The 288,358-nt window shown below is 33.4% G+C and overlaps 4 protein-coding genes across 15 annotated transcripts in view; 1 reads left to right on the top strand and 3 right to left on the bottom strand.

Annotated features, from left to right (window-relative positions):
* The window catches only part of LOC139490247 (serine/threonine-protein phosphatase 6 regulatory ankyrin repeat subunit B-like), a 15,227-nt gene extending 13,680 nt beyond the window's left edge, over window positions 1-1,547 (bottom strand). The window contains exon 1 of the mRNA XM_071277098.1: window positions 1,322-1,547. Within this exon, the coding sequence (XP_071133199.1) occupies window positions 1,322-1,547 (226 nt within the window). The remainder of the gene's footprint in view (window positions 1-1,321) is intronic.
* Window positions 1,548-93,796: 92,249 nt separating this feature from the next.
* On the top strand, window positions 93,797-218,222 carry LOC139489323 (MAM and LDL-receptor class A domain-containing protein 1-like). Of its 12 annotated transcripts, none has more exons than XM_071275619.1 (52): window positions 93,797-94,175; window positions 108,892-108,953; window positions 115,408-115,479; window positions 120,428-120,592; window positions 122,862-122,936; window positions 124,355-124,453; window positions 125,220-125,310; window positions 126,366-126,507; window positions 127,552-127,636; window positions 133,122-133,334; window positions 138,584-138,710; window positions 139,179-139,295; window positions 140,313-140,422; window positions 145,665-145,780; window positions 147,156-147,310; window positions 150,165-150,278; window positions 154,199-154,290; window positions 156,357-156,483; window positions 158,397-158,572; window positions 158,741-158,822; window positions 160,467-160,613; window positions 160,843-161,004; window positions 161,594-161,682; window positions 164,949-165,078; window positions 165,534-165,706; window positions 166,896-166,983; window positions 173,425-173,592; window positions 174,467-174,555; window positions 176,604-176,733; window positions 177,185-177,360; window positions 178,537-178,624; window positions 183,270-183,437; window positions 184,101-184,189; window positions 186,655-186,784; window positions 187,235-187,410; window positions 188,678-188,765; window positions 192,224-192,391; window positions 193,266-193,354; window positions 195,474-195,603; window positions 196,054-196,229; window positions 197,419-197,506; window positions 203,051-203,170; window positions 203,554-203,654; window positions 203,959-204,091; window positions 205,608-205,786; window positions 206,422-206,500; window positions 208,523-208,654; window positions 210,016-210,116; window positions 211,428-211,560; window positions 213,818-213,999; window positions 216,464-216,548; window positions 218,078-218,222. In XM_071275619.1, the coding sequence occupies exons 1-52, from the start codon at window positions 94,094-94,096 to the stop codon at window positions 218,089-218,091; spliced, it is 6,303 nt and encodes a 2,100-aa protein (XP_071131720.1). In that variant the 5' UTR covers window positions 93,797-94,093; the 3' UTR covers window positions 218,092-218,222. The 12 variants fall into 12 exon arrangements, with proteins under 12 accessions (XP_071131720.1, XP_071131722.1, XP_071131721.1 ...); XM_071275621.1 differs by having other exon boundaries at window positions 165,531-165,706; window positions 173,425-173,530; window positions 174,465-174,555; XM_071275620.1 differs by having other exon boundaries at window positions 165,531-165,706; window positions 187,238-187,410.
* A 13,161-nt stretch (window positions 218,223-231,383) lies between these two features.
* LOC139489322 (uncharacterized) lies at window positions 231,384-234,625 on the bottom strand. The gene is made up of 2 exons (XM_071275617.1): window positions 233,290-234,625; window positions 231,384-231,866 (listed from the first exon to the last, which is right to left on the bottom strand). The coding sequence occupies exons 1-2, from the start codon at window positions 233,455-233,457 to the stop codon at window positions 231,384-231,386; spliced, it is 651 nt and encodes a 216-aa protein (XP_071131718.1). The 5' UTR covers window positions 233,458-234,625.
* Window positions 234,626-244,717: 10,092 nt separating this feature from the next.
* On the bottom strand, window positions 244,718-284,035 carry LOC139490246 (cell division cycle and apoptosis regulator protein 1-like). The gene is given in 20 exon segments (XM_071277097.1): window positions 244,718-245,326; window positions 246,212-246,421; window positions 246,849-246,993; window positions 247,305-247,456; window positions 247,701-247,779; window positions 248,748-248,825; window positions 249,488-249,679; window positions 250,529-250,720; window positions 258,003-258,077; window positions 258,971-259,105; window positions 260,063-260,140; window positions 260,908-261,124; window positions 263,195-263,475; window positions 264,050-264,275; window positions 265,927-266,155; window positions 271,999-272,071; window positions 281,649-281,763; window positions 283,233-283,335; window positions 283,338-283,455; window positions 283,943-284,035. Coding segments are annotated over 20 exon segments (3,081 nt in total). The 3' UTR covers window positions 244,718-245,036.
* Between the last annotated feature and the right edge of the window lie 4,323 nt (window positions 284,036-288,358).

Genomic DNA, 288,358 nt, shown 5'->3' with positions numbered 1-288,358 from the left:
CCCTAAAAATATGCTTAATAGTACAGTGATAATGGACGTCATACTAAACTCCGAATTATACACAAGAAACTAAAATTTAAAATCATACAAGACTAACAAAGGCCAGAGGCTCCTGACTTTGGACAGGCGCAAAATTGCGGCGGGGTTAAACATGTTTATGAGATCTCAACCCTCCCCCTATACCTCTAGCCAATGTAGAAAAGTAAAAGAATAACAATACGCACATTAAAATTCAGTTCAAGAGAAGTCCGAGTCCGATGTCAAAAGATGTAACAAAAGAAAATAAATAAAATGACAATAATACATAAATAACAACAGACTACTAGCAGTTAACTGACATGCCAGCTCCAGACCTCAATTAAACTGATTGAAAGATTAAGTCTTCATCATATGAATATCAGGTACAATCCCTCCCGTTAGGGGTTTAGTATCATACTATCATAAAATATATGTGAAGAACATAACCCGTGTCATGTTTAATTCATTTGTTCTGTAAAATATGTGTCCTGAAGACAGCATATATCAACATTCTTTGACTTTAAATAATTCACAAAAACTCTCTGTTTCTCGCTTGTATTGAAGAATACTCCTCAGGGTGTCAGGAATGCACAACGAAAAACCTAACTACGGTCAGTATTTCATTTGTTCAATCCTGACACCCCTCGGTATAGTCTACGACAAGAAAAACCTTAGAATATGCTTTATCCATAACATAATAATACTAATGACATTACTAACATTACAATAATTTCTAAACTTAAAAAAAATAGATGGCATGATTAAAGTATTAGTGTGGTCAGTCTTTTTCTCTTAATGTGCATGATATGTTGGTAGCACGATGTCTTTTTTTGAAATATTACCTGTGAAATAGATTTTAACTTACTTTAAGGATGTTTTCTCCTGTTGTTTTTTTTATATAATTTTTGCCAGATTTTCGGAATCCTCTTGTTTTATCCATGTATTTCAATTACAAAAATTTGCCCACTAACCCCTTCTTTTATTTTCATAATTTAAATCATGAAGTTTAAAAAGTCATCGTGCTACCAACACATCATGCACCTTAAGAGAAAAATTCTATTTCTTTTTAAAAGTTTTTGACACAAGAAAGGTGCCAATGTTAAATGTAAGAAAAATCTAGAGAGAACTAATTTCCGCCATATTTTATATGGCTTACATCTCGAAAAAAGCACACGGACCCTCCATTTGTTTCTGCTTTTATTGTTTCTTTAATCATACACTATCAATTCATAACAGTCTTTTAAAAACCTTGTTATTTCAAAACAGAGTAGCGAACATCCTTAATTAGTCATGTTATACCTACCTTTACGGGGAAACAGTAACTTCCATTGAGCTGTATTAATGACACGCCTTATTTTCAAGTCATTCAATTGTCCAGTTTTCTCTTTAATGGCTCTACCTAAGCAGGAAGGGTGAAATTCTTTATCAAATATTACGCGCACGGCCCTTGAAGAAATTCCAGTAAGCAATTCCAATCTCAGATAATTCTCTTCTTCTTCTGAAACATGGGTTGTAATGGCAGTTGCCATGCTGTTTGTCTCTTTTAATTTTGATGTAGATCTTCAAAGTAATGATAAACATATATTCTTATTCTTTCGACATGTTCAAGCATTTATTAATTGTCAAAATAATGGAATTTTATGCGACTGTCGTGCAAGTGAGAGGTTTAGCTAGCTAGAAAACTATGTTTAAACGACCACTTTTTACATAAGAAGGAACCTGTACCAAGTCAGAAATATGACAGTTGTTATTCTTTCGTTTGATGTGTTTGAGCTTTTGATTTTGCCATTTAATTAGGGAGTTTTTCTCGGAATTCAGTATTTTTCTGATTTTTTTGCCAGCGTAGATATCATACATTTTAATGCCTTTATTTGTCTCTTCGGCTATGGGTGATATCCAATTTTACTCATACTCAGTAAATAAATGTCTATATAACAATGTTTTAACATTTTTTTAATAGTACAAGGAATTATCTCCTTGTAAGTCCCATTACATCTTGAACCAACCATCTTAGCTATCACAATTTTACGACATTTTGTTTACCTATGGAAGTGCAAGTGATATGTTTATGGTCACCTTCTTTGGTTCTTAGAAACTCTAGCATTTGCTAATATATTTTTTTTCTCTTTTTTCCTGTCTTGTTGTTCAAAAATTATTTAAACGTAATATGCTTACAGTCTTGAAATTCTAGTATTTACCTGCTTTTTCTATTTCTTGTTCAATAATGTAGTATTACTTATATTACTCCTTTTGCTGCTTTACACTGACTGCTGTCAAGATTGTTATCGTTGTTATATGGGAAATTGTTATCTAGAAAAAAAAATTAAGAATTGAAAGAATTGGATGATGTCTTACCCACCCTTTTTTTCTTAAAATGCCCTGTACCAAGTCAGGAAATTGGCCATTGTTATATTATAGTTCGATTTTGTGTGTGTTACATTTTATTGTTATGTTTCTGTTGTGTGGTAGTTCTCTTATATTGAATGCGTTTCACTCAGTTATAATTTGTTTGTAACCCGTTTTTTTCTTCGATTTATGAAATTCAAACAGTGCTGAACTACTGGTGCCTTTATCTAACATAGAACTACATATTTGTAGATCTTACTTTTTGCGATGCCTTTTTACCGACGCAGTCAGTAGAAATTTCAATTTTTGACCTACATGACATAAGGACGCATAACTATTTAAATATCGTGCATATGGTATGCCATGAGAAAGATAATTAACATATAGCTCCAACAAAAACTAAAAATACATTTTGGTCAAATTATAGTTACATGTTTACAGCCTCAACAAGGCCAAGATACGTGCTATTTTGTATACAGTAGACGGAAATTAACCGTTTAACATTACTGTGATATTCAGTCTGTCAAATGTAAAGTTCTGAGCAGTGACTGCGAAACTGGTTGCAAATTATTTATGCAGCTGTTAGTATTTTACGGAAGCAGATATGAAAAATTGTAATTTAATCAGATGAATATCCATTATCTAAAAACATTTCATTAGATCATTCAATTGAAATTATGCCATCATTTTATTTCGCAGAATTTTGAATGCAGCTACGCAGTATGAGGATTTTGAAAATAACGCGGGGGTAACTGCAAGGACGTGGTGTTTAACCTATTGTATCTAGTATATGTTTGACGTCAGTGCAAGACCTTAGCATATGAACAACGTTATGATTTGGTTTCTTCTTTTTAAAGGGAAAATTCACGATTTTTTACTTATGGTTTAAATATGTTCATTATGACATAATGTATATATTCACAAAGTTTTATCGCTATATGTGCAGTAATAAAGGAGAAATTCAATATTTAATGAAAAAATATTAACTACTTCCTGTAGGTCGTGACGTTTTCTCCTGGTTTTTGCATGCCGGGATTTAAAATACAATCATTAAAAGTCTTGGTTTTTAATCATTTTTTAACGTAATCGTAAGCGCGCCGATGACTTATGCTTTATCTAAATAACCATCGGATAATAAGAAGATAAAACGCACAGACGTTCAATTGTACATATTCATGAGATAAATTTTCTATGTTAAACGTATATATTCGAATTATTTTTGTAGACAACACAAAAAGTTATAAATTTATTTTTAATTAATATATTTTCGGACTGATAAGGTGAACAAAGTAAAGTACAATCTCTGCTATGACTTGGTTGATACGATGTGTGTATTCACGGTTCTGTGGCAATACTCGTAGATGGCTTGTTGAAAGGTAAATTGTTATTTGCACTTCGGTATCAAGTTAACCACGCCTCTCGGGCACACCTTGTCAGGTGTGACTGTCTATTAGTATCAGTGAATTATAAGACAAGGGAGCATTCAATCCACATATTTAAAATATATATTCAAGTTGGTGACAAATAAAAATTGATCGCCGTGGAATTATTTAATTATGTTTGGTGCTATTATTTATTTGAATTCAAATAAGTTAATTTACTAAGAAATACACAATTTTCGGTTAAAGACGGGAAACTTAAATCATATGTCCGATTGAAATGACTTACACCTTTTGTCCTTGATTGATGTCTAATAAAAAGGAGAACTTAGAAATTATAAATAGTTTTACCAAAGTATTTTTATTTGTCTTTATTAGGCAAATAAATGAATGAGAACACTTAGATTTAGACTTTTTAAAAGCCACGTATAAATTAATAACTGGAACTCACTGAAGATAACTCTACCGAAGCGGAATATAATATGAACGAATAAAGAAAAAATATTTTTCTACTTGAGAAGTTTTGACAGCAAATTTAAGGTCTTCTTGGAATGGAATCGAAAAATTACGAATAGATATTCTTTATCAAGTGTGAAAAACTTCAACCAAATTTAATCATAATCGGGGACGTCCTTATTAAAATAGTCTTCGTCTCACAACGTATAATACTTAATAACTATTTGACCAAAGATGTTTAAAAATAAAAGACAACGAATTTAATGTCATCTTTCCCTATTTTTGAATGTAATTATAAGTCTGTTCAACTGGCAAGAATACCCCTAAAGCGGACAATATCTGACAAGCAGTTTATTCTTTTAAATTTGCTGTCATTAAATATCAAGAAAGAAAATAAATCCCGAAAATGATTTGAAACTTTAATACTCAATAGCTTTCCTAGAAAATATTCACATCCCTCGGGGATTATTAGTGTACGTCCAGTTGCATATGTCGGAACAATTGTGGTGATGACGAATTTCTTTCTTTATTCGAGAACAATCTAATTGATATATAAATCTGTGATTTTACTATGTTCTTAACTTCGATGAACCAAAGCAAGTAATAGATCGACCTGTATTTAAATCAAATTGGTCCTCTTCTTCTTCTTCTTTTGGTATACGATAGTCTATCGAATTGGATGATTACATACTGTTGGTATACCTGGACTAGTCTATTTACAAAACTTTTACCCCAATTTGCACAAAATGTATGTTTCTTTCTTATGTTCAATGTATACATGTATATATTTTAAATTGCGCTATAGTTCCGTAACTTTCTATCCGGGCGTATAAACGAATCGTCGACAAGTGCGCACATTTTTTAAATCAACATTTCTGGAATGATCCAACTATGTCCTTTACTAATGACAACGAGTAAATATTACATTTTCTGATTTTCCCAAATTAACCCTTGGAAAAAATACGTATATTTGTATATCTTCAATGTTTTTTTTTGTTTTTTTGTATCATTTTTTTTTTATAAATAATATTCTTTACACCAGATATTTTATTTATAAACAAGCGTATGAGTTAAGTAATGACTAGTATATTATATCACTTTCGGACACGCAAGACAGAGATGTATATTATACATGCACCTGATAGTTCAAAATGGAAAGTTATAAGTTATCGGCCGAGTACACTGATCAATACCTACAGAAGTGAAACGATGCATGAACTTGCAAGCCCGACAGGAAATCGCTTGAATACCTGGACGTGTCACCTTACACCCCTCACAATACCTATGGGAGTAATACCTTAAGCCATGCGGGTGATCAGTGGAGCGAAGATCCTAATTTATTTGAATAAAGTATATTACTTTAAAGAATTATGAACGAATTAGATTTTCGAAAACAATTTTCACGGAACACTTTTTTATGATTTGAACTTTGACTTTTTAACTAATTCCAATATTAACAGTTTAAAAATAACAGACTATATGGTTATTAAAAAAATAAGAGCATTTTCCGTATCAAGTTAGTTAGTCAGATAAAACAACCGTACGATTGACAAGATATCGACACGTAATAAAGACTACATCGGTTACTGTAGTTTTGTTTCTTTGTGGTTTATAGACATATCGGGATTTTTATTTGGACAAGATAACAAAATGGCGGAAGGCAGAGAACTGATACTCAAAATTTAAAATCGATGGTGATCTCTTATCTAGCGGAATAAAACTTTAATATTTATAAATTTGAGCATTTTTATACAGAATGGACAGAATATCAATTTTTGATTTTTTTGCGAAGTTTCCCTTTAATATTACGATAGTTGATTTATTACCGCCATTTATTGTCTGTTGTCTTTTTTGATATAATAAAACTATTACTGATTGGGTCTGAGTAGAATAGTAAGTTAATTATCCCTCGTATACAACTATTGTCCTTGGCTACGCATCAGGACAATAGTTGCTCCGCGGGACCATTATATTAGTACTCCACTCATACCAAGTCAAAAAGTATACAATAATGCCAGGGCTACTACAGATACATTAATGCGACTTGATAAATAATCTTTATTTGCCAAATGAGTAACATTATACTTGTGACATCGTCAAAAGTAACAACAACAGTAAAATAACTGAGTTGAACACACACATATCTATATATACAGTTAACTCTCGTTTTCTCGATTTCGGTTGACTCAAATTTTGGATGAGTCGAAGTTTTCATGTGGTCCTAAACTTTGTTCAACATAAAAGTATGTTATTCGACTCCTGATGAGTCCAAATGTGATGTGTCGAAATTTCGGTTGAGTCGAACTAAATTTACGATCCCAAGGTTAACAAACGCATTCAAAATTCAATATATTTATGTGCGGTTCGCGTATGATTTTTGAAGTATGTAATTTACTCTATTGTGTTTTCACAATAGTAGTAAACCGGTTTTGGCGGTCAGTATATAATGAAAGTTTGCACGAGATTTAATTATCGAGGTTTGGGCAGTGACCATTATCGTACGTTTCCTTTGTATTGAAGTTTAATTTTCATTAAGAAATCTGTTTTTTAATGTATTGAAGTTGTATGTAAAGAATTAATGTGTTTTGTATATATTTTGTAGATGTTTGATAGCTGTCTTTTACCGGTATTGTTGATTGTGTGATGTTTATAAACCGGGATTTGTTTTCATAGATGCATGGTTGCCGTATTCAAGACATGAACTGTTAATGGTGTTTGATATTAGAAATATTGTGATCTCTGGATCTATATTTATTAAAATTGAGATGGTCATTGCGCCTAGCAGTACCTAAATATGTATTTAGTTTTCTATGATGCCTTTATCGTATAAAGGTACATATTTGAATGTGCTCAGATATGTATGCTTTACAAAAATCTAGAGAGATTTAGCACATAAATACTTTATGTTCGTTTGAACAGAGTGAATTTAGAACATAATTATTTATCTCGAACTAATACACATATGTCTTTTATAGAATTTTTATAAATAATTAGTGATACATTGTTAATGTTCATGAAAAGGTATTCAAAATGTTTACAAAACAATTAATTGTGATTAAAACTAATGAGCTTGGGGTGTATACATTAATGATTATGACTTCCGTTCATGATCACCTCAAAAATACTCAATCGGTGTCTTTAATCTTGTTGTATTGTCTTTTGAAAAGAAAGTGTAAAAAAGAACAAATTGAAGGGAAATCTAAATTTTCTTAAATCTCTTGTATCCGAGAAAAAACAATTTTGTCAACTATAAACCAAGCTAAGCAAGAGTTGTGTCCCTTGTTCTGTCAACCGTCCGGTTTTTGTTTGCGTCGAACTAAGTGCATCTCGAAATATTTCTCTGGTCCGGCTGACTTCGAGATAACGAGAGTCGACTGTATATGCATGTACAACTAATTTTAAAAGAGTCCCCCGTCCTCATCTCTAAAGACTGCTATATAAAGGAACCTGTTTTTTTCCATTTGGTTTATATTAGAAGGATTTAATAGGACTACTAGATTTTCAGCATCAGATTGATTTGGAAACATTGGATTATCTATTGCCATGTCATTAAAAAGTGTTTAATTATTAATTTGACAGTAGAGGAGAAAGTGATTTTCATCTTCTGAGGTTTTACAAGTTGAATATGTTCTATTGTCTCGAGGTATTTTTAGATATCTGCCCTTCTCAATGAGCAAATTATGGTCACTAATTCTAATTTTTGTAAATAAACGTCTAGTTTCCAAATTTGGATATCGTAGATTAAATTCTTGGTCTCGTTTGACTTCTAATTTTTGTAAAGAAAAAGTTTGTTATTTTCGTTAAAACTGTTTATTTTATTTTCCTGTAGTTCTGAATTAAAGTGGCTTGTTATATTCTTAATCCAAGTCTTTAGTTTGATTACATATTTCAGATTTTGACAGGATATTATTTTTTTATATATCAATATTCATTTCTTGTGTTGAATCTTTGGTAAAAGCGGACCAAGTATAAAATCCTTGTGAATCAATGTGTTTACTTAATGGTTGATTTTCAAAGACTTCCAGAGAGAACGTTACGTAATATACGTTACCGTTAACATCGACCAAAATTAATCAATACTATGATAGACATATATTTTCCCTACAGTAACACAGTGTTCCTATAGTATTGTTTTGATTTTGTATTTGTTTTGACTACTGGAAGTAACCGTGAATTGAAATTGTACCCATGACCTTTGACCCCGATTAAAACAAATGCATCATAATTTCTTTTGACAACCGGAATATTTAGAAAGAACACATTCTTTGCTTTCCGGTGATATATAATTAGGCCGTATGTGTATTAGATAGGTGCTTTAAACATGTAAATCATATCACTCACCTATTACTTGACATTCATGACATTCTCAAAAGACTTTTGTCTAAAAATTTTCTTAACAAATTCTGATTAATATTAGGTTTGTATGAAATTTGCTTGACATATTCTTTACATTTGAATATTGTCTTAAAATTTCTAGACAGATTTTCGACACGCGTGTTTTTTCTCAGTATGGTTGTGTCTTAAATTTACTTGACAAGTCTGAGTTTTACAAATTATGACTAGCATACATGATATTATTTTATTTATATTTCTCTTAATTTATCATATACTTAGCATTGCTTTGATAGTTTTTGCATATGTGTAATGAGCGGAAGTACTCAAGCCCTAATTTCCCATCTCGTGCACAAAACCCATAATAGTGTCTCTCGTAAAAAATATCCCCTTTAACGGTGGTTTACTTTTCTATTGTGACGTCAGAATTTTTTTTATGACGACGTCAAAATTAACGGTAACTGTGGGAATAGTTAAGTACTTGCTTAGAAATGCCAATGACAATTATAAATCATTTTATAGTACAAAAACATGAAGTAATAATGATGAAAAAACTTTTTCAATGTTTCAAAATGCAGCTATGGGAAATAGTAAATAGTAAAACAAATAAATATAATGGAGGTAGTAATGTTATTGTTGGGCAATTATAGTATGTTTTTCTAATTCATAATCTTATAACTTTTCATAAAGTTTTTGATTGGTTTTGTTATTTGATTTTTTAATTTGCCTTACATAAAACAGTTGTTAGAAGTATATCATAAAGAGATTAATACATGGCCTTCCCATATCGGCTCGAGTATCATCCCTCCACTTATATCAGCACCTCGACTACGTCTCGGGCTGATATGGGGGTCTTGGGATGATACCCGGGACGAAATGGAAAAGGCCATGTATTAATCTTTTTATAATATACTGTTGTTTGAAGTCACATATATTACAACAAAAACAAAAAATGGGCATGTAAATATTTTATAACTAATATTTTGGTGAATAAATACTTTCATAAATACAAATATGGGAAAGAAAATTACAGTACTAAAACATAGAAATGCGGGTATGTTGATATAAACCAATTTAAATGTGGGTTTGTAAAAAAATACAAATGTTGATTCATTAATCTAATAAATAATTGATAAATGATTAAAACCAGTTATACTGTAGACATATTTCATTCTACATGCATAATGTTTAATTTTAATATGGTAAATAAACAAAAACTGTACTAAAATAAGCCTTTTTATAATAAGGAAATTATTATTGTATCCTTATTCTTCTACGTATGTTTAGTTTAGAGATGATAAACGATAAAAATGATTATTTAGCAGCAAAAGAAAGTTTTTCAGTGGCGGTTACAGCCATTCACAAAAAAGAGGGGACCAACACAACACAAAAGAGAGAGATCCCAACCGTATACTTATTTAAATTCTTTGATCGTCCAACAAAAAAGGGGTTCAAGGGGGCCCCAGGATCGACCCCCTGTGGTTATACAGTGCAGAATGTGTTCATACACCATTTAGGCGAGATTTATGTTGTTGAGATAGTGTCAATACATCTTTAAGACCGCCAAGAATGTATATCCAGACATTATTAAGAATGTCAAGAATATGTCAAGTCAAATTCAGACATTTGAAAGAATGTCAAGAATATGTGAAGACTTCTCGAGACAAATTTCAGACAGTCAATAATTGGTCCAGACAAACAAGACTATAATCAGATATTACAGAAAGAGTCGAGAAATTTTCAGACAATGTTAGGACTGATACGACAGTTTTTAAGAATAAGCAAGAACCTTATTAAACAAATCCATGTTTGTCAAGAATTTTTAATAATAAGAACTTTCAAAGTGGTTTGTGTTTGTAACGACTGACAAATAAAGGCAACAGTAGTATACCGCTGTTCAAAACTCATAAATCCATGGACAAAAAACAAAATCGGGGTAACAAACCAAAACCGAGCGAAACGCATTAAATATAAGAGGAGAACAACGACACAACACCGAAACGCAACATACACAGAAACTGACCAATCATCAGACAAAACACCACGAGAATAACAAATATAACATGAAAACCAAATACATGAATTTGGGATAGACAAGTACCGCGCCACGTCTTATCTCAATATCTCAAAAATAAGAGAAAACACAAACGACTCAACGTTAAAATGCAATACACAGAGAAACGAACAATAATATAACAATGACCATCTTCCTGACTTGGTACAGGACACTTTTAAAGGGGAATAAAAGTGGTGGGTTATACCTGGTTTTATGGCATGCCAAACCTCGCACTTTAATGGCAAAGTTAAATATAATATTGAAATGACAACATAATATTACAGGACTACAATACAAATAAATAGGAGAACATATTAGACAAAGAAAAACATGATTAATAGATAACAAAAAGCATCAGGTTTAAAATTCAATACGTGACAAACCAGCCAATACTGTGGTGGTGGTATGCCGTAGATACTTCACGGACGTTCTTAAGAATGACATTTTAATTTCATCTACATTCCAGTCCATGCACTTTACAGAGAGTCATATAGTAAACAAACATATCATTATCACATTTAAACTTGAACATGTGAAGGTCCCTATTATGTATTGGCTACCTAAACAACAGAAAAACAAAACATTTAAATATCGTCTCGGCCTCTAGTAAGTGTTCGACAACCAATCTGTCAGTGCTTTAAACAAGTTCCTTAACTACTGTAAAAGAGCTTATCATAAACTATTGTAATAAAATATATGAACATAGTAGAATTAACTAATTTTGGAATGCAAATAAAGGCAACAGTAGTATACCGCTGGTCAAAATTCATAAAGCGATAGAGAAAAAAAACCAAATCCGGGTCACAAACTTAAACCGCAGAAAACGCATAAAACATAAGAGAACCACAACACAACATCGACATATAGCACACACAGAAACGAACTATAATGTAACAATGGCCATTTTCCTGACTTGGTACAGGCACCATATTTTTGGATGTTTTAGATACATAACGTGCTTTGATGTTCCTTTTGATTCTTTTGACAATTTCATTTTTTCTACTCTTTACACTACACTTCCACACTATCTTATCATACACAAGTTTTCCTATTTGGTTAAATGGTCGTTTATTAAATCTGAATGCAAATATATTTGCTGCAACTCATTTAAAGCCTTCTTCTTTAAGGAGAAAGGTAAATATATTAGAAAGATTAACTCGAGTTGTGATGAGATGATTGAAGCTTTTAGTTTTCTTCTTGGTAATACTAAGGACGTTAGGCAACGAAGTTTATCGACAGGTTGTAGGTATTCCTATTAACACTAGTTGTGCCCCTTTAATAGTAAACTTGTTTAACTGTAATGAATCACAGACTAAAATCAGTAAAGAAATTTTTTTAATTATTAATTTGACAGTAGAGGAGAAAGTGATTTTCATCTTCTGAGGTTTTACAAGTTGAATATGTTCTATTGTCTCGAGGTATTTTTAGATATCTGCCCTTCCCAATGAGCAAATTATGGTAACTAATTCTAATTTTTGTAAATAAACGTCTAGTTTCCAAATTTGGATATCGTAGATTAAATTCTTGGTCTCGTTTGACTTCTAATTTTTGTAAAGAAAAAGTTTGTTATTTTCGTTAAAACTGTTTATTTTATTTTCCTGTAGTTCTGAATTAAAGTTGCTTGTTATATTCTTAATCCAAGTCTTAAGTTTGTTTACATTTTTCAGATTTTGACAGGATATTATTTTTTGTATATCAATATTCATTTCTTGTGTTGAATCTTTGGTAAAAGCGGACCAAGTATAAAATCCTTGTGAATCAATGTGTTTACTTAATGGTTGATTTTCAAAGACTTCCAGAGAGAACGTTACGTAATATACGTTACCGTTAACATCAACCAAAATTAATCAATACTATGATAGACATATATTTTCCCTACAGTAACACAGTGTTCCTATAATATTGTTTTGATTTTGTATTTGTTTTGACTACTGGAAGTAACCGTGAATTGAAATTGTACCCATGACCTTTGACCCCGATTAAAACAAATGCATCATAATTTCTTTTGACAACCGGAATATTTAGAAAGAACACATTCTTTGCTTTCCGGTGATATATACTTAGGCCGTATGTGTATTAGATAGGTGTTTTAAACATGTAAATCATACCACTCACCTATTACTTGACATTCATGACATTCTCAAAAAGTGTGACTTTTGTCTAAAAATTTTCTTAACAAATTCTGATTAATATTAAGTTTGTATGAAATTTGCTTGACATATTCTTTACATTTGAATATTGTCTTAAAATTTCTAGACAGATTTTCGACACGCATGTTTTTTCTCAGTATGGTTGTGTCCTAAATTTACTTGACAAGTCTGAGTTTTACAAATTATGACTAGCATACATGATATTATTTTATTTATATTTCTCTTAATTTATCATATACTTAGCATTGATATGATAGTTTTTGCATATGTGTAATGAGCGGAAGTACTCAAGCCATAATTTCCCATCTCGTGCATAAAACCCATAATAGTGTCTCTCGTGCAAAATATCCCCTTTATCGGTGGTTTACTTTTCTATTGTGACGTCAGAATTTTTTTATGACGACGTCAAAATTAACGGTAACTGTGGGAATAGTTAAGTACTTGCTTAGAAATGCCAATGACAATTATAAATCATTTTATAGTACAAAAAACATGAAGTAATAATGATGAAAAAACTTTTTCAATGTTTCAAAATGCAGCTATGGGAAATAGTAAATAGTAAAACAAATAAATATTGAGGTAGTAATGTTATTGTTGGGCAATTATAGTGTGTTTTTCGAATTCATAATCTTATAACTTTTCATAAAGTTTTTGACTGGTTTTGTTATTTGATTTTTTAATTTGCCTTACATAAAACAGTTGTTAGAAGTATATCATAAAGAGATTAATACATGGCCTTCCCATATCGGCTCGAGTATCATCCCTCCACTTATATCAGCACCTCGACTACGTCTCGGGCTGATATGGGGGTCTCGGGATGATACCCGGGACGAAATGGAAAATGCCATGTATTAATCTCTTTATAATATACTGTTGTTTGAAGTCACATATATTACAACAAAAACAAAAAATGGGCATGTAAATATTTTATAACTAATATTTTGGTGAATAAATACTTTCATAAATACAAATATGGGAAAGAGAAAATTACAGTACTAAAACATAGAAATGCGGGTATGTTGATTTTAACCAATTTAAATGTGGGTTTGTAAAAAAATACAAATGTTGATTCATTAATCTAATAAATAATTGATAAATGATTAAAACCAGTTATACTGTAGACATATTTCATCCTACATGCATAATGTTTAATCTTAATATGGTAAATAAACAACAACTGTACTAAAAAAAGCCTTTTTATAATAAGCAAATTATTATTGTATCCTTATTCTTCTACGTATGTTTAGTTTAGAGATGATAAACGATAAAAATGATTATTTAGCAGCAAAAGAAAGTTTGTCAGTGGCGGTTACAGCCATTCACAAAAAAAGAGGGGACCAACACAACACAAAAGAGAGAGATCCCAACCGTAAACACTTATTTAAATTCTTTGATCGTCCAACAAAAAGGGGGTTCAAAGGGGTCCCAGGATCGACCCCCTGTGGTTATACAGTGCAGAATATGTTTATACACAATTTAGGCGAGATTTATGTTGTTGAGATAGTGTCAATACATCTTTAAGACCGCCAAGAATGTATATCCAGACATTATTTAGAATGTCAAGAATATGTCATGTCAATTTCAGACATTTTAAAGAATGTCAAGAATATGTGAAGAATTCTCAAGACAAATTTCAGACAGTCAAGAATTGGTCCAGACAAACAAGACTATAATCAGGTATTACAGAAATAGTCGAGAAATTTTCAGACAATGTTAGGACTGATACGACAGTTTTTAATAATAATCAAGAACCTTATCAAACAAATCCATGTTTGTCAAGAATTTTTTTTATAATAAGAACTTTCAAAGTGGTTTGTGTTTGTAACGACTGACAAACCAGCCAATAATGTGGTGGTGGTATGCCGTAGATACTTCACGGACGTTCTTAAGAATGACATTTTAATTTCATCTACATTCCAGTCCATGCGCTTTACAGAGAGTCATATAGTAAACAAACATATCATTATCACATTTAAACTTGAACATGTGAAGGTCCCTATTATGTATTGGCTACCTAAACAACAGAAAAACAAAACATTTAAATATCGACTCGGCCTCTAGTAAGTGTTCGACAACCAATCTGTCAGTGCTTTAAACAAGTTCCTTAACTACTGTAAAAGAGCTTATCATAAACTATTTTAATAAAATATATGAACATAGTAGAATTAACTAATTTTGGAATGTAAATAAAGGCAACAGTAGTATACCGCTGGTCAAAATTCATAAAGCGATAGAGAAAAAAAAAAACAAATCCGGGTCACAAACTTAAACCACAGAAAACGCATAAAACATAAAAGAACCACGACACAACATCGACATATAGCACACACAGAAACGAACTATAATGTAACAATGGCCATTTTCCTGACTTGGTACAGGGACCATTTTTTTTGGATGTTTTAGATACATAACGTGCTTTGATGTTCCTTTTGATTCTTTTGACAGTTTCATTTTTTCTACTCTTTACACTACACTTCCACACTATCTTATCATACACAAGTTTTCCTATATGTTATATGGTCGTTTATTAAATCGGAATGCAAATATATTTGCTGCAACTCATTTAAAGCCTTCTTCTTTAAGGAGAAAGGTAAACATATTAGAAAGATTAACTAGAGTTGTGATGAGATGATTGAAGCTTTTAGTTTTCTTCTTGGTAATACTAAGGACGTTAGGCAACGAAGTTTATCGACAGGTTGTAGGTGTACCTATTAACACTAGTTGTGCCCCTTTAATAGTAAACTTGTTTAACTGTAATGAATCACAGACTAAAATCAGCAAAGAAATTTACCCAAAGGAATAAAATCAAATTTATAAACGGTTATAACTGTTTTTTCCGAGATTTAGATATTTCGGTTTAAAACGGGAACTCCACACTAAAATTTACGACAAAAGGGACGATTTTCGTTTCTTAGGCCACACCAATTTAATTTCTTGTTTTGCGTATTTTTGGACCCAAAAAATTTGGGACGAACGAGCGATTTTAAAATTTTAATAAAAAAATATGTAATTTGCAAATTATTTAGGCGAAGCATGAAAAGTAAAGGCGAGCGATTATAATTTTTTTTGTAAACACAAAATAGACAGGTTTTGACAATATCATTAATATTAAAACTTGATCTATCACCTGTTTTTTGACACATCTTTAATTCATGAAGTATGTTTTCCATGTTCACCAAGAAATAATTAAATCTGGTCTATGTATGAGTGGCTGACAATGAAAAAATTCTCCATCCAAGTCATAATCAGTTTTGGGGCAACCCCTTAATGTTATAAATATCCCTTTTACATGTTTCATGAGGGATTAATATAAGTTTTAATATATTTGTTGGTACAAAAGGGCTCATATTTTCTCAAAGAACTATATATCTATCTGGTATTTAATGGTAAAAAAACGTCCAAGAAGTTTGTAATATTCCTGGACTTTAACCATGTTAAATTAACACATTTACTTTAACAGGTTAATATTATTCAAAATATGTGGACCCTCTTTAAGAAAAAGTTGTTTAAAATATGATGTAACTCTCCTCTTTTTGAGTACAAAATTCTAAGTTTTCAAAGGTTATCTGTAGAAGAACTATACAAATCCTTGTTATTTCTTTTTTATTTTCTACATCAGTAAAATGACCCCTTGTCTGAGGGAGGGTTGTTCTCAACCTGATAATAACAAACACAGGTCAAAGTACGGCCTTTTTCAAAGGAATTTGATACAGACCATAGAGCAACCTATAAAGGAACTCAAAATTATTAGCGTACACAATTCGAACAGGAAAACCAACGATCTAATTTATTATTTATATATCCAAATGGGAATATACCAATGAACAACAAACGGTACTGCTGACGAGAGGCCCCTGAATCAATCAGGACAGGTGCATAAACATGCAGTGGTTATGGATAGTCTTGTTTCGCCAGCATACAATATAATTGCAGTTGAAGACAAATCCTTCAGAAGTTGTTTGTACTTTATTCTAACAACGAACTTTTTTTGATAGGGAACTTAAGTAAGGTGGAAAGAAACTATGTTTTTGTTCTTGATAGGTATTTCCGCCGTAATAAATTTATATCGGAGCACTCCCACTTTGGGTAAATAGGTTTCATGCTGAAACAAGTATTCTTATAGGGTGCTTTTTTGTTTAAAAACTTTATATACACGTTAGACTGTGATTTTAAAAAAATGTTGAGGTAGCAATACACAGTGAGGAAAAAAACTTAAATTTGACACTCATAATTTTTAAACACCCTCTTTCCCCTCCTATCTAACAAAGCAGGCTTTATATGTGTGTTATGCATGTATATACTTGTAGAAAGAAAATCTTCCATAGATTTTATTTCTAATGGTCATAAGGGTGAAATATAATCCCTTTTGGGTGTAACCATGGCAACAATCTGCATTTCTTAGATACAAAATAAAGCAAAAAAGGGGGTTGAACATGTCACAAAAGTCTCCAAAATTTGGTCTAAAGGAAAATTTCAGTGAATTATAGTGATACCTGTCCTGAATCCATAGGTTTATATCTATCAAGTGGTCCAAAAAACAAATCATATGCTTTCCGACTCCTTTTTCCATAAAATTGAATTGAAAAGATCGAGCGCAAAATCTTTGTTGATAAACACTACAATAATTTATGGACCTATGAACGGTACGGATAGGAAAATACGGACTGGCAATCATAGAAATGGCCTATAAAATATGTTAAAATCAATCTAAATGTTCATATAAACCCACTAAGAAGGCTATATTATTCTTCAATTATCTAAAAATCAATTTTATTGTACAAAAACTTTCATATTTAAAAAACTCACAGGGGCCATAATGCGAAACTAAACTTCTAACTGTGTATTGCTACCTGATATCTTTTTATAATATTTACAAAACAAATCTGTGCGGAAAATGGACATGATTCATTTCTGGATGCGGAAGCGGGATTATATAAAAAAAAATCTCTTTTGAAAAAATCGGTGAGGGCGGGTCCATCGAACAAGGAATCAAATTGGTGTGGCATTATTGTTAATTTCCAATTTTTAGATGGTAATGTTCCTTTGGCACCATCTTTTGGTGATTATATTTTGAAGCTCGTTCGCTATGCCCATGTCAGTTGTGACGTTTTTTAGTTTAACAAGCGAAATCTATGTATTACTAGTAAATTAACAAATTAGGGATTTCGTTACCATAAATCACATGAAACCTTAACTAAATTTCCCCATAGATATGAATATTTGGTTTTGAAGTTTGGTTGTACATGTAGCAAACTTATTTCAAACAGGATAGTACATCCTCATTTTTACGGTAATGTTGTTAACTGTGCCCTGAAGCTTAGAAATGATCCTGGTAAACTAATCGCTCCTTAAAATAAACTTATTCTAAAAGGTTACCAATTCATCACTGTTATAAGATCATTGAATATTGTTTTTATTGGTATAAATATTGATTTTGTTATCAGTAAATTAAAAGCATACTTAATATTGCTAGTATGATATATACATACACACATTCATTAATTTACAATATGTCGATAACTGTATCTTGGCATTGCACAAGGTAATTTTTTCGCTGACGGTTTATGACATCTTTACACTAAATCCATTGGATGTTGGATGTTTACGGACTAAAAATTTAGTCTAAGATGCATGAGTGTTTTATTAATTGTCAGTAGCCTTAAACTCTCTGCCAGTTAACTGTGAGCAGTCTCAGATATGTACCTAGTGTCTTTTTGTTGTTGGGATGTACAAATACCCGACAACGTCCACTTGTATGTTTGTCGATCTGATGAGTTAAGCCTTTTTCAACCGATTTTTATAGTTTGTTTTTATGTTGTACTGTTATAACACTGTCCGAGATTAGGGGAAAGTTGGGATCCTGTTTACATGTTAAACCCGTTACATCATTATGTATGTGCATGTCCCAAGTCAGGACCCTGTAATTCAGTGGTTGTCGTGTGTTTATGTGTTACATATTTGTTTTTCGTTTATTTTGTGTACATAAATGAGTCCGTTAGTTTTCAGGTTAGAATTGTTTTACATTGTCCTTACGGGCCTTTTATTGCTGACTATGCGGTATGGATTTTGCTCATTGTTGAAGGTCGTACGGTGACCTGTAGTTGTAAATATCATGGCATTTTGGTCATTTGTGGGGAGTTGTCTCATTTGCGAGTTATATTTCGTAGTGATATGTACAATTAAAAAAAATTAAAAAATAATACATTTGTACTATAATATTCCATTTCTGTTTTACAGGTTTTCTAGAAGCACATAATGAGCTACACAACAGATAAAGCGCTGTCAGAGTCGAATATAATGTTTTGGCGGCAGCATTTTTTAAGATGTTAAAACCAAGACCTTTGACATACTCCGTTTTGGATGAATTAATGCTTGACGAAGTTTATATCAGTATGGTCTGAGCAATGACGTGTTTATCCTAATCCTTTAAGGAAAAGCTATCAAAGTGGTTTAGTTAGAAGGGACTGAATTGGCTAGTGTTTGTCTGCATCTTTAAAAATAAAAACTTGATTGATAATTTTGAAGAAAAAAAAATTCAAAGAATTATAAAGAAAATAATGCTTCAACCGGTTTTTGTCTTGTCTGTGAAAAAAGAGCACAGTCGGAAACTAAATGATTACTATCAGGATGTAGCAGTGTGAAGTATTTGTATACAGCTTTATATCTAAGAAGCGAGAAGACCTGAATGTTTCACACCTTTGATGCAGATACCTCATGCTAAGAAGTTTCCTTCCGTCAGGTGTCCCTTTCCTTGACCTCATTTTCATGGTTCAGCAAAAACCATTCTGTTACTGTACAATTATATCTACCAGGCGATTCGTTTTAGAAAGTTTAAAACAAATTTCATCTGTTTTGTCATGGAAATTTCTTACTTATTACTTATCACTTATAATATTTTTTTTTTTTTTGGTCTGTACATTAGTTAACCGTCTGTTTAAACATTCGTCCGTAGGCCACTTCAGGTTAAAGACAGATATTTTGCCACAATAAACTAAACACAATTTTACATACTTTGACGTTCTTCTAAATCTACTATCTTTTGGCAAATAGAATTGAATTGATTTGGTATATCAAGGTACAAAATGTATACGATAAATTTAGGCTATGAACAACTCTCACCTTGACACAGTATTTTTCTTTCTATAAATGGATTTGATAGATAATTGTTATCAACCAACATTTAACATGCATGACCCACAATGATATTGATGTTAGATTACAGCTATCAAAGTTATATGTCCCCTAAGTTCTCGTGATTCTCACATGAAGGGCACATGTTCATAAAGTAGATGGACTGATTCATATTACAGACGTTTAATTCATTGTATCTTTAGATCTGCGTTGATTTTGGTAAATAAATACTTTCATAAATACAAATATGGGAAAGAAAATTCCATTACTAAAACATAGAAATGCGGGTATGTTGATATAAACCAATTCAAATGTGGGTTTATAAAAAAATACAAATGTTGATTCATTAATCTAATAAATAATTGATAAATGATTAAAACCAGTTATACTGTAGACATATTTCATTCTACATGCATACTTTTTTTTGATTTAAACAACAATTGTACTAAAATAAGCATTTTTATAAATAGCAAATTATCATTGTATCCTTATTCTGCTACGTATGTTTAGTTAAGCGATGATAAAAATGATAATCTAGCAGCAAAAAACCGTGTTGCAGTGGCGGCTCTAGCCATTCACCAAAAAAAAAAAGAGGGGACCAGCACAACACAAAACAGAGAGTTACCACCCATATACCCTTATCAAATTTCTTTGATCGTCCAAAAAAAAGGGTGTTCCAGGGGTCCCCAGGATCGACGTCCTGTGGTTAAACAGTGCAGAATGTGTTTATACACAATTCAAGAGAGATTTATGCTGATGGGATAGTGTCAATACATCTATAAGACGGTCAATAATGTGTTGACATATATTCAGACATTATTAAGAATTTTAAGAATATGTCAAGACAAATTTAGACATTTTAAAGAATGTCAAGAATATGTGAAGACTTCTCGAGACAAATTTCAGATAGTCAAGAATTGTTCGAGACAAACAAGACTATAATCAGATAATACAGAAAGTGTCGAGAAATTTTAGACCATGTTCGTACTGCTACGACAATTTTCAAGAATAATCAAGAACCTTATTAAACAAATCTATATTTGTCAAGAATTTTTAATAATAAATTAGAGAAACAAAGAATGTCGAGTAAAATTCATGCGAATTCAGACAAAAAATGTCTTTTCAGACTTGTTTGAGTAAATCATAGGGTACATAATACGCCTATTATCAGAATAAGAAATAAACTTCAAGAACTTTCAAAGTGGTTTGTGTTTGTAACGACCGACAAACCAGCCAATACTGTGATGGTGGTATGCCGTTGATATTTCACGGACGTTCTTAAGAATGACATTTTAATTTCATTTACATTCCAGTTCATGTGCTTCACAGAGAGTCATATAGTAAACAAACATATCATTATCACATTTAAATTTGAACATGTGAAGGTCCCTATAGTGTATTGGCTACCTAAACAACAGAAAAAACATTTAAATATCGTCTCGGCCTCTTGTAAGTATTCGACAACCAATCTGTCAGTGCTTTAAACAAGTTCATTAACTACTGTTCAAGAGATTATCATAAACTATTGTATTAAAATATATGAACATAGTAGAATTAACTAATTTTGGAGTGTTAATAAAGGCAATAGTAGTATACCCCTGTTCAAAATTCATAAAGCGATAGAGAAAAAAAAACAAATCCGGGTCACAAACTAAAACCGTAGAAAACTCATAAAACATAAGAGAACAACGACACAACATCGACATGTAGCACACACAGAAACGAACTATATTGTAACAATGGCCATTTTCTTGACTTGGTACAGGGAACACTTTTTTTATGTTTTAGATAAATTACGTGCTTTGATGTTCCTTTTGATTCTGTTGACAGTTTCAATTTTTCTACTCTATACACTACACTTCCACACTATCTTATCATACACAAGTTTTCCTATTTGATTAAATGGTCGTTTATAAAATCTGAATGCAAATATATTTGCATGCAACTCATTTAAAGCCTTCTTCTTTAAGGAGAAAGGTAGATATATTAGATAGATTAACTAGATTTGTGATGAGATGATTGAGGCTTTTTCTTCTTCGTAATATTAAGTACGTTAGGCAACGAAGTTTATCGACAAGCTGTATGTATCCCTATGAACACGTATTGTGCCCCTTTAATAGTAAACTTGTTTTACTATAATGAATCACAGACTAAAATCATTAAAGAAATTTACCCAAAGAAACAAATCAAATTTATAAACGGTTATAAAAATATAAAACAACACGTTCAATAATTTATTGCGTCCGAAGCGCTTTTCTGGATTTACCTTCATTAGGAACGCTCAAAGCCAAACATTTGAAATCCAAAGATGTATAAGTACCGAAAATCGTTGAAGAGCTATATGTTAAAAACCTAAAATAAATAGCCAAATTCATCTAAAGCCAACTTTGCCTGAGGGAGTTGAAACCTTAGTTTTATAATATTTTCCAAATTTATAAACGGACAATTTAAGTAAAGTTTGTTTAATCATGTCAGTACCGAAGCACTGACTACTGAGCTGATGATACCCTCGGGCACTGATAGTCCACCAGCAGAGGTATCGACCCAGTGATGTAAAAATATAAAACAACACGTTCAATAATTTATTGCGTCCGAAGTGCTTTTCTGGATTTACCTTCATCAGGAACGCTCAAAGCCAAACATTTGAAATCCGAAGATGTATAAGTACCGAAAATCGTTGAAGAGCTTTATGTTAAAAACCTAAAATAAATAGCCAAATTCATCTAAAGCCAACTTTGCCTGAGGGAGTTGAAACCTTAGTTTTATAATATTTTCCAAATTTATAAACGGACAATTTAAGTAAAGTTTGTTTAATCATGTCAGTACCGAAGCACTGACTACTGAGCTGATGATACCCTCGGGGACTGATAGTCCACCAGCAGAGGTATCGACCCAGTGATGTAAAAATATAAAACAACACGTTCAATAATTTATTGCGTCCGAAGCGCTTTTCTGGATTTACCTTCATCAGGAACGCTCAAAGCCAAACATTTGAAATCCGAAGATGTATAAGTACCGAAAATCGTTGAAGAGCTATATGTTAAAAACCTAAAATAAATAGCCAACTGTTTTTTCCGAGATTTAGATATTTCGGTTTTTAACGGGAACTCCACACTAAAATTTACGACAAAAGGGAAGATTTTCGTTTCTTAGGCCACACCAATTTAATCTCTTGTTCTACATATTTTTGGACTCCAAAATTTTGGACGAGCGAGCGCTTTGAATATTTTAATAGAAAAATATTTATTTTGCAAATTTTTTAGGCGAAGCTTGAAAAGTAAAGGCGAGCGATTATAACTTTTTTTGTAAGCAAAAAAAAGTAGGTTTTGACAATATTAAAACTTGATTTATCACTTGTTTTTTTACATATCTTTAATTTCTGAAGTATTTTTTCCATGCTCACCAAGAAATAATTAAATCTGGTCTATGTATGAGCGGCTGACAATGGGACAATTCTCCATCCAAGTCATAATCAGTTTTGGGGCAACCCCTTTAAGTTATAAATATCCCTTTTACATGTTTCATGAGGGATTAATATAAGTTTTAATATATTTGTTGGTACAAAAGGGCTCATATTTTCTCAAAGAACTATATATCTATCTGGTATTTAATGGTAAAAAAACGTCCAAGAAGTTTGTAATATTCCTGGACTTTAACCATGTTAAATTAACACATTTACTTTAACAGGTTAATATTATTCAAAATATGTGGACCCTCTTTAAGAAAAAGTTGTTTAAAATATGATGTAACTCTCCTCTTTTTGAGTACAAAATTCTAAGTTTTCAAAGGTTATCTGTAGAAGAACTATACAAATCCTTGTTATTTCTTTTTTTATTTTATACATCAGTAAAATAACCCCTTGTCTGAGGGAGGGTTGTTCTCAACCTGATAATAACAAACACAGGTCAAAGTACGACCTTTTTCAAAGGAATTTGATACAGACCATAGAGCAACCTATAAAGGAACTCAAAATTATTAGCGTACACAATTTGAACAGGAAAACCAACGATCTAATTTATTATTTATATATCCAAATGGGAATATACCAATGAACAACAAACGGTACTGCTGACGAGAGGCCCCTGAATCAATCAGGACAAGTGCATAAACATGCAGTGGTTATGGATAGTCTTGTTTCTCCAGCATACAATATGAGTGAAGATGAAGGCAAATCCTTCAGAAGTTGTTTGTACTTTATTCTAACAACGAACATTTTTTGATAGGAAATATAAGTAAGGGGGAAAGAAACTATTTTTTTGTTCTTTACATGTATTTCCGCCGTAATAAATTTATATCGGAGCACTCCCACTTTGGGTAAATAGGTTTCATGCTGAAACAAATATTCTCATAGGGTGCTTTTATGTTTAAAATCGTTATATACAGGTTAGATTGTGATTTTAAAAACAAATATTGATATCTTTTTATAGTATTTACAAAACAAACTGCGGAAAATGGACATGGATTATGAAAAAAAATAAAAAAATCTCTTTTGAAAAAAATAGGTGCGGGCGGGTCCATCGAACAAGGAATCAAATTGGTGTGGCCTTAATGTTCATTTTCCACTTTCAAATAGTAATGTTCCTCTGGAACCATCTTTTGGTGATTATATTTTACAGCTCGTTCGCTATGCCCATGCCAGTTGTGACGTTTTTGGATGTAACAAGCGAATTCAATGTATTACTGGTAAATTGACAAATTAGGGATTTCGTTACCATAAATTACATGAAACCTTTACTAAATTTCTCCATAGATATAAATATTTGGTTTTGAAGTTTGGTTGTACATGTAGCAAACTTATTTCAAACAGTATAGCACATCCTCATTTTTACAGTAATGTTGTTAACCGTGCCCGGAAACTTAGAAAGGATCCTAGTGAACTTATCGCTCCTTAAAATAAACTTATTCTAAAAGGTTACCAATTCATCACTGTTATAAGATCATCAAATATTGTTTTTATTGGTATGAATATTGATTTTCTTATCAGTAAATTAAAAGCACACTTAATATTACTAGTATGATATATACATATACACATCAATTAATTTACAATATGTCGATATCTGTATTTTGGCATTGCACAAAGTCATTTTTCCGCTGACTGTTTATGACGTCTTTACACTAAATCTATTCGATGTTGGATGTTTACGGACTTAAAATTTAGTCTTAGATGCATGAGTGTTTTATTAATTGTTAGTGGCTTTAAACTATCTGCCAGTTAACTATGAGTACTCTCAGATATGAACCTAGTGTCTTTTTGTTGTTGGGATGTACAAATACCCGACAACGTCCACTTGTATGTTTGTCAATCTGATGAGTTAAGCGTTTTTCAACCGATTTGATAGTTTGTTTTTATGTTGTACTGTTATAACACTGTCCGAGGTTAGGGGAGAGTTGGAATTCTGTTTACATGTTAAACCCGTTTTTTGTTGTCGTGTGTTTATGTGTTACATACATGTAAATTCAGTAATTATTGCGTCCATTTATTATTGCGATTTTGTCATTTTACACTTGAATGCGATTTTAATTTTTACGATTTTGAAAAAAGTCATGCTTAATTCAGTTAAAATATAACAAAATGCGAGTTTAAATTATTGCGTTTACAACTCAGTCGCATTATTCGCAATAATAAAAACCTCGCAATAATTTCTGAATTTACAGTATTTGCTTTTCGTTTATTTTGTGTACATAAATGAGTCCGTTAGTTTTCAGGTTTGAATTGTTTTACATTGTCCTTACGGGTCTTTTATAGCTGACTACGCGGTATGGGCTTTGCTAATTGTTGAAGGTCGTACGGTGACCTGTAGTTGTAAATATCATGGCATTTTGGTCATTTGTGGTGAGTTGTCTCATTTGCGAGTTATATTTCGTAGTGACATGTACATTTAAAAAAAAATAATACATTTTTTCTATAATATTTCATTTCTGTTTTGCAGGTTTTCTAGAAGCATATAATGAGCTACACAACAGACAAAGCGCTGTCAGAGTCGAATATAATGTTTTGGCGGCAGCATTTTTTAAGATGTTAAAACCAAGACCTTTGACATACTCCGTTTTGGATGAATTAATGCTTGACGAAGTTTATATCAGTATGGTCTGAGCAATGACGTGTTTGCCCTAATCCATTAAGGAAAAGCTATCAAAGTGGTTTAGTTAGAAGGGACTGAATTGGCTAGTGTTTGTCTGCATCTTTAAAAATAAAAACTTGATTGATAATTTTGAAGAAAAAAAAATTCAAAGAATTATAAAAAAATAATGCTTCAACCGGTTTTTGTCTTGTCTGTGAAAAAAGAGCACAGTCGGAAATTAAATGATTACTATCAGGATGTAGCAGTGTGAAGTATTTGTATAAAGCTTTTTATTTAAGAAGGGAGAAGACCTGAATGTTTCACACCTTTAATGCAGATACCTCATGCTAAGAAGTTTCCTTCCGTCAGGTGTCCCTTTCCTTGACCTCGTTTTCATGGTTCAGCAAAATCATTCTGTTTCTGTACAATTATATATACTAGGCGATTTGTTTTTAGAAAGTTTAAAACAAAATTCATCTGTTTTGTCATGGAAATTTCTTACTTATTACTTATCACTTATAATATTTATTATTATTTTTGTTATTTGGTCTGTACATTAGTAAACCGTATGTCTAAACATTCGTCCGTATCCCACTTTAGGTTAAAGACAGATATTTTGCCACAAATAACTAAACACAATTTTAATACTTTTACGTTCTTCTAAATCGACTATGTTTTGGCAAATAGAATTGAATTGATTTGGTATATCAAGGTACAAAATGTATACGATAAATTTAGGCTTTGAACAACTCTCACCTTGACACAGTTTTTTTCTTTCTATAAATGGATTTGATAGATAATTGTTATCAACCAACATTTAAAATGCATGACCCACAATGATATTGATGTTAGATTACAGCTATCAAAGTTTAAAATATGTCCCCTAAGTTCTCGTGATGCTCACATGAAGGGCACATGTTTATAAAGTAGATGGACTGATTCATATTACAGACGTTTAATTCATTTTATCGTTAGATCTGCATTGATTTTGGTGAATAAATACTTTCATAAATACAAATATGGGAAAGAAAATTACAGTACTAAAACATAGAAATGCGGGTATGTTGATATAAACCAATTTAAATGTGGGTTTGTAAAAAAATACAAATGTTGATTCATTAATCTAATAAATAATTGATAAATGATTAAAACCAGTTATACTGTAGACATATTTCATTCTACATGCATATTGTTTAATTTTAACAACAGTTGTACTAAAATAAGCCTTTTTATAAATAGCAAATTATCATTGTATCCTTATTCTGCTACGTATGTTTAGTAAAGCGATGATAGAAATGATTATCTAGCAGCAAAAAACCGTGTTGCAGTGGCGGATCCAGCCATACACCAAAAAATAAAAAGGGCACAAACACAACAGAAAACAGAGAGATCCCAACCATATACCCTTATCAAATTTCTTTGATCGTCCAAATAAGGGGGTTCCAGGGATCCCCAGGATCGACTTCCTGTGGTTAAACAGTGCAGAATGTGTTTATACACAATTCAAGCGAGATTTGTGTTGTTGAGATAGTGTCAATACATCTTTAAGACCGTCAAGAATGTATTGACATATATTCAAACATTATTAAGAATTTCAAGAATATGTCAAGACAAATTCAGACATTTTAAAAAATGTCAAGAATATGTGAAGACTTCTCGAGACAAATTTCAGATAGTCAAGAATTGGTCGAGACAAACAAGACTATAATCAGATAATACAGAAAGTGTCGAGAAATTTTAGACCATGTTCGGACTGCTACGACAATTTTCAATAATAATCAAGAACCTTATTTAACAAATCCATATTAGTCAAGAATTTTTAATAATAAATTAGACAAAGAAAGAATGTCGAGTAAAATTCATGCTAATTCAGACAAAAAATGTCTTTTCAGACTTTTTTGAGTAAATCATAGGGTAAATAAACTTCAAGAACTTTCAAAGTGGTTTATGTTTGTAACGACTGACAAACCAGCCAATACTGTGGTGGTGGTATGCCGTTGATACTTCATGGACGTTCTTAAGAATGACAACTAATTACATCTACATTCAAGTCCATGCGCTTCACAGAGAGTCATATAGTAAACAAACATATCATTATCACATTTAAATTTAAACATGTGAAAGTCCCTATTATGTATTGGCTACCTAAACAACACAACATTTAAATATCGTATCGGCCTGTAGAATGTGTTCTACAACCAATCTGTCAGTGCTTTTAACAAGTTCCTTAACTTCTGTCAAAGAGCTTATCATAAACTATTGTAGTCAAATATATGAACATAGTAGAATTGACTTATTTAGGAGTGAAAATAAAGGCAACAGTTGTATACCGCTGTACAAAATTCATATAGCGATAGAGAAAAAAACAAATCCGGGTCACAAACTAAAATCGAAGGAAACGCATAAAACATAAGAGAACAACGACACAAGACATACACCGACATGTAGCACACACAGAAATGAACTATAATGTAACAATGGCCATTTCCTGACTTGGTACAGGGTAAATATTTTTTTGATGTTTTAGATAAATTACGTGCTTTGATGTTCCTTTTGATTCTGTTGACAGTTTTAATTTCTACTCTTTATATCTACCAGGCGATTTGTTTTTAGAAACTTTTAAACGAAATTCATTTGTTCTTTCATGAAAATTCCTTCCTTATCACTTATCACATATAATATTTATTAAGGTCCTTCCTTTTCAAAAGGGAAACCCTTACTGTATTTTTTCTGTTTATTAAGGTTTTTCCTTTTTGATAAGGGAAACACCTTACTGTATTTTTTCTGTTTATTATATAGGTCTTTCCACTTTTCTGTGGAAAGACCTATTGTTTTTCTTCTGATAATTTTTTGTTTCTTCCGCCTAATTTTGTTCTTGTGATAAATGTTTGTTTCGCAATATGTAGCTTAGATATTTAGTATATGATATCGAACAGTTTATGCGCTTTTACCCTGCGTAACTGAATACTTTTCTTTGTAGGCGTTATCTCCTCAAACACTGTTTTCCTTTTGTGCGCAATTCCTTCGCAACCGTAAAATATAACGACAAATTTGTTTTACAAAATTGCTCGTTATATCCTTTGCATGATTTGTCTTATTTTGACCGAAGTGATATGAACGCTCCATATGAGAGTTATTTCCCCTTATGCATTTGATATAAGTGATATGCATTTCTATCTTGTAAACCATAAGTGCTAGAGACCAGGTATCTTTTGATTTGAGGTCCGTGCTCCAAAAAAATGAAAGTGTGGTCAAGGTCAAAGGTCAAGGTCATATTTTAATTTGTGAATTTGGCTTATTCTCTCTTATTTCCAGAGACTGTATAAGATAACGACATTTTTTTTAAATTAAATTGTTTGTTGAGACATGTCGTTACACGTAAATTTTGATTGCAAGGGTACGTTGAATGTAACAGGGAGTTTTCTCCCCTCTTGTATTTAAAAGTACGCGTTTGGTGATATAACTCATTAACCAAATATAATTAAGACCTATTGTCTTTTGATTTGAGGTCCTTGGTTCATGACCTTGAAATTGATCTCAAGGTAATAGCTTAATTAGACGTTCTAGATTTTGACCTTTGCTTTTATTCTATATGTATACATGATAAAGCCATGAAACTTTTGGAACAAGCTATGAAACAATTTAACCTTGAAAAAAACAACCGGAAGTGACCTTTTGTAAACCGGAAATAGCTTTTTTTTTGTACTTTATTAATATAAAAGTATATAGAACCAGATATTTTTGGAATCAGTGTCAAGTCAATATTCAAATATAATCGTAAGTAACATTTTTCAAACCGGAAGTAACAAATTATCTCCCTTATTTAAAAAATGTATATATTTTTGGCATCAGTGTACTAGAAGCTATCATTTGACGATTGAAATGACATATTAAACTTAGTTTCACAACTTTCATATCAAATTACATTGTTTTGATGGAAAGACCTTTAATTGTTCTCTGAACAATAGGTTTTTAATTAGGTCTTTCTACTTTTCTGTGGAAAGACCTATTGTTTTTCTTCGGATTTTTTTTTTTTCTTCCGCCAAATTTTGTTCTTGCAATAAATATTTGTTTCACAATATATCGTTTAGATATTTGGTTTATGATATCGAACAGTTTATGCGCTTTTGAAAATTTCCCTGCGTAACCGAATACTTTTCTTTGTAGGAGTTATCTCCCCAAACACTGTTTTCCTTGTATTCACTACTCCTTCGCAACCGTAAAAGATTACGACAATTTTTTTTTTACAGAATTGCTCGTTATATTCTTCGCCTGATTTGTCAAATTTTGACTGAACTGATATGAACGCTCCATATGAGAGTTATTTCTCTTATGCATTTGATTTAAGTGATATGCATTACAATCTTGTAAACCATAAGCGATAGAGGCCTAGGATATTTTGATTTGTGGTCCTTGGTCCAAAAAAATGAAAATTATGTCAAGGTCAAAGGTCAAGGTCATATTCAAATTATTGAATTTGGCTTATTTCCACTGATTTCCAGAAACCATATAAGTTAATCACAAATTATTTTTTCTAAATTGTTAGTTGCGACATGTTGTTACAGATAAATTTTGATTGCAAGGGTACGTTGAACGTCAATATGAGTTTTCTCCCCTCTTGGATTTAAGTATACACGTATGGTAATATAACTAATTAACCAAATATAATTAATACATATGGTCTTTTTATATGAGGTCCTTGCTTTATGACCTTGAAATTGATCTCAAGGTCATTGCTTAATTTAATGTTCTAGATTTTGACCTTTGTTTTTACCTCATAAGTATACATAATAAAGTCATGAGACCTTTTCCAATAGGTATCAAACCATTTAACCTTGAAATAAACAACCGGAAGTGACCTTGTGTAAACCGGGAGTAGCAATTTTTTGTACTTTATTAATATAAAAGTATATAGATCCAATATAGAGTCAACTAAATTTTCAAATATTATCGGAAGTAACATTTTTCAAACCGGAAGTAATAAATTATATTCCTTTTTTAAAAAATATTGTGTAGAAACCATATGTTTTTGGAATCAGCGTACAATAAGCTATCATTTGACGATTGAAATGACATTTTAAACTTAATTTTACAACTTTCATATTAAAATACATTGTTTTTGGTGGAAAGACCTTCAATTGTTCTCTGAACAATTGGTTTTTAATTATTACTTTTTTCTTCCGCCAAATTTTGAAATTTTTGTTACGCATTATAAATCTTAGATATTTTTTGTATAGTATTGTACAGTTTAAATTTCACCCTGCTGAGATGAACAATTTTCTTTGTAAGAGTTATCTCCCTATTCACTGTTTATCATATGTGTGCATCTCCTTCGTAACAAAAAAAGATATCGACCAAATTCTTTTTACAAATTGTTCGTTACATCCTCAGGAAATTTTGTCTTATTTGGATCGAATTGATTGGATAAAATTTTATAGGAGTTATCTACCCTTACACAATAAATTTGTCGGTATGTTTTTTAACTCATAAACTGTTAGACGTATAACCCTGGAATGGTTTTATTTGAGTTCCCTGAGTCCTAACTTGGAAAATTAGGTCAAGATCAAAGGTCAAAGTCAAGTTCTCAATCGTGATTTTTGCTTGTTTTTGCATTTTCTCTGACACTTTGAAAGATACATATAAAAGAACAAGTGCAAAATGTCTGCTTAATTGTATTGAAGATATGCTACATCTAGTCTTATACAATTTAATGGCATCTTATAGGAGTTTTTGCCCCTGAAATGTCTTGATATGAGGTTATTAGATGAAGACTTCAACTAAGTTCATTATAAGGGCATTTGACTTTGTACAAAAGGTTAGGTGACAAATGACCTTGAAAAATGACCACCTGAAGTGACCTTTTGAAAACCGGAAGTAATCTTTTTTGCAATTTTTTCATCTAAAAGTACCCATATTCCATATATTTTGTCATATAGATACATAAACTGATTACTGGAAACGAAACATGACTTCCAAAAAACCGGAAGTTGCCAATTATATCCCCTTCTACATACAAAAGTATATAGAAACTATTTGGAATCAGTGTAAAATAAGCTATCATATGAGACCGGAAGTGACATTCATTTCACAGGAAGTAGCATATTATCTCCCTTTTATCACTCAAAAATATAATTAAACCATTATTTATCTCATCAGGATGAAGAAACTATCTTCTTATCAAAATTTCTTTGGTGTGGAAAGACTTTCAATTGTTCTCTGAACAATTGGTTTTTAATTAAGTCTTTCCATTTTTCTGTGGAAAGACTTATTGTTTTTGTTCTGATTATTATTATTATTATTATTATTTTTTTTTTTTTTTTTTTATCTTTCGCCAAATTTAATGTTTGTTTCGCAATATGTCGCTTAGATATTTTACATATGGTATTGTGTAGTTTATGCGCTTTAAAAATTTACCCTGCAAAGCCGAACCATTTTCTTTGTAAGAGTTATCTCCCTATTCATTGTTTATCATTTGTGTGCATCTCTTTCGTAACAAAAAAAGATATCAACAAAATTCTTTTTACAAATTGTTTGTTACATCCTCAGTAATTTTTGGTGTATTTGAAGCAATTCGATGAAATTTTATGGGAGTAATCTACCTTTACAAAATAAATTTGTCGCTATGTTTTTTTAACTCACAAACCGTTAACTGTATAACCTTGGAATGTTTTTATTTGAGTCCCCTAAGTCCCAACTTAGAAAATGAGGTCAAGGTCAAGTTCTCAATTTTGACTTTTGTTTGTTTTTGCATTTTCTTCGACACTTTGAGAGATACATATTAAAGAACAAGTGCAAAATCTCAGCTTTATTGTAATGAAGATATGCTACATTTAGTCTTATACAATTAAATGGCATCTTATAGGAGTTGGTGCCCCTAAAATGTCTTGATATGAGATTATTTGATTATAACTTCAATTAAGGTCATTATAAAGACATTTGACCTTATAAAAAAGGTTAAGTGACAAATGAAATTGTATAATGGCTACCGGAAGTGACCTTTTGAAAACCGGAAGTAGCTTTTTTTGCAATTTTTTTCACATAAAAGTATTCAGAATCCATATATTTTGTCATAAAGATACATGAATAGATTACTGATGTCTAAAAATGATTTCAAACAAACCGGAAGTGGCCAATTATCTCCCATTCTACATACAAAAGTATATAGAAACTATATATTTTTGGAATCAGTGTGAAAGAAGCTATCATATGAGACCGGATGTGACATTCATCTCACCGGAAGTAGCATATATTCTCCCTTATATCACTCAAAAAGTTTATTAAATCATTATTTATCGTATCAGTATGAAGAAACTACCTTCTTATCCAAATTTCTTTGGTGTGGAAAGACTTTTAACTGTTCTCTGAACAATTGGTTTTTAATTATTTTTTTTTTATTTTTTTTCTTCCACCAAATTTTGTTCTTGGGCAAAATGCTTGTTTCGCAATATGTCCCTATTGACGTTTTATCATCTGTGTGCATCTCCTTCGTAACAAAAAAAGATAGTGACAAAATTCTTTTTACGAATTGTTCGTTACATCCTCAGAATTTTTGGCTTATTTGGATCGAACCGATTTGATTAAATTTTAAAGGAGTTATCTACCTTTACAAAATAATTTTGTCGGTATGTGTTATTAACTAATAAACAGTCAACCGTATAACCCTAGAATGTTTTTACTTGAGATCCCTCAGTCCTAACTTAGAAAATAAGGTCAAGGTCAAAGATCAAGTTCAGGTTCTAAATTTTGACTTTTCCATTTTTTTACATTTCCTCCAACATTTTAAAAGATATGTATACAGGAACAAGTGCAATCTGATTGCTATATGGTAATAAAGATATGTTACATTTGGTCTGATACTATCTAATTACATCTTATAGGAGTTAATGCCCTTGAAATGTCTGATTATAAAGTTATTTGTATATAACTTCAACTTCGTTCATTATAAAGCCATATGACCTTTAACAAAAGGTAAGGTGACATATGACCTTGAAAAATGACAACCGGAAGTGACCCTGGGAAAACCTGAAGTAGCCTTTTTTGTCAATTTTTTCATATAAAAGTACTAAGAATCCATACATTTTGTCAGATTAATAGATACATTGATTACTACAGATTAAAATTACTTCCAACAAACCGGAAGTGACCAATTATCTCCCATTTTACATACAAAAGTATGTAGAAACTATATACATTTGGAATCAATGTAAAAAAAGCTATCATATGAAACCGGAAGTGACATTCATTTCACCGGAAGTAACATATTATCTCCCTTATATCACTCAAAAAGATAATTAAACCATTATTTATCGCATCAGTATAAAGAAACTATCTTCCTATCAAAATTTCTTTGATATGGAAAGACCTTCAATTGTTCTCTACACAATTACTCCGTAACCGTAAGACGTGTGGCTTTCATAGATATAGGAAGATGTGGTGTGAGTGCCAATGAGACAACTCTCCATCCAAATAACAATTTAAAAATTAAACCATTATAGGTTAATGTACGGCCTTCAACACGGAGCCTTGGCTCACACCGAACAACAAGCTATAAAGGGTTCACATTTTGTATCGGTGTCATGAATACCTATCCAGAACTCACCCTGTGAGTCGAAATATTTTGTTGATTCGGAGTAATCTCTCCGAAAACCAAAACCCTTGTTATCGTTCCAACACCGTAACCGTAATCGGTAGAAAAAAAAAGTGAAATTTGTTCAGGACCAGATTCTGGTTCTCCATTTCATTTGGATCTAAAAGATTCAACGACTCATTGGTAGGGTTATGCCCCTTTTAAAATTAACCGGTGTCGGTTGGCCACCAAAACTCAGAAACCGTAAGTCATAGACACCTAGGATCTTCAGCATTCAACACCAATTCATGTGACTTTGAAAAATATCTCAAGGTCAAATGTGTAGGTTGATCTTTACCTTTGACCTAACACCTTGTTACCAGAACATCTCAGCAACCTTAATACTTTCAGAAATGTTGTATAGTGGAAAATGTTTGGATCATTAATGCGCAACTTTGTTACATTTCTTAACCTTTCTGTAAGGGGCATAACTCTTGTTTTAGGTTTCTGAAAAATGCAAAATCAGCTTTTACTATATGACCAAAAGTCCTGCACCCATAGGATCTTCAACTGACATTGGGGACTAATAACCTTGACAAAGGCCAAAAGGTCAAAGGTCAAGGTCATGTCTCAAATAGCGAATTATGTGTTTTTGACCTTATTTGAAGGATTTTCAGTGTGTTTTAAAGCTTTTTAAGGTTGACCTTGACCTTTGACCTTACAACTATTTAGTAGATATTTCAAAAACGATTGCACTAACAGAAATAGTGAATAGTGAAAAACGTTGCAGTGGATGAGGCGCAACTTTTTAACATTTGAACAAAGAGATTAGTCCTTTCCGTTAGGGGCATAACCCCTGTTTAAGGTTTCTGAAAAGACAATACCAGCTTTTACGCTTTTAAAAAGTAAAAACACAAAAATACTGAACACCGAGGAAAATTCAAAAAGAAAAGTCCAAAATCAAAAGGCAAAATCAAAAGTCCAAACATATCAAACGAAAGGATAACACCTGTCATATTCCTGACTTGGTACATTAATACATTCTACGTCTATTGGAATATGTATTTTACATTACAAAAGGAAAGACTTCTCAATTGTTCAAGAACAATTGACATTTTTTTTTTTTTTTTGGTCTTTACAATAGTAAACTGTCTGTCTAAACATTCGTCCGTAAAGACAGAATTTTTGCCACAATAAACTAAACACATTTTTACATACTTTCACGTTCTTCTAAATCGACTTTTTGGAAAATAAACTTAAATTGATTTGGTATATCAAGGTACAAAATGTATACGAAAAATTTAGGCCTTAGAACATCTCACCTTGACACAGTTTTTCGTCTTTCTTTCTATAAATGGATTTGATAGATAATTGTTATCGACCAACAATTAAAATGTATGACACATAGTGATATTGATGTTAGATTACAGCTATCAAAGTTTGAAATATGTCCCTAAGTTCTCGTGATGCTCACATGTTCAGAAAGAAGATGGACTGATTCATATTACAGATGTTTAATTCATTTTATCTTTAAATCTGCATTGATTTTGGTGAATAAATACTTTCATAAATAAAAATATGGGAAAGAAAATTAACTTACTAAAACATAGAAATGCGAGTATGTTGATATAAACCAATTCAAATGTGGGTTTGTAAAAAAATACAAATGTTGATTCATTAATCTAATAAATAATTGATAAATGATTAAAACCAGTTATACTGTAGACATATTTCATTCTACATGCATAATGTTTAATCTTAATATGGTAAATAAACAACAATTGTACTAAAATAAGCCTTTTGATAATTAGCAAATTATTATTGTATCCTTATTCTGCTACGTATGTTTAGTTTAGCGATGATAAAAAATACTTATTAAGCAGCGATAGAACGTGTTGCAGTGGCGGATCCCTCCATTCACAAAAAAGAGCGCATCTTGTGAAAGAAAATTGGTACCGTTAATTTTATTAAAGAGCTTATCATAAACTATTGTAATAAAATATATGAACATAGTAGAATTAACTAATTTTGGATTGTTAATAAAGGCAACAGTAGTATACTGCAGTTCAAAATTCATAAATCGATATAGAAATAAAAATCCGGGTCACAAACTAAAACCGAGGGAAACGCATCAAACATAAGAGATTTACGATACAACAGAGACAGAACACCGAAACGTAACACACACAGAAACGAACTATAATGTAACAATGGCCATTTTCCTGACTTGGTAACAGGAAAAAAATTCTTTGGATGTTTTAGATAAATTACGTGCTTTGATAGTCCTTTTGATTCTGTTGACAGTTTTAATTTTTCTACTCTTTACACTAAACTTTCACACTGTCTTATCAAACACAAGTTTTCCTATTTGATTAAATGGTCGTTTATTAAATCTGAATGCAAATATATTTGCTTCAGCTCATTTGAAACCTTCTTCTCAAATGAGAAAGGTAAATATATTAGATAAACTTACTGGAGGTGTGATGAAATGATTGAAGCTTTTATTTTTTTCTTGATAATATTAAGGACGATAGGCAACGAAGTTTATCGACAGGTTGTAGGTATCCCTATCAACACTAAGTGTGCCCCTTTAATAACAGACTTGTTTTTGTACTGTTATGAATCAAAGACTAAAATCAGTAGAGACCCGTCAAAATTACATTTAATTGATCAATTCAACAACACTTATCGTTATCTTGATGATCTTTTTTCGTTAAATAATCAAGAATTTCTCAATATACTACTGCAATTTACCCCAAGGAACTTACTTTAAACAAATCAAATTTATAAACGGTAATAACTGTTCTTTCCTAGATAAGATTTAAATATTTCGATTTTAAACGGGAACTCCACACTGAAATTTACGACAAAAGGGGCGATTTTCGTTCCTTAATGTTAATTTCCCATTTTTAGATGGTAATGTTCCTTTGGCACAATCTTACGGTGATTATATTTCACAGCTCGTTCGCTATGCCTATGTCTGTAGTGACGTTTTTTTAGTTAAACGAACGAAATCTATGTATCACACTAGGGATTTCGTTTCCATAAAATATTTGAAACCTTTACTAAATTTCTCCATAAATATAAATATTTGGTTTTGAAGTTTGGTTGAACATGTAGCCAACTTATTTCAAACGGGATAGCCTATCCTCATGTTTACGGTATTGTTGTTAACCGTGCCCGGAAACATAGAAATGATCCTGGTAAACGTATCGCTCCTTTAAATGAACTTATTCTAAAAGGTAACCAATTCATCACTGTAATAAGATCATTAAATATTGTTTTTATTGGCATACGTATTGATTTTGTTATCAGTAAATTAAAAGCAAACTGAATATTACTAGTATGATATATACATATACACATTCATTAATCTACAATATGTCGATAACTGTATCTTAGCATTGCACAAACCTGTCACAACTTTTGACTACACAACTATTCTATTTTATTAGTGACGAGCTGCTGTATTGATAGGTGTTGTCGTTTTAAAAGTGCGAGGTTTGGCATCCCACAAAATCATGTTCAACCCACTTGTTTTCCTTTAAAAATGCTCTGTACCCGTTCAGGAATATGGCTATTGTTATATTATAGTTTGTTTTGTGTGTGTTACATTTTAACGTTGCGTCGTTTGTTTTCTCTTTTATTTGAGTGTATATTCACATTGCGATAAGACGTGTCACGTAACATGTCTATCCCAAAAAAATGTATTTGGTTTTGTTGTTAAAATTGTTATTCTCGTGGGATTTTGTCCTTGGATTTATGAGTTTTGAACAGCGGTATACTAATGTTGCCTTTATTCATATCCCAAACAATAGTCATGAAATGTAAAAACATCATAAAAATACATCACTTTCACAGGGATATTTGTATATCTGTATTGATCAATACGTTGAATATTTAGCATGCCCAAATGTGCACAATCTAATGTACATTCTTTAGGTTGTAAACTTTTGTTTGGTTTACTCATATTTATTTGTGTTCGATTACTTATCAATTTTGTGTTACTTTCATCTTTAACAATGCGTTAGAGTTTTATTTTCGGGTGTAAGTTTTCATTCAGCGAAAAGTATACACAGTGAAAATTAAACATGCCCATTTTGTCATGAAATCGCACAGAAAAGCCGACTGGAAAAAATCCCGATATCATTACGAGCACAGATTTTGGGTTAAAGTGCTAATTAACCCAACCAACTTATTTGTCTCATCATTAAAAAAATAAATCCTCAATATCTTTAACTTAAATTGTGACGTTAGGCAGCCAATAAACAATCAATCAATTAAACTAATAATTATCAGATGAATGATGTATAAAGTACCTTTCATGAGGTTATTCTTTATCAATCTTTTATCACAAATTGCATTTTTGTTTAGCCGAAACGTTGGATATGATACTATAGGTCAAATAAGAAAACATGAATTTTATAGTAAATGCGCCTTTTTCATTTTAGATAATTTTAGATATAAATGAATTTAAAAAAAACCAGATAGACACTAAGGCCGTGTACACATTCACCTAAATTCGGTGTTGTGTTAGTGTAACTCACACGTAAACTAAACACCATTACGTTCCCATTGATAAAACTCAATGTTTACATGTAGTTTAAATCATGTTTTACCTACACACAGTCGATAGTCAATGTAGGCCTTGTGTAGGTTAAGTGTACACAAAACTAGGCATTTAGAACATTAGTTTTATCGTGTATATATTTAAGGAGGAAACTTTTTTTGGGTAAAATTGATATTTTTGATAATTATTAGTTGTCTGAATTTTACAGATTTAAAAAAAAAAATTAACGTACTTTATTAACCCCTAATCAAGACTCAAAGCAGTGTCATTCGGGAGGGGGGGGCTATTATAGTCGAGTATAAAACATAAAGGAACGGGGGTGGGGGTGGTGAGCTATGGATTTTGTTTTGGAAACAAAAAATGTTTCCAGTTTTTGGCCCTGAAAAAATTTGTTTATTTCACCATCAGATGCCACTATATATAATGCTAAATTGATTTCGACTTGTCACCAAAATTTGTCCTGAAAAACATCAATAGCTCACGCCCCCTCCCCCTCCACAAAAAATGAAGTAAATATTTGCTGCCTAATTCATTTGAAAAGGTCTTCCCGAATCGACTTGACGTACACAGAAATATTCGCCACTGGTCTTTACTCAAAAAACGATTCACGCATAAATGCATGACTAAAAAAAGTGTGATGTAAATGATATGTTTGTCTAGTATCGCAGTTCCGTTAAATAACAAGTAAATTAGATAAAAAAAAAACGTTACCCTATTCCTTTACCAAATACTCCTTGGAGAAGAAATACCATTTGAAACGAACAGAAAAGATAAAAATGTAGTGATCCCTAAAATCTCAATCCTTTTTTTTCAGCTGTAAGCACGCCGTTGCAGCTAACGTTTTATAATGCGTTATTGAGACATCTCTAGTATATTCAAACTAATGCAAATTATAAAAATGGCTTTCATAAAGCAACAACCACTTAACTTAAAAAAGGGGGAGGGTTATTTTTTTTTATCTGAGTCAGATTTTTTTTTTGCGCGTACGTTTTCCTTTTTTTTTCGATGCTAGAGATCGAATACTTTTTTTTCAATATTGAACACTATAATGTATGGGGAAACTCTTGATTCAGAATACTTTTTTTTATCATCTGTATAACCATTTTTTTTTTTTTATCAAATTGGGGATCGGAATATTTCCATTCCCCCCCTCCACCCCCCCTTTTGAAGTCAAACGGTTGTTCCCTTACCGCTAGAAAAATTTTCCAAAAATTTTGAATTCAGTTCTACGTAATGAACATTTAAATGACATATAGTTTACAAGTGGGAACAAATCTTACGTACAGGTAGCTAAACAAGATGTATAGATGTGAACAAATGTAATGTGAAACCAGTGTACACTACACTAAACTAATTGTAAACATGTTTACTCTACAAGGCGATTAGTGTAAACACGGCCTACATCTTGTATTACAGATGTAGCACAACGGCCTTTTTATGATAAGACGTTTATACAACAATAGCATAGCTTAAATTAATAAAACAAAAAATCAAATCAATCAAACTTTCACAGTATGACGCTCAAAAAATAAACAATTTTTGGCACCAATAAATTCGACATTCATTTCTTAATCATTTCTCATTTGAAAAATAGTATAAGTAGACCAATGAATAAGTTAATGTATCAAATAAAAACATACGATATTTGATAATGATTAAAAAATAACCTTTTTAATTAAAAACATACGATATTTGAAAATAATTTTTAAAAGCTCTTTTACATTTAAAATATACGATTTTTGATATTGATCAAAAAGCTCTTTTGAATTAAAAATATACGATATTTGATATTGATTTAAATATTTCTTGTAATTTTTTTTTTTAAAGTTTTCTGTGAAAATTGTGTAGCACTATCAAGATAAAAAATTAGGAAAAACATTATAGAGTTGTTCAAGACAGATTGTTTGCCATAAAAAAAATAAACATAACTTTACCTTCTTTAATGTTCTTCTTAGGCGATCAGTTTTTGTCAATAAAATTGAATACATTGGCTATAAGGAAATCTTTACTATAAACAACTTACACTTTGACACATGTTTTTGCTATATATGGATTTAAAAGATAATTGTTAACAACCAACATTTAAAATGTATGACACACAGTGATATTGATTTTAGATTACAGCTATCAAAGTTTAAAATATGTCCCCTAAGATCTCGTGATTCTCACATGTAGGGCACGTGTTCATAAAGTAAATGGACTGATTCATATTACAGATGTTTAATTCATTTCATCTTTAGATCTGCATTGATGCAAACAATGTTTACATGTATATCGTATATCGGGTTTTTTCGTGTGTGTTTAATTTTTGTTTTGTTCGCGGTACCTAATGAAACGCGAAAATTTGACCATACGTAAATTTCCCTACATGTTCCTAGATTTATAAAGATTTGATTGTTAAATATATCATACTGTTATTTATGGAGTCTTCTGTATTGTTCAACAGATCACAAAATTAAGGCAACATTAGTTTACCGCTGAATAAGCTACCTTAATTAAAATCTATGTTTTCATAATAATGATATTAGCTTAAAACAAACGTGTCAAAACTTTTGACTACACAGCTATCAGGTTTATTAGTGACGAGCTTCTGTATTATTAGGTGACATAACACAAAAAATAGTCATGAAAATGCAAAAACATCATAAAAATACATCACTTTCACAGGGATATTTGTATATCTGTATTGATCAATACGTTGAATATTTAGCATGCTCCAATGTGCACAATCTAATGTACATTCTTTAAAAGTTCTCTAAATTGTAAACTATTGTTTGGTTAAGTCATATCTATTTGTGTTCGATTACTTATCAATTGTTGTTACTTTCATCTTCAACTATGCCTTACAGTTATATTGTCGCGTGTATATTCCCATTCAACGAAAATTATACACAGTGAAAATTGAACATGCCCATTTTGTCATGAAATCGCAAAAAAAAATCTGACTCAAAAAAACCCGATACCCAATAACGTTGGATATGATAATTTGGTCAAATTAGCGAACATAAATTTGATAGTAAATCCCCTTTTTCATTTTAAATATTACTATATTTCAAAAAGGCAGATAAACACAAAGTCTTGTAATACAGATGTAGCTCAACAACCTTTTTATGATAAGACGTTTGGACAGCAATGACATCGCTAATATTAAAAAAAAAATGTCCCCATAAATCAAACTTTCACAGTATGACGTTTAAAATTAATCTATTTTTTGTACCAATAAAGTCGACATTCATTTTTTAATCATTTCTCGGTTGAAAAATAATGTAAGTAGACCTATGAATAAGGAAATGCTGTAAATTAAAAACATACGATATTTGATATTGATTTAAAAAAGCTCTTTTTAACTAAAGACATACGATATTTGATATTGATTTAAAGATTTCTTGTGAATTTTTTTTTAATGTTTTCTGTGTAAAATGTGTAGCACTATCAAAATGAAAAATAAAAAAAAAACATAAAGTTGAGCTGTTTAAGACAGATAGTTTGCCATAATAAAATAAACATCTTTCATGTTCTTCTAAGACTATAATTTTTTGATTTTTTTGTCAATAGAATTGAATTGATTTTGGTACATCAATGTACAAAATGCATATGATAATCAAGGCTAAAGATACTATAATGTCAAATCAGAATAAATTGGCTATAAGGAAATCATTACTATGAACAATTCTCCGTTGACACATTTTTTTTTCTATATATGGGACCAACAATTAAAATATAAGACACACAGTGATATTGATGTTAGATTACAGCTATCAAAGATTAATATATGTCCCCTACATGCTCGTGATGCTCGCATGCAAGGCACATGTTCATAAAGTATAGGGACTGATTCATAATACAGATGTTAAATTCATTTTAAGTTTTAGATTTCACTTATGCAAACAAGGTTTACATATATATATATGCAAAACATACATGGCTTATAAATCCTTTATTCCTTTTGTCTTTATACGGCTTGATTGGATAGTAACATAACAAGTATTTCATGTGTCGCTCTCGATTTTACAAGATTTGCTTTATTACGATCCAATCAAGCTGTATGACGACAAAATTAATAAAGAGTTTGACCAAACCGATGTGCCATTCATGGTTTAATTGTACATAGAGTCTGAAGTAAAATCACAAAAATACTGAACTTAGAGGAAAATCAATTCGGAAAGTATATAATCACATGGCAAAATCAAATAACAAAACGCATAAAAAACGAATGGACAGTTCCAGGCATTTTCAAATGTAGAAAATCTGAGGTAGATTTCAATATTCAAATATCTTAAAATCAATTGAGAAATCACAAGTGTTTCAAAAACATTTACGCAAGAGTTCCTGTTGGGATTACCTGCGTATTCCTTGCGTAAGAAATGACTATTTTAAAAACAACTGACCGCTGAAGTGGCAATTGTCAATCTTAAATTATAGGATAATAATAGAAAATACATTGTAGAGAAATGTGTGGAGCATGAATTGCTGTCAAAGTACTGAAATTGAAGAGAGATCATTTGTGTTCCTCAAACAAATTATACATCAGATAAAATAATGGCGAAAAAATAAAAATAAAATGTTAAAAAGTTTGTATATTCTTGAGGTTATAAAAGCAAGTATACATCAACTGATAACCAACTGCATTTACATAAATAGTTGAAAATTTATGGTAAAGCTATTTCAAGAAGAAACGTCATTGAAAGACAACACAAATGGCAAGTCCTTACCACAAGCAAACCTACATTTTGCTGTTGTTCTATTACATAGAGAACGATTTTTTGCTATTTCATTTTCATTATTTTATCTTTTACTAATATATTTCGATACATGATATATGGTAAAAAACAAAGATAATGCGTTCAAGTGCGAATTAACCAAAGTATCTTGTTTATTTCAGTATTTAAAAAAAAATCCTAGATTATCTTTTACTTAACTTTGGACGTTAAGCAACCAACAATCAATCAATCAATTATCAGATAAATGATGCATAATGTTTGTTAAACGAGGATATCCTTTATTCTCCTGTTGTCAATATCTCCCAACAGATACGATATTCCCGTGCTTGCGTTTCCTATCATGATTTTCTTGATAGAGGGTTACTGCTCACAAGGAAGCTATTAAACAAAGAGTTCCAAATGGTGAAGTTGAAATCATCCCTTCGTAAATTTTACGGACGCCATCACGAGTTGGTTGACCGTTATGGAATAACCCTTTCACAAATGATATCGGATATGTTCCTTACGTCGTAACTACAATCCCCTTCCCTTTCATGAATTTGACCTACCGAATTAGACTATTTACCGGATTTGTAATCACATAAGCAACACGACGGGTGCCGCATGTGGAGCATGATCTGCTTACCCTTCCGGAGCACCTGAGATCACCCCTAGTTTTTAGTGGGGTTCGTGTTGTTTATTCTTTAGTTTTCTATGTTGTGTCATGTCTACTATTGTTTTTATGTTTGTCTTTTTCATTTTTAGCCATGGCGTTGTCAGTTTATTTTAGATTTACGAATTTGACTGTCCCTTTGGTATCTTTCGTTCCTCTTTGAGTTAGACCAAGTTCCATTTTTTAGTAATATGATCAAGCGGAAAATATGATCTGAAAATAAATAACTGGGAAATTTAGATTCAAATTGAAATAATGTCAGAAAAAGATGAAAAGCAAACAATTGTATTTATTTCTATTTGACTACAAGACACTTGAATGCCTTATTTGTATGGATGTATTCTGCGTACGCACTCTCCGTCGGCAAAAAAGGCCGATTTAGACAAAAAAAAAGGGAAACTATTATTGTTTGATCAAAAATAATATATTTCATAAAAAGGATCAATCATTATTTTCTTATATCGACTGGAATAAATAGCACTTACAGCGTTGACGGTCTCGTTGTATCATGCTTGTCTCCATAAGGGAGGTCAAGGGTTTTGATACCCTGCGGGTCAAACTATGCACACACAAATCTTAAGACCACACACAAAACCAACAACCACTGAAAACAGGCTCCTGACTTAGGACAGGTGCATACAAATGCAACAGATATAAACATAAACATTTCAACAGGCACCACCTTCAACCTAACCTGCAACAATACAGAAACTTTACAACAAAAAGACACACTGCAAAATGTCAATTGAAATAGCTTAACTCGATCAAAAAGACATACATACACAAACAGTAAATCATAAACACAACGAATAAATTTGATCTAGGGTACAATGTCGTAAAATGAAATAAAATTAACAGGTACATTTGATAATAATAGTTTTGTTGTTTGGACTACGGAAACATTTTTACAAAATAAATACATTGTTTATATCCAATTAAGTAATCTGCCCCTCTTCTAACTGATTTGTTCCTTATCCCAGAAAAAGGTTTTCTTATTCCAGGCATAGTAGTGCGGTGACTGAAGGTAGATTTTTTTGAATTTAATCTCCCAGCCGAACACACACCTATATAATATATCATTGGAAAGGGGAAATCGTGTACTATAATAATATGCCTGTCGTCAAGACTTAATAATGTCACAATTTTTCTAAATTGAGGTCAAAGGTCATATGTAAAAATCTGTAAAAATTTGGGAGGGTTTCAATTTTGACATTTTTTTCTATTTCGTAACTCTACATAAGTACAGATGATACTGTTTTGGCTTTATTAATGTTTGTTATTATACATAAACCTTAATACTCATTCTCTGTAACCACTTAAACTTTTTCGGCACGCATAGTCACCGATCTTTCTAAAAGTTGGCTGATATGTAGATCCTATTAGACTAGTCAGAAAAATAATGCCAACCGATATTTATATTGGTTGGTAACCATGGTAACAGCGGAGAAAGTACCGATTTTGGAGAAAAATACAATATTTGGTGTAGTGCTGTGAAACCATGCGGCTACATCTATTATAAAGAAAAACAAAAACAATTAATTTCATTCTTCTTTTAGTCAAAAATCAAAAAAAGTTATGGGTAATCTACCTAGAAACATGTGAAATTAATTTCTAAAAAATGGTCATCGTGCAGTATTCCTCACAATACGAATTATCTCCCTTTGGTGGGTTACACTAATTACTGGACCAAAATAAAAATGCTAATAACTGTTTTATTTCTCAAAGGTTTCATGTCAAATTTGAATTGTAATAAATTTAGATCATTTAAAACATAAATATAAGAAAAAATATTTGAAAACTTTTTTAAATATTCATAAAACTTGACCTGACCAACACTGACAATGATAGGACTAAATGAAAATTCTAAGAACTTTTTTCTTTCTTAAAAGATTTATGTTAAACTTGAGATAATAATGAAATTTTATCATTTAATATATAAATATAGGAAAAATTATAAAACAATTCCCAAAAAGTGACTTTCTAACTTTCACAATGACCAAACCAATGAAACTTTCTGTGTTAATTCACGGTATATTATTAAAAAAAAAACAACAGGAAAAATATCTGTTTTGGGGTAAAACACTTGACCCTACCAACGTTGACTGTGTCCTGTTTGTTGTACTTCCTAATAGACCTTTTCAATATCTCTCGACACCTACAGTTGAGAACGACTACGACAGGTAAAATGTGAGGGGTCGTCTCAAAAATTAAAAAAAGGGAGATCATTATTGATTTTGTTGCTTTCATTGACAATGATACAACTTTCCTACAGAGTCCAAATGACATGGATTTTTTAATTTATCTAAGTCACATTTCATGTTTTAAGGCAGCAACCATTTGATTTTCTGGGAGGGGGTCTAAGGTTTCTTTTTCTGTGCAAACTTTTTTTTTCGCCTTCGGCGAAAAACAATCTATTTTTTTAGCGACAAATTGGAGTTAATTAGTATGTCGTTCATTAACACTGAACTAGTATATATGTTTGTTTAGGGGCTAGCTGAAGGACACCCCCGGGTGCGGGAATTTCTCGCTGAATTGAAGACCAGTAACTGTTGTTGACCTTTTGCTGTTGTCTGCTCTATGGTCGGGTTGTCAATTTGGCACATTTCTCTTTTTTATTCTATAAATAAAACTATTTACCGGAATTGAACATCAAAACAAAATATAGCAATGGCAGTGTATTAAAAAAATCAACACAATTTTATCAACTTCTTGTAAGAGACCAAGAGGTCATTTTCGGGAACGGGGATGGACACTACGACGAAGGGACAAGGCATGTTGTTTTCTTGTCCAAAATGAGTTAGAAATGTTTAAAACAAACTCTATAGTATAAACCAGCAACTTAAAATATAAATTTAATTCCATACGCAACTATGTACCAAAAATATGAACTTCTTAAATGTTGTAACCTTGAAACGAGAAGTCAATTATATATTTTTTTCAAAATTCATCAAGGAAAAACATCAACTCTCACAAGATATCTTGAAGCGGAGAAGTCCGTCGATGAAAAATAGATGTGATATTTTCCTTCCACTTTAACAATCAGTATGTGATTTTCGCTCCAGAAAATTAAATATGTACATCAACTGTTTCTCGTTTCTCGTTTTGTTTATATAGATTAGACCGTTGGTTTTCCCGTTTGAATGGTTTTACACTAGTAATTTTGGGGCCCTTTATAGCTTGTTGTTCGGTGTAAGCCAAGGCTCCGTGTTGAAGGCCGCACTTTAACCTATAATGGTTTACTTTTTAAATTGTTTTTTTGGAAGGAGAGTTGTCTCATTGGCACTCACACCACATCTTCCTATATCTATATAAGGTGAAGATCGGTGAAAAAATACCAAGTTGGTCGTGTTAACAAGTGTGATACGGACGGACGGACAGTCTTGAAAGTAATTATTTTTTACAAATTTTGAAAATTTTTATAAAACCTATTACACCAACAAATTGACCGTTACTAGTATACGGCAAATATTTGGTGAAGACTCACATAATCATTAAATTGAAGGGATGTATACTGATTGCAGTATTTTTTTTTTATCAATTCAACATGAAATTTCTTCTAAATACATACAACATAAGAAGATTATATGATAGAGATATATTTTTATTTATTTATTTATTTCGTTAATATATATTCTGAAGCTATATAGTTAACTCAGTATATAACCGCCAATCCAATATGTTACGCAATGAGGATCGTGATGTTTTTTTTGTCTTTGAGACGACCCATCCATTTTACCTGTAAACTGTAGGTGTCATTAGTCAGTGTCGAGAGATATTGAAAAGGTTTAATACGGTATGGTATGTATATCTTATAGGATTTGCTTAAAATTTATTAAAAAAACCAACAGTAAGATTAAATGGTAAAGTCTTTATCAAATAGTGATAAAAACCTTGGGAAAAACAGTTTATGATTCTGTGACGAGCATGGGTTATCTAAACTTTTTATAATATTGATTATTATGTTGTATTTTACTGTGTTGTAAATTATGTCGTATATTACCGGTTATAATTTGACACGTTTGATCACAAATATAGAGTAACACACACAATATGTGAAGAAGGCCATAAATACATGTAAGTTGATCAATCCAATATAATTATTTCCACGTCCTACTGAAGGCATGCCCGAGCCTTGTGCAGGATATCTTGTTAGTTTAATATTTGCATAACACACAAATAAACATTTTGTGAACTACAAAATGTACTTGAGGTATGCCTGACCCCCTGTATGCACAATATCTTGGTAGTTTTGAACGTTTTCATCAAGTATAAGTTAACATATTCGCGGATTTAACTTGAAGTATGCCAGAGAGGCAGAGCCTTGTGTTAGTTTAAATGTTCCCGAAAGTCGTTAACTATTATGTTTAAATATCATTTTATTTATAAATCAATGGTTCTATAAATTTAATGCAATTTGATAGCCTATTACATAAAATTAGGTATAAAGTCATTTTTCCTGATCGTGATAACTGTCAAAATGTAGGTCAGAAAGTCACAGACAAAAAGTGACATGTATAATATGTTATAAACATTGAGTCCTGTTTCATAGTAAAAGCTTATTTTTGTTTGTTAAAAGAAAGACAGTATACTTATTTTGAGAAACATCTTTCTGTAATGGGCTTTCAGTGAAAATCAAATTATATGTACATGTTTATAATTCTTTTAACGTTACCCTGTGTAAAGTTATATTGTCAATATTTTTTATTTGCTGCTAACAATCCATAAAGATAATCGTGATTTTCTCTAATTTCAATAATCCAATGCCTATTACTAATGTTTAACTTAAGAGAGTGCTACTTAAGTCAGATCCAGGGGGCCCTGAGGGCCTACCCCCTCTTTTCTTTGGAAACATTTGGGACAACATCCCTAATGCGCCTTGAAATGAGGAACTCAAAAGTCACGTGTAAAGAAAAAATCTCTGTGTAGTGATATTGGACATATTTCTATTTTTAGCAAATGACTGAACTTAATTATTTGTGGTGATTAGGAAAGTAGAGGAACATAGAATAAATGTGTAAAAACTATGGAGCTATTGAATGTGTTCAAAGTATTAAATTTTCAAAGAACTTATTGTGTTAAAAAGGGGATATTTTAGCACAAGGAGCCGCATCACAACAGGATGTTCGGGGTTTGCTAATTTACGGAAAAAGTAATCTCACTTCGTACCCCGAAAATTTAACCACATATGTGAAAATGTCACAGATTCGAAACAAGCTATCATACATATCCAAGTTAACGATATGGACTGAGCTACAGGAAAAAACGTTACCATTACCGCCTATGTAAAAACAATTAAAGATTTTGACCCATTTGGTTGATTTCATATGGAATCACCGAAGCATGTATGTAGCGGGCCCTCTCTTGAGGCAGTCAGTGGCACCCCTTATTTGAAAGGAATAAGTCCGGTAAGGACCGATTTTGGCCTCAAATTTCAGGTTCATCTGACGAAAGATTTTGACCACTTTTTAAACACTTAAGTGTCTATTTTATTTGAATCAATTCTTTTCTGTGAAAGATTTTTAACTGATTTAGTCATAAAAAACGCACCGATTCAGGCTAAAATATGAAAAATCTGTCAAATATGCCGAACAATGACATTTTTTAGATGGGTTTTGTCAAAAATGAAAGTGGCCTCACCCGTGTTCATCCTCAACCTTTATATATGTAATGTATTATCATAAAATACAACTTACATTTCAATATCAAGGATGAACACGAATGCGGCCAATTTCATTTTACACGAAAACCGTCTAAAATTTAACTAAAATCCTAAAATTGTGGAGATTTCAGTAATTAAGCATAACCTAATGGTGCTGGTACCCGATATATGTGCATTGTATTGACAAAAACAGTCCATATTTATATAGCAGAAGCATTTTACTGTCCAGTAAATAACTAAAAGAGGGACGAAAGATACCAAAGGGACAGTCAAACTCATAAATCTAAAACAAACTGACAACGCCATGGCTAAAAATGAAAAAGACAAACAGAAAAACAATAGTACACATGACACAACATAGAAAACTAAAGATTAAACAACACGATTAACAGTTTACATTTTAACAATTTTGTAAAACTGCTATATTTTGGGGCCAAAAAGGAGTCTTACTGGACCTACTCCTTTGTCTGGATGTTATACCCCCTGCTGCTCGTCGTAAGACCCGAGGCCACCCGTTGATAGAGTTTCCTTGGGTCCATGTAGGGAAAAGAAACTTTTTGGAAAATCTCGAAAATTCCTCCCCTCCAGAACGGCAAACAAGAAATATGCCAGATGGATAGCAGGGACCATCGGGTCAACGGCTGACTTTACCCACCCTGGGTGGTTACGCTATTAGTTTGCTAAAGAACCATTGCGTTGATTCTTTTATGGGCTCCCTAGTTGACCAGTTGAAACTTCTGTCCTTGTCTAATTGATCCCCATTTTCATAGCAGTGATATTTCAAATATTCCGCCTTTATTCCAGCATAGTACCCCTATTGCAGGATCTTTCTGACTTTTTTTCAACTTCACTACAGCATTTGAATAATTATAGTTTAAGGAACTAACTTGTAAAAACTATTGTCCTTTGACACTGCATTTAATTGAAAAACTTACAGAAGAGAGATTGTGTATGGGAGATTTACTCTATTTTAAAGTGCATATAATTTATTGTTTCTATTGCAACACTATCACTTATCATGCCTGGAATATTATTGATAATTCCCATAAACAAGAAGGCCTGGATAATGTAAACAAAAAAGTATATTTTCATTGATATATATGTATCGAGGATCATTAAAACGAATTTGCAAAAATCAGCACTCATCAATAATTTTGAAAATGGACTGCATGTTCCCTGGCAACGAATTCAATGGCAAATATTGCACAATTGAATATTTATAATTTTGTGAATGATTGTATTAATTTTTTTTAAGAAAGAATAATTGTTTTACTTGTACACTTTTCATGATGATGAAAACATACTGAAATTTGTTCACAATCAGTACTTTTAACCAGATTAGAGAAATTGTGTTTGTTTCCTCCAAGTGGTTACACCTTTATGGATATAATATTCTTGCATACTCATTTATATATACACATGTGTGTATACAGTGAAACTAAATAAGAGTTTTAGTTTTCCTACTTTTGTGCAAATTTAAGAAACTGAAACTTTTTTCAAAATTGTTTGAAACTTGTGTATCATTATCAAATTGTTGCAATAGCAACACAGTTAAAACTATAATACCATTATTTATGAATATGTTTAAAATTTAGATGATTACAATAATTTCTACAAATTTGAAATTGATTTATTTTTTCTGACTTGCAGAATTAGGTTTTAAAACATTTTTTTTTTCAAAAATTTTCAAAAATTTTTTTTTCTGAAAAAATGAAAACTTGGCATTTTGTATCCATGGTAACAAAAAAATGAGATATACTTCCCCATGACTTCACATCATTGATCAGATAAGACTTTGGTTTTTATGAATTGATGGTTGACTCTAACTCAGGTGTCCGCAAATTTTTTTTGTGAGCATTTAAAAATGACCTCAAAAGGGTATTTTTTACCTAATGCAAACCACATAAAAAGGGGGTGTATGTGATTATGATTGAAAATGAATATGAAAATATCAGTTATTTGATTACATTAATAAAATGCATATATTTAATAAAATCATAGAAAAACATTCTTTCTCTTAATCATTTATCATGAGAAATTATGTTGAAAATAGCCCTTTTGCGCTTAAAGTCATAGATATTGAGAAGAGGTAAAACCGGTCATCGGTTGCTATGGCAACCAATGTGCTTAGCAACCAAAATTTTGCCATTTTTTGTTTGTTTCATCAAAACTAGTAAATGTGTGAAGTTTGAAGAAAATCCATGACCATGCGTGCCACACTCGCTATGTAAGAGTTGAAATGGTTACAGAGAACCAGTATTAATCATTAAGATTTATTTTATCAAAAAAATCTTAAAACGACGTTTTATAAACAAAACTTCAAAAATTAACTTTTCGACCTATAAAATGTTTAGAGCACCTTAACCTTATGAAAAATTACAATTTCAAGTATAAATCAAGTGTCATGCAAGACAATACTTTTAAATTATATCTTAAACTATCATATTGGGTGAGGTATCAAATCAAAGCAATAGAACACTACGGTCAAATATGACCTCAAATTGAATTGCGGATACTTCAGGTTTTATTATAGACTACTCGTTGCTTTTGTTTTTTTCCACAATTATCACTGCTTCCATATAGTATTATCTGTTGTTGTGTATTTTACTCTAGTTAATATCTATTATATTATAAGTTTTGTACCTATATCCCCCCTTTTTTTCTTGCAACACACCACAAACTTCAAAAGTATTCCATATAAAAAAGAAGATGTGATATGATTGCAAATGATGCATAAATTACCAATACGTCCCGTACGGGCTGCAACAATGAGTAAAATTTTTACTGCATAGTCCTCAATTTCCGAAATGAATAATGTAAAATAAACAAAAAATCTATCAACCTGATTAAGGTACAAAATAAATCATGAAGAAACAAACAAATATAAAATATAGAAACAAACGACAAACACTGCATTACCGTCTCGTGACTTGAAACAGACACAAACAGAATGTGGCGGGGTTTAACTTTTTTAAGGGCTCGCCATCACTCCCCTTACCCGGGGACTGGGACCGTGTGTATCAGTGCAACAAGCTTTACACCTAATCAACCGTTATCTCCATCATCTTCATTTTCATCAACCGTTACACGACATGTTTTAATATTTCTACACATTTCACTCATGGCCACAGGTCTGAACATGACAGTTTCTGCTCAAATCAAACACGTTATGATGAGTTTGTCTTTTCAAGTACAGACAAGGTATTGTAGGAAGTCCGAAGACATTTGTTCCTAAAACAAATACCAGCTTCAAACCATTCCTTTCAATTCACCCAAGATTCAACATAGATCTAAAATGGGGTTAAGATGACATCCATATGCTTGTCTGCAAAGATGATGGGGAAACATTATGCATGAGACGTACACACTATCTTAAATTTGCTCAATGTCATGGTTTGCAACACATTAGATAGCGTTGCACTTTACTTTGAGAAACATAAAATCCATTGGCATTCAATGTTTCAATAATTTGTTTCGAACCAAACTCATGGTACATTTGTAAAGCCAATTCTAAATGAAAAGGAGTTAAAAAAAATGGCCACACAAACGGTTGACTCAACAATTGCTTAGCATTTACGCAATTTCTCTGGTGCCATTTCCTGAGAATAGTCTTGGCTGTATGCAGTTTCATCGAGTTACCATAAAATGAATTACAATAAAGAAGAAGGCATTGGCTGAATTGGAGAAGAAAGAGACAACTCTTCCGAAGTTCGGTAAACTTCTGTAGAGTTTGTAGAGAAGTCTTTTCTATTGTATACTTGCAGCGGAATGTAATATATGTCCGTTATTTGTGTCTATTACATTTAACATTAAGATTTTGAGGCCAGTTTTCAATTGACTAGCAGCTGATATGGCTTCTCAAATAGTTATTTTGCTACAAATCAAACACGTTATTTTGCTTTGAACTTGTTGAAGTTGTTTGACAACTTAATTTCTATAGAAATCAATGAATGTAGACTGCATTTTACGAGTAGAATATTTTAAATTAGAATCAGCTGGAAGAAAAGATCTATATTTATCTAGTAACGGTGTCATGAGGAATGACCATTAAATCGTTGGCAATTGCCAAAATAAAATTAGTAAAAGCAGTATCGTGATCTAAGATACCTGCTTCCACGATTTTTTTTTTCGTTTTTGGCAAATAATTTGTATCGCAAACAAAATGACAGAGTGCTTGAAGTTTAAAAGATGGACGGGAAACTATTTCAACTTAAACTTCATCTGACACGGTTAAAACATTCTTAATATTACGCTCATCTGAATCAAACTTGAGGAGTTTTTGATCTTTCTAAAAATGTTTTGTTGCAACAAAATATACAAGCGCTTCAGTTGAACGACTGCATTTTAGAACGCGTACACATACCCGAAACTGAGGGACAACAGTCCGATAATTGTATGTCGTCATTAAATATCAAATTGGAAGCTTCCTCGTTCTAAAAGGGGGAACAAATATGTTTACTTGTATAACTTTTGTAGCACGAAAGATGATAAACTGCCTGCACGGACTTCTGCAAATTAACTTCTATCGCATGAAATATCTTAATGTTCACCTCATCTAATCTTTTATTCAATGCAGATACAAAAATCGACTTCCCTATACTTGTAAATTGACTCAAAATTTCCGTCGAGTTTTTTTTCTTTTCGTGGCATATTTTAAAAAAAGCACTGAAAAAAATTAAACAACTTTTGTCTTTTCTTTGGACTTAATGGAACCAGTTGCAACGGACTTGACATATTACGGAATATGTACTGAACCTATCCGTCAATTATTTTGATTTTACAATAAGACTTGTCTGACAAAGTATATTTGATGTTTTATAACAAAAAACATAGAATATAAACACATACGAATAAAGTATGTATCATATATCAGTGCAATTTAATTGAAAATATGTGTATATAACAGCGAAAAGGTAGTAATATCATATATCAGTTGAGAGCAAATTATTGACTAATACACAAAATGGGACGGAAAGCAAGTGATTAAGTTCCGTGTTGAAATTGAAGTTTTTTATTCCATTCTTTTTCCATTCATTTCTTAAGGTTTTTATCATATTTTGGTTCCGAAATTTTTATCACTGATTAATTTTATGAAATACTATATGCTTAGAATATTATGGGATCATTTTATTACTGCTATGAAGAAAAAACTTAAGTTTGTGTCTGAATTTGCAATTAAAATTACCTCAATTTTAAACAGTCTAAACTTTGCAAATTTTATACAATTTAAGAAAATGAAATATTGAATAGAATATTTTGACATATAAACATAGCTTCAGGAAAAACTACTTCAGTTAAATATAAGCAAACATACACAATTTTTCATTTTGAAAAAGGGGGGTTGAAACTCTCAAATATACTTATAGTCATTAAAACGACTTTTTAGAAAAATGTGACCGTACGAAAGGGCAAAAACTAAAGAAGACATATTTATCTTTAAGTTAAGACCATTTTTAGCCGTGTGTTATTTGGGGAGATTAAACTCGCGATCTAGACGACTTTTTACACTTCTGTCACCGCACTATAGATTACCTTAGACGTATTTGGCACAATTTTTTGGAATTTTGGATTCTCAATGCTCTTCAACTTTGTAATTGTTTGGCTTGATAAATATTTTGATATGAGCGTCAATGATGAGTCTTATGTAGACGAAACGCGCGTCTGGCGTACTCAATTATAATCATTGTACCTTAAATTTTTGATAATTATTCTCTCACTATAAAAAAAAAAAAAATGTGGTGACTTATGTTCAACGCATCTGTTCAATTGAACTTGAGATAGAGGAAACAACAAATATAGTAAAGTCAGCTTCATGTCTTGACTTTCATATAGAAAATGACAGTGAGAGTCGGTTGAAAACAAATCTTACGACAAGAGAGATGATTTCAGCTTCCATATTCTTTGAAGAAATATTCCTGTAGCGCCTACATACATAGTATAGTTATTCCAGTCAATCAAATTTTCCACGACGAATGCCGGATGTGGACTAGGATCTCTCTATAGCACCTGAGATCAACCCCAGATTTTGGTGGAATTTGCGTAGCTGAGTCTTTAGTTTTCTGTTTGATTGTTTGTGTACTATTGTTTGTCTTCTTTTCTTTTAAACTGACGGCGTTGTCAGTTCATTTTTGACAAATTCGTTTAAATGTCCCTTTGGTATTGTTCGCCCCTCTCTACGTATCCAGGACTGGATACTTAGAGAGGGGAGAACGATACCAAAGTTTTATCTATTAAGGACATTCACTAGGTGAGTTATCAATTCTAAAGAATGCACTATGGTACTCAAGCTCAAATATTATATAACAGCATAATCTATTGAAAAAAAACTCTTTAGTCATAGAAAGCATAATTGAACTTATATGACTTTGTGACAGTCCAATAAAAAAAGGACAAACAACAAACTAAGACTAAGGCTATAGAGCATTGAGACCATATCATTGCTAAAAGTAGTGCTAAAAATACAGTTTGATACACACGTACATTTCCTGGTGCAGCAATGTATTCATATATTTCATCTGCAACCACATTGGAACTTATTCTCATTTGTAGTCTATAATGACAAGTATCACAAATTTAGCACGATATTATATGGATATGTCTTTGCGACCATTAAACAAATCAAACTATTATCAAAGTGAAAGACTTTTTTAATAATTATATTTGTTTACGTTATATCTAAAAGATGATTTTTGTACAAGAAATCATGTCATTACAAAATTATGAAAAGCACCAATCACTCATCACAGATTCCTTGTTCAGATACAAAAAAAGTTTAACGATAAAAAAAATAAACCCAACTCCAAAGAAAATTCAAAAACGGACAGTATTTTCCCTGTGTCAAAATCAGAAGATCACACATCATTCCTGACTTAGTGCAGGACATTTGAAGAAAAACAAATGGCAGGTTAAACCTAGTTTAATGGCTTGCCAAAACCTCCCACTAATATGACAATGTATATACCAAAGAGGGACGAATGATACCAAAGGAACAGTCAAACTCGTAAATCTAAAACAAACTGACAACGCCATGGCTAAAAATGAAAACGACAAACAGACAAACAATAGTACACATGACACAAAATATAAAACTAAAGAATAAACAACACGAATCCCACCAAAAACTAGGGGTGATCTAAGGTGTTTCGGAAGGGTAAGCAGATCCTGCACCACATGTGCACCCGTCGTGTTGCTTAAGTGATAACAAATCCGGTAAATAGTCTAATTCGGTAGGTCACATTCATGAAAGGGAATGGTATTGTAATTACGACGTGAGGAACATATCCGATATCATTTGTGTAACATTTTTTCCATAACGGTCAACCAACTCGTGATGGCGTCCGTAAAATTTACGAAGGAATGATTTCAACTTCATTATTCAGAACCCTTGGTTTAATAGCTTCCTTGTAAGCAGCAACCCTCTATCAAGAAAATCATGATAGAAAATGCAAGCACGGGAATATCTTCTCAATTGGGAGATGTCTACCCCGTATGCAGGTGCTGCTGGAATGTTGCTGTTAAGAAATGGAAAGTTCACAGTTGGAAAGTCGAAATCATCTCTTTTGTCGTAAATTTTTTTTTTCAACCGACACTTATTGTCAATATCTAGATGTAAGTCAAGATATAAACCGACTTAACTGTATCTGTTGTATCCTTTATCTCTATTTCGTTGGTATAGATGCGTTCCACATAGTCACCAATTTTTGAATTATTTAGTGAAATATAAATATCATCATCTATATAGCGGAAAGTAGAGTTAAAGGATATTTCTAACTTCTTATCTTTCTTCCTAAGAAGTTCCTGCCTGAAGTCAGCCTCATAATAATAAAGAAACTAGTCGGCAAGTAGAGGGGTACAGTTTGTTCCCATTGGAATGCCGACAGTCTGTTGAAAAAAACGTCCTCCAACTTACACACATATCGAAAACTTGTACTCCGTTGAGCATGTTGAACATTAAAATTCGTGGTTCTTTTGTACTCACGAAATCCATGGATTTTGGTATATAACGAATAATTTAGATTTTTATTGTAATGATTTTATTTATCTTACCTAATGGACGTTAAATTCAACCTGACCCTCCACAAATAAAACTTTCATATATGAGATTAAGTTTTATCAAACCAATAATAATAATAGCCATGGTCAGCAAACTAACATGTAGGACTTCCATTTAATTTCAAATGATACCTTTTTAAGGAGGAGTTACACTGGTGAAGTTAAGTGTAGTTCGTATATGGTTTATTATATGAATAGAAATAGGGACTAGTAGTACCAGTACCATTGTTGTCCTCCCTTCTAAAGTATCTGCTTCTGTATTGGATGTTCGATTATCAAAGACACTATATCAGTGTAACCATTTTCAAAGGCAATGTGTTTGGTGGATAAAGACATGATTCAACACGAGCACAGGTTTCAAAATCAGCTCCCTTTTCAATATCAGTTCGACTACGTCCAAATAACCTTCATAACACGCCTGAAATAGAGGGGTATCTGCATCTTTTGTGGACTGATTATTGTTTGACTCGTACAAGAACGTTTTGTCTTTCCTGACAAGCAATAAGCAGAGGATATACTTCTGCAAAGCTACATTTATTAATGTCTGCATTTTGTTCAGTTACAGCTGTACTATATCTTATATCTTACTTTACAAGCCATTAATAAAAGGATACTTCATCATACATACCTTTATTGATGTTTGCGTTGTTATCCAATACAATATTGACTACTTTAGTATGACCTTCTTGTGATGATGCACCACCACTCACACCACCATTCCTACAAAGATTAACATTGACACAGGGATAAATAAAGGCAACAGTAATATACCGCTGTTCAAAACTCATTAATCCATGGACAAAAAACAAAATCGGGGTAACAAACTAAAAACCGAGCGAAACGCATTAAATACAAGAGGATAACAACACCAATGAATAAATAAAATATAGCCTTTGAAACAGCACTTTAATAGGACTGTATCTTTTTCATTGATATCACAGGTTTGTGCAAATTGTCTCTGGTGTGAAAAATCAAAGGTTTTGCAAATAACAGAGAAATCTTCTCTAAACTTTGGTATGTTCATGTTTATGTTACAGAACACATCCATAATCTTACCACTAGACAACCAATCTCTGTAAAAACATTAGATGGTATTTTGGTGGTACAACAGTGATGAACTCGTCCATTGTTTTCTCATTCGCTAATAAAAATTGTTCCATTAGCAATTCTTCTTTTTTCCAAAATAACTGGATAACAAACAATCAAAAATTTTACCATGTACGGTTTTATATACTCCTTGTTCATTTTTAATGATGGTCTGTTTAAGTGAATTTAGGTCATCTAATAAGAATAACCTGGATGTTCCTTTATCTAATCTGCAAGCTTCAAAAGAGTTGTCGATAAAAGTTCTCGGTTTGGTTCTTATCTCTTCTGTCAAAATTTCTTCAAGCAATGCATATTGTTTGAAATAACATACAAAGCCAAGGCACAATATTTAGCAAAGTGTCGGTTCTTCCTTAGTTGTTCTATTTTTGTTGCGTACACTGAAAATGGAATTCCAAAAACATTTGTATTTTTGAGGTAAGGATTGTAGTGATACAATTTACAGTGTAGTGGAAAACAATCATATTGAGCACAGTGTTGAATTATATTTGCAGCTTCTGTTCCAAGATATATATTTCTCCTATTGACTCCTTTTTCGTTTGCGACAATACCAAGTCCCCTGATAACATATTACAAACTTTGGGTCTGAAAATTGTTAAAGACTCAATGTTTCCGTCTTTGTATACTTGTAATCGACATACTACAATGATTTTTGTTCACAGGTCTGTTGTCTTGACATAACTAAGGGTGGACATGATCTTTACCATAGGATATGGGGTTCACAGGTCTGTTGTCTTGACATAACTAAGGGTGGACATGATCTTTACCATAGGATATGGGGTTCACAGGTCTGTTGTCTTGACATAACTAAGGGTGGACATGATCTTTACCATAGGATATGGGGTTCACAGGTCTGTTGTCTTGACATAACTAAGGGTGGACATGATCTTTACCATAGGATATGGGGTTCACAGGTCTGTTGTCTTGACATAACTAAGGGTGGACATGATCTTTACCATAGGATATGGGGTTCACAGGTCTGTTGTCTTGACCTAACTAAGGGTGGACATGATCTTTATCATACGATATGGGGTTCACAGGTCTGTTGTCTTGACATAACTAAGGGTGGACATGATCTTTACCATAGGATATGGGGTTCACAGGTCTGTTGTCTTGACCTAACTAAGGATGGACATGATCTTTCCCATAGGATATGGGGTTCACAGGTCTGTTGTCTTGATATAACTAAGGGTGGACATGATCTTTACCATAGGATATGGGGTTCACAGGTCTGTTGTCTTGACATAACTAAGGGTGGACATGATCTTTACCATAGGATATGGGGTTCACAGGTCTGTTGTCTTGATATAACTAACGGTGGACATGATCTTTACCATAGGATATGGGGTTCACAGGTCTGTTGTCTTGACATAACTAAGGATGGACATGATCTTTACCATAGGATATGGGGTTCACAGGTCTGTTGTCTTGACATAACTAAGGGTGGACATGATCTTTACCATAGGATATGGGGTTCACAGGTCTGTTGTCTTGACATAACTAAAAGTGGACATGATCTTTACCATAGGATATGGGGTTCACAGGTCTGTTGTCTTGACATAACTTAGGATGGACATGATCTTTACCATAGGATATCGGGTTCACAGGTCTGTTGTCTTGACATAACTAAGGGTGGACATGATCTTTACCATAGGATATGGGGTTCACAGGTCTGTTGTCTTGACATAACTAAGGATGGACATGATCTTTACCATAGGATATGGGGTTCACAGGTCTGTTGTCTTGACCTAACTAAGGATGGACATGATCTTTCCCATAGGATATGGGGTTCACAGGTCTGTTGTCTTGATATAACTAAGGGTGGACATGATCTTTACCATAGGATATGGGGTTCACAGGTCTGTTGTCTTGACATAACTAAGGGTGGACATGATCTTTACCATAGGATATGGGGTTCACAGGTCTGTTGTCTTGATATAACTAAGGGTGGACATGATCTTTACCATAGGATATGGGGTTCACAGGTCTGTTGTCTTGACATAACTAAGGATGGACATGATCTTTACCATAGAATATGGGGTTCACAGGTCTGTTGTCTTGACATAACTAAGGGTGGACATGATCTTTACCATAGGATATGGGGTTCACAGGTCTGTTGTCTTGATATAACTAAGGGTGGACATGATCTTTACCATAGGATATGGGGTTCACAGGTCTGTTGTCTTGACATAACTAAGGGTGGACATGATCTTTACCATAGGATATGGGGTTCACAGGTCTGTTGTCTTGATATAACTAAGGGTGGACATGATCTTTACCATAGGATATGGGGTTCACAGGTCTGTTGTCTTGACATAACTAAGGGTGGACATGATCTTTACCATAGGATATGGGGTTCACAGGTCTGTTGTCTTGACCTAACTAAGGGTGGACATGATCTTTACCATAGGATATGGGGTTCACAGGTCTGTTGTCTTGACATAACTAAGGGTGGACATGATCTTTACCATAGGATATGGGGTTCACAGGTCTGTTGTCTTGACATAACTAAGGGTGGACATGATCTTTACCATAGGATATGGGGTTCACAGGTCTGTTGTCTTGACCTAACTAAGGATGGACATGATCTTTACCATAGGATATGGGGTTCACAGGTCTGTTGTCTTGACCTAACTAAGGGTGGACATGATCTTTACCATAGGATATGGGGTTCACAGGTCTGTTGTCTTGATATAACTAAGGTGGACATGATCTTTACCATAGGATATGGGGTTCACAGGTCTGTTGTCTTGATATAACTAAGGGTGGACATGATCTTTACCATAGGATATGGGGTTCACAGGTCTGTTGTCTTGACCTAACTAAGGATGGACATGATCTTTCCCATAGGATATGGGGTTCACAGGTCTGTTGTCTTGATATAACTAAGGGTGGACATGATCTTTACCATAGGATATGGGGTTCACAGGTCTGTTGTCTTGACATAACTAAGGGTGGACATGATCTTTACCATAGGATATGGGGTTCACAGGTCTGTTGTCTTGATATAACTAACGGTGGACATGATCTTTACCATAGGATATGGGGTTCACAGGTCTGTTGTCTTGACATAACTAAGGGTGGACATGATCTTTACCATAGGATATGGGGTTCACAGGTCTGTTGTCTTGATATAACTAAGGGTGGACATGATCTTTACCATAGGATATGGGGTTCACAGGTCTGTTGTCTTGATATAACTAAGGATGGACATGATCTTTACCATAGAATATGGGGTTCACAGGTCTGTTGTCTTGACATAACTAAGGGTGGACATGATCTTTACCATAGGATATGGGGTTCACAGGTCTGTTGTCTTGATATAACTAAGGGTGGACATGATCTTTACCATAGGATATGGGGTTCACAGGTCTGTTGTCTTGACATAACTAAGGGTGGACATGATCTTTACCATAGGATATGGGGTTCACAGGTCTGTTGTCTTGATATAACTAAGGGTGGACATGATCTTTACCATAGGATATGGGGTTCACAGGTCTGTTGTCTTGACATAACTAAGGGTGGACATGATCTTTACCATAGGATATGGGGTTCACAGGTCTGTTGTCTTGACCTAACTAAGGGTGGACATGATCTTTACCATAGGATATGGGGTTCACAGGTCTGTTGTCTTGACATAACTAAGGGTGGACATGATCTTTACCATAGGATATGGGGTTCACAGGTCTGTTGTCTTGACATAACTAAGGGTGGACATGATCTTTACCATAGGATATGGGGTTCACAGGTCTGTTGTCTTGACCTAACTAAGGATGGACATGATCTTTACCATAGGATATGGGGTTCACAGGTCTGTTGTCTTGACCTAACTAAGGGTGGACATGATCTTTACCATAGGATATGGGGTTCACAGGTCTGTTGTCTTGATATAACTAAGGTGGACATGATCTTTACCATAGGATATGGGGTTCACAGGTCTGTTGTCTTGATATAACTAAGGGTGGACATGATCTTTACCATAGGATATGGGGTTCACAGGTCTGTTGCCTTGACCTAATTAAGGATGGACATGATCTTTACCATAGGATATGGGGTTCACAGGTCTGTTGTCTTGACATAGCTAAGAGTGGACATGATCTTTACCATAGGATATGGGGTTCACAGGTCTGTTGTCTTGACATAACTAAGGGTGGACATGATCTTTACCATAGGATATGGGGTTCACAGGTCTGTTGTCTTGATATAACTAAGGGTGGACATGATCTTTACCATAGGATATGGGGTTCACAGGTCTGTTGTCTTGACATAACTAAGGATGGACATGATCTTTACCATAGGATATGGGGTTCACAGGTCTGTTGTCTTGACATAACTAAGGATGGACATGATCTTTACCATAGGATATGGGGTTCACAGGTCTGTTGTCTTGACATAACTAAGGGTGGACATGATCTTTACCATAGGATATGGGGTTCACAGGTCTGTTGTCTTGACCTAACTAAGGATGGACATGATCTTTACCATAGGATATGGGGTTCACAGGTCTGTTGTCTTGATATAACTAAGGGTGGACATGATCTTTACCATAGGATATGGGGTTCACAGGTCTGTTGTCTTGACCTAACTAAGGGTGGACATGATCTTTACCATGGGATATGGGGTTCACAGGTCTGTTGTCTTGACCTAACTAAGGATGGACATGATCTTTACCATAGGATATGGGGTTCACAGGTCTGTTGTCTTGACCTAACTAAGGATGGACATGATCTTTACCATAGGATATGGGGTTCACAGGTCTGTTGTCTTGATATAACTAAGGGTGGACATGATCTTTACCATAGGATATGGGGTTCACAGGTCTGTTGTCTTGACCTAACTAAGGGTGGACATGATCTTTACCATAGGATATGGGGTTCACAGGTCTGTTGTCTTGACATAACTAAGGGTGGACATGATCTTTACCATAGGATATGGGGTTCACAGGTCTGTTGTCTTGACATAACTAAGGGTGGACATGATCTTTACCATAGGATATGGGGTTCACAGGTCTGTTGTCTTGACATAACTAAGGGTGGACATGATCTTTACCATAGGATATGGGGTTCACAGGTCTGTTGTCTTGATATAACTAAGGGTGGACATGATCTTTACCATAGGATATGGGGTTCACAGGTCTGTTGTCTTGACCTAACTAAGGATGGACATGATCTTTCCCATAGGATATGGGGTTCACAGGTCTGTTGTCTTGATATAACTAAGGGTGGACATGATCTTTACCATAGGATATGGGGTTCACAGGTCTGTTGTCTTGACATAACTAAGGGTGGACATGATCTTTACAATAGGATATGGGGTTCACAGGTCTGTTGTCTTGATATAACTAACGGTGGACATGATCTTTACCATAGGATATGGGGTTCACAGGTCTGTTGTCTTGACATAACTAAGGGTGGACATGATCTTTACCATAGGATATGGGGTTCACAGGTCTGTTGTCTTGATATAACTAAGGGTGGACATGATCTTTACCATAGGATATGGGGTTCACAGGTCTGTTGTCTTGATATAACTAAGGATGGACATGATCTTTACCATAGAATATGGGGTTCACAGGTCTGTTGTCTTGACATAACTAAGGGTGGACATGATCTTTACCATAGGATATGGGGTTCACAGGTCTGTTGTCTTGATATAACTAAGGGTGGACATGATCTTTACCATAGGATATGGGGTTCACAGGTCTGTTGTCTTGACATAACTAAGGGTGGACATGATCTTTACCATAGGATATGGGGTTCACAGGTCTGTTGTCTTGATATAACTAAGGGTGGACATGATCTTTACCATAGGATATGGGGTTCACAGGTCTGTTGTCTTGACATAACTAAGGGTGGACATGATCTTTACCATAGGATATGGGGTTCACAGGTCTGTTGTCTTGACCTAACTAAGGGTGGACATGATCTTTACCATAGGATATGGGGTTCACAGGTCTGTTGTCTTGACATAACTAAGGGTGGACATGATCTTTACCATAGGATATGGGGTTCACAGGTCTGTTGTCTTGACATAACTAAGGGTGGACATGATCTTTACCATAGGATATGGGGTTCACAGGTCTGTTGTCTTGACCTAACTAAGGATGGACATGATCTTTACCATAGGATATGGGGTTCACAGGTCTGTTGTCTTGACCTAACTAAGGGTGGACATGATCTTTACCATAGGATATGGGGTTCACAGGTCTGTTGTCTTGATATAACTAAGGTGGACATGATCTTTACCATAGGATATGGGGTTCACAGGTCTGTTGTCTTGATATAACTAAGGGTGGACATGATCTTTACCATAGGATATGGGGTTCACAGGTCTGTTGCCTTGACCTAATTAAGGATGGACATGATCTTTACCATAGGATATGGGGTTCACAGGTCTGTTGTCTTAACATAGCTAAGAGTGGACATGATCTTTACCATAGGATATGGGGTTCACAGGTCTGTTGTCTTGACATAACTAAGGGTGGACATGATCTTTACCATAGGATATGGGGTTCACAGGTCTGTTGTCTTGATATAACTAAGGGTGGACATGATCTTTACCATAGGATATGGGGTTCACAGGTCTGTTGTCTTGACATAACTAAGGATGGACATGATCTTTACCATAGGATATGGGGTTCACAGGTCTGTTGTCTTGACATAACTAAGGATGGACATGATCTTTACCATAGGATATGGGGTTCACAGGTCTGTTGTCTTGACATAACTAAGGGTGGACATGATCTTTACCATAGGATATGGGGTTCACAGGTCTGTTGTCTTGACCTAACTAAGGATGGACATGATCTTTACCATAGGATATGGGGTTCACAGGTCTGTTGTCTTGATATAACTAAGGGTGGACATGATCTTTACCATAGGATATGGGGTTCACAGGTCTGTTGTCTTGACCTAACTAAGGGTGGACATGATCTTTACCATGGGATATGGGGTTCACAGGTCTGTTGTCTTGACCTAACTAAGGATGGACATGATCTTTACCATAGGATATGGGGTTCACAGGTCTGTTGTCTTGACCTAACTAAGGATGGACATGATCTTTACCATAGGATATGGGGTTCACAGGTCTGTTGTCTTGATATAACTAAGGGTGGACATGATCTTTACCATAGGATATGGGGTTCACAGGTCTGTTGTCTTGACCTAACTAAGGGTGGACATGATCTTTACCATAGGATATGGGGTTCACAGGTCTGTTGTCTTGACATAACTAAGGGTGGACATGATCTTTACCATAGGATATGGGGTTCACAGGTCTGTTGTCTTGACATAACTAAGGGTGGACATGATCTTTACCATAGGATATGGGGTTCACAGGTCTGTTGTCTTGACATAACTAAGGGTGGACATGATCTTTACCATAGGATATGGGGTTCACAGGTCTGTTGTCTTGACCTAACTAAGGATGGACATGATCTTTACCATAGGATATGGGGTTCACAGGTCTGTTGTCTTGACCTAACTAAGGGTGGACATGATCTTTACCATAGGATATGGGGTTCACAGGTCTGTTGTCTTGATATAACTAAGGTGGACATGATCTTTACCATAGGATATGGGGTTCACAGGTCTGTTGTCTTGACATAACTAAGGGTGGACATGATCTTTACCATAGGATATGGGGTTCACAGGTCTGTTGTCTTGACATAACTAAGGGTGGACATGATCTTTACCATAGGATATGGGGTTCACAGGTCTGTTGTCTTGACATAACTAAGGGTGGACATGATCTTTACCATAGGATATGGGGTTCACAGGTCTGTTGTCTTGACCTAACTAAGGATGGACATGATCTTTACCATAGGATATGGGGTTCACAGGTCTGTTGTCTTGACCTAACTAAGGATGGACATGATCTTTACCATAGGATATGGGGTTCACAGGTCTGTTGTCTTGATATAACTAAGGGTTGACATGATCTTTACCATAGGATATGGGGTTCACAGGTCTGTTGTCTTGACCTAACTATGGGTGGACATGATCTTTACCATAGGATATGGGGTTCACAGGTCTGTTGTCTTGACATAACTAAGGGTGGACATGATCTTTACCATAGGATATGGGGTTCACAGGTCTGTTCTCTTGATATAACTAAGGGTGGACATGATCTTTCCCATAGGATATGGGGTTCACAGGTCTGTTGTCTTGACATAACTAAGGGTGGACATGATCTTTACCATAGGATATGGGGTTCACAGGTCTGTTGTCTTGACATAACTAAGGGTGGACATGATCTTTACCATAGGATATGGGGTTCACAGGTCTGTTGTCTTGACATAACTAAGGATGGACATGATCTTTACCATAGGATATGGGGTTCACAGGTCTATTGTCTTGACATAACTAAGGGTGGACATGATCTTTACCATAGGATATGGGGTTCACAGGTCTGTTGTCTTGACCTAACTAAGGATGGACATGATCTTTACCATAGGATATGGGGTTCACAGGTCTGTTGTCTTGACATAACTAAGGGTGGACATGATCTTTACCATAGGATATGGGGTTCACAGGTCTGTTGTCTGGACATAACTAAGGGTGGACATGATCTTTCCCATAGGATATGGGGTTCACAGGTCTGTTGTCTTGACATAACTAAGGGTGGACATGATCTTTACCATAGGATATGGGGTTCACAGGTCTGTTGTCTTGACATAACTAAGGGTGGACATGATCTTTACCATAGGATATGGGGTTCACAGGTCTGTTGTCTTGATATAACTAAGGGTGGACATGATCTTTACCATAGGATATGGGGTTCACAGGTCTGTTGTCTTGACATAACTAAGGGTGGACATGATCTTTACCATAGGATATGGGGTTCACATGTCTGTTCTCTTTATATAACTAAGGATGGACATGATCTTTACCATAGGATATGGGGTTCACAGGTCTGTTGTCTTGACATAACTAAGGGTGGACATGATCTTTACCATAGGATATGGGGTTCACAGGTCTGTTGTCTTGACATAACTAAGGGTGGACATGATCTTTACCATAGGATATGGGGTTCACAGGTCTGTTGTCTTGACATAACTAAGGATTGACATGATCTTTACCATAGGATATGGGGTTCACAGGTCTGTTGTCTTGACATAACTAAGGGTGGACATGATCTTTACCATAGGATATGGGGTTCACAGGTCTGTTGTCTTGACCTAACTAAGGATGGACATGATCTTTACCATAGGATATGGGGTTCACAGGTCTGTTGTCTTGACATAACTAAGGGTGGACATGATCTTTACTATAGGATATGGGGTTCACAGGTCTGTTGTCTGGACATAACTAAGGGTGGACATGATCTTTCCCATAGGATATGGGGTTCACAGGTCTGTTGTCTTGACATAACTAAGGGTGGACATGATCTTTACCATAGGATATGGGGTTCACAGGTCTGCTGTCTTGACATAACTAAGGGTGGACATGATCTTTACCATAGGATATGGGGTTCACAGGTCTGTTGTCTTGACATAACTAAGGGTGGACATGATCTTTACCATAGGATATGGGGTTCACAGGTCTGTTGTCTTGACATAACTAAGGGTGGACATGATCTTTACCATAGGATATGGGGTTCACAGGTCTGTTGTCTTGACATAACTAAGGGTGGACATGATCTTTACCATAGGATATGGGGTTCACAGGTCTGTTGTCTTGACATAACTAAGGGTGGACATGATCTTTACCATAGGATATGGGGTTCACAGGTCTGTTGTCTTGATATAACTAAGGGTGGAATGGTCATGATTAGTATAGACTTATTCATTAGAAGTAAACAAATAAAGTCCATTATCCATTCTTCATGAACAGTTAAAAAGCTGGATACGATTGGCAAGCATGGGCTTCGACAATTTCACAACAAGTATAATGATCAATATTCTTTATGTAAATGTTCAAATATCAACGAACTAAATCTAAAAAGTATTCCTTTATTTTGTCGGAAAATGATCTATACATTACATTGTCTAATTTTCAAAAAAATGGACATAATCCCAAAACAAAGAACGACATACTTAATATGCGACTATTTGGCAATTCAAAACTTTCAGGCCAAAATAAGACATTGTTCTTTTCTTCCTTTCTAAAAGGTGACATGAAATATAACAAAGACATATGGAATGAAGAAAGCAACGAATTTTACAGTTGTAATTATATATTTGAAAAAAGAAATTGTATATCGGAATTTTCAAGAGCTAAAAGTTCAATACCAATCAACTTCTTACAAATTTAAGAAATCGATAATGAAATTACTGAAAAAACAAACATAGAACTGAAACTTTCTGATGAGATGGTCATATTAGATAGAAATGACAAAAAAAATCGAACCTAAAAACTCAAATAAATTTGTGACATGATTAATAAAAATATACACTCAACGTCTCCTCAGCGGTTGCAAAGCAATTTTTCTAAATCAATTTAGTTCTCAATCAGGGTAACACAGTCACAATAGTCTTTCATGTTAAAAGACAATGTCATAATATACTATGACATTGTCATTTACACTGTTCAAACATCACCGCACGTCAAACTTTGTACAACAAAGCTAATTGAACATAAGTGACAATTTGTCACGGCCACATGAATTGGCATGTGTCCTATCAATTACCCTCAGAAAGCTTCCATTACAATTATTTTTCATACAAGAATCTGTATTTTCTTATTTAACACAACAAAAAAATTATTCCACTCTATTTTGCGTTAAACGTCCAATGAAGATACGGTTTCGTAATCTTCATAAACAGTTCACTTACGGTTGATAAAATGTAGAAACGTTTCAATAGAATTCAGTGGCGGATCCAGAGGGGGGCATAGAGAGCGTATTTTTTGTAAAATGATCAATCAGACTAGACCACGTGAACTTTGCCATTCCCCGTGTATTTAATTTTTAGGCGACAATTCTTTACTTATAATGATATTTGTTGCTGCTATTTACTGTTTATGTCAAAGTCATTAAATGCGCTATGGTGGGGTTGACCAGTACGCCGTAAAAAGTTTAAACGTCACTCAGTCATTTTGAATTTCAAATTACAGTAACACATTGATAGACTGAGGATGACAATCATGACATCTGCAAAGCGACGCAGGATTGAGCAAAGAACGTATTGACTTCTATTTCACAATTCCACTAAATAGAAAGTAATACTCTATTACACTCTCATGAAAAAAGTTCCTCGGCAATATTATTTGCCTACGAACACATGTTTAACCCAAAAGGCCCCAGCCTATTTTAAAATAACATAGCTGAATAATGATCCCCAGTAAGTAAAAGCTCTTGAGTCTAAGATACGAACCGTTTGATTTCAGGAGACAGTCTGAGATATTTGAGAGAAAATAAAAATCTGACTCTGATTTTTGCCTTAAATTAAAATTCTGGCCGTATCTGGATTTTTTGGGGGTTTTGTTTTTTAGATGGGCAGGGGTTTGCATGTCTGACCGGAATGTGACTGTCTGTTTGGCCGAATTGATATATTGAATACAGTTTATTATACATTTTTCAAGATAAGACTGCAACCTGCCTGCTGGGTGTGGCTTTTATGTCTCCATTTGTCGACCTACATTTATAAATCTGTTGTCTCTTTCGTAAACGCCTTTGGTTGATTTGGAACCCCTCACTTCCCTTATTTTTTTTCTGTGAAACAGCAACCAAACATTTGGATAACAATTGCTTGTTTGTCTTTATTAAATCGTGTCGGTCGTATTGTAAATTTCATCCAATTGCCCGGCGTATATCTTATTTACAAGAAGAAATCTGTGAGATAATTCTGACTTAATATACAACAAACGAAAATTTTCCATGTCTATATTTTTTACGGACAAGTCCCACATCAAATATATCAGTATATGGCTTTGGATCCATACTATCATTATATGACAGACAATTAATAGGGAGAATACAGCATAAAAAAGCCCAACCTTAAACTTTACAGCAACAATAAAATACACAAGCCCCACGTCAGGAACAGCCGGTTAAAAAGTGCATTTTACACTTATTTAAGGTTTGTTAGCCCAAAAAAGGTCCCAAAAAAATTCGACACGCTCCGCTCGGTGAGTTTTTAAAATTTCGCCACTCCCTTTCAAAAATCCTGGATCCGCTCCTGGAATTTTAACGATTATGTCCAATGCATGTTTAAAAACGGGCTCTATTTTGAAATTTTGAGATACTAAGAACTTGTTTTAAATTTAATAGGTTAATATGATTTTTAAACAGTTGGATTTTTCAAATTTAGCAAAAGATTTGTTTGGTTTTCTTCTTTCTTTAAAATTATATCAAGATTCATTGACATTTCCTATTATATTCTGTAATGATTGTTTGAAGATGAATAATTCAATATTCTTTAACAAAACATTTAAAATTTTACTCTGCGTTTAAAAATAGCATTGAAGTACATCTAACAAACGATAAACATTGCTAGAAGAAAAAAGCCACTCTTCCCAAGGTTGAGATTGAATATGTTCGTTATTTGATTTTATGAGTAAGGATTAAGGGAGACAGGGAGAGAGGGACAAGAGAAAGGAGAGAAGGGGCACTAAATTATATCCCATTTTCAAATGCATTTTATTTTTCTACTTTGCAAGCAGCGTTTTTCGGCAACTATTTTAAATAGAATGTTTTTTTTATAACTTATTTGCACTAATAGCCACACAAAATTTCCCGTTTTTTTAACAATTATCTTGCGTTTCTATAATTTGGATTTATACTTTTAAAACAAATCATCGGGAAACGGCGTGCATCAGATCAACACATCCAATGCAAACAAGACGGCTTAGTAGTCAGTGAAAAAGTTATTGAAATTTCTTGAAGCCGAAGAAACATCACATTTATCTTGTGAAAGAACCAGACTTGGAAGAGCCATTAAAAAAACAAAATTTTATCGATTTGTTTGAAAAAAAGCTTCCTATAGATAAAGTTTTTCATATTTTACGGCGGGAGACAATATGAAGAGGGTGGGAGAAAAGAGAAGAGGGGCGGGAGAAAGGAGAAAGGAGATAATGGGCTGGAGAAGGAAAAAAGGTTCCCCCTGTCCGTCCCACCTTAATCGAAGATGAAGTCACATGCACGAAGATGTTAGTCTGTTGTTATTTATATATTATTGTCATTTGGTTTATTTTGTTTTGTTTCATATTCTGACATAGGACTCGGACTTCTCTAAAACTGAGTTTTACTGTGCGTATTGTTGTGCCTTTGTTTTTCTACATTGGCTAGAGGTATAGGGGGAGGGTTGAGGTATCAAAAAACATGTTTAACCCCGCGGCAATTTTGCGCCTATACCAATTCAGGAGTCTCTGGCCTTTGTTAGTCTTGTATGATTTTTAATTTTAGTTTCTTGTGTATAATTCGGAGTTTAGTATGACGTCCATTATCTCTGAACTACTGAAATATCAAAACTGTCAATCGAATTAAAAGACCATCAAAAGCACGTAATTGGTCATTAACATTCAAAGAATATCTACACTCCAAATATATTTCATTCCACTATTTTCATACGGTTTATTACTAAAGTGAAGAAACTATTAAAAAGCTCACCACGCTTCGTAATTAATTTGTCTATACAATCTACGAATGTTGGCTGCCTTGTCAGCTGGTACGAACACAAAGCTTGAAGTATTTACGTCATACCATGCGTCACCACATTGTTGGCTGCCTTGTCGGATGATACGAACACAAAGCTTGTAGTATTTACATCATACAATACATCACCATGTTGTTGGCTGCCTTGTCGGCTGGTACGAACACAAAGCTTGTAGTATTTACATCAAACCATACGTCACCACAATGTTGGCTGCCTTGTCGGTTGGTACGAACACAAAGATTGTAGTATTTACGTTATACCATGCGTCACCACATTGTTGGCTGCCTTGTCGGATGGTACGAACACAAAGGTTGTAGTATTTACATCATACCATGTATCACCACATTGTTGGCTGCCTTGTCGGTTGGTACGAACACAAAGCTTGTAGTATTTACGTCCTATCATGCGTCACCACATTTTTGGCTGCCTTGTCGTCTGGTACGAACACAAAGCTTGTAGTATTTACGTCATACCATACATCACCACGTTGTTGGCTGCCTTGTCGGCTGGTACGCACACAAAGCTTGTAGTATTTACGTCATACCATGCGTCACCACATTGTTGGCTGCCTTGTCAGCTGATACGAACACAAAGCTTGTAGTATTTACGTCATACCATGCGTCACCACATTGTTGGCTGCCTTGTCGGATGGTACGAACACAAAGCTTGTAGTATTTACGTCATACCATGCATCACCACGTTGTTGGCTGCCTTGTCGGCTGGTACGAACACAAAGCTTGTAGTATTTACGTCATACCATGCGTCACCACACTGTTGGCTGCCTTGTCGGCTGGTACGCACACAAAGCTTGTAGTATTTACGTCATATCATGCATCACCACATTGTTGGCTTCCTTGTCGGCTGGTACTAACACAAAGTACTTAGGCGAGTACTTGAGTACTTAAATTTGTTTCTCCTTCTAAAATAGGCATATAATGTACCTATTTCTCATTAAAAAAAATCATGCAAATATGCTTTGATCGACTAGTTTACACTACAATAAAATAAATTAAATTATTGAATGCTACTTAGAGTCTCATTTGCTGATTGAATTGGTTAATTGTTGGCACTTTTAGAAAAGGGGTGTCTCATCCTTTCTGTATATAGTCAACAAGGGGTGTCTCATTCTTTCTGTATATAGTCAACAAGGGGTGTCTCATCCTTTCTGTATATAGTCAACAAGGGGTGTCTCATCCTTTCTGTATATAGTCAACAAGGGGTGTCTCATTCTTTCTGTATATAGTCAACAAGGGGTGTCTCATCCTTTCTGTATATAGTCAACAAGGGGTGTCTCATTCTTTCTGTATATAGTCAACAAGGGGTGTCTCATCCTTTCTGTATATAGTCAACAAGGGGTGTCTCATCCTTTCTGTATATAGTCAACAAGGGGTGTCTCATCCTTTCTGTATATAGTCAACAAGGGGTGTCTCATTCTTTCTGTATATAGTCAACAAGGGGTGTCTCATTCTTTCTGTATATAGTCAACAAGGGGTGTCTCATCCTTTCTGTATATAGTCAACAAGGGGTGTCTCATTCTTTCTGTATATAGTCAACAAGGGGTGTCTCATCCTTTCTGTATATTGTCAACAAGGGGTGTCTCATTCTTTCTGTATATAGTCAACAAGGGGTGTCTCATCCTTTCTGTATATAGTCAACAAGGGGTGTCTCATCCTTTCTGTATATAGTCAACAAGGGGTGTCTCATTCTTTCTGTATATAGTCAACAAGGGGTGTCTCATCCTTTCTGTATATTGTCAACAAGGGGTGTCTCATTCGTTTTGTATATAGTCAACAAGGGGTGTCTCATCCTTTCTGTATATTGTCAACAAGGGGTGTCTCATTCTTTCTGTATATAGTCAACAAGGGGTGTCTCATCCTTTCTGTATATAGTCAACAAGGGGTGTCTCATTCTTTTTGTATATAGTCAACAAGGGGTGTCTCATTCTTTCTGTATATAGTCAACAAGGGGTGTCTCATCCTTTCTGTATATAGTCAACAAGGGGTGTCTCATCCTTTCTGTATATAGTCAACAAGGGGTGTCTCATCCTTTCTGTATATTGTCAACAAGGGGTGTCTCATTCTTTCTGTATATAGTCAACAAGGGGTGTCTCATCCTTTCTGTATATAGTCAACAAGGGGTGTCTCGTTCTTTCTGTATATAGTCAACAAGGGGTGTCTCGTTCTTTCTGTATATAGTCAACAAGGGGTGTCTCGTCCTTTCTGTATATAGCCAACAAGGGGTGTCTCATCCTTTCTGTATAGAGTCAACAAGGGGTGTCTCATTCTTTCTGTATAGAGTCAACAAGGGGTGTCTCATCCTTTCTGTATAGAGTCAACAAGGGGTGTCTCATCCTTTCTGTATAGAGTCAACAAGGGGTGTCTCATCCTTTCTGTATAGATTCTACAAGGGGTGTCTCATTCTTTCTGTATAGAGTCAACAAGGGGTGTCTCATTCTTTCTGTATAGAGTCAACAAGGGGTGTCTCATCCTTTCTGTATAGAGTCAACAAGGGGTGTCTCATTCTTTCTGTATAGAGTCAACAAGGGGTGTCTCATCCTTTCTGTATAGAGTCAACAAGGGGTGTCTCATCCTTTCTGTATATAGTCAACAAGGGGTGTCTCATCCTTTCTGTATATTGTCAACAAGGGGTGTCTCATCCTTTCTGTATATAGTCAACAAGGGGTGTCTCATCCTTTCTGTATATAGTCAACAAGGGGTGTCTCATCCTTTCTGTATATAGTCAACAAGGGGTGTCTCATTCTTTCTGTATATAGTCAACAAGGGGTGTCTCATCCTTTCTGTATATAGTCAACAAGGGGTGTCTCATCCTTTCTGTATATAGTCAACAAGGGGTGTCTCATCCTTTCTGTATATAGTCAACAAGGGGTGTCTCATCCTTTCTGTATATAGTCAACAAGGGGTGTCTCATCCTTTCTGTATATAGTCAACAAGGGGTGTCTCATCCTTTCTGTATATAGTCAACAAGGGGTGTCTCATCCTTTCTGTATATAGCCAACAAGGGGTGTCTCATCCTTTCTGTATATAGCCAACAAGGGGTGTCTCATCCTTTCTGTATATAGTCAACAAGGGGTGTCTCATCCTTTCTGTATATAGTCAACAAGGGGTGTCTCATCCTTTCTGTATATAGTCAACAAGGGGTGTCTCATCCTTTCTGTATATAGTCAACAAGGGGTGTCTCATCCTTTCTGTATATAGTCAACAAGGGGTGTCTCATCCTTTCTGTATATAGTCAACAAGGGGTGTCTCATCCTTTCTGTATATAGTCAACAAGGGGTGTCTCATCCTTTCTGTATATAGTCAACAAGGGGTGTCTCATCCTTTCTGTATATAGTCAACAAGGGGTGTCTCATCCTCTCTGTATATAGTCAACAAGGGGTGTCTCATCCTCTCTGTATATAGTCAACAAGGGGTGTCTCATCCTTTCTGTATATAGTCAACAAGGGGTGTCTCATCCTTTCTGTATATAGTCAACAAGGGGTGTCTCATCCTTTCTGTATATAGTCAACAAGGGGTGTCTCATCCTTTCTGTATATAGTCAACAAGGGGTGTCTCATTCTTTCTGTATATAGTCAACAAGGGGTGTCTCATTCTTTCTGTATATAGTCAACAAGGGGTGTCTCATCCTTTCTGTATATAGTCAACAAGGGGTGTCTCGTCCTTTCTGTATATAGTCAACAAGGGGTGTCTCGTCCTTTCTGTATATAGTCAACAAGGGGTGTCTCATCCTTTCTGTATATAGTCAACAAGGGGTGTCTCATCCTTTTTGTATATGGTCAACAAGGGGTGTCTCATCCTTTCTGTATATAGTCAACAAGGGGTGTCTCATCCTTTCTGTATATAGTCAACAAGGGGTGTCTCATCCTTTCTGTATATAGTCAACAAGGGGTGTCTCATCCTTTTTGTATATAGTCAACAAGGGGTGTCTCATCCTTTCTGTATGTAGTCAAAATTATTCAAAAGAACATGACAGTGTGTTTATTTCCAACGTCAAACTTTATTGCAATGTATCTTGTTCAATCGTTTATGTTATGTATTTTTAAAGAGTTAATAAATTCTAAATTGTAAATAAAAGTGAAAACGTCTTTATTATTAAAATAAATGTACATATAAAAAAGAAGATGTGGTATGATTGCCAATGAGACAACTATCCACAAAAGACCAAAATGACACAGACATTAACAACTATAGGTCACCGTACGGCCTTCAACAATGAGCAAAGCCCATACCGCATAGTCAGCTATAATAGGCCCCGATAAGACAATGTAAAACAATTCAAACGAGAAAACTAACGGCCTTATTCATATAAAAAGATGAACGAAAAACAAATATGTAACACATAAACAAACGACAACCACTGAATTACAGGCTCCTGACTTGGGACAGGCACATACATAAATAATATGGCGGGGTTAAATATGTCAGCGGGATCCCAACCCTCCCCCTAACCTGGGACAGTGATACACTACCAACAATTTGATTAGCGTTTACATGTACATTAAATGCCGCTATATAAACAGTACTTTTAGGAAACATCACTAATCAATACATTAAATGCCGCTATATAAACAGTACTTTTAGGAAACATCACTATTCAGTACATTAAATGCCGCTATATAAACAGTACTTTTAGGAAACATCACTATTCAGTACATTTTTATATCATTTTCAGTAATGTTGGGAAAAAGTTGTTTACAGTTCTGAAAATTTCAGTCATTTTTCAGTACTGAAAATCTCAGTCATTTTTCAGTACTGAAAATCTCAGTCATTTTGTAGTACTGAAAATCTCAGTCATTTTTCAGTACTGAAAATTTCAGTCATTTTTCAGTACTAAAAATTTCAGTCATTTTTCAGTACTGAAAATTTCAGCCATTTTTCAGTACTGAAAATTTCAGTCCTTTTACAGTACTGAAAATTTCAGTCATCTTACAGTACTGAAAATTCAATCATTTTTAAGTACAGAAAGTTGTAGTCAAATTCAAGACCTAATAAAAAAAACTCGGTTATGCTATCACAAATATCATAAGCCCCAAGGGTGAGTTGGGAATAGAAATATGGTCACTTGGTCCTGTTCCGACCGGCAGTAAAAGGCTTGCCAAAGTGGGGGGTCCGTCTGGCTGTGCAAGATGTATCAAGTTAGCAGCTACGTCCGGTCAGAATGCATATGGCGAGGATAAATCTAATGCCTCGTGTAAAGAGAGTGACAAGATCTCTGCACGTTAAGAACCCTTGCAACAACTCTTCTTCGAAATTCCCCCCGATCATCATCCCGGTGGGCTTCTATTATTACAAGACCTACTAGTACCTGTTGTATTTATTGTTAACTTGTTCTCGTCCTGAACCTTCGTGAAATATTTGCCACTGGACATAAAGCAATCAACAATCAATCAATCATCAACAAATATCATAAGTTGGTTTGGGATAAAACAAGTATTTTATTTTAAAACTCCATGGCTATATGATATGTATTCAGTAATTTCAACACATTAATACATTGAAGAGGATTCTTTTGATGAACTTTATGACCACATTATTTATGTGCCTGTTTCAAGCCACTACTTCACATTTTTGTCGTTATTTGTTGTATGTCATAATTGGTGTTATTCAATGTTTTTGGCGTAGATCAGTGCGGTTTTTTTTCCCTTACGATTAGTTTCGCTAGTTATCTAGTGGACTTTTACAGCTTTCCATGCGCAATGATGTTTTCATTGTTGATTTGTGTGAAAGACGGAAAAGGAACTGTCATAAAGACAGTCAAATTCAATCACATAAGCAACAAATACAAAACCATCTGACAGAGATCACCAATACAGTTAGATGTCATCTAGATGTACAGCACATTGTCAGAATATCGTTCATCAAACTAAATGTATTTAACTACACAAAGACATATCTATAACATGACTTTGTCCGACTTGGGACAGAAATGCATATAAATGTGGCGGGTTAAACCGATTTTGTCGACGACTGACGTTGAACATCATGGTTATATAAATAGTATCCTTGTTCAGTTGTTGTTAGTTGGGAGGCATACCACATCTCCTTGTTTTATTAATAGAACTAGATATGTAGATCATATATGCAGTCGTCTATATTAAAACCGTTGCTCTTTCATACTTTCTTGCAGTGGCGGATCCAGAAATTTTCATAAGTGGGGGCCCACTGACTGCCTAAGAGGATGCCCGCTCCCGTCACGCTTCAGTGATTCCCTATATAAGCAACCAAATTTTTCATCCGGCAAAAGGGGGGGGGGGGGGGCTTCGGTCCCCCTCTAAATCCGCCTCTGCCTTGTAGCACTTGAATTGCAATGAAGTCTTTAATAGAGTTTACGTTTCTCCTATAGATAGAAAAGATTCTTCTGATTCCATGACAGTTTGTTATCAGTAATAACTTCAAAGTAATTTAAAAGAATAAGCACATGTTTCAAGATATTTTTATAACATGAACCTTGGACCAAGTCAGGAACCTGTAGTCTAGTGGTTGTGGTTGGTTCATTTCGGTCATATTTTTTGTTTGTAAATTGTTTTGTTAAACATTAGGCAGTTAATATTCTCAAATGAATTGTTTCATATTCACATTTCACATGTTTAAACCTTTTATAGCGACTTTTACTCACTCTATCAATGCCGTACAGTTGACTACAATTGCGTATATCTACCTAAAACTTTGGTGAATTATAGTTGTGTCATTGAAAATTATAACCACATTCCTTATTTTTTCCAACATTGATATTTTCTATTCAACGGCAAGAAAATAAAATTTTACTTCTTATTGTTCTTTATGTGGTTTTAATATAGCATAATACATTTGACAGCAGTAGATTTTGAATGAAAAGCTGGACTAATTTTTAGGGTAGTAAGGCAGAATCCAATTAAAATACATATTCTAAATATAAAAAGAAATATTACTTAAATCCCCACGAAACAGTAACCCTTCTACCAAAGATATTTCAGTCTGTTACTATATGGAGTCTAATTCGGTTGTCTTCATCTTTTACGTTACAAGTAAAGGAGTGTTCAATTGCAAAAACTGATTCTTTTTTTGTCCTTGACCTAAAGCACTTTCAAAATCACGGTTAGTGTAAAAGAATTATCTAAACTACAGACAAATTTTCTACCTATGAAATTAAAGTGAATCGAGCTATCACATGATTTTTTTTTATGGGAAATGAACACGAATCGAGCCTTCACAAGAATTTAACAGTAACTGAACATATTTTAGATAATATTATAGAGAGTAAATATGTCTTCTTTTTTGGTAGTGAGCATTTTTTATACAACCTTTCTTTATTTCTTTGTTGTTGTTCAAATTTCTTTGCCCTCAACAATAAAAGTCAGTCCTGTAAGCTCTAACCAATAATGTCTCAAATTCAACTTATAACATAAGATGCAACAAGAATGCTCAAGCTGAAACGTCTCGCCTGCTTTTCTATTCACGAATTATTTTATGCTGATAGCCAAAGGATAGAGTTTTAGTACAAGTGTCACATACACCACACATTGTCAAAGATCCATGAAAATGAAGTCAATGTGAGATAAACCAATTTAAGTCAGAAAGACATGTATAACTGACAATCATTACACACTCGTAATATAGTTTTGCTATTGCTTATCTTATACAAGAAATTGAAAAAAACCATGAAAATTACATATTGACCAATGAACCATGAAAAAAAAGTCAAGGTGACTCGTCAGATGAACCCTGCTAGACAAGACATTTAAATCATAAAATCATTTCATACACTAGATCAAGTTTTATCTATATTGCTTAAAGAAATAGACAAAAACAAAAAACTTTGACCAATGACCTGTGCAAATTAGAAAAATAATAGTATACAAGACACATAGAAAACTAATGACTAAGCAACTCGAACCCCACCATGGGTTTGATCTCGGGTGCTCCTGAAGGGTATGCAGATCCTGCTCCACATATAAATGTAGCACCCATCCTGTTGCTCGTGTTATTACAAACCCGGTAAATAGTCCAATTCGGTAGTTCACTAATAGGTAAGTGAGAAATTAACGTAATAAAAATAGAAATTTGTTTTCAAATGAAAATGAGGTCAAGGCCAACAGACATAATACAGACTTTCGTTATACATGTATAAGCCATCTGTACACAAGGTATGAAGCCTCCAGTTCAAGTCAATTACCATATATAATATCAAGTTCAATACAAATAGCTAACGCCGTAGGATTGTTATCTGTATCTTTCGCATGTCACAGGCGCGACAATAAAGCAAGAAGACAAGCAATGTCATGTACATCGATGACTCGCATCCTGGATTATAGTTGTATTTATTGATCAACTTTGAAACAAATTACTATTTATTAAATAAGTGTACGAATGGCGTGTTTCCCTTTTGATTTTTGTTTTGTGTTTTTTATCGATTGATTACTGTCGGATTCGAAGACTTTTTTTTGGAAGGGGGGCAGGGACCCAGTCCCCTATATTGAGCTACATAAATGGTTAAAGCATAAACTTTCTTCATGTCCCATAACATGGAAAGGACTAAAAGTTTGTAAAAATTATTTTTATTTCAATGTTTTGTACTTTAATGCTTCATTTAAAACTAAATTTTCTCTTTTGAGACTTTATATGTAATGTTCATACAATAATTTTAATTTAAATTGTATATTATTATGAACGAGCTTCTGGTTGGGAAAATATACACTCATGGCAAGTTATTACAGGTTCTTTCGGTCTCTTTAAAAATACACCACTATATGTCTCTTACATTGAAGTATTGTTTAAAAGTTCTCCCCTGCACATAATTACTATTAGTACCCATGGATTCTTTCATTTATTTGTATGTTATATTCTTGTAGGATGTTGATTCAATGATAAAATCCTGTTAAAAAAACCGGTATTAGACTCTTGGAATTCTTCATTCTGTTGCTGCAATCTAAAAATAAAATTCAGGGTACAATTTTCGTACAATAATCATCAAATACTACGGTAACCTTACCAATTAGGGTTATTACTAGGTAATTTTAAAGATGAGTCCACATATTTCGTATTTCTGACTTGTGCAAAGGTGAGATTAAGGATTTTTTGTAAAATAATTTATCATTGCATTCTCCATTAACTAGAACAAGAAAATTTTTCTAATAAGTTTATACCAATTTTACCTCTAAAATTATATCTATATATATTTTTTTGTTATTGGATAACATTGATTTTATTATCAGTACATAACAACCATAGTTTATATAGGAGTATTATACACATATATATTCTTTTAAATTCTGTATTTTACTGATAAATATACTCACATTTTAATTCAACATCACACTTTTACATTACACTAACAGCAGCAACTGCAGATGAGACACAGAGTGCTGTGGATCCCCTTAGAAAATGTCCAATCTAGATATCCCTGTGAATATTTCTTGTTCCCTAGTTTGGTAAAACAATTAAGCTCATAAGTATATTAGAGGAGAACAGTTTTTACAATTTTAGATAAGTTAACGGACAATGGTAACGTGGGTAACGTGGATAAGTGGGGGCCCACTGACTGCCTAAGACGGGGCCTGTTCCAGTCAAGCTTCGGTGATTCCCTATTTAATCAACTTATTTTTTTCCCAAAAAGGGGGTCCGGGCCCCTGAACCCCCCCCCCCCCCCCCTCCCCCTAAATCTGACTCTAACATCATTTCGGCATAGTACTGAATTCGCAAGAGATTCACTTGTTGTCGAGTTGCGAGTATCGAGTTGCGAGTTAAGAAAGTAGAGTTTCGAATTACAAAAGTCGAGTTGCGAGTTATAATAATACTAATAATAATATCTATATTTAAAGAGAGTACCTCATTTGGATTAAACTAATTTTCAATAACTTAAAGGCTCTCAATCTAATTAAAATATTGATCTCTGGTTACGTTATACTACATATGAGCAATCTAATTAAAATATTGATCTCTGATTATATTATACTACATATGAGATCAATATTTTAATTAGATTGAAAGGCTCTTTACATACAATATCAATTACATGAATAAAACATAATTAATCTACTAATATAACCAGATGCTCCGCAGGGCGCAGCTTTATACGACCGGAGAGGTTGAACCCTGAACCGTTGGGGCAAGTATGGACACAACATTCAAGCTGGATTCAGCTCTAAATTTGGATTGTGATTAAATAGTTGACACAGCATAGGTTTCTGACACAGAATGAAAGTGGTCTAATGAACTTAAAATATTTGTTTTGCCTTTGAGCAATTCACTATGCTGTTGAATATTAATCCTCTAAACAAAATGTTTGAAGAAATTTTCTTTTTACTTATGAAATCGACCAATAGAAAGCTTTGTTTCATAATGCACATGCATTGTTGTTCAAGATGGAGTAATGTTAGTCGACAAAGTTAGTAAGAAAGAAAATTTGTCTAAAAAGTAAAGAAATTATATGATATTATTCATAAATGGCTTGATTTTTACACTTCCGGTTATGAAGCCCATTTATCCTGAGACTTACACAAAAGAATAAATATAGCAATGGCAAACTACTTAACGTAAACAAAAGTTCATGTTGGATAAAAATTACCGCAACAGCTGACATTGTGCGCTTTTTCACAGTTGCTGTGAAATTTATGTACGAAGTTTTTTACCCCCGTTTTGTGGGGTTTTTCGACCCCAGAAAAACGTGCTTATCCCATAAACTTGGGATCACCCCATGTTTCATGACTTGAGCCCAACCTGATTAAGGGATACAACTACATTTGATATTTATGCTATTAATATATAATAGTTACGATTTAAAAATCAATATTTTAATTTAAGTTGCAGTATAAAAACAATATTAGGTCAATGTCATAAAGATATAAACTTTTTGGTATTCTGAATAAAACTTGGGAAGGGAAGGGCACAGTAAAATCTCGTCCTTCCCCAGTTTCTCAATCTCAGTAATATTTTTTGTATGAGGCTGAGCAACTGGGGAAGGACGAGGTTCTACTGAGCCCTTCCCCATTTTTGCGCCGAGTACAAAAAAATTGTTTCTGACATTGACATAATATTGTTTTTAAACTGCAACTTAAATTAATAAATTGATAGCTATCCAAATCGTAACACAAATGTCAAACTTATTTTCATCCCTTAATGGACCCCTGATTGTGGAGAAAGTGTTCCATGATGAAATTGACATCGTACACAATATAGCTGTGTTACTATATTTTATATGAAAAATGACTGAAAAATGACTGAAATTTTCAGTACTGTAAACAACTTTTCCCCAACATTACTAAAAATGATATAAAAATTAATGTACTGAATAGTGATGTTTCATAAAAGTACTGTTTATATAGCGGCATTTAATGTACTGATTAGTGATGTTTCCTAAAAGTACTGTTTATATAGCGGCATTTAATGTACAGTAACTGATTAGTGATGTTTTCTGAAAGTACTGTTTATATAGTGGCATTTAAAGTACTGATAAGTGATGTTTCCTAAAAAGTACTGTTTAAATAGCGGCATTTAATGTACATGTAAATGCTAGTCAAATTGTTGGTAGTGTATAACAGTACAACATAAGAACTAACTATAAAAATCAGTTGAAAAAGGCTTAACTCATCAGATGGACAAACATACAAGTAGACGTGGCCGGGTACTTATACATCCCGACACAAAAAGACGCAATGAACAGATCTGAGAGTACTCGCAGTTATCTGACAGCTAGTTCAAAGCCACTAACAACTAATAAAAAAATCATGCATCTAAGACTAAACAATCAATCCGTACACATCCAACATCCAATGGATTTAGCGTAAAGACGTCATAAACAGCCAGAGAAAAACATGACCTTGTGCAATGCCAAGTTACAGGTATCGATAGATTGTAGATCCATGAATATATATATGTATATAACATACTAGTAATATTAAGTTAGCTTTTAATTTACTGATAACAAAATCAATATTTATACGAATAAAAACAATATTCAATGATCTTACTACAGTGTTGAATAGGTAACCTTTTAGAATAAGTTTATTTAAAGGAACGACAAGTTTACATGGATCATTTTTAAATTTCCGGGCACGGTTAACAACATTTCCGTAAAAATGACGATGTGCTACCCCGTTTGAAACATGTATATATGTATATCATTTACCTATAATGAAAAAACAATAGTTTGAAAATATAGTTTTGGCTAATGTTGCGATGTCGTTTTCACACGCATGACTGTACTTTACAGTGTTATTCAAATTTAACACGCCTAATTGCGGACAGCGGCGATTTGCGGACGGAAAACGAATATCACACTTTTCAATAAAAATTTGAAATAAATCTATAAAATAAATATATGAAAAAATGTGTTTTGTTTTTTATTTACACTCTATTTTGTTGCAATGATGATATCATGTTCATTACTTACGATTTACTTCCATGCCATGTGTTTGAAAGTACATGCTATAAATAGCTTATGTCAACAAGTTTGAAACCCGGGAAATTTGGAAAAAAATCCAAAGTCATCGTGTCACAGTCAATACACAGTTATTCATGTAAGCGTGGTAATTTATGTGTTGAAAAGAAAAAGGCATGGAGTATTATATTGAAGAACACATTTCTGTTTACTCTTTTTACTGATTTGTCTACATATGATTACAAAATATGAAAAAGCAAATGTCCGCATTTACACTACCGAAAATAACATGATAGCTGAAATGCGGACACAAGATTTTTTGGACACGTGTAGTGGTGCAGATGTGGAACATACGCAAAATTCTCTTAGTATCTATATATACATTTCTATATATATACAGTAATAATGCGAAACAGATACATAAATATGATATCAATAAAGATTTGGATTGATTTGTTTTTTATTTCATTCTTCATATAACAAATATTATGCATTTGGCAGTTTGATTTTTTCTACTGTCAACTGACACGTATTCTGCGGGTGTGACCCGAGAATTTCACTCAATTCTGAGGGATCAACCGGCACACCCGCCGGGTCATTGCATATCCTGGAATTCCGAAAATGACCCGTTTTCACCTGGATTTCTTAGCCTTCAGATTGATTTCATAAGTGATTTTTCTTTGAAATACCGGCAAATTCGTAATTCTTCCATGAACAGGAAGTTCATCTAGCTGTGTAAACTGTCAAATTAAGTGACCCATTTAGTGCATGGCTTCACTTGACAGCTTTGGTGTCAAACACATTGTTAATTAACAAGTACCTTAGCTTTAGATCGTAAATAAAACAACTGGAGTTCCTTCCCCTTATTTGTCACCATTCAAAATTGTTCCTTAAATTTACGTTTTTGGGGTAAAAAAAGATAAAATCGAAAGCAAATAGAATGCAAAATTTTCATTATTTGTATACCTTAATAAACATATAAAATAAGTAGTAAAATTTCTTTTTTTATCTATACTTCCTTTAACTGTTTAACTTTATTTTACTATACTCTAATTTTGATATTCGTGTTTTTAATTTAAAAAAGGACAGTCATAATTCGACATTAAATTGACAACGCCCTGTTTAAAAATGAAAAAGACAAACAGTTAAACAATAATACACTTGACTAAACAGAGAACATCACGAATCCCACATTAAATATGTAAGGGTTGATAAGTAATTCAAGGACTTAAATTACATGCATGTTTAGAATAGAAACCCAATTGCACCACTCTTCACTAGTTCAAAAACTGAAAAACGTCCTGCTCAAAGCTGGGTTTTGTAGTCAGTCTAATGCTCTCTCTTTACAGAATGTCTACATGTATAGGACTTCTTGCAAGAGCAAATGGAATGAAATTAAATGTACCTAAAATCGTCGCCAAAATTAAATTGCAACAATGTCTCGAAGAAGTCTGAAGAGTGGCTGTTTGACAATGATGTTGTTTGCTGTTTATTGATGAAATTATTATGTTTATCTGAACATGTATATGTATCAACACTACTATGCGAAATTGTTGAAAGTGATAAGGAAAATTAACTCAGCAGCATTGTGTTTATTGCTAGACAATTAGGTAGAAGAGGTGACGAGTTGGACATTCTTACTGTAGAAGAGGCATACGAACTTATTACTATGACAGACATTCTTTTGGAGAAATGATTATATAAAACTTTTTAAAATATGATAAAATAAAATACCATTACATCTCTTTTGACTTCCTGCAAGCGTCCAATAGTAATGACATTGTGCATTGAGTCGTCTGTCTGTCTGTCCGTCTCCGTCATGAAAAAATGATGAATCGGAAAACAAACGTAAACTAGGAAACTGACAAAGTCAAGAAAACACACCATTGGTCATTTAAAAAAAACATGCTCCACAAGAAAATCGAAATTAATGGAGATTCTTCCATTGGTATTTAAAAAGGTTGTGTATCCATCAAAGCACATTTAAGATAGATTGGTGAATGAATCTTAGATAGACAGACCGATGAATAAATAATTTTGTATCTTGCCTAGTAATCAGTTAAATGTAAAACCATCTATCGTACTTACTGCCATTCTAAACCATGTAAATTGCTATCTATATCCGTATTTACTTTTCTTCTATTAAAATCAAATTTAATATATTGTTGTAAAACAGACAAAAATGCATCGATATCTATACATATATTGGCAAACTGTGTGCACAACAATATTATTTTAATGGCATCGTTCTATAATTCACCTAGAGTCCGTGTCTTATTCTAAGTAAAATATGAATGAAACGACATCATAGTATAAGAATCAGCATGAGGTACGAGATATGTTCTTAATACGCTATTTGATTTATTAATATTTTTTTTTTTTTATCTAAAAACAGCTAGTTGAAAAAAATCAAAGAAACTGAAAAAAAAAACCGAAAACATAAAACAAAAAAATGGATATAAAGATGCATCTTGATAGACAATAGTCACAATAGAATAATCAACATTTCTGAGATATTTATACTTTTTATTATTATTTTTGTCACCTTTCCACGTGTATTACAAGTTTACGTGCGAAACCGATTCTCAGACATGCTTTAAGATGCAATGAAAGGGTATTCATGAAAGTTAATCGTATATATAAACATAGTAATTTCGTTTTGAATGGCAAGAGTAGTTAAAAAAAAATAAGTGTCCGCAATTTGACGACAAGGTGTCCGTATTTTAACTCCCTATGTCCGCATTTACACGACTGCGCATTTCCGCGGGTTTTAAGTATTTCCAATCTACCAATCAAGAGAGGTGACATAAAAACGCGGGAAATAGTCCGTTTGATACCCCTCTATCCTTTCCTGTCCAATGCAACCACCAGTATGTCCGCAATTGGCCTCTACGGTATCCAAACTTCCGGATTTTAAAAAGTGTCCGCAATTAGGCGAATTTACCTACTAGAAGAGGATTTGCATTATTCACGTATCAGGATACGTGCACGGATCGACATATACGTATTGAACAGATTTGTTTACAATAATGATTTTACCCCGATCTCAATTAAAATTAAATGCATTATAAAATATTTTCATCGGGACCAATTAGACTTAATTTATCCTTTCCTCATATACGTGTTAAACGATACGTCGATACGGATACGCCAGCAAATACTTGATTAATGCAAATGCTCTAATATTAGTATATGAATATACATTACGGTTGAATTTTTAAAGGCAATCAACACGTTAATACGTTGTTTAATTTACAATATGTTTTGATTAGATTTAAGGCCCCAGATTTTACCCTGTAGTATTATAGGTTAGACTATACTTGGTCATATTTTATGTAGATTTAAGCCCAAGGCGAATTGTCTGACCAATTTAGAACATATTCACACTTTCGAGTGACCTTACAAAATTATCCTTTCCCATTGTAATATTCAAACCTAAATAAGAGTTCACTTTTTATAATGAACTATATGTAAAACATAGGTAATCGTCATTTCAATGGATGGAATGAAATAGCTCTGACATAGTTTGTCAGGACCAAATGGATAAACTGTTTAACTTCTGCTTCAGGTAAAATTTAGTACTTATATTAGGTCTTTCCACCTTTCCGTGGAAAGACCTATTGATTTTGTTCTGATTGTTATTATTTTTTTTTCTTCCGCCTAATTTCTTTCTTGCGTAGTATTGATGTTTCACAAGATGTCGCTTAGATATTTGGAATATGATATCGTAAAGTGTATGCGCTTTAATAACTGACAACTGCGTAACCAAATACTTTACGTTGTAAGAGTTACCTCCCCAAACACTGTTTTTCTTGTGGCCACTCCTCCGTAACCGTAAAAGATTACGACATTTTACCAATTTGCTCATTACGTCTTCAGGATTAGGATCTTAAATTGACCAAAGCTATCCGGAGACTCCATATGAGAGTTATTTCTCCTTTTGCATTTGAGATAACCCATGAACCTTTAGGCGTATAAACCTAGAACTGCTTTATTTGGTGTCCTGGGGTCCCAACTTAAAAAATGAGGTCAACGTCAAAGGTCAAGGTCATGATCTAAATTTTGACATTAACTTCAAACTGCTTTTTCTTTGAAAAAAGTAAGGGGTAAATTTGAAAAAAATGTGAGCAAAATGTTAGTCGCGATATTATTTATGTCGTGAAATTTTGTCGAAAAAATATGCGCAGTATTTGGGGGTTTTCATGCCACTGAAATGGAAATATCAACAAATTTACTAATTATAGCTTCACACTTTACAGCTCTCATGATGCGTACATGCAATTTATCTTTGTAAATAATCCAATGCCCACAACTACATATTTAACACCCCCCCTTTTTTTTTAGGAATCCCATTTCTATTTTATTATAAAAATGCTTATCTATCTTTTTTATAAATAAATTTCTTTCTGAAATACAAAACTATTCCTGCAAAATAAAATATCTGCTCCAAATCATGTACATGTATTTCTGAAAATTGATCGTTATAAACGTTTTGTTAAAGTACTATAGCACCAGCATTAATAGCATTTTTGTGTGCATGCAATGAATGAGTCGACCAGTTGTCAGCGGTCAGCGATTGGACAATAGTTTACCTGTAAAATAAATCGAGAAAATATATTTTCCGTTAGCAGTACAAATCACGTGCAGTCCGCTTAACGTTCCAATCTGGATTGAGAAATTAAAATCAATGATGTAGAAATCAATCCAAAGTTTGTAAAAAGTAGTAAAATCCTAGAATCAAACTTCTAAACATGCATTAAAAAACAAATCTGTGTTGCCGTAGATACGTGTACAAAAAAGCATGCACGATCCGACATCAATGACCTGTAAATGAAAGAAAATTAAATCCGTTTGCACTTTCTTTATACATTGGTGTGCTCAGGACGACGTCTCTCTCTGCAAAGGATTATGATAAACTATATGTTTGAACATATCTTTGCGTTGTAATCTTTTTGCTTATATAAAAGACTATGTACCATTATTTCAGCATCTTGATGCATTCAATAAACTTAAACACAATCTAAACCCCATCCCTGAACTTGTTTGTCATATTGGAGTCTTCATTAAACAGTCTTTAGAACTGAGGGAGTCAGACCCGTGTCAGGCAAGGTTATGATGGTGTTTTTTTTACATACATTTATAATTGAACTCTAATGTTCTATTATTCCATATATTGTATTGTATTATTTTGTATTTCATTGTATTACATATTACATTGTATTTCATTGTATTACATTGTATTTCATTGTATTGCATTGTAAAGTATAAAATTATTGTTTCATTGTATTGCTTGACCCTCATGGGTGTAATTTTGCAATAAAGATATATTATACTATATCAGCTTGGTGACGTCACAATCGCGGCATCCGCTACTACCTAAAATGAAAAAGGGGTTTTCCCCTTTTCGAAAAAAAATTAAAATGTGCACGTACATTTCAAACCATGCAGGTCAGGTTCGATTTACTTTAAATACAAAATTGAATACAATGCACACACAATAAGATTAATAAGTAAATAAGACACACATCCTGGAAAACCCTATTAAAAAAAAACATTTATAAAGGAAGATGCAAGGTTTTTTTTTATAGGCGTGTATATATCCTTGCATGTTCCTACAAATATCATAATTTCAATACAACTAAAATGTTACGTATACACGGACCCGTTTTCACGTGTTCCTAGAGGCTAGGTCTCAAGTGTTTAAACACGGGCACTAGGCTCTCAATGCCATTTTCAAGTGTTCACAGAGGCTAGGTCTCAAGTGTTTAAACACGGAAATTACGCTCTCAATGGCGTTTTCAAGTGTTCACAGAGGCTAGGTCTCAAGTGTTAATAAACACGGGCACTATGCTCTCAATACCGTTTTCACGTGTTCCTGGAGGCTAGGTCTCCCGTGTTTAAACACGGGCACTAGGCTCTCAATGTCGTTTTCAAGTGTTCACAGAGGCTAGGTCTCAAGTGTTTAAACACAGACACTAGGCTCTCAATGCCGGTTTCACGTGTTCCTAGAGGCTAGGTCTACCGTGTTTAAACACGGGCACTAGGCTGTCAATGCCGTTTTCAAGTGTTCACAGAGGCTAGGTCTCCCGTGTTTAAACACGGGCACTAGGCTCTCAATGCTGTTTTCAAGTGTTCACAGAGGCTAGGTCTCCCGTGTTTAAACGCGGGCACTAGGCTCTCAATGCTGTTTTCAAGTGTTCACAGAGGCTAGGTCTCAAGTGTTTAAACACGGGCACTAGGCTCTCAATGCCGTTTTCACGTGTTCCTAGAGGCTAGGTCTCAAGTGTTAAAACACGGGCATTAGGCTCTCAATGCCGTCATCAAGTGTTCACAGAGGCTAGGTCTCCCGTGTTTAAACACGGGCACTAGGCTCTCAATGCCGTTTTCACGTGTTCCTAGAGGCTAGGTCTCCCGTGTTTAAATACGGGCACTAGGCTCTCAATGTCGTTTTCAAGTGTTCACAGAGGCTAGGTCTCAAGTGTTTCAACACGGGCACTAGGCTCTCAATGCCGGTTTCACGTGTTCATAGAGGCTATGTCTCGAGTGTTTAAACACGGGAATTACGCTCTCAATGTCGTTTTCAAGTGTTCACAGAGGCTAGGTCTCAAGTGTTTCAACACGGGCACTAGGCTCTCAATGCCGTTTTCAAGTGTTCACAGAGGCTAGGTCTCAAGTGTTTAAACACGGGCACTAGGCTCTGAATGCCGTTTTCACGTGTTCCTAGAGGCTAGGTCTCCCGTTTTTAAACACGGGCACTTGGCTCTCAGTGCCATTTTCAAGTGTTCACAGAGGCTAGGTCTCAAGTTTTTAAACACGGACACTAGGCTCTCAATGCCGGTTTCACATGTTCCGAGAGGCTAGGTCTCAAGTGTTTAAACACGAGAATTACGCTCTCAATGCCGTTTTCAAGTGTTCACAGAGGCTAGGTCTCAAGTGTTTAATCACGGGCACTAGGCTCTCAATGCCGGTTTCACGTGTTCATAGAGGCTAGGTCTCGAGTGTTTAAACACGGGAATTACGCTCTCAATGTCGTTTTCAAGTGTTCACAGAGGCTAGGTCTCAAGTGTTTCAACACGGGCACTAGGCTCTCAATGCCGTTTTCAAGTGTTCACAGAGGCTAGGTCTTAAGTGTTTAAACACGGGCACTAGGCTCTGAATGCCGTTTTCACGTGTTCCTAGAGGCTAGGTCTGCCGTGTTTAAACACGGGCACTTGGCTCTCAATGCCATTTTCAAGTGTTCACAGAGGCTAGGTCTCAAGTGTTTAAACACGGACACTAGGCTCTCAATGCCGGTTTCACGTGTTCCGAGAGGCTAGGTCTCAAGTGTTTAAACACGAGAATTACGCTCTCAATGCCGTTTTCAAGTGTTCACAGAGGCTAGATCTCAAGTGTTTATAAACACGGGCACTAGGCTCTCAATACCGTTTTCACGTGTTCCTAGAGGCTATGTCTCAAGTGTTTAAACACAGGCACTAGGCTCTCAATGCCGTTTTCCCGTGTTCCTAGAGGCTAGGTCTCCCGTGTTTAAACACGGGCACTAGGCTCTCAATGCCGTTTTCAAGTGTTCACAGAGGCTAGGTCTCAAGTGTTTAAACACGGGCACTAGGCTCTCAATGCCGGTTTCACGTGTTCCTAGAGGCTAGGTCTCAAGTGTTAAAACACGGGAATTACGCTCTCAATGCCGTTTTCAACGTGTTCCGTGAGGCTTTAAATCTATCTATCAATCAATCAATCAATCAATCAATCAACTGATTAATAAACCAACCAACCAACCAACCAATCTATCAATCAATTAATTAAGCAATTAATAAAAAATCAATCATGTTTCAGAGGGGAAAGACCGTTAACAATTGTTTTTAAACAATTGATTTATATTTTATCTTGAGATTTTTCTCTTTTAAAAAGCAACACAATATTATATAAATTCCCTTTTTGAAATTTGATTTTTTTTTATAAATATAAAACTCTTCGTATAAATATTTAAATTCAGACCATTCAACATTAAATGCTTACTTTTTATTGATAAATTTACATGTATTGTGTTTCTCTGAAAAAAAGCCTTTGTTGTATATATCAGCAGTCTGGCATTGTTTTCTTGAAAGAAAAATTCCCTATGTCAGGTATATAAATTAAATAAATACTATTTTACCTATATCCTTAAGTTACCCCAATTATTTTTGTTTATAATTTTATATACATGTATGTGTTTCATTAGAAAATGTATGAAAATTTTCAAAATTAAAAATGTTTTGTTTTAATCCTTGCTCTTTCACCTTTAATCAGTAGACTCCCCCCCCCCCCCCCCCCCCCCCCCCATGGAAAATGCCTCAGGGAATTGTACACTTTGTTAGTTCAGTAATTAAGAGTTCACTTTCATAATTAACTGACAATGAAAAGTCATTCATGCATAGCATTTCATAGTGCATGGAAAACCATGTACTATGAAATTTAGAGGGAAAAAAAACTGACTTTTCATTGGACGAGAAGGGGTGAGTATGATTTAAATACTTGTAAGTGAAATTACTTGTTAAGAGATGAAAATTAAAAAGCTCTTTTGTTATTATTGTTGTCGATGACATACTATATCCAGATAAATGAACCTTTGTTTATGTATTAAAGTCGCATACGTCATGATTATATGGTAACGAGAGCTTCGGGGAAAATACGAGCGCACGGGTGAATGGTTCCGGGGTATATAAAACAGAACTTATAGAAACCTAATGATAGATAGGATAGAGTTCTACAGATATATAACATACGACGAGCAAAAGACAGGATAGAGTTTTACAGACATATAACATACGACGAGCAATAACAAGACATTGACTGTTTGGCCAGTTAATACTTCTCGTGTCTTTATAATTTTCAAAATGAAAATTACGTTGTTTTGTGTGTTGGTATTTTGGACGATTTGTTCGACTACATCGAGAGAGATTCCTCAACAGTACTCACGTGAGTAGAATAATTTTAGATTTAAGTAGTGAACTTTTACTCGATTACTATTAAATTCCTAATGCATGCAGAGCAAGACTTTGGTTAGCTTGCTTGCTTTATTTAAATATTGTACAATAGTAATTTAGATAACATCCCTTTGAACTCAACTTTAATATTTAGAGGTTCAAGGCCGTAACTAGGCATCTTATTTTAGTGAGGCAAAATAAATGAGCCGAGCAAAGCGAGGCGAATTTTTTTTTGGGAGGGTATGAAATGAATGGTGCAAAATCCTGCATTCTAGGCATTTTTAGAGAGTTTGATAATGATTTGAATTTGGACATTTTTATATAAATTTTTCATATTTTAAGACTTTTAATTACTTACTCCAAATTTTTAACAACTTTATTTAAATTTATATGTAAGATAATCATCCAAATATCACTGATTTGAGTCTGCTGCCAGAACATAGAACAAATATCGATTCAGTAGAGTTTGCCAAATTTTTCTATGGCCGGTTTAGTCAAATCGTTTCAGAATCATAATTTGGTCTGCTGATATCCTTATCGCGATGAACATGGAGCATGGCAAGACCGCACAATCTCTCGCCACTCATGCATGCTCCTTTCCAAGTTTTCAGTCGTTTCATGGCAGTCTGTGTTTCTAAAGATAGCACATTATCATCAACACAATGATCAATGTCTTCTTCCAATTCCTTCTCCATCAGCAATTCGGTAGCAGGATCGGTAGTAACAGTTTTGTTTGCAAAAGGGAATTAAGCTTTCCTGTGAGCACCATCATACAGTCGCAGTTACAAAATATTAAACTCGCTTTTATGCTGACAAAGAGTAGACAAACTAGGAATAGAATGAGATAAGATACATGTTTATGATTATATCTATAGAGTAAGTATATATGATATGGGTACAGGGGAATTGGATTGGAGTTTTTGACGTTTACATGTAGTTCCGTAATTTCAAATTATTTCTGGAAATAGTTGGTGGTATTTGAGTTCCAGAATCTATAAATTTAGGGGTTAGGGGTGTCCGTATTCGAAACCCCGAATATAAAGAAACGAAATTCCGTAGTCCCGAATAAGTAAAGACAAAATCCTGTGTTAAAGGTTCTACCATTCCTCAATAATATCAAACTGGGATATGGAATATTCTTTCAATTTTAAGGTTAAAGAAACATGGATAAAAGCTAATCCATGCATGCATTCATGTTTCATGTTTCATATTATTTATATTTTATTTATCTGTAAAAGTTCGTGAAATGAATACGCAGACAGGACTGCCCCCTTCCGAAGACCAGTACCTGATTTGTCAGTCTACTTATCCTAATGAAGTTATATGCAATACTCAGACTCTGTTCACAAAAAAAACTAGTTTACTAGAATTATTCCTTCTTTACCTTCAGTGTCGCTTTTCCTTTTTCTGCAAGAGCCTGTTTTTAACTAAAGATCCATGATGATTATCGTTACTAGGTTAATGTAATCGAGAAACATCACCCGTTGAGATGCTGAGTTATACCCAGGAAGAATAGTTTAAAAGGAATGATGACAAGTTATAGAAATAAAGGTTGAGACAGAACAACAAATGACTATTATATTTATATATATGTATAAAAAAAAAAAATCAGTGTCGAAATTTTAGTGAGGCAATTGCCTCACTTGCCTCAAGGGTAGTTACGGCCTTGAGGTTTAAGTTTGCCTATATTTATTGTTTGAAGATGTGAATCTTAATAAAATGCTTGAGCAAACTTTTATACAAACAAAGCAAGCATTTTTTTTTTCATTTTTCCATTCAGTTATACACAATTAACCAAAGTTTTACTCTACAAGCTGTAGGAAATTAGCTGTAAAGTTACAGTAGCAATAAAAATAGAGTGCATCTTGAAAAGAATCTCATGATTCCAATTGTAATCGGAAAGTATAACTTTCATTATAAAATATCTGGTCTCCTCCGGGACCTCTGTGTTACAAGACAGCGCTTTAAGTGACAAACCCAACGAAGTACATCCTTAGCCAAATCGCGTACGGCTGACCAAGGATTAGTATAGTTAGACTATACAAATAATTGGACTCCCTAAACATCTATTAATAAAGGGAAGCAATCCCTCCATCAAGAGTCACCCATACCATGAAGTATCTCGAACACAAACCCTGGCTACAATTCCTTTATAACCACCGTGAATTTTTTTAGTTTGGCGCAAAATGTAACCGGAGAACACGATTCTACGTACGGAATCAGTTTGTCTCTCCTGAACTCGAACCCGGGACCTCTGTGTAACAAGGCAGCGGCCTAGCCGACTGAGTACTTCTTGTTACACGAAGTTCTCGGAGACAGCCGATTTTGCAATAGAATTATGCTCTCCGACAAAAGTTTTGTCTAAAAGTTGTTTGTATAGGTGACATATTATTCACACCCTATATATAGATTTTATGTATATCCAGACGTTAGTACGACAGATACAAAAGGTTATATATACAGATCAAAATCAACTGTACACTATAAAAAAATTCCGTGGTATTACAATGGGCAATTCCAGTTAATTTCTGACCGGTGGGGACGAATGGGGAGAATTTTTTTATACGTATACTATCTTTTTAAAAATATCATGAAAAACTACCAATCAGATCTAAAAATTAAGACCTATCAGAAGTAGAGTTTCTGTTCATATTGGGTGGATGGGCTTTCATGGAGGAAAATTATTGCAATGATTGTACCCATCAAAATTTTGCTTACAGTTCAACCTGTCAGAAGATACCTTCCATCCCTGGTAAACTTTCATTAAGTACATAATATGTGACTAGTTAGTGTATTTTCGATACCAGATAATGTATGATACGAAACTGTTTAGATACCAAAGCACCCATATGATCTGACAGAGGCATTTTTGTAACCCCTAAGATGTAATTATTTTTACCTTGCCAACTATTTACTACTGCAAGACCCTCAGAAGTTTTTTGCGTATAATTGTACGTGTCAGATGAAAAAGAAATACCCCCCCCCCCTTAAGATGTATAAATTTTACACCCCTCAGAAAGGACCATCCATCCCATCCCCCTTTAGCATGCTTAGCAGACATTAACTGGAATGGTCCAATGGCAATCAGAAACGAAGAAAAAAATCTAATGTACACTGTACGTGATAGTAAAAATAACCAGTCGGTAATAGGATGTTTTATTTTACAGTGAATAACATTGTTTAAAAGTCAATTTTAAACTTCAACAGTTATGTCTGTAGCAAAGCATCTAGCATTTATCATAAAAAAAATGTGGTATGATTGCCAATGAGATAAATGACACAGAAATTAACAGCTATAGGTCACCGTACGGTCTTCATCAATGAGCAAAGTCCATACCGCATAGTTAGCTATAGCATCGAAATGACAAATGTAAAACAATTCTAACAGGAATGTTGGTTGGAGGGTAAGACTTCCATTTGAACCCATCCTACCAGATACGAAGTAGAAAATTCATGTGCAAGAATCTAGACAACCTTTCCTTAAAATTGTATAAAGATGCGTTAATAATGTTTTAACGGATAACCTGCTGAATAAACGAAGTTTTGTTTAATGTTTGGGCCTGCACAGTTACGACTTTTAAACAGTTATATACTAGTATTTACGAAAAGACAATATTTCTATAGTGAATGCCAACCGATGAACTCGAAAACTTAGTGTGTAATATAGGGTATATTTTTGGAAATTTTACACATGCTTAGGATTATGCTAGAACACTTGAAGGTTTGTTAGGCCAAATGAAAAAAAAATGTGTGTTTCTTATTTCCTCACCTACCCTATATTTTAAACTTTGAAATAGCCTAACTTAAAGGTTTTTTTTCAATTTTTAATAGGCACTGTTAAAGTCAGAATTTCTCAGACTCAATATAAAAAAAATCCCTAACTTCCTCCTCTATTCATTTAAAGATGTAATAGTGGACACATATTATTTTATTTTTGCCTTACCTGAAAGATCTTTAGATGTGCATGTTACGGTGGCAGAATGCTACGGTGGCAGAATGCGGCCATGAAAGAAAAAAAAAATATGTTGTTCCCTCAAGATACTATGTCGTTCCCTCAAGATTCTATGTCGTTCCCACAAGATAGTTATCTCGTTCCCTCAAGATACTATGTCGTTCCCTCAAGATAGTTATCTCGTTCCCTCAAGATACTATGTCGTTCCCTCAAGATAGTTATCTCGTTCCCTCAAGATAATTATCTCGTTCCCTCAAGATACTATGTCGTTCCCTCAAGATGTTATGTTGTTCCCTCAAGATACTATGTCGTTCCCTCAAGATGATATGTCGTTCCCACAAGATAGTTATCTCGTTCCCTCAAGATACTATGTCGTTCCCTCAAGATAATTATCTCGTTCCCTCAAGATACTATGTCGTTCCCTCAAGATAGTTATCTCGTTCCCTCAACATAGCAATACAATTATATTGATTTATTCTTTATTTCCAACTTCGAAACGGTGGAGTAAAGACGTGGAGTTACTTCCAATTCACTTTTTAATCAAATGCGGAACAATGCAAGAACGAGAAATTAAAAGCATCGACACGAAACACGGAAAATAAATAAGGGGAAATACGAAGCACGCACATTGAACCAAACACGAGAAAACGAGAAATAAAACACCAAATCACGAAAACACGTAAAATGAAAAGGCCGAAAACGTTGCACGAAAATAACCCTTTACCACCCTCTTAGAAAATAAAATTAAAAATGAGCCACAAAATGTTTTATCATCTCCTATTCCTGGATTTCTAATACATTAACCTAACTGTTTGTGTTGTACATGTGCATATGTTACTGTGTATGTAATCAGTATCTTCCTTAGATTTAATTTTCAAATGTTAAAAGGGTGAAAAATAATTCCTTTTCTGTTTATCCATGGCAACATGCTTTTGAGTGATACCTTTTTAGACACTGTTTTCATAAATCTTCCTAATGATAAAAAAAAATGGGTGTCTTTCGCCTAATTTTTTCGTAAAATCTAATCACAAAGTTCGTGCGACAAAAAGTTGGAAAAAAATATTACAAAAATTGCCGGACCAATATGTACGGTATGGACATACAAATACGGACTGTCATACAGAAAACAGCCTATATTACATACATTATATGATCTTGATGTTTATATAAACCCAATACGAAGGCTATTTTAATACTCAGCTATCCAAAAATGATTTTTATTGCACACTAGCTCTTATATTTGAAAAATCCTCAGGGGCCAAAATGCAAAACTACACATCTAACTGTGGAGTGCTACTTTTACTGGGACTCCGGGATCGGGTGTTTTTAAGCTCGGGATTTCGGGATTGACCCTTTCGGATCCGGGAATTCTTTTTTTCGGATTACGGGACGTCGGGATTTAATTTATTCAAATTCGGGATTTCGAGATTTCGTGTTTTTAAGCCCGGGATTTCTGGATCAGGACCCCTCCTATCCCCTCTCAGTTATTCTCTTTAAATACAGAATTATTATATCATTATTATTATGCAAATATTCTACTTTTGGGATCTGGCCACGTCTACAGTTCCGCTTCGAAGGGCGAAATGAATCATATATCAATACAATTTTAAAATCTTGAGGGAACGAGATAACTATCTTGAGGGAACAACATAGTATCTTGAGGGAACGACATAGCATCTTGAGGGAACAACATAACATCTTGAGGGAACGACATAGCATCTTGAGGGAACGAGATAACTATCTGGAGAGAACAACATAACATCTTGAGGGAACGACGTAGTATCTTGAGGGAACGAGATAACTATCTTGAGGGAACGACATAGTATCTTGAGGGAACGAGATAACTATCTTGAGGGAACAACATAATATCTTGAGGGAACAACATAACATCTTGAGGGAACGACATAGTATCTTGAGGGAACAACATAACATCTTGAGGGAACGACATAGTATCTTGAGGGAACGAGATAACTATCTTGTGGGAACGACATAGCATCTTGAGGGAACGACATAGTATCTTGAGGGAACAACATATTTTTTTTTTCTTTCATGGCCGCATTCTGCCACCGTATGAAACAACATGCATGTATTTGCATGTTTCTTATAACATTGATTTCTTTAAAATGTACGATTGTTGTTTAGAAAAAATAAAACAATTTATCTGTATCATCCGCATTATTTTATTATTGATTTTCTAAACTTTTTTCATAAAAGTGAATGTTATGTTGTTCTTGTTCATCGGTTTTGCAGAAACCTTTTGGAATTTTGATTCCTCAATGCTTTTCAACTTCGAACATAATGTGGCCTTTTCCCCCATTCAAACGTCACTGATTATTCTTTTGTAGACGAAAAGCGCGTCTGACGTACACCATTTGAATCTGAGTTTATCTACTTTTAGTTTATGTACATATAAATCTTTATTGCAAAATTAAACCCATAAGGGTCAAGCAAAATACAATCAAACATTTTTTTTACAATACAATGCAATACAATGTAATTAAATACAATATAGAATAATAGAACATATTAGAGTTCAATTATAAATTTATATACAAAACACCATCATAAGCTTGTCTGACATGGGTCTGACTCCCTCAGTTCTAAAGACTGCTTAATGAAGACTCCAATATGACAAACAAGTTCAAGGATGGGGTTTAGAATGTGTTTTAGTTTATTGAATGCATCAAGATGTTGAAATAATGGTACATAGTCTTTTAGATAAGCAAAAAGATTAGAACACAATGATATGTTAATGTCACAATACAAAAAGAAATGAAATTCGTCATCTACAACTCCACATTTTTTACATTTTAATTTTTTTCAATAATTCAAAAGGTTGAGCGCTGAGAACATTACGTTTTCGGTTGTCCGAACTGACCTTACGACCAGTGGTTGTTGTCTGTTACCATGGTTATGATGTTTTTTTTTAGCAGGTGTATGTCTTGACTCTGGATTCTTGTTTTCTCTGTTTCATCTTTTCACAATTATGTATCTGAGGCTTTTTACAGAGCATAATATAAGCGTTGTAAGGGGTTTGCTCATCTTTGAAGGCTGTACCGTGATCCTTATAGTTATTCATATATAGTCTTTGGCCTTTGGTGGACCACACTGACAATTAAACATAACACGTCTTATTTTGCTGTAATTTTTTCTCACACTTTTCCCTCTTTTCCAGATCCTAATTTTTACCCTATATGATCCCTCATACCCACTGTTTTACCCTATATGATCCCTCATACCCACTCTTTTACCCTATATGATCCCTCATACCCACTGTTTTACGCTATATGATCCCTCATACCCACTCTTTTACCCTATATGATCCCTCATACCCACTGTTTTACCCTATATGATCCCTCATACCCACTGTTTTACGCTATATGATCCCTCATACCCACTGTTTTACCCTATGTGATCCCTCATACCCACTCTTTTACCCTATGTGATCCCTCATACCCACTCTTTTACCCTATATGATCCCTCATACCCACTGTTTTACCCTATATGATCCCTCATACCCACTGTTTTACGCTATATGATCCCTCATACCCACTGTTTTACCCTATGTGATCCCTCATACCCACTCTTTTACCCTATATGATCCCTCATACCCACTGTTTTACCCTATATGATCCCTCATACCCACTTTTTTACCCTATATGATCCCTCATACCCACTGTTTTACGCTATATGATCCCTCATACCCACTGTTTTACCCTATATGATCCCTTATACCCACTGTTTTACCCTATATGATCCCTCATACCCACTGTTTTACCCTATATGATCCCTCTTACCCACTGTTTTACGCTATATGATCCCTCATACCCACTGTTTTACCCTATATGATCCCTCATACCCACTGTTTTACCCTATGTGATCCCTCATACCCACTGTTTTATCCTATATGATCCCTCATACCCACTGTTTTACCCTATGTGATCCCTCATACCCACTGTTTTACCCTATATGATCCCTCATACCCACTGTTTTACCCTATATGATCCCTCATACCCACTGTTTTACGCTTTATGATCCCTCATACCGACTGTTTTTCCCTTATATGATCCCTCATACCACTGTTTTACCCTATATGATCCCTCATACCCACTGTTTTACCCTATATGATCCCTCATACCCACTGTTTTACGCTCTATGTATCTCACATTCCAAAAGCTTAGGGCTTACTAAAAATAGTAAAAAAGAGATACAAAGCGAACAAAGCATTGAGAGAGCCTGAAAATGTGTCACTGTATGAAGTCACTTTTTATAGTTCCAACACAGGCACTTGTCTCAAATTACCCCCCCCCCCCCCCCCCCCTAATATGCCTAATATAAGGTATAAAGGATTTTTTTCTGAGACAAGTGCCTGTGATTTCCAAGAGCAAATTTGAAACACAAGAGGATCTAAATTAGTAATATTTAAATATAAATGTGTCATTGGCAAGACAATTAATCTAATAACTTGTGATTTTGAAAGAGTGTTTACACGTATTAAATTAATCTTTAAACTGATCTGAATGTGATGATAGTATTATACTAGTCCATAGAAAGTCCCTGACTAGTTCCAGCTCTCAGGGAGCAAAGTTTGAAACTCTATAAAAAATAGTAGTAATGCATTTCAATATTTAATATCGTGCATAAACAGTATTGTGTGTAGAGTTTCTAAACGGCAGTAAAATTTACAGCTAATTTCCCAATGCATGTAAATAAAGACTTTGGTTAACTTGTTTGCTTTGTTTGTATACTGTGACAATTGTAATTGGGATAACTTGAAAATTCCTAATGTAAATAGTGTATATATATGTTGTTGTGTTATGATTGTTAATTTATATTTCTTTAATTTTTTTGGTGGTGGAACTGTTCGACATACTAAAGCATGGTTACATTATAAAGGGTGTAAAGATCAGAGAAGATAATGCCCAATTTGCAATCAAATTTAAATATAATATACAGGTTAAAATATGCTAATTATATACTGTTCGAGGATGTCAATGTTAATTATAAAGCTTGAATTAACGTTTATAACAGAGCAAGCAACCCTACCAAAGTTTTACTTTGCAAGCATTAGGAAATAAGCTGTAACTGTAAACAAGTGTTCATAAAAAGGGAAATAGTTTGTTTGTCTATTCTGGGTCCGTGTAACACTTAAATCAATTCAAAGTTTTAAAAAGTTTTGAAATTTTAGATTTTTGGAATTCTGATCAAAGTTTTAAAATATCAAAATTTCAAATTTTGTAAAAGTTTTGAAATTTTGAAATTTTAACCAAATTATCAAAATATTAAAATTCTAAATATCGTTTATAAATTTGATAGTTTAGGAATTTGATCAAACTTTTAAAATACTAAACCTAACGTGCAATTTTGATTATTTCACTTTTTTAAAGTTTGATTTTTTAAATTTTTGAATAAAATATCAAGAATAGAAAAGGGGCGAAAAGAGGGGTACCTGTAAACACTGATGTAAACACGGCTCTGATAACAATCACTCTTAGTTATAAATAAAAAACACGAAATATATCAAATCATTTTTAATTACAAAATAAATAATGAAAAGAAGAAGTCGTTTTTTTTATAAAACATATTAGACATCACATGGGATAACAGTATCCTAAAATTTTAAGGTTGTGCATCTATCAAAAAAAAAATTAAACCGATTTAAACCGGAATCAAATAAGTTGATTAAAATCTCTTATATAAGATTAGCGTTTGAGATAAATAATTCAGAGCTATTTGGTGTTTCCAGTGCCCAACATGCATTTAGAAGTAACAGTGAAAACTGACCAACTCCCAGTAACCAATTTGATAGTATTATTCGTCTTTTTGACGTTCCTGATACAGGTAGATCCACTTCGGTCGCATGCAACTTTAAACGTTTTGTTTTCTTTTTTATCGATTGCATGACGATAATATATTGCCTTTTATGATTTATTTCAGTTCCAAGACATGATACGGAAGGAATACTTAATGTATAGCGTCGCAATGAACGTTGTGCTAGGCGTGCTTCAGCTGGCCCCTAGACAAAAAAAGTCACGGTACTCGTTCAGTGATTATAGACATCATACTAAACTCCGAAATATAACAATGCACTAAAATTAAATCATACAAGACTTAAAAGGATAGAGGCTCCTGAATTGGGACAGGCGCATAAATGCGGCGGGGTTTAACATGTTTCGTGAGATCGCAACCCTCCCCTATACCTCTAGCCAATAAAGAATGAAAAACACACAGTAATACGAACAGTAAAACGCACTTGAAAAAGAAATACAAGTCCTATATCAGAATAGGAAACAAAACAAACTAATCAAAATGACAATGATAATAAATTAACAAAGCACTACTATATATAAAGCTAGCAGTTACTGTCATACGCCAGCTCCAAACCTCAATGAAACTTATTACATCATGCAGCTGACAGTGTGGCTTCTCTTTACACGCCCCATTCTGACTGGATGTACCTGTGTTCTTTTAATTTGCACAAAGTCGATTGTCGTACGATAACTTAAAAATGCTCAAATAACAAAATGCAAATACGGAACAATAATATCCCTTAATACAAAAAAAATCTCTTTCCTTTTATGTACTATTTAAAAACAGTGGTTGATTTAGGACCCATAATGAAGCTACGTATATGATAACCAGTACAAACATTGTCTATAAGGGAGCAACCATTTAACTTTAAAAGTGGGGTGTGGTTGTTTTGTCAAAGCGCTAACAATTTTATTAAGTTTTTCATCGCTATTAATCAACTTATCTGGTTCAAAATTTAACACTATAAGCTTAAGGCATGGAGAAAATTTGGATTCAGAATTTTTCTTTTGTTCTCTGCTTGCACAGAATATTATTTTTTCATCAAATTGGGGATCAGGAGTCGATTTCACAAAAACAACTTACGACTAAGATTGATCGTAAGTATACTGAATTATGCATGACTTAAGACCAATCTTAGTCGTAAGTTTTTTTGTGAAACCGACTCCAGAATATTCTAATGTACCATTATCGAAGACCCTCGTGGAAGTAAAAAAAAAAGTGACTAGATCTATATATTGGATTCCCCAAAAGATTACCATTTATCGCTGATATAAATTTTTGAAATGAATTTTCTATTTTCAAAATGCCGACACCTACAAATGGATAGATGGGCGCTTAATGTAGTACAACGGCAACTATTACATAAATATGAATGCTGAAAATAATGTTTATGGTATACGTTTATATATGATATGAATGGTTTCAACTTTTACAAAACCAGAGCTATTATTTGGATATAAACGTTTACTTTATTTGGCCTTTTTAATTTTATTTGACATTATTTGCCTTTTTAACTTAATTTGATTCTAGCGTCACTGAAAAGTCTTTTGTAGACCGGCAAAATTTGTATCCTGGTATCCATCTAATGATGAATTTATGTAGATACCTTGTAACAGTATCTTGGCTTCAATCTACTTATACTTTATCTTAGTACTCTTAATTTCAGCGTAAATATGATCAAAAACCTCCCACATTGTAGACTAGCACAACCTTAATTGGGACACCATGCATTCAGTATTCCTACCGTACCAAAAAAATATTAAAGTCATAAGAAACCTCAAATTAAAAAAAGTCATGCATATGTTTTTTGTATAACTAAATGGATAGTTTTCATTATAATACAACTTATGTACATATACTTTTTTTTTTTGAGGAAAATTCTTTAATTTGTCTTAAGTTTACTTATTTTTAATTGCTTGCTTCCAGCAATTCGCCGACATATTTTCCGTATGCATAGTGACCTGAGCGTAACCCTCCTCGTAAAAATCCGGTGATCGCAATACGCATGGATCTGTCATCAAAATAAACAATTACCTGATTGTACATGTTAAACACGTGCTCAATAGCCATGCTTTTTGTTATTTGTTTACTATAAGGTGACAATCGGTAAACTTCGGCTTTAAAACACGGCATTTAATGAACAGCCATATTTGTTAAATCATAACAGACAGAGAGAAAAAAACTTGACAATTATGCGATATATTTGCGTAAAAAAATGACAAAATCGTGCACAGAGTTCTAAGTTTATGAATATACACATGCTTAGGTTCAAGAATTGGATAAACATTATTTTTCACCACTCACTGGGTTCATATGACTTTAACTAAAATCATTGACACAAGGCAATATAATTATGATCATCATGCAAACGTTAAAAATGAAAACATAACGTTAAAAGTTACGACCGAAGCGCTTTTCTGGATCGACCTTCTTAGGGAACGCTCAAAGCTGAATATTTAGGGCCAACAACTTACAAAGAACAGATTAAAACGTCAAAGATGATCGTTCAATGATATATTCGTTAGCCAACATGATTGCAGAAAGTAAGAAGTCGTAGAGCAAAACAGAAAAACAGAAAAATTTGAAATCAAAAGAGATGATACACCGTGTATTGAGCCTTTTTATTGCGTAGAGTTCAGTAGAAAATATATATACATGCTCAACTAACCATACCATTTGACCTACTGCGAGTTGTTCAGTTTTTGTCGAGCCTGCAACTTTTGTTGCAGAAAGCTCGTCATAGGGATAGTGATCCGGCGGCGGCGGCGGCGGCGTTAGCTAACTTCTTAAAAGCTTTATATTTTAGAAGGTACAATGTAGAAGACCTGGATGCCTCATGTTACGAACTTTCCGTCAGTCACATGTCCAATGTCCTTGACCTCATTTTCATGGTTCAGTGACTACTTGAAAAAAAAGTTAAGATTTTTTGTAATGTTAAATTCTCTCTTATAATAAGTAATTGGATAACTATATTTGGTCTGTGCGTACCTTGCAAGATCAAATTTAAAAACGATATTTAGAATTTTAATATTTTAATAATTTGGTTAAAATTTAAAAATATAAAAACTTTTACACACAATTTGAAATTTTGATATTTTAAAACTTTGATCAAAATTCCAAAAATCCAAAATTTAAAAACTTTTTAAAACTTTGAATTGATAAGTGTTACACGGACCATTCTGCCGCCGTGAACCATTCATTGATCGACATCATTCCGAAATAAACTGGACCCCTGCTGTTGTTTCAATTCTTATCTTTGTGTCGAAGTATTAATCTGGATAACTGTAACCAAATTCTACCATTTTTGCACAGTCTCTTGTATTTAATCACTAATTTACTGTAATTCAAGCGATGGTGGTAAATTACTGATTATTTACTCATCGTTTTTCGAACATCCTGGCACTGAAATCATTGAGATGAGACACAGGGGCTTGTTTAGTGGATCAGACGAGGTTTTTACTGTCCATGATGATCGCTATCCTATATAAAAAGGGGGTCTCATTGGGAGGTTCTGATCCCGGATCCCGCTTACTGTTTTGTCAGATTCCCGTATCCCGCTTACACTATGTACGTAAGCAATTCTCATTTTTTGTAATTTCCCGTGTCCCGCTAGATTTCATTTCCCGTTTTCACGGCACAATAATTTGACTTTCACATGTCACGCTTACATAAAGTCGGCAATCCCGCGTCACGCTTAGACCCCAATGAGACCCACTAAAATAAAACAGGATAGCGATCGCCAATGACAGTAAAACCTCTTCTAATCCACTAAACAAGCCCCTGTGGATGAGATTGGAACTGCAAGTGAAACATGTGATAGTAAACATAAACCCTTTTCACTATAGTATACATGCTAGTTATTATTCATTATTGCTATTTTACAAAATTTTCGTTTGAACTTCCTGACTGATAATTTTCTTTCTCAGTGGAGTCCAATGATATGAAAAATTACTGCTAGAAACAGAGACATATAAAACTATATATATGTCTCTGCTAGAAACATGTAGAAACTAAGGGCTGACGTGCCAGTTTGTCAATGAAATTGACAACATGGTAATAGGTAAAATAACGATGAACAGATTATCATTGATCGTCTCAACTCAATTGCTTTTCTCAGTTTCGCCGGACCGGCTCAAAGAAAATCAATCTTGTTGAGATGATCCACGATAATTGTATAATCTATAATTACATGTATCTACTCTTTGAATACTAAATGACTGTCTTACTGTGCATGTCTAAGATGTATATTTATATAGACAATAGTCTGAATAGAACATTGTCTTACTGTGCATGTCTAAGATGTATATTTATATAGACAATAGTCTGAATAGAACACTGTCTTACTTTGCATGTCTAAGATGTATATTTATATAGACAATAGTCTGAATAAAACACTGTCTTACTTTGCATGTCTAAGATGTATATTTATATAGACAATAGTCTGAATAGAACACTGTCTTACTTTGCATGTCTAAGATGTATATTTATATAGACAATAGTCTGAATAGAACATTGTCTTACTTTGCATGTCTAAGATGTATATTTATATAGACAATAGTCTGAATAGAACATATTTATTCCTTTACACATTTCAAAAAAATCTGCATACAGATCTATGTTTCAGCCATCGCATTCTCAAGATCGCATTAATAAAATCCTCTCAATAATTTCTGAATTTACAGAATGTGTTAATATTGTATTGTTATTCAGGTATTAAAGTTGACTAAAAGCTCTACAGAGCTTATATTTGTAATATTCATGCATGTAACCCTGATTTAAAATAAAATTTTCTAATCTTCTATTCTATTTTCTTTCAAATTAGTAATTTCATTGATTGGAAATAAATGAAATTTAACTCATTCAATATCTGTTGGATTGTCATCGAAAGCAGATGGATATAAATTGAAAGTTAAGGATTGAAAAGAACTTTACATTTTATTTGCAGGAAATGCAAGAATAGCAAAAGAATTAAATGAACTGGAACATCTATTGAAAGAACGAGAACATGTAAGTACTATAACATGTATAACACCACTGTGCCAGGGTAGGGGTAGGGATCCTGCTAACATAAATATGTAATTACTATAACATGTATAACACCACTGTCCCAGGGTAGGGGTAGGGATCCTACTAACATAAATATGTTAGTACTATAACATGTATAACACCACTGTATCAGGGTAGGGGTAGGGATCCTGCTAACATAAATATGTAAGTACTATAACATGTATAACACCACTGTCCCAGGGTAGGGGTAGGGATCCTGCTAACATAAATATGTAAGTACTATAACATGTATAACACCACTGTCCCAGGATAGGGGTAGGGATGTCACGGAATAGAAGTTCCTTCATAATAAAACTTCCAAAAGGAAAAAATATTCTGGAATATTATTTCCACAGGAATAAGTATTACAGTATAAGTTCCTAACGGAATAAATGGTATAGAATATTTGTTCCAATAGGTATAGGTATTATGACATTGTTTATAACAAAGTTTCCAGTGGAACTTCTGTTAGGCGGAACAAATATACGTTGACAGGGATCCTGCTAACATAAATATGTAAGTACTATAACATGTATAACACCTCTGTCTCAGGGTAGGGGTAGGGATCCTGCTAACATAAATATGTAAGTACTATAACATGTATAACACCTCTGTCCCAGGGTAGGGGTAGGGATCCTGCTAACATAAATATGTAAGTACTATAACATGTATAACACCACTGTCCCAAGGTAGGAGTAGGGATCATGCTAACATAAATATATAAGTATTATAACATGTATAACACCTCTGTCCCAGGGTAGGGGTAGGGATCCTGCTAACATAAATATATAAGTATTATAACATGTATAACACCACTGTCCCAGGGTAGGGGTAGGGATCCTGCTAACATAAATATGTAAGTACTATAACATGTATAACACTTCTGTCCAAGGGTAGGGGTAGGGATCCTGCTAACATAAATATGTAAGTACTATAACATGTATAACACCTCTGTCCCAGGGTAGGGGTAGGGATCCTGCTAACATAAATATATAAGTATTATAACATGTATAACACCACTGTCCCAGGGTAGGGGTAGGGATCCTGCTAACATAAATATGTAAGTACTATAACATGTATAACACCACTGTATCAGGGTAGGGGTAGGGATCCTGCTAACATAAATATGTAAGTACTATAACATGTATAACACCACTGTCCCAGGGTAGGGGTAGGGATCCTGCTAACATAAATATGTAAGTACTATAACATGTATAACACTTCTGTCCCAGGGTAGGGGTAGGGATCCTGCTAACATAAATATGTAAGTACTATAACATGTATAACACCTCTGTCCCAGGGTAGGGGTAGGGATCCTGCTAACATAAATATGTAAGTACTATAACATGTATAACACCACTGTATCAGGGTAGGGGTAGGGATCCTGCTAACATAAATATGTAAGTACTATAACATGTATAACACCACTGTCCCAGGGTAGGGGTAGGGATCCTGCTAACATAAATATGTAAGTACTATAACATGTATAACAGCTCTGTCCCAGGGTAGGGGTAGGGATCCTGCTAACATAAATATGTAAGTACTATAACATGTATAACACCACTGTCCCAGGGTAGGGGTAGGGATCCTGCTAACATAAATATGTAAGTACTATAACATGTATAACAGCTCTGTCCCAGGGTAGGGGTAGGGATCCTGCTAACATAAATATGTAAGTACTATAACATGCATAACACCGCTGTCCCAGGGTAGGGGAAGGGATCCTGCTAACATAAATATGTAAGTACTATAACATGTATAACACCACTGTCCCAGGGTAGGGGAAGGGATCCTGCTAACATAAATATGTAAGTACTATAACATGTATAACACCTCTGTCCCAGGGTAGGGGTAGGGATCCTGCTAACATAAATATATAAGTATTATAATATGTATAACACCACTGTCCCAGGGTAGGGGTAGGGATCCTACTAACATAAATATGTTAGTACTATAACATGTATAACGCCACTGTCCCAGGGTAGGGGTAGGGATCCTGCTAACATAAAAATGCAAGTACTATAACATGTATAACACCGCTGTCCCAGGGTAGGGTAGGGATCCTGCTAACATAAATATGTAGTTTTTATAACATGTATAACACCACTGTCCCAGGGTAGGGGTAGGGATCCTGCTAACATAAATATGTAAGTACTATAACATGTATAACAGCTCTGTCCCAGGGTAGGGGCAGGGATCCTGCTAACATAAATATGTAAGTATTATAACATGTATAACACCACTGTCCCAGGGTAGGGGAAGGGATCCTGCTAACATAAATATGTAAGTACTATAACATGTATAACACCTCTGTCCCAGGGTAGGGGTAGGGATCCTGCTAACATAAATATATAAGTATTATAATATGTATAACACCACTGTCCCAGGGTAGGGGTAGGGATCCTACTAACATAAATATGTTAGTACTATAACATGTATAACGCCACTGTCCCAGGGTAGGGGTAGGGATCCTGCTAACATAAAAATGCAAGTACTATAACATGTATAACACCGCTGTTCCAGGGTAGGGTAGGGATCCTGCTAACATAAATATATAAGTATTATGACATGTATAACACCACTGTTTCAGGGTAGGGGTAGGGATCCTGCTAACATAAATATGTAAGTACTATAATATGTATAACACCTCTGTCCCAGAGTTGGGGTAGGGATCCTGCTAACATAAATATGTAAGTACTATAACATGTATAACACCACTGTCCCAGGGTAGGGGTGGGGATCCTGCTAACATAAATATGTAGTTTTTATAACATGTATAACAACACTGTATCAGGGTAGGGGTAGGGATCATGCTAACATAAATATGTAAGTACTATAACATGTATAACACCACTGTCCCAGGGTAGGGGTAGGGATCCTGCTAACATAAATATGTAAGTACTATAACATGTATAACACCACTGTCCCAGGGTAGGGGTAGGGATCCTGCTAACATAAATATGTAGTTATTATAACATGTATAACACCACTGTCCCAGGGTAGGGGTAGGGATCCTGCTAACATAAATATGTAAGTACTATAACATGTATAACACCACTGTCCCAGGGTAGGGGTAGGGATCCTGCTAACATGAATATGTAAGTACTATAACATGTATAACACCTCTGTCCCAGTGTTGGGGTAGGGATCCTGCTAACATAAATATGTAAGTACTATAACATGTATAACACCACTGTCCCAGGGTAGGGGTAGGGATCCTGCTAACATAAATATGTAAGTACTATAACATGTATAACACCTCTGACCCAGGGTAGGGGTAGGGATCCTGCTAACATAAATATATAAGTATTATAATATGTATAACACCACTGTCCCAGGGTAGGGGTAGGGATCCTACTAACATAAATATGTAAGTACTATAACATGTATAACACCACTGTCCCAGGTTAGCATGGTTAGGGGTAGGGATCCTGCTAACATGAATATGTAAGTACTATAACATGTATAACACCACTGTCCCAGGGTAGGGGTAGGGATCCTGCTAACATAAATATGTAAGTACTATAACATGTATAACACCACTGTCCCAGGGTAGGGGTAGGGATCCTGCTAACATGAATATGTAAGTACTATAACATGTATAACACCTCTGTCCCAGTGTTGGGGTAGGGATCCTGCTAACATAAATATGTAAGTACTATAACATGTATAACACCACTGTCCCAGGGTAGGGGTAGGGATCCTGCTAACATAAATATGTAAGTACTATAACATGTATAACACCTCTGACCCAGGGTAGGGGTAGGGATCCTGCTAACATAAATATATAAGTATTATAATATGTATAACACCACTGTCCCAGGGTAGGGGTAGGGATCCTACTAACATAAATATGTAAGTACTATAACATGTATAACACCACTGTCCCAGGTTAGCATGGTTAGGGGTAGGGATCCTGCTAACATGAATATGTAAGTACTATAACATGTATAACACCACTGTCCCAAGGTATGATCATAAGATAGTATCAAGAAGAAAATTTTGTAAAAATAAATTTCCACTTTTCCGTATTCTACTTATAAATGGACTTAGTTTTTGTGCGAGGAAACATTACATTCACTCTGTGGTTAAAGTTTTTAAAATTTTGATAACTTTCATAAACTTAGATCCTTGATTTGTACCAAACTTGGACAGAAGCTTGTTTATGATCATAAGATAGTATCAAGAAGAAAATTTTGTAAAAATAAATTTCCACTTTTCCGTATTTTACTTATAAATGGACTTAGTTTTTTTTGCCAGAAACAAAACATTCACTCTGTGGTTTAAGTTTTTAAAATTTTTATAATGTTCTTTAAACTATCCTGGATTTCTACCAAACTTAGACAAAAGCTTGTTTCTGATCATAAGATATTATTCAGAAGTAAATTTTGTAAAAAAAAAATTCACTTTTTCCGTATTTTACTTATAAATGGACTTAGTTTTTCTTCCAGTTAACATTACATACAGTCTGCAGTTAAAGTTTATAAAACATTTATTAGATTCATAAACTATCCTGGATTTTTTACCAAACTTGGAAGCTTCTTTCAATCAAAAGACAGTATCGAGATGGAAATTTTTATTGATGTTTTCCTCATTTTTGCGATTAACAGCAAACGTAGGCGAGACGCTGGGTTCCGTGGAACCCTTACGAATTTTTTTAACATACTAGAATTAATTTACAATAATAATCAATGTAAAATAATTAAAAAAAACAATATATCTGGATATTTTACCTTTTTTTTTTTTAAAGTTTTTTTTGTTTTTAATAATTTTTTCAATACTGAGGATTTTACATCATCCTTTCAGCACCACCTGACTAAAGTGTTACAGGGTTTCAAAAATATAACAACAAAAGACTATTGTTTTACTATTAGATATGAAAAAAAATATACCAGCAAATAATTTGAAAATCTCTTATTGTCTCTTTGATTCTCTCCTTCTCTCTAACTCTCTTTATACACAGAAATATCTAGAGAGATTTTAATAAATAAAAAAGGTTCATAATAAATACAATATTTATAGAGCGCATTATATAATAACAAAAATTACTCTAAGCGCTTCACATTTAAAAATATATAAAATACAAAAAAATACATAAAACATAGATTACAAAGCACTATCTTAAAAGAAGCAAACAAGCATATAAAAATTTATAATTATTTTTTTTAAAAGAAACGAAAAATGCATGTACCCTAAAATATATACAAAACTGTCTAAAACTAATGCAGTCAATTAAAAGTATATAAAATCTACAGGAAATCCTTAAAAGCAGTCCGAAATAAATGAGTCTTGATTCGAGTTGCTTTTTAAAAACATCTCAAGAATTTACACTCCGTAAAAACGATGGCAAATTGTTCCAGAGTGTAGGCGCAGCCTTGTCAAAACGCCTCTCACCGTAGCTTTTCGTTTGAATGTCATTTGGATTATGTAGGAGCATACTTTTTTCCGACCTGAGGGTTCTACATGGCTTGTATGGCGTAATTAAATTTTGAAGGTAACTAGGAGCTTTGCCATGCTGTGCTTTGTACACATATAAAAGAAGTTTATATTGGCAACGGTAATGTATGGGTAGCCAGTGTAACGATATTAAAACAGGCGTAATTGAGTCAAATTTCCTTTTTCGTGTTATCAAACGTGCTGCTGTGTTTTGGACCCGCTGCAATTTACTGATAATTTTGGTGTTAGTACCGTACAACAATGCATTGCCATAGTCAAGCCTTGATGTAACTAGGGAGCACACTAGTGTTTTACAGGCTTCAACTGAAATTAAAGATCGAATTCGACCAATATTCCGAATTTGGTAAAAACAAGCCTTGGTAATCGCACTTGCTTGATGTTCCATACTGATGGTTTTTTCAAGGTACATTCCCAGATTTTTCACACAAGAAACGTCGCTTAACACTGTTCCATCAAATGTCAGACGAAAATCTGAAAGATGCTTCAATTTATGTTTGGGTGCAAAGATTATTAATTCTGTCTTGTCTTCATTAAGTTTTAGCATGTTGACATCCAATCACCAATATCAGATAAACATTTTTCAAGGCGTTTCGCCAGATCGCACCAGTCTCCTTTCGGTCTTTCATACATCTGGGACCCTCCCTCTGTAAACACAGGCATCCTTGGTACTTTTTGTTTCAACACCGGGATTTCACGGGCATCTTCTATTATATAAGTGGATTAGAAATTGTAATTTTTAAATATTTTTAAAATGTTATGAATGACCATGATTGGAGGGTAGGAGCTAACTCCAATAATACAGCGCCCTCTATAAACAGAGTCTTCCCCAATGAGTGATGCCTACTGAGATTTTAATGCTCTAAGACTTAATATAACAACTGGATTATTAGAGTACGGCAGTTGTAAATAAAAAAAATACAGGTCAGCTGTAATGTACATTGATTGTTTTATTTTATAGGAGACACATAATCCCAGTGATGTCGAAGGGGAGAAAACCATGCAGGAACCAGACGAAGAAAGGGAGATGGAGGTAGTAAGAAAATAAAATGTTCGAGTACTGTTTCAAATTGACACATAATGTTTGTTCATGCATAGGGTATAGAAATGTAAATGAAAAACATCAAGATTTTTAGGCAGTTAAGCTGCCTTATGCGAGCACCCTAGATTTGTGTTCTACCCAATAAATGCTGAAATAGGTGCCGTTGTTATTATCTAGCTCGCAATTATGTTATTTATAACTAATTGGGCGCTTTTTTCATACATGTACTTTTAATTCTGGAATACAAAAAATATAACCACAAAAACCTTAAATGATTGTCGAACCACCCAAAAGTTTTGAAGTTTACACATAGGAAGTAGTGCTCAATAGAAATCCTTATTTAGTGTATTATCCCCTGTGCTTTTGGCTTAGGATATTGTTCATGTACAACAAATCTCTATGAAAGATCAAATCAAATCAAATATATTTTATTGTCAATTAAAGACCCCCATTACAGGCAGAATAATCACAAGGTAAATTTGGTACAAATGATTACAAAATGATTACAATTATTTTAATACAATTAAATCAATGAATACAATTAAATCAATGATTACAACGAAGAGAAAAGAAAGACACACTAATGTATATTTATAAAACAATGTACCATGTTTAAACTTTGACAAATACAGTGATCCTAAAAATATAGGAAACTGAATTTAAATATTCTGATAGAGAACATAAAGTTATCTAAGTTGGCGGTAATTTTAACTTATCTTGCCAAATAAGGTTGTTGTTTTATGAATGAAACGAGGTCACGAAACAGATTCGGAAATAGACATTTATGAGATGTTTTAAGTAATGTGGACAACTCATCCCTGAGACAAGTCGGACCGAATCCAGTTGAGCCGACTAAAGAAGACAACTCGACTGCTTGTCAGATTTACTTAGGTTCCATAACATGTTAGACTAAAATCTCTAGTGGAGTTATTAATCTTTTGTTGGTGTATTGCGGTCTATTTAGGGGTATTTAAGGGGCCTAAAGAAGGGAGGGGTTTACTGTAGAACCCTATGGGATTTTATTTTTTAAATTTTCGAAACTATTTCTCGAAAACAGTAAGTGATAGACACACATGGTCTTCAGTAATGAGAGCAGGACAATAAAACAAATAAAATAGTATAAAGGGTGAGTCCCTGGGGATAATCCCAACCCCCTTCAATTTGAAAATGTGCTTTTATCTTGTAAATGGTTGCGATCCCCACCCTTAAACTATATATATGCTTGTATGGGACAATAAAACAAATCAAATGAAAATAATTTCGGGGAGTCCCCGGTGTCACCCCACCCCCTTCTGTTTAAGAACTCGTAAACAGTCAAGATCCCCACCCCTAAACGATATATATTCATGTGTGGGACACTATAACAAATCAAATGAAATATATGGGGAGTCCCTGGGGTCACCCATCCCCTCCTGTTTAAGAACTTGTAAACAGTAGAGATCCACACCCCTTAACCATATGTATTCATGTATGGGACAATATAACAAATCAAATGAAATATATAGAGATGTCTCTGAGGTCACCCCACCCCCTCCTGTTTGAGAACTTAAAAATGGTTGAGACCCCCTTTTCTAAACCATATATATTCATGTATCGGACAATATAACAAATCAAATGAAATATATGGGGAGTCCCTGTGGTCATCCTACACCCTCCTGTTTGAGAAACGGTCGAGGTACCCACTCCTAAACCATAGTTATTCCTGTTCATAATTTCAAAAAGATTTGAATGACATACAGGGTCAATCTCCTAGGCATCACATATGCATATTCCTTCACTAGACAACACCAATATGTACTGGACTTTGCCCAATGTCAGGCGACCATTGGAAGGACAATAATGGGAGCTTTGTTTGGGAGACTACGTAACGGCATCCTGTTACAATTATTTCTTGTTTTTATTATAAAATTTTATTGATGCAAAAAGTTAGTCTAGGTTAATTTAATTTACTTTAATTATTTTTTGAATTATTTCTGGGCCTATAATAATTTTCATTTATGGCTCATTATTGATTAATTTGCCTTAATATTCAATTCATTGAACAAACATAAATGTACAATATACGAATGTCTAATGTTTGTTCTTTCAAATGTTAATAAAAATTGAAGCAACACTGCCACAGCTTCCATGATTAGTTTGCCTTGGTTTTTGGTTATCTGCATTACAGTGCTTTGATTATCTGACCCTGTTCAGGATTGTAGCAGCTACGTAGCTGCTATCAACATCTATGTAGAAACTAGGCTAGAAACACGTTTAAACCTGGGTTAATTGCGTTCAATGTCGTAGCGGCTACACAGGGATACATTTGTGAATATTTAACGACGTGTAGCTATTCTAGTTTCTACATAGATATTGATAGCAGCTACGATATTGAACATGACCCTGGGTTGCGTTCAATATCGTAGTGGCTATGTACAGTTGAGCTACGTAGAAGCTAGGCTAGCTACACGTTCAATAGTCATAAATCTACGTAGCCCTATGTAGCCGCTACCATATTGAACCAACCCGGATAACGTCACAATTATATGTACGTCATAATATGTACAGTTTTCACAAAAAAAATGAAAAATACAGAATATATGCAGTTTTCCATCATATATTTTCTTTGTGGAAACATCGTGCGCAGCCAAGAAATTTTTGTTAAGGGAAGTTTTATTATAACAATTGACATAATCTCACCTAATACAAAGTTGTTTCTTGGGTGTGCACATTATACTTTCCCAAATTAAAACATACTTAAATTTGATGAAAAACATTGAAATCAACTGAAGAAATTTTACAAAATATGCAAATACAGTTATGTTTGTTGCCATGGTAACTCATTCAAATTGAAATTTGTTTTTATTTTCTGAATACCTTGTACCTCAGTCTAGTTTGGAGTTATTTCAGAATATGTATGATAACTTTTAAATTTGCAGTACTATTTGGGTTAAAAAAAGGGCCTTGCGAGTAGTCTCAAATCGTATTTTCTTGTTAATTCGACCTGTTGATAATGTTTTTTTTTTATTTTGTATTTATATGGAACTTGTCTATATACCAGCTTTGATTATTTGGAATATCTTCTAATTTTCACTTACTACATTTGTATAAACTTTAAGATTTACCTGTATTATTAAAACCGTTTTTTTTTTCAAATGTGATAATTTTCGTAGAGTTAAATCTTTCGCAGTGGTGTCTTGCCATGGCTTTGTTTGGACTTGTTTGATTGCTTTTTGGCCTTGAATGTTTATCTCTAATATTTTATTAACTGTGCATTTACATTCAGATATCGCAGATCAAATTTATTCGTTCATAGTGTATTAATTTACGTTTTTTGATGGAGTTAAGACTGCCAATTGATATTTTATTGTATGTTTTTCTTTGTTGGGATGTTATGCTATTGTTTCAGAAAAAGGGAGAAGGTTTATTACCATTAAAACGTTTAATCCAGCTGCAAATGTTTGCACCTGTCCTAAGTCAAGAATCTGGTGTACAGTAGTTGTCGTTTGTTTATGTAATTTATACGTGTTTCTCGTTTCTCGTTTTTGTCGAGCCTGCAACTTTTGTTGCAGAAAGCTCGACATAGGGATAGTGATCCGGCGGCGGCTACGGCGGCGGCGGCGGCGGCGGCGGTGTTAGCTCACTTCTTAAAAGCTTTATATTTCAGAAGGTGGAAGACCTGGATGCTTCATACTTTGTATATAGATGCTTCATTTAATTAAGTTTCCGTCAGTCACATGTCCAATGTCCTTGACCTCATTTTCATGGTTCAGTGACCACTTGAAAAAAAAGTTCAATTTTTTTGTAATGTTGAATTCTCTCTTATTATAAGTAATAGGAAAACTATATTTGGTATGTGCGTACCTTGCAAAATCCTCATGTCTGTCAGACAGTTTCCACTTGACCTCGACCTCATTTCATGGATCAGTGATCAAGGTTAAGTTTTGGTGGTCAAGTCCATATCTCAGATACTATAAGCAATAGGGCTAGTATAATCGGTGTATGGAAGGACTGTAAGGTGTACATGTCCAACTGGCAGGTGTCATCTGACCTTGACCTCATTTTCATGGTTCAGTGGTTATAGTTAAATTTTTGTGTTTTGGTCTGTTTTTCTCATACTATATGCAATAGGTCTACTATATTTGTTGTATGGAATGATGGTAAGGTGTTCATGTCTAGCGGGCAGATGTCATCTGACCTTGATCTCATTTTCATGGTTCAGTGGTCAAAGTTAAGTTTTTGAGTTATGGTCTTTTTATCTAATACTGTATGCCATAGGTCAACTATATTTGGTGTATGGAAATATTTTATGATCTTTATGTCAGTCGCGCAGGTTTTATTTGACGGTGACCTCATTTTCACGGTTCATTGCAAAGTGTTAAGTTTTTGTGTTTTGGTCTATTTTTCTTAAACTATAAGTAATAGGTCAACTATATATGTTGTATAGAAGCATTGTTAGCTGTACATTTCTGCCTGGCATGGTTCATTGACCTTGACCTCATATCAACATAACATCAATAATTAGTATAGAAGGCGAGATATTTCAGCATGTGCACTCATGTTTTTATATAGATAAGACCGTTGGTTTTTCCCACTTGAATGGTTTTACACTAGTAATTTTGGGGCCCTTTTTTTTGTTGTTCGGTGTGAGCCAATGCTCCGTGTTGAAGGCCGTACATTGACCTATAATGGTTTGCTTTTTTGGATTGTTGTTTGGATGGAGAGTTGTCTCATTGGCACTCACATCACATCTTCCTATATCTACTTATATTGCCCCTACTCATTTGTTTTTCACAAAAATTTGGCATCACAATAGGACAACATACATGTATAGACCAGTTTAATTATTTGACCCATGAACACATATTAAGAACTTTTACAAGATTTTTATTTTTCTTGAAACATTTCTTGTAAGTTTTATACATAAATGTTTTTCATTCAAATTGTATTTTTTTATTAGGTCAGACAAGGAAGATATGGGAAACGACATCTTGACAGACCTAGCAAGTCTTATGCAAGGAAAATGGAAGACGGCATGCAAAAACTTACACATAGGAAAGGGTTGTTGGCAGAGAGAAAGATGAAAGAATGGAGGAAATCAAATGGAGAACTACCTGAACCTGAGGTATTAAGAATATGTCAGTGTGGCAGCGTTTATGTTAAAGGCATAAATAAGTGTCTGACTGACCCCACCAACGGTAATTATTAGGTCCTACCCAAGGGTCCGGAAATTGTCATATTTGCCAGTCTTGTCCTAAACTGAAAGTATTTTGTCCTAAATGTATAATTGGGATTGAGGAAAAATTTTATTTTTCAACAGAAAAAAATTCGGTCATTTCGTTGATCGAGTTTCAAAATCGCCATTTTGAATATGGTTTTGTTTTGTGATCTATTTCCTGTAATTAAACTGCCACTTCAGGAAAGTGTTATAATCCTGAGGGCCCTCCTAATAACTATATTAATACCTCGGGGAAGTATTGGCTAATGATCGCTAATCTCTTTACTTGTGTTTTTCATTCACACCTGGCTATTAATCACAAGCTCAGAACTAATATTATTAATGCCTTATTCACACCATGGAAGTAATATTTAATTATTTAAATATTACTTCCATGTTCACACGTACATTTAATTCAAATTGAATTCGAATCGAACTCGCCAATCACGTTCACACACTCTTTTTTTTAATCCAAATGGATTCGAATTGGCTAATTTGAATTATCCAATTCGCATTAGAAATATGCTTTTGTTAATACGAATTAAAAATTAACCTCGTTTGGACAGTTTAGCGAATTTGACTCGCATTGCAATTCCAATTAGAATTGACGTTAGGACGTAAAATGTTTCAAATGCAAATTAAACTAAATCGAATTAGTTAATGGGAATCGAATTTGAATTATGTGTGAACTCAGCAAAAGAAATTAAAATTCTATACCTGCAGTCTTCATTATTTAATTACTTTTCGGCTAAGACAATTGTCAATTATGATTTAAAATTAAATTAAAACTTGATTTAATTTACATAGAAAAAGGTATTTTTTTACTACTAACACACGTGCTTTGTTTACTCTGTAATATGTATGCTTGAAATTCTCTTCTGTAAATTAGACACTTAATCGTAAAATTTAAAATGATTTCATGCTTAATAAAGCAAGTGCAACTATTTTCATTAATACTCTGCGGGAATTTCTCGCTACATTGAAGACCTGTTGGTGACCTTCTGCTGTTGTTTTTTTCTATGGTCGGGTTGTTGTCTCTTTGGCACATTCCCCATAACCATTCTCAATTTTATTACACTATCAACATGATCAAAGGTAAAAAATTGAAAAGCCGATGATTTTCTGTGAATTTGATAAACAAACCTAATCCCGGAAATGAGTCCGTAATTGTTCGTTTTAGTATTGTCGCATAACATCCGGTTTGAATTTCGACTTCAGAATCGAAAGAAACGCGATGACTGAGAAAATTATCGTTTTGATTCATTAAAATCATTTTATTATTAAACTGTTGCCTTCCCTTAATTGCTCTTGATCGATTTTAGGATGCAACAGTGAAACAAGTTTGTTGATGCTACGAGTATGAGCATACTCATGCAGTAATGTGATTTTGATAATCTTTTTGAATAAGGGCACCAACTTTTAAGTTATATCAAAATGACCGAAATTATGTGAAAAATATTCCGGATAGTTTTTGGGTCTGTACTTGTATCATTGTTGATGTTGCTAGACCAGGGACGATTTATTTTATAATTGTTTTATATAATTGGGAAAAAAAAGTCATAGAAAAAGATATAATGCTTAAAGTCATATGAAACGAGTGACTGGTGAAAAATAATCTTTATCCAATTCTTGAACCAATGCATGTATACATATCTTCTGTGCACGATTTTATCATTTTTTACGCAAATATATCTTATAATCGTCAATTTTTGTTCTCTCTGTTATGATTATACAAATATGGCAGCTCATTAAATGCCGTGTTTTGTACTCCAAAGTTTAGCAATTGTCACCTTATTGTAAACAATGAACAAAAAAGCATGGAGATTGAGCACGTGTTTAAAATGTACAATCAGATAATAGTTTGTTTCAGTGACAGATCCATGCGTATTGCGATCACCAGATTTTTACGAGAAGGTTCACGCTTAGGTCACTTTGCATACAGAAAATATGTCTGTGAATTGCTTCCTGGAAGCAAGCAATTAAAGAAAAGTAAACTTATTCTAAATGTGGACAAATTAAAGAATTTTCTTCAGAAAAAAGTATATGTACATAAGTTTAATAATGAAAACTATCCATTTTGTTATAAAAAACATATGCATCATTTTTTTTAATTTGAGGTTTCATATGACTTTAAAAGAATACTGAACCGATTTTTCTTCTACTTTTTCCCTTTGAGAATATTGACCCTGATGACCCTGAATCTAACCTGCTTGAAGGTATGGAAATTGAAAACAATGGACATCCTCATCTTGTAAGTATTTATAATAATTTGATTGGTTTAGAAAAAGTCACATGTCCAACAATGTTTTCAAAGGCTGACTGTAAACAGAAGATAAAAAAGTGTTATTGCATCAGTATTTTTTTGGAAAAGTGATATTATACTGTTATTTTTTATTCAGTCATGCTGGGTCTAATGCTATCCCTCTGGATTTAAAGATGGTACAAAATTCTGAATGGAAGAAATGTCATGAAAATGATTGTATGTTTCTATGACTTGCACAAATTCGATATCTTTTCATAAGAATATTTTGTTTTACTGTTTTTTACCAACCTGATCTAATTATTCATTGTCAATTAATTTAATTAATTTATGAAAACAACCATCCGAAATTACATGAATTAAGAATGTGAGCAAACATGTACAAATAACATAAAAACGAGAAAGGGGTCATCGATAATTGTCAACCATTTTCCAAAGTGTACAAACTGTGCACTGGTTGGGAGGGGGATAACAAATCTACATACCTTATGCTTTTTTTTTCTTTCCTGAATTTTTCATCAGATAATGTTTCAGTTAATTTTTGGTGCAAATTTCTATAATAAACTACTATAAAAGACAGGATCTTCTTTTTATTAGAAATGATTGATACTTGTCTTAAAATCAGAAAATGGTTGATAGACACTTTTTGAGGGATGATGGGGTCTGAAAAATGTATGTTTTGTACACCTTGGAAAATAGTTTACAATTATGGATAACCTCAAACAAGAAGATAGAAACAAAAAAACAAAAGAAAAACACCTAGGGCATTATGTAATTCAGTCTATGCATCAATCATTGGTCCGTCTGTTTGTTCGTTCGTCTATCTGTCTGTCTCGCTTCAGGTTGCAGTTTTAGGACAAAGTTAGTTTTTGATGAAGTTTAAATCCAATTAACTTGAAACTTAGTTCACATGTTCCCTATGATAATATCTTTCTAATTGTTATGCCAAATTAGAGTTTGGACCCCAATTTCACTGTCTTCTGAACAAATGAAAATGATAGTGCGGGTGGGGCATCTGTGTACTATGGACACATTCTTGTTATCATAAAGAATTTGAAGGATGGTACTGTTTTGATATCACTTCCTGTTGACAGCTTCACAAATCTTTTTAGATTATCAGAGTTGGTTAATGTTATTAAAATTATCTTCCATATAAACTTGTATGAAATGTTTTAATAAATTGTTTATGAATGTACTTAATAATTTTATCGAAGGACAGAAATTAAGAAGTGAGTTTCTTAATCAGTTTTATTTTTACATCTGATATATATATTAATATTTCTTCTTTTGACAATGAAAGGATTCAATGCATTTTTCTTAACATAATGTAAACTCCATAGTAAGGTCTTCAGAAGATACTGAAAATAGCAATAGAAGAAACATCTGATTACTGTAATTATAATTAATAGGTTCAAGGACTCCACCCAGAAAACAGTGCTAAGACGTACGGCGATTCCCATGACTCACACAAACTTACACCAGAACAAGAAGCACTAGCGAAGAAATCAGTGAGTAGATATCACATTTATGGCTAACCAATGAAAATTCCTGTCATTTCAGACAAAAAATCTGATGAGTATAAGAGAATTTCAACATATTTTTAATGTCCACTTGACTTTAAAATTTTCATTCTAACATTACAGTTTTCTAAGTCTAGTACAAACACAACAGATTTTGAAGATATTTTTTCCCCTTCAAAGTGGAGAATAAGCCTATTTAAACCATCCATTTTTTTTGGTGACTTATAGAAAATGAATATAATTGTCACAGATGTTTCTTAAACATCAAATTGGTTTCATAACCACACAAAAAAAATGCCACAAAGCTAAACATCAAATGAAAAGTAAATAACATAAATACCAAACCCCAAGAAAAGTTCAAAACGATGTCCCCTATCAAATGGCACAATCAAAAGCTCAAATACTTAAAACAAAAGGAAAATAACTGTCATATTCCTGACTTGGTACAGACATTTCCTTGTGTAGAAAATGGATTAAACCTGGTGTCATAGCCTGCTAAACCTTTCTGATCACTTGTATGACAGTTGCATCAAATTCCATCATTGACAACATTGTGTGAACAAACCAAACCAACACGATAAGTAGAATTGTCCCAAATGAGGCTGCAGCAGTCAACATTGTGTGAACAAAACAAACCAACACAATGGTTATAATTGTCCCAAATAAGGCTGCAGCAGTCAACATTGTGTTATAATCTTAATCACAAAAACTTGTGAAAATAAGTTTATTTACAGTACCTTCTGCTTTTTACCAGGGTGACTCAAGCGGCAGAAAGAGAAATTTTGACACTTATACCCCTTGGCTTTGGAAAGATGGAATTGTTCCTTATAGTATGCTTAACATGTGTAAGTACTGGACTCTATATAGTATACATAACACGCTTTTTGGCTCACCTGACCTATTAGGTCAAGTGAGCTTTTCTCAACACTTGGCGTTCGGCGTCCGTTAACTTTTACAAAAATTTTCTTCTCTGAAACTACTGGGCCAAATTTACCCAAACTTGGCCACAATTATCATTGTGGTATCTAGTTTAAAATATGTGTTCGGTGACCTGGCCAACCAACCAAGATGGCCGACATGGCTTAAAATAGAATATAGGGAAAAATGTAGATTTTTACTTATATCTCTGAATCCAAAGCATTTAGAGCAAATCTGACATGGGGTAAAATTGTTTATCAGGTTAAGATTTACCTGCCCTGAAATTTTCAGATTAATCCGGTTGCTGCCCATGAATTGGTAATTTTGAGAAAATTTTGCCATTTTGGTTATCTTGAATATTATTATAGATAGAGATATACTGTAAACAGCAATCATGTTCAGCAAAGTAAGTTCTACAAATAAGTCAACAAGACCAAAGTGGTTAGTTGACCCTTTAATGAGTGATTGCTCTTCATAGTCAAGTTTTAACAATTTTTTGTAAGTTTTTGTAATTTTACAAAAATCTTCTCCTGAAACTACTTAGATAAATTTAACCAAACTTGTCCACAATTATCATTAGGGTAACTAATTTAAAAATGTGTCCGATGACCTCGCCTGCGAACTAAGATGGCTGACATGGCTAAAATAGTACATAGGATAAAATGCTGTTTTTGGCTCATATCTTTGAAATCAAAGCATTTTGAGCAAATCTGACGAATTAAAATTGTTAATAAGGTCAAGATCTATCTGCCCTGAGATTTTCAGACCAATCAGGCAACCCATTGTTGAGTTGTACACCTTTAAGTATTGAAAAATGAAAAATGATACATATATTGATTTTGGCCTTTCCATTTGGGAATCCTACAAAACTTATTTTGTTTTTTACTTAATCCTATTTGAGGGTCCAGATTTTCAAATATCGTTTTCGTGCAGGAAAATCATGTGTGTTGCCAATCTTAAAGCCTCTTGTTTCTTATTACAGCTTCAAGTGCTGTAACAGTGATAAACAAAGCAATTAAACAGGTCAATGACTACACCTGTGTTAAATGGGTAACAACCAGTGATTCCCGATTCAACCCAACAGTTCTTGGACACTCTAATGTTATTACATTTATAAATGGTGGGTATGTACATTTTTATGGACATTACATTTATAAATGGTGGGTATGTACATTTTTATTGATATTACATTTATAAATGGTGGGTATGTACATTTTTATTGATATTACATTTATAAATGGTGGGTATGTACATTTTTATTGATATTACATTTATAAATGGTGGGTATGTACATTTTTATTGATATTACATTTATAAATGGTGGATATGTTCATTTTTATTGATATTACATTTATAAATGGTGGGTATGTACATTTTTATTGATATTACATTTATAAATGGTGGGTATGTACATTTTTATTGATATTACATTTATAAATGGTGGGTATGTACATTTTTATTGACATTACATTTATAAATGGTGGATATGTACATTTTTATTGACATTACATTTATAAATGGTGGGTATGTACATTTTTATTGACATTACATTTATAAATGGTGGGTATGTACATTTTTATTGATATTACATTTATAAATGGTGGGTATGTTCATTTTTATTGACATTACATTTATAAATGAAGGGTATGTACATTTTTATTGATATTACATTTATAAATGGTGGGTATGTACATTTTTATTGATATTACATTTATAAATGGTGGGTATGTACATTTTTATTGACATTGAACTGGAAATAAATTTCATTTGATGTTATTAAACAATTTTTTGTGTGTATCAATTTTGGTGGATTGAGGAAAACTTCCATTTATATGGATATTTGTTGTTTTACCAATCTCTGCAGAAAAGCCTATTGGAAATTTGTATTTCGTTTGAATTTATGGTTTACCTGTTCTCACAAAACTCACGAAAATTGGTACCCAATAAATAATGAATCCACAGTACTCTAAAAATAAATGTGCAATATGCTTTATGCTGTTCGCCATTTTCTTTCTAACTTTGAAAATATAGTTTAACATGTGAATAGCCCCGATTGAATCAAATTAGTTAATTATTAGTTTATAATAAATGAATTAATAATATATGGACATATTGGGTTGACAATTTGTATTGTACACATATTGTATAGTGTTTAATTGCATTTGTAGTGGATGTTGGTCCTATGTCGGCAATGTTAATCCTTTTCGTAACAATGTACAGCCAGTGAGCTTATCCGAACCAGGTTGTATTAGTGTAAGTATAATTTATGTTTCAGGGGCAGATCCAAGATTTTTATACGCCCATAAAATTTTTGACGGGACGTATTATTGTATACAAATGTCCGGTGTCTGTCCGTCTGTCCATCCGTCTGTCTGTCTGTCCGTCCGTCTGTCCGTCTGTCTGTCCGTCCGTCTGTCTGTCCGTCTGTCCGGCATAAACATGTCGCACCGTAACTTGTGAACGACTCTAAATTTCATGAAACTTAATATAGTTGTTTTTTATGATGGTCAAATGATCTGTATACTTTTTGGTGAAAATAAGATTTAAACTTTTTGATTTACGGCACTTTGTAACAAAAACAGGGGTGTGTTTTTTAGCTCACCTGGCCCAAAGGGCCAAGTGAGCTTTTCTCATCACTTTGCGTCCGGCGTCCGTCGTCGTTGTTAACTTTTACAAAAATCTTCTCCTCTGAAACTACTGGGCCAAATTTAATTAAACTTGGCCACAATCATCATTGTGGTATCTAGTTTAAAACATGTGTCCGGTGACCTGGCCAACCAACCAAGATGGCCGCCATGGCTAAAAATAGAACATAGGGGTAAAATGCAGTTTTTGGCTTATAACTCAAAAACCAAAGAATTTAGAGCAAATCCGACATGGGGTTAAATTGTTTATCAAGTCAAGATCTATCTGCCCTGAAATTTCCAGATGAATCAGACAATCTGTTGTTGGGTTGCTGCCCCTAAATTGGTAATTTTAAGGAAATTTGACTGTTCTTGGTTATTTTCTTGAATATTATTAGATCACCTGGCCCAAAGGGCCAAGTGAGCTTTTCTCATCACTTTGCGTCCGTCGTCGTCCGTCGTCGTTAACTTTTACAAAAAGTTTCTCCTCTGAAACTACTGGGCCAAGTTCAATCAAACTTGGCCACAATCATCATTGGGGTATCTAGTTTAAAAATTGTGTCCGGTGACCCGGTCAACCAACCAAGATGGCCGCCATGGCTAAAAATAGAACATAGTGGTAAAATGCAGTTTTTGGCTTATAACTCAAAAACCAAAGCATTTAGAGCTAATTTGACATGCAGTTAAATTGTTTATCAGGTCAAGATCTATCTGCCCTGAAAATTTCAGATGAATTGAACATTCCGTTGTTGGGTTGCTGCCGCTGAATTGGTAATATTAAGGAAATTTTGCCGTTTTTGATTATTATCTTGAATAATATTATAGATACATGTAGAGATAAACAGTAAACAGCAATAATGTTCAGCAAAGTAAGATTTACAAATAAGTCAACACGACCGAAATGGTCAGTTGACCCCTTTAGGAGTTATTGCCCTTTATAGTCAATTTTTAACCATTTTTCGTAAATCTTAGTAATCTTTTACAAAAATCTTCTCCTCTGAAACTACTGGGCCAAATTAAACCAAACTTGGTCTCAATCATCATTGGGGTAGTAAGTTTATAAAATGTGTCCGGTCACCCGGTCAACCAACCAAGATGGCCGCCATGGCTAGAAATAGAACATAGGGGTAAAATGCAGTTTTTGGCTTATAACTCAAAAACCAAAGTATTTAGAGCAAATCTGTCATGGGGTTAAATCGTTATCAGGTCAAGATATATCTGCCCTAAAATTTTCAGAAGAATTTAACGCCCCGTTGTTGGGTTGCTGCCCCTGAATTGGTAATTTTAAGGAAATTTTGCTGTTTTTGGTTATTATTTTGAATAATATTATAGATAGAGATAAACAGTAAACAGCAATAATGTTCAGCAAAGTAAGATTTACAGATTTAAGATTTGGAGGGGTTCGTGAATAGCAATAATGTTCAGCAAAGTAAGATTTACAAATTTAAGATTTGGAGGGGTTCGTGTTGTTTATTCTTTAGTTTTCTATGTTGTGTCATGTGTACTATTGTTTTTCCGTTTGTCTTTTTCATTTTTGGCCATGGCGTTGTCAGTTTGTTTTGGATTTATGAGTTTGACTGTCCCTTTGGTATCTTTCGTCCCTCTTTTACAAATAAGTCAACACGACCAAATGGTCAGTTGACCACTTTAGGAGTTATTGCCCTTTATAGTGAATTTTAACCATTTTTAGCTCACCTGGCCCGAAGGGCCAAGTGAGCTTTTCCCATCACTTGGCGTCCGTCGTCCGTCGTCCTTCGTCGCTAACTTTTACAAAAATCTTCTCCTCTGAAACTACTGGACCAAATTAAACCAAACTTGGCCACAACCATTATTGGGGTATCTAGTTTCAAAAATGTGTGGCTTGACCCGGCCAACCAACCAAAATGGCCGCGATGGCTAAAAATAGAACATAGGGGTAAAATGCAGTTTTTGGCTTATAACTCAAAAACCAAAGCATTTATAGCAAATCTGACATGAGGTAAAATTGTTTATCAGGTCAAGATCTATCTGCCCTAAAATTTTCAGATGAATCCGATAACCCGTTATTGGGTTGCTGCCCCTGAAATGGTAATTTTAGGGAGTTTTTGCTGTTTTTTGGCTATTATCTTGAATATTATTATAGATAGAGATAAACTGTAAACAGCAATAATGTTCAGCAAAGTAAGATTTACAAATAAGTCAACATGACCAAAATGGTCAGTTGACCCATTTAGGAGTTATTGACCTTTATAGTCAATTTTTAACCATTTTTCGTAAATCTTAGTAATCTTTTACAAAAATCTTCTTCTCTGAAACTATTGGGCCAAATTAATCCAAACTTGGCCACAATCATCTTTGGGGTATCTAGTTTAAAAACATGTGTGGCGTGACCCTGCCAACCAACCAAGATGGCCGCCATGGCTAAAAATAGTACATAGACACGAAATGTAGATTTTGGCTTATATTTCTGAAACCAAAGCACCCTTCCCTAGATTTTCCATCAAAACATGATGGATTTTTGTGATGGAACAAATGCCATCATCTTGATGGAGTATTGGAACAGCTTTCCATCAACTTTCCATCAATGATGGAAAATGGTTGATGGAAATGTTTTGATGGAATTTGTAATCATGATGGTGGAAAACTGATGGCATAATTTCGATCTGATGGATACTTGATGGTATTTTTGCCATCTGATGGATAATTGATGGAACATTTTAACTGATGGAATATTTTCCATTACATGTAGTATGCATGGAAACTTGATGGAGAATTGACCATCAGATGGAATTTGAAAATCTTTCCATATATGGCATTTTCTGTGATGTCATAAAACAATATTTGTTCTCTGTCGTCTATTGGTAGTCCAGTTACATGTGTGTATCTTTTAGTTCAGTGTCCCATTGGAATCTTTGTCCTTAAAGTTGAATTAGTTGATGGCAAATTCTGCAAAATAAAAATAAAAGAATCTAGCATATTATAAACATGATAAATTAGAATAAGTTAACATTGTAAAGACATAAAATAAGGATATTAGTTACTTGTCATTTGTGGATATATAAATGTATAATTGTCAGTCATACCACAGATCTCTAATTTTATAGCAAAATTATTTTATTGGAATTAAGTACTAAATAATTTTATAAAAAAAGTAATGTTTTAAAATGATACAAAATATGATTCCTGTCGTACACAATGGTATGATATGTATATTCACATTTTTTGTGTCATTTGGTGTTTTGTCGATAGTTGTCTCACTGGCAATTATACCACGTATACCACATCTTCTTGATTAATAATTTCTATAAATCTATGGTCTAGTTTTTTTCTCTTGACTCTGAAAAGCTTATAAAACATTTTAAATGTCACTTAACTTTGAACTAAAAGAGCATACACATATATTCAAAATGGTGGAAATTCTAATACATTGTACTTACCAAAAGATTTAATCCAGAACATGTGTACACACTAATCTTCCTAAATCCAAGAGACAATTATGTCATCAGAAGAATACATCTGTACTATTCAATCCCAGTCAATAGAATTAATAAGAACCTTTTGATCTAAATCCATTGTAAAATTCATAATTTGTTAATGACAGAAGACATCTTTGCTTCTTGTCTGCATGTTCATGAATGTTCAAATTTGAATTTGTTGATTTTTTGAGGTTGTGTAGGGTCTTGTGACAATTCGATTTCTTTGAAATGTGCCCCTAATAAATACTGTTAATTATCTAAATCTTGATTAATTGCTATAAATTATATAAAAAATATGTATTTATAGTTTGTAGTTTATCTTTATGTTATAAGTTAGAGATATTGCAGAAGAATGCATAAAAACATGTGCTCTCCTCATTGGGCCTCAAACTCTGTGTTCATTTATGATGTCACATCCTGTACACAAAGGTTAAAGGAAAACAGATTGGCACCTGACACCTGTGATGGAAAAAATTTCTAAGTTTTTTCCATCAAGAAAAATGAGTCCAAATACCACCCCTCTTTCCATCAAAAAAAATGTTTAAGTCGAATTTCCATCAAAATTCTTTCATTTCCATCCTATTTACCCTCAGATGGAATAAGTGCCATCATATTTTCCATCAGGGGTAAAAATACCATCCAATTTACCATCAAAGGGTGAAAATGCCATTCAATTTTCCATCAGGGGTTAAAGATTCCATCAAATTTTCCATCAAAAGAATGATGATGGAAAAAATATTTCTAATTTCCATCATCCTTTGATGGATATTTTTGGTTTGGGATGGAATTCCATCAAATACCATCAATTTCCATCAATTGTCCATCAAGTGTTGATGGAAAATGAAGACATTGATGGAAGATCTATGGAAGAGCATTAAGAGCAAATTTGACAGGGGATAAATTGTTCATCAGGTCAAGATCTATCTGCCCTGAAATTTTCAGACAAAACAGACAACCTGTTGTTGGGTTGTTGCCCAAGAATTAGTAATTTTAAGGAAATTTTGCAGTTTATGGTTATTATCTTGAATATTATAATAGATAGAGATAAACTGTAAACAGCAATAATGTTCAGCAAAGTAAGATCTACAAATAGGTCGACATGATTAAAATTGTCAGTTGACCTTTTAAGGAGTTATTGCCCTTTATTGTCATTTTGTAACAAAATTTTTGTAAATTTTTAAAAATATTTTGATGAATCAAAACTTTATTTTGGAGTTATTGAGTATTTTGTTAAACAGGGGAGTTTTTTTTTTACATGTCACGCCGTATCTCAAATATAATTTATGATTAGTGCTTAAAACTTTACACACTTCTTTGTTATATTAATCTAAAGATCTGTATACTTTTTGGTTTTGGTTCAAAATTTTAGTTTTTTGTAAAAAAAAACAGGTTTGGGGGTTTCACATGTCCCGCCGTGTCTCAAAAACAATAAATGGTAATTGCCTAAAAATTTCTCAGAAACTATTTATGATTATTGCATAAAACTTCCACACAAGACGTCGGGCGTATCATGCGCTCATGGCGCAGCTGTTTATTCTATAAAGTTGCATTACATCAGTACAAGGGATGTCAAAAGATCTGAAATTTAATATTATGTGTCTAAATAGATTTGTTTCTTGTTTAAGATAGAATCCAAAATAAAACAAATCTTGTTTGCAGGTTAGCACATCTGTGCATGAAATGTTGCATGCCATGGGAGGACATCATGAACAATCTAGATCTGATCGTGATGGTTATGTCAGTATCGCTTGGCCAAATGTAAGGCCATCATGGAATGGACAGGCATATGTACAAAATATTAACATGGCCAAGTCCAACACACAAGACAACAACCCTTACGATGCAGAATCATCTATGCAATACAGTTTATATGTAAGTATTTGTTATAAAGAGAGTAAGACAATAACCCTTACGATACAGAATCATCTATGCAGAACAGTTTATATGTAAGTATTAATGTTATAAAGAGGGTAAGACAATAACCCTTACAATACAGAATCATCTATGCAGTACAGTTTGTATGTAAGTATTTATGTTATAAAGAGGGTAAGACAACAACCCTTGCAATGCAGAATCATCTATGCAGTACAGTTTATATGTTAGTATTTATGTTATAAAGAGGGTAAGACAATAACCCTTACGATGCAGAATCATCTATGCAGTAAAGTTTATATGTAAGTAGTTATGTTATAAAGAGAGTAAGACAATAACCCTCACGATACAAAATCATCTATGCAGAACAGTTTATATGTAAGTATTTATGTTATAAAGAGGGTAAGACAACAACCCTTACGATACAGAATCATCTATGCAGTACAGTTTATATGTTAGAAGTTATGGTATAAAGAGGGTAAGAGAACAACCCTTACGATACAGAATCATCTATGCAATACAGTTTATATGTTATTATTTATGTTATAAAGAGGGTAAGACAACAGCCCTCACGATACAGAATCATCTATGCAATACAGTTTATATGTTAGTATTTATGTTATAAAGAGGGTAAGACAACAACTCTCACGATACAGAATCATCTATGCAGTACAGTTTATATGTAAGTATTTATATTATAAAGAGGGTAAGACAATAACCCTTACGATACAGAATCATCTATGCAGTACAGTTTATATGTAAGTATTTATGTTATAAAGATGGTAAGACAACAACCCTTGCAATGCAGAATCATCTATGCAATACAGTTTATATGTAAGTATTTATGTTATAAAGATAGTAAGACAATAACCCTTACGACACAGAATCATATATGCAGTACAGTTTATATGTAAGTATTTATGTTATAAAGAGGGTAAGACAATAACCCTTACGATACAGAATCATCTATGCAGAACAGTTTATATGTAAGTATTTATGTTATAAAGAGAGTAAGACAATAACCCTTACGATACAGAATCATCTATGCAGAACAGTTTATATGTAAGTATTTATGTTATAAAGAGAGTAAGACAATAACCCTTACGATACAGAATCATCTATGCAATACAGTTTATATGTTAGTATTTATCTTATAAAGAGAGTAAGACAACAACCCTTACGATGCAGAATCATTTATGCAGTACAGTTCATATGTAAGTATTTATGTTATAAAGAGGGTAAGACAACAACCCTTACGATACAGAATCATCTATGCAGTACAGTTTACATGTAAGTATTTATGTTATAAAGAGAGTAAGACAACAACCCTTACGATACAGAATCATCTATGCAATACAGTTTATATGAAATTATTTATGTTATAAAGAGGGTAAGACAACAACCCTTACAATGCAGAATCATCTATGCAATACAGTTTATATGTAAGTATTTATGTTATAAAGAGAGTAAGACAATAACCCTTACGATACAGAATCATCTATGCAGCACAGTTTATATGTTAGAAGTTATGTTATAAAGAGGGTAAGACAATAACCCTTACGATACAGAATCATCTATGCAGTACAGTTTATATGTAAGTATTTATGTTATAAAGAGGGTAAGACAATAACCCTTACGATACAGAATCATCTATGCAGTACAGTTTATATGAAGTTATTTATGTTATAAAGAGAGTAAGACAATAACCCTTACGATGCAGAATCATTTATGCAATACAGTTTGTATGTATGTATTTATGTTATAAAGAAAGTAATAATTAATCATCATTTGGTCTCTGGTGGAGAGTTTAAAATTCTAATGCAATTATTTTGTATCGATGGTACTGATTGGATGACAGTAAGCGTAAAATTATCTTTCTCCTCGTCTGTAACTAAGGAATCTCACATTTTGAATTGTGGGATGTACTGACATGTTATTTCTACAATGATTAGCAAAAAACTTTACTTGTTGCATCTAAAATTCTTCTTTTTATAAAATTTTATTGCATTCTGAAGCGGCTAAGAAGCTAGAACAAGACCCATGTTAATGTTTGACGCCTGAAGCATACCTATGATGTCAACTTATTTAGTTAATGTTTGATGCCTGAAGCATACCTATAATGTCACCTTATTTAAATAATGTTTGATGTCTGAAGCATACCTATGATATCACCTTGTTTAGTTAATGTTTGACGCCTGAAGCATACCTATGATGTCACCTTATTTAGCTAATGTTTAATGCCTGAAGCATACCTATAATTTCACCTTATTTAGTTCATGTTTGATGCCTGAAGCATACCTATGATGTCACCTTATTTAGTTAATGTTTGATGTCTGAAGCATACCTATGATGTCACCTTGTTTAGTTAATGTTTGATGCCTGAAGCATACCTATGATGTCACCTTGTTTAGTTAATGTTTGATGCCTGAAGCATACCTATGATGTCACCTTATTTAGTTAATGTTTGACGCCTGAAGCATACCTATGATGTCACCTTATTTAGTTAATGTTTGACGTCTGAAGCATACCTGTGATGTCACCTAGTTTAGTTAATGTTTGATGCCTGAAGCATACCTATGATGTCACCTTGTTTAGTTAATGTTTGACGCCTGAAGCATACCTATGATGTCACCTTGTTTAGTTAATGTTTGATGCCTGAAGCATACCTATGATGTCACCTTGTTTAGTTAATGTTTGATGCCTGAAGCATACCTATGATGTCACCTTATTTAGTTAATGTTTGACGCCCGAACCATACCTATAATGTCACCTTGTTTAGTTAATGTTTAATGCCTGAAGCATACGTATGATGTCACCTTGTTTAGGGGCCAAAGAAGATAACATCTTTTTCGCAGAATTTTCTTTAATGAAATTTTAGACGGAAATAATGATTGAAATTGAATTATTTACTTTATTTGAATTAGATTAGAGATAGAGAATAGAATGTGCCACATCTTATTTTAACGTAAAGATTGCATGAAATGCAATCAAAACCTTATGGGACTGACTGGATATATAAATCTTCAAAGGCTGAGCACTACCTTTTTTGATACACAAAATATAGTGCATTGATCATAACATTCTATATATATAATATCCATGAACATTTCCAGAAATTTATCAATGTAATATATGCTCAGATATTCAAGGCACAAAATGATGTTTCACTTGTCAAGAAAATTACATAACTTTTGCAAGGTGCCGGAATCTAATATCTGTTTGAAAAATATAAATTGTGTCATTTTTAACCTCATTGAATTGGAGTTATCTTCCTTTGTCAGGAATGGCTGTTAAATCAACAACAACCAATGCAATATTTAATATTACTTTCCACTGATAAGTTGAAGCAATCTTTACCGTTCAGTTCTTTCAAGCACTTCGATTTTTACCTGTGTTTTTGAAGGCCAAAGCAGGTTTTGTAACTGCTTGATTCGGTCTGTCCGTCTTCATTTAAAAGACCTCATTTTGTCTCTGGTGAAGAGTTAAAAAAATTGTTACGAATAATTAACTTCTGCCTCATTTGGTCTCTGAGGGATTTTTTTTTTCATATTGGCAATCATTCCATATCTTATTATTTTGACCTGTGTTTTTATGGCAGAAGCTAGTAACTGCTTGATATGGTCTGTCTGTCTTCATTCAAAAGACCTCATTTGGTCTCTCGGGAGTTTTTTCTCATTGGCATTCATGCAACATCTTATTATTTGTAGTTAGAAAGGACTTTTTACATTTGAAGGCAATCTTATGTGTAAATAAATCCTTCCATTTTTTTATCAAACTTATATCAGAGTTTTATATTAGCATTGTTTTGGACAAGTTTGAAAATTAACATAGATCTATTAATTTTACAAGAATTGACCTCCCTAAAATTGTTAATAGTGGTGACCCTTATATTCAGGGAGGAACAGACTTTGATTTAACCCCTCCACATTATTTATGTATGTGCCTGTCCCAAGTCAGGAGCCTGTAAATCAGTGGTTGTCTTTTGTTTATAATTATGTGTTACATTCTTCCCACAAGTATCAGGCTGACTGTGTATTTTAGTCTTTTCCCACAAGTTTCCTACTGACTGTTTTGTATTTTACAGTCTTTTCCCACAAGTATCAGACTGACTGTTTTATATTTCACAGTCTTTTTTTTACAAGTATCAGGCTGACTGTTTTATATTTAACAGTCTTTTACCACAAGTTTCAAACTGACTGTTTTGTATTTTACAGACTTTTCCCACAAGTATCAGGCTGACTGTTTTGTATTTTACTGTCTCTTCCCACAAGTATCAGACTGACTGTTTTGTATTTTTCAGTCTTTTCCCATAAGTTTCCAGCTGACTGTTTTGTATTTTACAGTCTTTTCCCCCAAGTATCAGACTGACTGTTTTATATTTTACAGTCTTTTCCCACAAGTTTCTGACTGACTGTTTTATATTTTACTGTCTCTTCCTACAAGTTTCCGACTGACGGTTTTGTATTTTGCAGTCTTTTCCAACAAGTATCAGGCTGACTGTTTTATATTTTACTGTCTCTTCCTACAAGTTTCCGACTGACGGTTTTGTATTTTGCAGTCTTTTCCAACAAGTATCAGGCTGACTGTTTTATATTTTACAGTCTTTTTCCACAAGTTTCTGACTGACTGTTTTATATTTTACTGTCTCTTCCCACAAGTTTCCGACTGACTGTTTTGTATTTTGCAGTCTTTTCCCACAAGTGTCAGGCTGACTGTTTTATATTTTACAGTCTTTTTCCACAAGTTTCTGACTGACTGTTATGTATTTTACAGGCTTTTTCCACAAGTTTCAGATTGACTGTTTTGTATTTTTCATTCTATTACTACAAGTATCTGACTGACTGTTTTATATTGTACATTTTTTTCCCACAAGTTTCCGACTCACTGTTGTTTGTTTTGCAGTCTTTTCCCACAAATTTCAAACTGACTGTTTTATATTTCAGTCTTTTCCCACAAGTATCAGTCTGACTGTTTTGTATTTAACAGTCTTTTCCCACAAGTGTCAGGCTGTCTGCTTTATATTTTAGTCTTTTCCCACAATTAAGTTTGAGGCGGATTGTTTTATATTTTACAGCCTTTTGCCCACAAGTTTCAGGCTGATTGTTTTTTATTTTACAATCTTTTCCCACACGTTTCAGACTGACTGTTTTATATTTGAGTCTTTTTTCACAAGGGTCAGCCTGACTCTTTTTTATTTTACTGTCTTTCCACCAAGTATCAGAATTATACTCACTTTTGATTTTTTGCAGGCCTTTTCCAACAATGGGCAGAAAACTATTCTCTTTAAAGATCAAAGATTAGAGTTTTTGGCTAATTCAGCTGATGGTTTAGAGTTCTATGATATACAAGATGTTACTGATGCTTATAAATGCACAGGTAGGTAAAATTTGTAATGTTCCCTTTTCTTCAATCTTTGAGTGTGAAGAAAGGAAGATTGGAGTTACATATCAATTAGACGGAAACCCAATGACTGATATAACCAAAAGACATTTTGGAATGTAACTTGTCTAAGAAAAAAGGCATAAATATCATTCTTTTTTTCAATTTTGATTGATTATACAAACAAAATGAATTTAAACAATAGAACAGAATCTAATTTAGTCAATCTGTTTGTTTGTCCGTCCTTCTGTCCCACTGCAGATAAAGCTTTTGGTGAAGATATTTTTTTATGAAGTTGAAGTTGTTTCCTATGATATGATCTTTCTAATCTTTATGCCAAATTAGAGATTTTCCCCCATTTTCACACTCCACTGAACATAGAAAATGATAGTGCGGATTGGCAAACCGTGTACTATAGATACATTCTTGTTTTTGATATATTTTTTTGATAATTTATATATTTAGACCACTGCACCAACAAACCTAACTGTCAGAATGGAGGCTTTGTTAACTTTCAATGTACATGTACTTGCCCAGATGTGCTTACTGGCGCCATCTGTGAACAGACCGTCTCTAATAGTCGTAAGTATCTACTTCCCCCGATGTTAATTTTTGACAAATATCTATTTTATCTAGAAAAATATTGTTCAATGAAAATGTATCCTCCAAGACAATATTTCAGGACTTTGTATCATGAAATTCTGTCTCTATTTATAAATTATTTCCAGAAAAGGACAAATTTCCACATGAAACTTTGTCCATAAACACAATATGTTGTTAAAGGGAGGCAATTTAAGACTATATTGTTTATATTGAGACAATATTTTATAGTGGATTGTTAAGAAATTTTGTCTAATGGAAGAGGTTCTATAAACATTTGATATTTTTGATTATGATATCATGAATGTTTTCTAAATGTGACTGGAATTTTTAATAATTGGAGTTATCTCCCCTTATTTGGCAAAGTTCAAAAAAAGTTAACCAAACACAAAAATAGTGGTTTTTTTTTACAGCCCTGTCCATAAATACGATAATTTCATAATTTTCTATATTTACATCAAAAGTCTTACACATCATTTACAAACTACTCTCAAAATTTGCACATTTTATTTAAGATTTAAATTACAAGTTTTCATCTTCCTCAAAATCCAAGATAGAGGAAGAAACCCAAGCAACCTTAATAGGATTTTCTTTGATAAGACCAACTAATCTGCATAATTGATTTATGCAGCAATTTATGGCTATACAGACACTTATCATGAAAAATATTTTAAAAAATCCTGAAATGGTCTTAAAATATTTTTAAAAATCCTGAAATGGTCACAATTATTAAAATGGAAAAAAATCCTAAGGGAAAGTGATAAGAAGATTTAGAAATATTTTGATGGACATTAATATTTCACAGTCCAATATTGTCATGGTCAAGGTTTTACAGTGAAATAATGTTTTGGACAGTAGAAGAAAGTATGTTAAACATAAGATAACTGGGAAGGGTTGAGGGGTAAAATAGGTTGATATGTTGTGTTTGTTTTAAAAAGATATAACCATATGAATTCTTAACCTGAGTAGTACCAAGAATGAATTATAAATTCTTTTTAGAAACTTGTGGTGGTGTTATCAACCTTGCTGCAGGAGAGGAAAGGTTGATCCAATCCCCAAACTATCCATCTAACTACCCAACAGGATTAGAATGTACCTGGTTAATAAAGGTAAGAATTGTTGTCTGCTGAAATAAAACTTTCCAACTTACTACTGTGGATTCATTTATTTTCGTGGGTATCAATTTTTAGTGGATTGCTGAATAAAGGCAACAGTAGTATACCGCTGTTCAAAACTCATAAATCCATGGACAAAAAACTAAATCGGGGTAACAAACTAAAACCGAGGGAAACGCATTAAATATAAGAGGAGAACAACGACATAACACTAAAATGTAACACACATAGACAAAATCCCACGAGAATAACAAATATAACATATATATATAACATCAAAACCAAAATTTGCTGAAAACTTGCCTATTCATGGGTATTTGATTTCATGGTTTCGCCAATCTCTGTATGCAAAACTAAGTCTATTAGAAGTATTTTATTTGTTGAACATTTGAATTCGTGGTTCACCTGTGACCCCACGAAACCCACGAAAATTAGTATCCAACGAAAAATAATGAATCCACAGTACCCAACAGGACTAGAATGTACCTGGTTAATTAAGGTAAGAATTGGTGTCTCCCTTACCGAAACGTGCTAACATGTTGCACATAAGATGCTCACATTGGAAACTAACATAATTGCACATGAGGTTTTTAACATGCAAATTAGGTGAGCATTTTGTGCGCAAAAAATTTGCAATTATGATACTAACCTAATTTGCATGTTAAAAACCTCATGTGCAAATGCTCATATGAGCTTTTGTTTCACATGTGCATTTTATCAGATTGCTCATATCAGCATCTGCTCACATGTTGCACACGTGAATATTAGTTGACCCATTTGATTTTTTTATCTAAGTATTTCCAGATGATGATGATTAAAGTGTATCTAAAATGGCTGCTTCAAATAGGAATATTTTTCAAGTTTAAATGAATATCTTAAATAATTTAATTAAAAATAAAATAACTGACACATCATGTCCAGTGTTATTCTTTAATTACTGTCAATTAATTATGATTTTATATTAATTTGTTTTTTTTTGTTACTAATAAACTATAATGACTAAAAACATAACATTGCATTTGAATAAGTTCTGTACATTTTTGTATTTCAGAAAGTTTTAAAAGGAATTATCTATATACATGTAATAATTTGTAGAAATCTGCAAAATAATACTCCATTAAAATAAGGACTATAAAATTGTAATATATTTCAGAATCTGACACAAAAATGAACCAAATAATTACCCACAGTTGCTGGTTTTGTCAGATTTCAACAATGCCATTTTGTTCAAATAGCACAAAATATGTCTTCACATTTTTCATAGCCATCTCCCTGCAATTATTGCAAGCTTTGAATTTGAATTTACAGAAAGTACATGACTGGGCATGTCAATTTGAAAAAGCTCATATGAGCAATGATGTAGGTTAGTTTTAAATGGTTAGAAGAAAGGAAAAACTTTTCAAAGTACAAAACTAACATGAAACTAACATGGATGATAAAAGCTCACCTGAGGTTTGAATTGCACATGTGAGCATTATGTTAGATTTTTGTGGGCACATATGAACTACAAAACTGCACATGTGACCAACCTGATTTCCATACAATTCTTACTTGCATCTCATGTGCTTCACATGTGAAACTTATGTGCTTTTGTTAGCAATTTCTGTATGGGCTTATGAAAAAAACAAACTGTTCAACCAACAATCCTACTAAACTAATATTTATAGAATAACTAAAAAAGAATTCAAGTAGAGAACAATATTCAACGGGTGACCGAACAACACATTAATTCAAGAAGGCATGTAGCTCATGAGTTAATTATCATTCTTTGTTCAGTCACGAGTTGAATATTTTTCAATATTTGAATTCTTTGATTAGTTATTCTTTTTATTGCATTGTCGAATGGCTTTTTGGGATACGATTGCTTTCAAGAAATCTGTAGACCTTTACCATTGACTCAGGGCCATGCTCTCACGTCAACTGTTTTATTCTAAACATTAAGGAACATCTCAGAAACTTAAGATTGTCTTTGTTTAAAAGGTAAAAGCAAACAAAAGGATTGAATCTAAACAACTGTCCTATAATGTTCTTCTCAATATCTTATGTTTCGATATTTCCCTTGACTTATATGCGTGTTTTTAACAACACGGAAAATCAGAGTTAAGAAGTATTTATATTTAGTGTTTTTGGGATTCGATTGCTTTTAAGCAATATGTAGACTTATACCATTGACTCAGTGCCATGCCCTCACATTAATTCTAAACATCAAGGAACATCTCCGATTCTTGAGATTGTCCTGCTTTAAATGGTATAAAAAACAAAAGGATTGGATGTAAACAACTGTCCTTTTATGTTCTTCTCATAATCTTTATGTTTCGATATTTCCCTTGAATTGTATGCGTGTTTTTAACAACACGGAATATCAGAATTAAGCAGTATTTATATTTAGTGCTTTTATAAATTTAGAAACACGTCAGAGGGAATTCCCCAGTTTTGATAACATGCGAGAGTTCTCTTAATTTCGATCGTTAAATCTATTTCTGTCATATAAGAAGTGAAGTGGAGTTTTCTTATATGTCACCGTTATGAAACTGATATTTGATATTGTACTTCCATAAAAAAAAATGGAAGTCGTTTAATTTAAACATTTAATATACGTCCTTGCTACAAATCACAAGTCTAGGGTTTGTTTAGGTAATTATGCGCATGCGTATAGTTTTCTTAACTTGAAGAGGTATCAGATAGAATAGTTGCTCTGGATTCCCCACTCCATTGATTAATTTAAAACTCACGAGATCCTTTCTATGTCTGTCTGCTATTGAGTGTTATTGTTGTTGCATAATTTTAAATCATATGCATCATTTAAATTAAAATAAATGTAGTCCACAACGTAAAGGTGTAGCTAGAACACCAAAGTGAAGTCTTCCATGTTAGCGCTTCGAGTTGTCTCCCTATCCGTAAGTTACTTTCGTCAAACGACGATACGACGAGACAAATTAACTCGTTCTGTCGATAGACGTCGTATTATCTTAAAACCGATCGCTATTTAAACAGAGGAATGTGTACGGAAAGGAGTCATGCCCACTGACCCAAAGGAAATTAACTATTTAAAGAGTTAGGAATGGGGTTCCATCTAAAATTCACGTTGGAAAATAGGTGATAAGGTACGAAGTGAAATACCTTCTCTCACTCTCAGTGACTGCTGTGGAAAGTAAACTTGGAATTGATAGTACAAAAATAAAACACAATAAGTACATTGTTCATACACTTGTATCGAGATCGGTTATTTTTAAAGTTGAATAACTATTCAGATTATGTAAATTACATTTTACGAGCATTTTACACGTGCAGTTGATTTATTTTTTAAACTAATACTTATACATGTATCAACGAAAACAATGGCAATTGTATCCCTCAGAGCAATCTGCTCTTTGATTATAAATTTAGCAACACGTCAGAGGGAATTCCCCAGTTTTGATCAAATGGTAGAGTTCTCTAAATTCTGATAAATCTATTTCTGTAATATAAGAACTGAAGTGGAGTTTTTCTTATATGTCACCGTTATAAAACTGATATTTGATATTGTACTTCCATAAAGAAATGGAGGACCATCTAGGTTGTTTAATTTAAATTGAATATATGTCCTTGCTACAAATCACAAGTCTAGGATTGGTTTAGGTAATTATGCGCATGCTTATAGTTTTCTTGACTTCAAGGGGTATCAGATTGAATGATTGCTCTGGATTCCAAACTTCATTGATTAATTTGAAACTCATGAGACCCTTTCTACGTCTGTCTACTATTGAGGGTTATTGTTATTGCATACTTTTTGGATCTTTTGGATTATAGCTCTTCATCTTTTATATATGCTTTGGATTGCAAATATTTTGGCCACGAACATCATTGAAGAGACATGTATTGTCGAAATGCGCATCTGGTGCAAGAAAAATTGGTACAGTTTATTTTATTAAAATTATATGCATCATTTAAATTTAAATAAATGTAGTCCACAACGTAAAGGTGTAACTAGAACACCCCTTCAGCCGAAATGGAGTCTTCCATATTATCGCTTCTAGTTGTCTCCCTTATACTTCCGTCAATTCTGAATCAAAATACGACGAAAAGATTAACTCGTTCTGGCGATAGGTGTCGTGTTATACTAAAAGCGATCACAATTTAAACAGAGGAATGTGTCAGAAAGGAGTCATGCCCACTGACCCAAAGGAAATTAAATATTTAAAGAGTTAGAAATTGGATTCCTCCTAGAATTCACGTAGGAAAATAGACGATAAGGTACGAAGTGAAATACCTTCTCTCACTCTCAGTGACTGCTGTGGGAAGTAAACTTTGAATTGATAGTACAAAAGTTGAAAAACTATTCAGATTACGTAAATTACATTTTACATGTGCAGTTGAATTATTTTTGAAAATAATATTAATACATGAATTAATGAAAACAATGGCAATCGTATCCCTCAGAGCAATCATGCTCTTTGATTTTTAATGAAATTAAAGTAGTAAATGCAAGGAACTACATCTTTTTCAATGCATTCACAATTTGTTTTCATCTGTTGTTGTATGACGTCACTGGAGTGAAATAACCGCCTTTATTTCACATGTGAAATTAATCCGTTTTTATTTCAAGGAAAAATCAATGTAATAAATGTTGTTTAAAATAATTTTCCCTGTGAAATCACTAATCAATTCCTACAGCTGTTCTCTGTTTAAAGAGTATTTGGTTATCAAAGGAAAACAATGTCTGTTCAGTAATTTGGAAATTTTTATCCCATTATTTTGTTATTCAACAGTTATATGGAAATATTTAGCATAAGGTATTTGTACATTTAGATTTGAATACAGGAAATGTATTTTTTTTCTTAATGAAGAAACACCAATTTAGATATAAAAAAATAGTTATTATTTTTTTGTTCTAGAGAAAGTGCATTTCTAAGGCCTCTTTCTTGAAATTATTAAGTCTGTTATGATTATTGGCAAACAAGAAATATATTACTTGTTAGACAATTTCACTTTCCATTCTTGTCAATACAATTTTAAATTGCAAATGTTTATAAAACAATCTGAGTTTAAAATTGAAATATCAATATATTAATCCTTATTTGCATCAATACTGAGAAATTCCTTACCTTTGGACAATAACATAGAAATTTTACAGTAAGAATGGAAATGAAAAGAGAAAAAAAATAGTGAAAAAAGTATGGTCAGAAAGAATATTAGACAAGCTGTGAATATATATGGCTGGATTGTAACATCAACAGTGTTTTGATTTTTATTTCAGGGACCAGCTAATAGTTTAGTAAGAGCCTCCTTACAGTATATGGATATAACTTCTGGTAGCGCATGCAGTCATTGGTTGGAGTATAGATATAACTTATTGGGACAGAAAGGTCCAAAGTGAGTATTGTTGGTTGGATTAAGATTGTTATCAAGTGCACCAATGCAAGAGCGGGGTTGGAACAGTAGTAGAACAATTTATACAACTCGACCACCTCTGCCCCTTATTGGAACAGAAAGTGAGTTTTGTTGGTTGGAATTATAATTAAAAAATTGTAAAAATCATAAATATCAGAGAGGGATATCTTTTTAGCTCACCTGGCCCAAAGGCCTTTTCTCATCACTTGGTGTCCATCTGTTGTCGTCGTCCGTCGTCGTCATTAACTTTTACAAAAATCTTCTCCTCTGAAACTACTGGGCCAAATTTAACCAAACTTGGCCACAATCATCATTGGGGTATCTAGTCTAAAACCCAACTAACCAACCAAGATTGGCGCCGTGGCTAAAAATAGAACATAGGGTAAAATGTAGATTTTGGCTTATAACTCTGAATTATCTTGAATATTTTAGATAGAGAAACTGTAAACAGCGATAATGTTCAGCAAAGTAAGATCTACAAATAAGTCACCATGACCAAAATGGTCAGTTGACCTCTTAAGGAGTTATTGCCCTTTATCATGTTTATAATAATTTTTTACCAATTTTTTCGTAAATTTTTGCAATCTTTTACAAAAATCTCCTCTGAAACTTCTGGTCCAAATTTAACCAAACTTGGCCACAATCATCATTTGGGTATCTTGTTTGAAAACTGTGTGCGATGACACAGCCAACTAACCAAGATGGACGCCAAGGGTTAAAAAACGAACATAGAGTAAAATGTAGATTTTGGCTTATAACTGAAACTAAAGCATTTAGTGCAAATCTGACAGGGGTTAAATTGTTTATCAAGTCAAGATCTATCTGCCCTGAAAGTTTCATATGAATCGGACAACTGGTTGTTGACTTGCTGCCCTTGAATTGTTAATTTTTAAGGAAATTTTGCTGATTTTGGTTATCTTAAAATATTATTATAGATAGAGATAAACTGTTAACAGCAAAGTAAGATCCACAAATTAGCAACATGACCAAAATAGTCAGGTGACCCCTTAAGGAATTATTGCCCTTTATGGTCAATTTTAAACAATTTTCATAAATTTTGTAAATTTTTGTAGATTTTTGCAAAATATTTCCCTCTGTAACTAATGGGCCAAGTTCATTATAGATGGAGATATTTGTTAGTAGCAAGAACGTTCAGCAAAGTCAGATCTACAAACACATTACCATCACCAAAACACAATTTTGTCATGAATCCATCTGTGTCCTCTGTTTAATATGCACATAGACCAAGGTGAGCGACACAGGCTCTTAAGAGCATTTAGTTTAAAAAAAACTACACTATTTATTTGGACAGTTAAACCACATCTTCCTCCTTTTAACGTATATTTTTATAATGCAGGGTATGCGGAACAAACTTTGTGGCCGACGTTGAAAAATGGGACAGTTCACCAGATGAGCTGAGCAATGCAATGATAATTAGATTTGACAGTAACACATACTCATCAGCGGCAGTTTCCAAAGGATTTTCCATTAAAGTGTCATCAATAGGAACAGGTATGTTTTTTTCTTTTAAAAAATGCCAAACTTGATATCTTTTTGAGACAGGTAGTTGATGATTTGTTCTCTGTTGAATAATTACAGCTATATAAACAACCATCAATATAACACTTTTGATTGAAAAGTAATGAAAATTGGCTAATAGTTGTAAATTCAGTAACTATTGTGATGTTTATAGTATTGCAAAAAATGCAACAGTGTTATAAATACAATGATTTTAACTGGCTGGCATTTAAAAAAAAATATATGAATTAAACAGGATTTTTATCAAAATTGCAAAAATGTCTATAAAAAAATCTCCAGTTGTGAAAACCAAAACTTCAGCTGAAAATTTTAAAATCTCCAGTTACCACTTAACAACTCTGTCAAATGTATGAATACCATCTCCACTTGTCACTTAACAACTCCGTCAAATGTATTAATACCATCTCCAGTTGTCACTTAACAACATTGTCAAATGTATGTATGAATACCATCTCCAGTTGTCACTAAACAACTCCGTCAAATGTATTAATACCATCAATTTGTCTCTTAACAACTCTGTCAAATGTATGAATACCATCTCCAGTTGTCACTTAACAACTCCGTCAATGTATGAATATCATTTCCAGTTGTCACTTAACAACTTCCTCAAATGTATGAATACCATCTCCAGTTGTCACTTAACAACTCTGCCAAATGTATGTATGAATACCATCTCCAGTTGTCACTAAACAACTCCGTCAAATGTATGAATACCATCTCCATTTGTCCCTAACAACTCTGTCAAATGTATGAATACTATCTCCAGTTGTCACTTAACAACTCCGTCAAATGTATAAATACCATCTCCAGTTGTCACTTAACAACTCCGTCAATGTATGAATACCATCTCCAGTTGTCACTTAACAACTCTGTCAAATGTATGTATGAATACCATCTCCAGTTTTCCCTTAACAACTCTGTCAAATGTATAAATACCATCTCCAATTGTCACTAAACATCTCTGTCAAATGTATGAATACCATCTCCAGTTGTCACTAAACATCTCTGTCAAATGTATAAATACCATCTCCAGTTGTCACTAAACAACTCCGTCAAATGTATGAGTACCATCTCCAGTTGTCACAAAACATCTCTGTCAAATGTATAAATACCATCTCCAGTTGTCACTTAACAACTCCGTCAAATGTATTAATACCATCTCCAGTTGTCACTTAACCACTCTGTCAAATGTATGAATACCATCTCCAGTTGCCACTTAACAACTCTGTCAAATGTATGAATACCATCTCCAGTTGTCCCTTAACAACTCTGTCAAATGTATGAATACCATCTCCAGTTGTCCCTTAACAACTCTTTCAAATGTTTGAATACCATGAAGTTGAAATAAGAATTAAATTGAAATTTTTAATAATTTTAGCAACAACTTCACAATTGTATTGCATAAAATGTTCAAAATGGTCACAAATCCCTTAGTCCATCTGAAAAAAAATTAAGCAACAGCTTAAAATTGAGTTATTTATCTTTCTCAGGTGTTGCGTACCCCCTTAATACTATGTATGAATATCATCTCCAGTTGTCACTTAACAACTCTGTCAAAATGTATGTATGAATAACATCTCCAGTTTTCCCTTAACAACTCTGTCAAATGTATAAATACCATCTCCAATTGTCACTTAACATCTCTGTCAAATGTATGAATACCATCTCCAGTTGTCACTAAACATCTCTGTCAAATGTATTAATACCATCTCCAGTTGTCACTAAACAACTCCGTCAAATGTATGAGTACCATCTCCAGTTGTCACAAAACATCTCTGTCAAATGTATAAATACCATCTCCAGTTGTCACTTAACAACTCCGTCAAATGTATTAATACCATCTCCAGTTGTCACTTAACAACTCTGTCAAATGTATGAATACCATCTCCAGTTGTCACTAAACATCTCTGTCAAATGTATAAATACCATCTCCAGTTGTCACTAAACAACTCCGTCAAATGTATGAGTACCATCTCCAGTTGTCACAAAACATCTCTGTCAAATGTATAAATACCATCTCCAGTTGTCACTAAACAACTCTGTCAAATGTATGAATACCATCTCCAGATTTCACCTAACAACTCTGTCAAATGTATGAATATCATCTCCAGTTGTCCCTTAACATCTCCGTCAAATGTATGAATACCATCTCCATTTGTCACTTAACAACTCTGTCAAATGTATAAATACCATTTCCAGTTGTCACTTAGCAACTCTGTCAAATGTATGAATATCATCTCCAGTTGTCACTTAACAACTCTGTCAAATGTATGAATACCATCTCCTTTTGTCACTTAACAACTCTGTCAAATGTATGAATGAATACCATCTCCAGATGTCACTTAACAACTCCGTCAAATGTATGAATGTCAAATGTATGAATACCATCTCCAGTTGTCACTTAACAACTCTGTCAAATGTATGTATGAATGAATACCATCTCCAGTTGTCACTTAACAACTCTGTCAAATGTATGAATACCATCTCCAGTTGTCCCTTAACAACTCTGTCAAATGTATGAATACCATCTCCAGTTGTCCCTTAACAACTCTTTCAAATGTTTGAATAACATGAAGTTGAAATAAGAATTAAATTGAAATTTTTAATAATTTTAGCAAAAACTTCACAATTGTATTGCATAAAATGTTCAAAATGGTCACAAATCCCTTAGTCCATCTGAAAAAAAATAAACAACAGCTTAAAATTGAGTTATTTATCTTTCTCAGGTGTTGCGTACCCCCTTAATACTAGAAAAAAGAAAGGTATCAAAATTAACACTTAATTTTGGTTAAACTATTTGAAAAAGTTGACTAGTATTATTTTTCAGGTTGTCTCAATGAACCTTGTGTATTAGGAACATGCAACAGCCCTTTGAATTCAGGTACCTACACATGTACATGTAACCCAGGTGTGACAGGGACAAACTGTGATCAATTAACTCGTGAGTATTATGTTAGTTTAGTTTAAACACAATTTATTCAAATGAATTGAATAGATTGGGCAGCAGGCCTTTGTAAGCCCTCTTCATTTATTAATTTAGTATTGTATTACTGGAACTGTTTTAGGTCACCTGGATGAAAGGCCAAGTCAGCTACTTTAATATCTGGTCAACTGTTACTACTGTTCGTCTATTACTACTGGATGAAATTTGATTTAATTACGGGTTCACGCATATTTATTAGTTAGAAAAATGGTCTATGGAGAAATATTCGGAAATTTTCTTTTGTTCATTCGGATCATTTGTTCTTCTTTTCTGTATTAGCTTCCTACAATTAAGAGCACCTCCATACGGGGTATTCAATATATTTAAACCATGGCAATAAAGAACTTTACACTGATTGTTAACTCACTTATTTGCTATATGATAATCAAAAATATAGTTAAAAATCTACATAGAAAAAAACGAAATAGCTTTCCATACGTATAATTTTTAAAGAATGATAATGATTCAAAACATGGACACCTGTACCTCAGTCTTCCAAAAGTTCATAAAATTAATTTAGAAATAATTAATGATGCATTGCGACCTAGTAACTAGTATGATACAATGTACATTAATTAATGTTCCTTACATTGATCATCAATAGGTGTAACTCTCCCACGAGATGGATTGAAATTGAGAAATTAATTGACCTAATATAAAACCATTATTGAAGAGGCATAACTTTTTAATTCTAGATACAACAGATTTTATTAATAAAATAGAGTCACACAAGATAAAAAGGGAATTGCATTCTTATTGCCTATGATGCACAAATACAATCATTGTTAATTTAAAAGAAAAGGTTACCAATGCAGTAGAATTAATTGATACACAAGACTGATATCCTATAAACATGTAAAAGATTCCTAACAAAAAAGGTTTAACTGCATTTGTTAAATTATTTCTAAGAAACAATGAATTTCAGTTTAATGGACAGTTATCATGACAAACAAGTTATGAGAGCGCCCATGGGTGGTATATTTTCACCATTATACACATATTTTCATCAAATTAATGGCAATGGTTTGTACTAAACAACGAAAATCAGACACGATAATAAGCAAAATAAAAACAAAACAAAAAAAAACAAGCTCCTGATTTAAGACAGGTATATTAACTATACATGTATAAGCAGCAAATTGAATGTATTAGTTGGATCCAAACCCATTTCCAATGTGGAACAGGGTTTTACAGCATGCACAAAACAATTGATTAGCGAGTAGCTGAATTTTGTCTTATTGGTAGGAATAAAAATTCCACATTCTATGAAACAAAATAATCGTACAATAACGTTTAATCCCGCTGCAAATGTTGGCACCTGTCCTTAGTCAGGAATCTGATGTACAGTCGTTGTCGTCTGTTTATGCAGTTCATACGTGTTTCTCGTTTCTCGTTTTTATATACATTAGACCGTTAGCTTTCCCATTAAAATGGTTTATACTAGTAATTTTTGGGGCCTTTTATAGCTCGCTAAGGCTCTGTGTTAAATGCCGTACCTTGACCTATAATAGTTTACTTTTATAAATTGTTACTTGGATGGAGAGTTGTCTCATTGACACTCATACCACTTCTTCCTTTATCTATTTGATATATTTTTGACATAAAAGTAAATAAAATGACTGAGGGACTTAGGTGAAATATTACCTCTACCAATAAGAACCATAGAAGTGTCATCCGTTAGTAGTAGTTTGACCTTTCACGTTGGTAAAAATTAATATCGAAATAAAAACATTATTTATCTCCTTACTTTATATTTAACACCACTCTCAACATACCCACATTGTCCTGATTTACAATAAAAAGAATCTATTATCCTCCGCACACATGATAATGAAAACACTGAGATATAATTTACAATTCAGTTGAAAGAAGAATTAGCTTAAAAAAAAGTTCTAAGGTTCACGTATTGACTTTTTTGTTTTAAAAAGCAACTTGTTTTTAAAGTGTTTCCGTTGACCCCACTTGCCAACCAAGATAGCTAAAATTAGTACATAGTCCTGGGGTAAAAGGCAAGTTTTGCATCTATAGAGGAATTTTGACCTGAGCAAAAATGTTGAGAATGTAAACATCTAAGGTAATTTTGGCCTATTTAACCTGTTTAACGATTTTTAGAAAGATTAGAACTTGTTCTAAATCTTTACTAAGGCACCAGCCTCCCTAACAACACGACAGGTTAGCTACTGTTACTAAATGTATTTACACTGAAATATAGTTCCCTATGGTTCTCATGTATGTGCACATAAAACACATAAAAACTGAAAAAATGGGTATATTTTTGGAGCAGTTCAATCAAGAATGTATGATATTAATGTGTGTTGATGTGCAGGCTTTTTTTAAAAACATTTTGATTAGGTAATTGAGTATTGATACAATACTGGTATGATTGAGAACTGTCATTGTCACTAAACAATCAGAGACAAGGAAGACCTTTAATTAAAATGCCCCACCTCCTAAACTGTCAATCAAATTGACCACATTACTTATCAACCTCAGTCTTACATAATTATACAGACAATTCAATATACATCTAATTCTTAATACACAAGTATTTGACCTCATAATTGAATACACAAATGTATATATTAGATGTTTGGTATATATAAGGATGATAGATTTATTTATTGCCTATTACTTTTGATCTACATTACATAAAGTGATTCTGTAAATTATGTCTGAAAGAAAAATGATTAATGGATTAACAAGATCTTTTAAAAACAAAATGAAATATGAACATACATATGAATATATAAAAGGCCTATAATTAACTTGATAAATTTCCAATAATCATCTGTGATTAATCAACAATTTATATTTATTTTAGTTCACTTTTTTTTATCAGGATTTGGCTTTTAAGTTTTAAAATTTTGAAACTTTTAATTTTAACAAACCATTGTTTATTAGTTTATTCCCCATCAATCATCATGTCTATTTTAGTCATTTGAATTTTTATTAGGAGTGAACATATATTTTGAAATCAAGAAAGAATCCACATTTCAATAAAATAAGTTTTTTAATTTGTTTACATTGAAAAAGTATATTTTCAATGCCCTAGCTGTGTTGAAAAATACTTTTAAAAAATTGATCAAAAGGCACTCTACAACATTTAATCTTCAATGTCATATAACCTCTGTTTCAACTTACAAAATGCCCCAAAACAACATTTTTAGATTATTTTTGTTCACACTTTAAAGTTCTTAGTTGTTGGTCTAGATTTTATGTCTTACAAGGATAGTTAATAACATTTACTAGAAGGATTTTTGATTTGCATTTTTTTTGTTTTTTTGAAACAGGTTCAGAACAGGCAACATTTTTTTGATAAGATATAAACTGCAGTTTAAATTACATTTTGCAAATTAAGAGACCCATATTATTTAATTTGAGCTCATTTTATCCTCATACTGTAAAAGAACTTTTCCTTCTAAAGACCTGCTGTTAATGCAATTTTCAGCAATAGTGCATTATTAATGTTTATTTTTCCCCACCATACCTTAATATGCAATTATTCAAACTACTCTTCTAATCTTTCCATGAGTGATTTCAATCACTTTGATTTACAGGAGCTATTGCCCTTTTGTCTAAGCAGTCTAATGATTTCTTTCAGGAGTTATTGCCCTTTTGTCTAAGCCGTCTAACGAATTCTTACAGGAGTTATTGCCTTTCATTGATTTTCTATTGTAACAAATTATAAAAGATGAGCAGGCTTTTGTGCCTTTGTACATTTGTGCTTGAAAACAATGTGAAGATTTTTTGCTCATTCGCTGCTATTACTCGCCAAAAAAGGTTCACATTTTGGCTCATGTCTGATATTTTATAATATCAGAAAACCTGATAATACTTATTTGAATAATAACTATGACTTTTTTTTAACAATTTTTCAGCATCCTATCAACTTATTTGTACATTTGAGTTTGGAGAAAAATGTCTTTTTGAGAATGAAGGAAGTAATGTAATAAATTGGGACACTAACAGTGTAAGTTAACAATTATATGCATTTTTATAGATAATAGATTTAGGTCCTTTTTGGTCATATAGATCTTCAACTGTTTTGTGGTTCTTTACACATCCTTTGACATTCCTCAGATGAAGGTTAATCCCAAAAAAGGGTTGTTTTCATTTTTGAAGGGATTGTAAGAAATTTATTATTTGAAATACAGTCATTAAAAGAAGGATTACAGATAAAATTGAAAATGGAAATGGGGAATATGCCAGAGAGACAACAACCCTACCAAAGAGCAGACGACAGCCCAATGCCACCTATGGGTCTTCAATACAGTATGAAAGTCCTGCACCCGGAGGTGGTCCCCAGCAGGCATTAAGGAATTGAATCTTTAAAATACAAAGTATATTTAAACAGGGATTGCAGATTGTCTACCCCCTCTCTATCTCACCTGCCATTTATAGATGGTCAGTAACTTGATTAAAGTACATGTGCCTTATTTTTTTGCCCCATTTATTATGCCCCATTTATGGGCATTATGTTTTCTGGTCTGTGCGTTCGTTCGTTTGTTCGTTCGTCTGTCTGTCCCGCTACAGGTTAAAATTTTTGGTTGAGGTAGTTTTTGGGTCGAGGTATTTTTAGCTCACCTGGCCCAAAGGGCCAAATGAGCTTTTTTCATCACTTGGCGTCCGTCGTCCGTCGTCCGTCGTCTGTCGTCCGTCGTCCGTCGTCTGTCGTCCGTCGTCGTTAACTTTAACCAAAAAAAAATTTAAACAAACATGGCCAAAATCATTATTAGGGTATCTAGCTTAAAAATTGTATCCGGTGACCCGCCAAACCAACCAAGATGGCCCCCATGGCTAAAAATAGAACATAGGGGTAAAATGCAGTTTTTGGCTTATAACTCAAAAACCAAAGCATTTAGAGCAAATCTGACATGGGGGTAAAATTGTTAAACAGGTCAAGATCTATCTGCCCTGAAATTTTGAGATGTATCGGACAACCCGTTGATAGGTTGCTGCCCCTGAATTGGTAATTTTAAGGAAATTTTGCTGTTTTTGGTTATTATCTTGAATATTATTATAGATAGAGATAAACTGTAAACAGCAAAAATGTTCAGCAAAGTAAGATCTACAAATAAGTCAACATGACCAAAATGGTCTGTTGACCCCTTTAGGAGTTATTGCCCTTTATAGTCAATTTTTAACCATTTTTCGTAAATCTTAGTTATCTTTTACAAAAATCTTCCCCTCTGAAACTACTGGACCAAATTAAATCAAACAAGGCCACAATCATCATTCGGGTGTCTAGTTTGAAAATTGTGTCCAGTGACACGGCCAACCAACCAAGATGGCCGCCATGGCTAAAAAAAGAACATAGGGGTAAAATGCAGTTTTTTGCTTATAACTCAAAAACCAAAGCATTTAGAGCTTATCTGACAGTTTTAAAATTGTTTATCAGGTCTAGATCTATCTGCCCTGAAATTGTTGGATGAATCAGACAACTCGTTGTTAGGTTGCTGCCCCTGAATTGGTAATTTTAAGGAAATTTTGCTTTTTTGGTTATTATCTTGAATATTATTATAGATAGAGATAAACTGTAAACAGCAAAAATGTTCAGCAAAGTAAGAGTTACAAATAAGTCAACATGACCGAAATGGTCAGTTGACCCCTTTAGGAGTTATTGCCCTTTGTAGTCAATTTTTAACCATTTTTCGTAAATCTTAGTAATCTTTTACAAAAATCATCTCCTGAAACTACTGGGCCAAAAGAATCCAAACTTGGCCACAATCATCTTTGGGGTATTTAGTTTAAAAAATGTATCCAGTGACCCGGCAAACCAAGATGGCCGCCACAGCTAAAAATAGAACATAGGAGTAAAATGCAGTTTTTGGCTTATAGACCATAAAATAAGTCAACATGACCAAAATGGTCAATTGACCCCCTAAGGAGTTATTGTCCTTTATAGTCAATTTTTAACAATTTTCATAAAATTTGTAAATTTTTACTAACATTTTCCACTGAAACTGACACAGGCTCTTTAGAGCCTCTAGTTTAATAAATTGCATTATTTATATTATTTTATTTTCTAATAAATAGCAAGGTACGCCATCAAGCAATACGGGACCAAACAATGCTCATGGGGGGTTCCAATACGTGTATACAGAGATGTCAAGAAAAAATCCTGGTGATAAAGCTACCATGTCTACAACTTTACAGTTACCAAGTAAGAAATAAAAAATAGCAAGAGTATAGGAGCTACTTGTATATATAATTAGTTATGACAAATAATACAACTTCACAGATACCAAGTAAGATATAAAAAATAACACGAGTGTAGGAGCTACTTACATATATTATTAGTAATGACAAATAATACAACTTTCAAAATTGAAGTGACTAAGGGTAATTTCGTTGTTTCTACCACGAAACAAAAACAATGTAATATGGTAGAGTATCCAGTGATTATAATGTTGTTAGCCAATCAAAACCTTTTAATGTTCACTTTGTGTCTCACTTGACAGAGTCAAAAAGCAAGACATAGGTATGCTGTTTCTGACGGCTGCTGCAACGTCAACAATGTATTAGTTTGAGCGACAAGTTGTTGGCCCATCGTATTTGGTATGCAGTTGTATTAGCATTGGCACTTCTCATTTCTGTGAATATTATTTGGCTGCCCCCTCAGTCATGGTCTATTGACTTTGAAACTTTTGCTTATTTTACATGTATTAGTTTTGATAAGGTCAGTTTATGAGAACTACTAATGGCAGGACAATGATATTTGGTATGCAGTTGTATAAGCATTGACGTATTTCATTTCCATGGAGATTATTTGGCTCCTCCCTCTTAGTCATGGTCTATTGACTTTAAAATTTTTGCTTAATTTACATGTATTAGTTTGTGATTAGGTCAGTTTAAGGGGAGACCAATGTTAATTGGTATTCAGTTGTATAATCATTAGCACATATAATTTTCATGGAGAATATTTGGCCCCATGTTATATGACATTGTAATGTGTAATCTTATATATTGTAGCTACTAGTCGCTGTATGACATTGTAATGTGTAATCTTATACATTGTAGCTACTAGTCGCTGTATGACATTGTAATGTGTAATCTTATACATTGTAGCTATTAGTCGCTGTATGACGTTGTAATGTGTAATCTTATACATTGTAGCTACTAGTCGCTGTATGACATTGTAATGTGTAATCTTATATATTGTAGCTATTAGTCGCTGTATGACATTGTAATGTGTAATCTTATACATTGTAGCTACTAGTCGCTGTATGATGTTGTAATGTGTAATCTTATACATTGTAGCTACTAGTCGCTGTATGATGTTGTAATGTGTAATCTTATACATTGTAGCTACTAGTCGCTGTATGACATTGTAATGTGTAATCTTATACATTGTAGCTATTAGTCGCTGTATGACATTGTAATGTGTAATCTTATATATTGTAGCTACTAGTCGCTGTATGACGTTGTAATGTGTAATCTTATACATTGTAGCTACTAGTCGCTATATGATGTTGTAATGTGTAATCTTATACATTGTAGCTATTAGTCGCTGTATGACGTTGTAATGTGTAATCTTATACATTGTAGCTATTAGTCGCTGTATGACATTGTAATGTGTAATCTTATACATTGTAGCTACTAGTCGCTGTATGACATTGTAATGTGTAATCTTATACATTGTAGCTACTAGTCGCTGTATGACGTTGTAATGTGTAATCTTATATATTGTAGCTACTAGTCGCTGTATGACATTGTAATGTGTAATCTTATACATTGTAGCTATTAGTCGCTGTATGACGTTGTAATGTGTAATCTTATACATTGTAGCTACTAGTCGCTGTATGACATTGTAATGTGTAATCTTATACATTGTAGCTATTAGTCGCTGTATGACATTGTAATGTGTAATCTTATACATTGTAGCTACTAGTCGCTGTATGACGTTGTAATGTGTAATCTTATACATTGTAGCTACTAGTCGCTGTATGACGTTGTAATGTGTAATCTTATACATTGTAGCTACTAGTCGCTGTATGACGTTGTAATGTGTAATCTTATACATTGTAGCTACTAGTCGCTGTATGGCGTTGTAATGTGTAATCTTATACATTGTAGCTACTAGTCGCTGTATGATGTTTTATTATCACATGAAGGGATCTACTATGGGTACTTTAAACATATACTCTGAGGGGACAAATACAGCGAAATCTAATATATGGACACGGTCTGGTGCTCAAGGCGATGATTGGATCAAAGCAGAAATAGACATACCTGCCATAAATGGTCTAAAGGTAAGCAGCTTATTTGATAGACACACGTCTGCCATTAATGGTAAATTATACGATGATTGTTAAAAGAATTTTCTACACAAAATGTGAAAATAAGACAATTTTAGAATTATTTTGACTAACGACTATTATGATTGTAGTTTAGATATATAGTGTTGTGACTTGTTTCAGGTGACAATTGAAGGTGTTCGTGGATCTGGTTGGTCAAGTGACATAGCCATTGATGATGTATCGCTTATTCCAGGAACTTGTGGTAAGATTATTACATAGATTTGAAGGGGAGGTAATCAGAATTGAAGGCTGTTTTTCTGTCTCCTATGTGACCTGTTGAGAGGAACATTGAAATAACACACGTCGATCCATATAAGTGCTCCCACATGTAGAATTCTTGCCAGATTTTTGTCTCCCTTGACGGAGTCAAAAAGCGAGACATAGGTATGCTGTTTCTGGCGTTGGCGGCCGTGTCGGCGTCAACAATGTATTAGTTTGTGATTAGGTCTAGTTTATGGTGAACCACTAGTGGTAATTCAAGATATTTGGTTTGCAGTTGTATAAGTATTGGCACATCTCATAACCATGGAAATTATGTGGCCCCACCCCCTCAGTTATGGTCTATTGTCTTTGAAACTTTCCATAGTTTTCATGTATTAGTTTGTGATTAGGTCAGTTTATGAGGAACCACTAGTGGTAAGTTAATGATAATATGTATGCAGTTGTATAAGCATTAGCATATTTCATTTCCATGGAAATTATTTGGCCCCACCCTCTGTCATGGTCTATTGACTTTGAAACTTTTGCTTAGTTTTCATGTATTAGTTTGTGATTAGGTCAGTTTATGGGAAACCATTAGTGATAATTAAGTAAATGATATTTGGTATGCAGTTGTATAATCATTGAAATATCTCATTTCCATAGAGATTGTTTGGCCCCACCCCCCTCAGTCATGGTCAATTGACCTTGAAACTTTTGCTCAAGTTTTCATGCATTATAATCCTGGTACCTTTGATAACTATTATATTAGTTTGTGGTAATATTGGTTTACGGGGAACCACTAGTGGTAGGTCAATGATTTTACCCCGACCCTCAGTTATGGTTTATTGACTTTGAAATATTGCTTAATTGACATGTATTTGTTTGTGTTTATGTTTATGTTTTCTAATGATAAGTCAATGATATTTGGTATACAGTTGTATTAGTATTGGCACATCTCATTTCCATGGAGATTGTTTATTCTTGTACCTTCAGTCATGGTTCATTGACTTAGAATATTTGTAAAACTTACATGTTATAGTGCTGCTATTTTAATTTCAAAATATGCATTATTGAAACTACAAAAAGCAAGACATATCTCTGTGATAACAGTTTATTATCAAATTTGTTCAGTAGATAAATATCGGTATAAATGTCAAAAGCAAGTCAATGCTGATCAACTATTTTAAAAAGAGTTTTTTTTCAATTTGGAAATACATGTATTAATTTTCTGAAAATTGTATTGTAAGCACTCTCTAGACTTTGATATTTATATCAGCAATGTCGAGGAAAAGTTTGCAAGTGTTATAGTATAGATCAAATATTTTTGAAAGAGTTATGGAAATGTTAATTACATTTGAAATTGCATTGCATTTGCTTTGAAGCAATTTTTTCACTATGATATATATATTAACTTTATAAATATTTATCATGGTTATTGTCCATGGACAGATAAAATATGTGCAATTGTTCTTCTATTTAAATGGAAGTTATTGTATAACCTTGGGGATTGTGCTTTCAAATTTTACGAGCATAATAAGTATCTTATATTATTATTTTTGAATATTAGCTAAATAGAAAGAAGAAATATTTTAAAAAGTTGTCTTAGTCTATTAAGAAGTTATGGTAAATGTCCATTATTTTACAGGCAACACAGTTACATCTGGTCCAACAACGGCTATACCAGTTACAGCTGCACCAACTACTGCTTCACCAACTACAGCTGCACCAACTACTGCTGCACCGACTACTGCTGCACCAACTACCGCTGCAATAACTACGTCTCAACCAACAGGTATTTATTTTGATGTTTTATGGTTACATCTAATCTGTACATCTTTACCAACACTTTGTAAGGGATGAAAAGGGGGGTAGAAGCCTTCTCATCCAGAATATCAGGAAAATAAATGACAAATCTTGAATACTGTAAATTTAGAAATTATTGCAAGGTTTTTGTTATGGCGAAAAATAAAAAGTTGTCTTAGTCTATTAAGAAGTTATGGTAAATGTCCATTATTTTACAGGCAACACAGTTACATCTGGTCCAACGACAGCTGGTCCAACAACGGCTATACCAGTTACAGCTGCACCAACTACTGCTTCACCAACTACAGCTGCACCAACTACTGCTGCACCGACTACTGCTGCACCAACTACCGCTGCAATAACTACGTCTCAACCAACAGGTATTTATTTTGATGTTTTATGGTTACATCTAATCTGTACATCTTTACCAACACTTTGTAAGGGATGAAAAGGGGGATAGAAGCCTTCTCATCCAGAATATCAGGAAAATAAATGACAAATCTTGAATACTGTAAATTTAGAAATTATTGCAAGGTTTTTGTTATGGCGAAAAATGCGACAGAGTTGTAAACGCAATAATTTGAACTCGCAATTTGAAATGTTTTATATTAATTAAACAGAAATTTTCTCAAAAATTAAAAAAAATATTTGTTTTTCTCTTATCTTTGCAGAAGGCACCTAGACATGTACTTTTGAGGGTGGTGCTGTATGTTTTTCTCTATATTTTCAGATGGTACCCAGACATGTGCATTTTAAGATGGTGCTCCAAGTTTTTCTCTTATTTTTTCAGATGGCACCTAAACATGTACTTTTGAGGATGGTGCTGTATGTTTTTCTCTTATCTTTTCAGATGGCACCCAGACATGTGCATTTTAAGATGGTGCTCCAAGTTTTTCTCTTATTTTTTCAGATGGCACCTAGACATGTACTTTTGAGGGTGGTGCTCTACGTTTTTCTCTATATTTTCAGATGGCACCCAGACATGTACCTTTGAAGATGGTGCTCCATGTTTTTTGGTTGAAGCTACAAATGATGATTTTGATTGGACTCTTAGAAGTGTAAGTCAAAGTAAAAAGATTTTATTCATGTAAAATCCAAAATATAGATTGTCAACAACACACAAACTAAGAACAAACATTTATCATTACGATCAATTACATTACAAATACATAAGATGATAGAATATATATGTTTGATACATGTATATCAGTACAAAACATAAAAAGAAATATAACTTCATCATGAACAGATTTACAATTTAGTCTTAAATGCCTGGGTATTACTTCATCATCAGCAGATTTATAATTTAGTCTTATATGTCTTGGTATTACTTCATCATGAACAGATTTATAATTTAATCTTAGATGCATGATTTTTGTTACTGGCTTTGAACTATATAGCTGTCAGTACTATGAGTTCTCTCAGATAAGTCCTTTTGTTGTATGGGATGTAAAAGTACCCATTTACTCCACTCTGTGTTTTTATGTCTCACTTATTATGCCTTACTTATTAGGGGCATTATGTTTTTCGGTCTGGTTTCAGTTCATTGATCCTTCTTTCAATTGTTATACATTCGGCTGTCTGTCTGTCTCACTTCAGGTTTACAGTTTTTTGTCAAGGTAGATTTTGATGAAGTTGAAGGCCAATCAATTTGCAACTTAGTACACATGTTCCCTATGATATGATCTTTCTAATTTGCATAATTATACCCCCCCTTTAAAAAATACCCCAGCTTTAAAAAAGGGGGTATACTGTTTTACCTCTGTCTGTCCATCCTTCCATCCTTCCGTCAGTCCATCCGTCCCATGAATATTTTTCGTCCCATTTTTCTCAGGAACTACAATACAGGGATTTCTGAAATTTGGTTTCAGGGTTTTTATAAGTCAGCTATACCCTGTGATGCGTTTTCAGATTCATCACTTGCGAACCTCCTGTTTACCGAACACTTGTATGATTTTACACATGATAGCCAAGTTGAAAATTTTCGTCACATTTTTCTCAGGACAACTACAATACAAGGATTTCTGAAATTTGGTTTCAGGGTTTATATAAGTCAGCTATGCTGTGTGATACGTTTTCAGATTCATCACTCGTCAAATTCCTGTTTACCAAACACTTGTATGATTTAACACATGATAGCCAAGTTGAAAATATTCGTCACATTTTTCTCAGGAACTACAATACAAGGATTTCTGAAATTTGGTTTCAGGGTTTATATAAGTCAGCTATACTGTGTGATACGTTTTCAGATTCATCACTCGTCAAATTCCTGTTTACCAAACACTTGTATGATTTAACACATGATAGCCAAGTTGAAAATATTCGTCACATTTTTCTCAGGAACTACAATACAAGGATTTCTGAAATTTAGTTTCAGGGTTTATATAAGTCTGCCATACTGTGTGACACGTTTTCAGATTCATCACTTGCGGACCTCCTGTTTACCGAACACTTGTATGATTTACAAATGATAGCCAAGTTGAAAATTGTCGTCACGTTTTTCTCAGGAACTACAATACAAGGATTTCTGAAATTTGGTTTCAGGGTTTATATAAGTCTGCCATACTGTGTGATACGTTTTCTGATTCATCACTTGTCAACTTCCTGTTTACCGAACACTTGTATGATTTAATACATGATAGCCAAGTTGAAAATTTGCGTCACATTTTTTCTCAGGAACTACAATTCAAGGATTTCTGAAATTTGGTTTCAGGGTTTATATAAGTCAGCTTTACCGTGTGATGCGTTTTCAGATTCATCACTTGACAACTTCCTGTTAACCGATCACTTGTATGATTTTACACATGATAGCCATGTTGAAAATTGTCGTCACATTTTTCTCAGGAACTACAATACAAGAATTTCTGAAATTTGGTTACAAGGTTTATATAAGCCAGCTATACCGTGTGATGTGTTTTCAGAGTCATCACTCGACAACTTTCTGTTTACCGAACACTTGCATATTTTTACACTATTTATATTATCCACTTGTGGCGGGGGTATCATCAGTGAGCAGTAGCTCGCAGTTTCACTTGTTAGAGTTTTAACCCTAATTTCATGGTCCACTGAACACAGAAAATGATAGTGCGAGTGGGCAGGTTAAAGTTTTTGTTCAAGGTAGTGTTGGGTAAAGCACTATGTTACTGACTTGATATCTAAATCGTCCTGAAAATGCATGAAATATTTGCCACTGGACATCAAGCAACCAACAATCAATGATATCTGAATTTTCCAAGGCTTACCACTACCTTATGTTACTGACTTGATATCTAAATCTTCCAAGGCTTATCACTACCTTATGTTACTGACTCGATATCTAAATCTTCCAAGGATTACCACTACCTTATTTTACTGACTTGATATTTAGATCTTCCAAGGTTTACCACTACCTTATGTTACTGACTTGGTATCTAAATCTTCTAAGGCTTACCACTACCTTTTTGATTCACATAATATAGTCCATTGATGTTTATCAATGTAATGATGCTCAGATATTCAAGTCACAAAACATTGTTACACCTGTCAAGAAAATTATAAAACTTTTGCCAGGTGCAGAAATCTAATATCTCTTCTAAAATTATAAATGATGTTATTGCAATGAGTCAATTTTGAACATTGAAGGTATCACTTATTGTCCAGAATTGTAGTTGAATCACCTACAACGAATTCTTTATTGACACTATTAAATTTCACTTCCCACTGATAAATTAAAGCAATCTTTACCCTTTTGTGCTTACAACCTTTTTTTACACCACTTTCCCAGGTTAGGAGACGGTAGGCCTGCTAACATTTCAAACCCACCACATTCTGTATGTGCCGTTCCCAATTAAGTCTGGAGCTTTTAATTCAGTGGTTGTTGTTTGTTGCTGTGTTAAATGTTTGTTTTTCCTTCATTATTTTGTACATAAATTAGGTCGTAAGTTTTCCTTGTTTTAATTGTTCCACATCTACTTTTTTATACGGGCTAGACAAGATTTTCCCTTCAAAGCTAAAAACAACAAACAAAAATTACAAGTAATAAATTTAATGCTTCTGAAGTGCTTCTCTGGATTTACTTCTTCAGGAACACTTTAACCTGAATATTTGAAAGCCAAGGATGTATAAGTAGCCAAACAGTTGAAGAGTTATATGACCAAAACATACCTAAAAATAGCCAAATCCATTTAAGGTCATCTTTGCCTGAGGGAGTTATAATGGGACAATTGTAGAAATGTTTGTTCTAAATTTTGACTGTAAGACTGAAAGAGTCATTAAAAAGGTATATACATATAGAAACATTCTTTAAAGATAATTTATAGTACTTTATTTATGTAATTATATATAGGGAAGCACTCCATCTGGAGGCACTGGACCACAATCAGCTGTAGAAGGTAGTAAATACAAGTATGTAGAAGTTTCTTCACCAAGAGGTAGCAACGATGTGGCTAGGTTGGAATCATCAACAAACTTGAATGGTAAATTATATATTATTTGTTTTAAGGAATTATCAATAAAACGATATTCTGTGATAAAACTTATTATAGAAATAAACTCATCATAGATGCCAAGATTAAATTTTGTATTTATGCCAGACGCGCATTTCGTCTACAAAAGACTCATCAGTGACGCTCGAGTTAAAAAAAGTTTAAAAAAAACACCAAATAACGTATGAAGTTGAAGAGCATTGAGGACCAAATTTCCTAAAAGGTTTGACCAATGAGAATATGCTAGCCTTTCTGTAAAATCCAGTAAAATGCAACCAAAAGAAAGTAAATGTCTCATGAATAAAGAATATGCTAGCCTTCCGTTAAAAACAGTACATAATCAAAAAGATGAAGAAAAAAAATATTTGCTTATTTGATCTTTAAAAAAAGAATTTCAGCAATTTGTTATTAAATATAGAATATATTGTTTTTTTCCTTAACAGCAGGTGACTATTGTTTGACGTTTCAATATCACATGTTTGGTTTGGATACAATGGGAGATCTCAAAATATTAACCGGAGTTACAGCCCCTGAAAATGAAGTATTTATAGAATCTGGTAACCTTGGTGACCAGTGGAACAAGGGAATGGTTACTATTCATAATTCTGTAGGAATGAAGGTTTGTTTGTTTATAATTAGATGTCTTTATATAAATGGTATAAATTGCAGGAATGAAGGTTTGTTTGTATACAATGAGATGTCTTTATATAAATGATATAGGTTCTGGATGGGATTACATAATAGAGAACAATATTTATAGAATAAAAGGTAAAAAAATAATGAAGAGAGAGAAAAATGGTCCAAAAAAAATTTGTATGGTCCACAGAGCTATAAATTAACCATTATGTCTTATCTAAAAACTTCTATAAAAAGATAAAATCTGACGGGCAGAAATTTGTAGAAAGTTGAGACCTATTGTGTTCTTTAAAGTCAGAACTGTTGAACATCTTTTACTTGTGTTGAAGCCCCTTAATTATCAATTTGACCTTTTTTTTCATTTTTGCCTTTCATCTTGAAAATTATATAAATGGATAGAGAGAAAATTCAAATTATCAAAATTATCAACAAGACAATTTGTTCAAATACCTCCAATGGCTGAAATGGTCAGACTACTAGTTATTTGAGTTATTGTCTTTCAATGACGAATGTGTCCATTGTTGAAGATGAACATAGACCTAGGTGAGCAACACAGGGTCTTTAGTTCAAAAGTTTCCTGCTTATTGTTGTGATCCCCCTAAACAATTTCTTTTAATTTGAATAAAATATAAAGGAAATCACTGATAAATTATAATAATAAACTACTGTAGAAACATTAATTTGTGTGGGGTTAACATTTTGTGGTTTTGTCTATATATAAGATTAAATGGGGATTTAATTTTGTGGTTTTCATTAAATGGAAGTGATAGTATATGAAGATTAATTTTCGTGGGTTTTTTAATTTCGTGAATATATTCTTTCCACTTAAAAACAATGAAATTAAATCCACCACAAAAAATTCTGCTTTTACAGTAGTTAATTTTCTGACATAGAAGATTCATTATTTTTCATTCAGTTCCTATTTTTGTTGATTTTCTACAAACTTTAAATTATCTGAGGACGTGACTTTGTAAAAAGCAAAATCAAATATCCATGAAAAACATTTTTAATTCTTCACCATTTATTGAACTTCACTGAAAATAAATCAATTCACAAAAATCAAACTTTTTGGCTAAAATCAAACATCAATTACCATGAAATTTTTCCAAGAATTGTTTTTTTTACCAAGATATAATGAGGTGATTTAACTTTAAAAATTGTTTATCTTCCAGTTATTTATAGAAGCTAATAAAGTAACATCATGGAAAGGAGATATTGCTATAGACGATATACAACTAATGCCTGGAGCGTGTGCTGGTGGTATGTTAATTATTGTGGTTAGGGTTAGGGTGAGGGAGATATTGCTATAGATGATATACAACTAATGCCTGGAGTGTGTGCTGGTGGTATGTTAATTATTGTGGTTAGGGTTAGGGTTAGGGAGATATTGCTATAGATGATATACAACTAATGCCTGGAGTGTGTGCTGGTGGTATGTTAATTATAGTGGTTAGGGTTAGGGTTAGGGAGATATTGCTATAGATGATATACAACTAATGCCTGGAGCGTGTGCTGGTGGTATGTTAATTATTGTGGTTAGGGTTAGGGAGATATTGCTATATATGATATACAACTAATGCATGGAGCGTGTGCTGGTGGTATGTTAATTATTGTGGTTAGGGTTAGGGTTAGGGAGATATTGCTATATATGATATACAACTAATGCCTGGAGTGTGTGCTAGTGGTATGTTAATTATTGTGGTTAGGGTTAGAGTTAGGGAGATATTGCTATAGATGATATACAACTAATGCCTGGAGTGTGTGCTGGTGGTATGTTAATTATTGTGGTTAGGGTTAGAGTTAGGGAGATATTGCTATAGATGATATACAACTAATGCCTGGATTGTGTGCTGGTGGTATGTTAATTATAGTGGTTAGGGTTAGGGTTAGGGAGATATTGCTTTAGATAATATACAACTAATGCCTGGAGCGTGTGCTGGTGGTATGTTAATTATTGTGGTTAGGGTTAGAGTTAGGGAGATATTGCTATAGATGATATACAACTAATGCCTGGAGCATGTGCTGGTGGTATGTTAATTATTGTGGTTAGGGTTAGGGTTAGGGAGATATTGCTTTAGATGATATACAACTAATGCCTGGAGTGTGTGCTGGTGGTATGTTAATTATTGTGGTTAGGGTTAGGGTTAGGGAGATATTGCTATAGATGATATACAACTAATGCCTGGAGTGTTTGCTGGTTGTATGTTAATTATTGTGGTTAGGGTTAGGGTTAGGGAGATATTGCTATATATGATATACAACTAATGCCTGGAGCGTGTGCTGGTGGTATGTTAATTATAATGGTTAGGGTTAGGGTTAGGGAGATATTGCTATAGATGATATACAACTAATGCCTGGAGTGTGTGCTGGTGGTATGTTAATTATTGTGGTTAGGGTTAGGGTTAGGGAGATATTGCTATATATGATATACAACTAATACCTGGAGCGTGTGCTGGTGGTATGTTAATTATTGTGGTTAGGGTTAGAGTTAGGGATATATTGCTATAGATGATATTCAACTGATGCCTCGAGCGTGTGCTGGTGGTATGTTAATTATAGTGGTTAGGATTAGGGTTAGGGAGATATTGCTATAGATGATATACAACTAATGTCTGGAGCGTGTGCTGGTGGTATGTTAATTATTGTGGTTAGGGTTAGGGTTAGGGAGATATTGCTATATATGATATACAACTAATACCTGGAGCGTGTGCTGGTGGTATGTTAATTATTGTGGTTAGGGTTAGAGTTAGGGATATATTGCTATAGATGATATTCAACTAATGCCTGGAGCGTGTGCTGGTGGTATGTTAATTATTGTGGTTAGGGTTAGGGTTAGGGAGATATTGCTATAGATGATATACAACTAATGCCTGGAGCATGTGCTGGTGGTATGGTAATTATTGTGGTTAGGGTGAGGGTTAGGGAGATATTGCTATATATGATATACAACTAATGCCTGGAGCGTGTGCTGGTGGTATGTTAATTATTGTGGTTAGGGTGAGGGTTAGGGAGATATTGCTATATATGATATACAACTAATGCCTGGAGTGTGTGCTGGTGGTATGGTAATTATAGTGGTTAGGGTAAGGGTTAGGGAGATATTGCTATAGATGATATACAACTAATGCCTGGAGTGTGTGCTGGTGGTATGTTTATTATTGTGGTTAGGGTTAGGATTAGGGAGATATTGCTATAGATGATATACAACTAATGCCTGGAGTGTGTGCTGGTGGTATGTTAATTATTGTGGTTAGGGTTAGAGTTAGGGAGATATTGCTATAGATGATATACAACTAATGCCTGGAGCGTGTGCTGGTGGTATGTTAATTATTGTGGTTAGGGTTAGGGTGAGGGAGATATTGCTATAGATGATATACAACTAATGCCTGGAGTGTGTGCTGGTGGTATGTTAATTATTGTGGTTAGGGTTAGGGTGAGGGAGATATTGCTATATATGATATACAACTAATGCCTGGAGTGTGTGCTGGTGGTATGTTAATTATTGTGGTTAGGGTTAGGGTTTGGGAGATATTGCTATAGATGATATACAACTAATGCCTGGAGCGTGTGCTGGTGGTATGTTAATTATTGTGGTTAGGGTTAGGGTTAGGGAGATATTGCTATATATGATATACAACTAATGCCTGGAGTGTGTGCTGGTGGCATGTTAATTATTGTGGTTAGGGTTAGGGTTAGGGAGATATTGCTATATATGATATACAACTAATGCCTGGAGCATGTGCTGGTGGTATGTTAATTATTGTGGTTAGGGTTAGGGTTAGGGAGATATTGCTATAGATGATATACAACTAATGCCTGGAGCATGTGCTGGTGGTATGTTAATTATTGTGGTTAGGGTTAGGGAGATATTGCTATATATGATATACAACTAATGCCTGGAGCGTGTACTGGTGGCATGTTAATTATTGTAATTAGGGTTAGGGTTAGGGAGATATTGCTATATATGATATACAACTAATGCCTGGAGTGTGTGCTGGTGGCATGTTAATTATTATGGTTAGGGTTAGGGTTAGGGAGATATTGCTATAGATGATATACAACTAATGCCTGGAGCGTGTGCTGGTGGTAGGTTAATTATTGTGGTTAGGGTTAGGGTTAGGGAGATATTGCTATAGATGATATACAACTAATGCCTGGAGTGTGTGCTGGTGGCATGTTAATTATTATTGTTAGGGTTAGGGTTAGGGAGATATTGCTATAGATGATATACAACTAATGCCTGGAGCGTGTGCTGTTGGTATGTTAATTATTATGGTTAGGGTTAGGGTTAGGGAGATATTGCTATAGATGATATACAACTAATGCCTGGAGTGTGTGCTGTTGGTATGTTAATTATTGTGGTTAGGGTTAGGGTAAGGGAGATATTGCTATAGATGATATACAACTAATGCCTGGAGTGTGTGCTGGTGGTATGTTAATTATTGTGGTTAGGGTTAGGGTGAGGGAGATATTGCTATATATGATATACAACTAATGCCTGGAGCATGTGCTGGTGGTATGTTAATTATTGTGGTAAGGGTTAGGGAGATATTGCTATAGATGATATACAACCAATGCCTGGAGTGTGTGCTGGTGGTATGTTAATTATTATGGTTAGGGTTAGGGTTAGGGAGATATTGCTATATATGATATACAACTAATGCCTGGAGTGTGTGCTGGTGGTATGTTAATTATTGTGGTTAGGGTTAGGGAGATATTGCTATATATGATATACAACTAATGCCTGGAGCGTGTGCTGGTGGTATGTTAATTATTGTGGTTAGGGTTAGGGTTAGGGAGATATTGCTATATATGATATACAACTAATGCCTGGAGCGTGTGCTGGTGGTATGTTAATTATAGTGGTTAGGGTTAGGGTTAGGGAGATATTGCTAAAGATGATATACAACTAATGCCTGGAGCGTGTTCTGGTGGTATTTTTATTATTGTGATATCATATAAAATTGAAAATGGAAATGGGGAATATGTCAAAGAGACAACAAACTGACCATAGAGCAGACAACAGCCGAAGCCCCTCATGTTTACTTTACCACATCTGGGATCTGTTTTTGTTTCTGTAAATAACCTGTCAATCAAGGCACATCTCCTGGAACCTTGAGTACAGTATATTATGAAAAAAAGAGTAAGGGTAAATTTTTTTGGCACTACTTGGATTAAAGTAGTGACTCAAGAATATGTGCTGTTAAGTAACCCTAACCCTAACAGAGTTAGGGAATATCCTTTAAATAGTAAAATCTAAAACACGGGAAAATAAACCACTTTATGGTGAGTATTTTAAAGTTTTGATATCAAATTGAGAATGGAAAACAGGAATGTGTCAAAGGGACAACAACGCGACCAAAGAGCAGACAACAATTGAAGGCCACCAATTGGTCTTCAATGCAGTGAGAAATGCCCGCATCTGGAGGCATGCTTCAGCTGGCCCTTAAACAAAAATTTATACTAGTTAAGTGATAATGTACGTTATACTAAACTCCACAATATACACAAGAAACTAAAATTAAAAAGCCTACAAGATTAACAAAGGCCAGAGTAGGGAACATCCTTTAAATACCACTTACTGGTGAGTTTTATAAAGTTTTTATGTCCAACCAAGATAGAAGAGGGGAATTATGTTTTATGGTCTGTTGGTCCGTTTATCTATCTGTTCTGCTTCAGGTTAAATTTTTTGGTCAAGGTACTTTTTTTTTTATGAAGTTGAAGTTCAATCAACTTGAAATTTAGTACACATGTTCCCTATAATATGATCTTTCTCATTTTAGTGCCAAATTTTTAACCCCAATTTCACGGTACACTGAACATAGAAAATGATAGTGTGATTGGGGCATCTGTGTACTATGGACACATTCTTGGGGTTTTTTTTGTCTCGCTTGGAGTCAAAAAGCGATACATAGGTATGCTGTTTCCGGCGTTTGCGGGCGCGACGGCTAGAACAATGTATTAGTTTGTGATTAGGTGTAGTTTATGGTGAACGGCAAGTGGTAGGTCAATCATATTTGGTATACAGTTGTATAAGCATTGGCACATCTCATTTCCATGGAGATTAAAATCACATTTTCTTAAAACTGGATGTTGACTTGACAATGGTAAAACACGGACCATAAACAGATACGTAAAATTCGTGTATGTTTACAAAGCACGAATGAGTGAAGATGCTCTTTCCGCGTTATTTCTTCAACAAAATACTTGAAATGAACATTGGATACGGGTATCAATGATAATTTTAGCATTTTTGAAGAAATGTAGGAAGCATAATTAAATTTCCCACATGTACACATGCGCACATGTGTTCTAGTTCATATAACGTAGTTCTGACGATTTTTCATTTAAAACCTTTTTAAATTTTTCATCAAATCATGTTGATAAACTAATTTCTTAGAATTTTAATCTTTTGGACTAAATCAATTAGATAATAACCGCTGAAATGTAAGAAAATAATTGTGAATAGACCGATCAATTTATACGATGTCCAGTACTGAAAATAGTTTACCTGTCACCTTCAGCTGTCAAACAACTAATTAGCCTTGATTAAAATTAGAAAGAATTGAAGTAGTGGTTGTTTTGATAGTAATTAATCATCATGTCACATTTATGACCGGAAATGTGTGGATGTCAGAGGCAAAAGGTTGGGACAAAAAGATCGTGAATTATTTTAAATGACCGAAAAAGCTTTGAAAACTAAAAAGTAGATGACCGTTTTATGCTTTGCCCAGCCGGAATTTTACCGGACATTATACAAATGACCGGAATATATGACCGTTTTGGAAGTCCTGATTTGAACTATGTTCTTCCATTTTAATGGAAGTTACACTGAAATGGAGTAATGTTTAGTGATTGATAGTTTATTGATAACATTCTGGCGTATCACAAACAAACAACTTGTAACGTCTCATTTCATTGGCCGAAAGATTCAAAAACCACAACAGTAGTTGTGTGCACGTGAATTGACACAGGTGACTGACAATGGGATGTACTATGTTACTACGAACGTAAAAACAAGAATTTGTTAAGTTTACGAATCTTTAGTCAAAACAGACTGAAAATAAAAAGACAGGACTGAGATTACAACTAAAAAAGAATAAAAGTTTCATCCAAGTCTCCCCCAATCAAAATTAAATAAATGGTAGATCGTTTAATTCAGAACCAACTGAGAGGAGACAGTTGAATTAAATATTTCGACGTGAAAAATGTTAAGATTTTAAAGTTTAAAATTTTACTATTACACAAAATTATAAAATGAATGAATTTTACATGCAGATGTATAAAAGTAAGAATTGCTATGGGATAATCAAGCACACAATCATCCATGTGCTTACGACGATGGAAGGTTATAACAATCTTGACTGACTAAATGAATACTGACCAGTCCATTTAACTGTACGCGTGTTCTAGTTCGCAAGTGTGAGGTCAAAGGTTTGAATTGACCAATGAAAACGATCGTTCCTTAACGAGTTAATCTAATAAAGTTTGTTTGACTGATTACGTCACACTACCTTTCGCTAAGCTTGGCCGCAGTTAAGTGTATTGTATTACCTTCGGGATTGTGCTTTCAAATTTTACGAGTATAATAAGTATCTTATATATTATTATTTTTGATAAAGATAAATAGAAACAAGAAATATTTTAAAAAGTTGTCTCAGTCTAATAAGAAATCATGGTAAAAGGTCCATTATTTTACAGGCAACCCAGTTACATCTGGTCCAACTACCACTGGTCCAACAACGGCTGCACCAGTTACAGCTGCACCAACTACATCTACGGCTGCACCAACTACCGCTGCACCAACTACAACTAATCCGACTACCGCTGCACCAACTACTGCTTCACCGACTACGTCTCAACCAACAGGTAATTATTTTGATGTTTTATGATTACATCTGTACATTTTTACCATTACTTTGTAGGGGGTGAAAAGGGGGTAGAAGCCTTCTCATCCAGAATATCAGTTGTAGAGGATGAAAAGCGGGGTAGAAGCCTTCTCATCCAGAATATCAGGGAAATAAATGACAAATCTTGAATACTGTAAATTTAGAAATTATTGCAACGTTTTTATTATTGCGAAAAATGCAACAGAGTTGTAAACGCAATAATAAAAATTAAAATCGCATTTAAGTCTAAAATGAAAAAATCGCAATAATAAATGCAAGAAATTATTTCTGAATTTACAGTATCTTATAAAATAATGTGTCTTTTCTCTTGTCACCATATAATTAAATCCTGATTTTTAAATTCCAGATGATGAGACTTTTAAACTATTCTTGAATAGACTACTTTCATATTACCAACTTTTGACTCCAGAGTTTATATATTTTCGACTGGTTACCTTCACTAACAGTGCTCGGACATGCTGGTTCAAAGTCAAAATGGCACTCAGACATTTACATTTAAAGATGTTGCTTCATGTTTTTCTCTTATCTTTTCAGAAGGCACTTAGACATGTACTTTTGGGGGTGTTGCTGTATGTTTTTCTCTTATCTTTTCAGATGGCACCTAGACATGTACATTTTAAGATGGTGCTCCATGTTTTTCTCTTATCTTTTCAGAAGGCACCTAGGCATGTACATTTGAGGGTGGTGCTCTACGTTTTTCTCTTATTTTTTCAGATGGCACCTAGACATGTACATTTGAGGGTGGTGCTCCATGTTTTTCTCTTATCTTTTCAGATGGCACCTAAACATGTACATTTGAGGGTGGTGCTCTACGTTTTTCTCTTTATTTTCAGATGGCACCCAGACATGTACATTTGAAGATGGTGCTCCATGTTTTTTGGTTGAAGCTACAAATGATGATTTTGATTGGACCCTTAAAAGTGTAAGTCAAAGTAAAAAGATTTTATTCATGTAAAATCCAAAATATAGATTGTCAACAACACACAAACTAAGAACAAACATTTATCATTACAATCAATTACATTACAAATACATAAGATGATAGAATTTATATGTTTAATATATTAGTACGAAACATAAAAAGAAATATAAACAGATATACTGTAAATTCAATTTGTGTATTGATGATCAAATAGCCCAGGTATTACTTCATCATGAACAGATTTATAATTTAGTCTTAGATGCCTAGGTATTACTTCAGCATGAACAGATTTATGATTTAGTCTTAGATGCCTGGGTATTACATCATCATGAACAGATTTATGATTTAGTCTTAGATGTCTAGGTATAACTTCATCATGAACAGATTTATAATTTAGGCTTAGATGCCTGGGTATTACTTCATCATGAACAGATTTATAATTTAGTCTTAGATGCCTAAGTATAACTTCATCATGAACAGATTTATAATTTAGTCTTAGATGCCTAAGTATAACTTCATCATGAACAGATTTATAATTTAGTCTTAGATGCCTGGGTATTACTTCATCATGAACAGATTTATAATTTAGTCTTAGATGCCTAGGTATAACTTCATCATGAACAGATTAATAATTTAATCTTAGATGCATGATTTTTGTTACTGGCTCTGAACTATAGCTGTTAGTAACTGTGAGTTCTCTCAGATATTGAAGACCTTTTGTTGTATGGGATGTAAAAGTACCCATTAACTTCCACTCTTTTATGTCTCTTATTATGCCTTATTAAATAGGTGCATTATGTTTTTCGGTCTGGGTTTCCGTTCATTGATCTTTCTTTCAATTGTTATACATTTGTATGTCTGTCTGACTCACTTCAGGTTTAAAGTGTTTGGTCAAGGTAGACTTTGATGAAGTTGAAGTCCAATCAACTTGCAACTTAGTACACATTTCCTTATCATGATATGATCTTTAAATTAGAGTTTTAACCCAAATCTAACGGTCCACAGAAAATGATAGTGCGAGTGTGCAGGTTAAAGTTCAAGGTAGTGTTGGGTAGAGCCCACTGACTTGATATCAGTAAATCTTCCAAGACTTACCACTACCTTATGTTACTGACTTGATATCTAAATCTTCCAAGGCTTACAACTCCCCTATGTTACTGACTTGATATCTAAATCTTCCAAGGTTTACCACTACCTTTTTGATTCACAAATTATAGTCCATTGATGTTTATCAATGTTATATATGCTCAGATATTCAAGTCACAAAACGAGGTTACACCTGTCAAGAAAATTATAAAACTTTTGCAAGGTACAGAAATCTAATATCTCTTCTAAAATTATAAATGATGTTATTGAGTCAATTTTAAAAATTGAAAGTATTACTAATTGTCCAGAATTGTAGTTGAATCAGCTACAACCAATTCTTTATTGACATTACACTATTTAATTTTACTTCCCACTGACAAATTAAAGCAATCTTTACCCTTTTGTATTTACACCACTGTCCCAGGTTAGGAGAGGGTAGGCCTGCAAACATTTTCAACCCCACCACATTCCAACCACATTATGTATGTGCCGTTCCCAATTAAGTCTGGAGCTTGTTATTCAGTGGTTATTGTTTGTTGCTGTGTTACATGTTTATTTTTCCTTCATTATTCAAAATTAGTTCGTAAGTTTTCTCGTTTTAATTGTTCCACATCTACTTTTTTATACGGGCTAGACAAGATTTCCCTTCAAAGCAGGTTTAAAAAAAAATAGCAAGTAATAAATTTAATGCTTCTGAAGTGCTTCTCTGGATTTACTTCTTCGGGAACACTTAAAACTGAATATTTGAAAGCCAAGGATGTATAAGTACCCAAACAGTTGAAGAGTTATATGACCAAAACATACCTAAAAATAGCCAAATCCATCTAAGGTCATCTTTGCTTGAGGGAGTAATAATAATGGGACAATTGTAGAAATGTTTGTTCTAAATTAAAAAGATATATACATATAGAAACATTCTTTAAAGATAATTTATAGTACTTTATTTATGTAATTATATATAGGGAAGCACTCCATCTGGAGGCACTGGACCACAATCAGCTGTAGAAGGCAGTAAATACAAGTATGTAGAAGTTTCTTCGCCAATAGGTAGCAACGATGTGGCTAGGTTGGAATCGTCATTAAACTTAAATGGTAAATTATATATTATTTGTTTTAAGGAATTATCAATAAAACGATATTCTGTGATATAACTTATTATAGAAATAAACTCATCATATATACCAGGATTAAAGTTTGTATTTACACCAGACTTGCATTTCGTCTACAAAGACTCATCAGTGACGCTCGAGTTCAAAAAAGTTTAAAAGGCCAAATAACATACAAAGACTTGAAGAGCATTGAGGACCAAAATTACTAAAAGTTTTGACCAATGAGAATATGCTAGCCTTTCTGTAAAAACCAGTAAAATGCAACCAGAAGAAAGTATATGTCTCATGAATAAAGAAAATATGCAAGCCTTCTGTTAAAAACAGTATAAAATCAAAAAGATGAAGAAAAAAAATATTTACTTATTTGATCTTTAAAAAAAGAATTTCAGCAATTTGTTATTGAATATAGAATATATTGTTTTTTTCCTTAACAGCTGGTGATTATTGTTTGACTTTTCAATATCACATGTTTGGTTTGGATACAATGGGAGATCTCAAAATATCAACCGGAGTTACAGCCCCTGAAAATGAAGTATTTATAGAATCTGGTAACCTTGGTGACCAGTGGAACAAGGGAATGGTTACAATTTCTAATGCTGCAGGAATGAAGGTTTGTTTGTTTATAATTAGATGTCTTTATATCAATAGTATAAATTGCAGGAATGAAGGTTTGTTTGTATACAATTAGATGTTTTTATATAAATTATATTTGTTCTGTATGGGATTACAAAATAGAGAACAATATTTATAGAATAAAAGGTTAAAAAAAATAATGAATAGAGAGAAAAATGGTCCAAAAAAATTTGTATGGTCCACAGAGCTATAAATTAACCATAATGTCTTATTTAAAAACCTCTATAAAAAGAGAAAATCTGACAAGCATAAATATGTAGAAGATTGAGCTCTACTTATTGTATTTTTCAAGTCAAAACTGTTGAACATTTTTTATTCGTGTTGAAGCCCCTTAATTATGAATTTACCCATTTTTTTATTTTTGCCTTTCATCTTGAAAATTATATAAATGGATAGAGAGAAAATTCAAATTATGAAAATTATCAACAAGACAATTTGTTCAAATAACTCCAATGGCTGAAATGGTCAGACTACTAGTTATTTGAGTTATTGTCTTTCAATTACGAATGTGTCCATTGTTGAAGATGAACATAGACCTAGGTGAGCAACACAGGATCTTTAGTTCAAAAGTTTCCTGCTTATTGTTGTGATCCCCCTAAACAATTTCTTTGAATTTGAATAAAATATTAAGGAAATCACTGATATATAAATTATAATAATAATCTACTGTAGAAACATTATTTTTTGTGGGGTTAACATTTTGTGGTTTTGTCTATATATACGATTTAATGGGGATTTATATATATATAGTATATGAAGGTTAATTTTCGTGGGTTTTTTAATTTCGTGAATATATTCTTTCAACTTAAAAACAATGAATTTAAATCCACCACAAAAATTTCTGCTTTTACAGTAGTTAATTTTCTGACATAGAAGATTCATTATTTTTCATTCAGTTTCTATTTTTGTTGATTTTCTACAAACTTTAAATTATCTGAGGACGTGACTTTGTAAAAAGCACAATCAAATATCCATGGAAAACATTTTTAATTCATGGCCATTTATTGAACTTCACTAAAAATAAATCGATTCACAAAAATTAGACTTTTCGGCTAAAATCAAACATCAATTACCATGAAATTTTTCCAAGAATTGTTTTTTTTTACCAAGATATAATGAAGTGATTTAATTTTAAAAATTGTTTATCTTTCAGTTATTTATAGAAGCTAATAAAGTAACATCATGGAAAGGAGATATTGCTATAGATGATATACAACTAATGCCTGGAGCGTGTGCTGGTGGTATGTTAATTATTGTGGTTAGGGTTAGGGTAAGGGAGATATTGCTATAGATGATATACAACTAATGCCTGGAGTTTGTGCTGGTGGTATGTTAATTATTGTGGTTAGGGTTAGGGTAAGGGAGATATTGCTATAGATGATATTCAACTAATACCTGGAGCGTGTGCTGGTGGTATGTTAATTATTGTGGTTAGGGTTAGGGTTAGGGAGATATTGCTATAGATGATATACAACTAATGACTGGAGCGTGTGCTGGTGGTATGTTAATTATTGTGGTTAGGGTGAGGATTAGGGAGATATTGCTATAGATGATATACAACTAATGACTGGAGCGTGTGCTGGTGGTATGTTAATTATTGTGGTTAGGGTTAGGGTTAGGAAGATATTGCTATAGATGATATACAACTAATGCCTGGAGCGTGTGCTGGTGGTATGTTAATTATAGTGGTTAGGGTAAGGGTAAGGGAGGTATTGCTATAGATAATATACAACTAATGCCTGGAGTGTGTGCTGGTGGTATGTTTATTATTGTGATATCATATAAAATTGAAAATGGAAATGGGGAATATGTCAAAGAGACAACAAACTGACCATAGAGCAGACAACAGCCGAAGCCCCTCATGTTTACTTTACCACATCTGGGATCTGTTTCTGTTTTTGTAAATAACCTGCCAATCAAGGCACATCTCCTAGAACCTGGAGTACAGTATATTATGAAAAAAAAAGTAAGGGTAATTTTTATTGGCACTACTTTGATTAAAGTAGTGACTCCAGAATATGGGATGTTAAGTAACCCTAACCCTAACAGAGTAGGGAATATCCTTTTAATAGTAAAATTTAAACCACGGAAAAATAAACCACTTTATGGTGAGTATTTTAAAGTTTTGATATCAAATTGAGAATGGAAAAGAGGAATGTGTCAAAGGGACAACAACGCGATGAAAGAGCAGACAACAGCTGAAGGCTACGAATTGGCCTTCAATGCAGTGAGAAATGCCCTCATCTGGAGGCATGCTTCAGCTGGCCCCTAAACAAAAATGTATACTAGTTAAGTGATAATGGACGTCATACTAAACTCCAAAATATACACAAAAACTAAAATTAAAAAGCCTACAAGATTAATAAAGGCCAGAGTAGGGAACATCCTTTAAATACCACTTACTGGTGAGTGTTATAAAGTTTTTATGTCCAACCAAGATAGAAAAGGGGAATTATGTTTTCTGGTCTGTTGGTCCGTTTATCTATCTGTTCTGCCTCAGGTTAAATGTTTTGGTCAAGGTAATTTTTTTTTATGAAGTTGAAGTTCAATCAACTTGAAATTTAGTACACATGTTCCCTATAATATGATCTTTCTCATTTCAGTGCCAAATTTTTAACCCCAATTTCACGGTCCACTGAACATAGAAAATGATAGTGTGATTGGGGCATCTGTGTACTATGGACACATTCTTGTTTTTTTTGTCTCGCTTGGAGTCAAAAAGCGAGACATAGGTATGCTATTTCCGGCGTCGGCGGGTACGACGGCTAGAACAATGTATTAGTTTGTGATTAGGTGTAGTTTATGGTGAACGGCAAGTGGTAGGTCAATCATATTTGGTACACAGTTGTATAAGCATTGGCACATCTCATTTCCATTGAGATTAAAATCACATTTTCTTAAAACTGGATGTTGACTTGACAATCATGGTAAAACACGGACCATAAACGGGTACGTGTACAAAGCACGACTGAGTGAAGAAGCTCTTTCCGCATTATTTCTTCAACAAAATACTGAAATGAACGTTGGATACGGCTACAATGATAATTTTAGCATTTTTTGAATAAATGTAGGACGCATAATTAAATTTCCCACCTGTTCACATGCGCACATGTGTTCTAGTTCATATAACGTAGTTCTGACGATTTTTCATTTAAAACCCTTTTAAATTTTTCTTCAAATCATGTTGATAAACTAATTTCTTAGAATTTTAATCTTTTGGACTAAATCAATTAGATAATAACCGCTGAAATGGTAGAAAATAATTGTGAATAGACCGATCAATTTATACGATGCCCAGTACTGAAAATAGTTTACCTGTCACCTTCAGCTGTCCAACAACTAATTAGCCTTGATTAAAATTAGAAAGTATTGAAGTAGGGGTTGTTTTGATAGTAGTTAATCATCATGTCACATTTATGACCGGAAATGTGTGGATGTCAGAGGCAGAAGGTTGGGACAAAAAGATCGTGAATTATATTAAAATGACCGAAAAAAACCTTGAAAACTATGCTTTGCCCAGCCGGAATTTTACCGGACATTATACAAATGACCGGAATATATGACCGTTTTGGAAGCCCTGATTTGAACTCTGTTCTTCCATTTAAATGGAAGTTACACTGAAATAAATAAAGTTTAGTGATTGATAGTTTATTGATAACATTCTGGCGTATCACAAACAAACAACTTGTAACGTCTCATTTCATTGGCCGAAAGATTCAAAAACCACAACAGTAGTAGTGTGCACGTGAATTGACACAGGTGACTGACAATGGAATGTACTATGGTACCACGAACGTAAAAACAAGAATTTGTTTAGTTTACAAATCTTTAGTCAAAAGAATTATATAGATGTTTTGTGAATTTCAAATAGTTGTGTCGATACATTATACTACAGCAACACAATTATCTTGTACGTACCGCATTATGAAAAATATAAGGATAAAATAAAAATACATGTGCCGCTTTTATATGGATGAATAATGAACCACTGTTAATTTCTTTCAATGTCGTAGTTACTTATGATCAGGATCTCATAATACTGATCCATTACAATATTTACAATAATTTATGATGGGTTGCACATTCCTCTTCTCGTGTTTTCATGCTATGAAACGAACACACATAACGTTACACAGTAGCTAAGCGTTTGGTCTTTCTGAAATTACGTATCATAAACGAGCAAATTGTCCCCGAAGTATAGAAAAAAAAATTGTATCATGTGTGCACGTGAATGAAGACGAAGTATGCAATGTACTATCATGGTCACCACGAAATTCAAATGAATTCAGTGAAGGCATGTTAGTTGAAAAAGGATTAAAATGTTACATCGCCGAAGATGTTTTCTTTTGTATGTGTGGAACTAAAAAAATTAATAAATACTGGTGAGAAATATCGTAGTTTATAAGGAACAATATAAATGTACTGTTTTCGAATTTAGTTGGATGAAAACTTATCTTTTAATTTCATACCGTAAGAATAGTGATTTGCAGAACATTGTTGAACTATCCGCCAAAGTGACGTGTAGTATACATGCGTATTTAAAATGAAATACAAAATCATACATTAGACCCTTGGTTTTCCCGTTCGAATGGTTTTACACTAGTAATTTTGGGGCCCTTTATAGATTATTGTTCGGTGTAAGCCAAGGCTCCGTGTTGAAGGCCGTACATTGACCTATAATGGTTTACTTTTATAAATTGTAATTTGGATGGAGAGTTGTCTCATTGGCACTCATACCACATCTTCCTATATCTATGTGTAATAAACTGATAAACGAAATTTTACATAATTGCACAAGAAGGGACTCATCTTTTTATCAATACATGTAATGAATAAACACCCTTTTAAAAACTGACAGTTTTCTATGTAACTATTTATTAAATATTTACAATATATAATTTACGGTCGTTTTCAACCGAGAATAGCAAAACAGTTATTTATAAAATTCATGAAATTTATCGCTGGAATTTATAAAGTACTATTCCTTCCACTGTGCCATTGTTTGCCATCTCTCTAAACAAAGCATGGTTGGTTAGATGTTCTGAATTTACTTAAAATTTCGTGGGTTTTTTTTCAAAATCAAGTAAACTGAATCAGAAAAAAATCCCACTATCTTTAGTCAAATACATGAAACTTGCTAAAGATAGATAAACAAACTTGGCAAAAAAAAAACAGGCAGGATGACGATTTATGTTAAAACAAAAATCTGGGCAAACTAATAAAAACAAGGCAGAACCGAACAGACTGAAAATAAAAAAGACAGGACTGAGATTACAACTAAAAAAGAATAAAAAGTTTCATCCAAGTCTCCCCCCATCAATTTAAAATAAATGGTGGATCGTTTAATTCAGAACCAACTGAGAGGAGACAGTTGAATTAAATATTTCGACGTGAAAAATGTTAAGGTTTTAAAGTTTAAAGTTTTACTATTACACAAAATTATGAAATGAATGAATTTCCATGCAGATGTATAAAAGTAAGAATTGCTATGGGATAATCAAGCACACAAACATGTACGTGCTTACGAAGATGGAAGGTTATAACAATCTTGACCGGCTACATGAATACTGACCAGTCCATTTAACTGTACGCGTGTTCTAGTTCGCAGGTGTGAGGTCAAAGGTTTGAATTGACCAATGAAAACGATCGTTCCTTAACGAGTTAATCAAATAAAGTTTGTTTGACGATTACGTCGCACTACCTTTCGCTAAGCTTGGCCGCAGTTAAGTGTATTGTATTACCTTCGGGATTGTGCTTTCAAATTTTACGAGTATAATAAGTATCTTATATTATTATTTTTGAACAAGATAAATAGAAACAAGAAATATTTTAAAAAGCTGTCTCAGTCTAATAAGAAATCATGGTAAAAGGTCCATTATTTTACAGGCAACCCAGTTACATCTGGTCCAACTACCGCTGGTTCAACAACGGCTCCACCAGTTACAGCTGCACCAACTACGCCTTCACCAACCACATCTACGGCTGCACCAAATACAACTCAACCGACTACCGCTGCACCAACTACCGCTTCACCAACTACGTCTCAACCAACAGGTAATTATTTTGATGTTTTATGGAACAATATAAATGTACTGTTTTCGAATTTAATTGGATGAAAACTTATCTTTTAATTTCAGACTGTAAGAATAGTGTTTTGCATAACATTGTTGAACTATCCGCCAAAGTGATGTGTAGTCTGTGCGTCCGTTCGCTTCAGGTTAAAGGTTTTGGTCAAGGTAGTTTTTGAAGAAGTTGAAGTCCAACCAACTTGAAACTTAGTACACATGTTCCCCATGATTTGATCTTTATAATTTTAATAACAAATTATAGTTTTGACCCCAATTTCATGGTCCACTGAACATAGAAAAGGATAGTGCGAAGTTCAGGTTAAAGTTTTTGGTCAAGGTATTTTTTGATGAAGTTAAAGTAACATCAACTTTAAACTTAGTAGACATGTTCCCTTTGATATGATCTTTCTAATAATAATTCCAAATTAAAGTTTTGACCCCAATTTTACGGTCCACTGAACATAGAAAATGATAGTGCGAGTGGGGCATCCGTGTACTATGGACACATTCTTGTTCTCTTATCTTTTCAGATGGCACCTAGACATGTACATTTGAGGGTGGTGCTCCATGTTTTTCTCTTATCTTTTCAGAAGGCACCTAGGCATATTCTTTTGAGGGTGGTGCTCTACGTTTTTCTTTTTATTTTCAGATGGCACCCAGACATGTACATTCGAAGATGGTGCGTCATGTTTTTTGGTTGAAGCTACAAATGATGATTTTGATTGGACTCTAAGAAGTGTAAGTCAAAGTAAAAAGATTTTATTCATGTAAAATCCAAAATATAGATTGTCAACAACACGCAAACTATGAACAAACATTTATCATTACAATCAATTATCATTACAATTACATAAGATGATAGAATTTATATGTTTAATATATCAGTACGAAACATAAAAAGAAATATAAACAGATATACTGTAAATAATTTTTGTATTGATGATCAAATAGCCTAGGTATACCTCATCATGAACAGATTTATAATTTAGTCTTAGATGCCTAAGTATAACTTCATCATGAACAGATTTATAATTTAGTCTTAGATGCCTGGGTATTACTTCATCATGAACAGATTTATAATTTAGTCTAAGATGCTTGGGTATAACTTCATCATGAACAGATTTATAATTTAGTCTTAGATGCCTAGGTATAAATTTATCATGAACAGATTAATAATTTAATCTTATATGCCTGGGTATAACTTCATCATGAACAGATTTATAATTTAGTCTTAGATGCCTTGGTATTACTTCATCATGAACAGATTGATAATTTAGTCTTAGATGCTTAGGTATTATTTCATCATGAACAGATTTATAATTTAGTCTAAGATGCCTAGGTATAACTTCATCATGAACAGATTTATAATTTAGTCTTAGATGCCTGGGTATTATTTCATCATGAACAGATTTATAATTTAGTCTTAGATGCCTGGGTATTACTTCATCATGAACAGATTTATAATTTAGTCTTAGATGCCTGGGTATAACTTCATCATGAACAGATTTATGATTAATTCTTAGATGCCTTGGTATTACTTCATCATGAACAGATTTATAATTTAGTCTTAGATGCCTGGGTATTACTTCATCATGAACAGATTTATAATTTAGTCTTAGATGCCTGGGTATTAATTCATCATGAACAGATTTATGATTTAGTCTTAGATGCCTTGGTATTACTTCATCATGAACAGATTTATAATTTAGTCTTAGATGCCTGGGTATTACTTCATCATGAACAGATTTATAATTTAATCTTATATGCATGATTTTTGTTACTGGCTTTGAACTATAGCTGTCAGTAACTGTGAGTTCTCTCAGATATTGAAGACTTTTTGTTGTATGGGATGTTAAAGTACCCATTAACTTCCACTCAGTGTTTTTATGTCTCTTAGTATGCCTTATTAATTAGGTGCATTTTGTTTTTCGGTCTGGGTTTCCGTTCATTGATCCTTCTTTCAATTGTTATGCATTTGTATGTCTGTCTGACTCACTTCAGGTTTAAAGTGTTTGGTCAAGGTAGATTTTGATTAACTTGAAGTCCAATCAACTTGCAATTTAGTACACATTTCCTTATCATGATATGATCTTTCTAATTTTAATGCAAAATTAGAGTTTTAACCTCAATTTTACGGTCCACTGAACACAGAAAATGATAGTGCGAGTGTGCAGGTTAAAGTTCAGGGTAGTGTTGGGTAAAGCATACTGACTTGATATCTAAATCTTCCAAGACTTACCACTACCTTATGTTACTGACTTGATATCTAAATCTTCCAAGGCTTACAACTCCCTATGTTACTGACTTGATATCTAAATCTTCCAAGGCTTACCACTACCTTTTTGATTCACAAATTATAGTCCATTGATGTTTATCAATGTTATATATGCTCAGATATTCAAGTCACAAAACGAGGTTACACCTGTCAAGAAAATTATAAAACTTTTGCAAGGTACAGAAATCTAATATCTCTTCTAAAATTATAAATGATGTTATTGAGTCAATTTTAAAAATTGAAAGTATTACCAATTGTCCAGAATTGTAGTTGAATCAGCTACAACCAATTCTTTATTGACATTACACTATTTAATTTTACTTCCCACTGATAAATTAAAGCAATCTTTACCCTTTTGTGCTTACGACCTTTGTTTACACCACTGTCCCAGGTTAGGAGAGGGTAAGCCTGCTAACATTTTCAACCCCACCACATTCCCAACACATTCTGTATGTGCCGTTCTCAATTAAGTCTTGAGCTTGTAATTCAGTGGTTGTTGTTTGTTGCTGTGTTACATGTTTGTTTTTCCATCATTATTCAAAATTAGTTCGTAAGTTTTCTCGTTTTAATTGTCCCACATCTACTTTTTTATACGGGCTAGACAAGATTTCCCTTCAAAGCAGGTTTAAAAAAAAATAAAAAAATAACAAGTAATAAATTTAATGCTTCTGAAGTGCTTCTCTGGATTTACTTCTTCGGGAACACTTAAAACTGAATATTTGAAAGCCAAGGATGTATAAGTACCCAAACAGTTAAAGAGTTATATGACCAAAACATACCTAAAAATAGCCAAATCCATCTAAGGTCATCTTTGCCTGAGGGAGATTTAATTTTGACTAAGACTGAAAGAGTCATTAAAAAGGTATATACATATAGAAACATTCTTTAAAAATAATTTATAGTACTTTATTTATGTAATTATATATAGGGAAGCACTCCATCTAGAGGCACTGGACCACAATCAGCTGTAGAAGGTAGTAAATACAAGTATGTAGAAGTTTCTTCACCAAGAGGTAGCAACGATGTGGCTAGGTTGGAATCATCAACAAACTTAAATGGTAAATTATATATTATTTGTTTTAAGGAATTATCAATAAAACGATATTCTGTGATATAACTTATTATAGAAATAAACTCATCATAGATGCCAGGATTAAATTTTGTATGTATCCCAGACGCGCATGTCGTTTAAAAAAGACTCATCAGTGACGCTCGAGTTCAAAAAAGTTAAAAACGCCAAATAACGTATGAAGTTGACGAGCATTGAGGTCCAAATTTCCTAAAAGTTTTGACCAATGAGAATATGCTAGCCTTTCTGTAAAAACCAGTAAAATGCAACCAAAAGAAAGTAAATGTCTCATGAATAAAGAGAATATGCTAGCCTTCCGTTAAAAACAGTACAAAATCAAAAAGATGAAGAAAAAAAATATTTGCTTATTTGATCTTTAAAAAAAGAATTTCAGCAATTTGTTATTGAATATAGAATATATTGTTTTTTTCCTTAACAGCAGGTGACTATTGTTTGACGTTTCAATATCACATGTTTGGTTTGGATACAATGGGAGATCTCAAAATATCAACCGGAGTTACAGCCCCTGAAAATGAAGTATTTATAGAATCTGGTAACCTTGGTAACCGGTGGAACAAGGAAATGGTTACAATTTCTAATGCTGCAGGAATGAAGGTTTGTTTGTTTATAATTAGATGTCTTTATATAAATGGTATAAATTGCAGGAATGAAAGTTTGTTATTTGATTTTGCCATGTGATTATGGACTTTCGGAATTGATTTTCCTCTGAGTTCAGTATTTTTGTGATTTTACTTTTTGTATACAATTAGATGTCTTTATATAAATGATATAGGTTCTGGATGGGATTACAAAATAGAGAACAATATTTATAGAATAAAAGGTAAGAAAAAAAATGAATAGAGAGAAAAATTGTCAAAAAAAAAATTGTATGGTCCACAGAGCTATAAATTAACCATTATGTCTTATCTAAAAACTTCTATAAAAAGATAAAATCTGAAGGGCAGAAATTTGTAGAAAGTTGAGACCTATTGTGTTCTTTAAAGTCAGAACTGTTGAACATCTTTTACTTGTGTTGAAGCCCCTTAATTATCAATTTGACCTTTTTTTTCATTTTTGCCTTTCATCTTGAAAATTATATAAATGGATAGAGAGAAAATTCAAATTATGAAAATTATCAACAAGACAATTTGTTCAAATAACTCCAATGGCTGAAATGGTCAGACTACTAGTTATTTGAGTTATTGTCTTTCAATTACGAATGTGTCCATTGTTGAAGATGAACATAGACCTAGGTGAGCAACACAGGGTCTTTAGTTCAATAGTTTCCTGCTTATTGTTGTGATCCCCCTAAACAATTTCTTTGAATTTGAATAAAATATTAAGGAAATCACTGATAAATTATAATAATAAACTACTGTAAAAACATTAATTTTTGTGGGGTTAACATTTTGTGGTTTTGTCTATATATAAGATTTAATGGGGATTTAATTTTGTGGTTTTCATTAAATGGAAGTGATAGTATATGAAGATTAATTTTCGTGGGTTTTTTAATTTCGTGAATATATTCTTTCCACTTAAAAACAATGAAATTAAATCCACCACAAAAATTTCTGCTTTTACAGTAGTTAATTTTCTGACATAGAAGATTCATTATTTTTCATTCAGTTCCTATTTTTGTTGATTTTCTACAAACTTTAAATTATCTGAGGACGTGACTTTGTAAAAAGCAAAATCAAATATCCATGAAAAACATTTTTTATTCTTCACCATTTATTGAACTTCACTAAAAATAAATCAATTCACAAAAATCAAACTTTTTGGCTAAAATCAAACATCAATTACCATGAAATTTTTCCAAGAATTGTTTTTTTTACCGAGATATAATGAGGTGTTTTAATTTTAAAAATTGTTTATCTTCCAGTTATTTATAGAAGCTAATAAAGTAACATCATGGAAAGGAGATATTGCTATAGACGATATACAACTAATGCCTGGAGCGTGTGCTGGTGGTATGTTAATTATTGTGGTTAGGGTAAGGGATAGGGATATATTGCTATAGATGATATACAACTAATGCCTGGAGTGTGTGCTGGTGGTATGTTAATTATTGTGGTTAGGGTTAGGGAGATATTGCTATAGATAATATACAACTAATGCCCGGAGTGTGTTCTGGTGGTATGTTTATTATTGTGATATCATATAAAATTGAAAATGGAAATGGGGAATATGTCAAAGAGACAACAAACTGACCATAGAGCAGACAACAGCCGAAGCCCCTCATGTTTACTTTACCACATCTGGGATCTGTTTTTGTTTCTGTAAATAACCTGTCAATCAAGGCACATCTCCTGGAACCTTGAGTACAGTATATTATGAAAAAAAGAGTAAGGGTAAATTTTATTGGCACTACTTGGATTAAAGTAGTGACTCAAGAATATGTGCTGTTAAGTAACCCTAACCCTAACAGAGTAGGGAATATCCTTTAAATAGTAAAATCTAAACCACGGGAAAATAAACCACTTTATGGTGAGTATTTTAAAGTTTTGATATCAAATTGAGAATGGAAAAGAGGAATGTGTCAAAGGGACAACAAGGCGACCAAAGAGCAGACAACAGCTGAAGGCCACCAATTGGTCTTCAATGCAGTGAGAAATGCCCGCATCTGGAGGCATGCTTCAGCTGGCCCTTAAACAAAAATGTATACTAGTTAAGTGATAATGCACGTTATACTACACTCCACAATATACACAAGAAACTAAAATTAAAAAGCCTACAAGATTAATAAAGGCCAGAGTAGGGAACATCCTTTAAATACCACTTACTGGTGAGTGTTATAAAGTTTTTATGTCCAACCAAGATAGAAGAGGGGAATTATGTTTTATGGTCTGTTGGTCCGTTTATCTATCTGTTCTGCTTCAGGTTAAATTTTTTGGTCAAGGTACTTTTTTTTGATGAAGTTGAAGTTAAATCAACTTGAAATTTAGTACACATGTTCCCTATAATATGATCTTTCTCATTTTAGTGCCAAATTTTTAACCCCAATTTCACGGTACATTGAACATAGAAAATGATAGTGTGATTGGGGCATCTGTGTACTATGGACACATTCTTGGTTTTTTTTTGTCTCGCTTGGAGTCAAAAAGCGATACATAGGTATGCTGTTTCCGGCGTTTGCGGGCTCGACGGCTAGAACAATGTATTAGTTTGTGATTAGGTGTAGTTTATGGTGAACGGCAAGTGGTAGGTCAATCATATTTGGTATACAGTTGTATAAGCATTGGCACATCTCATTTCCATGGAGATTAAAATCACATTTTCTTAAAACTGGATGTTGACTTGACAATGGTAAAGCACGGACCATAAACGGATACGTAAAATCCGTGTACGTTTACAAAGCACGACTGAGTGAAGAAGCTCTTTCCGCGTTATTTCTTCAACAAAATACTTGAAATGAACATTGGATACGGGTATCAATGATAATTTTAGCATTTTTAAAGAAATGTTGGAAGCATGATTAAATTTCCCACATGTACACATGCGCACATGTGTTCTAGTTCATATAACGTAGTTTGACGATTTTTCATTTAAAACCTTTTTAAATTTTTCATCAAATCATGTTGATAAACTAATTTCTTAGAATTTTAATCTTTTGGACTAAATCAATTAGATAATAACCGCTGAAATGGAAGAAAATAGTATAGACCGATCAATTTTTACGATGTCCAGTACTGAAAATAGTTTACCTGTCACCTTCAGCTGTCCAACAACTAATTAGCCTTGATTAAAATTAGAAAGAATTGAAGTAGTGGTTGTTTTGATAGTAATTAATCATCATGTCACATTTATGACCGGAAATGTGTGGATGTCAGAGGCAAAAGGTTGGGACAAAAAGATCGTGAATTATCTTAAATGACCGAAAAAGCTTTGAAAACTAAAAAGTAGATGACCGTTTCATGCTTTGCCCAGCCGGATTTTACCGGACATTATACAAATGACCGGAATATATGACCGTTTTGGAAGCCCTGATAACTATGTTCTTCCATTTAAATGGAAGTTACACTGAAATGGAGTAATGTTTAGTGATTGATAGTTTATTGATAACATTCTGGCGTATCACAAACAAACAACTTGTAACGTCTCATTTCATTGGCCGAAAGATTCAAAAACCACAACAGTAGTAGTGTGCACGTGAATTGACACAGGTGACTGACAATGGGATGTACTATGTTACTACGAACGTAAAAACAAGAATTTGTTAAGTTTACGAATCTTTAGTCAAAAGAATTATATAGATGTTTTGTGAATTTCAAATAGTTGTGTCGATATATTATACTACAGCAACACAATTATCTTGTACCGCATTATGAAAAATATAAGGATAAAATAAAAATGCATGTGCCGCTTTTATACGGATGAATAATGAACCACTTTTAATTTCTTTCAATGTCGTAGTTACTTATGATCAGGATCTCATTTACAATATATAATTTACTTTCGTTTTCAACCGAGAATAGCAAAACAGTTATTTATCAAATTCATGAAATATATCGCTGGAATTTATAAAGTACATTTCCTTCCACTGTGACATTGTTTGCCATCTCTCTAAACAAAGCATGGTTGGTAAGATTATCTGAATTTTCTTAAAATTTCGTGTTTTTTTTCCTCAAAATCAAGTAAACTGAATCAGAAAAAAAATCACACTATCTTTAGTCAAATACATAAAACTTGCGAAAGACAGATGAGCAAACTTGGCAAAAAAAAAACAGGCAGGATGACGATTTATGTTAAAAAAAAAACTAATAAAAACAAGGCAGAACCGAACAGACTGAAAATAAAAAGACAGGACTGAGATTACAACTAAAAAAGAATAAAAGTTTCATCCAAGTCTCCCCCAATCAAAATTAAATAAATGGTAGATCGTTTAATTCAGAACCAACTGAGAGGAGACAGTTGAATTAAATATTTCGACGTGAAAAATGTTAAGATTTTAAAGTTTAAAATTTTACTATTACACAAAATTATAAAATGAATGAATTTTACATGCAGATGTATAAAAATAAGAATTGCTATGGGATAATCAAGCACACAATCATCTATGTGCTTACGACGATGGAAGGTTATAACAATCTTGACCGGCTAAATGAATACTGACCAGTCCATTTAACTGTACGCGTGTTCTAGTTCGCAAGTGTGAGGTCAAAGGTTTGAATTGACCAATGAAAACGATCGTTCCTTAACGAGTTAATCTAATAAAGTTTGTTTGACTGATTACGTCACACTACCTTTCGCTAAGCTTGGCCGCAGTTAAGTGTATTGTATTACCTTCGGGATTGTGCTTTCAAATTTTACGAGTATAATAAGTATCTTATATATTATTATTTTTGATAAAGAAATAGAAACAAGAAATATTTTAAAAAGTTGTCTCAGTCTAATTAGAAATCATGGTAAAAGGTCCATTATTTTACAGGCAACCCAGTTACATCTGGTCCAACTACCACTGCTCCAACAACGGCTGCACCAGTTACAGCTGCACCAACTACATCTACGGCTGCACCAACTACCGCTGCACCAACTACAACTAATCCGACTACCGCTACACCAACTACTGCTTCACCAACTACGTCTCAACCAACAGGTAATTATTTTGATGTTTTATGATTACATCTGTACATCTTTACCATCACTTTGTAGGGGGTGAAAAGGGGGTAGAAGCCTTCTCATCCAGAATATCAGTTGTAGAGGATGAAAAGGGGGGTAGAAGCCTTCTCATCCAGAATATCAGGGAAATAAATGACAAATCTTGAATACTGTAAATTTAGAAATTATTGCAACGTTTTTATTATTGCGAAAAATGCAACAGAGTTGTAAACGCAATAATAAAAATTAAAATCGCATTTAAGTCTAAAATGAAAAAATCGCAATAATAAATGCAAGAAATTATTTCTGAATTTACAGTATCTTATAAAATAATGTGTCTTTTCTCTTGTCACCATATAATTAAATCCTGATTTTTAAATTCCAGATGATGAGACTTTTAAACTATTCTTGAATAGACTACTTTCATATTACCAACTTTTGACTCCAGAGTTTATATATTTTCGACTGGTTACCTTCACTAACAGTGCTCGGACATGCTGGTTCAAAGTCAAAATGGCACTCAGACATTTACATTTAAAGATGTTGCTTCATGTTTTTCTCTTATCTTTTCAGAAGGCACCTAGACATGTACTTTTGAGGGTGTTGCTGTATGTTTTTCTCTTATCTTTTCAGATGGTACCTAGACATGTACATTTTAAGATGGTGCTCCATGTTTTTCTCTTATCTTTTCAGAAGGCACCTAGGCATGTACATTTGAGGGTGGTGCTCTACGTTTTTCTCTTATCTTTTCAGATGGCACCTAGACATGTACATTTGAGGGTGGTGCTCCATGTTTTTCTCTTATCTTTTCAGATGGCACCTAGACATGTACATTTGAGGGTGGTGCTCTACGTTTTTCTCTTCATTTTCAGATGGCACCCAGACATGTACATTTGAAGATGGTGCTCCATGTTTTTTGGTTGAAGCTACAAATGATGATTTTGATTGGACCCTTAGAAGTGTAAGTCAAAGTAAAAAGAGTTTATTCATGTAAAATCCAAAATATAGATTGTCAACAACACACAAACTAAGAACAAACATTTATCATTACAATCAATTACATTACAAAAACATAAGATGATAGAATTTATATGTTTAATATATCAGTACAAAACATAAAAAGAAATATAAACAGATATACTGTAAATTCAATTTGTGTATAGATGATCAAATAGCCCAGGTATTACTTCATCATGAACAGATTTATAATTTAGTCTTAGATGCCTAGGTATTACTTCAGCATGAACAGATTTATGATTTAGTCTTAGATGCCTGGGCATTACATCATCATGAATAGATTTATAATTTAGTCTTAGATGCCTTGGTATTACATCATCATGAACAGATTTATAATTTAATCTTAGATGCCTGGATATAACTTCATCATGAACAGATTTATAATTTAGTCTTAGATGCCTGGGTATTACTTCATCATGAACAGATTTATAATTTAGTCTTAGATGCCTAAATATAACTTCATCATGAACAGATTTATAATTTAGTCTTAGATGCCTAAGTATAACTTCATCATGAACAGATTTATAATTTAGTCTTAGATGCCTGGGTATTACTTCATCATGAACAGATTTATAATTTAGTCTTAGATGCCTAGGTTTAACTTCATCATGAACAGATTAATAATTTAATCTTAGATGCATGATTTTTGTTACTGGCTTTGAACTATAGCTGTTAGTAACTGTGAGTTCTCTCAGATATTGAAGACCTTTTGTTGTATGGGATGTAAAAGTACCCATTAACTTCCACTCAGTGGTTTTTATGTCTCTTATTATGCCTTATTAAATAGGTGCATTATGTTTTTCGGTCTGGGTTTCCGTTCATTGATCTTTCTTTCAATTGTTATACATTTGTATGTCTGTCTGACTCACTTCCGGTTTAAAGTGTTTGGTCAAGGTAGATTTTGATGAAGTTGAAGTCCAATCAACTTGCAACTTAGTTCACATTTCCTTATCATGATATGATCTTTAAATTAGAGTTTTAACCCAAATTTAACGGTCCACTGAACACAGAAAATGATAGTGCGAGTGTGCAGGTTAAAGTTCAAGGTAGTGTTGGGTAAAGCCCACTGACTTGATATCAGTAAATCTTCCAAGACTTACCACTACCTTATGTTACTGACTTGATATCTAAATCTTCCAAGGCTTACAACTCCCCTATGTTACTGACTTGATATCTAAATCTTCCAAGGCTTACCACTACCTTTTTGATTCACAAATTATAGTCCATTGATGTTTATCAATGTTATATATGCTCAGATATTCAAGTCACAAAACGAGGTTACACCTGTCAAGAAAATTATGAAACTTTTGCAAGGTACAGAAATCTAATATCTCTTCTAAAATTATAAATGATGTTATTGAGTCAATTTTAAAAATTGAAAGTATTACTAATTGTCCAGAATTGTAGTTGAATCAGCTACAACCAATTCTTTATTGACATTACACTATTTAATTTTACTTCCCACTGACAAATTAAAGCAATCTTTACCCTTTTGTGCTTACAACCTTTGTTTACACCACTGTCCTAGGTTAGGAGAGGGTAGGCCTGCAAACATTTTCAACCCCACCACATTCCAACCACATTATGTATGTGCCGTTCCCAATTAAGTCTGGAGCTTGTTATTCAATGGTTATTGTTTGTTGCTGTGTTACATGTTTGTTTTTCCTTCATTATTCAAAATTAGTTCGTAAGTTTTCTCGTTTTAATTGTTCCACATCTACTTTTTTATACGGGCTAGACAAGATTTCCCTTCAAAGCAGGTTTAAAAAAAAATAGCAAGTAATAAATTTAATGCTTCTGAAGTGCTTCTCTGGATTTACTTCTTCGGGAACACTTAAAACTGAATATTTGAAAGCCAAGGATGTATAAGTACCCAAACAGTTGAAGAGTTTTATGACCAAAACATACCTAAAAATAGCCAAATCCATCTAAGGTCATCTTTGCCTGAGGGAGTTATAATGGGACAATTGTAGAAATGTTTGTTCTAAATTAAAAAGATATATACATATAGAAACATTCTTTAAAGATAATTTATAGTACTTTATTTATGTAATTATATATAGGGAAGCACTCCAACTGGAGGCACTGGACCACAATCAGCTGTAGAAGGCAGTAAATACAAGTATGTAGAAGTTTCTTCGCCAATAGGTAGCAACGATGTGGCTAGGTTGGAATCGTCAATAAACTTAAATGGTAAATTATATATTATTTTTTTTAAGGGATTATCAATAAAACGATATTCTGTGATATAACTTATTATAGAAATAAACTCATCATAGATGCCAGGATTAAAGTTTGTATTTACACCAGACGTGCATTTCGTCTACAAAGACTCATCAGTGACACTCGAATTCAAAAAAGTTAAAAAGGCCAAATAACTTACAAAGACTTGAAGAGCATTGAGGACCAAAATTACTAAAAGTTTTGACCAATGAGAATATGCTAGCCTTTCTGTAAAAACCAGTAAAATGCAACCAGAAGAAAGTATATGTCTCATGAATAAAGAAAATATGCAAGCCTTCTGTTAAAAACAGTATAAAATCAAAAAGATGAAGAAAAAAATATTTTCTTATTTGATCTTTAAAAAAAGAATTTCAGCAATTTGTTATTGAATATAGAATATATTGTTTTTTTCCTTAACAGCTGGTGATTATTGTTTGACTTTTCAATATCACATGTTTGGTTTGGATACAATGGGAGATCTCAAAATATCAACCGGAGTTACAGCCCCTGAAAATGAAGTATTTATAGAATCTGGTAACCTTGGTGACCAGTGGAACAAGGGAATGGTTACAATTTCTAATGCTGCAGGAATGAAGGTTTGTTTGTTTATAATTAGATGTCTTTATATCAATGGTATAAATTGCCGGAATGAAGGTTTGTTTGTATACAATTAGATGTTTTTATATAAATTATATAGGTTCTGTATGGGATTACAAAATAGAGAACAATATTTATAGAATAAAAGGTTAAAAAAAATAATGAATAGAGAGAAAAATGGTCCCAAAAAAATTTGTATGGTCCACAGAGCTATAAATTAACCATTATGTCTTATTTAAAAACCTCTATAAAAAGAGAAAATCTGACAAGCATAAATATGTAGAAGATTGAGCTCTACTTATTGTATTTTTCAAGTCAAAACTGTTGAACATCTTTTATTCGTGTTGAAGCCCCTTAATTATGAATTTACCCATTTTTTTTTATTTTTGCCTTTCATCTTGAAAATTATATAAATGGATAGAGAGAAAATTCAAATTATGAAAATTATCAACAAGACAATTTGTTCAAATAACTCCAATGGCTGAAATGGTCAGACTACTAGTTATTTGAGTTATTGTCTTTCAATGACGAATGTGTCCATTGTTGAAGATGAACATAGACCTAGGTGAGCAACACAGGGTCTTTAGTTCAATAGTTTCCTGCTTATTGTTGTGATCCCCCTAAACAATTTCTTTGAATTTGAATAAAATATTAAGGAAATTATCACTGATATATAAATTATAATAATAAACTATTGTAGAAACATTAATTTTTGTGGGGTTAACATTTTGTGGTTTTGTCTATATATAAGATTTAATGGGGATTTAATTTTGTGGTTTCCATTAAATGGAAGTGATAGTGTATGAAGGTTAATTTTCGTGGGTTTTTTAATTTGGTGGATATATTCTTTCCACTAAAATTAAATCCACCACAAAAATTTCTGCTTTTACAGTAATTAATTTTCTGATGCAGAAGATTCATTATTTTTCATTCAGTTCCTATTTTCGTTGATTTTCTACAAACTTTAAATTTTCTGAGGACTTTGTAAAAAGCAAAATTAAATATCCATGAAAAAAATTTTTAATTCATCACCATTTATTGAACTTCACTAAAAATAAATCAATTCACAAAAATTAGACTTTTTGGCTAAAATCAAATATCAATTACCATGAAATTTGTCCTAAAATTGTTTTTGTTTTACCAAGATCTAATAAGGTGATTTAATTTTACAAATTGTTTATCTTCCAGTTATTTATAGAAGCTAATAAAGTAACATCATGGAAAGGAGATATTGCTATTGATGATATACAACTAATACCTGGAGCGTGTGCTGGTGGTATGTTAATTATTGTGGTTAGGGTTAGGGTTAGGGAGATATTGCTATAGATGATATTCAACTAATGCCTGGAGCGTGTGCTGGTGGTATGTTAATTATTGTGGTTAGGGTTAGGGTTAGGGTGATATTGCTATAGATGATATACAACTAATGCCTGGAGTATGTGCTGGTGGTATGTTAATTATTGTGGTTAGGGTTAGGGTTAGGGAGATATTGCTATAGATGATATTCAACTAATGCCTGGAGCGTGTGCTGGTGGTATGTTAATTATTGTGGTTAGGGTGAGGGTTAGGGAGATATTGCTATAGATGATATCCAACTAATGCCTGGAGCGTGTGCTGGTGGTATGTTAATTATTGTGGTTAGGGTTAGGGTTAGGGAGATATTGCTATAGATGATATTCAACTAATGCCTGGAGTATGTGCTGGTGGTATGTTAATTATTGTGGTTAGGGTTAGGGTAAGGGAGATATTGCTATAGATGATATACAACTAATGCCTGGAGCATGTGCTGGTGGTATGTTAATTATAGTGGTTAGGGTTAGGGTTAGGGAGATATTGCTATAGATGATATACAACTAATGCCTGGAGCGTGTGCTGGTGGTATGTTAATTATTGTGGTTAGGGTTAGGGAGATATTGCTATAGATGATATACATCTAATGCCTGGAGCGTGTGCTGGTGGTATGTTAATTATTGTGGTTAGGGTTAGGGTTAGGGAGATATTGCTATAGATGATATACAACTAATGCCAGGAGTATGTGCTGGTGGTATGTTAATTATTGTGGTTAGGGTTAGGGTAAGGGAGATATTGCTATAGATGATATACAACTAATGCCTGGAGTATGTGCTGGTGGTATGTTAATTATTGTGGTTAGGGTTAGGGTAAGGGAGATATTGCTATAGATGATATTCAACTAATGCCTGGAGTATGTGCTGGTGGTATGTTAATTATTGTGGTTAGGGTTAGGGTTAGGGAGATATTGCTATAGATGATATACAACTAATGCCTGGAGTATGTGCTGGTGGTATGTTAATTATTGTGGTTAGGGTTAGGGTTAGGGAGATATTGCTATAGATGATATACAACTAATGCCTGGAGTATGTGCTGGTGGTATGTTAATTATTGTGGTTAGGGTTAGGGTAAGGGAGATATTGCTATAGATGATATACAACTAATGCCTGGAGTATGTGCTGGTGGTATGTTAATTATTGTGGTTAGGGTTAGGGTAAGGGAGATATTGCTATAGATGATATTCAACTAATGCCTGGAGTATGTGCTGGTGGTATGTTAATTATTGTGGTTAGGGTTAGGGTTAGGGAGATATTGCTATAGATGATATACAACTAATGCCTGGAGTATGTGCTGGTGGTATGTTAATTATTGTGGTTAGGGTTAGGGTTAGGGAGATATTGCTATAGATGATATACAACTAATGCCTGGAGTATGTGCTGGTGGTATGTTAATTATTGTGGTTAGGGTTAGGGTAAGGGAGATATTGCTATAGATGATATACAACTAATGCCTGGAGTATGTGCTGGTGGTATGTTAATTATTGTGGTTAGGGTTAGGGTTAGGGAGATATTGCTATAGATGATATTCAACTAATGCCTGGAGCGTGTGCTGGTGGTATGTTAATTATAGTGGTTAGGGTTAGGGTAAGGGAGATATTGCTATAGATGATATACAACTAATGCCTGGAGCGTGTGCTGGTGGTATGTTAATTATAGTGGTTAGGGTTAGGGTTAGGGAGATATTGCTATAGATGATATACAACTAATGCCTGGAGCGTATGCTAGTGGTATGTTAATTATTGTGGTTAGGGTTAGGGTAAGGGAGATATTGCTATAGATGATATACAACTAATGCCTGGAGCGTGTGCTGGTGGTATGTTAATTATAGTGGTTAGGGTTAGGGTTAAGGAGATATTGCTATAGATGATATACAACTAATGCCTGGAGCGTGTGCTGGTGGTATGTTAATTATAGTGGTTAGGGTTAGGGAGATATTGCTATAGATGATATACAACTAATGCCTGGAGCGTGTGCTGGTGGTATGTTAATTATTGTGGTTAGGGTTAGGGTAAGGGAGATATTGCTATAGATGATATTCAACTAATGCCTGGAGTATGTGCTGGTGGTATGTTAATTATTGTGGTTAGGGTTAGGGTTAGGGAGATATTGCTATAGATGATATACAACTAATGCCTGGAGCATGTGCTGGTGGTATGTTAATTATTGTGGTTAGGGTTAGGGTTAGGGAGATATTGCTATAGATGATATTCAACTATTGCTATAGATGATATACAACTAATGCCTGGAGCATGTGCTGGTGGTATGTTAATTATTGTGGTTAGGGTTAGGGTTAGGGAGATATTGCTATAGATGATATTCAACTAATGCCTGGAGTGTGTGCTGGTGGTATGTTAATTATTGTGGTTAGGGTTAGGGTTAGGGAGATATTGCTATAGATGATATTCAACTAATGCCTGGAGCGTGTGCTGGTGGTATGTTAACTATAGTGGTTAGGGTTAGGGAGATATTGCTATAGATGATATACAACTAATGCCTGGAGCGTGTGCTGGTGGTATGTTAATTATTGTGGTTAGGGTTAGGGTAAGGGAGATATTGCTATAGATGATATACAACTAATGCCTGGAGCGTGTGCTGGTGGTATGTTAATTATTGTGGTTAGGGTTAGGGCTAGGGAGATATTGCGATAGATGATATACAACTAATGCCTGGAGCGTGTGCTGGTGGTATGTTAATTATTGTGGTTAGGGTTAGGGCTAGGGAGATATTGCTATAGATGATATACAACTAATGCCTGGAGCGTGTGCTGGTGGTATGTTAATTATTGTGGTTAGGGTTAGGGCTAGGGAGATATTGCTATAGATGATATACAACTAATGCCTGGAGCGTGTGCTGGTGGTATGTTAATTATTGTGGTTATGGTAAGGGTAAGGGAGATATTGCTATAGATGATATTCAACTAATGCCTGGAGCGTGTGCTGGTGGTATGTTAATTATTGTGGTTAGGGTTAGGGTAAGGGAGATATTGCTATAGATGATATACAACTAATGCCTGGAGCATGTGCTGGTGGTATGTTAATTATAGTGGTTAGGGTAATGTTTAGGGAGATATTGTTATTGATGATATCCAACTAATGCCTGGAGTGTGTGCTGGTGGTATGTTAATTATTGTGATATCATGTTTACTATACCACATCTTGAATCTGTTTCTGTAAATAACCTGCCAATCAAGGCACACCTCCTGATATACAACTATAGCCTGGAGCCTGGGCTGGTAGTATGTTAATTATTGTGATATTATGTTTACTATACCACATATTGAATCTGTTTCTGTAAATAACCTGCCAATCAAGGCACACCTCCTGATATACAACTATAGCCTGGAGCCTGGGCTGGTAGTATGTTAATTATTGTGATATTATGTTTACTATACCACATCTGGGATCTGTTTCTGTAAATAAAATTGAGAATGGAAATGGGGAATGTGTCAAAGAGACTACCACCCAATCATAAAGCAGACAACAGGGTCTTCAATGCAGCGAGAAACTTCTGCACCCAGAGGCATCCTTCAGCTGGCCCCTAAACAAATAATATGTATAAGTAGTTCAGTGATAATGGACGTTATACTAAACTCCGAATTATACACAAGAAACTAAAATTAAAAATCACAAGACTAACAAAGGCCAGATGTTCCTGACTTTGGACAGGCGCAAAATTGCGGCGGGGTTAGACATGTTTTTTTTTAGATCTCAACCCTCCCCCTATACCACTAGCTAATGTGAAAAAACAAACGTACAACAATACGCACAGTAAAACTCAGTTTAAGAGAAATCAGAGTCAATAACCTGCCAATCAAGGAACACACCCTGAAACCTGGAGTAGAGTATATTAAAATGTTTAGTATATTCACTGAATATCCTTCACTGAGTATTTTCATCAGATCCACACTAATAAAAGTTCTTTATCTTAAAATCTAAAAGTAATTTTGTAAATCGCATTTTAGATATTTGTGTATTGCCAAGAGGTGATCCGACTACACTGAAGCATTAACTCATGTTTAAAACCACATTTTCTTTAAGACCAGAAAAACATGTTTTAACTGTTCTAGAGTTATGCCTTTTACAAATGAAATAATTGCTGAATTTTTTGTTTCCATTCTCTAACTTAAGTTTGCCTCAACCAAATGTTATGAAACTTATACAAAATGCTTATTACCACTAAACATAGATCACTTTAACTGTTCTAGAGTTATGCTCCTTTACAAATGAAATAATTACTGATTTTTTTATTTCCGTTCTCTTACTTTAGTTTGCCTCAACCAAATATTATGAAACTTATACACAATGCTTATAAAGACAAAACTCAAATCAAGTACAAATTAGGGTAGCATCACTTTTAACATTCTTCAGTTATGTCCCTTTATAACTTATATGATATGCAAGCAAGGGCATCAATTGTGTCCCATGGACACAATCTTTATTCTTTTAAAAACTATGGAAAAATAACAAGGATTTTTCAAGATTTTAAAAAATAGCCTTTAAAAATTAATGTAATGATATTATAAAAAAAAGAGTGGGGGTAAATTGGATAAAAGAAGTGAATTCGAATATGTGACCTTAAGTAAAAAATACCGGTGTAGGGAATATTCTTTAAATAGTAAAATTTAAACCATGGGAAAATAAACCACTTTATGGTGAGTACTTAAAAGTTTTATATAAAATTGAGAATGGAAATGGGGAATGTGTCAAAGAGACAACAATGTGACCAAAGAGCAGACAACAGCTAAAGACCACCATTGGGTCTTCAATGCTGTGAGAAATGCCGGCATCTGGAGGCATGCTTCAGCTGGCCCCTAAAAAAATGTATACTAGTTCAGAGATAATGAATGTTATACTCAACTCCAAAATATACACAAGAAACTAAAATTAAAAATCATACAAGACTAATAAAGGCCAGATGCTTCTGGCTTAGGACAGACACAGAAATGTGGCAGGGTTAATGTCAATCTATATATATATTATAGCTTTTAAAACTTACTGTTATAATATTATGCAAGGGTAAATTTTATTGGCACTATGTGGAAGAAAATAGAGAATTTTTAATATCTGACATTAAGTAAAAAATACCAGAGTAGGGAACATCCGTTAAATACCTCTTACTGGTGAGTGTTATAAAGTTATTATGTTTTCTGGTATGTTTGTCCGTTCATCCGTCTGTTTGTTCGTCCGTTCCTCCGTCTGTTCCTTTGTCTTTTCCTCCGTCTGTTCATCCATCTGTTCTGCTTCAGGTTAAACTTTTTGGTCACGGTTATTTTTTTGATGAAGTTGAAGTTCAATCAACTTGAAATTTAGTACATATGTTCCCTATAAAATGATCTTTCTCACTTTAGTGCCAAATGTTTCACACTAATTTCACGGTCCACTGAATATAGAAAATGATAGTGTGATTGGGGCATCTGTGTACTATGGACACATTCTTGTGTTATGTTTATAAATATCTATATTTTTTTTCAGTGAGTCCATGTGACTACAGTCCTTGCCAAAATGGTGGATCCTGTTCAGAAACAACAACAGCCATTGGTTATACCTGTTCCTGTCTGGGTGGATTTGTGGGACAAAATTGTAACCAAGTTGGTAAGTCAGAGATGGACTAGAAGTCAATATGAGATATTTGTTAAATAGACAAGCTATCACAAGAAGAAAAGACCCACACAAATCTAGATCAACAAACAGTCTTCATCATTATCATCAATTCTCAAATGAAAATACATTTATTTTTTTTAGATTTTTGTAGATTGCATAGAATTTGCAAAACTAAGATGTTGCACTTAAAATTTTGATTACATACTTGAATGTATATTGCGTTTTTAAGATTAAGTTTTTGCTTGTGTGCATCATTATATTTTTGATAGTTGATATATATGATAAACTTCTGATGATGTTCTGTTGTCGATCACAATTACTTTCATAATTTATCTGTCCCAAAGGGCTCACAGTGCTTTGATTTTTTTTTACAGATGGCAGAACAGTATCAGAATTTACTTGTGACTTTGAAACAGAAAATAATTGTGTGTTTGAAAATGCTGATGATGATGATTTTCAATGGACTTATAGATCTGTAAGTGGCTCATGTGAATGACTTAAAAGGGCATTAGCTATTAGATATAAAAAAAACAATGATACGATTTATTTTCTTATCAGTTATTAATGAAAGTGGTAAATATAGATTCAATCACTGCAACAAGTGTATTATGATTTTACTCCACTACCCAAAGTTAAATTTTAAAATTAAAGTTGCATTTTAGGCAAAAAAGATAAAATCTCAATAATTAGTGCAAGCCATAATTTCTAAATTTACAGTACCTTTTAGTTTTTGTATAGTTTTCACATTTGACTTTTCATATCTTTTGTTTTTTATCAAGGGATCAACCCCTAGTGGTGGTACAGGCCCTTCTAGTGCATATGAAGGCACACAGTATGTCTACACTGAGGCCTCATCTCCACGTGATCAGGGAGACAAAGCTGTTTTGTCCACTGTTAATACTTTGCTTGCAGGTAAAATTTAACATTAAAACTTGAATACTATAAACCAACTTATTTTCGCAGATTAAGCTCTTCTACTTTTTGGGTTTGTGATTTAATTTTGGGATTTTCAAATTTTTTGAGGTAGATCAATAAGGAACAATCTTTGTTTAACTTTCTTGCAACAATTTATATTAATTTGCGTTGTTTTCTACTGATGAAAGTCGTGATAATAAATTGCTCAAGAAAACAAGTTGGTTTACCGTAATTATTCTATGAGCACAGCTCATATATATTATATATATATATATACAACTCAACTAAACATCAACCCAACAATGTTAGATCTGAAAATTTGCTTTCGCAAATTTTTGGTTCTTCCCTAGCCGGGATTCGAACCCATGCTACTGTGATATCGTGACACCAAATCGCCTGCACTGCAGCCGTCCCGCTAGACCACAGGACCACCTGGGCTCTCAAAAAAAGAGCTTTCGCTGGCCGTGTGTTACCTTTCCTCGTCAGTTTTAATCTAGCGGCGTACTACAGTACATGATATATAAGGCATGAAGATGTTATTGTTACAGATCAGCTAAATTATCTATAGTAAAGGATCCTACAAATTAAGATATATATATATATAGACTTTTAAAGCTTGTGATCAGTCAAATGATATTTTATTGTTAATATAAAGAAGATGTGGTATGATTGCCAATAAGACAACTCTCCACAAGAGACCAAATGACACAGAAATTAACAGCTATAGTCGACTGTACGACCTTTAACAATGAGCAAAGCCCATACCTCATAGTCAGCTAATAGGCCAAAAATGACTATGTAAAACAATTCAAAACAAGAAAACTAATGGCCTCATTTGTGTACAAAAACCTGAACTACATGTCAGACTTTTACAGTCAACTTCCGATTTGATGAACTACAGGTCAGACTTGTACAGTCAATGCCAGATCTGATGAACTACAGGTCAGACTTGTACAGTCAATGTCAGATCTGATAAACTACAGGTCAGACTTGTACAGTCAATGTCAGATCTGATAAACTACAGGTCAGTCTTGTACAGTCAATGTCAGATCTGATAAACTACAGGTCAGACTTGTACAGTCAACGTCAGATCTGATGAACTTCAGGTCATTTTAAGCTTTTTTGTAGATAGTTAAAACAGACCTCACATTTTGTACAAAAAAACACAAGTAAATGTTTAATATGTAATTGGCGAGATATAACTTTAAATACTTTCAACTCATTGCCTAAAAATTTACACAATTTTATTATTTTTACTGCAGATACAAGTAGATATTGCTTGCTTTTTTTCCTCCATATGTATGGTTTTCCTGGTACCTTTAACACAAATATTATATTTACTGCAGGTACAAGTAGCTATTGCTTGCAGTTTTACCTCCATATGTATGGTACTCCTGGTACCTTTAACACAAATATTATATTTACTACAGGTACAAGTAGCTATTGCTTGCAGTTTTACCTCCATATGTATGGTACTCCTGGTACCTTTAACACTATATTATATTTACTACAGGTACAAGTAGCTATTGCTTGCAGTTTTACCTCCATATGTATGGTACTCCTGGTACCATGGAGGTCAAGTTTGGTAACCGTGGTTCTTCTTCTTCTTCTGCGTGGTCCCAGTCTGATGACCAAGGAAATCAATGGGTCTTCCATCAAGTGGAATTACCTCCCAGCTTCGCAGATCCAGTGGTATAATTATTTTTCATTGTACTTGTGTAAAATGAATTTTTTTAGTATTTCCCTCTTGTATTAACCTAAAAAAAACTGGCAAGATCAATAATTTAATTGAAGCTCAAAAAAATCACAAAACATTCCATATAACAAAATTTAGTAATTATTGTGCAGTTTTTATATATGAAAATAATGCAACTGAATGATTATCGCAAAAATAAATGAAATACGCATTACATATATATATCTTTACAAAGATTTTCCTGAACTAACAATAATCTATTATGCATTTTAGTTCATTTTAAAAAATACAAAATGACAAATGAATTAATTGTCTCATTGGCAATCATACCACATCTTCTTTTTTATATAACACAATAGTTTCTGAATTTACAGTAATACATCTTAGAAACTGAAAGCTGTGATAGTGAAAGGATTGTTGTATCTAGAAAAAAGATTTCCAATTTTGGTAAAGATATCAAAGACGAGAAAAAAAATGATTAGAATAAAAGTTAACAAAATGGCTAACAGAGAGTTATAAGAATTAAGCATAATGAATTGCACCAAAAAAGGAGAGAAGAGACAATTGTGATAAAAGATCTATTTTTGAATATATAAACCTTCAAATGACATTCAGCAATTTCTATTTTTAGATTTTCTTTGAGGCAATCAGAGGGTCATCATATAAAGGGGATGTAGCCCTTGATTTGGTTAAACTTAGTTTGGGACAATGTAAGTATCAAGTTGATACAGACCTTGATTCAGTTAAACTTAGTTTGGGACAATGTAAGTATCAAGTTGATACAGACCTTGACTCAGTTAAACTTAGTTTGGGACAATGTAAGTATCAAGTTGATATAGACCTTGATTCAGTTAAACTTAGTTATGGACAATGTAAGTATCAAGTTGATATAGACCTTGACTCAGTTAAACTTAGTTAGGGACAATGTAAGTATCAAGTTGATATAGACCTTGATTCAGTTAAACTTAGTTAGGGACAATGTAAGTATCAAGTTGATATAGACCTTGATTCAGTTAAACTTAGTTTGGGACAATGTAAGTATCAAGTTGATATAGACCTTGATTCAGTTAAACTTAGTTAGGGACAATGTAAGTATCAAGCTAATACAGACCTTGACTCAGTTAAACTTAGTTAGGGACAATGTAAGTATCAAGCTAATATAGACCTTGATTCAGTTAAACTTAGTTTGGGACAATGTAAGTATCAAGCTAATATAGACCTTGATCCAGTTAAACTAAGTTTGGGACAATGTAAGTATCAAGTTGATATAGACCTTGATTCAGTTAAACTTAGTTTGGGACAATGTAAGTATCAAGTTGATACAGACCTTGATTCAGTTAAACTTAGTTTGGGACAATGTAAGTATCAAGCTAATATAGACCTTGACTCAGTTAAACTTAGTTAGGTACAATGTAAGTATCAAGCTAATATAGCCCTTGATTCAGTTAAACTTAGTTTGGGACAATCTTAGTATCAAGTTGATATAGACCTTGATTCAGTTAAACTTAGTTTGGGACAATGTAAGTATCAAGCTAATATAGACCTTGATTCAGTTAAACTAAGTTTGGGACAATGTAAGTATCAAGTTGATATAGACCTTGATTCAGTCAAACTTAGCTTGGGATAATGTAAGTATCAAGCTAATATAGACCTTGATTCAGTCAAACTTAGCTTGGGACAATGTAAGTATCAAGTTGATACAGACCTTGACTCAGTTAAACTTAGTTTAGGACAATGTAAGAATCAAGTTGATACAGACCTTGATTTAGTTAAACTAAGTTTGGTGCAATTTAAGTATCAAGTTGATATAGACCTTGATTCAGTTAAACTTAGTTAGGGACAATGTAAGTATCAAGCTGATATAGACAACTATGATATTTAGAGAGAAACATCGTATCTTCATTATGCCTTGTAAGATTTAGATTATGATAGATAAACAGACACAATTCAGTGTTTAGATTCGTTGACAAATGTGAAGCAAACAGCATTTCATCAATTGGATTGTTGAATAATTTTCTCGAACAGTACTAAAATCTGCTTAAATTTTGGAAATGCACACTTTATTAGCTATAGAAGTCTCCTATGAAAAGAAAAGTGGGAGTTAAGGGACAAACTAATTTACCGTGTATTGTAGGAAACATCTGACAAAAATTTTAAAATCTGACCCGAGTACTTTCTTAAGCACTTTGATATTTGAATAATTTTTATCAAACAGTACGTCAGCACTTTGATATTTGAACAATTTTTATCAAACAGTACATCAGCACTTTGATATTTGAACAGTTTTTATCAAACAGTATGACAGCACTTTGATATTTGAACAATTCTTATCAAACAGTAGGACAGCACTTTGATATTTGAACATATTCTATCAAACAGTAAGTTAACACTTTGATATTTGAACATATTCTATCAAACAGTAAGTTAACACTTTGATATTTGAACATATTCTATCAAACAGTAAGTTAACACTTTAATATTTGAACAATTTTTATCAAACAGTAAGTTAACACTTTGATATTTGAACATATTCTTTCAAACAGTAAGTTAACACTTTGATATTTGAACATATTCTATCAAACAGTAAGTTAACACTTTGATAATTGAACATATTCTATCAAACAGTATGACAGCACTTTGATATTTGAACAATTCTTATCAAACAGTAGGACAGCACTTTGATATTTGAACATATTCTATCAAACAGTACGTTAACACTTTGATTATTTCAGGTGCCTCTGGACCGTCTTCCTGTGCTACTAACCCTTGTAACAATAGTGGTAGCTGTAATGAGGATGGCAGTTCTGCTGGTTATTATTGTAATTGTATGACAGGCTGGTCAGGAGATAACTGTGATGTTCAAGGTTAGTATTCATAATTAAAATTAAGGTGGGTGGGATCCTTCTAACATGTCCCTTCCTTTAACATTTTGTTTGTATGTGCCTGATTTGTTTTTTTGGTTCATTTTTTTTTTGTAAAATAATTAGTTTTCTGGTTTTAATCATTTTACATTAGTGATTTTGGGGCCTTTTATAGCTATTAACAATATGGTAATGGCTTTGCTCATGGTTGAAAGGTGTGACTTATAGCTGTTAGTGTATGTCATTTGGTCTATGGTATCATTGACAACCATACCACAATGGACTCATTATAGATACCAGGATTATAGTATTTGTGCAAATGACTGCCTTTCCTCTACAAAAGATTCATCAGTGACGATCAAATCAAAAAGTTAAAAAGGCCAAATAAAGTACAAAGTTGGAAATCATTGAGGACTAAAATTTGGATTGTACAAACCTCAATCATTATTTTGTAGCATCATTAATGGTAGAAGGTTTGATTTTGTACGATTTTGCCCTGAAAACTTCCAACAACATGGCAGCATGTAATATATCGGGATATGTTCCTTACGTCGTAACTACAATCCCCTTCCCTTTCATGAATGTGACCTACCGAATTAGACTATTTACCGGATTTGTAATCACATAAGCCACACGAGGGGTGCCACATGTGGAGCAGGATCTGCTTACCCTTCCGGAGCACCTGAGATCACCCCTAGTTTTTGGTGGGGTTCGTGTTGTTTATTCTTAAGTTTTCTATGTTGTGTCTTTTGTACTATTGTTTTTCTGTTTGTCTTTTTCATTTTTAGCCATGGCGTTGTCAATTTATTTTAGATTTATGAGTTTGACTGTCCCTTTGGTATCTTTCATCCCTCTTTTATGTAATCTGTTCCTGTTTTTATTCTCTTCAGTATTTTTCATTTAACATCATAAAGGAGCATACTTTTACCAACAAATGTGAATACGAGGAGCATATAATTATCTGTAAATACCTAAAAGTATGAAGATAAATAAAACAAACAAGCACTTGTTAAAAAACAAAGAAATGCTAATAGATATTCGTTTCATTTTCTTATTACCAGTGGCGTAAACAATTGAATAGTTATAGCTATTTCAGGTGAATAACCACTCTATGCATAGTCTGTAACTGTTTGAGATTTTAGTTATAAAAAGAAAATACAAAGTAGATCAACATTCATTTCTTAGTTATGTATTTAAATGTTTCAAAACCAAAGTCTTTCAAATCATTTGTCTATTGGTCATTAGGATGTTGTTCAAACAAATATTTCCTTCCAGCATGTTTGGGGTACAGAAGTTCTGTATATTTTGGGGGAGAATGATAACTCGACAATTCTTTAAAAAGATCTTTATATTGTGTTTTACAGATGTATCTGGTAATTCCTACAGCTGTGGATTTGAGACAGATGGTGCAACATGTATTTTCAAGGATACAACTAATGATGAATTTGATTGGACACGACGTACTGTAAGCTCTTCCTAATTCTACAAGAAAGCTTTAATTATCATTGATACTGTTATCTGACATTCTAGTATTTTTTTTTGAAGAAATTATGTACATAATAGGGAAATGTGCTTTTTAAAAACGAAAGTAAAACTTTTGACAATATTATTTTGCACAAATAAAGAGTCTAAGGCAGATTTTAGTACGCTAATGTTGCAGATCTAGACTAAGAAAGATGCCCTGTCAATTTAACAGTTTATCTAAATGAAGTTCAATATTGTTATATGATGGCCAACTGGTTACTATGGTCCATAATTGCCTTTTGTTACTAAACCTTAAGGGATTAAAATCATTATGAGACATAAAATGGTTGGCTGGCTCAATTATTTTTTGGAAGCCCTTGTTACGTCTCCTTTTAAAAATTGATTAGAGACCCATTGGTTGCCTTAAGCTGTTATCTGCTCGTTGGTCAGATTCTTTTCTCTTTGACACATTCCCATTTTTGTCAAGCCTTTGACTTTCGTCAAAAAAGTGAGCCATAACTATCCTATATTCCGTCGGCGTCATCGGTGGCTGTGGTGTCCACAAATGTTCACTCTGTGGTTAAAGTTTTTGAAATTTTAATAACTTTCTTAAAATAACCTTGATTTCTTCCAAAGTTGAACAGAAGCTTGTTTATGATCATAATATAGTATCCAGAGGGAAAATTTGTAAAAAAAACAATTCCTGTTTTTCCTTATTTTACTTATAAACAGACTTAGTTTTTTCACCAAGAAACATATTCACTCTGTGGTAAAAGTTTTGAAATTTTTAAAATAAATTTCTTAAACTATCCTGGATTTGTTCCAAACTTTGACAAAAGCTTGTTTATGATCAAAAGCTAGTATCTAAAAGGGAATTTGGTTAAAATTTTGTACCTGTTTTTTCATATTTTACTTATAAATGGACTTTTTTTTCAGTTAAATTACATACAGTCTGCATTTAAAGTTTTTTAAACATTTATTAGATTCATAAACTATCCTGGATTTTTACCAAACTTGGACTTAAGTACATTCAAAAGATAGTATTGAGAGGAATATTTTTATAATTTTTTTTTTCATTTACGTTGAGCCTGCGATTAACAGCAAAAGTAGGCGGAACCCTTACAAATTTTTATTCTCAATTTTATAGATTTTAAAATATTTGTGAATTTATTAATGGGATTTTTAAAGAATGAACAAAAGTGCTAGTTAAATAGTTGTGACTGTTCTGGAGAGCTACATACAGATAATTCAACACATATGATGTATCAGGTGTTTTTTGGAGCTGATGTTACAGACTTTAATAATTTTGTAGAAATCCACCCCAAGTAGTTCAACAGGACCAAGTGGTGCAGCCACAGGAGATTACTACATGTACATAGAAACCTCCTCCCCAAGAGTTAATGGAGATACAGCTGTTCTCTCAACTCAAGATACTAACTTACCTGGTACGATTCTTTATCAGTCTTTATTGAAAATTAAAACAAATTGTTATTTTGATGCAGAGATTTCTCTGTCCTTATCCTGGTCTCATTAAATATTACAGCAAAATGCATTTAGTGTGTATGTAAAGATAACAATGTTGGTTTAGCTTGCCTGCTGAACTGTGAAGTCATTATTAAGTTAGGTATACTACCCTCTGTTTGTAGAAGTTTAGTCCTACAATCAGATAGATTGGTTATCTAGTTTACTCTTAAAGGATGGTAGTATACCTAAGCAAGCTAATCAAACATTATAACATTTACCTACTTTTTGCTGTAATGTTATTTAAAAAGTTGGAAATTGTTAGTTATTTTAAGCATGAAACATGAGTTATTAAATTATGATATATCCATAAAGGCAACAGTAGTATACCGCTGTTCAAACTCATAAATCCATGGACAAAAAACAAAATCGGAGTAACAGACTAAAACTGAGGGAAACGCATAAATATAAGAGGAGAACAACACTACAATGTAACTAACACACACAGAAACAGACCAAGCATCAGACAAAATCCCAAGAGAATAACAAATATAACATCAAAACCAAATACATGAATTTGGGATAGACAAGTACCGTGACACGTCTTATCGCAATGTCAATTTACACTCAAAAATAAAAGAAAACAAACGACGTAACGTTAAATAGTAACACACACAGAAACGAACTATAATATAACAATGGCCATATTCCTGACTTGGTACAGGACATTTTTAAAGGAAAAAATGGTGGATTGAACCTGGTTTTGTGGCATGCCAAACCTCGCACTTTAATGGCAATGTTAAATATAACATAGAAATGACAACATAATATTACAGGACTACATAACTTTTATATATAAAAAAGAAGTGGTATGATTGCCAATAAGACAACTCTCTACAAGAAATCAAATGACATTTAGAAATTAACAACTATAGGTCACTGTATGGCCTTCAACAATGAGCAAAGCCCATACCGCATAGTCAGCTATAAAAGCCCCAGAAATAACAAATAGATTCTTTTTATTCATTTTTGTCGAGCCTTCGAAAAAGCGAGACTAAGCGATCCTACATTCCGGCGGCGGCGGCCACAAATATTCACTCTGTGGTTAAAGTTTTTGAAATTTTAATAACTTTCTTAAACTATACTGGATTTCTACCAAACTTGGACAGAAGCTTGTTTATGATCATAAGATAGTATCCAGAAGTTAATTTTGTAAAATAATAAATCCATTTTTTCCATATATTACTTTTAAATGGACTTAGTTTTTCTGTGGGGAAACATTACATTCACTCTGTGGTTAAACATTTTAAAATTTTAATAGCTTTCTTAAACTATCCTGGGTTTGTACCAAACTTGGACAGAAGCTTAATTATGATCCTAAATTAGTATCCAGAAGTAAATTTTGTAAAATAATAAATCCATTTTTTCCGTATTTTACTTTTAAATGGACTTAGATTTTCTTCCAGTTAACCATACATAAATGTACAGTCTCCAGTTGTTTTTAAAACATTAATTAGATTCATAAACTATCCTGGATTTTAACCAAACTTGGACAGAAGCTTCTTACAATCAGAAGATTGTATCAAGAGGAACATTTTTATTGAGTTTTTTCCTCATTTTTGTTGAGCCTGCGATTTACAGCAAAAGTAGGCGAGACACTGGGTTCCCCGGAACCCTTACAAATTTTTCTTTTGATCGTACAATATTTGTGAAAAAGACTTGATACTCGAATATATATCAGGCAATGATGTCAAGTATCTGCAGCAGCAATATAATGTGTTTCTGTCCTTTCACACCAATTTATCAATTTAAGGTATGCAAGCAGATTAGATTGAAGACTGTACCCTGACCGATAATGGTTTACTTTTATAATTGTGACTTGAATGAAGAGTTGTCTCATTGGTACTCATACCACATCTTTCTTCATCTATATGCAACTTCATTCATACATAGGAACAACTGTCATAAAGTTTTGTACACATATAGGTAGCCCCTGAGTGTACAGTAGCTCCCATACAGAATATTCATAATCCACTTGCTTCTTTGTAGCCCCCATACAGAATATTGTTAATCCACTTGCTTCTTTGTAGCCCCCATACAAAATATTGTTAATCCACTTGCTTCTTTGTAGCCCCTGTACAGTATATTGTTAATCCTCTTGCTTCCCCCGTACAGTATTATATTGATAATCCCCTCATTCTTTGTAACCTTCTCACGGTTGACTGATTTTAACTATTTCAGCTGGTAGTTGGTGTCTCACCTTCCAGTATCATATGAAGGGATCAAGCATGGGATCATTGGAAGTATTTGCTGGGGATAGATCATCTTCTCTGTCGAGTATCTGGACAAAATCAGGAGAGCAATCTGATCCAGACCTATGGAAAACTGCTACTATAGATATACCACAACAAAGTAATCCTGTTGTAAGTGTGATGTATTCTAATGCAACATTGTTTGTAACATTCATTTTGATTGGATAATGTCACCAATTTGCATGGCATCAATTCATAAATGTACTATCAAGCACAGACGATGTATATGACAGATTTTAAATGTATAATTTGACCTTGTATTTTGTCAGTTTTATTAGACTGGAGATAACAATATTGTAATTTAAGCTTTGACAGCATCAATTGGTGATTTGATGGTCGCAAATACCTGTTAACTGGCTCTTCCAAAGCATTACCAGTAAACCTGATGCCGATGGAGCTTAAACAACTATACAGTTATCTCCTAAGTAATAGATAGACATATCATAATTTGATAAGCCAGTTCTGTGTCTTATTCCACAAAAATGTTTTAACATTGAACATTATCGTAAGTTACAATCAATGTTTTTGAGCCGGTGACTTTTGTTGCAAAAGTGATACATAGCGATCCTACATTTTGTTGTCGTCAGACGTCCACAAATATCCTCTCTGTGGTGAAAGTTTTTGAAATTTGAATTACTTTCTTAAACTGTCTTGGATTACTACCAGACTTGTACAGAACTTGTCAGAAGTTTATTTATGATAAGATAGTATCATAATTAATGTATCTGGTATAAAAATATGTCAGATGAATTGCCTGCCATCCAAGATAGCCGACATGGCTTAGAATAGAACATGGGGGATAAAATGCAAGTTTGTTTACTATTTTGAAGACAGTAAAAAATAGAGACAATCTGATAAGGACAAAAATATTCTGAATCTAGAGCTATACCAATTTTCATATATGTCAAAACTGTTTGATGACTTCTTTTAGGAGTTATTTCCCTTAAGTTACAATATTTACTATTTTTTGCCTCTTTGCCTTTTATCTTGAAAACTATAATAGAAAGAGATAAACTTTTAATTGAAAAAAAGTCATCAGCAATTAAGACAAGTTCTACAGATAAGTCTGTGTGGGAAAAATTGTCAGTTGACTCCATAAAAGCGTTATTAAAGTTGCACTTTGTATTAAAATACAGCTGTTTCTCAAACCACGCCTCTTTTGGGGAGATTTAGAATATTCATAGAAAATTAATTTTGTTTACATACTGGTTCCCAGTACTGATCTGTAGGTTGCATCTCATAGAGACATAACTTGGGAAAGTTACCAGAAAATATACATGTGAATATTGTTTATATTGAAATCTATGGTAACCCTACAGTCGAGGTAGGGATAGTTAAGAAATTTGGTGTTAGTTTAAACTCTTAGAAGTTCGGGGCATATAAACGTTGAAAATATGCAAAACAGCCCTATATTTTGACCTTTGAAAAAATAAGTAGTGCATATGAACTATCCATTCTAGGATATGATTTTTTTCAGAACTTCATAGTAAAAGTGGTATAGTTTTAGCCGTAAAGGGAGTTCCTATGGGAAAATGCTTTGTCAATATTTACAGAAATGCAACCTATAGCCTTTTGATGACATTTTTACTAATATTTGGAGTTTTTGCCATATCACTATCTTAAAAACTTTAACATCAATAAATAAAAATTAAAACAAGCAAAAATTTTCAACAAGAATAAAGAGGAAATTGTCCTACAACTCCTTATTGGAGTTATTGCCCTTTAATGACAATTTTTACCTTTTTTTTTTTTTGTGTTTTGCCTTGCATCATAAAATTATAAGAGATATTAAAAATAGCAAGACAAATTCTACTAACAAGTCAAATTCATCCTTTATAGTTACAGATTATCAGTCTTTTATATGTAGGAGTGATTGCCCTTAAATGAGCATTTATTTTACCCTCTTTTATGTTTAGAGCAAAAACGATAAAAAAAATTGAGAGAAACTGAACAGACTGAATAATTAGCAATACAAAGTTAACAAAATCATGAAAATGGAGATTTTTGTCATAAATTTTATTGTATTCTACAATGTTGGAAGTGTACTTTGTTGAATATGCACATATACCAAAGTGAGTAACACAGGCTCTTTAGAATCTCTAGTTAACATTGCAAAAGCTATCTGAATACATTTTTATGCCCTGCGAAAAAATGTTGAATGGGCATATTAATTTACCCCTGTCCTTCCATCTGTTTATCCATCTTCCAGATTAGGATACATTGTTTGTCCGGCAATCTCCTACAGTTTCGGAGGTGCACCTTTTATATTTATTAGGATCTTCATACACATAATGAAGGTGTACTTGGCCACAGAATTATGATTCTTTGTTTAATTTATGATTTCCTTTGGTCAGGCATCTAGATATTGCAAACATTTCTTGGATTCTTTGGTACATTGATACATTGATATTTCTTGGTACATTGATATTTTCATAAAATGGGTTCAAATGAACCTGGGTAAAACAAACATTAAATTCTCTCACACAATGATATCACACACTTAAAAAAATCTTTAAAGCCAGAAATTTTAACTAGTATTTTTGCATATTTTAGATATTTATCTTTTTTTCTTCAGATTACGATAGATGGAATCAGAGGTAGTTCATATAGAGGGGACATTGCTATTGATGATATCGCCCTCAATGCTGGTACATGTGCTAGTAAGTATTGCCTCATTTTTAGCTCACTTGCCTGAAGGGCCAACTGAGCTATTCTCATCACTTGGCGTCTGGCGTCCGTCGTCTTCGTCATTAACTTTTTACATTTTGAACTTCTTCTAGAGAACCACTGAATGGAATGGAATCAAACATGGCATGAATGTTCCTTATGAGATGCTGACCAAGTGTTATTACTTTGTAGCCGATCCATAATCCAAGATGGCCGCCAGCAGGGGACTTAGTTTAACACAGGACCCTATGGGAAATACATTCAAATGTTTTCTTTTAAAGAACCACTGAAAGAAATGAAACCAAACATAGCATGAATGTTCCTTATGAGGTGCTGACCAAGTGTTGTTACTTTGTAGCCTATCCATCATCCAAGATGGCCACCAGAGGGTGACTTAGTTTAACATAGGACCCTATGGGAAATGCATACAAATGACTTCTTTTAGAGAACCACTGAATGGAATGAAACCAAACATAGCATGAATGTTCCTTATGAGGTGCTGACCAAGTGCTGTTACTTTGTAGCCAATCCATCATCCAAGATGGCTGCCAGCGGGGGACTTAGTTTAACACAGGACCAATCCATCATTCAAGATGGCCACCAGCAGGGGACTTATTTTAACACAGGACCGATCCATCATCCAAGATGGCAGCCAGCTGGGGACTTAGTTTAACACAGGACTCTATGGGAAATACATACAAATGTTTTTTAGCTCACCTGGCCCAATGTGCCTAGTGAACTTTTCTCATCACGTCAAGCATCATCCATTGTTTCAGTTAACTTTTACAAAAAGTGGGCCAAAATTATAAACCAAAGTTGGCCACAATCACCATTGGAGTATCTAGATTAAAAAATGAGTCCAATGACAACCTGTATAAATGTTTATCAAGTGATGATCTATCTGCTCTAAAATTTTCAGACAAATCAGACAAGGCATTGTTAGGTTGCTGCCCCTGAATTAGTCATTTTAAGGAAAATTTGCAGTTTTTGGTTTTTATCTTGAATATTATTACAGATATTGTAAAATGTAAACAGCAATAATGTTCAGCAAAGTAAGGTCTACAAATAAGTCAACATGACAAAAATTGTCAATTGACCCCTTAAGGAGTTATTGCCCTTTAAATTCAATTTTTAACAATTTGGTAAATTTTTGTACTCTTTTACAAAATGTTCTCTGAAACTAGTAAGACAATTTAATCTAACTTTATAGCCACAATCATCATAAGGGTATCTATTTAAAAAAATGTTTTCTGTGACCTGGCCTGCTAACTAACATGGCCAACATAGCTAAAAATAGAACATATGAGTAAAATGCAGGTTTTGGCTTATATCTCTGAAACTAATGCATTATTTCATGCATCAATTGTAAACAAAAATATCAGGTGAGCGACACAGGCTCTTTGGAGCCTCTATCTAGTCTTTCTTCCTAGGGTATAAATATACACAATGTATGTCAAATAACAGCAATTCTCAATAACTAAAGGGAAATTGTATATAAAACTCTTTTTTTTCTCTTTTTTAGGTGCTGGAAAGTAAAGAGAAACAGACTAAATCTACAATCATGACTATGATGGTGTGATATTTTCACTTATAACATTCATGTGATATTAACAGTTACTTGTACCATAATGTGTCATCATTTTAAATATAATAGAAATATGTTAAAATGCAATTTATTTTTATTAGTTCCCCAAAGGAGCATCATGAGCTTTGCCATTACTTAGCATCCTTTGTCTCTTTAAAAATGGTGAAAGATATCAAAGGAACACTTGAAATCATAAGTTTAAACAAAAAACTGACCATGTCATGGCAAAAAAATGACTGCACAACACAAAAACCACATACTTCCAATGGCATTTGAATTTTACTTGATTTCTAATTTCTTTAGAAGCTGTAAGCGGCAGATATGTATTTTGTAACAGAAGTCTCTAGTCAGTGACTCGACATTCATCTTCTGGGTTTTACTGAGGTTTTGCAGATTGTAGAAAACTGAAAAATCAAGCAAAAGTGCTACAATGTTTTGGTTGATGTGAAATAGTTGTTCCCATCCATTGCAACCTATGATATTTGTGACCAGGACTTTGAGAGGAAGGAAATACTTCATACAAGTTTCCCTTAAAGCTGGACAGAATGTTAAGACGTGCGTTAAATCTTCGTCTTCCCTATGACACAGCAGGCATGTTGCATTTATCTTGTATTGGCTACATTTGTATTTGTCGGCCTGTACCAAGTATGTACCAGTGAGCATACGAGCTTTGATCATGCTTTTCCGTACATCTAGTAAGCTCTGTGATGCAAATTCCCAGACTGGGTGGACAAGAATAATCTCTAAGATGGTTGTGTCAAGTAAACTCAATGAGGATTTGGACTTTGCCGTTTCTTGTAGTTCATAGGTCCAGTATTTGTTGATTGTGGATCTCAGGATTTTTTTCCATACAACTTTTGAAGGCAGTTTTATACTGGAGTCAAGAATGTTTGGCAGGTTGTATTGTTGTAGCAGTAAAATTGATTGATGAAAATGAGAAGTGCTTGTAAATCCAAATCAATTACGGCTTGGGACGCGTCACAAATTCGTACTTAATATTTTACATGCGACTTTCGAAGTGAAATAATGCTGTCCTTTAGCAAATTATTGATAAAGTAGTAATCTTAATATTGTTTGAAGCGCCTTTGGCTATATCAAAGCACATGTAGCAGTCTGTAACACCAAAGCCTTAGCTAAATCACGATAAAGGAAACCATCTTGAAATGACCTTGACATGGACAAAATCTATAAATACGTATTCAAATGAGGTCCCGATTGAAATTGCAAAGGCCCTGATCGAGTATAATGTTTGGGGGTTTGCACTATATATGTACGGAGGGACACGATGACAAATAATAATAACATCAGCTTGCATTAAATAATTAAATAAAATACATATATCTTCATACAATGTAGAAATAAAATAATCAAGTAGATATTCTTACAAATTCAAGACTTATACAGAGAGGAAGTAAATATTTACCTTTATTAGGATGGAATCCACCAAATATCAACGGCGTCACTGATTAAAAATAGCAGCAAAATAATATCCATGCGCAATTTGGCAAATTTTAATGCCTTCATTACAAACATTTTCGGCGATGAAATTATTCTTACAATAGTTCAGTTACATCTTCATCAAAAGCACAGATGATAAAAATCTATGCTTAACTTTTTAATTAGCACTTTTTCAAATGGGGAACATCAATTGTTTTTGGAAAATCGACGATCATTTAAGGTAATCTTCCTTATATTTATTGTTTTTCATAACAAAAAGTGTGAAAAAAATGTCTAATTAGTTATAAAGAATCTACCAGACCTGCCAGATCAGAGCAATGGCACTTTTTCAAAAATTCCCAGATGGAAACACAAATCCAGGGTGTTCGCATAAGGCAGCTTAACTGCCTAAAAACCCGTGGGTGGGTATCATGTGTCCTGGAAGGGTAATCATATCCTGCTTTAGTCGCTTATCGTGTTAATAATTTAATTAATAAACTGTTATCACAGAGATATGTCTCGTTTTTTGTCGAGCCTGCAACTTTTGTTGCAGAAAGCTCGACATAGGGATAGTGATCCGGCGGCGGCGGCGGCGGCAGTGTTAGCTCACTTCTTAAAAGCTATATATTTTAGAAGGTGGAAGACCTGGATGCTTCATATTTTGTATATTGATGCCTCATGTTACGAAGTTTCTGTCAGTCACATGTCCACTGTCCCTGACCTCATTTTCATGGTTCAGTGACCACTTGAAAAAAAAGTTCAGATTTTTTGCAATGTTAAATTCTCTCTTACTCACTGTGTCTAAACCACACCGGCAAAATTTGCTCGGACTCGATGTTATCTAACATCCGGCACAATGACGGAACATTAATAGACAGAAGAAAGCTAGGTTTCTCCTTATTTTCTTTTTTTTTTATGACATCGAAGAATATATATACATATACAACTATTTTCTATTGTGATATGCAATATTTTCTACAACCGTTCTATATTAACGAAGAAATAAGTCAAAATGCATATCAAAATGACGAATTGAGTGAACCTTGCCTCGAAATTGTTTAATTTCTCGTTAAATTGTTCACATTGTACGGAAAGAAAGGTACGGGAAGATAGATATTGACACGGAGATTGCAAATTTAGTTATTATGAGCATCTCAATAATTGTATTTCTGTGTATGGAACGAAAGAAAAGGGTCATGTCAAATTAAAATAAACCGGTTTCGTCAATGTTGTTACAACACAATCACCCGGTTTCGTCTATATATATCACCCGGTTTTTTTGTGTTTTTTTTAACAAACAATTTATGAAAAGAAACTTTGGTACGGATCTGAACATTGTCTTTCGAGAATTTAAATATATATTTATTGTAAAGTAAACTTGGCGTGTTAAAATCTATTTTAAACGGGCACTTTTGGACATAGTTAATTATGATAATACACATTTTCCTATAGAAAGGCGTATCCCTTATTTCACTTAACTTCAAACTAATTTTAAATGGAATATAAATACTGAATAACAAACACTGGTATCTAATTATTTTGTAACATTATTATATTTTCTTTGTTAAAATATTCAGTGGCGGATCCGGGGGGGTTACGGGGGTTGGATCCCCCCTTTTTTTGGCCGATCAATGCATTTGAATGGGAGCATATAGTTGGAACCCCCCCCTTTTTACTTTGGCTTGGGACCCCCCCCCCCCCCCCCCCCGTTTTTTAAAATGGCTGGATCCGCGCCTGATATTAGTATGTAAAGATGAAAAATAAAAGGAAGTGTTTTGATTATGCCATAATTTTAATTTACTATACTATATTATATACACTTAGTTTACAATATTTACTATCAATTATTAATACATTTATGCATTCAATCATTCACGAACGGTCTCAAACCGACTATAGTCTATACTGTTCTGCACAAATTAATCATGCATGCAGTCCTGCCAGATTTTCTGGTACTATATATACTGTGTTACTTGCGCACTAAAGAGAGTTTTCACACTTAAGCATCCATAACATAGCAGTGAGATTTGTAACTTTCTCCCCGTTTCTGGTAGGCACATTTATTTTCATAGGCATTTTTTTCACATTATTTTCAAATTTATTTTTTGTACAGTTCAAATTCAATTGAAACTTCAAGATAACTTTCGAAAACAATATCTGACAGTTTTGTATTTTCAATGTGAATAAAAGTTGGTTTGCAAAACATGACCGTCATTTATATCTAGGTCTTATAAAGAAGACTGAGTGACGGTAACCACTTGTCCCATAAACATTGACAATGAGACAACTTTCTTTTAAACACAACAATTATGTTGAATTAATCAAGTTTAGGTCAGCGTATGCCTTAAACAATGAGAAAAACACACAAACTGCATGAAAGCAAGCTATAACAGGGCCCTAAATTATAAATGTAAAACAATTCAAACAAGAAAACTACCTGCCTATTTTATGTTCAAAACGCTTTTGGTATAAAGCAACCAAAGACAACCATGGAATTAAAAGCGTGTGATTCGGGAATGGACTGCGTCAAAGTGTTCTCGCTGACACAAACAGTACAACAAAAGTACAAATAATAAAAAATGATGAAAAAACCTTAACTCGTCCGATGACAGAGCCTGTATAGTAAATGCGCGATGTGTGCCAAAACTTGTATCATAGTTAAAATTATCCCTTAAATATAATAAATATACATGTATTCGCAGTTTTCTATGAAGTCCACTATCACTGAACTAGTATAAATATTTATTAAGGGGCCAGCTAAAGGACGCCACCGGATGCGGGAGTTTCTCGCTTCATTGAAGACCCATTGTGGCCTTCGGCTGTTTTCTGCTCTATGGGGCTTAAATTAAAATATTGATTGTTTGCCCTTTACCGACCGACCCTATAAATTCGTTGCGCCTGAAAATCTTTTATTTGTATTTACCAGCAAGATTTTATTTTATTTTATTTTTTCGTTCCTACCAAAAATCTTATATTTGTATTTCCCGCTCAAAACTATTTTATCCGGAATTCTCGGGTTTTATCTTTAACGTATAAGGTCCAGTCCGTTTGGTATCACCTGAGCGTTTGACATGAACACTTGCATTTGAAGTTTCAAAGCATTTGTTTGAAATCGATGTTCAGCATGTGAACGCTTCCTGAAATCATGAGATGACGTACGCTACTCTGTACCTTTATATTTAAAGAGCAGGGTTCATTTACAAATAAGTTCGTTTGATACAAAATTATCAACGTGTGTACAAACTAATTTGCGAACGGACGTTGTATTCTATGTAGGGATGGCCTTTTGTGATCCGCAGATCAGGATGATTATGTTAAGGTGGCACGGTAGTATTTGCATTCCAGAATTTAGGTTGCTCTTTTGTGTACCCTACTTAGGTAAATGTATCTAAACAGTGTGATTGGACAAAAAATACAGTATCAACTGAACATACTTTCCCAAACTGAGGGATGAATCAGGTGTAGAAAAATATGAAATAATTTTACATACAGATGAAAATGAATTTTTGAGAATTTTTTTTAATTTTGTATTCACTGCACCATAAAAGACCTAAAATTACTAGTGGCCTTAGGTTTCTAAAAATAGCAAAAAAACTAAACGGTCATGATACATATTCAAATTCATTTCTGAATAGTAAAATGAAAGTACTTCAGTTAAGTGTGAATGTAGATTTTTTTGCAGTGTTAGAAAGTGGTGAAAATTCTAAAAAGGCTATCATTATCCCTATGGGCCAGGAAATACTACCGTGCCACCTTAAGGGGGATATATATTTTTACACTAAATCAATGAAGGAACTTTTTTTACCTATGCAATTTGTAAGTTTATCAATGAAAAGTTGATTAAGGGCAACTATGATAAAACAAGCCTTAAATTCCACCCCTGAGAGTAAAAATTGCTGATTCAGCAAATTTTGCCTGATCTGTAGGTAATAATGTAAAAATGTTCATAGAAAGTAGAACTTCATTATTTTTATGTAACTTGCAATACATTTTTAATTATAAATGCTCGCTTTAACTTTTCGCAGTGTCTGACACATGTGCAACCACTGAAATTTGAGACGCGACATTCTACGGTTGCATGTTCATCCTATTATTTTCACCGAAATAAATAAATTGCATAATTTCTTATTTTTTTCAACATAAGTACAGCTATACTAGCTTTCTTAAGGTTTAATTAGTAGTTCTGATGTTACATGACACCAGTAGGAGCTTTTGGGGAACCAGTAAGTGGTTAAGGGGTCCTTACTTATTCATTTAGCTCTCATATTGGTATGAAATAGAGATAGAAATAGGGGTTTCTGTACATTGAATAGACATTATTTTTGACAAAGAATGTATTTATGATGCTATATCAGCAAGATTAAATGGTTTATTCATTTTCCATGCAAATACCATTAGTTGTTAAGATTTTCTGACAGTGAAAAGCACAATAAATGCAAATTGATTATGTAAGGGGACATAATTTAACTTAATGCATACATGAGAAATAGACAAACAGTCAACTTAGAGATGTATTCTAGTACATATATTGTCAAACAGGTTACGGAATAATAGTTAACTGCTATCTAAAGACTCTTGTTGTATTGCCCTCATAATCTGAAAATGTTTAAAGTAATGTAAGGCATGCTGTAAAATGTGGAATGGACTTTAATATCAGTTTTCATGATTTGGTGATTAAACTGTTTCTTTTACTCAGATTAACCATAAACAGAGTTGGCAATCCAATAATTCCTCCTAAATCACCATGTTTGACTTCTGTGTTGAGTTGAAACATCATATATTTGGGTTTTGTTCACTTCTTAAGTAAAAATGGTAAGATGAAAAAAAGTGAAAATCTGCCAGATGGGGTAGGGATGTAATGTTTCATTTTTTTTTTATAAGAAATGAGTGCAGACTAGTATTCTTTATTGTAATATGTTCCAAAGTAAGAAGTCTATGCATCATAGGTGTCATGACTGGTTTCAAGTTTGTTATGTCTTGGTTAAGGTGGCACGGTAGTATTTGCATTCCAGAATTTAGGTTGCTCTTTTGTGTACCCTACTTAGGTAAATGTATCTAAACAGTGTGATTGGACAAAAAATACAGTATCAACTGAACATACTTTCCCAAACTGAGGGATGAATCAGGTGTAGAAAAATATGAAATAATTTTACATACAGATGAAAATGAATTTTTGAGAATTTTTTTTAATTTTGTATTCACTGCACCATAAAAGACCTAAAATTACTAGTGGCCTTAGGTTTCTAAAAATAGCAAAAAAACTAAACGGTCATGATACATATTCAAATTCATTTCTGAATAGTAAAATGAAAGTACTTCAGTTAAGTGTGAATGTAGATTTTTTTGCAGTGTTAGAAAGTGGTGAAAATTCTAAAAAGGCTATCATTATCCCTATGGGCCAGGAAATACTACCGTGCCACCTTAACGATGCCGCTATATTATTTATATCTGATTTGAATCAAAAGTGACAAAACCATGTAAAGTGGAGAATATCTGGCAGTAAAATCGCCAAGTTGTCCATACAGATCATTTATAAATGCGATGTGAAATACGTGACAATTGTCAGAGTTTTAAGTCTCATTGCCAAGAATTAGTCCGGTTTAAGGGAGGTAATCCAATCTTATTGAAAAATTCCTTCCAAGAACAGATAACTCGGAGTATACATTGCTATCTCAACATCCCAGCGTGCATGGTTACATAACGAGGCCAGGCAATTAACACCTTGTAGTTTTTGTCTCTTATCTCAAATTTATGTTATAAACATGCAAAATAAATTTGCTTTCGGTTTTGACAAGTTTACTAGTAAAATGTAACAATTTACGTGTCATCTTACAGGGGCGTAGCTATCCGGAGGCACGACAGCATGTGCATCCACGTCATTTTCACAAAAAAAAGAAAAAAAAAGCAGAAGAGAGAGAGATTAGTTGGTCAATCGGAATCAGAGACTGTTGGTGTCTTTTCCGTCTATCCTGGATATTAGTTTAACAACCTAGTTACAAGTGTTGGTGAAGCTGTTTATTCAGAAAAAGATCGTAGCTCCGAAGTTGCGTGCACATTGATTCGGCATGCAAAAAAGAAATGGCAAAATAAAAATTTATAAATTGAATGTTAAAGGAAACACCTATGTTGTCACTTTTTTTAATTGATGAAATATCATTAAATAACGACATTTGGTTTCAAAATATATTTTTTTTTGGAGATTATGACAAAATCGGAAAGTTACTTGTATCTTTTACAAGATTTTTACTTTTGAATTTGTAATACTCTGTCTTAGATATGTAGTTTTCGAGCACATTTTACTGTGTACAGTTCATCGGTTTGGAATGAGATGTACCAATCGGCATTAGAATTATCAGATCCCTTCGATATCGTTGGAAATATGCCGAGGCGATGTGGTTGACAGACTACCGGAGCCAATCACCCTGCAACCACGCCAAAACAGTATTGGAAAGTCTCATTATTTTTTGCGTTCATAGACCATATGATAAGGCAACTGGAGAATGGAGTCGCGTCAAGTTATCAGAAAATCGCTTCTTTGTGCTGTATCTGCTTCATCGTGTTGTAGGAAATATCACAAACGAACAAATCTCAATATTGTCTGAAACATACGAAACTGACCTAGCATGTAATTTTGACGAATTCAATTGGGAGATCGTTCGATGCCGAACACGTACGCTGGTTTATAACATCTCGCGAGTGCTACCATGCCATGATGGCCCTGAGAACTATCAGTCACGATACTACGTATGTCATTGAAAACAAATGTACGATCACCAATGAACAACGAAAGTTACATAGCATTACTGCATATTCATCGGGATTTCAGTGTGAATGTTGACAAAGTAATAGAGAAGTTTGTTTCTGCCCAGACCCGAAGAGCAGATTTTGGACAATTTTGAGTAAATTCTGTATCACAAATATGTGTTGTTTATGTATTACTATATTCAGAAGATTTATTAATAGTTTTTACATTCATAAATTTTTATTTACATATAGCTCCTCTTTTAACCGTCCTATGACCGAAAACCGAAGAAAAAAAAATTCTGCATAGGGTCCCAAAATTTTTTCTTGGTAGTTGCTTCCACATCGTTTCTTTCTAGCTACGCCCCTGTCTTATTCTACTTTGGATTTTAATTGTGTTTTTTTTTTACTCTAATACCCCGATTTATTCATATTTCTATAGGAGGAATAGTGTTATGCTTTTTTTGTATATATGCTTTTGTTTGTTCTAATATCACTTATTTTAATGGTAATATTTGAAGGCCTGTTTTTGTTTCTTGTGTCTCTTTTGTCTTTTAACTTGAATATTTGGTTAAGAGTTTGGAAACATTTTTTTTGTTCTGGCTGTTTGTTACACGTTTATAAACTAAATAATGTCTACTACCTTAAACAGAACAATATGTAATAAATAAGCATTTTATAGCAGCATGTGTTTTTGTTATGAACAATAGGTGATGTTGTACGTCAATAAGTCCGCAAGCCAACTACAAAAATAACAAGTAGACATTTAAAAAGGGATAAATACCGTGGCAGTCCGGAACAATAGTCTATATAATGTAACGGGCACTTAATCGCCCAATATCAAAGTTTCTAATAAATTTAACTAAAGCAAGCAAAGATCTGCCATAAATTTCTGCCAAAAACGAAAACACTGACCAGCCGATGTTCGTGACTTCAAACATTTTAGAAAATAAGTGTGTTTACTCTAGTACGACAATTTATTTCAAGACTATAATACTGCAATAAACAAGGGTAGCTTTATCAAGCAGTCTATTGTAATAAAATGGATTAAGCTAGTTTTCCAAATGATTTATATACTGTTTTTTCTTATATTGTACTGTTCACCACTGTCCCAGGTTAGGGAAGGGTTTGGCGCCCGTTAACATGTTAAACAACGCCACATTTTGTATGTATGTGCCTGTCCTATGTCAGGATCCAGTATATCAGTGGTAGTCGTTTGCTGCTGTGTTACATATTTTTCATATTGTACATGAATAAGCCCTTGGTTTTTTCGTTTAAATACATTTGTCGTTTCGGATTTTTTTTTACCTAAATATGTTGTAAGGGTTTGGTCATTGTTGAAGGCCGTATATGGTGACTTTGCTAATATCTGTGACATTTAGTCTCTTGTAGAGAGTTGTCTCATTGGCAATCACAAAACATCTTTTCTATATCAACTATATAAAAACTTCAATAACAATATATTTATAAACATATAAAACCATACTAATGACCAGAAATTTTCGTTTGGTGATAGTAAAACACTATCTTGTGTTTTATTTTGTTTTTTTTCGGTATGACAGAAAACTAAGTCTATAAGCATAAAAGAACAATATCTAAAATACATTTTCAAACTTTAATAAATTTACTACTCCGTGCCGTAAGCCTCCGAAGTTTGTGAATCAATATACAAACACTACAATGGCTGTAACAATAATCGGACAAACAGCTATATATATATATATATATACATTTACAAATTGATCAAACAGCAACGAAGAAAACTTTTTTTTGTTTAAACCTACAAGAATTTAGTGACGTAAATGCTTTAAATGTTAAAACAAAAACAAAAATGGAAAGAAAGCACATTTTTTTGTACATATATACAAGAAAAACACCATCTGGGACTATTGAAAACTGTCAATATATTATGTACCAGATATTATCAAATGATGGAATGAAGGTTAAACTTTGCTTGTTATAATCAATATTTTCAGTTTGATACTCAAGATGAGACGGTATACGAGGCTAACTTGCTGTGTATATACATCCTTAAAAAAATTCTACTAAAATACCCCTACAGATGTCTGATACAATGGCATTATTTACAGGATTACATATGATATCATGATATCTAAATGAATGAATATGTACAATTTCTTTGATATAAGAGCAAAAAAGGGAACACAGAGAACTAACCGAAAAATGTTTATAACCTTAAAAAATCAAGTTCTTGGGTATTTTTAGGTAATAACATGCCCCCCCCCCCCCCACACACACACACACACTTCCATGACCAAACCCCCACCCTTGTAACGAAACATTGATTTCTTACCTAAATTTACTCAAAAGTGTTTTACATTTTTTTTTAATTATCTTGTAGATAACTTTCACTAAATCAATCAAAGATATGCCATAAATTTCAACCAAAAAGTGGTAATAACGAAAAGGAATAACACGCATTCAACCAATCTAAAGTTAAGTTTGTATTAAAATGTCTACTTTCTGCCGCCAACAGTTTCTTTTAAAAGAACTACGAGCTTTTCTTTCTTCCGCAGTTTTGTTTTTATGCCAAAAGCTAACAGTTTCTGTTTAATTTCTTCGACTGACAGGTCTTCAAAATCAACAACCTCGTCGGTTGATGAAGATGAGTTGACGGAATTTACCGTTGACACATGGAACTTTTCGTCTGCGGCTTGTATCTCTTTCGACACATTCTCCTTCTTTTGTGCTCGGGTAACACGGATGTGGTGTTCCCACCAGTCGTCATTCTTTTTCACATAATTCCTTCTTTCCCGTTCCATTTCGCTGCATAAGTTTTCTATTCGTTTTCTAACTTTAATCGTATCAATAGTGCAATCCATCTTATTAGTTTTCTTTTGATATATTGTTTTAATACTGTCATTAACTTTTTCGACCGCCTGACCGCTAAACTTTCGAATCTGTCCGTAATTTGACACGTAAAATGGGATGTGATAGACGAGCGTATGTATATACGGAGTAATATTTTCAGGACGGTATCCATTCCGTTCCTTCCCGATTTCAATAAAGTCAGAAGCCCACTTTTTACACATATTGAAAACAAATTCTGGTGTTTTGAGTTCAACAGCGGGGGAGTTAATCAGTCTTAAAATTAAGGAAAAGTCATTCCATAGTTTCACCGTTTTATCGTGGGTATTGTTATGAATACAGAACATTAACTTTTCTGGTAAATTTTTCATAATTTTTTTCATATCATCTCCCCTTAAAGAAGTCCAATCTCTTTCGCACCTTCCAGATTTTGGTGTCCAAATGTTAAACGAAACCCCACATGATCTGATACTTTTGACTAAAGACTCTAGATAGTCTGTTTTGTTACCTACTGCTGCTGCTCTGTCATCCTTTTCTGCCGCATCATCAATCAAATTTCGCAGTAACACGTCGAACACTCTCATAGTCAAATGAAGTTCGTCTGGAACGATATGGTTTGGATCTATTTGTATTAGGGGTGGATTCTTTACGCTAAACTGTTTCTTACTGTTCTTACTAATCAAATTTATTTCTGCAATGGATCGCCGGTGTTCTTCTAAATGATAGAAATTCCAGGATTTAGAAAAGTCACTTCTTTCCATTTTTGACACCTTGCACCATGGACAAGCATATTCTGCGATTGCGCTACTGAGACCCAGGCATAATTGTACAAACTTCATATCACCTCCAAAGAAAACTTCGATCTCATATTGACGGTCTTCAATCAAAATTGTACCTTCAGAATAGAGCTCATTGATATCATCAAACAACGGTTTCAGCGACGAACGAATATTTTCATAATTTTCAGTGCATTTCACGATCGCCAAAGTTTTTTGATGTAACGAGGATAAACTTGTTTCGTCATCGATCAACGAAAAAGACATTACAACATAATTCGAAATTCGGCTAACTTTTGTTCCGTCGCCTGATACCTTTATTCTGACTTTTTTCTGAGCATCGTCTGTCGGACCATCATTAAATTTCTGTTTAATTGCATTCTCAACTTCTGACCTGAAATTCAAGAATGCGCCGGGTACATTTCCAGGCGTCCGTTCTAACTGTATGCCTTCGTTAAATTTATCTCTGCAATTCTTTATTAAGTAAAATTTTGGCAGGTCATTTGTCTTCATCGCTATCTCGTGATATGCTTGATCACTAATTGCAAATTTATCGAGGAGAAAAAGTATTTCTTTCAGGCGAATTTCATCATTTTCCGATTGACTTTCTGTTTGTTCTCCAAATCTTATGTTGATGTCTTCTCCGTGTTCGGTTTCAAAAACTAAATTTTTTGGTGTCAAACCATAAGTCTCAGCAAACCATAGCGCCTTTGCAGATTGTGTCTTTAGCGTTTGCATTTTAGCATATCTCTGAGACTTGCCGAGATCACCAACCGGTTTTCCACCGACACTTGAAATATGGTGTTTTTCTAACAAGTCCAAGCATTTGTGTAGGCTGTCGTTTTCGCGTTTTAACTTTTCTGTGATTGTTTCCAATTTCTGGTAATCGGCATTCCCTCGCGATCTTTGTTTTTCTTCGGAAAGTAATTGTTTATGAAGTTCTTTGCATCTAATAGACAGTTCTATTTTATCTTCCTCAAATTTTGAAAGGCGGTACGATAATGAAGTCACATCCTGAAGTTCAGAGTCATACACAGCAATCTTTGTTATTCCCTCGTTGAAAGACGAACGTTTTCGGCCACATCTAAATTTTGTCTTGTATTGATAAGAAACTCGCTCCGCGGTCTTTTTAAGTCTTTCTTCAAGTCGGTCTGTGCCTTTTAATTGAAAGGTTGAAATCTGAGTATTTAAAATTTCTATATACTTATAATCGGAAAATTTCGTTTTAGTTTTGTGAATTTCACTGATAAAATTGTTCTTAATTTCGAGAGTCAGCGAAATTTCACCTCGGCTTAGAAAATCTTTATGAAGATGAGGAGAAAGAGCATTTGATATAGCCGGTTTTAAATCTTTGTCTAGCTTGAGCTTGCAGTAAGCTGTAAATTCGTCTGACATGACTGGTATATATGGAATGTAAACATATGAATGGAGAAGAGTTTTACAAAATTCTCTGCGGGACACTATAGCTGATCAAAAGTACATACTTCAATGGCACATATCATCCTCAACGTCTCGACAGGCACAGTTTTCATCTCCAAAGCACCCTTTTCAGAAATATAAACTTTTTTCATATGTAATTTGGGTTTGACTGTTAATGGAAATGCAATTTTCAATCCACGTCCACTGGCGTTCAGGTTGTAATGCCAGTTTTTGTGTAGTGGTAATTTTTCAAAATCATCCACACTTTGTAAAATGTAACTGTTTTCTATACCAAAACAATGTCTGAACACATCAAGGTCAAATCTAATTATCACAGTATTGTGCTTCCCTCTAAGCCTCTGTTGTATAGCCAATTCAAAGTTACGAGCTGACAACGTCAGACGTGAATCGTCGATTTCTGGTGTATAGAAGGTATTTAACAAAACTTGGTTAAGATGAGCCTCTGGTTCCCACGAGCATTCGTAAACAGAGTAACCTTCCCATTTCACCATGTACATAAGCTCCTGTAAAAAAAGGGATGTGTGTCAAATATAAAAATTGATAAGAATATAAGAATCGGCACATGTATCATACACAGTAATAAAGTATAACATATAATGTATGTTTCTTAGAAGAATTGTGAAAAACAAGAGAAGTCGGGACATATGTATCTTATTAAGAACTTGTTCGGAACCAAAATTACTTTTTAGCATTTTCAATAATAAGGCGGAAGATCTTAAGCGGACATCCCAAGCTCTAGAGAAACAGACAAGTCATTGCAAAAAAAGATAATATATAGATATGCAAAAGAAAATAATTAACGAAATATTCAGACCAAAGCAAAGAAAAGGGGGGTCTATGCCAGTAAGCGCCAATATGAAAAAATTGTCTGGACAAAAAAATTCACAATTTGTCTTCATAAAAAAAATCCGTCATCATTGGAATAAACGAGACATCTGATATAATGCATTTCATTAAAAACAAAACTCTCATAGACGCAAATATTAGAAATGGGGTGCTTACAAAATGTAATCAATGATATGTAGTTATCTCCTTATATATTAGTAGTATATGTACCATGCGGGAGTTTATCAAAGATCGTACTTTATGATAACGCGACAAGTGGACAAAGCAAACAAACACGGCATCATGTGTAAATATATATATACAAATCAAAGATGTGTTACTTTGAAAAGAACCTCAAAATTGTTTGCAAATAATTTAACATTACGAAAAAGTTTTCCTATAAGATTGTTATTTGAAATATTGATGAAAATCAAATGCAAAAATCAGGTCATGTTTATAAATACGAAAGAGCGTATGGGTTAAATGTAGTTATCTATAAACATATGAATGCCACAACGAAATAAACAGGCGTATTCGTTCTGGGTGAAATTTTAAATAAGGATGAGACACCATTTTTTCTTCTTTTGTGGAGATAGATTATGTATACATGTATTTCATTCTCTCCATTTGAAAAACTATTCTTCTATCAACAAATTTGTAAGAAAAATATTTTTATTACTTTACAGATTTTTTTTTATATGAAGAATACAAATTAAGGCATTAAAGTGTCAAAGCGTATAGATAAAAAAAAAAAAGGCTATTATTTTGTTATAATATGTGGATTCTTAAAATATTACACTGGACCCTTTTAAGCAAATATCTTTTAGAAGAGCTTTCATATTTGAAGCAGATGCTATATATATATATATGGTATAAACGGTAACAGAGGATCTCTTATTGATAAAACTGCTTGTCCACTATTTTAAACAAGTTCAAAGCTTAAGTTTGCATGTTTAATAAATAAATGGAAATTGTACGTCTTTATATACCAGTAATGGAATGGTCAGTTCGTTTTAAACTAACTAACATAATTTTAAGTGGTTTTGAATTTCAAAGAGATGACACACTTCAACTTCATCCATACTAAGCTTAAATGCCTACCTTTCTTTTCTCTAATTTTCTGGAAATAAGTCGTTCAACTCTGTATTCATTTGGTAAGATTTCTCTTTGTGGAACAATTCTCTCTTCTTTTATAAATATTTTCTGTCCAAAGCACAACTCTCTCCAATTGATTTCCTTTTTAGTACGTAATTGCATATGAAGCGTCATCGTTGATTTTCAGTTATAAAATGTAAAATAACTTATAATACGATTAATCTTTTGCCGATATTTCAGATAATTGTCATTTTTATTATCATTTTCCTGTTCTGTACACATAATTTCTGACACTCTATCGGCTAAGTCGACCACCTACTCTTGTTTATTATGTCTACGTGTACCTGAAACTCTCTTTGGCATGTTTTAATTAACAAATCTAAACTTTATTGATGCGTGTGTGTGTGTGTAATCTAATCATGGAGGAAACAATATTGCAAGATTTTTTTTTTATTAAAACGACAGTATAAAACATTTGAAAATATTCGTTTAAATTTAAACATATTGCCTATTTTGCGTTTTATTTTATTCGAATGTAACCAGGTATGTGCATTACTTGTGTATTGCAACGAGTCTTTTCCTCGCTAAAGACATACAATCAAGATTTTATGCCATGCTTGTTCAATCATTTCAGTATATCAATACTTTTGAGGGGATGTCGTATTTGTTAATATATTTACATTGAAATATATAATTCAAATTATGTAACAATTATAATGTGTGTATTGAAATAAAATAATTAATAAAAAACGTTAAAGGAGAGTATAAATACGATAGCTCTCGCTATCTTATAATCTGTGATCATGTAATCAGCGCCGTATAACATCTTAATTCTTGTGTGTATCAGTTTACACATATCGTGACGTTTTTCTTAAAATTAGTAAAAATGTTCATATTTCTATTCAAGTTGGTAGCATGAAGAACATTTTTTTAAACTTTGAAACTTATATCGAAAGATAGAGCAATCTTTCTTCTTTTATTTTATAACAAAGTCAATTTAATGTTCATTGATTAAGTATTTTAAATTATTTTTTAAAGATGTGACCTTATTGGTAATAATTTACATTTCACATATAAGAATTTACAACAAAGAAGTCTTTATGACTGTTACAAAACTAAAATTGGTATCAAGAAAGACAAATCCGAAAAATATAATAAAAATATCATCTAGTTGCTGAAATATTGATGAACACAAATATAACAAAGTCAAAAGGATTTTATGAAAAGAAAAGGTTTAAATCGTCAATTTAAACATTTTTCCCCGTTTAATTCAACAGACCGATTTCATCGATAAAACCTCTGTCCCGTGACGCATGCGCATTACAGACCGGACAGATTCTTGACAATGTGTAGCATTTTTATTGGAAACAAAGGCACACACGATGTTTTTTAACACTCTAGGAACTTTTTCTACTAGTTATGTATGTCTGTCCGGACATATCTTATCAGTACAAAGTTATCTTTTACAGAAAATCTTAATGTAAGCATACGAGGTACGTAGTACAGAATATAAGTGCAAGTTCAAACTCTTCAAAGTTCCAGGCATATAAACGTTGAAGATATGCGGCACAGCTCTATATTTTGATATTTTAAAACAAAATAGTACTGTGCATATGATTTAGCTTCACATTCTATGTGATATTTTTTTTTTAACTAATAGTCCCAGAAAACTTATTTGCAAAAAAAACCGGACACAAATGACATTATGCAGAGTTTGTATCTATAAAATAAAATATTATACCTACCTGCCTACCCATGACAAATAATATACCGAGCCAAGTTATTTTTTTGGGGAAAAAAATAAAATATTTTACCTACCTACCTACCCTGTTTCAAAAAATAGGGTCGGAAAAGGGCAAACAAACAATATTTTAATTTAGGCCTGGTCGGGTTGTTGTCGCTTGGAATTTGTATGAACTTTTCATGTTGAAAGACATTTTTAAATAATCTCTTGTTTTTTTTATTAAGATAAGCTGTCCTGTAGTTACGGTGCGACATGTTTATGCTGGACAAGACGGATAGATAGACGGACGGACAGACGGTCCGAATGACTGATAGATGGGGGAACGGACGGATTGAAGGACGGACGGACGGACAGACGGATGTATACAATAATACGTCCTGTCAAAATTGAGACGGGCGTGTAAAAACGCAAAGAAATGAAAAAAAACTCGTAATTAAAGGTCAATAAGTTTTATTAGGATATCGGCCAAGTCGATTTATTTGTATATTTGTCTGCCTTATCATTTTTGCTATATAACTTTTATATATATTTGAAAAAAATGTATAGAAATCGATAAAAAGAACTTGATATTCGGCATTTATTATAATAAGCATAATCCAACTTGTTTTCCAACGACCCACAAAACTCCTTTTGAACGCTGAAGTTAAATAATCAATTATAATGTAATGCGATTATGATTTTTTTTATTTGACCAAACCGGGTTGTGCATTTTGAAATCTATGACGAAACCGGGTTGTATACATTGACGAAACCGGCCAGTTCCATTTTGACATGACCCATTTCTTTCGTTCCATACACAGAGATACAATTATGGAGATGCTCATAATAACTAAATTTGCAATCTCCGTGTCAATATCTATCTTCCCGTACCTTTCTTTCCGTACAATGTGAACAATTTAACGAGAAATTAAACAATTTCGAGGCAAGGTTCACTCAATTTGTCATTTTGACATGCATTTTGACTTATTTCTCCGTTAATATAGAACGGTTGTAGAAAATATTGCATCTCAATAGAAAATAGTTGTATATGTATATATATTCTTCGATATCATAAAAAAAATAAAAAAATAAGGAGAAACCTACCTTTCTTTTGTCTATTGGTGTTCCGTCATTGTACCGGATGTTAGATACCATCGAGTCCGAGCAAATTTTGCCGGTGTGGTTTAGACACAGTGTTACTGTAAGTAATAGGATAACTATATTTAGTATGTGCGTACTTTGCAAGGTCCTCATGCCCGTCAGACAGTTTTCAATTGACCTCAACCTCATTTCATGGATCAGTGAACAAGGTTAAGTTTTGGTGGTCAAGTCCATATCTCGGATACTATAAGCAATAGGTCTAGTATATTCGGTGTATGGAAGGACTGTAAGGTGTACATGTCCAACTGGCAGGTGTCATCTGACCTTGACCTCATTTTCATAATTCAGTGGTTATAGTTAAGTTTTTGTGTTTTGGTCTGTTTTTCTCATACTTTATGCAATAGGTCTACTATATTTGTTGTATGGAATGATTGTAAGGTGTACATTTCTAGCGGGCAGGTGTCATCTGACCTTGACCTCATTTTCATGGTTCAGTGGTTATGGTTAAGTTTTTGTGTTTTGGTCTGTTTTTCTCATACTTTATGCAATAGGTTTACTATATTTGTTGTATGGAATGATTGTAAGGTGTACATGTCTAGCGGGCAGATGTCATCTGACCTTGACCTCATTTTCATGGTTCAGTGGTCAAAGTTAAGTTTTTGAGTTTTGGTCTTTTTATCTAATACTATATGTCATAGGTCAACTATATTTTGTGTATGGAAATATTTTATGATCTATATGTCAGTCGTGCAGGTTTTATTTGACCTTGACCTGGTTTTTAAGGTTCATTGCTCAGTGTTAAGTTTTTGTGTTTTGGTCTATTTTCTTAAACTATAAGCAATAGGTCAACTATATTTGTTGTATGGAAGCATTGTTAGCTGTACATGTCTGCCTGGCATATGGTTCAACTGACCTTGACCTCATTTTCATGGTTCATGTTAAGTCTATGTGACAGTCGTAATAAAGCTTTAGATTTAGGAATATCAACATAATATCAATGATTAGTAAAGAAGGCGAGACATTTCTGTGTGTGCACTCTTGTTGTAATTTCGATAATGATGCAAATGTTGAAATTAAAATAGCAACACTAGAACATGTACGTTTTGTAAATATTCAAAGTCAATAAATCATGACTGAATTAAGGTGCATGGCTAAACAAACTCCATGGAAATGAGATGTACCAATGCATAAATACAACTGCATACCAAATACCATTAACTTATCATAAGAAGTTCCCTTTAAACAAACCTAAACACAAACTAATTCAAAACTAAACAAAATTTCACAAGTCAATAAACCATGACTAAGGGAGCGGGGCCAAATAATATTCATGGTTTATGAGATGTGCCAATGCTAATACAACTGCATACCAAATATCACTGACCTTCCACTAGACAAACCTAATTACAAACTAATACATGAAAATAAAGCAAAAGTGTCAAGGTCAATAGACCATGACTTAGGGGCCGGGCCACATAATCTCCATGGAAATGAGATGTACCAAAGCTTATACAACTGCATACCAATTATTATTAACCTACAACTAGTGGTTCCATATAATCTGACCTAATTAAAAACTAATACTAGAAAATTAAGCAAAAATTTCAAAGTCAATTGACCATGACTGAGAGGGCGGGCCAAAAAATCTCCATGGAAATGAGATATGCAAATGCTTATACAACTGCATACCAATTATCATTTACCTTCCACTAGTGGTTCCAAATAAACTGACCTAATCACAAACTAATACATGAAAACTAAGTAACAGTTTTAAAGTCAATAGACCATAACTGAGGGGGCGGGGCCAAATAATCTCCATGAAAATGAGATGTGCCAATACTAATACAACTGCATACCAACTATCTTTGACTTACCACTAGTGGTTCATTATAAACTAGACATAATCACAAACTAATACATGGTTGACGCCGCCGTCGTCGTCGTCGTCGTCTCCGGAAACAGCATACCTATGTCTCGCTTTTTGACTCCGTCAAGCGAGACAAAAACCATGTGATGATTCTCGTTTTGCAAGTCAAAGAAAGAAGTTGCTTATAGCTGATGGTTCACCTTCAAACTGATAGTTTTAGTGTATGTTGTTGTATATTTTATAAGTCCCTATATAATATGTTAGTGCTTTGGTAGTATGTTCAATTCTAATATGACATCCTATTTTTCTTTGTGTATAAGACACATCGTATATATCAACAAATTCGTGATGGTGTACATAAAATGTACGGAGTGTAATATTTGATATTTCCCCCTCTGAACTCAGTTGGAGCAGTTTCTGCGAAAGGGCACACTTCTGTATATGACGTCAGTATAGTGTGAACATGCACGAGCACAACGTATCAATTGAGGTGTGTAAACACCATACGACGGCCCAGAGGGTATATTACTACTGAGAAAGGGGAAAATGATAATTGGTAGGTTTAAATAATCCTGTTTGTCATTGATTTTAATTTTCAATTCGTCCATTTGTGTCAATATTGAGGAAAGCATCAATGTATGAAGCAGTCCTTATTGTATCAGTAGTATCCTTAATTTTTAGTTCCCTAGAATATATGAGATGCAAGTCCCGACTGAATAATGAGTTATTCAGTGATACATGTAGGACATCATTAATATATCTAAAATTAAAGAATTTGGAAGACGCTTTTTCAATTTCAGAAGGTTCTGAATGAAATCTACTTCATACGATTACATGAACAAGTAAGCCAGAAGGGTGCACAATTAGTATCCATTGGAATACCGACTGTCTGTTAAAACATCAATCCTCTAAAACTCAACAAATATATTGTCACTTAAAAAAAAAGTCCAGCTTTTTTATAACTTAATCTTCATTGATAGATTATTTTAACCCAAAACAAGAAATTTATATCTACGATTCCCATTTTCATAGAAAATACTGTTTAATGAGATGGCGAAGTCTATCTTTTAATAGGACGTGGGGAAAAGTAGTGCCAAGCATAGAGAAATCAAAGATCTGAATGCTGCTACAAAATTGCAGAGATTGTGATCTACGATTTAGCAGATCTTTAGCTATTTTGAGGATCAAAATCTGATTGACACCACTGGTTGACTATATCTCATCACAACATTTTCGAAGGCCGTCTTTAACAGTAATAAACACTTTACATGGATGTTTAGTTGGGGTTGCACTAATGACAGGATGATTGCCCGGATAGTGACAGGACGGTTGACCGGACGACATATATATAGTCATAACTTTTTTGTTATCAGATAGATTTGTTTAATATTTGTAAACCTGAAAGAAATTAAACTATATTTTATGAATATAAAAAAAAAAGAGGAAAAATAATTATTTTTGAGCAAAAAAAGTTGACCGGACGGTATTCACACTCGCCAATATACGCTAAATATATATTCAACTGGTTGACGACAAGTGTTAATATCTCTTTTGTTTTACAATATTTGTCCATGAAACTCAGGAATCTGTGAGATTTATAAATATATTATACGAAAATATAAACTTGATTGCAAAAAAACGTGTTTTTCTCAAAAAAAAGTTGACCGGACGGTATTCACCCTCGCCGATATACGCTATATATATATATTGAAATGGTCGACGACAAGTGTTAATATCTCTTTTGTTTTACAATATTTGTCCATGAAAATCAGGAACCTGTGAGATTGAATAGTATATTACACGAAAATATAAACTTTAAAGTAAAAAAGAAAAAAAATCTGCAAAAAAAGTTGACCGGACGGTATTCACCCTCGCCGATGTACGCGTTGATTATATTGAACTGAGCGACAAAAAATGTAAATATTTTTTTTGTAAACAATATTTTTTCATAAAACTGAGATATGTGCGAGATAAATAAATATATGATATGAAAATATAAACTCTATGATAAAAAAATTATTTTTCTTAAAAAAAAAAGTTGACCGGACAGCTAACATTCGCCGATATATGTTAATAGATATTAATAATAATAAATTGATTGACATAAGTGTTAATATTATTTTTTTTACCATATCTGTCCCTGAAATTTATGAACATTGGAAATGAATAAATATATTATACGAAAAATTAAACTATATATTTAAATAATAAAAAAAATACTATGTATCAAGAAAGCTACAGGCATTATAGGTCTATCTTCAAAAATTATATTTCTGAAAACTAGGGGTGAAACAAAGAAGTCTCCACACTTAAAAGTGGTATCATAGAAGAAAACAAAAGGAACATCATCTTCAGTGTTAACATCAAGTAACTGGTTAACGATAGAAATCATTTCTGGCAAAGCAATGATTGAACTCAAATCAGGGAAAACTGTCACCTCATGGATGAATCCATCCATATGATATGCCAATAGCAAAAGGTTATATATATCATCTTTGCTCAGTCTTTCTTCCTCATTGACTTTCCTTACTAGGTTCTCAACTTGTTTCACATTTTTAGCATTTAGCACCCCTTGGTGTTCACCAGAAACTGAACCATTTGATATGCTTTCTCTGTAAACATCCATGGCAGTTTTTTCACCTGACCTTATGTCTTGCTCTATTTTTCTTAATACAGAAGGAGCAGTGCGTGTATACTCAGGGGGATCTGACTTTTTGCTGTTCCCATGACCAACGGGTACATATACCGTCTCATCTCCCTCATAATGCACAAGTATTAAGCTTTTGTTACTTTTCAAACTATATGCAGTTTTCTTAAACTGTAAAGAACCAACTGGTCTTTTTCTACCGTTTGTTTTGTCTGTTGTTCCTGGTAATCGGATTTTGTAAAACTGTTTTTTAAGAACATCATTACCAATGGTGACTGATTTTGTACCATTATTTATCCACAGATATTGGTCACATTTCCAATCATCTGCACCAGTTTGAAACAAGTAAACTTCGTTTGCCTTTGGCTTATAAGGGGGAACATTCGATGTACAAGATGTTTCAGGTTTAGTTAAAATATCTACTATTTCTGTTTGATGTAATACATCTGTATGCATATAGACAATAGACCCACTGTCCATTTTGATATTTTGTCTACTGGTAAGTTGTACTAATATGATGGCTATACAACTGTCTTTAAAAAGACATGCCTTTAAATAAAGCAATATATAGTAGCACTAATATCAATCTGTTTACTTTTGTATTTATAAATATATGTTTGACAACTGTCTTTAAAAAGACATGCTTTTGAATGAAGCAATATATATAGTAACACAACTAGAAATCTATCTATATCAATAGTTCAATAATGAATATATATTGAAAATTGTCTTTAAAAAGACATGCAAAAAGCAAAATATAGTAGAAATATAATTTGTGTGATCTGAACTGGTTGAAAGTCAGAGCATAAATGACTGAACAATTATTACTTTATGAGGTTTATATTTTCATATCAAGTACTTATTGATCTCTCAGATTTCATAAATTTGATAAAATAAAAGAGATATAAACACTTGGGTCTACCAACTTATATTAAGGCATATAACAGCGAATGTTTGTTCCGTCCGGTCATCTTTTTTTGAAGAAAAACATTTTTATTTACTATAAAGTTTATATTTTCATATCAAGTATTTATTGATCTCGTAGATTTCTTAGTTTCGTGTAAAAATATTGTAAAACAAATAAGATATTGACACTTATTTGTATCAGTTCAATATAATTAACGCGTACATCGGCGAATGTGAACACCGTCCGGTCAACTTTTTTTGGAGACAAACTTTTTTTTTCACTATAAAGTTTATATTGTCGTATCCAATATTTATTATTCTCACAGATTCCTGAATTTCATGATAAAATATTGTAAAACAAAAGAGATATCAACACTTGTCGTCGACCAGTTGAATATATATATAGCGTATATCGGCGAGGGTGAATACCGTCCGGTCAACTTTTTTTGCAGATTTGTTTTCTTTTTTACCCTAAAGTTTATATTTTCGTGTAATATATTATTCAATCTCACAGGTTCCTGAGTTTCATGGACAAATATTGTAAAACAAAAGAGATATTAACACTTGTCGTCGACCATTTCAATATATATATAGCGTATATCGGCGAGGGTGAATACCGTCCGGTCAACTTTTTTTTGAGAAAAACACGTTTTTTTGCAATCAAGTTTATATTTTCGTATAATATATTTATAAATCTCACAGATTCCTGAGTTTCATGGACAAATATTGTAAAACAAAAGAGATATTAACACTTGTCGTCAACCAGTTGAATATATATTTAGCGTATATTGGCGAGTGTGAATACCGTCCGGTCAACTTTTTTTGCTCAAAAATAATTATTTTTCCTCTTTTTTTTTATATTCATAAAATATAGTTTAATATCTTTCAGGTTTACAAATATTAAACAAATCTATCGGATAACAAAAAAGTTATGACTATATATATGTCGTCCGGTCAACCGTCCTGTCACTATCCGGGCAATCGTCCTGTCATTAGTGGTTCCCGTTTAGTTGAACATATTGATGATTCAGCTATGCACAGTTCTTTTTCAGTTTTGGTATCCAGTATAATGACAGAATATTTTCTTCGTTTTCTTTGATGTTAATACTAAAAGAAAGAAGTAGAGATTTGTGATTTTGTTAAATTTCATCCCTTGTTAATGGTGTTGAGAATATGTAGGATTACCAGTTGTGTAAAAAATACCATTTAGTGGGTATTATTGGTATGGTCCATTTTTAGTGACGACAGCCATCTAGGTGAAAACTTGTTACACCAGATATATTAAGACAATCGAAAAATAGTTGTGACCTTCCTCATTCAAATACATAGATGAAAAAGTACAGACTTCAATTGTTGGATAAAAGATGGCCATCATATGCCAATAAATGGCCTGATTAGCTAAAAATAAACATTGTCAAACTGAATGGAAGCTTTAAATTGTGGCTTCCTTGGAGAGTTGTTAAAAAATGTTCATATCTTTGAGGGGTCTGTAGATGGCCTGTCGGAAGGGAAAAGGTCTGCCTATATCTGTAAAAACTCAACGAATGCTTACCCTTCCCCAGCACCTGAGATCATCCCCAGTTTTTGGTGAGATTTGTGTTGTCTTTTTAGTTTTCTATGTTGTGATTAGTGTACTTTTTATGTGTCTGGTTGTCTTTCAATTTTTTAGCCATGGCGTTATCAGTTTATTTTCGATCTATGAGTATGTATGTCCATCTGTTATCTCTCGCCCCTCTTTCAAACTCAAGAGTGCATAATTTCATATGTCAATAAGTGGCCAGATTAGCTCAAAAATAAACATTGATCAACTGAATGGAAGCTTCCTTGGATAGTTGTTGAAAAATGTTCATATCTTTGAGGGGTCTGTAGATGGCCTGTTCGAAGGCAAAATATCTGCCTCTATCTGAAATACTCCTTTACACCAGTTATTCAGTTGACAGACTCTGCGGAGTTTACCTTTAGTATTTATCATTATAGTTCTGGTCTTACATAAAACACTGAATATCTTGAATAACCTATTTGCCACTAGTCATTAAGAAAGCCATAATCAGTGTTTTAAAACCCAGGTTCACACCGTTTCTATTTCTTAGGACATTTGATTAATTTTCCGCTTAAAAATAACAGAAAAACTACCTCATCATCTAAGTATTTTTTGTTTAACTTGCAGTTTCAAAACAATGAGTTACTAGTTTGTCCTTTGAATCAACTGCAGTACTTTTCAATATTTTTAAATATTTTACCTTGTAATTTCTCAAATGTTTTACCTGGTATTTACTAAAATGTTTAACCTTTGATATTTCTCAAATGTTTTCCTTTGTAATTTCTCATTTTTTTACCTTGTAATTTCTTAAATGTTTTACCTTGTTATTCCTCAAATGTTTTACTTCATAATTTCTCAACTTTTTTACCTTTGTTATTTACTAAATGTAGTTTTTTAATGTTTAACCATATAATTTCCAAGAATTGTTCCAACTAACCGAGTGGTTTTACTAGAGAACATTGGTTTCCAGATTATAGATTTCAGACAACAACTAACCCAGTGGTTTTACTAGAGAACATTGGTTTCCAGATTATAGATTTCAGACAACAACTAACCCAGTGGTTTTACTAGAGAACATTGGTTTCCAGATTATAGATTTCAGACAACAACTAACCCAGTGGTTTTACTAGAGAACATTGGTTTCCAGATTATAGATTTCAGACAACAACTAACCCAGTGGTTTTACTAGAGAACATTGGTTTCTAGATTATAGATTTCAGACAACAACTAACCCAGTGGTTTTACTAGAGAACATTGGTTTCCAGATTATAGATTTCAGACAACAACTAACCCAGTGGTTTTACTAGAGAACATTGGTTTCCAGATTATAGATTTCAGACAACAACTAACCCAGTGGTTTTACTAGAGAACATTGGTTTCCAGATTATAGATTTCAGACAACAACTAACCCAGTGGTTTTACTAGAGAACATTGGTTTCCAGATTATAGATTTCAGACAACAACTAACCCAGTGGTTTTACTAGAGAACATTGGTTTCCAGATTATAGATTTCAGACAACAACTAACCCAGTGGTTTTACTAGAGAACATTGGTTTCCAGATTATAGATTTCAGACAACAACTAACCCAGTGGTTTTACTAGAGAACATTGGTTTCCAGATTATAGATTTCAGACAACACAAACCCACAATGAGAAATTATATTTTTATTTATTTTTTCATTCACAATGACTGCACATGCAACAAATCAATTTCAAGATTTATAATACGTGAAATGTCTGATTAAGTCATATCATCATGATTTACATAAAATTTCTTGTGTTTCATTTATATTTGTGTGTATTCAAGACCATTGCTATTTCCTCATGGCAATCTCACATTTAATTGCATGTTTTTTAGCATCAATTAGTGTTATCTAAGCATCAAATAATGTACAAGTAACACCCCAACAAAAACATAACAGTCTCCTTCAACAATAATCAACAATGATATACAAATCATACAACATATTCAATCCCCATTTTCTACTTTTTCTTTTTTAACCACAACTTTTTCTTCTTCCTTTTTCAGTATGTCTTCTTTCTTTATATCTTTCTCGTCCAATGCTGCAGATACAGTGTCCAGCATGGTAGTTAGATGATCTTTCGACAACATCAGAGCTGATATGTACTTCTTGCTCGCTGACTCTGAGAAGTTGGTTAGCTTTTCCTGATTGCATAGTTTTTGTTTTACTTGTTTGAGTTCCTCCTTCAATTTTTGACCTGATTCTTCTTTTGTTTCTAAATTTGTCTTGATTGCATCTGAAAAGCAAAACAAAGTGATATTCCCAGTAATCTGATTAAATAAATCAGATAATAAATTTTAGTAGGTTTTTCTATATGAATAGGATTTTGAATAAATAAGCATATGGTTTAATTGACTTTTGAATAACTGATATTCACTTCAGCTTTAGTGATTAGAGTTTTTTCAAAAGTCAATAAAACCACACATTTACCTCAATAAAAGACAGGAATTGAATAAAATCCATTTACAGCAGCAGTATAGGAGCAAGAATGAACATTCTCAAAAGTCTCATCTGTCTTTACTGATCATGATTGAATTTTATGCTGAATGTCTTTAAGATGAATATTTTACAACTGGTATCCCATAACATTAAAATCATTAGTAATTTGTGCAAGTGAGGTAATGTCAAACAAACCCTGCGAGACAAAACTGTACGATTTAAAATCCTTCCCTTTTACAAATTAAGTCAACCTAATGTAATAGTATATGAGAAACAAACATTACAATGAAAAACTTCTGGCCAATCACCGATCCATGAAATGAGGTCAAGATAAAGGGAACCCTGTTTAACAAACATTACAATGAAAAACTTCTGGCTAATCACCGATCCATGAAATGAGGTCAAGATAAAAGGAACCCTGTTTAACAAACATTACAATGAAAAACTTCTGGCTAATCACCGATCCATGAAATGAGGTCAAGATAAAGGGAACCCTGTTAACAAACATGCATACCTTTCACTGATGCTACATAATGACATACCTAATGAAGTGACCATTGGTTTTTTTTTATATTTGTGGGTTATTTTGCCAAATAAGTTAATATGTATTGATCCAATCAGAACCTTAGTGAAAACCCTGAAATATATTTGATTTATTTTTTGTAGTATAAAAGAACTTTACCTCTATCTTTTGATAATTTCTGCATTTCCTTTTCCATGTCCAGCCTTGTTTTCTCACTTTTCTCTAATCTGTCTAACAAACTCTCTATGTCTAAGACTGATCCTTTATAGTTGATCATTCCTGTCAGTACTTCATCCTCCCCCTTGTTTTGTGTTCTGTTACTACTACCCGACTTGGAATCTTTGTAATCAGGATCATATTCTGCATTGCCTGAAAAATTGGTAAGACATTTTTTTTATTTTCTGCTATTCTGATATTCAGTAACTGGATATCTTGTCAATGTTGTAAAACTTAGTAATTATAGAATGAATGCTAAATTATTTAGCATGTTTAGTAGATATACAATTTCCCTGAAGCATAACTCAAAGTGTCATGTCTCTAAGTAGATTTGCAAAATTTTGATACATCTTTCAAAGATTTAGATGTTGATTTCAACAATGCTAATTTGAAATTTACCAACTTAAGTATAAGGTCTGCAATAAATAAGGAATCCTCTGCCACCAGAAACACATTTTGTTTCCATTTCTTGCAATTTTTACATTAAATGAACTTTAAATTATTTTGACCCAAGCCAAATTCTCCAAGTGCAAATCTAAACTTCTAAAATATTGTAACTTTCATCTTTCTTGTTTGATACCTAATGCTAGCGTTTCTGTATCTATGATTTTGATTTCTTTAGACTCCTCCTCCTTGTCGACCACCTGACCAGGAAGAGGTTTATCTGTCAACTTCCTGTAGTGTATGGAATCTCGTGATACAGATTTCTGGGCTAACTTCTTCACCTGTTGGTTATAATAACACATAACATTATATTATATTTTTTTGCTATTCTAAATAACTTTTCAATATTCAACTATTACATTATAAGTTATATGGTTTGCTACTGACCCCCTACAGATCCATAGAGGATTAATAGTAAAATGCATAGGGGTTGAGGCTTTCACCTTTTATTCAAGCTATCATGTTTGTTATTAGATGTCTTTTCTAATTCTATTGTGTTGTTGAGGTCCTGTATTCATAACATAAACTGTACATCTACTTTTATTCGTATCATAAAATAACAAGGTGTATGAAAAAGACATTTGATGCATACCTGAGCTCTAGATAACTGTAGACCTATAGTGTGAATGATCTCCTCTACATCTTTGTCAATCAGGTAACCAGTATGGTTCTGATCAAAGTAAGTAAAGGATAACAGCAGGGCAGGAAACCTGGTGAAATATTTCTTTTTATCTTTCTTCTTTTCTGCAAAAATAGATATTACATTTTGATCATTAAAATTCAATTTATGTAAAAAAAATATGATAGATTTCTTGCAAAAATAAATAATTGAAAACCATTTTTTGTGTTGAAACCATGGATCTTTTTTCATGATAGAATCTGGATTTATATTAGGTACTGGGACCTAACTTCTTGGTTTAAATTTGAAAGTGTTCAGTTACAAATCTTACATTTAATGTTTTTTGTTAGATACAAACTTTGACCTTACTTTTATCATCCGATTCCTCTTCATCTTCGTCTTTCTTCTCCTCACTTTTATCATCAGCCTCCTTTTTGACCACATAAGCCTAAAAATAAAGTTATGATGAAAATAAAAATTGATCTGTATAATTGATTGATTACTAAAAATGAAAGTTTTTTTAAAGCAAAATCTGCAATTCAATGTAATTTTTAAAATCTGAACCTTTTGTCCAAGTATATAGTTGACACATCAAAGAACTAAGTTCAAATAGTGCAATAATATGTACAAACACAACCGCCTATGGGTGCTCATATAATTCAGGTGTTCAAATTTCTTGCTATGACAGATATTTCCAGATGTCTATTATAATTTGTAAACTAATATTTAATTTATTTGTGAAGATTATTTTCTTCATTTATATCCATAGTAATGATCTGGTATTATTTTTAACAGCATGATTAATGTTAAATAAAATTGATAAACTAATATTGCAATAAAAAACAATTACTGCTTTATATATATATCATTGGCTCCTAAAAGGGATTTCTTTATCTTAAATCAGGCAATCAATCTATTTCAATGTTTCACAAGGAACATTTAGTTGATCACATGAAATACTGTATAGAGGGTTATTTTTTGTGGGGTGTAAATTATCACTTATTTTCGCAGATAAAACAAAATCACCAAAATAAATTCCACCAATCTAAAAGGGCACATGCAAAGGTATAGATAAAAGTTTTAAATCTGCAAAAATAATAATCCCCCACCTTATACAATGAAATTCACAAAATTTTCACCCACAAAAAAACCCCACTAGTCGGTACTAAGAAATTGTTATTGTATCATAGGATGATTGCTTGTATAGCTGTCCTTGACAGTAGTTGGAAAGTCTTCAATGATAAACCCTAAAGCTCACAATTAACTGCAGGATAAAAATATCACTATAAATTATTTAATCTGTACTAGAAGAACCAAAAAAGACCAAATCAATCTAAATAGGAAACTGTGGTATATAAAACTAATTATTCACAATTGAATGTGTATGTGACAAGAAGTGACAGGAGTTTATTATACCTTTCTATCATTCTTTTCACCATCTTTCTTACTATCTTTTGTTTCTTCATCCTTCTTTCTTTTCTTAGGCGTTGGCTCCTATCAAAACATAATAAATAAACAAAAATTTGTAATGCTTTCATACTTTTATTCAACAACATTTTTAAAGGGTAAACAAAGACCAATGAATTCTTGTACCAGTAAATGAATTAAACAATGAAGCATATTCTTGCATTCATCTTTTTTATATCAATTTTGCATTGTCAAAGTTATTGTGCATTTATCATTTTCCTTAATAAAAAAAATTTTAATTCAAGTTTGGCAACCTCATTTATTACCAAGCAATACTTGCACTTTGAGTTGCACAAGCAGGGAATTTTAATTACAATAAACATGTAAAGACTTTTCGATATTGTCAATTCTTTATTCTTCATGTATAATATAAACAATAGCTAAGTAAAATGTATAAATATTTTTTTTTTCAAACCTCTTAAATCACAAATGAAAATGGAATAAGTTGAAGCAATGAATAGATATCGACATTATGCAAATAAATATCAATACATCTGTCAACCTTTTATGAATTTGCAAAACGTCTACAGAAAGTCTGAAACTATTTGAACTGACTAGTTATAACATCAATACAAAACAGACCAAAATTTTATCTTTTTTTTATATTTAAATGTCCCAAAATCAAGTAAAGTATTATATATATGTATGAACCGTAAACATGTTTAGCATCAAACTCAACAATAACTTACTTTAGTTGATTTTTCATCTGATTTTTTCTCTTTTTCCTTTTCTTTGTCTTTATCCTTGTCTTTCTCTTTTTCCTTCTCTTTGTCTTTTTTCTCTTCCTCTTTCTTTTCTGGGGCTCGTACCAAAGATTTGTAGATTTCAAAGCCAAAATCTCTCATTAACATTTCATTGAACAGTTCAGCAAACAACGACACCTGTCAATCAAAATGGTTTTAATATATAACAGCTGTTTTCCTAATCCTTGCAATTTAAAGTTTTGGTTTACTTGCTTTCTTTGTTTACATTAAATTTTTATCATGCAATGAAATTAAGATTGACATCTGCAAACAATATAAGTAGGCAGAGTTAAACCTGTATACAGGTAAATTTCATTATTTGATAAATCAAAATAATGTATTCAAATTTAACTCTGCCTTTTCATATTGACTCAGATGTCAGTCTTAATTACAATACTTGACCAAACATTAAAACAAACAAAGCAAACATTTTTTAAAAGAGCATAAGACTTGTCAGTGGTGATAAGACAGCAAAATGAAGTTGAAGAGCATTTAAATAAAAATTCTGAAAAGTTGTGCCACATAAGTGCATTGTTAAATTTATATTCCCACATCAATTATAGATTTGCTATCATTTTCACTCAAAAATCTGCAAATGGTGGCCACTGTATTTCTTTATCTGGGTTATCAGATGAAACTTGATCAGGGAATGACGTTAAAATGGTGAAGATCCAAATTTAACAAAAAGGTCAACAATATTTTAGAGAAGAATGTCATTTTACAAAACTTTAAAATACATCTACAATGTTTAGTCATTATATTATAGAGAAAGAATAAAACTCACTTTCGTAGATAACTTACCCATTTATATGCAAACTACCAAATACCTGAGTTTAAGATTTTTTGAACAGACTTGTTTTTTAGGAATTGTAGTGACATGAGTTTTAGAGAACAATACTTAAAAAAAAAAGAATCAATCATTTATACTGGTAAATATACAAGACTGAGAATGGACTTGAAGTGACGCCATAGAACATGGAATCTAACCTCAAATGAGTGTTCCTTGTTATCCTCTGGTCTGTAGTCCAGTAAGACACTGAGAGACATGACAGCGCAATCAAACTTTCCTGACTTAGCCAGGGGATTGGGATGCACCAATATAGCAGGGTTCTCTGGTAAAGCATACTTCCTTTCTAATGATACTTTCTCTCTTTCATCTTTCTTTTTCTTTTCTTCTTCCTAAAAAGAATAAAATTGTTAAAAAATTATAACTTATGGCATTAATTACTCATAGCAAAAATGAATTGAAAATAAGAGAAACAAATTCAATTCTATGCTCTAGAGATGCATTTTTTTTTGTCTTCATCACTTAATGTTACTAACTATGGCATTGAAAAGTAAGTTAATGGAATTTTGCAATGCATTTGTAACCAGTTTCTGTCTTTAAGGTAGATCACAAGTAAATGTTTTTTGAGACAGAATTTTCTTATAATTTGACAAAATGAAGATTTTACTATGCTTTTTTCAAATATATAATAAAAAGTATGGGTCACCATTCTATTTTTCACTACGAGTCGTTGAAAATTGCCTAAATTTGGTTAGTTTGTTCATAAAAAAAACACATAAGAGTGCATAAAAAAAATTCTATGAGATAGAATTTTGAAATAAATTGTGAGAAGATAGGTTTTATAATATGTTTTAAGAAATTAAAAAGAAAACATGGTGTCACCGAACTTGTTTTCTTGCCACAAGTAAAAAAAAAAAAATTTCCCTACTAGCCCATAAATTTTGTACTAAAAGAGTTATCTACCCTTAAATGGCTCATTTGAAACAATGATTTTAATCAAAGAGCTGAAAGCTCTGAAGAAAAATGACGCCACTGTCTCTAATATTGGGATAGTTTTTATGCAAGTCTTGATTTTCACATACCGTAATTAGTTTAACAATGCAACTTGTCTCGTAAGCATATAATTGATATTCGTATATGTGTGTGTGTGTGAAGTGAAGGTGACAACTGGCTGTTTTTTAAGACAAATGAATAGGTCAAGACTACCTGAATTGTACAAATAAATACCGTAGAAAGGCTTGTATATTTCTCACTGGTACATAGTCTGAATCCGGGTCCGTTCGCGCCCACTCATGTTCGCCCCTTTCACTTTCACACCCTACATGTTCGCACCCAATCTTAATTGGTTTTGTGTTTAATAACTCTGTAAGCAAGTGTTTTCTTATAAGTATGATTGTTGTCATTGTCTCAAAATAAAGTGAGACAGCATTTTTTTTGTGTTGAATAAATCTTAATCATGTTTTAGATAGCGTATTGTTAAAAATTATAATAATCCTTTCTAAATAAAGTGGTATTTTGTCAACGTTTTATTTTGTGTTGAATAACTCTTAATCATGTTTTGGTTAGTTTATTGCTATAACTTTGTTTCATTGACTTCTTTCAAAATGAAGTGAGATTCTGACTATGTTTTTTTCTGTGTGTTGAATAGATTTTATCATGTTTTGGTTATAATAGTGGATTGCTATATTTTGGTTCCTATATTTTATTGTTTCGTTGTTTCAGATCAAAGGGACCAAGCTGTTAAAAACAATTATCTTTTGTGTTTTTCCTTTAAAATCTTCAATGTTTTACTCATACCAAGCTATAAATACATTCAGTATTTACACCAAAGCAATTTAAAACAACAATCATGATTTTCCAATTATTCAACTTGAATTTGAATTAAAATTGGGCGCGAATGAGTAGAGTGCAAAAGGACCTTGGGTGCGAACATGCGAGGTGCGAACGTGTAGGGTGTGAAAGTGTATTGGGCGCGAACAGACCTGATACCACATAGTCTGAACCCCCTTCTCCCACAAAATATTAAGTAAATAATCTTTTTGTTACTGTTATCAAAGGTCTAATGAAAATCAGGTAATTTCAAACATTTGTCAAAGAATTCTAGTCAAACCGGCACCTGGTTAAATTCGCACCTGGACATATCAGCACCTGGTTAAATCGACACCTGATATAGTCAATTCGTCACCCATGTTAAATATAAATTTTAACAGTATTTTAAGCAAAAAGAGTAAAAATAAGTAAGGGGTTGCCAGAATTTTTTTCAGTACTATTTAAGCAAAAAGAGTTAAATACTAACTTTCACATTTTTGGGTGTTCATGTACATTTTGTATATATTTATTTTTCTCAACTTAATGACTTTTTTGGTGTATTTTTAATGATATATATATATATATGAGTAGTCAAAATAATTATTACGTCTGGCAAGGCTTTTTAAATTTTATTCTGGGACACCTTTCTATGACCGCAAGGCTATGTTAACTTTTTTCTGGGACACCAAGACATCACAGAAAAAAAAAAGCCTTGCCAGACGTCAGAATTATTTGGACTAATACAAGAGATATTGGATATTTTGAAATCGATATTTTTATGCATTATTTAAACCAGTTGAGCATTTTACAGGATTGTTTGTTTAATGCTTTTTAAACTTTACTGAAAAAAACACCCTAAATTTGCTTATTATTTGGCATGAAAGTTTGATTTATTGAAAGGGACTCATAGTTTTCCATTTTATTTTAATAATTGTCTAATTGTTAAAACAACAGCTTGGGTAAGGGCTTCGTTTTTTACCTTTATACACAACAACATAATTTCACTTTGGTTTCGTTGTTTACCTAAATACACAACAACATATTCACTATGTACTTGGTAACAGTTATTAATTAATTGAATAGAAAATATTATAACAAATATTATTGGATGCCGAATTGACGTCAAATAGGTGCCGATTTGACTAGATGCCAATTTAACCAGGTGCCGACTTGACTTGTACGTTTCAATTCCTCTGCGATCGTTTGCGGTATTTTCTTGAGAAAAACCTATTTTCCATCATCAAAGAGAAGAAGAAACTGCTTGAAAATAATTCTGGAACGCTTCATGATTGTTAAAATCTCGTTAAAATAAGTTAAATTCACTCAAAAAACAATTTTAAAACTTGCGATGTTTAAACAGGAAGTTTCAAAAGCACGTATAAAAGAAGAAATTAACCGGTGAGAGTGGAAATCCGTACATAACAGATATCACTATAGTACGACTTTGAAAGCAAAACAGTTCCATCCTTTTGTAAAACAGTCTTTAATATACCTATCACATTAATGTTTGAAGGGTCTTAAGCTTATTCAAACCATAAAAGTCGGTATGAAACACCAAAACGGAATGAACAATAACCGATTACGTTTTGTAGTTTACAAATTCTAAACTGGTTCCCGTCAAACTACAACACTTTGTTCGAGTGTAGTGGAATACAAGCAGAAACCAGTTAGTTTGTAAACTGGTTCCTGGCTGATTACTACACAATGACCTCTCATGCATAATGATAACACAAGCAAATTCCAGTTTGTATAGAAAATAGTAAATACGAAACCAAGCGCGGTAGGCAGAGAATGTAATGAAGTTCAGGTCGCCAGTAATGGAACAATGACTGCGTCATTTTCCAAAAACCACAAAAGGTTGATATTTGTTAAAATATTATGAATAATACAATAAATTAACAAGTTTTCTTTATATAAATAAACAGTCTAACCATAACAGTGTTCCAGCTAGGTTTTCAAAAGGGCAGGGTGCCAATCCTGAAAAAGGGCATTTAACGCGCGATATGATAATATGAAAAGGGCATATTTTAATAAAAGATGTTAATCAAACATTTGTGTTTATTCGTTGAATCACAGGTTATACAAGAACAACATCTTTAGCCCATATAGAACTCTATCTTTCTACTTTTAAGGCTGAAAAACTTGTCAAGCAGCTTGTCACACAAGATTTTTATCATTGCTTGGCACAGTTGAACTTTATATGCAGTATGTTTTGAAAGGAGATCTGTTTCATACTGTTTCTATGGTCTACCACATTTTACCAGTTTCACCTATCTACCCCTGCTGTGCTTGATGGCAATACAGCACAAAACAGCTGTGCTCAGTAAATTCACAATTTTAGGATATAAAGCAACAGTGAACCAGGTGCTCCGCAGGGCGCAGCTTTATACGACCGCAGAGGTCGAACCCTGAACAGTTGGGGCAAGTATGGACAAACCATTCAAGCGTGATACAGCTCTGAATTTGGATTGTGATCAAATTTTTGACATTATATGTTTTTTTTTTACACAAAACAAATGTCAAGATGTTACAAATCAATTAAAGATTTCTTCAAACTTTTTAAATCTAAAATTAAATAGTTGACACAGCATATTTTATTTTATTTATGAAATCTGAAATGAGAAAAATTTAAACCCCCCCCCCCCCTTTTTTTCACATCCCCGTTTCCCTTTTTCCAAAACTGATATCAATTCAAATTTCTAATGGAGTTTGCAACAATAACTACTCTTTTAAATACATCATAAGATATTAAAATGTAAAATAAAGTGCTTGTTATCACTGAATGGTAAAGATTGGTTGGTAGTAAAAGTGAATATACATTGTTTATTGTATAAAACAATAAAAAAAACTTCATCAGCAACATTTTATATTGGCAAATTTCCAATGAAGTTATTTACATAAAGTTATTGGCAAATAAAAATAGAAAATGACATCATAGTCATGTCTGGCAAATGTCCAACATACATTATCTAAAAACATTTTAGATAAGATAAGGAAAAAAAGCTTCATCAGCAACATTTTATATTGGCAAATTTCCAATGAAGTTATTTACATAAAGTTATTGGCAAATAAAAATAGAAAATGACATCATAGTCATGTCTGGTAAATTTCCAACATATATTATCAACTACTATTCTATACAAAGAAAGATAACTCCAATTGAAAATTAATTGCTATTGCACAATATTGTGCAATTAGATATTTCTTGCTATTGTGCAATACTGTGCAATTGAAAATTTCTTGCTATTGCACAATACTTGATATGGAATCCTGATTTGGACCAACTTGAAAACTGGGCCCATAATCAAAAATCAAAGTACATATTTAAATAAAGCATATCAAATAAGCCCAAGAATTTAATTTTTATTAAAATCAAACTTAGTTTAATTTTGGACCCTTTGGACGTTAATGTAAACCAATTTGAAAACGGGACCAAAAATTAAGAATCTACATACACAGTTAGATTTGGCATATCAAAGAACCCCAATTATTCAATTTTTGATGAAATCAAACAAAGTTTAATTTTGGACCCCGATTTGGACCAACTTGAAAACTGGGCCAATAATAAAAAATCTAAGTACATTTTTAGATTCAGCATATCAAAGAACCCCAAGGATTCAATTTTTGTTAAAATCAAACTAATTTTGGACCCTTTGGACCTTAATGTAGACCAATTTGAAAACAGGACCAAAAATTAAGAATCTACATACACAGTTAGATTCGGCATATCAAAGAACCCCAATTATTCAATTTTTGATAAAATCAAACAAAGTTTAAATCTGGACCCTTTGGGCCCTTTATTCCTAAACTGTTGGGACCAAAACTCCCAAAATCAATACCAACCTTCCTTTTATGGTCATAAACCTTGTGTTTAAATTTCATAGATTTCTATTTACTTATACTAAAGTTATGGTGCGAAAACCAAAAAAAATGCTTATTTGGGTCCCTTTTTGGCCCCTAATTCCTAAACTGTTGGGACCTAAACTCCCAAAATCAATCCCAACCTTTCTTTTGTGGTCATAAACCTTATGTCAAAATTTCATAGATTTCTATTTACTTAAACTAAAGTTATAGTGCGAAAACCAAGAAAATGCTTATTTGGGCCCTTTTTGGCCCCTAATTTCTAAAATGTTGGGACTAAAACTCCCAAAATCAATCCCAACCTTCCTTTTGTGGTCATAAACCTTGTGTTAAAATTTCATAGATTTCTATTCACTTTTACTAAAGTTAGAGTGCGAAAACTAAAAGTATTCGGACGACGACGACGACGACGACGACGACGACGCCAACGTGATAGCAATATACGACGAAAAATTTTTCAAATTTTGCGGTCGTATAAAAATAGTATCAAAAATAAAGAATACAGAAAAAGATGACCAAGGCACCCTACCAACACTGCTACTAAGACCCTCTTTAACTTTTCCCATAACTCAAAATAAATACCTAAACATATATATTCTTAAGCAAGAAGTATGGAAACACAGTTTAGAATATGTAAATGGGTTACTCAATGCTAGGAAAAAAATCAGATTGAGTTATCTTTCTTTATTCGGGTGTGCTCCTTCTTTGGAGGATTATAAACAGTACGTAAATACGATGTAAATATGATCACAATATGGCCGCCGATTTTGTTATTTTCGTATCAAAAATGAAGGCAGTCAATGACAAATACGTCTGAATTTTCTGTTTATTTTACAGAAAACAAGTAAAACAATGTCTTCAACGAGTTTATAATGGTTTTCCAACTTTCTGTCATTACGTTTCTTCCATGAAACTACGGTAAACATCGCAAATTGTGCCCAAGTTGTTGTATGCACATTTCTTCAAAGATAATTGCCGACTGACCGATTCTATTTGAACGAATTAATGTTGATGATCATTAATGACCCATCCGATAAACGGATTACCTATAACAACAGATTATGACACCAGTTGTAACCATTGATTAGCTTGGGGTGGTAAACAAAGTCATAATCTTTTCCCCAGGTAAAATTTAGTAATTAGCGTATCATATCAATACGCAAATTAATATGCAATCAATCTTCAAAAAGGCAGGGCGCCCTGGAAACTGTAAAAAGGGCACAGGGCGCCACTCGAAAAAGGGCGGGCGCCGCGCCCTCTGAAAACGGCCTAGCTGGAACACTGCATAAAATGGCAAATCTGTTTCCAAATTTGCTGATTTGGGCAAATAACTAGACCAATTTTGTACTGTGATTGTACAATACAAGATGGTGGTATACCATAAATCTACATTAAAGACCGACCATGCGAGGGCCGTATAGCCAGTCAAGGTCGTTTAACACCACCACATATATATCTACATTAAGCCTTATTGTTGACAACTGTATGTATGGTAAAACAAGAATGTCTCCACAGTACACGGATGCTCGACTCACACTATCACTTTCTATGTTTAATGGACCGTGAAATTGGAATAAATCCTCTAATTGCATTTAAATTAGAATGACCATATCATAGGGAACATGTATACTAAGTTTCAAGTTGATTGGACTTCAACTTCATCAAAAACTACCTTGACCAAAAACTTTAACCTGAAATTTGCACTATCATTTTCTATGTTCAGTGAACTGTGAAATTGTGGTAAAAACTCTAAATTAAAAATTGACCAAAAACTTTAACCTGAAGCGGGACAGACGGACAGATGAATGAACAGACAGATGAACAAACAGACAGACAAACGGACACATAGACCAGAAAACAAAATGCTCCTCTACTATCGTAGGTGGGGCATAAAATTTTGCAACCATAATAATACTGTGTTTTTTCATACTTTTTCTGAATCCCTAAGTCAATCAGGTTAAGAGGCCATAAATGTGACAAAACCATGAACAATTAAATGCATACCTCTTTCTTTTTTTCTTCTGTTTTTTCCTCTTCTAAATTCTTCAGTACTTCTTCTTCCATAGGAATTGAAGCTTCCTGCAGAAGAAATAAATAACATGTACTTGAATTCATTTATAGAGGTTTTTATGAGTGTGGACCTTCGCCATCAGTATTGCAAATTGTCATCTACACTATCAAGTATTCAAAATTACATTTTGTGCTTTATGAAGAATATTTCCATAAAAAAAAAATACCTGAACGTATAAGAAGTCTGCATGTTGAGCTATATTTACGATGATGTCCTTATACTGATGACAAAATTTAGTAAATGTTTTGACTAGTTTGTGATATCGAAAACCCTGGTGTAATAATTTTTCAGTAATACATAAATTTCTCTCTTTAAAATCTAAAACACTGTTACATACACGAGCGAATCGTACAAGTTGAGATATATAAACACTGCAAGATGGTGACAACTATCGAAAAATGGATAATTAAAGATAGAAAATGAAAAATTATCTCTTTTATCATAAATTGTAGTATTAAGCTTTCTGTTAGTGATATAGATATCAAGATCAAGGAAAGGGCAATGAAATTAAAAACCAGCAAAATTTTCTTTAATAAATGAAAGTAAAATTTGAAAAAAACAAGTGAAACTGCAAGCTACTCCTCATTTTGATGAAAAGGAAGTTGTTAAGTGATGAATCTGAAAACCCACCAAAGGGTATAGCTGACTTTATATGTAAACCTTGAAACTAAATTTGAGAACTCTTTATGGTGCAGTTCCTGAGAAAGATGGGAAGAAAAATATTCATGGGACAGTATAATCCCACTTTTTTAAACCAGGGTATAAATAATTAACTTTCTCCTTTAAATATTTCTTCCTTATCAGTCGATAAGATAATTTAGAAAAAAAGACATGATCATCCAGTTTACCTGCTACCATCTCATATGTATTTTTGTGTAGTTTTCATATTTATCATTCTTACTTCTTTTGCATGTTCTTCACTTTCTTCTTTCTCCTGTTCCATCTTCAGTGACTTAGTCAGTCTAGCAATCAGCTGTGACTTCAATCCTTTGCTGCTCAATGTCCGAGCCTCTAATTCTCGTCGTAGATCTATAATCTGTAACAGATAAAATTGAGAATGGAAATGGGGAATGTGTCAGAGACAGTGACCTGATCAGAGAGCAGACAACAGCCGAAGGCAACCAATGGGTCTTCAATGCAGCGAGAAACTCCAGAGATGTGCTTCAGCTGGCCCCTAAACAAAAATGTATACTAGTTCAGTGATAATGGATGACATACTAAACTCTGAAATATACACAATAAACAAAGATTAATAGTCTTTTATTTTGTAACCACTCAAGTACTTCTGATATTTTTTTATTCTTTATTTATAACTCAAAGCGTACATTAAATACATAAATCACAAATCTACTTTTATATTTTTTCACTTTTAACATTTTTATTAGTTTTTAATTTCCCATGTTCTTAATTGAACAATCCTAACACCAACTTAAGTTTACAAAATTAGCAACATTGAAAAATGCATAGTTAGTAATATGTGTTACAAATTAGCAAACATAATGATTACGACAGAGGAGAAAATGGAAGGTCACTTTTTTTGGTTAACTAGAAGATTACAATGAACTAAATATCTTTCAAATATCATTCCTCATATATTCAGAAAACATTAACTAATCTATCCAATAGCAAGGTAACAATAATTTTGTCTTACATATTTCCTCTTGCCTTTAAATTTTTTTTAAATTAGGAAAAAACAAAAAATCAAAGTGCTTGTGAAGGGTAAAGATTGTTTCATTTTGAATGGGAGACTAAAATTTAAACACTGGATTGTTTTAAGCATTGAAAAAAATCTATCATAACATTTTTGTGTCACAATATAAACTGTTTTGTGTCGCAATATAAATTTTTGTAAAAGATATCTCTATGTGATTTATCTTTTTCAAAAAAGTGGGAAATCCTGGCTTTGTCCGTAAATACTTTAATTGATAAGTAAGAAAGAAATAATATATCTTGAAGCCTTTTAAAAGTGAAAAGAGTGTACAGCCAGACATACCTTCATAGCCTTGGGATCTAGCTGTGAGAAGTGGGTAGGATCTCTGACTTCAATGTTTTCTGTGTCTTCATCTTCTTCCTTAAGAAATAACACATGAGATAATCAGAACAGAATTTTCACAGATTTAAATTTTCCGATAAGTTCAATAACTTATTGTTTGTTTATGTAATATGCCAACATGATGTTAACTTGTGCTTCTCGACGTTCCATTTTCAGAAATACTTTTTTATCTGTTTTAAGAATAATGTCAATTAGTTTATAAAAAAGAATAGCAAAAAAAAGAGAGATGATTGCTGAATATAAAATCTCAAAGCAGTTATGGGCAAAGATGTAACAATTAAACAAAAACTTTTTTTTTAAAGTGACATAAGTCTTTAAATTTAAACACAGAAAAATTTACAGTATTTTTTTATCTCAATATTGCAAAAAGTGTTCATGACTTATTTTCTTGTGTCATATTCTTCCGTCCCTGTTGAATATATATACATTTCAGAAATGACAATTTGCTCTAAATCAAAAGCTTGTCTGTCTTTTATGTAGCTTGAGTTTATTCTAAAATTATGTTAAAAGGATAAACTGTTGCAGTCAAAACATGAAAAGTCATAAACTCTTTTTTCAATAAATTGAAAGTAAAAATGTTTAACTTAAATTATAATGATAACCTTTACTGTGTAACCTGCAGCTATATGATTAATGAAAAATAAATGTTACATCAACAACCCTGTCTTCTGCTTATTTTTTCAGGGTCTCTGTGATGATCTAATCTTAGTTGAATAACCTTTACATAAAGGTCTTCAACAAATTAACACCTAGATAAAAAGAAACCAAAAGTATAAAGTCTGTGCCTGTGAGCTTGTGTCTTTAGGGCCATCAGAAATGGCGGCTATCTTTTTCTGCAGTTGTTTTTTGTAGGCTGTCTGTAGCGATGCCCACTCAAGGCGGGATGGACTACAACTCCATACATCTGGGAAGAAAATGACCGTAGTCTCAACTCTGGTTGGCAGGTGCTTGCCTTTATGGATCTCTTCTGGTCGTAAGTACCGCACCTCAGCAAATCTGTACCTGTATGGGAAGGGTTAGGAAAACAAATAACTTTAGTATCTGTATACACTACATTATGTATATACTTAGTCATTCCAATTAAAAATGAAATACTTAGGATTTTTTTTCTTTTGGTGGAAGACGATTTCAGGATTTACTTTAAAAGCAAATTTAGTTGAAAAACTAAAAAATACATATTAATTTCATTCACATCCCTTAACGTACAATTCTATTTTAATATAGGTTAGGTCAAAGAGTTTGAACAGGTATCAATCTAACTAAAATACAGATCCTTTGTATAAGCTTTCCTTACATGGATCAGAAAACACTTTATTTTACTTTCTGTTTTGGTAATTATTACATCAACCAATAATATTTCAGCCTTCATGTTTTTGAAGATGTGTACTATTCCCACAGAGTATCCTGAAAGGTCGTTATAAACAGAAAGTAGAATAGAGCATGATTGGATCCTTGTCAGCAAACCTTTTACCCAGGATCTGTATTTTAAACAGATTGAACAGAATCTTACCAATCATTGAAAGTACAGTGGATTCATTTATTAATTGTAGAAAAATATTTAGTGGATTGAAATAAAATTCTTTTTTAAGGATATTTGATTTTGTGAATATGTAAAATACTGTGTTAACAAAAATCAATGAAAATTGGTATTCCAAAAAAATAATGAATCCATAGTAAATTTTAAAACTGAATGACTATTTTAGTCCAACATGGTTGTGTACAATAATATTATTTTAGTGAATTTCTTCTACATCTAGGTATTATCAAATTCAGTACTATTGAGAGTAGTTTGTAATTAATTTGACCTTCAGTTTATATTTAAAGCATTCAGCAACTACTATTTACTGTCTACATGTATGTTCACCAATAAATACTGAATTGCAAAACAAATAACTGAGCAGTTGTGGATTGATTGGTTTAAAAAACACAATGTAATTAATTTACAACTTTTTAGAAACTGTACACCAAATTCTTTTACAAATTTACTTCCAATTATTCAAGAAATCACATTTATAAAAAATTGGAGTGAACAGCTCAATTTTCAAAGTTAAGGAGACAGATTAATATAAGCAATTGTTGCTTGTTTCTGAATCCTTATTGTGAATGTGTTTATAATTATACTTGTATTTTTCATAATAAAATATTGTTTACACTAATATTCAAAGTAAAGCTTTATGATTGTTCATGTACTAAGGCAGACATGACTGAAATTTTTAAAGTTTTCAGATCTATTTGTTTAGCTTAATATAACTAAAAGGTTGTGTACATTAGTTTTTACAACACTTTGACATTTCATCATGTTCATGCAAAAATGCAGAAGGATTATTGTTGCTGTTAAAAATGTTTCTAAATATGTTATGTTATTATCTTCAATGTAAGGCATTTATATGTTTATGTTAAATAATAAAACTGGCTGATCTATTAGGCTTAAAGAAAAAAAGGCTTTGTTTTCCATCTTGACTTATTAAAATAATTGTGGGAATAACAAGAACACGCTGACTGTACTAATTAGAATAAATGTGATTTCTTATTTCAAAAAATACCTGAAATTAATGTAAGGTTTATCCTTAACTACTGAATTGTTGATTTTTGAGTGAAATACACACAAGCACACATAAAGATACACACACAATATAGCTACATACACACACAGATACACACACTATAGTTACATACGCACACAGATACACACACTTCATACACACATATCAACAAACAACTGCAGATGGGCTATATGTTTAAAACAATTCCCTGCAATTGGTCATTTCAATTCAAATTTTATCAAGAGCTATCTATGATAATGGTTTGTGGTAAATAAATATTCTTCAGCTGGAATTGCTAGATTCTGGATATATATTTGCCCACACAATATCTGTTTCAGCACATGACAATTTGAAAATGCCGGTAACTTCGGATAAAATTAAAAAAAAAAGCTCTTTGAAAAAAAATGTGAACATGGGTTCTGGTAACTATAAAGAAGAAAAAATTATTGCTACAGAAAAATGTCTAAAAAAATCTACTTTTGGAGGCTGATAAGGTATCTATTTCAACTATAACTATTTAGCTACTAACCACTGGGTACAAGCTGACAAGTCGATACCAGTCAAAGCTTTTGTCGTACGGATAGCAGTTTTGATGAGAACTTTTGGGTCTTCGTCTGGATTCAAACCATCCTGTGATGGGGACCAAGCACCCCCTATTGCCATGGTTTCATTTTTGCCTTTGACACCAACTAAGAAATGGATAAGTCTTGTAGGATGTACAAAATTCTCCTGAACGTCAGCAGCATCTTCTGACAGTGAACACGATTTGTGGTATAAATCCTCTAACTCGGGACAAGATAGAAGCATAACCTGAAATAATTGAAGCACTTGTTGTATTGAATTTACCAAAATCCTGCTCATTACATCAAATAAGTTCAGCATGTTCAGTGCAACTGCACATATTGATACAAATAAATGTGTGTGAGCCAACATGGCCAAGGCTCCGTGTTGAAGATACTACTTTTACCTATAATGGTTTACTTTTAAATTGTGATTTGGATGGAGAGTTGTCACATTAGCACTCATACCACATCTTATATCTATGTATCAGTTCTAGCGTATGCGACATAAAATGAAAATATTGAAAACAGGCATTGATGTCCTAGAAAATGTAGAATAAGATCAACAAAAGCTAATCATTGAATTAAACCTTATTCATTATAACTGAGAAAATGGTTAAGTCTAATTTCAAATATATGAGAAACACAGTTGCAATACTAGTGTCATTCATAACAAATATATATATATTGGAAAATAAAGAAAAGAATTCATTTTCTAAAGGCAGGTGTGTGAAAAACATAAAAATAATTAAATAATGGCCTGTTAAATATTTTCTTATATTTTAATTCTTGGATATATATGTAATTTATAATGATCCACTAACCTTAGCATTAAAACTATGATCAGCATCTGGTGGATCCAGTAAAGCATCTGAAGTATTGATAGACTCTACATCTTTGTGAAGGACATGGAACTCACAGTTACGTCCTAACTGGAATGGCCTCGTCAATGGAAAAGCATCCATCCAGGTAAAGTTGGCTTTGAAGAAATCACTAGGAACATACATACTGCTGTACCTAGACTTCAATGTCACCACATTAGCTGCTTGTCTACAATTAGAAAAACATATAATTGATATTTGTGTGTAATCATAAAATATTTCATTATTATATTAAAAAAAAAAACATATCATACATATTTCATTTTTATATTAAAAAAAAACAACATATCATACATATTTCATTATTATATTAAAAAAAACAACATATCATACATATTTCATTATTATATTAAAAAAAACAACATATCATACATATTTCATTATTATATTAAAAAAAAAAACATACATATTTCATTATTATATTAAAAAAACCAACATATCATACATAATTCATTATTATATTAAAAAAAACAACATATCATACATATTTCATTATTATATTAAAAAAAACAACATATCATACATATTTCATTATTATATTAAAAAAAAAAACATACATATTTCATTATTATATTAAAAAAACCAACATATCATACATAATTCATTATTATATTAAAAAAAAAAAACATATCATACATATTTCATTATTATATTAAAAAAAACAACATATCATACATATTTCATTATTATATTAAAAAAAACAACATATCATACATATTTCATTATTATATTAAAAAAAAAACATACATAATTCATTATTATATTAAAAAAAAAACATATCATACATATTTATTTGCAAGTAATCATAAAAATATATCAATAGTATGTGTGGTGCTTTTCTTTCAAATAGTCTAAAGCTTTTGTTCTGAATCAAAATGTCACACAAAAGTTAGTAAAACACATATTAATACTATTTGGGTACTTGAATGTTTTAATTTTTTTTTTTTTTTTTTTAATATTTTTGTTCTAATATTACATAGAACCATACCTGTCAACCTGTGACGATGAAAATGCAGGTCATGACCTGCATTGAAGAATCAAATCTCAGGTCATAACGCGTACGAACTTTTTCGAGCTGAATTTCAGTATTTATGGTACATTTTCTTATAATGTATATCAAAGATACCAAAACATCAATGCATGTTCACTTTGTTAAGTCATTTTAAATTTTATTTAATATTATTTCATTGCACTTTTAAAGATTTTTATAAATTTGTGTAACTCAGTCTTGCATGTATGGGCTTTACTTTTTAAGAGAAAATACTGCAAACACTAGAATTCAATGTATATTTTGAATGGTGACAAATAAGGGGAAGTAACTCTAGTTCAGTTTGTAAACCGATGGTGCAATTTATTTACGACCTAAAGCTAAGGTAATTGGTGTTAATTAACAGTGTGTTTGACACCAAAGCTGTCAAGTGAAGCCATGCACTTAATGGGTCACTTAATTTGACAGTTTACATAGCTAGATGAACTTCCTGTTCATGAAAGAATTCACGAATTTTCCGGTATTTCAAAGAAATATTACTTATGAAATCAAGAAATACGGGTGAAATCAGGTCATTTTCGGAATTCCCGGGTTATTTCAATGACCCGGCGGGTGTTCCGGGTGATCCCACAGAATTGTGAAAATCTCGGGTCACACCCGCAGAATACGGGTCAGTTGACAGGTATGATAGAACTATCATCTTTGAAGATCTCCTATCATAATTGAAATATTTAATTGACAGGTTCTAGAAGTTTAAACATAAAAATAAATATGGGGTAAAAGTTATTAAAACGGTAATTCAACATCAACATAACATAAATATCACACTTACAAATTGAATGATAATTTTGGTATCTGTACTACATATCTAGGTACAACTCTCATACGTCTACGTGGACTACCACTTCTATCTCCACGTTTAGGGGTTCTTGAACGAGATCGCTTCTTTAGAGGTAAAGGTCTTTCTGGTCTTTCTCTAGGTTCTTTCTTTATATCACTGAAGCCTTTTCTCTCTCTGTCTCTGAATCTTTCTCCTTTCTTTGATGAAAATGGCCTATTTCCTAAAACAGCACATATTATCATTTACATTATTTCATGGAATTCTAACTGTTGAAATAAAGTTAAGACCATTCATATAAATTCAAAATCTAAACTAGATTTGTCAAAGCGACACGAATGGCCCCGTCTCAAAAGGTAGAAAAATGTGCAATTTCAATAACACATGTGGACACAAACATGATGGTAGTCTCACATATCAAGAATCAGCTCAAAATCTGGAGGTGTATAGAAAAAAAGTCTGTATAACTGTGATTTTCAACAATTTTCAATGTTATAAACGAATTATTTTGGCCAAAATTGGGAGAGCATCAAAAAGTTGAAAGATCTGCAATTTTAATAACACATGTGGACACAAACATGATGGTAGTCTCTCACATATCAAGAATCAGGTCAAAATCTGGAGACATATAGAAAAAGAGTCAGTACAACTGTCATGACTGTAATTTTCAACAATTTTTAAAGTTGTAAACCCAAAATTTTGGCCAAAATTAGCAGAGCGAGACGAAACTTAAAAACTTGATCTGTTACTAGTCATGGTTTGCTCACACACTAAAAACCAGATGCTCTGCAGGGCACAGCTTAATACGACCACAGAGGTTGAACCCTGAACGGTTGAACCCTGAACGGTTGGGGCTAGTATGGACACAACATTCAAACTTGATACAGCTCTAAATTTGAATTGTGATTAAATAGTTGACACAGCATAGGTTTCTGACACAGAATGAATGTGGTCTAATGAACTAAAAATGTTTTTTTTTTGCTTTTGAGCAATTCACTATGCTGTTGAATATTAATTCTTTGATATTTGAACAAATTTTCTTTTTCAATTCTGAAATTTGAAATAAGAAAAATTGAACCCCACCAATTTTTTTTCACCTCCCCCTTTTCCTTATTCCAAAAATGATCTCAATTCAAATTTCTAATGGAGTTTTCAACAATAACTACTCATTTAAGGTGGTACCTAACACTACAGGGAGATAACTCTGTAAATTCAGCTGAATGTTTTAATTACGTTGTGTTGTAAAAGGAATATTAAGCTTCTCAATAATCAAAATTGGTGTTTGTCAAACTGCTATATAACCATGATAACCAGTGTAATTTTTCTGACAAAACCATGAAAACAGTTGGTTCAAAATTTTTGAAATTTTTATATTTTTGTTAACCCTTTCCTCCATAATGACGCCTTTTGACGCCACCCCCTTTACTCCATAATGACGCCTTTTGACGCCTGTGTAGTACCTCAGTTGAAATGCTCTGACTACGAAATGTCTGGATCAGACTTAGAAAAAATTGTATCCAATATGAAAAGGATATCCATGAGAATATCTGAATTAAATTTCATTGATGAAATATTTGTTTTCACAATGCATCAATACTTTAAACCTGATGATTTTTTTTTATTGAAAAAATCCTATGCGAATCTAGTATGTAAAAAAAATTTGGACCAACTTGAAAACTGGGCCCATAATAAAACCAGATGATCCGCAGGGCGCAGCTTTATACGACCACAGAGGTTGAACCCTGAACGGTTGGGGCAAGTATGGACACAACATTCAAGCTGGATTCAGCTCTAAATTTGGATTGTGATTAAATAGTTGACACAGCATAGGTTTCGGACACAGAATGAATTTTTGCCTTTAAGCAATTCACTATGCTGTTGAATATTAATCCTCTCAAAAAAATGTTCGAAAAAAATTTCTTTTTATTTATGAAATCTGAAATGAGAAAAATTTACCGCCCCCTTTTTTTCACATCCCCCTTTCCCTTTTTCCAAAACTGATCTCAATTCAAATTTCTAATGGAGTTTGCAACAATAACTACTCATTTAAATACATCATAAAATATTAAAATGTAACAAAAGGTGCTTGTTATCACTGAATGCCAATGGTAAAGACTGTTTTAATTTATCAGTTGGTAGTAAAAGTGAATATACATTGTATATTGTATAAAACAATGATTTAAGAAGTTGATTCAACTACTATTCTGGACAAAGAAAGATAACTCCAATCAATTGAAAATTTCTATATTTCTTGCTATTGCGCAATACTGTGCAATTGAAAATATTTGCTATTGGACAATACTGTGCAATTGAAGTTTTCTTGCTATTGCGCAATACTGTGCAATTGAAATTTCTTGCTATTGCACAATACTTAGTGTAATAATTTTGGATCCTGATTTGAACCAACTTGAAAACTGGGCCCATAATCAAAAATCTAAGTACATGTTTAGATTCAGCATATTAAAAAGTCCAAGAATTCAATTTTTGTTAAAATCAAACTTAGTTTAATTTTGGACACTTTGGACTTTAATGTAGACCATTTGAAAACGGGACTAAACATTAAGAATCTACATACACAGTTAGATTTGGCATATTAAAGAACCCCAATTATTAAATTTTTGATGAAATCAAACAAAGTTTAATTTTGGACCCCGATTTGGACCAACTTGAAAACTGGGCCAATAATCAAAAATCTAAGTAAATTTTTAGATTCAGCATATCAAAGAACCCCAAGGATTCAATTTTTGTTAAAATCAAACTAAGTTTAATTTTGGACCCTTTGGACCTTAATGTAGACCAATTTGAGAACAGGACCAAAAATTAAGAATCTACATACACAGTTAACGTTAGATTCAACATATCAAAGAACCCCAATTGTTCTTTGATGAAATCAAACAAAGTTCAATTTTGGACACTTTAGGCCCCTTATTCCTAAACTGTTGGGACCAAAACTCCCAAAATCAAACCCAACCTTCCTTAAGTGGACATAAACCTTGTGTTTAAATTTCATAGATTTCTATTTACTAAATATACTAAAGTTATGGTGCGAAAACCAAGAATAATGCTTACTTGGGCCCCTTTTTGGCCCCTTATTCCTGAACTGTTCAGACCTCAACTCCTAAAATCAATCCCAACCTTCCTTTTGTGGTCATAAACCTTGTATTTAAGTTTCATTGATTTCTATTTACTTATACTAAAGTTATTGTGCGAAAACCAAGAATAATGCTTATTTGGGCCCTTTTTTGGCCCCTAATTCCTAAACTGTTGGAACCAAAACTCCCAAAATTAATCTCAACCTTCCTTTTGTGGTCATAAACCTTGTGTCAAAATTTCATAGATTTTTATTTATTTAAACTAAAGTTATAGTGCCAAAATCAAGAACATGCTTATTTTGGCCCTTTTTGGCCCCTCATTCCTAAAATGTTGGGACCAAAACTCCCAAAATCAATCCCAACCTTCCTTTTGTGGTAATAAACCTTGTGTTAAAATTTCATAGATTTCTATTCACTTTTACTAAAGTTAGAGTGCGAAAACTAAAAGTATTCGTACGACGATGACGACACAGACGATGGCGCCAACATCATACCAATTTACGACCAAAATTTTTTTAATTTTTGCGGTCGTATAAAAACTAAGTACATGTTTAGATTCAGCATATCAAAGAACCCCAAGAATTTAATTTTTGTTAAAATCAAACTAAGTTTAATTTTGAACCCTTTGAACCTTAATGCAGACCAATTTAAAAACGGGACCAAAAATTAAGAATCTAAATACACAGTTAGATTCGGTATATCAAAGAACCCCAATAGTTCAATTTTTGATGAAATCAAACAAAGTTTAATTTTGGACCCTTTTGGCCCCTAATTCGTTGGGACAAAAACTCCTAAAATCAATCCAAACCTTCCTTTTATGGTCATAAACCTTGTGTTAAAATTTCATAGATTTTTATTAACTTGTACTTAAGTTATTGTGCAAAAACCAAGAAAAATGCTTATTTTGGGACCTGTTTTTGGCCCCTAATTCCAAAACTGTTGGGACTTAAACTCCCAAAATCAATCCCAACCTTCCTTTTGTGGTCATAGACCTTGTGTTTAAATTTCATAGATTTCTATTCACTTTTACTTAAATTAGAGCAGAAAACCATATGTCTTCGGACGATGACGCCAACGTGATACTAATATACGACCAAAAATTTTTCATTTTTTGCAGTCGTTTTATCAGCGCAACATCTGAGAGCATATAGAAAAAAGGTCTGTATAACTGTATCATAGTCCAAAGCCCGAAATTAAATAAAAAAATTGCAGAGCAGAATGAAACTTAAACTTGATCTGTAACTCATCATGGGTAACTCACATACCAAAAATCAGCCCAATACCTGTACGCGTTTAGAAAAAAAATCCTTATAACTGTGATTTTCAACAATTTATTAAAGTCCAAAGCCCGTAATTTCGTCAAAAATTAGTGGAGCGGAACTCATCATGGTTAACTCACATACCAAAAATCAGCCCAATATCTGAAGGCGTTTAAAAAAAAACTCTGTATAATGGTTTGTTGCGGAATGAGGGAATGACGGAATTTCAGAATATCGGAATTTCGGACAAGTGTAAAACTATATGGCACCGACAACTTCGTTGCGGGGGCCATAAATAAGTATCAAAATATAGTAAGATAAGTTACCAGGGTTTTCTCCCATTAAAGATAAAGTTAAATGTTGTCTTTTTTAGTTTGACAACTTGATAATGATGATAAATGGCTCCAGTGGCAAATTAAATGCATATATATACAGGATGGGAATAAATAATTGTAATATGAATAATAACACCACTTTGTACTAAGACTGAACGTGCTGAGCGGAATTTTCAAAGTGCTAGTTCACAAGGTAACAGCCCGTTGGAAGACATGTCTTGAGCCAAACAGTCTTTTAGCTTACTCCCTTATGCTGCATGCTAAGCAGAACTGCAGGGTATGGCAATTTTAAATAGCAATTTTAAAGTCTATTGTTTGAACAGGCTTGGAGTCATACATTCCATTCTCAATTTTATTGGTTTCTTTAGTTTAAGAACTTACCTGGGTTATCTCCCATTAAAGATGACGGTACAGACTGTCCCATAACACTTGGTTTTATTGGTTTCTTTAGTTTAAGAACTTACCTGGGTTATCTCTCATTAAAGATGACGGTACAGACTGTCCCATAACACTTGGTTTTATTGGTTTCTTTAGTTTAAGAACTTACCTGGGTTATCTCCCATTAAAGATGACGGTACAGACTGTCCCATTACACTTGGTTTTATTGGTTTCTTTAGTTTAAGAACTTACCTGGGTTATCTCCCATTAAAGATGACGGTACAGACTGTCCCATTACACTTGGTTTTATAGGTTTCTTTAGTTTAAGAACTTACCTGGGTTATCTCCCATTAAAGATGATGGTACAGACTGTCCTATAACACTTGGTTTTCCTTGTTTTCTTTAGTTTAAGAACTTACCTGGGTTATCTCCCATTAAAGATGACGGTACAGACTGTCCCATTATACTTGGTTTTCCTTGGTTTCTTTAGTTTAAGAACTTACCTGGGTTATCTCCCATTAAAGATGACGGTACAGACCGTCCCATAACACTTGGTTTTATTGGTTTCTTTAGTTTGAGAACTTACCTGGGTTATCTCCCATTAAAGATGACGGTACAGACTGTCCCATTACATTTGGTTTTATTGGTTTCTTTAGTTTAAGAACTTACCTGGGTTATCTCCCCATTAAAGATGACGGTACAGACTGTCCCATAACACTTGGTTTTATTGGTTTCTTTAGTTTGAGAACTTACCTGGGTTATCTCCCATTAAAGATGACGGTACAGACTGTCCCATAACACTTGGTTTTATTGGTTTCTTTAGTTTGAGAACTTACCTGGGTTATCTCCCATTAAAGATGACGGTACAGACTGTCCCATAACACTTGGTTTTATTGGTTTCTTTAGTTTAAGAACTTACCTGGGTTATCTCCCATTAAAGATGACGGTACAGACTGTCCCATTACACTTGGTTTTATTGGTTTCTTTAGTTTAAGAACTTACCTGGGTTATCTCCCATTAAAGATGACGGTACAGACTGTCCCATTACACTTGGTTTTCCTTGGTTTGATCCTTGCTGAAATGATCAAGACAAAAAAGATAAATAAATAAATAAACCTGACACTTTAGCCATTAAAGTGATCTTAAAGATTTAAAAATAAAGTTCTAGAAAACATTAAGCTTTTATTATAACAGGAATTTGTACTGTCATAGATGTTTACCGTCTTTTGGTATGTATAACGTGCACATTTATACCCTAGGTCGTGTTTCTTGTAAGAGGGGTGTACTGTCATAGATGTTTACTGTCTTTTGGTATGTATAACGCGCACATTTATACCCTAGGTCGTGTTTCTTGTAAGAGGGGTGCTTGTTATACATGACAGGAATTTGTACTGTCATAGATGTTTACCGTCTTTTGGTATGTATAACGCGCACATTTATACCCTAGGTCATGTTTCTTGTAAGAGGGGTGCTTGTTATACATGACAGGAATTTGTACTGTCATAGATGTTTACTGTCTTTTGGTATGTATAACGCGCACATTTATACCCTAGGTCGTGTTTCTTGTAAGAGGGGTGCTTGTTATACATGACAGGAATTTGTACTGTCATAGATGTTTACTGTCTTTTGGTATGTATAACGCGCACATTTATACCCTAGGTCGTGTTTCTTGTAAGAGGGGTGCTTGTTATACATGACAGGAATTTGTACTGTCATAGATGTTTACTGTCTTTTGGTATGTATAACGCGCACATTTATACCCTAGGTCGTGTTTCTTGTAAGAGGGGTGCTTGTTATACATGACAGGAATTTGTACTGTCATAGATGTTTACTGTCTTTTGGTATGTATAACGTGCACATTTATACCCTAGGTCGTGTTTCTTGTAAGAGGGGTGCTTGTTATACATGACAGGAATTTGTACTGTCATAGATGTTTACTGTCTTTTGGTATGTATAACGCGCACATTTATACCCTAGGTCGTGTTTCTTGTAAGAGGGGTGCTTGTTATACATGACAGGAATTTGTACTGCCATAGATGTTTACTGTCTTTTGGTATGTATAACGTGCACATTTATACCCTAGGTCGTGTTTCTTGTAAGAGGGGTGCTTGTTATACATGACAGGAATTTGTACTGTCATAGATGTTTACTGTCTTTTGGTATGTATAACGCGCACATTTATACCCTAGGTCGTGTTTCTTGTAAGAGGGGTGCTTGTTATACATGACAGGAATTTGTACTGTCATAGATGTTTACTGTCTTTTGGTATGTATAACGTGCACATTTATACCCTAGGTCGTGTTTCTTGTAAGAGGGGTGCTTGTTATACATGACAGGAATTTGTACTGTCATAGATGTTTACTGTCTTTTGGTATGTATAACGCGCACATTTATACCCTAGGTCGTGTTTCTTGTAAGAGGGGTGCTTGTTATACATGACAGGAATTTGTACTGTCATAGATGTTTACTGTCTTTTGGTATGTATAACGCGCACATTTATACCCTAGGTCGTGTTTCTTGTAAGAGGGGTGCTTGTTATACATGACAGGAATTTGTACTGTCATAGATGTTTACTGTCTTTTGGTATGTATAACGCGCACATTTATACCCTAGGTCGTGTTTCTTGTAAGAGGGGTGCTTGTTATACATGACAGGAATTTGTACTGTCATAGATGTTTACTGTCTTTTGGTATGTATAACGCGCACATTTATACCCTAGGTCGTGTTTCTTGTAAGAGGGGTGCTTGTTATACATGACAGGAATTTGTACTGTCATAGATGTTTACTGTCTTTTGGTATGTATAACGCGCACATTTATACCCTAGGTCGTGTTTCTTGTAAGAGGGGTGCTTGTTATACATGACAGGAATTTGTACTGTCATAGATGTTTACTGTCTTTTGGTATGTATAACGCGCACATTTATACCCTAGGTCGTGTTTCTTGTAAGAGGGGTGCTTGTTATACATGACAGGAATTTGTACTGTCATAGATGTTTACTGTCTTTTGGTATGTATAACGTGCACATTTATACCCTAGGTCGTGTTTCTTGTAAGAGGGGTGCTTGTTATACATGACAGGAATTTGTACTGTCATAGATGTTTACTGTCTTTTGGTATGTATAACGTGCACATTTATACCCTAGGTCGTGTTTCTTGTAAGAGGGGTGCTTGTTATACATGACAGGAATTTGTACTGTCATAGATGTTTACTGTCTTTTGGTATGTATAACGCGCACATTTATACCCTAGGTCGTGTTTCTTGTAAGAGGGGTGCTTGTTATACATGACAGGAATTTGTACTGTCATAGATGTTTACTGTCTTTTGGTATGTATAACGCGCACATTTATACCCTAGGTCGTGTTTCTTGTAAGAGGGGTGCTTGTTATACATGACAGGAATTTGTACTGTCATAGATGTTTACCTTCTTTTGGTATGTATAACGCGCACATTTATACCCTAGGTCGTGTTTCTTGTAAGAGGGGTGCTTGTTATACATGACAGGAATTTGTACTGTCATAGATGTTTACTGTCTTTTGGTATGTATAACGCGCACATTTATACCCTAGGTCGTGTTTCTTGTAAGAGGGGTGCTTGTTATACATGACAGGAATTTGTACTGTCATAGATGTTTACTGTCTTTTGGTATGTATAACGCGCACATTTATACCCTAGGTCGTGTTTCTTGTAAGAGGGGTGCTTGTTATACATGACAGGAATTTGTACTGTCATAGATGTTTACTGTCTTTTGGTATGTATAACGCGCACATTTATACCCTAGGTCGTGTTTCTTGTAAGAGGGGTGCTTGTTATACATGACAGGAATTTGTACTGTCATAGATGTTTACTGTCTTTTGGTATGTATAACGCGCACATTTATACCCTAGGTCGTGTTTCTTGTAAGAGGGGTGCTTGTTATACATGACAGGAATTTGTACTGTCATAGATGTTTACTGTCTTTTGGTATGTATAACGCGCACATTTATACCCTAGGTCGTGTTTCTTGTAAGAGGGGTGCTTGTTATACATGACAGGAATTTGTACTGTCATAGATGTTTACTGTCTTTTGGTATGTATAACGCGCACATTTATACCCTAGGTCGTGTTTCTTGTAAGAGGGGTGCTTGTTATACATGACAGGAATTTGTACTGTCATAGATGTTTACTGTCTTTTGGTATGTATAACGCGCACATTTATACCCTAGGTCGTGTTTCTTGTAAGAGGGGTGCTTGTTATACATGACAGGAATTTGTACTGTCATAGATGTTTACTGTCTTTTGGTATGTATAACGCGCACATTTATACCCTAGGTCGTGTTTCTTGTAAGAGGGGTGCTTGTTATACATGACAGGAATTTGTACTGTCATAGATGTTTACTGTCTTTTGGTATGTATAACGCGCACATTTATACCCTAGGTCGTGTTTCTTGTAAGAGGGGTGCTTGTTATACATGACAGGAATTTGTACTGTCATAGATGTTTACTGTCTTTTGGTATGTATAACGCGCACATTTATACCCTAGGTCGTGTTTCTTGTAAGAGGGGTGCTTGTTATACATGACAGGAATTTGTACTGTCATAGATGTTTACTGTCTTTTGGTATGTATAACGCGCACATTTATACCCTAGGTCGTGTTTCTTGTAAGAGGGGTGCTTGTTATACATGACAGGAATTTGTACTGTCATAGATGTTTACTGTCTTTTGGTATGTATAACGCGCACATTTATACCCTAGGTCGTGTTTCTTGTAAGAGGGGTGCTTGTTATACATGACAGGAATTTGTACTGTCATAGATGTTTACTGTCTTTTGGTATGTATAACGCGCACATTTATACCCTAGGTCGTGTTTCTTGTAAGAGGGGTGCTTGTTATACATGACAGGAATTTGTACTGTCATAGATGTTTACTGTCTTTTGGTATGTATAACGCGCACATTTATACCCTAGGTCGTGTTTCTTGTAAGAGGGGTGCTTGTTATACATGACAGGAATTTGTACTGTCATAGATGTTTACTGTCTTTTGGTATGTATAACGCGCACATTTATACCCTAGGTCGTGTTTCTTGTAAGAGGGGTGCTTGTTATACATGACAGGAATTTGTACTGTCATAGATGTTTACTGTCTTTTGGTATGTATAACGCGCACATTTATACCCTAGGTCGTGTTTCTTGTAAGAGGGGTGCTTGTTATACATGACAGGAATTTGTACTGTCATAGATGTTTACTGTCTTTTGGTATGTATAACGCGCACATTTATACCCTAGGTCGTGTTTCTTGTAAGAGGGGTGCTTGTTATACATGACAGGAATTTGTACTGTCATAGATGTTTACTGTCTTTTGGTATGTATAACGCGCACATTTATACCCTAGGTCGTGTTTCTTGTAAGAGGGGTGCTTGTTATACATGACAGGAATTTGTACTGTCATAGATGTTTACTGTCTTTTGGTATGTATAACGCGCACATTTATACCCTAGGTCGTGTTTCTTGTAAGAGGGGTGCTTGTTATACATGACAGGAATTTGTACTGTCATAGATGTTTACTGTCTTTTGGTATGTATAACGCGCACATTTATACCCTAGGTCGTGTTTCTTGTAAGAGGGGTGCTTGTTATACATGACAGGAATTTGTACTGTCATAGATGTTTACTGTCTTTTGGTATGTATAACGCGCACATTTATACCCTAGGTCGTGTTTCTTGTAAGAGGGGTGCTTGTTATACATGACAGGAATTTGTACTGTCATAGATGTTTACTGTCTTTTGGTATGTATAACGCGCACATTTATACCCTAGGTCGTGTTTCTTGTAAGAGGGGTGCTTGTTATACATGACAGGAATTTGTACTGTCATAGATGTTTACCTTCTTTTGGTATGTATAACGCGCACATTTATACCCTAGGTCGTGTTTCTTGTAAGAGGGGTGCTTGTTATACATGACAGGAATTTGTACTGTCATAGATGTTTACTGTCTTTTGGTATGTATAACGCGCACATTTATACCCTAGGTCGTGTTTCTTGTAAGAGGGGTGCTTGTTATACATGACAGGAATTTGTACTGTCATAGATGTTTACTGTCTTTTGGTATGTATAACGCGCACATTTATACCCTAGGTCGTGTTTCTTGTAAGAGGGGTGCTTGTTATACATGACAGGAATTTGTACTGTCATAGATGTTTACTGTCTTTTGGTATGTATAACGCGCACATTTATACCCTAGGTCGTGTTTCTTGTAAGAGGGGTGCTTGTTATACATGACAGGAATTTGTACTGTCATAGATGTTTACTGTCTTTTGGTATGTATAACGCGCACATTTATACCCTAGGTCGTGTTTCTTGTAAGAGGGGTGCTTGTTATACATGACAGGAATTTGTACTGTCATAGATGTTTACTGTCTTTTGGTATGTATAACGCGCACATTTATACCCTAGGTCGTGTTTCTTGTAAGAGGGGTGCTTGTTATACATGACAGGAATTTGTACTGTCATAGATGTTTACTGTCTTTTGGTATGTATAACGCGCACATTTATACCCTAGGTCGTGTTTCTTGTAAGAGGGGTGCTTGTTATACATGACAGGAATTTGTACTGTCATAGATGTTTACTGTCTTTTGGTATGTATAACGCGCACATTTATACCCTAGGTCGTGTTTCTTGTAAGAGGGGTGCTTGTTATACATGACAGGAATTTGTACTGTCATAGATGTTTACTGTCTTTTGGTATGTATAACGCGCACATTTATACCCTAGGTCGTGTTTCTTGTAAGAGGGGTGCTTGTTATACATGACAGGAATTTGTACTGTCATAGATGTTTACTGTCTTTTGGTATGTATAACGCGCACATTTATACCCTAGGTCGTGTTTCTTGTAAGAGGGGTGCTTGTTATACATGACAGGAATTTGTACTGTCATAGATGTTTACTGTCTTTTGGTATGTATAACGCGCACATTTATACCCTAGGTCGTGTTTCTTGTAAGAGGGGTGCTTGTTATACATGACAGGAATTTGTACTGTCATAGATGTTTACTGTCTTTTGGTATGTATAACGCGCACATTTATACCCTAGGTCGTGTTTCTTGTAAGAGGGGTGCTTGTTATACATGACAGGAATTTGTACTGTCATAGATGTTTACTGTCTTTTGGTATGTATAACGCGCACATTTATACCCTAGGTCGTGTTTCTTGTAAGAGGGGTGCTTGTTATACATGACAGGAATTTGTACTGTCATAGATGTTTACTGTCTTTTGGTATGTATAACGCGCACATTTATACCCTAGGTCGTGTTTCTTGTAAGAGGGGTGCTTGTTATACATGACAGGAATTTGTACTGTCATAGATGTTTACTGTCTTTTGGTATGTATAACGCGCACATTTATACCCTAGGTCGTGTTTCTTGTAAGAGGGGTGCTTGTTATACATGACAGGAATTTGTACTGTCATAGATGTTTACTGTCTTTTGGTATGTATAACGTGCACATTTATACCCTAGGTCGTGTTTCTTGTAAGAGGGGTGCTTGTTATACATGACAGGAATTTGTACTGTCATAGATGTTTACTGTCTTTTGGTATGTATAACGCGCACATTTATACCCTAGGTCGTGTTTCTTGTAAGAGGGGTGCTTGTTATACATGACAGGAATTTGTACTGTCATAGATGTTTACTGTCTTTTGGTATGTATAACGTGCACATTTATACCCTAGGTCGTGTTTCTTGTAAGAGGGGTGCTTGTTATACATGACAGGAATTTGTACTGTCATAGATGTTTACTGTCTTTTGGTATGTATAACGCGCACATTTATACCCTAGGTCGTGTTTCTTGTAAGAGGGGTGCTTGTTATACATGACAGGAATTTGTACTGTCATAGATGTTTACTGTCTTTTGGTATGTACATGTATAACGTGCACATTTATACCCTAGGTCGTGTTTCTTGTAAGAGGGGTGCTTGTTATACATGACAGGAATTTGTACTGTCATAGATGTTTACTGTCATTTGGTATGTATAACGTGCACATTTATACCCTAGGTCGTGTTTCTTGTAAGAGGGGTGCTTGTTATACATGACAGGAATTTGTACTGTCATAGATGTTTACTGTCTTTTGGTATGTATAACGCGCACATTTATACCCTAGGTCGTGTTTCTTGTAAGAGGGGTGCTTGTTATACATGACAGGAATTTGTACTGTCATAGATGTTTACTGTCTTTTGGTATGTATAACGTGCACATTTATACCCTAGGTCGTGTTTCTTGTAAGAGGGGTGCTTGTTATACATGACAGGAATTTGTACTGTCATAGATGTTTACTGTCTTTTGGTATGTATAACGCGCACATTTATACCCTAGGTCATGTTTCTTGTAAGAGGGGTGCTTGTTATACATGACAGGAATTTGTACTGTCATAGATGTTTACCTTCTTTTGGTATGTACATGTATAACGCGCACATTTATACCCTAGGTCATGTTTCTTGTAAGAGGGGTGCTTGTTATACATGACAGGAATTTGTACTGTCATAGATGTTTACTGTCTTTTGGTATGTATAACGCGCACATTTATACCCTAGGTCGTGTTTCTTGTAAGAGGGGTGCTTGTTATACATGACAGGAATTTGTACTGTCATAGATGTTTACTGTCTTTTGGTATGTATAACGTGCACATTTATACCCTAGGTCGTGTTTCTTGTAAGAGGGGTGTACTGTCATAGATGTTTACTGTCTTTTGGTATGTATAACGCGCACATTTATACCCTAGGTCGTGTTTCTTGTAAGAGGGGTGCTTGTTATACATGACTACAAACAATTTCTTAGTCTTTTTTTCAGGTCCAAACTTCGACAAAGAAATTTCAAAAAAAAAAGTGAAGTGAAGAGTACGGAATATTTTTGCTAAAACCTCGATTGTTTTTTATGTTTTACATGTTATAATTGTAATATGTATCGTATTGTTCTTGATTTTTCATGTTTTATTCAAATAAAATACATTTCATATCTTTGCTGTTACGTTTATTGTGTAAATAGTTATCAAAGGTACCAGGATTATAATTTAGTACGCCAGACGTGCGTTTCGTCTACATTAGACTCATCAGTGACGCTCATATCAAATAATTTATAAAGCCAATCAAGTACAAAGTTGAAGAGCATTGAGGATCCAAAATTCCAAAAAGTTGTGCCAAATACGGCTAAGTTAATTTGTCCATCTGTTTGCAATCCGGAAATTTGCCAAGTCTTAATAAAGACACAATAAAGCTTTTGCTGTCGATTAAATTAGCCTATGTGCTCCTTGCTGTCATAACTTACTGTTTTTGTATGTGTTCATCATAGAGAGTTGAAGAAAAGTGTATGAAAATTGAATAAACCACGCTCGTTTTGAAAAGATAAACTGCCATTTTTTCTAATGTATTGATCAGGTGATCGCAAGTCATGTGGGTCAGTCATGTGACTTTTAAATATTGTAAAGTGATGATTTACAGTTACTCTATGAATAATTTATTAGGAAAAATACGTTTTTACTTTGTAACTTTTCAACTTTTAAACAACTGTTTAAAACTATTCAAGAAATTATGATTGAAAACATGATAATCCCATAATTGTAACCTGAATGAATATAATTTAAGTAGGAACAAGGTCAACCTGTCACTGATTTGTTTTGACATTGATTAGACCCGTTGATTGAGGCGTAATAATCCAGATTAACAGCTAGAATCATCAAACAAAAAATAAAAACAATGAGATTTCAACAATTTATTACAGCACTAATGACATTAATTATAATTATTAGACTGATTTGTAATTATTTTATTGTTTGAATCAGAACAATAATTTGGACATTTAATCTTGTCCTCGATACTCAAACCATTTATTAAATTTGGATTAAAATATTTAGCTCAATCTTATAAAATTCTTATTCATTTGTTAGAATATTTTCAAATTCATATTAACTACTTATTCAGTACGGAATTCTCTGACATTGGTGTCCATTTAAAAAAACTTCTTGTTTACAGATAAACTTCCTGTTTGCCGATTTTGGAGCTGTAACTTTTCTGAAAATGTCTAGGAGTATTATATGACCAATTAACTTTTTTTCTCTCGTTTCTTGGACCACAAAAGGGGTGCGTACTATACACAAATGCGCACTATACACACCAAAAAACGGTAGTTGTATTTTCAATGGTTAGGATCTTTTATGATGTTTGAATATATTCATGATATTAGACAAGTTTATAGAAAAGGGTTATGGATACGAAAAAAAAAGATATGCTTTTGAACAGTATATTTCTTGAAATTGTTTTTTAATTTACAAGGTAAGGAAACTACAAGATTAGTTATATATATTTTGAAATTCTAATATTTTTTACATTTTTTTAACATTCAATAATTCCAATATATTTCATAAAAGTACAAAGATTTTTCTCAAATGCCTGTATCTCAAGGACCTATCTTTATTTTTTCAATTATTTCAATTTACACATTATACATGTAATCTGTTCAAATCGACATCTGATTCAGTGAAATTTTTTATTATTTTATGTTTCAGCTGCAATAGCCCTCTAAAAAACAATTTCCCCCTTAAAAAATGACTACAATATGGAATATAATATTTCAGAAGTGTTACCAGTGTTTTTAAATGTCATATTTCTATCAATTGTTGAGTATGTTACCTGATTAGGAAGAAGTTGTATTCTTGTGGCATTCCATTTAAATGGCATGTTAGGATTGTAGGTGGCTTCTACTAACACTCTCTCACCAACTTTTGGAATCAGACCTTTTACACAACTACAAAAAAATACACACATAATAATCTGATCTATTTCCCTGTCATAAACATATACATATATAATAACATGTATGTTCTATAGAGATTAATACATGGCCTTTTCCATATCAGCCTGGGTATCATCCCGAGACCCCCATATCAGCCCGAGACGGAGTCGAGGTGCTGATATGGGTCGAGGGACGATACCCAGGCTGATATGGAAAAGGCCATGTATTAATCGCTTTATCATATACTTCCGACAATAGTTTTATGTAAGGCAAATAAACTAATGCAATAACTAAAACAGTCAAACATTTTATAAAGAAAATTAAAATTATGAATCAAATATACTATAGTTGTCCAACAACAGCATTATACTCCTTATATATTTATGGTAACATTTCCTATAGAGGCATTTTGAAACATTGAAAATTTGGAAGAGTTTTACGATCATTACTACTCCATGTTTGTTGTACTATAAAATGATTCATAATTGTCAATGGCATTTGTTAGCAAGTATTAAACTATCCCCACAAAAGTTCCCGTAAATTTTGACGTCGTCATAAAAAACATCTGACGTCACAATGGAAAAGTAAACAACCGATACCGGAAACACCGGAAGTAACTTGCACGAGAGGCACTGATATGGGTTTTTTGCACGAGAGGCACTTGATATGGGTTATCTGCCCGGGTGGGAAGATATGGCTTGTGCACTTCCGCCCATTACACATATGCAAAAGCTATCATATTAATGCTAAGTATATGATAAATCATAATACATTATTTTGATTGGCATTCTTAAATTAACCTTCATTTCAAATGAAATGTAACATACATGAAACAAGCTTCAAAAATAAAGTGTACATGTAAATAAATAATAACTATTGAATCTCAGAAACTTTTCACAGTGAATGACCCCATAATCAATGACATCACCAGTTTTTACAGTGAATGACCCTATAATCAATGACATCACCAGTTTTCACAGTGAATGACCCCATAATCAATGACATCACCAGTTTTTACAGTGAATGACCCCATAATCAATGACATCACCAGTTTTTACAGTGAATGACCCCATAATCAATGACATCACCAGTTTTTACTCATATGACCTCTTTGATGTTATTTTGAATGTACTGGAACAGATTTGAAAGCTCTTTTTGCCATATATATAGTCTGTATTTCAATAAATACCCATCTGTATTTCTCATTGTACTGATGTAGTATGAATAATATTTAGCATGGAATGGTGGCAGGACTGTCTTGAACTAAGTATATCGGTTTTGACTTTGTGTTGAAGATGCCACTAAATTTTACACCAAAAACAGTAATAAAATCGCTGTGCCTTAGTTTTGGGTTTTGTCTAGCATGCTATAAATACACCAAATGCATTTTATCTGTTTAATTATATTTCTGGTCTTTCAGTACCACGAAAATCACCAAATATAGTAAACTATCTTGGTGGCACCTAATTATATATAATAACCTTGTCTGGAAGAAAACATCTTCATCAACAAAACCAAAGTTGTCATGAAGCTTGGTGACTGTACCAGTGAAGACCCGTTGTTTAGGTGGTGTTGCCTGCTGAACTTGCTGGGATTAGGGTAACTGACTGGTGCTACCTGTTGGTTTGAGGCTAGGGTTGTAGGGATAGCTATCCCTGGCTGTGGAATGATTTGTGGTGGACCTTGCTGTTGCAATGCTTGCTGCTGTAAAAAGTCATGAAAATAATCTAATAATTGGAGATTCAGTAAATAGTCTTCTACATTGTTATACTTTTTGTACAGCAGTAAAATCTTACATTTACAAATGTTTCGTCAAAGTTTGGGAGAAATCTATATCAACCAGAATCACTGTCCAAAATTTTCAAGATTTTGAGCTACATCTATTAAACAGATTATAAAAGTTGAAAAATATTATCAAATTTAAAAAATGTACTCATCTTAATTTTATGACAAAACAATGAAATATTATTTCATATACTGATTGCTTACCAAAATAATCTAATTTCATAAAATTAAATATTTTTTAAAGGTTTTTTTAGTGGTGCTGATAAAACAAATGTGGAGCTAAAAATTTAAGGACTAGTGGAGCATTTGAACTTTGGTGGATTAGTTGCCTCATTGGCAATCATACCATATCTCCTTAATTTACTATCTTTAATGTAATGATGACGTGTTATTGTAAGTGAGCTACCTGTAACCCTAACAACTGTTGTGTGGCATACTGTGGAGTCTGTAATGTGGGGGTAGTTGTCCCCATACAATACACTGTAGGAGACTGCTGCATCATGGGAGATTATAATGTAATGATGATGTGTTATTGTAAGTGAGCTACCTGTAACCCTAACAACTGTTGTGTGGCATACTGTGGAGACTGTAATGTGGGGGTAGTTGTCCCCATACAATACACTGTAGGAGACTGCTGCATCATGGGAGATTATAATGTAATGATGACATGTTATTGTAAGTGAGCTACCTGTAACCCAAACAACTGTTGTGTGGCATACTGTGGAGTCTGTAATGTGGGGGTAGTTGTCCCCATACAATACACTGTAGGAGACTGCTGCATCATGGGAGATTATAATGTAATGATGATGTGTTATTGTAAGTGAGCTACCTGTAACCCTAACAACTGTTGTGTGGCATACTGTGGAGTCTGTAATGTGGGGGTAGTTGTCCCCATACAATACACTGTAGGAGACTGCTGCATCATGGGAGATTATAATGTAATGATGACGTGTTATTGTAAGTGAGCTACCTGTAACCCTAACAACTGTTGTGTGGCATACTGTGGAGTCTGTAATGTGGGGGTAGTTGTCCCCATACAATACACTGTAGGAGACTGCTGCATCATGGGAGATTATAATGTAATGATGATGTGTTATTGTAAGTGAGCTACCTGTAACCCTAACAACTGTTGTGTGGCATACTGTGGAGTCTGTAATGTGGGGGTAGTTGTCCCCATACAATACACTGTAGGAGACTGCTGCATCATGGGAGATTATAATGTAATGATGACGTGTTATTGTAAGTGAGCTACCTGTAACCCTAACAACTGTTGTGTGGCATACTGTGGAGTCTGTAATGTCGGGGCAGTTGTCCCCATACAATACACTGTAGGAGACTGCTGCATCATGGGAGACTGTTGCATGATTGAGGGGGACTGTTGTGCCTGCATTATGGATTGTGCCTGCTGTTGTGCCATAGAAATAGAATTTGGTGTAGAAACAGTGTTCATATCTGGCGTAGCTGAAAAAAAGTTTTCGAAATTTGTTAGTCTATGTTGTCTGAGGACATACAAATATATATGTTAGGGTTTTCTTCTTAAGAAAAATATGGTATGTTATAATAAGTAGATAGAAATCAAAATGTATTCTTTTGTTCTACATGTAATAGAGCTATTATTAAAAATCTACAAAAATACATTATACAGTAAATTCAAAAGTAGTTTTTTATTAATGAGTCTGAGTGAGTATTGCAATAATATATAGAAGAACTTGCATTCTGATATTTTCTACATAAACATACATGTGTACATGCAGATTTTCCTGAAATTAAATGAATTAGTCTAAAAAAATCCATTTTTCAAAATCACATAATCACATAATACATGTAATAAATGCATGAAATAATATATGATTTTAAAGTACTCAAAATAAAGGCAAACAAAGGGAGACAAGACAAAACATCGTTAAATTAATGTTTAAACTTTAAATTTATTATCAAAAAAACTTTATTGTTGACAAACATTTCAAAAATTCAAAAAATTAATTCTCTATATTTAAGCCTAATTACTGGTATACACGTTCAACTCTTATCACTCAAAGTACAAGCAGTTTCCTTGCTTTAATGTAATTCAATTACAACCACTCGTGATTTTTGGCTTTATTACCTGAAAGTCATATGAACATGATGAAAAGAGTTTTCTGTTATATAAAGTATGGGAAATTATTGAACAAGGTCCTCTGTGTATGTTTTTATATCGTTATTATCAATCAGTAAAATATAACAGACAACAAGTACTGAGGATCTCTTCTAAAATTGATAAATTATCTTCTTTTGACATTTTTTTTTCATCATGTTTTTCACGGTTTCTACCTACACACTGTCACTGACACATATCCTGAGTTGTTCACAAATTTGATACATTTCTAACAAGAGATGTCACTAAATACAGAAAAGCTAGGATTATAATGCATGTACCTGATCCAGCAACTGGTATACTTTTTTAAAGATTAGTATAAAAGATAGGAGTTTCTAATAAAGAAAGTTTATAAACACATGTTTTCTAGTAAAATTTAGCCATTCAACTATGTATTAAAACATATTCCACCTTTTTGTTAAATTTGAATTTGACTTTTAAACAATTATGTGACTTTACACACATGTATACTGTGAAGTAATGCTCTATCATGTCTTTAGCTATATTTCTTTTTTTTTTTTTTTTTTATAAAATAATATCTTTATTGCACTTTTCTTTGCTGTTGTTACAAATTACTCGACCTACAGCAGTTGGCAGAGTATCCCTGTAAATTAGTCAGCTATATTTCTTAAGAATTTTTTTTAACCTATAACATACCAGACTGTCTTGCCCAGGGTGGATTCTTTGGAGTCGCAAACTGTGACATGGCTAGCTTTCTGGAAAACAGAAAACAGAAAATACACTCATTACTGGAATAACAGACATCTTTTTGTAAATATTTTTCATATTATTTCAATTACCATGACTACTTGATTATACAATTTAAAAAAAAAAAATTTCTTCTCGATACATTTTTTACTTTATTATTTTTTCTAAAAAGTACCACCTACAATATTTAAGTACAAACATGACAGTGTTCTCCCCAGCCGGTTTTAGCGTCGCAGTACCACAACGCTATACTTTTTCCCCGTCATGCTATTATAATTTCCACAACGCTAATTATTTTGAAGATGCTATTTTCTTGTTTCAATATTGCAATTCCATGTCCTAAATTTTGAACTTGCATATAATAACCGCTTATGATCATAAAAATTATATCACCTTTAATTGTAGTCCCTTCAATTTGGACAAAAGAGGCAATTAAAGAGTGATTAAATAGGTGTTAATTGCCCTTTGGGTGAAACTGTTTGGAGTGAATACCCCAAGTTGACACTTGTGACATGACTAATACCACGTGGTCTAGCTACATTTGCCCATTTCGACATTAAAACCATGCAATCACAATTTTATAAAACAATTCGAAATCTACATTTTGAATTACGGAATTTCAAAGATTGAAATGATTTTTCTCTTTAAAAAAATGTTTGCTCGTTTATTTTTGCAACTTTCCAGAAAATACTTTCTGTCTCTTCATGCTCTTCCGTTACAACTTTTCTATAGAGATCGAAAATTTTGATTTTGAGCTAAACAGATTTTATACTTCTTTAGACATGTTAGAAAGTGATCATAACTTGCTTTAGTTTTATTTAATCCATTTAAGGTGGCTCGTGGGTACAAACATTTCGTTTTTTTTATTTCATTTTTCTTTTAAGTTTATGATAAAGTTTATTTATAAAAAGATATAGCAAAATCCTATATTAGAAAAAAAAATTGATTTATACCCAGGAGCCCCTTAATGCATTAAAAGCGTCATATTCATTCCCAATCTCTTATCAAACATTGTTTATTTTCAGACACATTTTCTGTTACCCTACCTACCCAGCTAAATGAATGAATGGTTTATTATAGTGCAATCTGTATAGATACCATAGCACTAAATATGTAGGAAAAAAAACTGGTTCTTATAATCAAAGTGCTGGATAGCACCTGTGGAAAGTTTGCAACGGTAGATTGTAATATTTCAAAAAGATTGTAAATGTGTCATTTTTAGATTGCGTGGTTAACTTTTTGAAAGAAAAAAAACTTTATCAAGAAATAATTGTAACAGGATGCTGCTTGGAAGTCTCCCCAACAAGTCTCTCAAAATTAGTCATTCCAAGGGTCGCCTGACATTTGGCAAAGTCCAATACAAATTGGTCTGGTTTAGTAAAGTGATATGCACAAGTGACGTCTAGGTATTACACCTGTATGTCATTCAAATCTTCTTGAAATCATGTTCAGTAATATTCATGATTTATGGGGGGGGGGGGGGGGGGGGGGGGGAATCTAGACAGTTTACAAGTTCTCAAACAGGCAGGAGATAGGGGTAAGTGTGACCCTAAGGGACTAGCCTTTTATTTCATCTGATTTGTTTTATTATTCCGTACAAGAATATATGGGGTTTCAGTGTGGGGATTTCAACAGTTTTCAATTTTCGAAAAGAAGGGGGTGGATCTTGACTGTTTACAAGTTCTCAAAACAGGATGGGGTGGGGTGACACTGAGGGACTCTCCTTATACATTTATTTCACTTTATTTGTTTTATTGTCCAATACAAGAATATATATGGTTAAGGGGTGGGAATCTCAGCCATTTAAAAGTTCTCAAACATAAGGGGGTGGGGATGACCCAGAGGGACTCCCACTATATTTCATTTGATTGGTTTTGTTGCCCCATAAAAGAATATATATGGTTTAGAGGTGGGGATTTCAACTGTTTAATACTAGTTTTCAAAAAAAAGGGGGGTTGGGTCACCCTGGTGGACTTCTTC

The sequence above is a fragment of the Mytilus edulis genome, chromosome 9 (genome assembly GCF_963676685.1).
Source record: "Mytilus edulis chromosome 9, xbMytEdul2.2, whole genome shotgun sequence".
Taxonomy (NCBI): domain Eukaryota; kingdom Metazoa; phylum Mollusca; class Bivalvia; order Mytilida; family Mytilidae; genus Mytilus; species Mytilus edulis.
This window is presented reverse-complemented; position numbering and strand designations above follow the sequence as displayed.

Coding starts and splice junctions, on each gene's coding strand:
- LOC139489323 (XM_071275618.1), top strand. CDS start 94,094: ATGAAAATTACGTTGTTTTGTGTGTTGGTATTTTGGACGATTTGTTCG. Junction 173,593..174,466: donor GACTACGTCTCAACCAACAG/GTAATTATTTTG, acceptor CTTTATTTTCAG/ATGGCACCCAGACATGTACA. Junction 206,501..208,522: donor TAAACTTAGTTTGGGACAAT/GTAAGTATCAAG, acceptor TGATTATTTCAG/GTGCCTCTGGACCGTCTTCC.
- LOC139489322 (XM_071275617.1), bottom strand. CDS start 233,457: ATGACGCTTCATATGCAATTACGTACTAAAAAGGAAATCAATTGGAGA. Junction 231,867..233,289: donor GAAAATTAGAGAAAAGAAAG/GTAGGCATTTAA, acceptor CTTTTTTTACAG/GAGCTTATGTACATGGTGAA.